The sequence below is a fragment of the Ascidiella aspersa genome, chromosome 1 (assembly GCF_963924565.1).
Source record: "Ascidiella aspersa chromosome 1, kaAscAspe10.2, whole genome shotgun sequence".
Lineage (NCBI taxonomy): Eukaryota > Metazoa > Chordata > Ascidiacea > Phlebobranchia > Ascidiidae > Ascidiella > Ascidiella aspersa.
The window spans coordinates 23,920,168-24,203,674 of record NC_139447.1 but is presented as its reverse complement, the minus strand read 5'-3'; the positions used below and the strand labels follow the sequence as shown (position 1 = coordinate 24,203,674).

The 283,507-nt window shown below is 36.0% G+C and overlaps 27 protein-coding genes across 32 annotated transcripts in view; 14 read left to right on the top strand and 13 right to left on the bottom strand.

The window, feature by feature from the left end:
* LOC146168423 (uncharacterized) overlaps positions 1-10,336 on the top strand; it is a 17,100-nt gene extending 6,764 nt beyond the window's left edge. Inside the window, exons 5-16 of the mRNA XM_083388796.1 lie at positions 1-17; positions 210-329; positions 3,976-4,110; positions 5,402-5,549; positions 5,869-6,000; positions 6,140-6,275; positions 6,998-7,076; positions 8,240-8,333; positions 8,851-9,010; positions 9,082-9,201; positions 9,873-9,939; positions 10,116-10,336. The exon at positions 1-17 is cut by the window's left edge and continues 127 nt beyond it. Of these exons, the coding sequence (XP_083244922.1) occupies positions 1-17; positions 210-329; positions 3,976-4,110; positions 5,402-5,549; positions 5,869-6,000; positions 6,140-6,275; positions 6,998-7,076; positions 8,240-8,333; positions 8,851-9,010; positions 9,082-9,201; positions 9,873-9,939; positions 10,116-10,196 (1,289 nt within the window). The 3' untranslated portion in view covers positions 10,197-10,336. The remainder of the gene's footprint in view (positions 18-209; positions 330-3,975; positions 4,111-5,401; positions 5,550-5,868; positions 6,001-6,139; positions 6,276-6,997; positions 7,077-8,239; positions 8,334-8,850; positions 9,011-9,081; positions 9,202-9,872; positions 9,940-10,115) is intronic.
* Positions 10,337-15,976: 5,640 nt separating this feature from the next.
* LOC146168422 (polypeptide N-acetylgalactosaminyltransferase 4-like) lies at positions 15,977-18,493 on the top strand. Its single transcript, XM_083386264.1, has 8 exons — positions 15,977-16,182; positions 16,290-16,456; positions 16,750-16,866; positions 16,959-17,094; positions 17,307-17,547; positions 17,670-17,849; positions 17,982-18,113; positions 18,473-18,493. Exons 1-8 carry the CDS (start codon positions 15,977-15,979, stop codon positions 18,491-18,493), a joined length of 1,200 nt encoding a protein of 399 aa, XP_083242390.1.
* Positions 18,494-21,887: 3,394 nt separating this feature from the next.
* On the bottom strand, positions 21,888-24,535 carry LOC146168421 (large ribosomal subunit protein uL23-like). Its single transcript, XM_083383299.1, has 4 exons — positions 24,493-24,535; positions 23,792-23,951; positions 22,293-22,392; positions 21,888-22,091 (listed from the first exon to the last, which is right to left on the bottom strand). The coding sequence occupies exons 1-4, from the start codon at positions 24,506-24,508 to the stop codon at positions 21,930-21,932; spliced, it is 438 nt and encodes a 145-aa protein (XP_083239425.1). The 5' UTR covers positions 24,509-24,535; the 3' UTR covers positions 21,888-21,929.
* Positions 24,536-26,599: 2,064 nt separating this feature from the next.
* LOC146168420 (uncharacterized) lies at positions 26,600-30,655 on the bottom strand. 2 transcript variants are annotated; one of them, XM_083389232.1, is made up of 6 exons: positions 29,922-30,655; positions 29,360-29,687; positions 28,397-28,520; positions 28,147-28,293; positions 27,755-27,970; positions 26,600-27,404 (listed from the first exon to the last, which is right to left on the bottom strand). In XM_083389232.1, exons 1-6 carry the CDS (start codon positions 30,525-30,527, stop codon positions 27,134-27,136), a joined length of 1,692 nt encoding a protein of 563 aa, XP_083245358.1. In that variant the 5' UTR covers positions 30,528-30,655; the 3' UTR covers positions 26,600-27,133. The 2 variants fall into 2 exon arrangements, with proteins under 2 accessions (XP_083245358.1, XP_083245359.1); XM_083389233.1 differs by having other exon boundaries at positions 27,188-27,420.
* A 1,163-nt stretch (positions 30,656-31,818) lies between these two features.
* LOC146168419 (uncharacterized) lies at positions 31,819-41,286 on the bottom strand. Of its 2 annotated transcripts, XM_083382913.1 has the most exons (17): positions 41,205-41,286; positions 41,086-41,108; positions 39,765-39,968; positions 39,148-39,295; positions 37,917-38,348; positions 37,501-37,621; positions 37,132-37,295; positions 36,900-36,975; positions 36,185-36,622; positions 35,983-36,104; positions 34,988-35,153; positions 34,318-34,412; positions 34,025-34,149; positions 33,775-33,912; positions 33,372-33,519; positions 33,155-33,202; positions 31,819-32,814 (listed from the first exon to the last, which is right to left on the bottom strand). In XM_083382913.1, exons 2-17 carry the CDS (start codon positions 41,086-41,088, stop codon positions 32,678-32,680), a joined length of 2,565 nt encoding a protein of 854 aa, XP_083239039.1. In that variant the 5' UTR covers positions 41,089-41,108; positions 41,205-41,286; the 3' UTR covers positions 31,819-32,677. The 2 variants fall into 2 exon arrangements, with proteins under 2 accessions (XP_083239039.1, XP_083239046.1); XM_083382920.1 differs by lacking the exon at positions 41,086-41,108 and having other exon boundaries at positions 41,205-41,272.
* Positions 41,287-50,192: 8,906 nt separating this feature from the next.
* On the top strand, positions 50,193-52,781 carry LOC146168418 (uncharacterized). The gene is made up of 4 exons (XM_083388802.1): positions 50,193-50,378; positions 52,153-52,258; positions 52,455-52,528; positions 52,597-52,781. Exons 1-4 carry the CDS (start codon positions 50,334-50,336, stop codon positions 52,729-52,731), a joined length of 360 nt encoding a protein of 119 aa, XP_083244928.1. The 5' UTR covers positions 50,193-50,333; the 3' UTR covers positions 52,732-52,781.
* On the bottom strand, positions 51,246-54,473 carry LOC146168417 (derlin-2-like). The gene is made up of 7 exons (XM_083388790.1): positions 54,233-54,473; positions 53,982-54,121; positions 53,819-53,912; positions 53,586-53,708; positions 53,443-53,515; positions 53,290-53,380; positions 51,246-53,220 (listed from the first exon to the last, which is right to left on the bottom strand). Exons 1-7 carry the CDS (start codon positions 54,323-54,325, stop codon positions 53,076-53,078), a joined length of 759 nt encoding a protein of 252 aa, XP_083244916.1. The 5' UTR covers positions 54,326-54,473; the 3' UTR covers positions 51,246-53,075.
* Positions 54,474-54,841: 368 nt separating this feature from the next.
* Positions 54,842-68,396, top strand: LOC146168416 (RILP-like protein 1). 2 transcript variants are annotated; one of them, XM_083388839.1, is made up of 11 exons: positions 54,842-55,008; positions 57,654-57,774; positions 57,929-58,092; positions 58,156-58,272; positions 59,137-59,283; positions 62,925-63,082; positions 63,946-64,027; positions 65,372-65,532; positions 66,946-66,966; positions 67,136-67,234; positions 67,401-68,396. In XM_083388839.1, the coding sequence occupies exons 1-11, from the start codon at positions 54,949-54,951 to the stop codon at positions 67,654-67,656; spliced, it is 1,386 nt and encodes a 461-aa protein (XP_083244965.1). In that variant the 5' UTR covers positions 54,842-54,948; the 3' UTR covers positions 67,657-68,396. The 2 variants fall into 2 exon arrangements, with proteins under 2 accessions (XP_083244965.1, XP_083244966.1); XM_083388840.1 differs by lacking the exon at positions 66,946-66,966.
* Positions 68,397-73,188: 4,792 nt separating this feature from the next.
* On the top strand, positions 73,189-95,067 carry LOC146168415 (unconventional myosin-Ic-like). 3 transcript variants are annotated; one of them, XM_083389242.1, is made up of 24 exons: positions 73,189-73,269; positions 74,780-74,827; positions 80,402-80,554; positions 80,938-81,053; positions 82,205-82,403; positions 83,235-83,369; positions 83,804-83,929; positions 84,036-84,134; positions 84,643-84,756; positions 84,969-85,160; positions 85,531-85,704; positions 86,148-86,320; positions 86,606-86,700; positions 86,814-86,922; positions 87,376-87,500; positions 87,585-87,702; positions 91,435-91,606; positions 91,933-92,105; positions 92,467-92,626; positions 92,981-93,158; positions 93,452-93,649; positions 93,796-93,964; positions 94,164-94,263; positions 94,384-95,067. In XM_083389242.1, the coding sequence occupies exons 2-24, from the start codon at positions 74,795-74,797 to the stop codon at positions 94,399-94,401; spliced, it is 3,129 nt and encodes a 1,042-aa protein (XP_083245368.1). In that variant the 5' UTR covers positions 73,189-73,269; positions 74,780-74,794; the 3' UTR covers positions 94,402-95,067. The 3 variants fall into 3 exon arrangements, with proteins under 3 accessions (XP_083245368.1, XP_083245369.1, XP_083245370.1); XM_083389243.1 differs by lacking the exon at positions 74,780-74,827 and having other exon boundaries at positions 73,192-73,269; XM_083389244.1 differs by lacking the exons at positions 73,189-73,269; positions 74,780-74,827 and adding an exon at positions 78,952-80,131.
* Positions 95,068-98,030: 2,963 nt separating this feature from the next.
* On the bottom strand, positions 98,031-101,576 carry LOC146168414 (uncharacterized). The gene is made up of 5 exons (XM_083389171.1): positions 101,503-101,576; positions 99,928-100,109; positions 99,617-99,674; positions 98,572-98,608; positions 98,031-98,364 (listed from the first exon to the last, which is right to left on the bottom strand). Exons 1-5 carry the CDS (start codon positions 101,563-101,565, stop codon positions 98,237-98,239), a joined length of 468 nt encoding a protein of 155 aa, XP_083245297.1. The 5' UTR covers positions 101,566-101,576; the 3' UTR covers positions 98,031-98,236.
* Positions 101,577-103,606: 2,030 nt separating this feature from the next.
* LOC146168413 (N-alpha-acetyltransferase 25, NatB auxiliary subunit-like) lies at positions 103,607-120,504 on the bottom strand. The gene is made up of 26 exons (XM_083384467.1): positions 119,895-120,504; positions 119,675-119,760; positions 119,272-119,410; positions 119,033-119,151; positions 116,924-116,998; positions 116,740-116,845; positions 114,750-114,830; positions 114,258-114,369; positions 114,078-114,182; positions 113,122-113,282; positions 112,842-112,972; positions 112,624-112,766; positions 112,463-112,554; positions 112,175-112,264; positions 111,401-111,581; positions 111,086-111,233; positions 110,736-110,839; positions 110,524-110,637; positions 110,266-110,414; positions 109,745-109,904; positions 109,118-109,212; positions 108,695-108,839; positions 108,440-108,578; positions 108,029-108,190; positions 106,219-106,341; positions 103,607-104,400 (listed from the first exon to the last, which is right to left on the bottom strand). The coding sequence occupies exons 1-26, from the start codon at positions 119,947-119,949 to the stop codon at positions 104,386-104,388; spliced, it is 3,030 nt and encodes a 1,009-aa protein (XP_083240593.1). The 5' UTR covers positions 119,950-120,504; the 3' UTR covers positions 103,607-104,385.
* Positions 120,505-123,264: 2,760 nt separating this feature from the next.
* On the top strand, positions 123,265-149,792 carry LOC146168412 (von Willebrand factor A domain-containing protein 8-like). Its single transcript, XM_083384991.1, has 42 exons — positions 123,265-123,412; positions 123,497-123,574; positions 124,500-124,636; positions 124,715-124,825; positions 125,510-125,677; positions 126,411-126,575; positions 126,985-127,149; positions 127,406-127,504; positions 129,190-129,306; positions 129,505-129,630; positions 130,028-130,266; positions 130,471-130,584; positions 130,812-130,980; positions 131,369-131,592; positions 131,969-132,075; positions 132,905-133,104; positions 133,390-133,466; positions 133,989-134,200; positions 134,710-134,847; positions 135,158-135,363; positions 135,772-135,923; positions 136,628-136,724; positions 137,295-137,436; positions 137,690-137,886; positions 139,642-139,844; positions 142,134-142,259; positions 142,416-142,516; positions 142,743-142,900; positions 143,495-143,687; positions 143,838-143,919; positions 144,296-144,403; positions 144,781-144,880; positions 145,250-145,432; positions 145,621-145,703; positions 145,821-145,929; positions 146,413-146,538; positions 146,608-146,675; positions 146,855-146,945; positions 147,191-147,361; positions 147,903-147,967; positions 148,110-148,211; positions 148,353-149,792. Exons 1-42 carry the CDS (start codon positions 123,304-123,306, stop codon positions 148,453-148,455), a joined length of 5,721 nt encoding a protein of 1,906 aa, XP_083241117.1. The 5' UTR covers positions 123,265-123,303; the 3' UTR covers positions 148,456-149,792.
* A 1,644-nt stretch (positions 149,793-151,436) lies between these two features.
* Positions 151,437-155,024, top strand: LOC146168411 (uncharacterized). The gene is made up of 2 exons (XM_083386263.1): positions 151,437-151,638; positions 151,774-155,024. The coding sequence occupies exons 1-2, from the start codon at positions 151,437-151,439 to the stop codon at positions 155,022-155,024; spliced, it is 3,453 nt and encodes a 1,150-aa protein (XP_083242389.1).
* Positions 155,025-161,863: 6,839 nt separating this feature from the next.
* Positions 161,864-165,271, top strand: LOC146168410 (NACHT, LRR and PYD domains-containing protein 2-like). The gene is made up of 3 exons (XM_083389279.1): positions 161,864-162,643; positions 162,916-162,954; positions 163,603-165,271. The coding sequence occupies exons 1-3, from the start codon at positions 162,613-162,615 to the stop codon at positions 164,514-164,516; spliced, it is 984 nt and encodes a 327-aa protein (XP_083245405.1). The 5' UTR covers positions 161,864-162,612; the 3' UTR covers positions 164,517-165,271.
* A 2,531-nt stretch (positions 165,272-167,802) lies between these two features.
* LOC146168409 (zinc transporter 6-like) lies at positions 167,803-173,013 on the bottom strand. Its single transcript, XM_083388829.1, has 9 exons — positions 172,819-173,013; positions 172,667-172,710; positions 172,222-172,393; positions 171,318-171,528; positions 171,132-171,253; positions 170,062-170,230; positions 169,814-169,977; positions 168,904-169,112; positions 167,803-168,793 (listed from the first exon to the last, which is right to left on the bottom strand). The coding sequence occupies exons 1-9, from the start codon at positions 172,952-172,954 to the stop codon at positions 168,305-168,307; spliced, it is 1,716 nt and encodes a 571-aa protein (XP_083244955.1). The 5' UTR covers positions 172,955-173,013; the 3' UTR covers positions 167,803-168,304.
* Positions 173,014-175,735: 2,722 nt separating this feature from the next.
* Positions 175,736-185,730, top strand: LOC146168408 (protein-lysine N-methyltransferase SMYD4-like). The gene is made up of 14 exons (XM_083391050.1): positions 175,736-175,981; positions 176,173-176,293; positions 176,670-176,784; positions 177,556-177,631; positions 177,698-177,769; positions 177,913-178,031; positions 178,578-178,706; positions 181,137-181,722; positions 181,858-181,971; positions 182,038-182,153; positions 182,713-182,866; positions 183,081-183,262; positions 183,599-183,753; positions 184,965-185,730. The coding sequence occupies exons 1-14, from the start codon at positions 175,771-175,773 to the stop codon at positions 185,284-185,286; spliced, it is 2,472 nt and encodes an 823-aa protein (XP_083247176.1). The 5' UTR covers positions 175,736-175,770; the 3' UTR covers positions 185,287-185,730.
* LOC146168407 (complex I intermediate-associated protein 30, mitochondrial-like) lies at positions 185,313-187,500 on the top strand. Its single transcript, XM_083391059.1, has 5 exons — positions 185,313-186,111; positions 186,403-186,600; positions 186,723-186,902; positions 186,999-187,073; positions 187,209-187,500. The coding sequence occupies exons 1-5, from the start codon at positions 185,788-185,790 to the stop codon at positions 187,362-187,364; spliced, it is 933 nt and encodes a 310-aa protein (XP_083247185.1). The 5' UTR covers positions 185,313-185,787; the 3' UTR covers positions 187,365-187,500.
* Positions 187,403-199,503, bottom strand: LOC146168406 (vacuolar protein sorting-associated protein 18 homolog). Its single transcript, XM_083391038.1, has 22 exons — positions 198,053-199,503; positions 197,866-197,988; positions 197,455-197,599; positions 196,588-196,779; positions 196,339-196,487; positions 195,995-196,100; positions 195,674-195,817; positions 195,331-195,481; positions 195,106-195,190; positions 194,881-194,982; positions 194,033-194,203; positions 193,737-193,886; positions 191,996-192,100; positions 191,249-191,368; positions 191,089-191,181; positions 190,601-190,737; positions 190,191-190,371; positions 189,865-190,011; positions 189,359-189,487; positions 188,939-189,000; positions 188,467-188,644; positions 187,403-188,072 (listed from the first exon to the last, which is right to left on the bottom strand). Exons 1-22 carry the CDS (start codon positions 198,221-198,223, stop codon positions 187,869-187,871), a joined length of 3,045 nt encoding a protein of 1,014 aa, XP_083247164.1. The 5' UTR covers positions 198,224-199,503; the 3' UTR covers positions 187,403-187,868.
* Positions 199,504-200,201: 698 nt separating this feature from the next.
* On the top strand, positions 200,202-202,450 carry LOC146168405 (uncharacterized). The gene is made up of 4 exons (XM_083382727.1): positions 200,202-201,139; positions 201,239-201,414; positions 201,538-201,718; positions 201,873-202,450. Exons 1-4 carry the CDS (start codon positions 200,393-200,395, stop codon positions 202,188-202,190), a joined length of 1,422 nt encoding a protein of 473 aa, XP_083238853.1. The 5' UTR covers positions 200,202-200,392; the 3' UTR covers positions 202,191-202,450.
* Positions 202,451-202,867: 417 nt separating this feature from the next.
* On the bottom strand, positions 202,868-214,951 carry LOC146168404 (uncharacterized). The gene is made up of 14 exons (XM_083382704.1): positions 214,754-214,951; positions 214,542-214,687; positions 213,858-213,997; positions 211,387-211,525; positions 210,903-211,056; positions 210,583-210,702; positions 210,305-210,387; positions 210,141-210,216; positions 209,803-209,930; positions 209,548-209,663; positions 208,773-208,882; positions 208,632-208,700; positions 204,863-205,010; positions 202,868-204,758 (listed from the first exon to the last, which is right to left on the bottom strand). Exons 1-14 carry the CDS (start codon positions 214,946-214,948, stop codon positions 204,688-204,690), a joined length of 1,695 nt encoding a protein of 564 aa, XP_083238830.1. The 5' UTR covers positions 214,949-214,951; the 3' UTR covers positions 202,868-204,687.
* A 206-nt stretch (positions 214,952-215,157) lies between these two features.
* On the bottom strand, positions 215,158-217,145 carry LOC146168403 (uncharacterized). The gene is made up of 2 exons (XM_083382714.1): positions 215,854-217,145; positions 215,158-215,787 (listed from the first exon to the last, which is right to left on the bottom strand). The coding sequence occupies exons 1-2, from the start codon at positions 216,395-216,397 to the stop codon at positions 215,171-215,173; spliced, it is 1,161 nt and encodes a 386-aa protein (XP_083238840.1). The 5' UTR covers positions 216,398-217,145; the 3' UTR covers positions 215,158-215,170.
* Positions 217,146-227,689: 10,544 nt separating this feature from the next.
* On the bottom strand, positions 227,690-239,101 carry LOC146168402 (coiled-coil domain-containing protein 175-like). The gene is made up of 19 exons (XM_083388735.1): positions 238,955-239,101; positions 238,309-238,394; positions 237,626-237,737; positions 236,323-236,536; positions 234,835-234,988; positions 233,875-233,930; positions 233,662-233,725; positions 233,496-233,605; positions 233,260-233,341; positions 233,023-233,159; positions 232,487-232,597; positions 232,216-232,287; positions 231,683-231,818; positions 231,059-231,245; positions 230,143-230,306; positions 229,738-229,890; positions 229,328-229,489; positions 229,036-229,183; positions 227,690-228,552 (listed from the first exon to the last, which is right to left on the bottom strand). The coding sequence occupies exons 1-19, from the start codon at positions 239,046-239,048 to the stop codon at positions 228,311-228,313; spliced, it is 2,484 nt and encodes an 827-aa protein (XP_083244861.1). The 5' UTR covers positions 239,049-239,101; the 3' UTR covers positions 227,690-228,310.
* A 2,053-nt stretch (positions 239,102-241,154) lies between these two features.
* Positions 241,155-247,357, top strand: LOC146168401 (dynein regulatory complex subunit 10-like). Its single transcript, XM_083389273.1, has 9 exons — positions 241,155-241,312; positions 243,100-243,311; positions 243,627-243,838; positions 243,961-244,109; positions 244,290-244,415; positions 244,482-244,604; positions 246,001-246,125; positions 246,765-246,882; positions 247,237-247,357. The coding sequence occupies exons 1-9, from the start codon at positions 241,202-241,204 to the stop codon at positions 247,345-247,347; spliced, it is 1,287 nt and encodes a 428-aa protein (XP_083245399.1). The 5' UTR covers positions 241,155-241,201; the 3' UTR covers positions 247,348-247,357.
* Positions 247,358-248,788: 1,431 nt separating this feature from the next.
* LOC146168400 (gap junction beta-6 protein-like) lies at positions 248,789-252,828 on the top strand. The gene is made up of 10 exons (XM_083386262.1): positions 248,789-248,821; positions 248,968-249,058; positions 249,130-249,242; positions 250,355-250,492; positions 250,644-250,748; positions 251,098-251,205; positions 251,281-251,463; positions 252,008-252,132; positions 252,341-252,480; positions 252,737-252,828. Exons 1-10 carry the CDS (start codon positions 248,789-248,791, stop codon positions 252,826-252,828), a joined length of 1,128 nt encoding a protein of 375 aa, XP_083242388.1.
* Positions 252,815-261,775, bottom strand: LOC146168399 (splicing factor ESS-2 homolog). The gene is made up of 11 exons (XM_083388753.1): positions 261,544-261,775; positions 258,900-259,068; positions 258,693-258,816; positions 257,547-257,654; positions 256,969-257,104; positions 256,722-256,833; positions 256,337-256,576; positions 254,983-255,139; positions 254,520-254,659; positions 253,797-253,915; positions 252,815-253,651 (listed from the first exon to the last, which is right to left on the bottom strand). Exons 1-11 carry the CDS (start codon positions 261,637-261,639, stop codon positions 253,571-253,573), a joined length of 1,482 nt encoding a protein of 493 aa, XP_083244879.1. The 5' UTR covers positions 261,640-261,775; the 3' UTR covers positions 252,815-253,570.
* An 8,109-nt stretch (positions 261,776-269,884) lies between these two features.
* On the bottom strand, positions 269,885-270,841 carry LOC146168398 (neo-calmodulin-like). The gene has a single exon (XM_083382660.1). The coding sequence runs from the start codon at positions 270,807-270,809 to the stop codon at positions 270,333-270,335; it is 477 nt and encodes a 158-aa protein (XP_083238786.1). The 5' UTR covers positions 270,810-270,841; the 3' UTR covers positions 269,885-270,332.
* A 1,972-nt stretch (positions 270,842-272,813) lies between these two features.
* Positions 272,814-281,579, top strand: LOC146168397 (fibroblast growth factor 4A-like). The gene is made up of 3 exons (XM_083389114.1): positions 272,814-273,480; positions 276,546-276,649; positions 279,935-281,579. The coding sequence occupies exons 1-3, from the start codon at positions 273,036-273,038 to the stop codon at positions 280,139-280,141; spliced, it is 756 nt and encodes a 251-aa protein (XP_083245240.1). The 5' UTR covers positions 272,814-273,035; the 3' UTR covers positions 280,142-281,579.
* The last annotated feature ends 1,928 nt before the right edge of the window (positions 281,580-283,507 follow it).

Genomic DNA, 283,507 nt, shown 5'->3' with positions numbered 1-283,507 from the left:
ATTATCGCCCAATGGAGGTTTGTTATTTTTCATAGATTTGTAAGACAAATATTCATTTATATGATCTTATTTATAGATTGACATTCTTTTTTTAGGGTGCTAATAAAATCAGTCATACTGTTTTAAAACTGACTATTGCAATACACCTATCATACATTAAATATTTTTATTACTATTTACAACCTAGGAAAAAAATATTATTGTTTTAGATCTTACTGCCTTGGAAGTTTGAAAAGAATGTTGACATGTCAAATTTTGTACAAGTCTTTGAAACCCTGTCATCACCTTCTAGTGAGCAGGACATGTTGATGATAGCAGCGTTCATAATGGTACTGGTTTTATATATATATATATATATGAGTTCAATATTTTAGTGTGCTGAACTAGGAAGAGTTTAGGAAGTTATTCTTATTTGAGTAAAAAGATACAGGCTATACATCAAACTTTGATGGATTTAAACCAAAATTGATAAGGGCATGAATCATAAATAAAATGCAAAACTGCTTTAATTTATTTTACTAACATTAACCCTGACACCACCTGAACCTAAATGAAAATGTTAACCCTATCCAAATTTGTGTGCCTTTAATACCAAAAATAGCCTTTTTGTAAAGTAAAGTTTTATAATGTGGAATGTATAAATCAAATCACTTCTGTGTAACATTACCTTTATTGCCAGTGCTTAACCAAAAATAATTATGACTATTCTGTCCAACCAATTTTAAGTGCCCAAAGTCAACTACTCCTATAATTTCAGGAAAACATTTTTGTCTACATACCCACAAAACGGTAAATCACTGATGTGTTGCATAGGGATGTTCAAAGTAGAATCCCAAGTTTTCTAGAATAATAGGTTTCGAATCTAGAATAACGAATCCAGAATAGCGAATCCTAGTATATTTTTATTAAATTATTTAACCTCGATTTTGTTTGGGGAAGGGATTAATCTTAATCTACCCTACAGGGCCCACAATCACAGTAATAAATCGTCCAAACAATTTTCTAACATGTGTACATTATAATTAAAAAACTCTCTCATATGTTTAACATTCTTAACAACTGTCATCTGAAGCCGTTCTGTAAACTGTAATATGTCAACTGTCCAGGTTGTGTCCAAAACTTATATTTTTGCCAATAGTGAGAAAATGCAACACTCCACACAGAAGTCTAAAGCAATTCGGTCCTGATTTTGAAAGCATTGTTAAGTCTTATTGCTTCTTTTTTGACTAACATGATCTGTTATGCAGTCAAATGATGTACTGCAAAGAATACAAAGTTATTATTGACATAACGAATTCTTGACAATTACGTTGTGCATAACTGCATAACTTCCCTGAATATTGGCCTAAAGTTGACCTGAAGTAACCCCATAGCGCATTTTGTAGACGGCCAGCACGTTTTGCAACGCTATGTTACTTTTGCAACTTAACGCATTTAGGGAAATTGCGAACTCCACACCTGACATTACACGTTAGCCGCTCGCCCAATAACGCTTGATTGACACTTCATTATTAGACGAACGTTATCGCGAGACGCGGTAATTGGTCGCCCGAAAAAACGCTGACACTGCACTACGAGGTTACATTTAAAGCAAGCACTAAAAATTGGTCGCCGCGGCGACAGGCCAACTTACCACACGCGTTTGTGCAATTAGGCGCAACAATCCGCGGTAAAACATTAAATTATATCGGTTCCAATTACCCGAAATAAATGGCAGAATTGGATTCGAATCCCATCTGGATTCGAATCCAAGGATTCGATATTCTACTTTGAGCATCCCTAGACTGTTGCATTTGTTTTTATTTTTTGCAATTCTGCATTTTTCAATGTACTTATGTAACTCTATATCAGGTGTGGGCAAACTACGGCTCGCCGGTATGTTTTTATGACTCTTCTAGTCGAATCGTTAAGTTCCAATATTAAAGGCTACCAAGAGTACCGTTTATAAATGTTTCTCTCTTTTTCTTTTCTTTATTTAGGCCAGCATTTCGTTTATGACGTAACACTAGACATAACACCCGAAAAGTTAGTTAACAGCAAGTCAACACAATTTTATTGCTAAGGTTTCAGAGATTAGAAAATCAAACAAAAGAATGATATTTTTAAATATTGTGCATGTTTTTTGTTATTACCGTTATTATTATTGTGCTAATTATTACCGTTTTGTTATATTACAGTTCTGTTATTATTGCTTAACTTGCATTATTTACCGTTTTTGTATTGAAATAATTGTGAGGCTCTCTTCTGGTACTTGTATTTTCTGCAAATGGCTCTTCCATTGAACATATTTGCCCACCCCTGCTCTATATGCATGTTACATTGGGTATATCAACTTCAGTATGCAGCATTTGTGGAAGTTTTAAGCCAGCGGTTCTTAACCTTTTATGTCTTGTGGCTTCCTTCGAAAGACTTTTAATCCTCGTGGCCCCCCTCGATTATAAAAAAATTAGCTAGAATTTGTAGCGGCATTATTCTTTTTTCGAGAATGCTTTTATCACGGTGATTTATAAGTTTTAAGGGTCGTAATGATGCATTTAACATCACCACCGAGCAGTGCATATTTGCGAATTTTTGACATTTGATAACACAAAACCTTGTTTAAGCTTTCTGTAAAAACGTATTTCCAATAGTAAACATCTGACAATGGAACAACAACAAATCTATCTCTACAAGCCAAAATGGTAATGTCATTATTTGACGTTTTGTGAAAAAATGTTCAACTTGCTTGTATTAGTTTTACTATCATTCTAACTTGCCGTTTACAAATTAATTAAATTGCTGGTTAAACGTTTCAAAGGAATACGGAGGAAACTAGAAAAACACAAATGTTGGTTGTAAGTGACCTCGTAATGTTTGGCGATTAGGATTGCAAACTTGAGGTTGACTGTTGCAAAACTTCTCACGAACAGCAGGTAGTAACATGTAAAAAAAATGCGTTACAATAGGTCAAAGTAGGTTTAACTACAAGTTTGAGTTTAACTGAAAATATTGAAAATAGTGACACGGTTTTGCAATACCACAAAATTGCTACAGACTTATGCTGGTGGCCCCCCAATGACAGCTCCTTGACCCCAGGGGGGCAGAGGGCCGCGGTTGAGAAACCCTGTTTTAAGCAATAGTAATTTGTTACTTTTAAAGCAATAAAAAGTATTTGTGATTGACTGATTGTACATTCAAAAGCAGAGTGGTTACTTCAAGGTGTTTTTTCTTGCATTTTCAATTTATCACAAAAGTCCTTGCATATCCATACTTTTGTAAATACCTCACATTTAAAGCAGCAATAACTACAAACTGAAAACAAATTAAATGTTGTGACCTTGTACTTTTATTTTGCTTCTTCAAGATAAACTGTTAACATTTGTTGGCCACTTGCCTGATATAGATAACCTTAATTTTATCTGAGCCAGCACAACAGAACTTTCATCAGCAATAACTTTTAATGCGCAAATGCGAGGTTCATCCAATATCATCCAACTACATTATGTTATACATTGTTTTCCAACTGCACATTTTTATCATAACTATCACTGTATACAAACTGATTTTTTTTGTTATTTATTTGGTATTGAAAAATGGACAAGAATTTGAGCTTATTTTTGACCCACTTCGGGCTTAGGAACTCGTTGTATGTAAATTATGCACTGTCAGTGACTAACTTTTGAGTTTACCAGTTTAGTGGTAAAGTTATTGTTTGACTAATAATTTTCTAAAATATTTATTCATTTTTTTATTAATAAAATGCATATGAAATAAAGTGCATTTTTTTAAATGCAAATAAAATTAAAAATTACCACAATGGTCCATGTTAGTGGTAATTACTTTTAGTTTACTACCACTAAAATTAAAAAAAATACTATACACAATACATAATACTTAGTTTTTTCTAACTTTAGGTATTAAAGTTTTACATGTTTGTTATATTACTATTAATATTAGAGCTTTATATGAATATATTATTTTGTGCTGTTATAATAGAACTCAAATAAAAAGAAGGCCTATGAATGGTACATAAAAAAATTGCGAGCAAATGATGTTCTACCAGATATTACAACCTTCAACAATTTACTACTAAGTGAGACGCCAATGGGTATGAATTCCAAGACAGGAATGGTAAGAATATAGTTAGCTTTGTTGAATAAAACTATATTAAGAACGAATAGTAGAAAAGTGTGCCAAAGTAAAATGCTGTGCAGATAAAGTACTTAAATGTTGTGAATATAAAAGCAAAATCATTTTTTCATTTTCCAATCTTAAAAAATTAGTTCTTACATGCTAATGTAGGGGTTTATTAGAAAGTTTCAAATATTAATAAATTTTTAAATACCAGAGTGGCCGAGTACCTTTAATACCCTTTTTTTTTTTGCTGTGACTGACACTTTATTTTATGCCAGTCACTTAATCCTAATGAGATTTGAATTTTGTTTTCCTGTTTTGTAAAACTAACCTAAATGTGGCCCGATACTATATACCAGGGGTTCTTAACTTTTTTTTAACGCGGGTGCGGACCCCTAAATATTTTTTTTGCTTTGCATGTACCACGGTAGGCAAGAAATGCTCAAAAATGACGTCATAAATTCATGTCACAATACAAATAGACTTCATAAATATGTTTATTTCCGTCCGAAAAATGTGAAACTTAAATGGAGTCTAACTATACATTCAGTACAAAACGGTTTTATTTTAATTAAACTGTTTTTTTTTTAATTAATTACTTATGCACTAGAATCCTAATTAGGCCTTCATGGACCCCCTAAAACAAGTTCAAGGACCCCCAAGGGGTCCATGCACCCCAGTTTAAGAACACCTGCTATATACACTGCAAAGTGTATCTTAACTTTATTTGCATATTTCAGCACTATTTAATTCGTGAACAGTAGTGTTTTTAAGATTAGCTGTTTTATGACGGTATGACTTGACATAGTGAGTGACACTATCTCTCAAAATGTGGCCAACTCACCATATGGTAGCAGGGGCGTATCCAGAAAATCGAAAAGGGGGCCCGGATTTTCAACTTAAGGAATTTCCCCATTTTCCGTCTGACGTTAATCAATAATGACGTCAACGTCATAAAATAGTTTCGTGTGTGGCGTCATAAAATAGTTATTGTAATGACGTCATAAAAATATTTAGACACAGCCAATTATCCAGCAAAAACGTGCGTCGAAACCGCTTATTGTGCAATCATTTACTTCACGTGAAAACCTAAACCAGACCGTTAAATATGTGTGATTGATTTTGGTAGAATCATGTTTTGACTATCAGCAGCGCAGTTTTCCAAGTTGCATGTAGGGGACCACATATTTTTCCCCAATATTCTAGTTTGATTTTGCATAATTATTCGCCTTTAACTCATCTTAATTCAATTGACCATTGTGACGTAACAATGTTTACTTTCACCTAGGTTTGGCTAAATAAAATAGCTAGAGCTGGACTGACCCCCAACAATCGAACCTTCATACATCTGTTGCTTCTCCCACATTCCAAAAATGTGTCTCACCTGATGAACTTTTATTCATCCGTGATTAAAGAAATGGATGCACTGGGTCTTGGTAATTCAACTACTAGCTAATTATTGTTGTTGTATTATTTTACAGTACTACGATCCTTACTTGTTGGCCAAAGTTCCGAACGTAGTTTCTTTTAACCACATTTTAACAGTCGCACTAAGAGATTAATTGTCTATCCTAAAAGTTCTGCTTGACAGTTGACACATCTCTCAAGTCTCGAGTGTCTTTTTAAGCGATGCGCATATCTAAAAAAGCATATGTAATCATACTGCAATTTCTATCTAGAATTTTCATGGTTTCCGTTCAAGCGTTCCAATTTTATTAACAAAAAACTTTCGGTTCAGACAATTATCTTTTTCAGACTTATCTCCTGGGTTGTTTTTTGGTATGGTTTCACATCCAGCAATGAATTCAAGGGATGAGCGCGTGCTGCTTAACTTTATTTTAGATATAATGGAAGGGCGGGAACTCGTTGTCGTGGACAAATCTGATGGTTAGTTCTTGGTTGTTTTTTTCATCAATCGAGTTGAAATTAAGCGCTAGTCAGCGTCTCTAGTAAAGTGTGTTGTTATACTTTGTCGTGTACAAAAATAACAACACATGTCCTATGTCACAATCGTTTTTTTTTGCAGTGATTGGATTATATCGCCTCTTGAGGAGGTCGGAAAAGCACTACGAAGTCGTCAAGAAGATTTGGAAGATGGTGAATTACGGAAAAAATCATAATATTATTCAACAATCATCAAACTTCTTCCAAACAGCGTTCTAGTAGGTTTTACGTTGCTGATATCATACTCCTAAAGCTATTAAGTACCCTTAAAGCTTTTTCCCTTTTTACACGTTAATTAAAAAATAGTGTCACATATAGTTTAGTTTGAGTATAAAATAATAAAGAGCATTAAAAGAAAACCTTATTACAAAAACATGCCTAATTTTTCCAAACTTGTTTCACTACTTTTAGATTCATTTTTTATTAAATATACCTAGAAGTTGTATGATTTGTTTTATTTTGTGTACACTTACCAATAGAGGGTCAGCAGAGTTCACGTAACCATAACGCAAACAAATTCAAAACAATGATTCTTAAAAAATGTTTTTTTGTATTTTTTTTTACCTGCTTAAAGATTAACACTTATTAACAATATCCGTTACAATGATTCTTTATTTTAGTATTGTTTTTACTTAGTGTCGTTTGTAAATTTATTTTTGCTTCCAATGATTTTGGAGCGCTGCTAAATCAAATTAAACAATATTTTGTTAAGTATACTTTTAATGTAAAAATATAGTTTAGTTATATTTGGATAAAAACGTGTGTCGCGAACGTCTTTATTCTATTCTTACCACTAGTTTTAAACAGCAACGACATAGTGTTTACAATCACTGCCCTAAACCGGAATTTAGTGAGAGAAAAAGGGAACTAACTTAGTTCTTGTGTTTGCTACTTATTTTCTGCACATTGTCTGAACGATCGCTGTTTTGTTTGATTGCAGTTCTACTTACCTACGCTATGTGATAAAAAACGACACTCTGGAGAATGCTTGGGCTGCAATTCAAAGCTTAGTTCCCGCAGTAAGTCTTAAACGATCCATATTTTTTTTGCTAGCACGTAAAGATATAACTATAAGGGGTGTTACTAACTTTGTTACATATGATCGTCTTCTATTGTGTTCGAGAACGGTGATATCTGCGAAATACATCAGCCCAAAAGTGTTTTTTTTTATCTCGATAGTACCCAACTAGTACACCAAAAGCCATTGTGTCGATCAATGATGCAGCAGGACAGGCTAGAAAAACAACTAGCCTGTTGTTAAGTTCGAACTCACAACCTCCGGTCGTACCTGGACCGTCGCTTTACCAACTGAGCTACACAGGCTCAGAGAGGAGCGAGTCGAGAAACAACCGTACGCCAATACTTGCCACATTCTGTTAGTACAAGCAACTTTACATTGAAGTGGATGTACAGTACCATATCATTATTCAATGAAATATGCCCACACAAAGTCGCACATATGTGTGTTAACAACTGTGATCTAGCCCTTCTGAAGCTACTTTTTCACCAACGAATACGGCTTACGTATCATTAGTATACCGAAAGCCACGCAGACTCACCGAATCTGTCGATGAATGATACAAGCGGGGCTGGCTAGAAAAACAACTAGCCTGCAGTGAGATACTAACAGAATGTGGCAAGCATTGGCGTGCGTATGGTTGTTTGGTTATGGGTATGACCGGAGGTCGTGAGGTCGAACCTCAATGCAGGCTAGTTGTTTTTCTATCTTGCCCGACAACACATTGTTGCTTAAAGGACTACATTGATGTCTAGTTGTCGTAAGTCGCTTTGTAAGGACTTTTTTGGTGTTTTTTAAGTCAAATGGAACGCAAATCAGCTGATTTTTCGGGTTAATGCAAATCTTTTAAAAACTTCCTTATGATATAATTAATGACGAACAGCTATTAAATTAAAACATAGCAAATGCGGATTAATACATTTGTCCAAATTACAGATACGCTCCAGTATGCTTTTTAATACAAAATACAGTTGAAAAGTGCATGTCATTTTAAACTTTAAGAATATTTTTAAACACTACAGTTCTTGTGCTACCAGTTTCTTCGTTAAGTGATAACATGTTTATATTAGAACCGCGCTTGTCATTTCTTACAATTATCTGGACCGTTTAAATTTTCAAAAGTAATTAGATAATCAAATTTTAACCTTAAACTTTTCCTTGTAGAAGATTCAGTTGTTTGCGAGTCATCAGATAATGCTCTTAGAATCAATTAAGAAGTCTGGACGTCCGGAATATTTACCCGTCGCATTTGCCGCTTGTAAGTGTATTTGCTTTGCAAAATTGTTACAGGGTTGTCACAAAGTCTTTGATTTGATTTACATATTGAAAAGTATTTGAAAAACTCTATGTTTTTGAATTTATTTTATGTCCAGCTTTAGTTGTGTGTTTTCAAATTGTCATGGCATTTATACTGTTTTGTTATTTAAATTATATTCAAAATTCGTCGATCGGATTTTAGGTCTTAGTTTGTTAATGTTGTAAAAAGAGGTTCCGCCAGTGACTTGAATCCAGAAGTTTGCAATTTTCTTCTGTTATTGTTATGTGCTAAGACTGTACATTCGTAGTGATTATTTGACTTAAATTATATCTAATATGTATCGCTTTACTTTTTCCACTTATATACTTTTTACTCAGCAAATTAGATAACGAATATTGGCTGCATACGGTTTTAATCCTATTTCGTCATTGCAAACCAAGCATATATTTAAATAATATGTCCGCACTTGTTTTATTTTAAGAAAGACTGTATTACAGTAACAGTATATATTTATCAGACATGGGCGTTCGGGCTCAAGTTAAAGATCGAAAGATTTGGAGTAGTTATGCCTTAAAAATGGTGCGTCTGGCTGACGATGAAGTCCAGGGCCAGATCGTACAAATAGCCTTAGCCAATGCAGAAAGATGTCATACGAGAGACGAGACTGAATTAAGCATGTAAGTAAAGTGGCTCAGAATTTTCCTGTATTTTTTGTGGGGCCCAGGACGCCTTGATTTTTTTTCCGCAGTTCAATGATCATGCTACTTAATTGCCTCGAAATTGTTATGCTGTGTGGGACGCAATCCGAGATATCTGCCGTCGTTAAACAGATCAAGTATCACCACAGGGAGAACGGTCTAATTGTTCCGTAAGTTTTTGTCAAAGTAATTTTTATTTTTAAACAAATCAAGAATGCAAGGACTTGACCTTTCCTGTTATCTTTTTCAAAGGGCTTCTCATATTTTGTCCTCTCATTGTTTTGAGGGTGTAGTAGAGCGTTGCAGTCTGTGTCCATCGTGTGGGTTTTACCATTTTTAAATTCGCCAATGATAAATATCGGTCTTAAATAAGCTGGTTTCAAATAGAGTTCTAATTGACAGTACATATTTACCATAACCCTGTTTATTCTTGTTTTTCTTTGCGACGCTCTCGAAAAAATTTCCATTACTGTGATGCCACCAATGATGCGAATTTATTTGTCTATTTTTCGTTAAAAAAGCACAACCGAAAGCAAGCAAAACCTAACTACAACTACTGTGTTAATCTAATTCCAAGATTACATCTTAAAAAATTATTTATCATGCATATCCATGTTATGCATTTCCGAGATCAATTTTAGAATCAACCGTGTAATAAAATCACGTAATAAATTAGTATATTTTTAATTTATCTTTTAAATTATCCTTTTTTAAATCCTTATTTTAGTTTGTAAATGTAACGTTCTATGGATTCCACAAAGAAACACAGGGTTCTATTGATTCCTCTTGGTTTATCATTAAACCTATTTTTATTTCTATACAGTATTTGCTTCTGTTTCAGACCCGACACGATCACGAGGTGTAAAGATGCGTTGAAGCGATTTGATCTTACCTCAGACTTGCGGGCGGTGAGTCATTTATGATATATAGATATTTTGTGTTTTTTTCTGTTACGATTGCAAAAAAGGGCTCAAAAACGTATTGCGTTGTACGTATTACATCAATCTGTATTTTTATTTTTTATCCATAAATTAAGCTGTTCTGTGTGGTGCATTGGATTAATAACATTTTTACGCCTTTTCAGGCAATTTCGACGCTGGAGCGCTCAAGCACGCAGAAAACACAAAAGATAAGCACCGAATACTCAAATGTATTGGACAGATAAACCATAGAAATGTATTCTGTGTTTGTGTGAAGAGACGATAGTCAAATACCGTTGTCCTAGCGGCCAGGCCAAACAAATATTGTCGTTTTTTATTTGTCCTAAAAAATAAATTGGGTTGCTGCGGGCAATGCCTTATCAAGCGCGAACTGTTTTTTATTCATTTTTGTCTGTTCGTTCAAAGAGTGCAAGCGGAGCCAAACAAATGAAGTTAAGCGATTGCCTAAAGTAAGGTATTAAATGAATTCACATTCTTAATGTTTTGCCTCCGAACAATAACGAGAGAAATAACTCTGCACATGGACGCTTGATTAGCCCATAGTTAATTGCTCTTAATATCCTGCCGGGAGACTTTATAACGAAGCAACATTGATCGTTGACAGAGTTAGCGCTTACTGCGACTTATTTCATCCCGTTGGGTCAGGTGCGGCCGGCGGCATATTGCCCCTAATGAACGTGAAATATACTACAGCAATAAGACCGAAATTAGAATAATATTAAGGTCCGAATTGAAACACAGTTTGGAATAAGACCAATATAGCATGAAAAACGAATTTCTTTTGATGAGATATTCTGCAGTACTATTTTAAAGGTTTAATTCGGTAGCTTAGATATTATAGTTTAGGGAGCTTTAAGCGTGACGTATATATTTAAAATCATTTTCTAATTGACTTGAACCGTGAAAAAACATCTCTTTAAAGATGACTTTGTTGATTTACCTTTTACACATTGAATTTAATGTAAAAGTTCAAAGACAGAAACCGTCAGCAAGTTCAACATGATATGCGTACGGCTTTATCATCAACTCAGCCACAGCCATGATTTGGTATGGTTAGTTTTAGGTGAGGGGTCCGTAAGCTTGATATTTTTTTCAAAGGTGTACGTGACTAAAAAATGTTGGGAACCACTGTTTTAAATCAAACACTACGTTTTACGCCCGTCAGTTGTCAAGTCGTTTGCTAAAATAGCAAGTCAACATCAAGTCCTGTCATTAGTAAAATAAATTAAACGTTTAACTATTAAAATAGGCTAACTCGTTCGATTATGAACAATAACTCGACTAAAAATAACAAAAACGCAATATACAGCTAGAAAATTGTTCTACGTGCAAAAGTAAAGATAAATAACCTAATTAAAATCCAAGTTATTTGACACAATGACTCAAGTCAAAGTCAAGTCATTCGTCTGAAAGACTTTAGTCAAGTCAAGTTGGTCAAAAGACTTAGGTTAAGTCAAGTCATTGTCTTTAGTCGTTATAACAATGTCGTTTCCTTACAGTTTCAGGAGTCATTTAGGCCCTATTTTGACGAATTTACAAATTATTCTGACAGGTTTAGGTCTTATTCAGACGATTATAGTGTAGTGGACATTTTAGTATTTGTTACTATTGTTGAAATTAAAGTTTAAAACCAAACTTTATGACGTGAACCAATGACCATTGCACATTTGACCGTAAATATAAAACAAGTAACACGGAGATGTTACCCGTTAACACAATTCTGCTAAATAATTTTACGGCGAAGCAATGGTTACAAAAGTATTAGCGATAAAGTTATATGCTGGACTGTTAGTAGCCTACTGTAACACTGGATTAAGCAAAGTAATATACAACACAGACATATATCACATCAAAATCGACAAAGCGGAGTTGGCTTGCTTACTTGAATTTAACTACAAGCATCAATAAAAAAATGCCAATGCGAAATGCTTCCGAGTCCGACTTATATAACTCCGCAGCCCTTCTCTCTAGTCGAGGGATCAAGTTCTTAGCAGGTTTCTTTTTTTCATGTAACCCAATGGCTGTGAATGATGCTGCAGCGAAAAAAATTTTTAGTCACTATAGATCACTTCTTGGGCACAGACCAGCGACCTTTTATTTATCGGGACACTGCAGGAGTGTAGGTTATTGCTGCCAATTTTCTATTAAATTCCATAGAAATCAGTGTTTACAGAACAATTTGTGTTTTCTTTAAGGGGAATTCCTGAAATATTGCTTATTTTGCAAATGAGCAATGCACGATATATTGCACTTGGACTAAAAATGTCAGCGGTTGTTCGTTTTAACCACAACAAAAACTTAACAAGTAGTATAATTTAAGCAACCCAAATAAGTAGCTCATTTTAAAGGAATTTTTTCACAAGTTTTTCACCCTTTGTTTATCCCAAAAAACCAAGCATGGCAAAAATTAACTTATTATGGCATGTTAATCCAGGTTGGAAAGTAAGGCCTGCGCGGGGAATAAATCCCAAAATCAACGCCAAATGCGCTTAGCCGCGAAAAATTGCTCAAACGCGCAAAACTTTCGTCGCGATAACGGTTTTCAGTATAGTAGTCCACTGCTGGAAAGTATGGCAGATCTCGCGGGTGCACGGCCGAAAAAATCCGTGTGACCGGGTGCAACAAAGGCCAAAAAAGTGCACCTCGGGTGCACTTTATGATTTTAGGATGCATTCTGTATTGCATACATTACACTGTAAACGTATTCCGCACAAGCGTTTTACATATTTCGGGTGCAGTTCAGATTTTTTCGGGGTGCACTTTTAAAAGGTTTAAAAAATCTCGCGGGTGCACTTGCCATACTTTCCACAGTGCTAGTAGTCCATTTTCAGCCGTGCAAATTTTGCATATAACGTTATTACAGCCGCGCAATTTCAAGCCGCAAAATCGTCTCTCCCGCGCTAAATCCAAAGTTTCCAATCTGTATGTTCATGAAATTTCCTTCTTAAATATGAGATTACCGTTTAAATAACTTGAAATATTCTGCTGACTGCTTAACACATTTTACTTTGAAGTAAAACAAAACTGTACTAAATTAGGGTTTGCAAAATCTGGTTTCGAACTTGTTGACTACTAAATGTGCATGACAAATTGAAAAGTTTGGATATTTTCAGGGGTGCTATAAGGCAACTGGACATTATGATTCGGGTACAATGTGATGTGTACCAGGTTGGAATAGATATTTTTAGTGATTGATGCCAAATAGTACAATACTAATATTTCTCATACCCATAGGTATTAAACTATGGCATCATTGTTAGGAAGAGCATTATGCTTGTACCAAAAAAGTTTTTCAGTTGTTAGACTTGTTTCCAATGCCAGAAAACAAGAAATATGCAGTCCAATAAAATGTACCATCAAACCTTGGTCAATATGTAACCAACCAGCACTGTTTATTCATAAGTCTGTTGTTTATCACAAAGTCAAAAAAGGTGGATCCCCAAAGGTAAAGCAATTGATCAATCCAAAGGATGTCGAAGAAATTGTAGATATAACTGCAGTTAACTTAAAATTCCAAGACATTGTTAAGCATTTGCATAATGATTTCCTAACACAATTCCGGGTTATTGCAGACCTGACAATTTTTGAACAACTTAAAATAGTGTTAGAAGATGGAAGTTCAGTTTCACTTTGTGACATTGGTCAAGTTGTCAAAGCTTCCCCCCGATTGATAACCATTGACATGGTTTCTTTCCCTGAGTATATAAAACAAGTGGAATCCACACTTGTGACAAGTGAACTAAACATTAATCCATCAACTGTGGGAAATATGATTAAGATCCCAATTTCACATGCAACTACTGAACACCGAATGACAATCATAAAGCAGGCTAAATTGAGAGCCGGTAAATCTAAAAATGAGCTTCAACAACTTTTAGACAGTGAGACAAAGAGCATCTATTCCATCCAGGGTATTCAAACAGATGCCAAGAAACTTATTTCACGGCAATACAAAGTCTATTTTGAGCAAGCAATGCAGCAGGTTGAACAGTTGATCAAAGGTAAAGAAAAGGCAATTCAGGAAACCTAAAAAAATTGTCTTGACTGTTCATTTATTTTTACTTTTATTTCTGTATGTATTATAATATTATGACAAATTTTCTGATGGCACCACGATGAGCCTTGTTCTTTCTTCAGATTGTTATGTTATTCAAACCAAACTTTAAAGGAGCATTCCATTTAAAAGTGGAGTATTTTACATTTGCCTATTTTATACATACTAGAAAACACTGCTTTGGAATCCGTTTGCAAGTTTCTACGGCCAAATTACTATACAAAATTGTGGTACTTAAAAGTAATAATCTAAACCAGACAGATTATTATTCCTTTTTTAACAGTTGAATATAGAAGACTTTAAAGTAGGTTTCCCTGAACCAAAAGTAAAAAATAAACCTTATTTATGATCATAAAAGATGAAACCAATCACCTTTTTTTACTTTTATACAGAACTCAGGATAATGATTTTATGGCATGTCCTCTTTTATCTTGTTAAAACTTTTCGGTGCCCTTCACATTTGACAGGAATAAACAAAATATTTCTCGTTGTAATTGTATATTTCCTAATAAAAAACTGAATATGATGTCTAATATTTCAGCATACATATTGCCAAAGTTGCATATTTTAACTAACTTTTTTATAAATTCAACATAAAAGCATCTATAACGAGCATAGCTCACCGGGCAGTGCAAAAACGTCTAGTCTAATATATCAAAGGATAGCAATTGAACAGTTGAGATTTTTCGTGAAATGTATAGTGGGGACGCCACTGCGCTGAGGAGTAGCCTAGCAGGACGCATATACGATAACTAAGAAAAAATGGAGAACATTTTTTTAAACGTGCAAATCCAAAGTTTGGGCATTTGTTTTGACATTTGGTATGTAAAGTCAGAAAATACGAATTTTCAGGTTTAGCACTGGTGTTGGATTTATTTAGGCCCACTTCCGTGCCTCAAAACTCGTCCAGCAATCGCCACGGTTGATGCAAATTGCCATGGTGGGACAAAATGTCCCTGTTCTTGTTTCATTGGAGAAACGCGATATTTCATCTTATAAAATACTGTATTTACACCAGTTTACAAAACTTGACAACATTGTTCCATTTCAAAACCGGAAATATGAAAATTCTGCAGCGTGTTTCTTGGGGAAAAAGGAAATCCCGAACGAAGTCGTGCTACAATCGCAGCTGAATCCAGCCCAAGCGCAAAAAAATGCGTTAACTTGGTTTAAGTTGGCTTAACTTTTAATTTAAAAGGGTACGTGACGCTTTGTGGTCATGTCCCGATGCCCTTCCATCCCCTAGATCCGTCACTGAACCAGTAGGGTAACTCGTCTATTATAAGGTCTATAAAATTAACCTGCTCTGGCCGCTATACCAAATACAGCTGATCATTAGGGCGATTATGTTTTTTCTTGTTAAAGTTTTTCGCCGCGCAAAAACGTTATCGCACGGATAGCTTAACATGTCGTAGTAATGTAGTTTATACGTAGCAAAGTCATACTATTCAAATAGACCTAATTTATTGCGAGCATTACACAGCCGGAGGCTAATATAAGCAAAAACACATCGCAGGAAATTATTCGGATAAAACAATGCGGAGATTTTAAATCTGAAGACGGAGACAAGTTATTCGGCTGAGTAGTTTTGATGGTGTCAAACGTTTTTAAAGGAATTTTGTATTGTTTCTTCGCGTCGAGTTAAGATTTTTACAAAAGAAATTATCTTGATGGATATAGATGGGTTTGTTTAAATTTGTAATTTATTGTTTTTGTACTATGTTATATACAATAAATTTAAATAATATTGTGAGATTATTATCCAAAAATGTTTCTGGTAAAATTTTTGCCATAATATTTTGTAGGAAATATATTTATAATAAAAAAATGACAATAGTCAAACTTCGTAGGTTACTTAAAGTTTTATTGCTAATGACAATAGTCGTTGTGATCGTTTCGTACAAAAAGGTAAATCATTCGGAAGTCAAAACAAAAAGTCCAGGAATGAAAATGCACGATCACGCACCAGCACTCATCAGGCCGGTAGATTTACGAGAAGAAAAACCCGGAGAATTCGGTGAGGCGGCTTACGTCACAAATTTAAACGACGAGGAAAGGGCGGAGCATGATCGCTTATGGGCAATTTACGGAATTAACCAATATTTAAGTCAACGCATTTCACTACACCGAGTCCTAAAGGACACACGGCCTGACAAGTAAGTGACTCTTCAATAACTATCAGAGTGTTAGTGAAAGCTTGAAAAAAGTTAAAATTATATTGCTACGTAAGCCTCACTGTTATCACAGTACTGTTACTATATAGATGTAAAACGGAGAAAGCAAACTACAAATTGCCCGAAACTTCGGTTATCATTGTCTGTTTTAATGAAGAATGGTCAACGCTCCTAAGAACTATTTTCAGCGTTTTGCACAACACGGCAAACGTCCTGCTAAGGGAAATAATTCTGGTTGATGATTACAGCGATTATGGTATTAGAAGGCTTGGTCTCTAGATTTCGCCATATAAAAATAGCTATAAAGTGTTAAGTTACTGAGATATTTGTTGTTCTTAATTAAGCTTAAATAAAAAAAACAGGCCTAAAGATAAATAAAAGTCATATACAAAGCTATAGGCTATGTATTGTCTGTTAACAACCCCTCCTGGAGCGGTATACTGACCAACGATAGCGGCCCATATGTAGATTGTAGGCTATTATAAATTATATATATATATGTAGTGTGCATACTCGTGTAAGCGACTACGATAAAAAACGTTTTTGTAGATATTACAGAAAAGGTAAAAGCACATTTAAGAACAGTTTCCAAATTTCGTATGACACGAACAAAACAACGCGAGGGACTTATCCGTGCTCGTCTCATTGGATTGGAAAAAGCAACAGGTAAATGTTTCCCTACATTTGTTTGATAGTTTAACGTTTTAATTTTTCACCAAACAACCTTTAATTGTAATAAGCACAATCGTACGTTTTAGGTGAGGTTATTGCTTTCATGGATTGTCATTGCGAGTGCACAATAGGCTGGCTTGAGCCGCTCCTCGAAGAAATTGTTAAAGACAACGCCACACTCGCAGTTCCAGTGACTGACACTATTGATTCACGGACTTTCGAGTATATATATATATATTATATAACAACTACTTCTCTAGCATATTTACATCTGATCGGCTTGAATTGTATAAAAGCGGAATAAATATTTTACGATTTATGGAGTTGCAAAAAACACATACTTTGCTATGAAGAATCGTGAATCTATCATTCAACAGCAATTTTATGTTTTATTTCATCTTAACAAAACTATAACCAAATCTATACTTATCTAGGTTCTATAGACATTTCATTGCCGAGCCGAACATTGGAGGTTTCACCTGGCAGCTTTTTTTTCACTGGCGCTTCATGAGCCAGGAAAAACGTTTAACGTGGAAATCACCAGCCGAGCCAATTCCAACTCCAACCATTTCAGGGGGTCTGTTTGCTGTTAACCGAAGATACTTTTACCACATCGGAACATATGACGAAGGCATGCGGATATGGGGAGGCGAAAACGTCGAAATCTCTTTTAGGGTTTGTGGCCTATGACGGACAACTTAACAATCCTGAAAACCGACAAAACTACGGTGGTCCATGAACGCTAGAGTCACCTATAACAGCACTTATATAACTGCAAAATTTATTTTTACTTTTAGACGTGGATGTGCGGCGGAAGGGTGATCATTGTTCCGTGTTCACATATCGGGCATGTATCGCGCGAGGTCATGACTTATCCCCGAGATCATTTCTGGCAAAACGTGAGAAGAGTGGCTGAGGTTTGGCTCGACGATTACAAACGTCACTTCTATTTGCGCATGCCTCAGAAAGAGTTAAAAGTAAACATTTTTTGTGTTCAGGGTCCATTGTATACCTCCAAACATGCAGCTAATGAACTTTAGTTGACATATTACTGTAAATATGCTGGGACTAGTAAATGACAAAAACATATTTTGTTGTTTTGCACGCAGAAAGACTACGGTGACGTCTCGAAACGCAAAAAGTTGCGTGAAAAATTGAAATGTCATGATTTTAATTGGTATTTAAAGACGATTTACCCGGAACAACATGTACCCGATGATATACCTGGCTCCTACGGTTCTGTAAGTGTTGAAAGTTCATGGTGCTTTAAATAGAGTTGTTATAACCTGGGACCTGCTGGTCGCACAGTGCTGTCACAACCACACAAACACTATTTAGGTTGTCTGGCACAGTCTCCATTTAATGTCGCCTACCACTTGCAGAAAATGCATCTGATTTTAACCAGTAGCTGAACTTGCTCACTATGCGACCAAATACCTAGAATATTCGCAGGTGATAAAGCCACTACGCTATAATGTTTGTTGATTTGATGCAATTAAATGTTTTTGCACGTTTGACTTCTGTGTGACATGTCGTCTTTTTTATTACTCGTAGATTAGACTTCTCAACATGAAACTGTTATGCCTTATTCCGATGACAGGTCAAGATGGACAACAAGTAATTATTTTGTATTACTGTCATGTTGGGGTCGAACAGCAGGTAAGGTAAAAATAATAATAAATTTAAAATAAAAAGTGTTAGGTCTAAGAAATGGCATAGCTAGATGCTTTAGTTTATTGTTTATTCTAATTCAGTTATTTTTACAACAGTTTTTCGAACATACTAAAACGAAGGAAATAAGATTCACAGACGTTCACGAAAAGTGTGTTTTTGCTGCTGTGGACAAAGTTTTAACAGACAAATGCTCAAGTGACAACAATCTTTTTAACTCGTTGCAACTATGGACGTTTGAAAAGGTATAGCCTGGTGAACAAAAATTGGTGGCGTACTTTATATCCAAGAAAGTTAAATCTAAACCTGTAGGACAGTGGTTGGCCGAAGTTTTAACCGCGGCGTAAAATATATTTTTAAGAGCTATATTTGAAGGCCCACTACATAAAATCACTACGACAACAGTGGCGGATCCAAGATATTTGTTTGGGGGACCACGAGAGTTTTATTTGACAATACTTCAAATAAAAAGGAAACGCGCCGCATAGTGAACGTAAAAGAGATTCGAATATTGCTTGAAATGTCGTCATTAATAGTCTAATTCAGTAGTTCCCAAACTTTTTTGGCTCGCGGCACACTAAACAAATCTTAAATATTTCGCGGCACACTTTTAACAGAACAACAATATAGTAATTTTACAATCGCCCGTAATGTAACTATATAGAAATGTCTCAATAACATTAGTTTATAATGGATAGTGCGTTTATTTAAGTCTAAAAGCTTGCGTGTATTCCTATTGGCAATACAAATAACTTATTTTCTAAAATTACAAAAAGTTACACGACACACTTGACAATTTCTCGAGGCACACTAGTGTGCCGCGGCACACAGTTTGAAAATCACTGGTCTAATTTAACAGAAATTGACTTCGCAGAGTTTATTGTTCACATGCCGCAACATTCCATCATGCATTCCTGGATAATAGTTAACGCGAAGCGCTAATTTTTTTTACATAGTCAAACTTGGCTAAAAGTATAGTTTAGTTGGGCATGCCCTAGCCTAGTGGCCCTGTGTTGAAACTGTAAGCCATACCATTTTGTTTAAATACACACGGCACTCAACTTCATGATAAAATGTCATAAACAGAGTGCATCCCAGTAAAATTTGTTAAAACTTCCACATTTTGGCCGCGGCACACAGTTTTTCGACCACTGCTGTAGGCTACATAAGTAACCATGGACACTGCAAATTAGTTACTTAATTGTCAGCGCTTGTGTGAGTTTTTCGAACTTGTTTTATAATTTGGTATCTTACGAATGGATATACTCCTTCAAAGTTTTATTTTTTGTATTGTTGCCTATAACTTGATTTGTATTATTTAGAATGGACTTATACGAAATCAAGGAACAGGAAAATGTGTTAATGGAGTTAAAGGTGAAGATATTACACTCCAAACTTGTGACTCGTCAAAAGTATCCCAGATTTGGGAATGGCATGTTAGAGAAAACTAACAGTTATTAACTGACATTTTCGACATGACGATAAACGCGCTATTGATACGAAAAAAAATACAATCTGGCTAAGCAACTGTTCTGAAAAACATAAACCTATACTTTGTATAATATAGATTATCTTTTTTGAACATGCAAGCCTGTTTTGTTATTTTTAAAGTTTAACTTAACATTTTCACTTGCTAGTTGTTTTTATTGTAAGAAATGTTTTATGGTTTTATTTGTTATTAAAACGTCTGAATATGGACTCCAGCCAATAGACCGAAACTAATACAACAGCGACGTCGGAATAAAACACAGTTTGGAATAAGACTAAATTCGGAATAATGTCTAATTAGGTCAACTCTAAATCAATATAATACCTAAGTGGCCAGAATAAGGCTACAATCTTTTACTGCACCCAACCAGGGTTGTGGAGTCGGACTCGGTACTCGACGGAGTAGGTTTGTTTTGCTATAGTGTCGGACGCGGAACTCGAGTAAGACCACGTTAACGACGCGAGTCCCGAGTCCGACGTTCGAATGCGCAGTCCCAAATTTTGAAACTGAAATGGCCGCATACTGTAAATTGTAAAGGCGGAGTAGCATAATGGTGGATAATTTCAAACCCTGTATTGTGAATGGATGAGTTATATGACACAATTGGGTTTCTAAATATCCACCGTTACTTAAATTGGCGGAATACAGGCTGCATGGACAGTAAGGGCCGGAATCGGGACTCGACGAAATCGCACATTTGGCCAGACTCCCGAGTCCGACTCCGGCCAAAAAAATACACCCGAGTCCGACTCCAGCCAAATGTAAGATTTTGTCGAGTCCCGAGTCCAGCTCTGACTCTACAGCCTGGATTTTACCCATTTACGCAACTAAATTAGGTGGATTTACAGCAATCCACTCATATTGGTGTCATAGTTGATCCACCCGCATTGCATGGTTTACAAATATTACACATTTGCTATTACCCTTTTACAACTTACATTTTGCCGCCTTAACAGTTTTAAAATTAGATGCGCATGTCGGGCTCGGGACTCGGGTAGTTTTACGCGGTCTTACTCGAGTCCCAAGTCCGGCAAAACAAACCGACTCGGTCGAGTCCCGAGTCCGACTCCGCAGCCCTGACCCAAACCGTACTCCTAACTTCCCTGATGATTTCAACCCGAACCCAATTTTAACCACACCCATAACCCACCACTAACATCAAACCGGGGCAAACAATCTGATGACAAAATAGTGGCGCCGGCCAAACTAGGGCGCCCAAACGTCGACACCTAGTGGGCGATGCAAAATCGTCTCATGCCCTCTTCTTACAATTAGGAGTTTAGGCATTTAACCAAGTTTCAAGTTCCGACAGGTTTATGTATGATACAGACGATTTTACATATTATTCCGTCGTGGTTATTATTGCTTATTGTTTCTAAACTATTTCGATAGTCCGGGTTGTAATTACCACCAGGGACAAAGAACAAGATAGCCCCACATATCTATATTTTAGTTCAAAATACGAGTGGCAAACTTTACAAAAAAATGTTATTGAAAATATTTTTTCACATGTTTACTAAGGTAATCTTCAGTTTTCGCAATTAATACTTTTTGGCAGTATAGTGCAATAAACAAAATTATTGCAATTTAACTGCTTTTCTGCAAATAACAGAAACCCTGTTTTTTAGCTAAATTTGCGGTCTATTAATCTACGTGAATGAAAGATTTGCCAATGTAGACTTGCCAGCCAGAAGATTTGATTTGTAAGCGTCCACTTACACTGGGGTTATTTAGTGGTTGTAACAATCGTATCCTTCAATGAGTTTACTAAATCAATCATTGTGACAGACTTTTGAAACTACAGCCCGTCGGGAAACGGTACACTTTAATATGTAATAATAGTAAAAAGACAGACTGGATTTTCCCTTGTATTTGCGCAACAGCAAGGACGCGGAACTTAAATGATTCCGATCTTGTTGGCAACATCAAGCGCGTCGTAGTCCGGTGCCAGCTTAACATAGGCTTTTTTAGTGCCGTCGGGTCGAATCAGTGTGTTCACCTTCGCCACGTCGATGTCGTACAACTTTTTTACGGCCTGCTTCACCTGGGGCTTGTTAGCCTAGAGAAAAAGCATTTGGCGTAGAACTTGGAATTACAAAAGTAAACATAAATTGTGGCTAATACACTAAACATAAACATGTGTAAACTTTTTTTCAAATAACTGCTCTAATTACTTTTGGCATGACAGATAAGCATTTTTATAAACAGGGTTTTTAAATAGCAACAAATAAAAAAATGTGTATGTAAATGAACTAAGTACCTTAAGGTCCACAATGAAAACAAGGGTGTTATTATCTTCAATCTTCTTCATAGCACTTTCTGTTGTAAGAGGGTGCTTTACAATTGCAAACTGATCCATTCTGCAAATCACAAAAACAGGATAACTAATATATTGATCAATTTTCTACAAGACAATTCTAATTTCATCAAACAAACGCTTATTTTTAGAAATTAAATCTGCAAAGAATATGTTGTATATCCAGCCTCTGTCAACATAGGAAACTTATTTGTGGTAAGATGCAAATTAATTTGTTGTAGTATTATAAATCTATTATTTTAGAACATTAATGGAATACACAATAAAATCACACAGTATTTTCTATATGACAGTATTCAGTTTATATATCGTAACAAAATTAGAAGACTGTTTTATTAAGCTCCAGTTTGGGATATTGTATACGGTAATATGTTTTGAGCAGCCTAAAACTGCACAGCTGTAATAAAATTACCTTCTATAATTTGCGACCAACTGAAAATAATTTTCTACCAAAACTATAGGTAGGCCAAGTTTTGCATGTTTGCTAGACCAGTACTCCACAACCTATTTTTTATGTGGAGCACGCCTATCAAATATGATGAAAGACAATGGACACAACATACGCAAATACTCTAGGCAGCCCTTTTTTCTAATTTTGCGATTTACTGTCATCCTAAAATATATTAAGCCAGCCAAGGTTAAAATATCTTAAGTCAGCCAAAAAAAATTGCTCCCCTGACAAAAGCGATCAAAGAACTTTTAATAGTGTATTCAAAAAATGAAACCTGACAATTGTGTTTTGTACTTTGCCTTAAAATTTATTTTTCGGGACAGCGGCAAGATTAGTATAGACCCTTAATTACATAAAACAATCCCAAAATGCTAAATACATCTATAACCATATTTCATCAGTTTCAAACAAATGGAAAATCTTCCTTTGGTGTAAAGTTCAAAAACAATTTCTGTATATTTATACTCCTGGTAGTTTGGGTATAAACTGTTTTGAAATAAGATTTCCAGTAATTAAATGAAACACGGATTTAAAAATTTTAAATAAAGTATCATGGGTGCATTTGACATACTTTCCAAAATAGGGAATGATAGAAATGCCTACGCAGGCCACACAATACCACATGAATTTTACTTACTTTAAATTTAGGATTTGTTTGTTAACAGTTTACAGTAAAGGCCCGTTTACACTACAGCTGCACTGAGCTACGCTGGGCGTAACTTGTATTTAAATTCTATTGTGGCGCTTGTTTTACGTTTTGCTAAACTCAAGCCCCGTGCAGCAGCTGCAGCTAGCTTAAAAATACGCTTTGGAGCGATTTTCACGCTTTGCTAAACTTAAGCCCAGTGCAGCTATAAAAAAAAACGTTACGTTTGGAGCGATTTTTACGCCCACCGCATCTCAGTGCAGCTGTAATGAAAAAAGTTTCACTCCCAGCGCAGCTCAGTGCAGCTGTAGCGTAAACGGGCCTTAATAGATTAAAAAATCTTACTTGTTACGTTTCACTACACTCTTGCGTGGGTATTTGGGAGCACGCGGCAATTTTTGTGTACGTGGACGGCGAAAATGAACAGACTTGCGGAACTTCTTTTTCCTGTGGGCATGAAGGCCCTTCAGGACAGCCTTCTTGGCTTTCAGAGCCTTTTCTTTAGCTAAAATAACAATATTTCAATAAAATATAAGTCTAGTTAGAAGATTAGTAGACACACATTTATTAACTTAAAACTGATAAAATGTTTGTGCTGTTTTCTTCATTAACAAAACTTATTATAAAGCATTCTGTAAAAATTCAGCTTACGCAAATATAATTTGAAGCTGTACGTAATAACTTTGGGCGATGGTTTAGAATCCTACCACATTTTCGTCCGGGGGTTAAATTACTAACAATATTTGGGTTAGGTTGGGTCAAGTATTGTTATTATACTAATTCTTACATATTTATGCCTTCCTTGCAATTTCAACTTTGACAGCTCGTTTCGTTACTGTTAAAATAAATGTGGTAGGATTCTAGACCAGCGCCTAACTTTAAATTATAATGGCTTACCTTTAGTGGTTGTAAAACATAGCTATTTAGATCTATTTTATACCTTTTGTCATATTATATAGCTAGGAACGCCGATCAAAAATGTTAATAGCAATTTCGACGTTTATACTTTACTTATAACACATTATTAAAACAAATACTTTACGTACCTCCCTTTGCGGCCATGATTTTTAGTCAAAAGACAGAAGTGAGCGTGTTGGAAGAGATCGTAACACTAGTGGCGCTATTAAAACGTTAGAAATAAATATTTAAGGGGAGTGATGGCTCGCAAAAGCAGTTTTACAAAATAATTTGGGACGCGTAAATTTTATTCATTCTTGTTTGTTATGGCTACGTTTGACTCTGTAGACGCTCATCTTTTATTGCCGCCTATGAGGACAACAGTTTGTTTTTGGCCCACATGTTGTTTTTGTTCAAATTAGCAATAATGAGAGGTTGTGTGAAATTGTGCCATTTAAAACCAGGGAGTCGAACCGGAACCGACCGGAACTTTATGAACCGACTTTGGCTCAATTTTATCCGAACCGAAACCGAACCTGAACCATTTTTTGTAAGATTTTAGGGAGCCGAACCGGAATTGAACCGAATAATTTGAAGGAACATGAACCTTAACCGAACCCGAACCTGTAAACAAAAGCGGTTCACTCCAGCATGACGTCACAACCTCTTTTTACAGATTTAAGTTACGACATGTTCGAAATTTTATGACAAAAATTATAAATATTGATTAAAACAACTTGATATTTTTATTTTTTAGATATTTCAATAATGAGTTGCTGTTTTTTTAATACGTCACGTAACTTAGATTAAATGACTTGCAATTCAAATATTACTCTCTACGTCAACTTATATTGTATCCGAACCGAAACTTTTTGAACCGGTTTTGAAATAACGATGGTCGAACCGGAGCTGAACCGGAACTTTTAAATTGCTCGAAACCGAAAACGGAACTGAACCGGATTTCGAAAAAATCCTTGAACCTGAACCGAACCTCAACCGAAAAAGTCAGCGGTTCGACTCCCTGTTTGAAACCACTGCAAGTACCTGTAATATAAATACACTTTTATTGCTGCCACCAGGCTGCGGTGTCGATTAAAAAAAACGAGTCCGACTCCGGGTAAAAAATGAACCCGAGTCCATGTGCGATTTCTTCGAGTCCCCGAGTACGGCTCTGACTCTACAGCCTGTATTTCATCAATTTACATAACTAAAATGCGATGGATATTCAGCAATCCACTCATAGAGGTGTCGCATAATTCATCCACCCACAATGGTGGAAAAATTTTCCACCAGCATTTGCTGTTACACTTTTACAATTTACAGTTTGCGGTCAGTTTCGTAATGGGGTACTGCGCATTACACATCGAACTCGAGATTCGGGTAGTTTTACGTTTTACGTACTCGAGTCCGACTCCAAGCAAACCAAACCGACTCCGTTTAATCACGAGTCCCGACTCCGACTCAGCAGCCATCAATTATAAAATTCAACTGGCCGAAAAAGTATATAACCTATTCCTATGGGATCCAAACAATAAAGTAAAAACACAATGGAACATGGTTTACAAGATATGACAAAACTTTTCCGCTAATGCAAAAAAAATGATAAGCTGGTGCAACAAATGTGCCGTGCTTGCCGTTTGAATTGTAACATGATCTTATATCGCTTAGGATATTGATGACATGACTTTGACTGGTCGCATATGAGTGCTGGATAACGCTGATTTTGATGCATTTCGTTGACAAACATCCCGTTGACGTTGGTTGCCACATTAATTAATTAAAATGTTTTGGTACCTATAATATGCTAACGTACGTAGGCCTATAAGCCTACATTTCTAGCTTCACTTGGGCCAAATCACATTAATTACAAGAAATATTATGAATCGAAATGTTTTGTACTATTTTGTGGCCATGTGATTTTAACAGGACGCGCGGGGCACACTAGGCCTATTTCTGTTCATCTGTTCGCTGCATTCAAAATCGCTCTGGTTAACTTACGAGGTGTGTGTTTTTGTGGCCACACTGCGAGGCCAGACTAAGTTTTAAATAATATCAGCTAATCGAAGATTTAGCCACTGCACACGTATTAAAAAAGCACAAATCTTAGAAATAAGCACGGATTTATGACTTTGATTCGTTGTGGAAAAATCGTATATATAGGACATCCCTAATTGCAAGAATATTTGGAAAATAACGTTGTTATCAATATCAAATGTTAAAAAAATTATTTTAATGTCAATGAATAGAATTTCACAACACTGTCATATATTTTACTTTATTAACATATTAAAACAGTTTATTCAACAAATATAGCCTATACTAGAAATAACAAGCATGAAAATCAACAAATGAATACCAATGTAAAGAAGTCAAGAGAAGTTTAAATAAGTTTTCAGATAGATTAAGTCTAATAAGTCAAATGCAGATTGCATAACCTTGTAATATTTTTTTCGGGAACACACAATGAGACCTAAAAGTCTACAATACCTAAAGCTGAAAAATCTATAAAACTATACCGTAAAAACCAACGACATAATACAGCCAAATACGCAGTAATATCCAGTACACCATAAGACCAAAATCGTCTAAATAAGACCTAGATCTGCCGGAATAGGGCCTAAATTCTTCAGAATAAGGCCTAAATTCATCGAAAAAAAAAACTATGTAGACTGTAGTGAGGTTCGAAATCATGACTATGATACGTTAGCCATCATTGTTGGTCAACACGAGACTTCAGAAGGGCTAGATCACAGTTGTTAAACACAGATGTGTGTGTATTTTGCGGTAATCTTATATACTGATGCTATGTGAAGGTCCAGCCTGGTCAGCCGATTCAGAATTTGTAACATCAAAGGTTCCAGATTCCGACGAGACGATTTTTTTGACAGGAGGACGCAAAGGTTGGTGACCAGAGGAAGGCGGGACTGAACCGTGTCGTAAAGTATTGGATCTCATTGAAATGTTGGTCACCGCTGTGGGATTACTCTCCTGAGATACTACGGGCGATGTTGTGGACTGGTTCGGTTGTTTGCCATTTTCGTTTCTTCTGCATTTGCATAGCCTGAAAAATGCACCGACTGCTAGCTGTAATTTTTTGTGTGGGCAGCAGATAGGAGCGGAAACCGATCATCGAGTGATAACGGAAATTCGTGGCATCAGGGCCGCAAGCGTTTTACGTTGGCATAATTTAAATGTTTAACATTCGAAACTTTACCTCTTTATTCGTGGAAACATTTTGATAGCATTAGTGAAAATATTTATATTATTTTATATACCATCCAATTCACGTACTGATATTTTTTCGCAGCAAAGCAATCGGCCATGTCATTAGCTAACCGATGCACAAAAACTACAACACAATTGTACAATAAGTCCAATAATAAGTTCCTAATCTGTCCTACTATATTGTACCTTTTCTCTATGGGCGCTATGAGGATTTTCTTCCATTCCTTGAAAGACAAGATGAGGCAAACTATATTAACGAAGAGATTAATGTCGAATATGACAAGGTAAACCAGCTCAGGAACAACAAAGGCAAGTTGAAGCACTGTAACGATCACGTCGGAGAAGACACACACACAGCAAAGCAGAAAAACTTTGCGGATGAGGAGTTTCAGCTTCTTCTCCCTAGAAACAAATAAAACGTTTCATAAAACAATAGATGTCGCTATTATGGCGGAGTAAACGAAAATGTACACACAAACAGGAATGCATATGTGTGTACTTTATTTACCTTTATAGGTTGGACTATGTGGGATTGTGGGTAGCTTTATGCGGTCCCTACAAAATTTAAAATTACGCACTTCCTGGCATCAGATTTTCTTCTCTGCTTCTTTAACGACGACTTTCTGATTCTCCTCCAGATTGCAGAAGACACCGACCCGTTTGAACCTCTTCTGCTCCCTCTACTTGGTGTTCCTGGGCGGGAAGATCCATTTCTATCTTCGCGTCTGAAACAGAGTTTGGAAAACATAATTTGTTAATTTATTTCATATTTACGACTCCTGGACCAAATATATTTTAATTTTTTTTTAATTTTTAACTTTGGCGTACCTAATATATCTTTTTTTTCGCAGTGTTCCCTGTGCCGAAGTAAAAGGCATTCCTTCATTATCACTTTCAAACTCTGACTGAGAAGTATAGGTGTTTACTTCGCTTATGAGTCCCGCGTCGCTGCCTGGAAATAACGCCAATGAAAGAAGGTTATTAGAAGGAACGTATTGTTTAAACTTTAAGACAGTGTTTCCCCACGTATCGGTTGTGACCAAAAGTTGGACCGCCTGATAATTTTTCTGTTGGTCGCTCAAATGACCATGAAAGAACAAATTATAGACAACAACGTTGAAAACAAAAATACGAATAAATGGTATTAACATTGTAAGCTTCGCGCTTAACACATAGCATTATTACCCCATAGCAAAAAATACTTCAGTAAATAAACTTACAAGTTACCACGTGTTTTTGTTCAACTTGAGCGAGCAAGTTAACAAAAGTCTCGAAGTTAACATAAATATCTCGAAGTGTAGTTACTACTTAAACCTATATACACCGGAAGCCTTCGCAGACTAACCGTATCTGACGACCAATGATACAAGCAAGGCGTCAACTAGCCTTCAATGAGGTTCGAACTCACGACTATGATACGCTAGCTGTTATCGTTGATCAAAAAGAGACTTTGCAATCTTTGCTGCGAATTTAACTTAAAAAGGAAACTGCATACATTTGAGTTGCTTAAAATTATCAAAAATCAGCCACCTTATTTGATAAATATGCTATATAATATAGACTAATAGACATGTGCCTTTAAAAAAATAATATCAGTGAAAGTGTCTCTATACGTGGGCTGTTTGACAACTAACCAAAATATAAATTACGCTTTGATAGAAACATGATAGATAAAGGTTTAACGTAAAATAATACAACTTCGAGCGAAACGAGTAAAAAAGTTATTGTCATAGTTTAACCAAGGTCGTTAATATAATTTGATTGTTATGGAAATTAAAACAAAATGCTCACCTGATCTTATTGATTCGTCGTCGCTGCTAAATGTGCCTCTACCGACCTTGTAAATTCCATGCGAACTGTCGACTGAGTTTCGTCGAGATACGTCTGTCATTTCGATGGTGAGCGTTTCTCCGCCTGCTCGCTTGCTGTGAGCTCCCATCATGGCAACCCTTGCCAAGTCAGTGCTCTTTCGAGGGGTGCCGAACTTGCGGGACGGACTGGGTGAGGGTTGCGGGGTTTGGGATGGCGTTTGTGTTGGGGTTTGAGTTGGAGTGCTCGTTCTCTGTTGCCTCTTCTTTGTTGTGATAAGCGGGTAAAGCAGCAATCCAAGAAGACAAAACTGAAGCAAAGCAATGATTTTTTAATTAAATGAGGCATGGTAAAATAATTCAGTTTATAAGTAATTAACTTGGACCTAAAGCTTTTAATGAACTTTGAAAATTAATTACTAGTTTTATTGGCAAACCTCCAAACCTAAATATTTTACTTTCTTTGAAATTTAACCAAACAACATATATTTAGTTCGTAGTCAGGCAAATAATGAAAGAAAAAACAAAAGCGCTTCGATCGATACCTGTATGATAAAAGTGATGACAATAAAAAGGACAATCAAAATTTCGACATCTGCTTCGTCGTTGACATCTCTGCACCCGGTTTGTGTCGCTTCGTACTTCCACTTGTTGACAGACGGGATTTGGTACATAACCGAGATAGCTGTCCCACTTAAGGCCAAAACGACCAGGGTTACTTTGCTGATGATGCCGATACTTTTATTTAGGAGGTGCCTTAGCGTTTTGTCTGAGTAGAAAATGTTCTGACGGTACCACAAGAATATGTAAGCCGGGTAGACGCTCAGTATGTAAAACGCTATGCTCACTGAAGTGGCGACGCGGCAATTTTCGTTGGTCTGCCATCCCCAAAATGCAACGAATTGGTCGGAGACGAGTCTGCCAAAAGCCATGGAGGTGCTGAGAAGACAAATGATAAGAAGGTTCCTAGTCGTACGACTGTTGTTTTTCTTTTTTAGTTTCAGCGTGTAGCAAGTGACCACAAAAAGAAGTACGAAGACCACTAAGGTTAGTATGACCAGTATTATTTCACAGATGATCCAGTAAGGTTCGTTGTATGGACTAGGCGGCGGCAGACTGCTTGCTGGAGTCGTTGAAGCACCTACAACCATGTTTAACTCTTGACGTTTTCAGCTTTGTCGAAATATTACATGGCAGCACTAAAGCGTACAGTTTTCACACCTTATATTTTACCAGTAACTCTTTTTTAGGTTTAATACACGGCACGGACCTTACGGCGACTAAACTGTTGATCAACTGTTTTGCGCATTTTTATCAGGTGCCCATTACCACTCATATTGCGTCATTTCGACTCGGAAATCATGCGACTGCGTTGGCTTGATGCAATGCGTATGAGGTCACAGGTGTCCTGTATCGCGCGCTGTTGCAAGAGGGCTCGCGGCTTATGATGTTGGCCTAATAAAATATGGCACCCAAATCAGAGTGTTTGAAACATATTTTTTTATTTGTTATTAAATACTCTTATTACAATGCAATACTATTTTTGCAAAACTTGTTTGCGGTTTACATTGCTAGGCGTCCGCGTTGTACGCTACAATGCTGCCAATATACCGATGTCGATTCAAATGTAATGTAATACCGCTAAAAATGCATTAAATTTTCTCTAGCGTAACATTAAATACTATACAGCTTTTTAATTGAGTCATAATTTCCGCACTTACACACCTATAACGTGGATGAACGCGTAGGCTATGTTTATGGAAAAGATTAACATACAAAATGGAAAGAATGAAGAAACGTCTTCTATTTATTTATGAGCATCTATAGATGAATTCACGATTGATTAGAAATGATTGGTTAGTACATTGTAAATCAGTTCACGACCATGACGCGAATAAAAAACTCCCACGTCTAGCCCTGTATAGTTTATATTATGAAAGCACTTGAAGATAATAGCTTGCACCTAATTAGTGATGTAATGCGGAAGTTCCTAATAACGCTGCATAAACAAACTTAAACCTTTTAAACTACCATTAAACTGAATACCTTATTTTAAACTATATTGTAAAAATGTAACGCTAAGTTGAACACAAACGATGCTATAATTAGGATTGTAAAAAAATTGAAACGTTTTTGTCCTCAAATTGCAGCCCAAATTAGGAAAAAACGTGTGAAGTGTAACAAGTGGACCCATTCTAATATACGTCGCTCTACATTAGTGACTTTGCATTTTGTTTTCATGTTACCTATAGATTGTCACGTAGGGATCAAGTTGATTTTACTGCAATAATTCGACTGATAAACATTGCAAATGGTAAGCCTCGTAAAAATCTAAAAAAGTTAAAATCACTGGATTAGAGTACGATGACATTTTTAATACGTAATTTTTTTATACGATAACCCACGCATGCTAAACGATAGTCCGACGATTACAAAGTTTTGGCATCATATCCTTAAACATACGGTATGCAAATTATGAGCGAACTTTTTAATTGCTAAAAAATACATTTTAATACTGGTCGATGGGAGAAGAATAACAATCCATCTGGCAATTTACTGTATAAGCGCATCACTTTATTGACATTTTTTGAATACACAAAACGCTCACACCGAAAACGTTTGATACATATAACAAACTTATAACGAGATTGTGACGAAACAATTGAAATGATATGACGTCGCTAACTTACGTCAACCATGTGGGCGGCATAAGGTAAAACTATATAGGTTATATTGGACAGCATTTACATGGGGCGGATAAGTACTGCATGACACTGGGAAAACGATAATTACCTATTTGTTCAAAAAAAAAATAATAATAAACACTTTTTGAGTCTTGGACAATCGTACTCAAACAATATTGACTTGCGAAAAACATACTGCTAACCCCAACACTTTTGTTGGTGAAGCAAAATATAAAATTGGCAATGTAATTTTCCAGACCGAAAATTCGAACATCTTGGTGACAGTGGCACAATAAAAGACAACGCAAGAAACTAATTACAGAAAAAATGCGCAGGAGGTTACTAAATAGAATGCAGTGGTGACATGTAGGGCTGTGGGCGAAGTTAGATAATAGCGCCCAACGTTGTTCTACTGTGATAGAAATAATTAGTCAGTTTTTGTCGCACGAGTTATGGAGATGAATATAGATTGATGATGAACTCAACTAGAAGAATGACGTTGCCGGTTGTGAGACTGCTTTGAAGTGAATGTCCAACGAAAAATAAACTTTTCATGTGAATGTTATCCGGGCCAGTTGCAGAAGCGAGCGAGATGATTTAGAAGGAAATGAAATTGTTTAAGCGACAGTCACCCCTTCGTTTACTTTTGTTTCGGAGTTTGGCTCGCCATCTACCGACTGAAGTCCCGCTAGTTTCGGGGCCTCACTAGGACTTCGTTTACCTCCAGCACCAGTGGCCGTTTTGGGTCGGCCGGCTACAAAACATTTACAAATTTATGGGCGAAAATTGCGTGGTACAAGAGTTACAGATTAACGATCAAGGATTTAATGTAATGCAACCACACGAGGCTCGCGAGCCGCGGGTTGGCAACCCTGCACTAGCCTGGGCTGAGAGTCGAACAGCAAAGACTACAGTTACATATAAAAACATCATTACTTTTGTTAACTTTTTTTCTGGCGTTTTAATTTTTGATTGACAGTTATATTTTATCGTTTTTTCATGCCTTAGGGTTACATTATTTCATTGTAATGCATTAGATTCGGTGTGTTTTTTTAAAAAAATTGGGTGATAAAGTCAGGTAAAAAAGATTTCACCTTTTCCCAATTTAGGGCTTGCCTTTCCCTTCTTCTTCTTTACTGGCTCTGTTTAATGAAAAACACAAGGGATAATATTACTTTTAGTAGAAAAAAGTCACAATTACAGATAAAATTGTTAATTGCAAGCAATTATTTAATAGGAAGGATTGTGGAATTCCTTTCTTTTTGTTATTCTATATTTTTAAAAACATTGTTCTATGTTTTTCAAACAGACCTTGAGGCTCTGGTTCGGGTTCTTCGTCTTCACGTTGTTCTCGAACCTTCTTTTCATTCTGTTTCGCCTCTTTTACGTCGATTTTTTGACGTAGGAGCAGCATGCATTTGGGCCAGGAGCGAATCTTGTTGTCCGACACGTTCAGCTCCTGAAACCGACCCAATAAATAATATTTCTTGTTGACCAAAACGATTCTGTTTACAAAGCAAAATGAAGCTAATATTGATGATGATCCTTGATAAACGATCATTGCGTTTGGTTTGTTTTTACACTTCACTAAAGAATATTTTTAAATAAACCATTAATGCTTCTACAGTTTTAGCCTCGTAAATTTGCCTTTACTACTTTGAAATATATGTAAAAAAAATGTAGATTTTATTATTTTTAGTCTTCATAAACAAACCTTTATTGAAGGCAATTTACCGAGGCCCTCCGGTAAGCCCTCAAGCAAATTATCCGAGACATCGAATTTTATTAAAGATTTCATCCTCCAAATGTCACCAGGGAGGGACTTTACGTCATTACTTGCAAGGTTAAAAATCTAAAAAAAGTTATAAGGCTTCTTGAAGAGAATAAGCTATTCTTAATTTTTATATTCCAGAATTGCCTTAAATTTTATATTGTAGAATTTCTGTAGTATTACAAAAACAAACCTGCATTCTATACAGATAGGGAAGATCAGTGGGGATTGCCTTAACTCGGTTTTCCGAAATGTTTAAAGAAATGAGAGACGCCATGACATCGATTCGGTCGTTTGGCAATTCAGGCAGCCTGTTGCCTTAAAAACAGTTGAGGTGTTAGGATTAAATGTTATCGAGCCTGTGTTATCGACCGAAGGTCTATTTACACGGCCAAATTCCCTTGATTTGTTAGGTCTATGTATATAGCTTATTTTTACTGTTTATATCCCTGTAGTGGTACTGTATTATTTTCAGGCAATTCTTACCTGATAAATCCATTGTTATCAGCTTCTTTAGCTCTCCGAAGTTTTCTGGGAGTTTCTTGATCCTATTTCCCGACAAATTTAACGATTGGAGAGACCTACAGAAAATAATAACAAAAAACTTGTTTCCAAATGAATTATACAATTTGGAGGAATCTAAGTAACGAATGGAACAAATTTAAAACTATCTGTTGCCATTTCATATTAAGCAGTTAAAAAGCAGGGCAGCCCTTTGTAATTCTCGGGCTGGACAAACACTTGTGGTTCTATTGACAACTAAGAAATGTATGTGGCGTCTTACAAGAAAAAATAATCACAAAACAGAATGGTAGTCCTGGACTCCTAACAGCGATTTTTCATGTGGCGTGAACGACAAAAATACTTGTCCTAAAGAACAAATATTGGTGCTCAGGGCGCTTTTTGGATAGAAAGTTGTCATAAAACTGTCCGCGAAAATGCGGGTAGTACTTAAAAAACATAAGCGTATCGAACATAATTCGTCCACAGTCTTGCGTATAAATGACGCGTCATGTGTTTAAACCATAGACTGTTTCCATGCTATATATAGAACAGAACTTCGTAGTCTGTTTCACCTAAGAAGAACATTGGTCACATAATGTTTTTTTTAACGGAATAGGAGGTTTTGGGGAGGCGAGCAACAAAGCCAACAAACCGTAGCTTGATGATGCCTTGCGTGAAAACTTCTAGGCAATTGTTCTGTGCATAAAGCTCGCGTAAGTTTCCTAAGGACGAGATTTGTTCCGGAATCGCTTCAATCTTGTTAGTTGAAACGTCGAGAACCTGCAACTGCCGGAGTCTTCCGATGTTTCCCGGGATCGCTACAAAAAGTGTGCTCAAGAGTAATTAATCAACAGAAAGTTACACTTATATCAGAAAGTAACAAAACATGATCCGTGGAGATTGTATGGTTTCGTGTTATTCATAAATAACAGTCTTTTAGAGCAGGGGTCGGCAACCTTTTTTACACTGCGGACCGGTTTAAAACTGAAATTTTTTGCGGACCGGCCTTAAAAACAACAAATGCTCAGTAAAGGAAATTTATTACAACTTTTTTCAATAAACGAATTAAAATGCATACGTTGTTTTTAAAAACTTTCCTGCCTGAACATAAAAATAATAATTAATTTTATTGTGGGACGTTCTTTGCATGATTTGATTCTAGTGCACTTTAGGGTGAACACGGTATAGCACAAAAATATATAATATTTTGGCCCTTTTTCGATATATTGTACATACGAGGAGTTAGATTTTACAATCAAAAAATGCATTTTAGGATGTTGTGAAAGTGCTCTATAGTTTATATGGCCACAACACACTGGTTAGTTTTGCACCTCACGAGTGCTTGAAACTAATTGTGACTTTTTATATACAAATCAACCATGGAGTATATTTAAACGAAAGTTAATGTGATTTGGATATAAAAATACTTTCAATCGTTTTTGACTTTTCCTAGCCTTTTTCCGGCTTTTACGTACGGTTTGGGTTTAAATCAAAACTTTAATGTGGCAACCCTGCTACGGACCGGTAACGAACTCCTCGCGGACCGGCACCGGTCCGCGGACCGGCCGTTGCCGACCACTGTTTTAGAGTATATAACTAATTGCATTGTAATAATAAAATAATTAAAACATTCAAAGATTTCCATACATTTAATGTCATTTCCTGATACTTTAAGCTCCTTAAGTTGGCGACAGATGCATATATGAAGTGGAATTTCTTCCAATTCAACTCCAGAAAGATCAAGTGATGTTATGATAATGCTGAGTTCCCTGAAAACGTAAAACATGGACTAAAATAGAAATATAATGTTTAAACACTTGAGTGCCAAGCAACATAAATATTTTTTTACTTGTGTAACTTTGTGATAAGGCTTTTATTGTCTTCCCCGCCAGGTGGCGGGAGGCGCCACGGATTTCCAGCCAATTTTAGGTTTCTTAGAACATGTCCAGCTCCATCTGGAAGCTGAAAGCTAACGAGGTTGTTTCCAGTGAGATCGAAGGTGTGCAACATCTCGAGGTAGCGGAAGCTTTTAGGCATCTGTGAGATAAGGTTTCTCGCGATCAGCAGGACCTCTATTGTTCTCCATTTACGAAGGTCTATGGGGAGTTCTGCAAGTTCGTTGTCGGACACGTCGAGCTTTCGAAGAAGCTGCTGCTCTCCCAAAGTGCTCGGTAGACTCTGCATGTGGTTGTTTTGCAGGTAAAGGTTCTTCAACGCTTTCATGAAGCCCATTGCGGCCGGAAGTTCAATAATCGCGTTGTGTGCAAGGTTAAGAGTGTTTAGCCACCTGAAACACATCAAATGCAGTCGGATAATGTTTTAGGCGTGGACTTGTCTTAAACTTTCTGTAGATCAATCACAGTATTAAGCGCACAAATCACATGTTGCTTATTCGAAACTAAAACAACGTGTTGTTGACATACAAATCAATTTTTTTCTTAGAAGACAAATATGACACATGGAAACACTGAACTACTTTTGATTGTTTTCGTTGGTTATTGCAAATTTATTTCTAACTACAAGCCAACAGAAAAACTTTTAGTAAACAGAAAAACAGTCTATACCTGAGTGTGTGAATGTCATGTGGTAACGAAGAGATATTGTTATGAGACGCATCTAACGTTTCCAGTTGAAGTGGCCCTAAAACATTTTCAATAAGATCTAATTATTTAAATAATAATTTTGGTATTATCCCCCAAAAGGTAAGGTTTTATTAATTCTTGTAGTTGTATTTATGCAAATATACTACTCAACCGAACGGTGGATATCGAATTGTCATTGAAAGCAAATACACACCGATTAAATGAGCCAACTTCTCTATGTTGTTGTGCGAGATATCCAGCTCCCTCAGCATCACTAAACCGTTAATGTCGGAAGGTAGAGTTTGTAGCTTGTTGTGGGATACCGACAAAACTTTAAGTTTTTTTAGCGACCCGATTCCCTCCGGTAACTCAATTATTCTGAAACGAAATTTTGTTATAGCGATACTATTCAAATACATTCAGCGAATATTAATACTATCACGTATTAAACTTATAATATTATTGAATGAAAATATAATGAAATCGTGTATGTTTTTATAAGAATATATTTGTTGCTATGCGTATTATGTTTACAAAACCGCAATTGTTAGTCGACTTGAATGTAATAGAACAAAGTAAATGCCTGTTATGTGAAATGTTTAGGTTCTCCAGGCTGAATCCAAGAGAACAAATTGTTCCTGGTATCGTTTGTAGATTATTGCTTGAAGCGTCTAACGAATTCAAGTACTTCAGGGCTCCAAGAGCTAAATTGTCAACAAAATTGTGTTAGGAATGAAACGCATCAAATCCAAATCTATTAAATATTATAAACGTAGTTTTTTTTGTAATGAAGGTGTCACATAAAATTATGTTCTTCTAATTTAGACGCATACATAGAGGCTATAGACTTGCGCAATATGGCTATGGCTATCATAGTACTGTCGTTAAAAAAAACGTTTATCAAAACTTAAAGCGTTAAATTTAAACCAATTAACTCCTAATGCGTTTTGGATTTTTTGTCGTTTTAAAAAGGAAACTTTACAATCTTGTCAAACCAACCAGTGGGCAAGTAGTCGAGATTGTTGTTGGCCACGTTGATATGGGTCAGGCGATGCAGCCGATCAATTTCTTCTGGCAATTGCTGGAGTCGGTTGTTGGACAAGTTCATGCGCGCTATATTTCCTTTACTTTTTTTCGTAATTACAATGGACGGCATGCTTTCTATTTGGTTATGAGAAGCATTTAACTCTTTTGGCAACCTGTAAATCGACTTTGGCAAAGCTTTTAGAGAGTTATTTGACACGTCGAGCAGTGAGAGATTGGGTGCTTGGCCAATGTTTTTGGGCAATTTCTTGATCCTGTTGTTTGATACCAAACAGTTTTCTAGACCGGTTGCTTTGTGGATGGTTTTGGGTAAAGTCTTAAGTTTGTTGTCGGCTGCGTTTAATGATGATAGCTTCTTTAATCGCGAAAGTGATGGGGGTATGGCAGCTGCGTAAAAATAAATAAATAAGTTTTAGTGTGTCTAAATACACGTATATATATATATCGAAGGTTTTGTGTTCTTTAGTTGATAAGCTCACTAAAGACGTTATGTTATGTTAATACACGCAAACTTTTCTTGACAGGCGACAATTTGAGAAATTTCTTCAACCAGCAGTTCGCAATAGTTTTTAAACCGTAGACCCCGTAACTCAGTGCTTCCCAACCTTTTCAAGTTCGCACTTTAAATGTAAGTTTTATTGTGCGACCCACAATGAGATATGACCAAACAACTAAACTTACATAAAACGTACATGGCGTACGAAATAGTTAGTGCGACGCAACACATCTAACTGTTACGTATTTGAGATATTGTTGCAAAAAATGTTACGTAATGGTAGTGCAATAATTTCCGGATCTAATAGAAAACTGTACTATATAGAAATGTTGGGTCGCGACCCACGGGTTGGGAAGCACTGCCTTAACTTACAGGAGCGCGAAAATTGTAATCGTTAATGTAGTTTACATTATCGGAAAAATATTTCGTTTCAGCTTTTGGGGGGGATTTCCTGGTTGGACCACTGCCTAAATCGCAACCTTATAGATTGTATAAAGTAGGTCGAGGGAAACCACATGTTCACTAAAATGATAAACAGTTGGCTTAATCATGATGTCTCAAACAAATGCAAACATATCAAATTACCCACTGTGAACTGTTGATACGAGATTCAATCGCGCGTAGTTTACCTTTGTATCAAAACATATGTTATGTTAACAAAACTATAGTTTAACCTGTTCAATCATTTACCAAGTACGTTGTTATGTACATCGACTTCATGTAGCGACTGTAATGCTGAAATGCTGCGTGGAATTTTCTTTAGTTTGTTGTTCTGTGCGTGAATCACTTGGGTCATCAGAGCAACTTCCTCGTTCGCGTAAACCTCTTCCGGCATCGACTGAGAAAACGCAAACGGAGGTAGTTGGGCCATGTTTTTTTGCTACAGCTGTTAAAAACTTACGTTTTAATTATCAAGTTCAAAGTTTAATACACCATTTAATCTGAGGTAAAAGCATTTTGTTATGACTAGTTGTAGGACAGAGGTTCTTAAACTGGGGTCCGTAGAGCCCTTGGGGGTCCGTTTAACTAGTTTAAGGGGTCTATGAAAGCCTAATTAAAATATTAGTGTTTTATTTAAAAAGTCATCAAATTTTTAAAGAAAATAGTTTAAAATAAAACATTTTTACACTGAATAAAGTTAAGACTTCATTTCACTTTCACATTTTTGGACCGGAAACATCAGATTTCTGAAGTCTATTTGTATTTTGACGTAAATTTATGATGCCATTCCGCGGTAAAAAAAGTTTAAGAGCCCCTGTTCTAAGTTGACCGGCAATCTGGCATACCCAATATATGCTCACAATTACCTTCAAGTTAATCGTGTCAAAATCGACCACGATTTTATTGCTAAATCGCTTCATGTGACGCGATACGTTAGTGGGCAGGGCCTCGTAAGTGCTCCCGGGCCCAACCCTGGGCGGAGGCGCATCTTTCTTCTTTCTACCTGCTGACCGGGACATGATGTTTCGCACTGCCGGTACTAGAGGTCTTTTGCTCGAAATCGCTTGTACCTAAATTGTTTAATGAAAACAAAAGTAGCATTGTAATTCTCGGAAAGAAATAAACAAATTAAAAAAACGCGAACCAATACTTCCCATAATGAATAACTCTTCGAAAAAATCGCTGTTTTACCTTTTAGTCGAAAAAAACTTTTAATATATTGGAATTTGACAAGACAGAAACGGTAAAAATCGTTATTGTTTTCTCCTACGTGTTTTTTGTAAGACGAGAACACAATGCTATTATGTTTACGGAATGCGTGGCAACAATAGACAACGCGAATTAACCTTTTGTTAAACGACAATGCCACACGGAACAATAAACAATTAAGGGTTCGCGGACAATGTTATTTTTTGTGGGGCGTTGTACTTCCGAAGCAATAAATTGAATACCTTGACAAAATCATTATTAATTAATTAAAGGTAGCGTTAATTAGCTCGATGTATATTCATTGTTAGATCGATTAGCATTTGGTAACAAAGTGCCAACAAAACTTTTCGTTTAGAAAACAATTAGCAATAAAGATAATTAGCTTTCTTGAGCTTGTGATCATACCCACTGAGAGGGTCAAGAACGCTTAGACGTGCTTATGGTTACCCAAGTGCTTGAAGTGGTTTACACAAGTTTGGTGGGATAAAATTTCCGACAAAGGGATATGAAGATAAAGGCGATTACAAATACGCAAAAAAACGTTTTGTTGTTAACGATGTGCCATCTGTTGAGGTTAGTTATAGCTGGCGCTGTCGCAGATAAATACATCGAAAATACCGAACGTCGCATTTTAATAGATATAGGCAATTGTCATCAAAAAGACCACTAGTTGGTGGAATGGTGGCGAATTCAGTCCTTTTTATGCTTTTAACGCGATACGTGTCGCCATTATTGTTATATATCTAATCCATAAATTTCGGAGTACGATAATAGGTGAAAAACATTGATGTGAACTGTAACCGGTGCCAAGTAATGGAATGCGCGGGGGATAACATGCAAAATAATTTTGCTTGCCCAATATAGGTATTGTACGATCAGCTGTATATCTGGTACAAAAAGTCAAACACTATTTATATATTACTACAAATATAATAAACATTATGTAAAAAATTAATTTATATTTAACAAAAAACTCACCATTGGTGTAGACTTTCAAGATACTGATAGCAGTCAAGATAATAAAAATTCACAAAGTTCGCAAGTTTGTAAGAGTTTATTGTATACTCATAACATGCAAAGTGGCGTCACAAACATACCTTTATTGCACTCTCAGTTGTCCCAGAACCGAATGAAGTGAAGTTTATTATAATTTAATGTTTTTTACTATTTCTAATCAAAACCTTAAATGCAAAAAAAACTTCATTCCATAACACCGTTTCTATACTCCCATATGGCGTATCAAAAATCAATTAAGTCAAGTTTTGAAGAACTCTAGACCGTACTCCAACTGAATCGTTCTAGTTCAGGTTAATTTATCCATTATACATAGCTCACAATAAATTATTTAACACCGGAGTAGATCTTAAGTTGCTGTATTGACAACACTTTTTCCTGTCCGTCCCAGGAAGGCAATACAGGAAAATAACTACAAGGTACGTTTGTCCTACATATCCTGAAAGCTACACACAGACAGCAGCTAACGTTGCCTTTACACACAGCAACTAGCGGTGTCAGGTTGCTAAGATACAACAGACACGTGCTTCTCCCAACCTGTTTGCTTAGTCGTATTTGGGCAAACAAAACGGGCGAGCAACCGGAGGTCTTGCTATGCCGGCGAACCTTGTAAGCAACCTTTTGTGTTTTGACAAGTAACACGATTTAAATGTCTGTATACTAAGCCTACGTGGCCTCCCGCACTGGCGACTGTTGTTGTTGCGACCACTAACGCTGTTGATAAAAGTTCGGCGTGGTAATGAATTTGTCGTTTTTCGTTGTGTAAAAGCTATAATATGCCAAAAGTATTACCCTATAATCATTCGGTTATAATCCATATATTTAAAGGTATCCCTTGTGTTAAAGACGATATCTTTCTGTAACGAGGTATAATCTGTAGGTAGGCTACATTTAAAAGTTATAAATATCGTAAAACGTCAGTTTTGAAACCTTTCTTGAAATTACCAAGAAATATATTGGAGACCATGCATAAAACATAATGTGTACAGCATTGTAGGGCATCTTATATGGTGTAAAGGCGACTATCAACTGTATTGTTAGCTTGTTTGTTTATTCCATAACAGAAGGTAGCACAATAAAGGGGAAGAAAGGAGATCAAGGTTTGCTGTTCTGGCCTCGACGAGGGTCCTATGCTGACGTACACAGTAGATAGGTTACCGCGCATTAGACAGACATGAGAAGAAGATAAATAAATAGAATATAACAGGAATATCGTTTGGCAGATAAAGTGACCGCAAAACAGAGGCAGAGTCGCTACGTACCTCCGTTCGCCGCGAAAAGTTTGAACATTAAATTTATTATTTAATACACAACTGGAGAAATCCAAAAGCAAAAAACACTTAAACGAAGTTAATTTGTGAACGTTCAATGCAGCAAAACACATGGTGTATGACGTTGAATTGTTGAAATGCTGCTGTGATGTTTGTTTGCTATTGCATTTCGTAAGAACATATGAAAATTCACGCCTTTCCAAAAAAAACAGAAAGAAGTCAATTGTTCACCAATATGGTAATACATCACAGTAAATGGAAGAAGAAAAAAGTATAAGACATATACAAAGGAAGGAAATAATTTCGGCGAAACAAAAATTGCGGCTTCATCAAGTCGCAGGCTATTTCGATCACGAGGAATGCAGTTGACCGCATTAACGCGGATGAATTTACCATGTTCCCACGTGAGAGCGGGAGCACGGATTTGGAAGCAAATCAACGCTCAGGCCTTTAGGCGTATATGCAGCTTATACTGATTCTTCTCGACAGGGCGTTGCATGAACACAGGTAAACGGAAAAGTACAAATAGAAAGTTTTAAAGCAAAACGCATAGCCTATTTTTATCCCTATGAAAATGCGTAATTTGGGCTTTGCGTGTATATAAGTAAGCAGTACGTGTCAAATCGCCTGCTAAATTTGGCTATTGCTTATGAACTTTAGGGTAAAATAACAAACAGGTCCCATAGTAACCAGAATTCAACACTCAAACTCGTTTTAAACGTGACAATTAATAACAAACAAATGGTTGTGCGTAGCCGTGGCGTATAGTATTAAAATATGCCTTATTTAAAGGTCGTACATTGCTATTCAAACATATTTGTCAGATAGAAAATAAAGATAAAATGACATACAAATAGTAAGGTCAAAAATTACACATCATTAGGATGGGGCTCATGTGATATTGCAGGCTACTGGTACTGGCTTGTTTAGTTTATTCGATAACTAAAGGTCGCAGAATAGAGGGGAACGAAAGAGACCAAAGGTTGCTGTTCTGGCCTCGGCGAGAGACAGTGTGGTCTCGACGTAGAGAGTAGATGCAAGGCACATAAATAGACACGAGAAGAAGGCGATAAATATAATATAACAGGAATATCATTAGGCAGATAAAGTGACCGCAAGGTAGAGCTACAAAGTCTCTGCAGCAGTATTTTTTTTTTTTTTTCAAAAATGGATAAAATTGATTCCAAAAAGTGAACAGAACACACTTGGTCCCTATACAAAACCTTATATCGACCACACATCAAGATCCTTTAAAAGACTAGCCGAATGAGAGATTTTCGTGCAAGGCTACCGACATTGCCTGCGGCGAGGTTCGAAATTAAAGACCTCAATGTCCATACGGGGTTATATTCACAAATACAAATACCGATCGCTCGCTTTGTTGATCTGAAACTTTTGTTTAAGATCTGTAGGCCCTGATTTTTCATCAAAATGATTGCGACTTGTATTATGGGACATTTTAAAGTTTTGTTATCGAAATTTGATCCTATTCAACTTCAGGGTGATTTGCTAAACACAAAGAAGCATTGTGTTGTGGGCAGTCGAGGCTCTTGGGTTTTGATTTGGGGGGCATACATTTTTAAGGGATGACGTCACAGAGTTACACCTAAACGAAAATTCGTCTAGTATTTTAAAGTTTTGGTTGGGTAATACAAAGGTGGTATCGATTTGCGCAAAGTGAAAAAAGGTCTTCTTATTGTTTAAGTTTCCAAAAATTCCATTTTCGGTGGTGCGATGAGCCGCACACGCCTTATTAATACTAAAACAAATTAAAAGGGTAAGACCAAAGTCCATAGAAATAATACAAGTTGTGCAACTCAGATTCATGCGCGCTCAAATGTTTCCCAAATCGCCTTAATTTATAATTGGCGCTTATGGTAGCAAAATAGAAAATCATCGTTTTTAATTTTTTTCGGCAATTTTGTAAATTGTGACGACCCAATATACAAACGTATATGTATAATGCACCGAATTAAGTTAAAATATGTTACATTTGTGTGTTGTATCGCATTAATTTGGTTAGATTAGCGTTCGAACGAAAAGGTCGCAACTATACAGGTTTAGACATTTTGTTAGGTAAGAAACTATTTACCTGGATTACTAAGTAGGTAAATCGATATACAATTACAAATTAGTATATGCTTGCTCTAGTGTGCCAGGCAAATAGCCAATAGGTTCTTTTTTGTTTATTTACCCGGCTAAGAAATTTATTTAAATGAGTTAGAAAATCAATCATAAAAACAATGCAATCATCTAAAAATTAAAATAGCCAATTTTTTTGTAGTTTTCTTATAAAGAGATATATAAATATCTGAATATGTTCAAAATGAAACCTAGCATATTGTCTTACAGGTCATATATCCCTGTTCTTAACAGAATAATTAAAATCCTCCTGTTCCTGGACTCCCTCCTATAATAATTGCAAGATATCTTCACTGCATCCAATGGATTTTTTAAAGAAAATTATAATTTAGCAAAAAAATGTTCAACTTTGTTTTTAAGCTACACTGTAAATGTGAAAAATAAACTTCCTTGATTTCAGTTTGAATATTGGCGTTTGTTTACATTCTTGAAAATGAGCCATTTTTAATAAAATTATGTGTTTATGTGAAATTATAACAAATGCTTGCAATTATTGTGATTTTGTAGTTATTTATAATAATTTGTTTATTTACTTAAAGATTAAAACTTGCCAATATAAATGCACTGACCAAAGACTGTTAAGAATTGTAACTATGTGCTTGGAAAATAAAAAAACGTTTTTTTTTAGTTGGTTTTATTATAAATTCCATTCTTTTACAAATAATAAAAACAATGCATAAAATAAATAATAAAAACAAAATGAAACACAAACATACTGAAAAAGGGGAAACCAAATGACTAGGCCTACAGAAGTGGTGTGGGATAAAGTCAGTTGCAACAGACTTTGTTGACAACAAGCATAGCTGGCAAAGTAAACCCACAAAATTGAAACTTCAGCTTGGTGTAGGAGAAATTAACATTGCCCTCAGACCTCAGTTGAGAAAATGTTTCCTAGTGATAGGGTATATTTGTTTCATTACTTGATGCTTGCTTTAGCCACACCCTTGCACGGAAGTGTCGTGTTGTGCAAGTTCCACTCAGTTTAAACTTCAAAGGGCAAAGTTATGCCAATAACTATAAAAGTATTGTTAGACAAAAAAATATGCTGCAAAGGTTGACTAGGAACAGAAGACACTGTGTGATTAACCTTCAGACCTATGTCGTCCATAAATTCAATTTTCAAAATTGTTTCATTTTTAGATAAAATTTTATATAAAAAATATTGTTTCTATCAACCTAATATCAAGTTGTAAATTCATTGATTTTACAATCCCGCTGTAAAAAGATGGGAAATAAAAGTTTGCTTTCAACATACACAAAGCTATTATCTATTACCAAATTAACAAACCAATAATTAAGAGTCTATTCCAATGGACAACTATGCTTTTTTTAACGTATTATGTATCCTTAATGCAGGCTATAAATTTGGAAAGTTACTTTAAAATTTAAATGCTTGTTCAACCAACAGTAACAATCAAACATTTTCTTTATTTTTATTACACTTTACATTAGTTACTGATATTTTTGTTTGCATAGTTAACTAAAGTATTGTGGACGACAAAGTATGATCCTGACATGACACGCTAATATCGAGTATATTTCGGCTATTTTTAAGCAAATTTTATTTATTCTGATTTAAAATGTTTAGTTTGACTAGCATTAATTATTGCCATTCATCCAAATGTTTTTTATTCGGCAAAATCGTTAATAAATTGCGATTTTCTGCTTTTTTGCCATAAGCGTCTATTGTCATTTCAGAAACAAGATGGCGTCCATGTCGCTATAACCCCGAGCGAGTTAGCTGCGCAACGTGATTTCTATAGACTTTGACATAGTTACCATGTAGGCCTAAGCACAATCCTGGCCCTTTCGACAACAGGACTCAAAACCAAAACGTGCACATTGTGCGCACATATGTGCACGGTTCGGTGCACATTCCAAGGTGCACATTGTGCGCACATTGTGCACTTGTGATATGTACGCAAACCGAAATGTGCACATTGTGCGCACACTTGCGATATGTGACGATTAAGTGCACATTGAGTACTATCGCTCAATGTGCAACTTACAATGTATCAGTGAACGTTATACAGAAAAATAAATAACTTCATATTAAACGATTTTTCCGATGATGTTTTAAGTAATACATGTTATTTTTCGTGCCATTCTTTTTATTATGATATATTTTCTATTTGAGTTCGGATTTCCGATTATATGGAGTGGATTTATTATGCATGTTATTTTTCGATCGATTCTTTTTATAATTCTTTTTTTTTTAATTGAGTCCCAATTGTATGGATTTTCGATTATATGGGTTAAATTTACCAAACAAATAAGTTAACAACTGGGTGTAACTAAACCTGCAAATTTAGCCTTAAAACCCGTAAAAGTATTTTTAAACGTTCATAATTTTTAACTACTCTGCTTATGTGGGCATGGTTATGACGTCATTGGGTATCGGATTGTGATACTTTTTGTTCACGATATTGGTTATCGGAAAAAATGTCACGTTTTGGGCACCCCTACCCAATTGCATGTCAATAGGACATTTTAAACGTAAGGCAACACTTCTTGTATTTAAAGATCTATGTTTGACCATTTTTAATCTAATTCAACTGCAATATTGGATTTTAATTTTGTTAACTTAGAAAAAAATTGGTTAGAATTAGTTGAACATGAATTCTAAAAATAACTTTCGTAATTAGCGGCTCTATCGACCTCGTAATTGGCGGCTCTATCGAATTTAAAAAACTTCAACACAAAAGTTTATTTTATAAAACCAGAAAATTGAAGGCGTCACGGCACACATTTAGCACAAAAGCAATTAAGGAACAAAACAATACTCACTTCAGGGCGAAATACCAATCGTAAGATAAAAAGTTGGAAATGGTTGAATAGAAAAATTTTAAACGGAAAACTGCAGCAGCAATATTTGCGAAATACTTTAAGCAAGATTATAAACGAAATACTATCGATAGGTAGGTAATATGAAAATGCGACAGAAACAAATTAAATATAACCTCAAATGACGAAGGAAAATAAAATTATAGTAAAAATAAATGAAAAATGAATAAAAAAGGAAAGGCTATCGAAATAAAAAAATTACAAAACACTACACTAAAGGAAAGTTAAAGACGAACGTAGAAAAATGCTACAGAAACATAAAAAATATATAATGTTAGATTACAGAGAAAAAAATAATTACTGAAAATAAAAAGTAAAGGTAAGGCCTACATTTATGCAACATCCAAAAAGGTAAAGAATGCTGAACTGTTACCGAATCAGAACCGGAACTGAACGGAATAATTTGAAAGAACATAAACCTTAACCGAACCCCAACCTGTAAACAAAAGCGGTTCACTCCAGCATGACGTCACAATTTGTATTTAACAGAGTTAAGTTAACGCCATGTTCGTAATTTTATGACAAAAATATGAATATTGATTAAATAAAACGTTGATTTTTCATTTTTTCTATATATTATCAATGAGTTGCTGTTTTTCTAATACGTCACGTAACTTAGCTTTGTAGAAGCCACTTTGTCATATTGTGTTTACACAGAGAATTTTTGTTTTTAATCGATGTATCGTAACGGAAAATTTTCAGTAAAAATCTATGGCCTAAATTCTTTGCAACCACATTGTAATGTTTACGTTACTCCTTGCAGTCAATGTGCAAACGATAAGCGGAAAGTTTTCGGTAAAATCCCGTTACGTAGATTTGTTGCAACCACATAATATTTGCAGCGAATTTGCAAAAAAATTCAAATTGCTGACACCAATTTTTATGCGTCAAGGTATTTACGTCCGTTTTTTTTTGTATATGTTTCAAAACACCGCGGTCTGAACATTAGTCGGTTTCCCCGGTTGTGTGATTTTCAAACTGTTGACATTTTAACTGGAGGCAGAGGCTGTTTCGCAATCGCATTTTGACGTAAAATTTGTATGTTTCGCGTCAGAAATAAGTGTGAAAAAGGTTTAGACCACGCCTTGTTATCACGTGATATTTTGTTAAGTATTATAAGAATTAATGACGTAAATCTTTCTTTATCGCAGAAATTTTCTTAACTGATTCTCGTCTATAAATAGCGTGTTCAATCAATATAAAATGGCTTTTATAGCTTCTACTCAGACAGCAAACTTGAGTGCTTTTGTGACTGAACCAGAGAGAGGCTTTTACAGCTTTGACTGAAGACAGCAAAAATTGACTGTTCATGTATCTGAACTAAAGGAAAGAACAGGACCTGAATGGCCTCACGAAGACAGGCCATCTCAAATCTTGTAGGAGTGTGGTCGATTCATCTTGGCAATTATATAAATAAAGACTCATTAATCTGACCCGCACCCCACAGCTTAAATGACTTTACAATTCAAAAATTATTCTTGCCTCTAACCAACGAAATTGCAAACCGTGCTCAAAATGCGTCCGATTCTCTCGGTATCCACCCGACGAATGACGATGCAACACAACGCCATCCAAAACGCAACCGCACACAAAGTTGTCACACAGCGCTAGAAAAACTGAGCCTTCGAAATTCACACAAAGTCCTATCCCTGAGGGAAAACCAAGTCGGTGGGTAGCTGACCCGAACGGCGATTCCCGCGGACAAACGCATTAGTCCGGAACAAAGGGTCTAAAATAACCAAATTTGTGACAATCTGTATATCTTCTGGTAAGTAAGAAAAGTACAAATCCTACATCTGCCTGTCTGTCTGTTTTTAACAGGGAGTCGAACCGGAACCGAACCGGAACTTTATGAACCGGTTTTGGGTCAATTTTATCCGAACCGTAACCGAACCTGAACCGTTTTTTATAAGATTTTAAGGAGCCGAACCGGAACTGAACCGAATAATTGAAAAGTACCTGAACCTTAACCGAACCTATAAATAAAAGCGGTTCGCTCCTGCATGGCGTCACAACTTCTATTTTACAGAGTCAAGTTACGCTATATTCGAAATTTTATGAAAAAGGTATGAATATTGAATGTAAAAAACGTTGATTTTTTAATTTTTAGATATTTCAGTAATGAGTTGCTGTTTTTTTAATACGTCACGTAACTTAGATTGAATGACTTACAATTCAAAGATTATTCTCCACATTTTGACATTTAACGCTAATTATATTGTATCTGAACCGGAACTTTATGCACCGGTTTTGAAATAGCGATGGTTGAACCGGAGCTGAACCGGAACTTTTAAATTCCTCCGAACCGAAACCGGAACTGAACCGGATTCCGAAAAAATCCTTAAACCCGAACCGAACCTGAACCGGAAAAGTCAAACGGTTCGACTCCCTGTTTTTTAAGTTCGATAATAATAATCGACTGCCGGACAAATAGCGCCTTATCATCACACGCGGTGGAAAAAGTGATCACGGAAAAAAGAGTGTACAACTTTTTAGCCACCTTTGCCGCACCGGCACATTAAAAGCACATCAAATTCAAGTGAGGTGCACATTAGATGCAGATTTAATGTACATTTGGCGCAAATATCGCAAGTGCACAATGTGCACCTTCGAATGCGGTGCACACATAACAAGTTCACATTGTGCGCACAATGTGCACATTTTGGTTCGTGCACATATGACAAGTGCACATTGTGCGCACAATGTGCACCTTCGAATGCGGTGCACATATAGCAAGTGCACATTGTGCGCACAATGTGCACATTTGGGTTTTGAGCCCGTCCTTTCGAGTTGCCACTATCACGTGATGTTATTTAACTCATCCATGACGTTACCTATAAAGTACTTGCGCCTTTGAAATAAATTAATGCCTTCTCAAAGTCGTTTGTTTTTGTAGTGACGATCTACTTAAAAACATAAGCAACAGGGTTGCCAGGACCCGTGGGGTAAATAAACATGTTGTTTTCAAAGTTCAAGCAGCCTCTTGTTAATTCTACTAAGGTAAGTTGTCACAAGAAAAATACTATTAGTTTGTTTAGAGTATTAGGCATTACAAGCTAGTCAAAATGCCTTTGCACTTACGTGCTATATGAGTGGTTCCCAATTTTTGTGGCTCGCGGCACACTAAAAATATGTTAAATATTTCTCGGCACACTTTTAACAGAACAGCAATAGAGTCATTTTGCAATCGCCTTTAAAAACTATATGTAAATGTCTAAAAATGATTAATTTGTAATAGGTAGTGCGTATTTAAGTCTAAAATTCTTGCGCGTATGCCTATTGGTAAAACAAAAACTCTATTTTCCGAAATTACAAAAAGTTTCGCGGCACACTGGGCAATCTCTCGAGACACACAAGCACACAGTTTGGGAAGCACTGTGCTATATGATGTCTGTGTTTGCAACTGTGGAAAGTATGGCAAGTGCACCCGCAAGTTTTTTTCAACCTTTAAAAAGTGCATCTGGAAAAAAAATGTAAACTACACCCCAATTATGTAAAACATACGTTTACAGTGCAATGTATGCAATACAACATAATTTTTGACATTGGTTGCACCAGGTCACCCGATTTTTTTTAGTTGTGCACCTGCAAGATCTGCCATACTTTCCAGGCTGGTGTGTTTGTGTGACGGATTTATTGTGAATCTTAATCTCTTCTTTGTCATAAGCATTTGGGCTTAAAAAGTACCTTCTGAATTATTGACTGCAACTGTAACTGCGCTGATATTTTTTAAGTGGCATCTGCTTTATGCTAACTTGCTTCTCTGATCTATAGTTCGAAACTGGTTGTTCGTTTATCAAATAACACAATTCTAACCACTTCATCTTCAATTTATTGTGGTTGGCTTGAAAATTAGTCACTCACACCTGGTGGGGCTATTTACCCGGCCAACAAAGTAATTTAAATTAATTTCCGAAAATAGATTGGCTTATATATCTTAAGCAGCCACAAATTATGGATTGCGGTCAGGTGTGAAGATCTTGGGTGTAAAGGTGTTCATCATAGTTTTGCACACCTGATCACCATCATTTGGCTTAAACTATTATCTGCCTAGTAAATCTACAATAAAAAATAGGTCTTTCTAGCGTATATATTTTAAAATTTTGGCAACAAGTTAAGCAAAAAAAAGTGTGTGTACCTTTAATAGAATGCAGACTACAGTGAAAGTTCAAAATTACTGAAGTCTCAGTCAAGTCGAATTTCAAAGTTAACAAAAATGCAATATATAGAAACAAATTGTTTTACATGCAAAAATTACGATATATAACCCATTTTGATTGAAAACATTATTAAAACACTTAATTAGACCAAAGTTACTTGACACACAAGTCAAGTCATTTGTCCAAAAGACAAGTCATAACAACATTGCCCGACTGTATGGTGGATAATATATATATGTAATAAAACTGGAGTCAATCTTTTAAAAAAACATGTGGAACGAAGATAACTTATAAACTATATGTTTGTAGCTAAACAGGACTGTAACCTAAACTACAAATTATGCAGTATTTTAAAAATTAGGTGAATGCAGGCCAAACTTTACTTTCATTTCCAAAATGTAGGTTATGAAAAGAACATATTCGTTCACGAAAAAGGCGAGCTTGTTAGCATACCTTCATTATTCATGACCTCTTCTTTTACACACAAATATTTTTTACAAGCATGTTATTATGTTTAAGAAATCAATAATCATTGTGTTATGTTCAGTTATAAGTTTTCTGGACAAAAAAAATGGTACCAGTTCTTATTTAATGAATATTTGTTTTATATTAAGGCAGCATCGGAGAAACCAGCCAAACCTAATTTGTTTGTGTTTTCGGATGCCAATATGAAACCATCATCAGCTGGACCCCCTGTCACAGCAAGTGGAAGTGGACAAGGTATGTCTAGTTCCAACACTAGTATCGGATTTTACTGCAACTAACAATGAGCATAAATAGAATGCTCCAATTATTTTTTATTTATCACTTTTAAAAGAAATAGTAAGTGTTTACTGCCATGTAGCTTAGAAATTTAATTTCAACTAAGATATTAATCCGGCTTATAAAACTAATTTCCTCTATCGTCTGTAACCAGGGAATGAAACAAGAACAAGACAGGAATTTGAAAAAGTTTGGCCAAAAAGACATCAAAAACAAGTTTATCATTTGGTAAGTGTGTTGTTTCTTAGTGTGTCCTAACTTCTATACAAAATGAGCAGTCCAACATTGTTTTATAGAACCAACTGAAAGTGAACAAGCTTCCAGTCCACATTTCATCACCATTGGACCGTTATACAGTTCCTGCAGTTTATGCAATGGCTGTTGTATGCACTTGTTTAAGTATAACTTCCATCATTAATTTTGCAAAGTAGTTGTTTTTTAAAGTTATCGTTAGCAGGATTGCATTAAATTATTAACATCAGGTCTGTTGTCTATCGTTTTACTTGTATAGAATTAATAGAGCAGCGTTAGTGTTGGCGGGGTTATATTTTTCAAAACAGGCACTTCCAAGCATAAAAGATACTAGAAATTTGAATTCATTTACAGATTTAGTGGGCGACTTTCTTTCCCACCTTAATTGTTACTGCCTTGGTCTTTATGTTGCAACATAATCTCAGAGAATAGTTGAAACCCACAGTACATATTTCGTTTATCATTGCATTTCCATAAAAACATGTGCAGCTTTCAAGTTAAGGGTAAAATTGTAGAAGCACTTTCATTGGGTATCTTCCTCATTAGCTATGCCTTCATTGTCAGGATTGGGGTCCTCTCCCTGGCCCCAGGCAAATCCACCAGGCCGATCAGCTTCTGGCAAAACAACGTAGTCTTCGCTGTCTGGGGCAGGATCAAACAGATATTTGCTGAAAGCAAACGGTTTACAGCTTATAAGACAAATTTGTTTTTAAAGATAATTTAACACAGCTACTTACAGTATTCTGGGAGTATGTAAAAGTTTAAATCCACCACTTTGTTCTGGAAAAACGTCTTCCAGAAAGAAGTAAATATGTCCACAAACCATACCTAAGTTAATTAAAAAGCAATTAGTGAAAAACAAAAAAATGTAGTTATGTTGAAACACTTACCAATCACATCAACTATTATGGGATTGCCAAGCATAATGGAAAATCCAATTAAGACCCAGGGTAAGTAAGGAGCCTAAAGAAATAGAAAAGGGATTTGAAGTTACAAGAAGGATGCTGCAAAAATTAAAACAAAAATCACTCACATGAAATGTTAGAATTCCAAAAAAGCTCATTCGAATATAAGGATTTCGCCTACTCCAAACATAGACAAGCATTATTGTAAAAGCTTGTCCCAAAAATACCAGGTTTACAAACAGTCCAATCACCTTTATTAATGACTAAGGAAATAAACCATTTAAAAAAGTATAGTGTACAATGTACACTATTAAATTATTGTTGATATAATGCTACATATAACTAATGTTTTAAAGGATACACACATAAATATTCCACCAAGCAAAAACATAAACACAAAATCAGCGGTCCTTCCTCTGAATGAACCCTCCTCTAACATGCGACAATATCTGTATCTGCAAATTTATAAATGTTTTAGTTGCTTAGAATCAATTGATTGTAACAGAAAACATAATTATACATACAAAAATATCATATTAAACAAGAAGTTGAAGCCAAAAGTCCCAAAGAATAGAAAGTTTGTAACAAGCCTCCAGACTTGGTATTGTCTCAGAATGAGATCTGGATTGTAGTATATTTGAAATGGTGAAACCACTTCCATTTGCTAAATAAATTAAAAAAATATTGTTACTAAGGCATTTACGATTTCCACCAAATATAAGTGTGATTCATAGCACACTTTCAACAGATGATAATATATTTTATATATCCTTACCACAGCAACTGTCGTTAAAAAGCAAGCTGTCGTGTAGGCTCTTGTTATCGTTGGAATTTGCATGTATTCCTGTTGAAAGGTTACATGCGCCATTCTTTTCTTGTTGTTTTTTTAATTTGTATGAAATTAATAGCAAAAAGTTTTGTCCGAATTGTCATTCAGTCTTGTAATCACGAGGCCAGTAATAATTACAAACCATTGACCTATTTATCAAACTAGAACTGAAAATAAAAATTTCGTTTTAGGAGAGGCTGAAAGATGACAATTCTACACTAGGAACTCCAGCAACAGGTAATGAGCAGAATTTTTGTTATAAATCAACCAGCTGATAATATGCTTCGATGGTTACAGCAGCGTAAAGCCACGTCTGGTCGGCGGTCGCCTGGGCAGTTTTCACCTTTCGCTTGGGGCGCTTTATCTATATAAACAATATGATTTGTTTAATTTCAAAATAAAAATATCTAAGAGTAACCTTCACGCAAAACAAGCTACGTTGAAACCTCAGGTGAAATAACAAAATATTTTTATCCTAATATAATTTATTTATGCCCATTTTGTCCAGTCATGCTAGGCACGAGCTGAAAACTATTGAGGCGTAACAGTGACAACAACAACGTTTTTCTGTGAAAATTGAATAAACGGTTAAACACAATAAACGAATCCCAACAATCGTTTCGTTGAAGCTTATTATTTGTTGTTTTCCTTTAGATGGTAAAATGAGCCAAAGCGAATTGGAAAGTCCAGAGGAACCATATACTGATCATCCATTAACACCTGTAAGTCAAATCAAAAGCAAGTTTGATTTTCATTGTTATTCTAATGCATGGTTGGCAAACTTTTTTGTTGCAACATAAAGTAATCTTTTCAGAGCTATTGAAGGCCCACTACGTAAAACCATACTACAAATACAGTGGCGATTTTAGAAAATTCGTTTTAAGTTTGAGGTATTAGAATGGCTCATTCTATTCACATTTTGCTCTAAGTAATGGTATGTTTAGTATATATTAACTTTTGACTTCACAAGTAACATTACAGTTCAAGTAGTTTAAGACACGTGTTGTTTGCAAACCAATTTGTGTAGTAATATGCAACTCAAACAAGTTTATTAAGCGAAACGCAAAAAATGCGTCTATTTTGTTTTAGTTGGTGAATAGTTTACCTTAGACATGTGCTCAATACATAAAAGATTAACATTATATCAACTCTACATCTGAATGGCGGCTCCCGCAATCACATAAAAAGTTTGCATCAAACATAATACAAATACATTATGCTAGTCTTGTTTTAAAATTTGGATAAATAAAATATGTTGGGAGAAATTGCATTGTGCAAGTAGTTAGTTCACACAACGTTGGGCTGTTGACACCAAGAAAAGGTGAAATGTTACACAGCGCCTTTAAGCCGAAAATACCGCCATGCCACAATGTAAAACATACTATAAAACAAAGATTATCCCAAATTTTGCGTTTACATATAGTTAAAGTTGGCAAAAAATATACTTCGGCAGGCATTCTCAGGGCCACATTTCGCATGCAGGCCTGACCAAGCTGAGACAATATAAAATTTTCTAGCTAGACCAACTGTAAAAATACAGTGCAATGTATGGCTATCACATGACCAACAACTACATGATAATACTTAGCTATTCAAAAGTAACTCATGGCCTACTAAAAATGGCTCTGCAGCCAACTTTGGACTGGGGCCCACAGTCTGCTGACCACTGTTCTAATGAGTAATGACTTGAGCCGCAGTTTTATATAACCGTACTTGACCTTATACACTGAACACAAACACTAACTTGCACCCTAACCCCGCGAAATGTGTGTTATTTAACAATGCTATAAACCAGGGGTCGGCAACCTTTTCAGCTGAGATAGCCATAACCCGAAGTATTTTTGGTTGTAATCTCATAAGAGCCGTATTATATTTTTGAACAATTGTTTAGGTTTGCAAAAATAGTAATTTAAAATGGGTCGCTTAAAAAGTCAACATAGTAAGCGCAAAAAAATACATCGGATATGTTTGTAACTTGGTTACGGAGTGCCGTGGCATGAAAAAGACCTTTTGGATGCAAAGGGATTTGTAGTCATAATAAGAAATGATATAGATCAAACTTATCTGCAAGCAAGATACATCATTAAAAGTGCCATATGGCGTCATCAAAAGAGTCATATAAGGCTTGCAAGCCATAGTTTCCCAACCCCTGCTATAAACCACAAACAAATAATTATTTATCATGACTCGAGTTTGTGCCTTTTGCCTAATGTTCAAATTAAATCAAATCTGATTATTTGGGTTGGGGTGATCATTTACGTTTTTCACCTTTCACACAACTTGTATATCTACGGCAACCTAATCCACAGCATCCAAAACACATTTTTGTAGTTTTAGTTTGTTGACAGTTCACATTACTTTGGAATTACTTTCTGTTTCTGTCAACCATCAGATTTTGATAAGAATTGTTGATTCAAAATTATGAATTAGCTAGAACTAACTGTTACCGGCTACTGCGGCGATTGTTCCAGGTTGTTTTATAGCACAACAAAAGGCTAATGTTTAAGGTGATTTTAATTGTGGTGGAAATAGAATTTGCTTTACAAACAAAATGACAGTTGACTGTAATTTAAGGTGAAAAGCTTACTTATAATACTGTAGTTATTGTAATAAACTAAAAATTTGTATGCTAATAGGTGACCAAGACTTAGGATAAGACAGGAAGTTTTAATATTTTAACAGTTATCTAGGCAGGGATATATACAATTAAATATCAAAAACAGTTAAAATAACCGCACCAGATATTCTAGTTTAAAAAATAATTTAATTGTGTGAAAATGTTGTCATCGAGTGCTGTCTGTTAGGGTAGTTTAATAGTCATTGTTACCATCAACCGAAAAGGTGTTTGACAGAAAAGAGTTGGTCTACTAATTCAGATCAAATGCAAAGATGACATCATAAACATGATTAATTCGTCTTGAGCACTTGTCACTAAAACAATACTAGACTTGCACACATGTTTTTACTCCGTTTACATTAATATGGCATTTGTTTTCACTTAATTTCAATATTTACAATTTCCAAGGTATGTAAAAAATGGTATAGGTGCCGTGTTGGCAATAATATAAACATTTGTTACCAATATTAGTCAAAAAAGGTAATATCAGTCGATCGATCTGTAGTAAAAATATCCCCCCAAGTGTTTTAAACTATTTACAAAATTGTTTTGCAGTTGTAATTTGGGCTCATTTGTGTGCATCCAAATAATTTTGTTGCAAACTTAATACTATTTTCTACTTTAAATAAATACAAATAAATTAAGTGATATCTATTATGTTAATTTACATCACTTATCAACATTTTTTTCTCATTAATTTAAATTATTTTTCTTTAAATAGTTTAAATTTTATTGTTTATTATATTTCAGATTGAGGATCTTAACTACAAAGTTTTTGAAAAACAACCTGAAGATTTAAATGTAGTAGATGTCTACAACATTGCTTCCAGTGTTGGTCAAGAATTTGAAAGGCTGACTGATGCCTTTGGAGGTAATTAACTTTTACACACTATTATGCTAACTAATTTTTTTGTATTTTTTATTACTTTGAAATTTAGTATTATACTAATAACAAAATTTAGGTTTTCTAAGTTGGTAATATCTATATTTTAACTCAAATTTCAATTTTTTACTTGTTATTTTAGGAGCGATATTTAGTGGTGTCATGCCAAAAATTATTCGCATTTTGGAGATTTTGGAACTCTTAGTGGTAAAACGACAAGAGGAAATCAATGAAATAGTTGAAGTGAAATCTCAACTACAAAAATTACAGGCTGACAGTAGGCTAAAAGATGTCAAACAAAAAGAAGTATGCGGGTTTGTTGTTTATAGCAATACATTTTATTCATATAACAAAAAATATAATTGTCAGGAGTTGGAAATAGTTGAGTCCAGTTGGAAAGATGAGACCAGAGAATTGCTTCAAAATGTACAAACTTTGCAAGAAGACAACCAAAAGCTCGTTCTTCTGTTCAATGAAAAATTTCAAGTATAAATAGTGTATAATTCAGGGTTTTTTAAACTGGGGGTGGCGCTGATGAGGCTAAATGCGATATGTATGCCATATTGTGCCATGTAAACTTATATTTAATAGCAATTTTTTCTATATTAATAAATGTGATTATACTAAGTAATATTCTAGTCTATATTATGTGTCCGAAGTGATCCATATTTTTTTTTAATTTAGACTATTTTAACCAAATAAATGCAATTTTTCACCCCTTGCAATATAAGGCTTAACTTCAGTTGCATATTTGACCACAAGTTTATTTAACAACAGCAGATTTTTTAGGATTAATTTTTGTTTTAATTTTGTATAATTATTCTTCTGCAACACATCTTAATACAAGTGGCCATTGTGACATAACAAACAGCTACAATGTACTACAGATGCTGATTTACATAGGTGCATTTTGCTAAAGAAAAACACAAATATAAAAAGAAATTATAATTCTATATTTTTTTATTCAAGGAAACATGCATACATATGTGTTAATAACTGAGATCTAGCCCTTCTGAAGTTGCTTTTTGACCAACGATTACGGCTTACATATAATTAGTACACCGAAAGCCAAAAAGGTCTATACTTTTTAATAAGCCTTTTTTGTACTGAGCGCTGTTTATATTGATATGTAAGCACTGTCTGTATAAAGCAGCCTGTTAGCTCGGCCTTTGTGGATATAAAACAAATTAGAGGGGCGCAAGTTTTAATATATTGTGTAAAGGGGGGCGAGCCTGAAAAGTTTAAAAACCTCTGATATAGTTCAACACATTTTTTTTTGTTTTTTTCTTTAATTACTCAATTTGTAAAATCTTGATAAGATTTCCATATTTTGAACTCATTTACTTACAGGAAGAAAATGACAATGATGTAAATTACACATTGTCGGAACAACAAACATCAATCATTGGAAAGCTGCAACAACAAATTATAAGCCAAAGAGATGAAATTAGGTCAAAAAACAGAACAATTGAAGAACAAAACTATGAAGCTGATGCAGTAAGAAACTTAAAGAATTATATAAAATTGTTTTGCACCTTATACATCAGATTGATAGTATAACTAACTAAGGTATATAAATAGCCTTTTATACACAATTTGGTAATTTAAATATTTAGACAGAGTTGTAATTAAACAAACCATAAAATCAACAGGGGAAATTTCTGTGACAATGTCAATAATAAAACAACACTACATAAGCCTTGAGATAAATAGTTTTAATAGCCTTACTTGTTCTATGACACGCTTTTGTATAAGTAAGAGGATAACAACCAGTATGGTAGAAATTCTGACAACCTTGTGACTATTTCAGCTGATAAATCAGCCAGAAAACCGAAGAAATTAGTACAAAAAAAATTTGTAAAAAAAAAATAATTTAAATTTTTTTTGAAAGATTTATCTCGCAAAAATAAAACTTATGGTTGTTTCTACACATATTTAATTGAATGTAAAATATGTAGGAACATAACGCAGTACATTTGGCAGGGAATAATATTGATGGCATACAGATTGTTTATTATGTTTTTTATATAGTACTCAATTTCTATCATAGAATTGTTGTGTGTTTGCTGTTTTACTTTGATTCTGCAATTACTTCTATATTGAGCTAAAAAAGCAATCGATTCACGGTAGTCACTATTTTTGTTAAATCGGCAAGTATGAGATTCGTATGGGCATATCAGGTTTGCACCAGGCCATGCTTTTCCACCTAAGGCTTTAACTACTTTTTTGGTTGTTTTACTGACGTAAACGCAAAAAAATCTCGCGTTTCATTTGACCATTCGCCTCCTTTTGGTATGATTGTGTCTCAGCAAATTAATTGATCCCAAAAGCACGATACCAGGGTTTCTCAACCGTGGCCCTCGGCCACGGAGCGGTCATTGGGGGCCCACGGGCATAACTCTCTAGTTAGATATTGCAAAAACCAAAGTGTTACTATTTTGAAAATTAACCATAGTTAACGTTATTTTGTGTAGTTTATTACGACTATAAACCATTCTTGTAACGTTTTGGTAACACATTTTCTGACACCTGCTTTGACTCGTCAGTGTAAGGATGTTTAAAGTAGAATATTGGATTCTTTTTATTTGTTTCATCGCGGAAAGTTAAGCCTAATTGGTCGTTGGCGAATGGCAAGTTTGTTAAAGGCCTGTCGCTGTAACAAAACAATTACTGTGCTGCTTCAAACGTAGCCATGCAGTGCGGTGTCAGTATTTTTTGCGCGACCAATTATTACTTGTCGATACCCTTCTCGTAACTATGTTCGACAAATGCTGTTAGCGAGCAACTAGTGTGTAATGTCAGGTGCAACGGTTTCGCAATTTCCGGGCGTTCAGTTGCAAAAGAAACACTCCATCGTAAAACGGGTAAAGTACGCTACAGGGAAATTCAAGGTCATTTTTAGGCCAACATTCACCGGTTTATGCACAGCTTATTTGCAACAGCTTGTAAGTAATAGTATTGCATTAATAAAACGAAAATCGAGAAATCATCTTGACGAATGTAGTGACATCAAAAACATAACCGAATATAAAAAATACATTAGGTGCGTCGAAGAACAAGATTTGTAATGACTAACTAAGTTAATTTAAAAGTAAATGCATTTATTCGTTGATTATTGGCTGTATATGTTAATAACATAAAAAAGTAAACGTGAAAATACGTTAAACACAATGTGAACATACGTTAAACACAATGCTTGGAAAAGTGAAAATACGTTAAACACAATGCTTGTTTTTTTATAAGCAGGGGGCCACGAGGGTAGAGAGCCTTTCAAAGGGGGCCACGAAGCATAAAAGGTTGAGAACCACTGCACTATACATACTATGGCATGCACTGTGTCCCGACTACATTCCACAATTAGTGCCTGCCAAAAATCCGAACCAATAATTTATTTTGTCGAAATTTTACGCCAAAATTTTGCCATATATACGCTAGAAATGCTTTATTTTTCATTATAATTTCACGGCCAGCAATATTTCATGCCAAATGATTTCATTGGCATACTTTTGGATGGGCATTTCATGCCATAGATCTTTGGTGGGAAGGTACTGGAGTGCAATGGGGCACCGTGTGACTCTAACCTTGGCAAACATTGTTTTATTAAATTGGATTATAAAAATTGTTATTGCGAGCAAAATATATTAAAAATTTTCCCAATTTAACCAAAGATTTTTTTTCACGTTTTTCAATCTGGTTTTGAGATGCATGTTTGCACACAAGTTTGCCCCAAAACAGACTGTCCATGTAACATAGTTAGAGTAAGAAAAGCAGGCCTGTGCAGTGTGCACCCCCAGGCACAAGGTTGTACTTTAGCAGGCACATTATGTATTCTTTTAAGTCTCAAAAAAATTTTCGCCTTCTGCCCACCTTATTCTACTTACTTTTTAACACCTGTGTTTAGTGCCTTAGCCTGCCAAGGTTGATATTCCTTAGTTGACCACATCATTTAAGTTTAGGGGCGCGACTAAAAGACCAAAGAATTTTGATATAAGATCAAACTGTAAAATTAAATTGTATATTAATGACGGGAACCAAGTCCAACTGACACTCCAGATTTTCAACATTACAATACATACTACTGCATATAAAATCTAAGTTAAGTCACGGAGTGTTTTCAAAGTCATTTTAATTGAGTTTTGCCTTGTTAGCTCCCTATATTTATACAGGACATTTTAGACGTGGTGAGTTTTCTGAATGGTCTGTGTCTTGCAGTTAGGCCACACGAGTAGTGGACTGGCAAGTTACACATAGAAAACTTGGCTGGCTGAGATTAGAAGATTGTTAATGGTGTTTGACCCCCAGCATATAATGCTGTCCAACACATAAAATGCCAAACATTTTAACATGAGAATGCCCTATATTTTAACATACTTAATACATATTCTTTTTACTATGTAGTATTATAACATGTTTTAAAATAAACTTCAGTTAATTTCCAAACTATAGTTTATATGAATTTATTTTTTTTTTCACGTTATAGGATGTTCTATTTGTAAGATATCAAATAGCATTAGTTACCTGTAATCAATATACTGTTGCCAGAACAACAATTTTTGCAATTAGTTACCTGTAAGCCAGTAACAACCTACTTAAGTGATGTTTAGTTTGCTAAACTCGCTCTTTGATATATATATTTTATATTTTAATTTGTTATATTAGTATTTGCAGGTAGATATAGCTATAGGTTAGGTCTATGGTTTCACCTGAAAGCTAGCAATGGTTATCTAGAAAAAAAACTTTTAATGTACTACTGGACCTGTATTGTCATAATTTCTCCTCTTTTATTTTAAATAGAAAGTTAACTAGAAGTGCTACTCATAGCTACTCATGGTATAGATATAAATTCATCTGTTAAGCATCAATTTCAGGTCATTTATTTTATTCTCACTTTTAGATTTAAGACAAAAAGAACATAATATGATGGATGATGGCTGCTGGGTGCTTTTTGACAATAATGAATTAACATAAAAAAGTATAAAATACTGCCCAAAATAATATAAATATGTGTCAAGTATAAGAATAGCACCTTGTTGCATCCCATATTGTCTCAGCCATAGGAATTACTTGATTTCTTAAAAAATGTTTGGCAGCTATTTAATTGTTCAAATACGTTTTATAAATGTTTAATTTGTTTTTAGCTCCAATCTCAAATTCAGCGTCTCACAAAGTTAAATGTTGGCGTTCGACACAAAGTGTCACTTTTGGAACAGCAGGGAAAGTCATTGATTGAACAGAAAGCTGATCTTGAGTCAAGATTAAATGAAAAGGAAAAATCTAACCTTGACCTTCAATTAAAGTAAGACCTCTTGTCATTAACTTACCTAATTTCTAGGACCCTTCCAAAGATACATGTCAGAGTAGCCATTTTATGCAAATGTCATTATTTTATCTCCTTAAAGTATAGCGTAATGTCACTAATGTTACCTTGTGCTACAAGACTATTGCCGTGCTACCACTGTTTTTAGTGGTGTGCCACTGGTAAATTAAATTGCCCCCTGATGTTTTGCCTAGGTTTGTTTTAAAGCATATGTAAAAAAACAAATATAAAACAAACTAACAATCTTTGATCATAATATTTTAAAATATCATTTTGAGAACCAACTGTAGAATAAGTATGAAAATGTAACAGTATATACAGGCCTAACAGGCTTGTCAACTAACGTGGCTGTAAAACAATCATTATTTTAATTTTGTGGGTTAGTTAACTATAGGATGCACGAAATCCTCTCATGAACTTTGGTTTTACAGCACTTCAGCTTAGCTGAATCTGGCTGATGAGAGATAGATGGTTTGACCACTATGTTATCAGCATATGAGTAAATTTAGCGTGCGACATCATCATACACACATATTTGACCTGTCTGTTTTAAAGGTTGCGCAATCCTACCATAAAAAATTATGCAAGTAATAATACTGAAAAAAATTGTTAAAATATAATATTGATTTACTAACTAATATCCTTGCATGTACAAAAGTGTTTTACCAATTTATTTATATTGAGGTTTTCACACATTGTTGTTATTAATCTCCTTTATTTTAAAAGCTTGCATACTTCGATAGTGCACAGTCTAAAGAATTTAATACTATATATGTCAAGCTGTTTACTGTTATGCAACCTTAATTATTTGTACATTATTTTCGCCATTTTTTTGTGTTTAGAACGTTACCTTCATCACAACCCTCAACCCCTTGCCAAGAAGTTTCATCTAGTAACAGTATAGAAGAGGTTTTAGAAGACAATGTAAATATAATAATCCTATCTGGAATCCATTGTTTTTTACATTTCAAGCTCGTTATCACTTCTACCATTCACATCAATTTTGCTAAATAAAAAAGTAAAAGGTGTTTTGGCTATTTTGGGGGGTTGCTGGTTCTAAAAATGACCTTAGTTTTTAACAATCACATCAATTTTTCACACAAAACGAAACGCTTTAAACTTTTTTATGGTTAGAACAAATAAATAGCATTAGGCATTATACACTTTCACAATTATATAATTGTGTAAGTATGTCTATGTCCAAAAAATGAAAATGAATAAAGGCACATATGTATCTTGATGACAATCCTGGAATTAACATTATTATATGGAAAAATGTTTCACTTTTCTAACTTTCAAGAATGTTTATAATATGCATTCTCCCTAATTCTCGTAAGACACCAACAACCAACAGTAATTGGCTATCATATTAATGTTCCAGTGAAAACTTCTACAGTGAAAACATTGCATTGCATTAAAAACTTCTTGCGGTAGCCTTATCTGCCAAAGAAATTCCTACTGTGTTGTATTAATTGTCTTCTTCTTGGCTATTTATTCTGGTTTTACTCTTTCCGGAGGATACCTCCTTGTTCTCCCGACCAGGCCAAAACATTCATCTCTGGTCTCTTCTCGCTACTCTGCAACCTTCGATGATGCAATCAACTAAGCAATTTAACAGGGCATAAAGTAGACGACATTCAGTCCCATTGCCCTACATTGATTTCTTTTTCCATAGTTTTTTCTTTCTAGGTGGACACTTCCACCTTGCTCTTCACTGATAGCCCCTAATTTTCTGGAAACTAATCCAAATGACTGTGCAGAATGTACAGTTCTACACTCACAACCTAGTTTTTAAATTTCGAAACAGAATTATCGGTTCTTTGTAATTAGGTGATTTTGATAATGTTTTCGGAATCAGCACCCAGTATTAACTTGAGACATGATCTATGTATGTTACATTTATGTAAAATTGATGTAGTGTGGTGTAAAGCTCAATGCTTTACTGTTCCTATTGCCTCTTCCATCATTAAAATGAAAAAAAAAATACATTAATACAAAAACTAAAAGTAAAATGTATATATATAAGTAATTTTGGGAATTAGTATCCCAAAAATTAATTAGCATAAGTCTTTTTGGGGCAGAGCAGTGTTACTTCTAATTTTAACGACAACAAAGGCAAATATTTGAATAAACCAACTGTTTATCAATGTATTTAGGACGACGTCAAAGCATTAAGGGGTCTTATAACATATCCTGACCATTGCAACCTTTTTAAGTCCAAAGCAAATGCTGCCTGACGAAACTAAGTCATTTTTTTACTTTCTTTAGTGGCCAGGGGATCCCCTTCTAGCGAACAAGCTGGTGATTGACCTGAACGACCCGAACCGGCCGCGCTACACATTACAGGAACTGCAAGAAGTTCTCAACGATCGCAACCGCCTCAAAGCTAAGCTGTTTTTGCTAGAGGAGGAACTACTTTTCTACAAGGGGTGGGTACTGGGGACGCCTAAAGTTAAATATAGTTTTTTTGAGATTCGAATCTTCATCTGCCGTTTATATTGGGTAGTTGGAAGCGCTACAAACTCTTCGTTTTACCGCGGATGGCTGCGCCTAAGTGTACCTAATACGCAAGTGGAAAGTTTGGATGTAAGGCATGTCGTTGCTGCAGACCTTAATTCACACTTGCCCTCGCGTAAAAAAATTCACACTTACCAAAACGAATAAATTATAGCGGTTCCAATTACCAAATTTAACTGGCAACATCGGATTCAAATCTAAGATCCCTATATGTGGGGTATACGGAGATATTAAAAAGCTGTTAAACATGGGGGGTCGGCAACGTTTTCCGCGTCGCGGGCGTTACCAAACTCAGCAAGTTTTCGGCAGCCCGTAACAAATTTCCACAACAATTTTGTTATAAAAACGTGTGGCGTTTGTTTGGTTTAAATTTGCAAATATTTTAATTTACAAAAAGACGTGACGCATTGGCCACACACAAAACAAAAGACTTGTTGCTATATGTTTATCATAAAAGAACGCTATTTTTTCATGTTACTTTCATGTTATAAAGTGGACATGCACACATCGCTTTGGCTGAAAAGACCCCTCAAAACCCAAATATACTTCAAGCCAAAAATATTCCTGTTTCTAGTTTGTAAAAAGAGGTCGCGGGCCGGATAATGTACACTGGCGGATCCGGCCCGCTGGCCGTAGGTTACCGATTCCTGGTACACAACATAAAAAATAGGTTGAAGAGCACTGCCATAGTGGGCACTGAGCACCTTGGTAGTTTTGTGCACAAATCAGCGACACGTTCACCAAACCTCTGAAATGTGGGATATAAGTTTTCAATGTTTTACCACTGGTTGAACACATGTTGAGACAATAATCGGTATCTATACGAAATAATATAGATTTGTATTGACTTTAAAATAAATACAACAAAACTTTGACGTTGGCGTTTTGCAACAAAATAATAAAAGTCACGAATAAGATTAGTTGGGTTTACTGGTTAAATAATTTCACTACGTCTCGTGGATCTCTGTCAATGATATTCTGCAATTACTTTAGGTTTTCCTAATTTTCTTTTCTTTGCATGATAAAGATCGGTATTCTCGCATTATATTAAAATTAGATAAACGGCATTAAAAAGCCATTTAAAACATTCTAGGCTGAATTAAATCCGCACACGAGCTTTACCATAATTTAAGTTTGAAATACAGTATACTATGTCGAAATTTTCACATTTCATATTAATTTTTTTTTCTTTTAACATTTCGGCGGTCCATGATCCCAAACCTTTGCATGCGATTTAATTTCCTAATTTTGCACGTTGTTTATTTGACTTGAAGCACAACTTTTAATTATTTTGCCCGTATTTTTGCATGTTTTCGACAACACAGATTGGCAAGAAAACTCGGCTAGTAAGTAACACAATTATATTTTCTGTTTAATTTGTTTTAAAATAAACTGCATGCTATGTGCTTATGATTTTAACTTGGTAACGCATAGTGATGATATAACATTTATTTAACGTTTGTCGTAATTCGATTAAATCCAGTCAAAGTAAAATGTTGTTTCCTAATTTTCCAGCGACGAATCGTGGGAGGAATTAAACTTCAACGAAATCCGGGAATCGAAGAAAGCGCTTGAGGGGAAAACTAAACCTGCAGAAAGCGGCATAAGGAAATTGTTAGTTGTTAATTGTTCATTTTTTAGACTTTTATATTTCTGTTACACTATAAATTTACCTTAATTTGTTGTTTATTGTTGTTTTCTTAGTTTAATCGTCACACATTAAGTATTTTTGTTGCCCCACATTATAGTGGAATGACGTATTTTTTTAACAAATTTTAAGCTTTTCCTATCTTACTGGCGACGTTACCTGGCGGAAATCGAGTCAGCCTGATCCAACCAGCTCAAAAGAAGCAGCCAAACCCCGTCACCAAGTGGTGGATTCGGCCGACGAGGAAGACCTGCTGTCGACAGGAGACATCGAAAAGCTACTTCCCGGAGTTACGGTGACACAGTACGACGAAATAGAGGACCCACCCCAGTCCTCTGAAATGCAGGTCATGTCATCGGATTCGGTGCGCAACGATCTCGTACCGTAATAAAAGTACCGTTATACAAAGCTTAAAACTTTTGTTTCGTCTTGTCTCAAAAATGCAACTGTAAAAACCAAGAGCTTTCGCATTTAAGGATTGAAAACTAATTTTTACACAATAGGCCTACCATTTTAAGTATACATATTCTTTATTCGTGATTCTACTTATTTGTAGTGGTTCGTTGGTATGATTGCTAAAAGTTCGCTTTTTGTTAATACTGTATACTTTAGCAATATGCTTTCGAACCACAAGCCTCAAATTCTAAATATTAAGTATGTTATTTTCATCAGAAGTATTTTCCTTCAAGAAACTATAAAATATAATTTTTTTGTTTAAATAAACGCTTGACGAGTGATTTTACTTCGACTACGGACTACACCCAGAATTAATCAGCCTTTCTGTACCGCTGTTTTTTGAAGATTTATCACCAAGTTTTATTTTTTCTATTTACTATTTACTTACACACTATGTTTTTGCATTTGTATGTTGATAAAATTAAAACTTGTGATATAAGTTTTATTTAAAATCGTTTAATACTTTTTGAGCAGTTGTTTGCAATAACTCTCAGGCGCAACAAATAGTGTTATATTGCGACAATTTTACGATTATCAAATCGGTGTGCCAATGTTGCCGCAATTAAACTTTGCCTTAAATGCCATTTGATAATTTTTTTTCGTTTATAAAAATGGTGAAACCTTCATGCTTTTTAACTTGCAATCACTGTAATAAACATTCTTTGAAGCTTTTGCGTTTGTCAATTTCTTTTTTTCGAGAAATGTCAAAATAGTCAGCGTTTGCGTTTTTACGTGTTTCCCAAAGGCATAAAACTTAAAACATATAGCACAACGACCAACTGCGATATGCTTGATATCAATCACACCAGGGGTCCTAAACTTTTTACGCGGACACCAAAAAATACATTTTGGTTCGCGTGGACCAGGGTCGGCATGTAGTTTTTACAGTGGACTTGGAAACCGGCTGTTTTGGGTCCAACAAATGTGAAACTGAAGCTTAAATATATTAAAAGAAAAAAAAGGTACCAAAACGTTTTTTTAACTCTTTTATTTCAATTAGGCCTTTATGGAGCCTCTAAAACTATTCCACGTATCCCTTGGGGTCCACGAACGCCAGAAGAAACCATGAATTATATAGCCTACCTATGGAACATGTTAATCAACCCAATCGACGATAACGTTCTGCTCTTTATTTTAATAATTTAACGCCCAACTTCAACCAGACTACAAATAAGTCAACGTGTTTACTGACGTGACTGTAACGCTTAACCTGACCATGCATTTAACCATACATAATTTATCGCTTATTTTCGACTTCACTGCCGAGGTTGAGACGAGTCGTGTTCAGAGGGTAGACGACTGACTAAAGTTTGTAGCTATTTTCGTCACTGCCGTGTTAGTAAATTTATGGCAGATGAAATTCTGGTACAGCATAGGTTATGTTTTTTATCTGACACTGACTTAAACTACTATCAGCTTATTTTGCTGTACAAAAAAGTTATTTAAAAAAGTGTAAAGAAAAACTTTAAATTCTGTAAAAACAGAAGTAATTTGAATGCAGCAAATATAGTCCTTATAACTTGTATGGATTATTAAAATATTTTTTGCTCAAAATTCAAAACTGTAATAAGAAATATAGCCTAGGCCTACATAGGCTATATGAATAATGTGCTAATAATTAAAGACGGACTCTTGTATTCCTGTGTGTTTACAAAATTGTGGATTAATCTGTAGGCTACCTAATTTTCTCTGTTTAAAAGCCCGTGGTGATATTGCATTCCGAAATAACATACAGACGGGGTTTTGTCGTTTACATGAAAATATTATTTGTTATAGTTTAGCATTGAGTACGAAATAAATAAATGTTAGGCATTGTTTCTCTAGCTAGTTGTTTTATTCTGATGTATTTTAACAACAAAATATTTATAAGGTGCGGTAACATAGACGAATTATCATCGTTGAACATCCAAAAGATATGTTTAAGAATCCGTTTTCCTCTGCTTCTGTGGCTCCTGAAATTACTGTCAATGAACCTGTAAAAAATGAAAAGACTGTTAACCTGGATAACCCAGAAATTGTAAGAGATTGCTTTCAAACCGACATTTCAACACTAGACGAACAAGGGGCGGTCAAAGATAATGTCACTGAACAAAACAGAAAAACCAATGAAAACATAATCCAAGTTCAGCCGGCACCAAAGGGAAATATTTTCGTTATTTCTTCTTCTAAAGATAAGAATATTTCTGCAAACGAGAGCCGTCGTCCTAACGAAGGTATGATTTAAGTTATATCGATAAAAAAAAAACGAATGACCTTTCATAAACAATGTTTTTTAGTGCGTTTTTTTGAGCTACATTAATAGGCCTACATTGCAATGCTTGACTGTCTTAAAGATTACATTTTTATAAAGGAAGCCTAGGGCCTTTACAGTTTTTAAATGAAATTTCGCTGCCAACAGCAATTAAGGCTGTCTTCCCAACCTTTTTCAAGGCGACCGAAAATTAAAAAAAAAAACATCAAACTGGGTTAATCTTTAGTCTACTGGTAATGGAGCGGACCAGCAGGATAAAATATAACCGTAACACATTTGCTGTTCTCGATCGAAATCAATGGCAAATTGAATGGATTTTAAATATATTTAAGAAGGAAGGGCGTTCGCGCGAAGCGCTGGAATTTTTGGCGTTTATCAGTTGATATTACCGGACTTTTTATTTAGAATAAACGTTACGCATTGAATATTTATCGAGACGTGTTTCCAAGAATAAAATTGTATGGTGCGTTCCTTTTTTATTAAATTTTGAATTTGGCATGGTGTTAATCAGGTGGTGTCAGGGCAGGCCTATTCACGGCGCATTTTAGTAAAATCTTCCCCTGCTTCTGGTATAGTACAATTTCTGAATAGTGAAATGTATTAGGCTATAAAACATCCGGTGTTAATTATGTAAATATGTTTTATGGCCAGACCCTCGAACGCGGAAAACTATATTGCAGACAAATCACTAGGCTACTATAGACGAAATATGAAACGGCAACGCAAAACAGATATTAAGGCTTCAATAAAAAATACAGCGCACAAAACCTGACCACGTTAATTTGCGCGCTGGGACAAAGTTTTACTCAAGTAGAGTCCTAGGCTTTAACAAGATATAAAGCGCACCTTGAGGTAAAACGTAGCTCAAGTTATGCGCAAAACGCCAGTGTCGTAACGACTTAACTTAAATGCACTAAACTAAAGTCACGGTTTTCAAAAGACTTGACTTGACTTCTTCAGGACAACTGACTTGGGTTGAAATGATTTGTTTCTTTAGGCATTTTCATTATATAATTGGGGTATATATATTAAGTTTCGCACATAAAACATTTCTTGCTATATGTCGCGTTGTGTGTAATGTTTTAGTTGAGTTATTGCTCATATTCGGACTAGTTTACCAAATTTAATTGTTTGAGATAAATGTTGTTACTTAATTTTTTTTACACATGACTTTTTTTTTTACTTAATCATTTACAACACTACATTGTAAAACGCTTATGTGATAAATTGACATATGGTGTGGAAAGTAGGTAATCAAGCCACATCCAGTTCATTTTAACGAAATGTATGACACTAAATGTATGACTATAAGACCCATACCTGTAAGAATACGTCCAAAATTCATGGCACCTGCCGTTTTAGTGTCGACGTTTGGACGATCTAGTTTGAACGGCGCCGCTGTTTTGACACTGGATGGTTTGCCCCTGTTTGGGGTCAGTGGGGGCTAATTCTAGGGGTTAGAAATTGGATAGGGTTAAAATTATTATGGAAGTTAGTGATGTATTTAGGGGTTGGGTTTTGGGTTATTTTAAAATTTGGCCTGAATATGGCCATATTTAGAAGTTATAACGATTTTTAGGTACCGTATCATAATTTGTCTTGATCCGAACTGTGTTTTTATTTTCGATGTTGTTCTTATTTCGGTCTTATGGAGTTCGTATGAAACACGTTTATTTCTGTTTAAAAAGTTTAATATAAAACGATTTTTAAGGGTATAAAACGATTTTTTTAACGACCTATAGTCTGTTTTTTACGTACACACGCGCAGTACCAAATTTCCAAACGGATAAGGCGCAAACTCTAAATCATAAAGGTGGAATTGTATTGGGTGGAATATTTTCGAAACATGATTGATAGTGGATAAACTATATGACAACCCCATGAGTTGATTGCTGAATATCCACCTTTTTTGTGACTGAAATTAGTGAAATCAAGTTGGCTGTATATTGAATCCAGAGGGACTCGACGACTACGGCAGTCGACACCCAACCAAATAGAACGGCGATCCATTTTTTTTATTTTACTTTCATTTTGTACTTAAATTTTTTACTTTTCATTTTTTGACTTAAATGAACCTAATCCGCCATCTACAGTTCTACACTTGTTTATTTACTGGCGTACACGTGCTTATTTGCCGGAGTGGCGTAATTTTGTTGAACAGAATGCAATTATGAGATAATAATGCCATATGTCAAGCGTGACGTTTGCAATTGTCTTAATATTAATCAATTGGTTTCAATTGTGTATAGTTTTTTAGCTTGACAGGCCACCCAGAAGAATTACTTAGGGTCGCGACCCAAACGTTGAGAAACACTCTTCTAAAATTTTGTTTGAAGTATGCTGTTTATAAATGCCAGCTAACAAAGTCTTATAAACCAAAGTATCCTTCAAGAAGTTTGAATTGACTTGTATACATAAGCGGATATATAATAGCCAAACAGTACGATTTGGGTAGACATGGCTTCGTACCCTGCTTGTATTGGAAACCAAAACATCAATACAAAAACGAACTGTTTTTGCGCCAACACAGAAGAATCACACATAACGTCTCGTCTGGTGGTGCCAGAGAGCTCCAAAGCTGATGTTCAAACGCCGTTACATTCCGCAAGGATTTTCAAAGTACAGCCTGTATTGCCAACCAAAGTAAGTTTATCAAATCATGTTTCATACTTATACAGATAAATCTACAAAATATTGTAGTGTGCAAGTAAGGCTGGTACTATTTGGCATCTGCCCCCTGCTTTGCTCTATTGAACTTAACCTTCGCGACGGCTCTGCTTGAACGATTTTACTCTTTCAACCTTTCATTTTTTAATTTGGGAACTTCCCAACCAGTCTGCATTCTGTGGCAGGTGTACACCCGAGATTTTTTAAAGCAATTTGTGTACACACTTAACTTAGTAACATGAACAGCTAAATTAAAAAAAAACATGTTGAATTGTGGTAGATTTTCGAACTTTAGGTGTGCATAAAACCTTGATTGGCACCTGCGCACCTCAAAGTTTAGTGCTACACACCCGAGATCTTTGCGTAAAGTGCCATGAAATGAAGACTCGCTTCCCAAGTGTTTAAAAACTTGCACGAGCTTTCTTTCCCGTTTTATTTGTTAAGGATTTTAGAATAGGTTTGATTTTTATTTACAATTTATTATAAAGACAAAAAAAGTACTCGGCCTACATGGTTATGATTTTTAAATTACTTTTTATTTTATTTAGAAATTAAACGTTTTTGTTTTGTAATTGTGTGAGTTTTTTTGGTTAAAAATAAATTGAACAACTTTTATTCCTGTTTACGGTAAGTGTGAAATAGTTCAGCTAATTTGTAGTTTAATGTTTTTATTGACATGTGTTAAGTTATGTTTATAATTGGATATTTGCTTTAAACTTGGTTGTATTGCTGTGTGTGTTTTGCTGATAGTTGTATTATGTAGAAAACTAGGCATTGCTGTGCATAAATAGTAATATATGTTGCAACCACGTTGTGAATTTTCATGTTATAATTCCAAAATCACTATTCTATTAGCTTGGGTATTTTTTAATTTGATATGCTTGAGCACCATTTGTATGTTGGGATTAAAACAATCAAGTAAACAATTAGCTAGATGATTCTATAATTTGTCTCCAACTTAATTTATGAATTTTCACTTTTAGTTTTTATTGAATTGTGTATTTGAATATATATTTATAATAATGTCTATACACTCATGAGTAGGCCTACATATGATATAATAATAATGATCAAATAAGGATATGTTGGAAAACATTATTGACACACTTATATCTGCCTCTTGCTATTCGTGTAGTTCGGTAATATTAGTGTTGACATATGTTTGACTATTTTACAACTTGGTAAACAAACATATTGAGGTTTGCTGGAGTTGGCGAGTAGCTGTAAAGTACATTCTCAGTAAATTTTAAAATCTGTTTGTGATGTGGGTGTGGTTTGATAGCATTTCGATGGGTGCAGCAATTTTAGACAGTATAAAAGTGTTTTGTTTCAAATTACTTCCACAGAGTAGATGAACACACCTGTCGAAGCCTTTAGTCCAAAAGTATGTTCATCAAAGATATTGTGCAACCCAAATTGAGAAATAAAGTATTACTAAGAACTTGCAGTTATGAGTGTACAACTTGAATTAACTAGATCAAATTCAACTTTTTAACTTATTATTGTAGTCTTCTACTTACATGTAGAACTAGATAAAAACAATTTTTTTAATACTAATGCATTGTATTCACTTGAGAAATAAAAGAGCATCAGGTTATTTTTAGTTGACAAGTAAATCTACTAAAACTTATACATCTAATGTTTAGGACTTCACTTTAATATTTTTAGAAACAGAGTGTCTGTTTTATATTTAGGGTAGGGTTACTAAACTATAAAAGGAGCTATTCCCTGGGCTGTTTAGCGTATTATTTTAGCATACTTCGCTTTTTACTATAGCTATCAAGTTAGATACATTAGATTGAAACGAATACATCTAACGTAGCAGTAAACCAATCAAAACATTATATGTCACTAGCTGTTCCCTATTATAAATCGACTTGTCTGCGCAAGTGCGAGATTGAAATATGACCAGGAAATTAGGCGGCGAGTGTCACCCCTAGGCGTTTCGCTGAAAAACGCCAGGATGTACATGATCAATTGCAGCAGTTTGATAAAAAGTAGCTTGATTGAACACCGTCTGTTAACTAACACGCATGTACTAATTGAATTGGGTAGACTTGGTTGCGTTGTAGTGGTAGTAGCCGATCGACACAAGGCAAAAATTCCTGCATAGACCATATTTTTTGTGCGTGTTCAGAGGTGAAGTACAATCATGTCTTCTGATGAAACAGCCACTGGATTCAAGGTGAGTTCACATTAAAGTGGTGTTCCAAGTGCAAATCGCGCGTCTTTGCCTTTTTACTTGTAATAAAACGTCAAATGGTCATAAATGTACTCTTTTTGTAAGTTTGCAATTCCATTAAAATATTACTGTTAAGGGACTCGTTTATGGTTGTAACTTGTTGGGCTTGTTAACGTTTGATTTGTGTAGTATTCTGATTTGACAGTGAAATCTTCAGCATTTAGTAACTTTAAACGCCATATGTCAACGCACAACGCGCAGCGACTTCGCACATTTTTCTTAGAATGTAAACGCCTCGACGGTAAAACAACATGCACTACAAATATTAATATTAGATTTTGAAAGAGATAATATGCTGTTTGATGTTTCGCGATTTTAACAATCGCTAATAGGCGTTGTAATAAAATTTGTATTTTTTTTTTTCAATTACTTTGTAATAATTTTCCTCAAATATTTGTCTGTAAGTCTTATTTAATTGTCGCGTTTATCGATCGTGGGTTAGGCAACGAATAGCAAAGATGTATAATTAATATCGCCTTCCAAATGCAACATACTCCAAAGCATATTTTTAGCATTTTAAGTTAACCTGTTTTGATAAAAAGTTAAAGCACGTCACCTAAAGAAGCTTTTAACTGCATGACATACTTTCGCTGGACTCATTTACAGGCGGTTAGGTATGTTCGACCATTCGTGCATTACGGTACGAGGAATTCCAACAATGCAGAACGATGTCGTCATTTTTATGCTAAGCGGTGTTTGCCGAGATGGTATGTTGTCCCTGGCCGTCGTTTGACTGGTTTTGATTTATCATTTGGGCTGTGCCAATTTTTGCGTTGGTCGTAAATTCGGCGATTTGCTTACGATTGTCATCTTGTTTAAACGCTGACTTCTTGATATTTGGATGTGTCCGTTTGACCTTGTTAATTCAAGGTTTGTATATGGTGAGGCCCGAATTGCTAACCAGACTGACCAACACCAGAATAAATACGACCTTGTTTAAGTCGGCGCTTCTCAACCGGTCTGTTTAACCCGAGCTCTTTTAGGTGTGCCGCACTCTTTTGACTGAGATATCTTATTTTTTGCTTGAGAAATTAAAGCTACACCCTGGTCAAATCTAAGCATTTCACAAGCTTGTCAGATCGTTAACGAATCGATTACGGAATATGATTGTATTTGTTCTTTTAGATAATTGTTTTACCGCAAAACCTTTTGTGAACCCCATAATTGTTTACCGGTCTAAGTGTGCTGTAAGGTAAAAACCCTTGGTGATAGTGGGACACCACGTAAAAATGGTTAAAAATCGCTGGTTGATTCATTTACGTTAATATATTCTCAGAAATGAATTCACATCTTGTTGAAGGAGTTTTAATATATTGTTTTCCTAAATAAACTTGAGCAACGTTTTCTTTTCGAGGGTTAATGTATTAATTAGAACCTATGACGTCATTTAAATGCGTGATTATCTCCAACATGATAGGTTAAAAAGGTTAATGCGCTTTTCCATAAAAAGTTGAAAAACATCATATTTTTGTCGTGCTAACACGTGCTACCCCTTGAAACGCAATGTATTGGGCATAGAATACAACGGTGACACAATTGGTAACGAAATAATTCTACAACTAGTTTTAAAATTACACCAGAAAATTCATTAAACTTTTTTAAAATACTTCTTATACATCGAGAACCCAAGCTTCTGTAACACTAAGGTTTCGCAGGATGTTAATTGAAGTCAACTGAATTCTTACAAGTATGGGCCATAGAACTGTGTTACGTCTCTCAGATGATACCCAATAATTTATAGCCCAGTGTGAAAGCATATTTGGGAATATATTTAACCCACATCAGATTTCCGTTAAAAAATCTCATTTTACACTTAACATTAAAATATGAGGCAGCCAAACTGTTCTCTGCGTTATATTATTTACATATGTAGGTAAAAATAGTAAATCTTGACACAGCTTATCGCCAAGCAATCGAAAGTGGGTACCAATTATTCAATTGTTTCCTGTATTATAGGATGCAAGTAACTAATAACTATATATCAGGCTGTTTGCGACCCAATGATTCAAGCACAGGACAACAAAGTGTATCCTTCATCCCATCTCTTTCGCAACACCACGTTGTTTTATTGCAGCATAAAACGTTCTTTTTACAATTTTCCTGTTCGGTATTTCAGGACATTTTTTTCATATGCGATTTATCGATTGACTAAATTACATTACGTTTCCTCATTAAGTCATTACCAATGTCGGGTATGGATTTATTAGCAAGAATAAGGGCTACTAAAAGAGTTGTACTTTTCTTTCCTACGATTTAAAAATATGACTGCGGCAACGTTAAATATTTCTACAGTTAAACGTTTACCTGCACGTTTTCAACAGTAAGAAAACATATGCGGTTTGGGCAAAATGAACCAATAAAATACTTCTCGCCTCAATGCATCGTGATGCGCTTTCGTTCACACCAAACCAAAGGGCGTTTTTTCGCACGCATTTTACGTTTGTTAACAGCTGTATCATCCCCGCTGCATGTTAATCAGCAACCCTTGAGTCAGATTTCGTTGTTCATTCAGGTTTATGAGGCTAGACGAAGGCCATGTGCAATCAATGAGGTAATTTGTTTAATCAACACTCAGTTTATCAAGAGAACCATTTCAATGTTTATTGAGTAAATTTTTGACAGTGTTTAAATTACGAGCATTGGACAGCATTGTAGCTTGTTTCAGTGTCGTCATCTTTGTATTACAAATGACGTGATGTTCCGCTTCAAGTTCAAACTAATAAGTTATATTCGCATATTGCTTTGTCACCAGCAATATACTGTTAAATTTCTACTTTACTACCCACGTTTGTAAATTAGACGAGCAAAAGCCTACACCCACATGAAATCACGGAAAAGAAATATCCTTTGTTGATTTAACTGAAAAGAAAAGCGGGAAAACTTTTAGTTAATAATCAGCTGTAGGTCAACAGACGACAAGGCCAATAGTCGCACATTTGCTTCGGCCAGCGCACTCCCCGTAAATATACAGTTCTTTGCCATTGTGCGACTTAATTTGTTTGCTCTGTAATAGGTTTTTCTCTTTGAGCAATTTCCGTGGCCGTTTGGAGATCACTTTGAAATGCTTAAGCATTGATACTGAAAGTCGGTCTTTATCGTAGTAATGTTAGCCTCAGTATAATAAGTCGCCAAACGTTTAGCCGTGTATATATGACTGTTGGCTTTCAAGCTAAGCTGCTGTGCCTTTCAAACAGTAATCTGTCAATATTGTTGCAAAGATAATTTCAATCAAAAAATGTTTTCCTTTGGGAAGTAGGGATTACTATTAAAAGGGTACATCAAATATTTATCCCAAGAGACCATTTTTTGGTACGCGGAGCATATCTTCTCGTATAGTATGTACAAAAGCTAGGGTTGTATCTTTATGCTATAATAAAATCATCGCCGCATCTGTTTTTGCTCATTTTAACATAGAAAGTAAAGCGTTATCGATAACAGAGATTTTTCAAAAAATTGCATTTACTTAATTGTTAAGATCATGTTAAAGCAGAAAGTAGTCTAGTTCTATTGTAATGCATTTAGCCTCGTTCGCCTTGTTACTATAAATAGCTCTGTGTCTCCACGCGTTCCTTAGGCGACTTCTAAATGGCGGCTCGACGTGCGTAGCGTGGTACACACATTTCGGCCTAATTTGGTGCGGATAAAGTTGCTGATTAATAAGTCCAAAAAAGGGATTGTCTAATACAGATTGTTTTCGTGTTTAACACAATGTTTTTTATTCGGAGTTGGTACTGCGACAGGTTCGGTGCATAGATGCAAATAGGCAACTCAGTCACAGCGTGGGAGAGCTTACTGTGGCCTTGTGTGACATTGACAGCTGTTTGCAAGGCAAGCCGTATGTGATATAACTCGTGGCGCAATCCATGATCGGTGTTTCCGATGGTGATATATGGTAAATTTGCCTTGCCTTGACGTTATGATACTCAAAACCATAAACCACGTGCTTCGCGATGTCTTCGGGCTACAGCAACTCGTCACATATAACGAAGAAGGCCGCCAGACTGTGCGACGCACATGTGAATTGATAGTATGGTTTGGAATGCATATGACTAGGTTCAAAAGTTTGATTTGGAAAGTTCGCGTCAGTGCCTTTTACTCTGGCTGATGATTTTACAGGAAACAGAATCGAACTATCGAAATAGGCATATTGAAAGTTTGAACTTGTTGTAATTTTGCTACGTGATAGTACTACGATAACTTGATAAACATCGTGTACTTTAAACAGTAAGAATGCCGATAAGTTTTGTAATTGACCTGGATTAAAATTTGTGGTTTAGCTTTGCTTTAGTTGTTTTATTTTGAGCTTTAAAGTCAAAATCACGTAATCCTTTTTTGTTCATTTTGTTCCGGGATTTTTGTTCCTGCTTGCTTTTACCCCGGTAACGACCAGCAGTAATTACCAGAGATAATTGCCGGAAGTTTACTGCTGGCGGTTCTTTTTTGTAGTTGACTTAACCCGTTGATATAATCCAGACCATTACCAAATAAAAATAAAGTAGCGTTCCTGGTCGTTGGTAATGGTAACTGCTGAATGTTTTCAAATCAAACACTCTTTTGTTTTCTGTATTTTATTTGTTTAATCTACTTTCCTGCATATTTACCTTCCAGTCATACATAGCTACTTTTATACATGGAAATAATCTTTGTATATTTCTTATTTGGTGACACGTATCATATTGTAAACATATGGTTTTGTTTCGACTTAAGCTGTTGGCGCTGACGTTGAATTAACTACTGCATAGGTTTTTTTCTGTGAATGTTCCGGATATGACGGACTGGCTTGCCTGTAAATGTAACAGCGATGCTTTTAATTTGGTGATGTGTGTAGGCGGCGAGGGTGTTGGTCACAATAACATAACGTGTTACAGATAAATAAGAATCAGTATTAAGTATTCATTCGGCGCATGAATAACATTTTACTGGACAAGTTTCAGTTTCAATTAGGCTCGTGATTATTAAACCCTGTTGTCGTTTGTGTAACTAAACTGTAGGTCGTTTTTAAGTATCAAGTGTTTTGTTATCACACCGCGCGGTGCCACTCTTGGTTAAACACACATGGTGTATTTCTGTGCTTGTCATCTGTACAGTTTCATGCTAGCAGGTTTTCGTCAATTTTGTATGACGTAGGAAGGTTTACTGATTTATTGCAACGCGTGTTTTTTAGCTGTGGGATTTACTCTTGCTTTTATGTTAAACATTTAATAAACGCTTTGAACAACTAGTTATTGACTTGGAATAGTTTTTTAGGTAAGTGAAATGAAATATAAAATTGTTTGTTCATGTTCCAAACGTATGTTAGTATGTTGAAACGTTCAGTGTAGGAGTATTGCTAGGTAACCCTATTATTTGGACACAGACAGGGTAGTATCACGCTCAGCTTTTATTTCGTATATCATTATTGCAAAAATATCAGCTCCGCTTAGTTTTTTAACTGAGCGTAGTTCTGTTTCTGCTAAGTAGTTTCCGCGAATTACTCGGATTTTACTCTTAAAGTGCAAGTTTACTTGTATTTTCTAGCGTGGTGAAAGATACTCTGTGTCAACGATGGAGGGCGCATTGACCGCTCGCGACAGGGTCGGGGTTCAAGACTTTGTTTTGCTTGAAGATTTTACGAGCGAGAATGCCTTTATCAACAATCTCAAGAAAAGGACTAAGGAAAAACACATATATGTGAGTCTGAATAGATATTCGTCTAACAAAGTGATATATCCCTTTTACAAGCTGTTGTTCGCCTAACTGATTTGTTCCAAGGCCTTAAAATCGGCGATGATAATAAGCAAAATTTGTATAATGACGTTCCCTTTATGTTTAGTGTAAAACATTTTTAAACCATTTGGATACGGCCTGACGTTTCGTGCGTTTGATGATTAATTGTTAACTCATTTAGGATGTACTTTTCATCTACAGCTATGACATGTCCATACAGTCTATAAACTTCCGTTTACATTGGTTTAACAGCCAACCCGTAAAAAATATTTGAAATATAAACTGTGTAATGTTCTTTTTCTCAACATTTGCCACAACTTAATCAAATGTCAATTTACAACCAACAGACATACATCGGCTCTGTGTTGGTGTCAGTAAATCCTTATCAGCAGCTATCCATCTACAACAAATACAACATGGATAAGTATCAAGGCGTTAACTTCTACGAGATGCCGCCTCACGTGTAAGTTAACTAGTTGAACCAACATGGTTAGAAATCACCCAAACAAACTCGTGGTCCATACTGCGAACGTTGTTGAGCGTAAATGTGTCGTATTTTACTCCTGTATCTCGTTCGTTTGTTTAGCGCCATGCAAAATTATTTGTGCGCACATGTAGAAGCGGTTCATACATAATTTAAAAGGTTCCCGCGTCTTCCGTCTATTCAATCAAAGTATCGCGTCTAGATGTAACTCGAAGTTGATTTTATCAGAAACCAAAATTATGAACTGCTAAGAAGAAGTGTTAGGTTGTTTGATTGTGATTTAAAAAATGTAGTGCAATAGATATGCCTCATTTCAATTTCCGAAAATGTACAATCACTGAAAATTCTTAGGTTCGATACATATCAGCTAGATAACATAAAAGTAAAAAAGATGATTTCTTAATCGAAAAAAATACGTTAAATTAGCTAAAAAACTTTAACTTGAGACATAACTGATTGGGCTCAGAATGTACATTGCTGGTCTTGATATATTGTTTTTTTCATCAAGATGCCTTTACAAAGCTGTTGTGAGGGCAATTGAGTCTACAGCTGTCAGGCTGCATGTAAAAGAAAAGTAATATATTGCACATTTTGCACTTAACTTGTTTCAAAAGTTGGGATACACAATGCAAATGGTATACAGTAAAAACAATATAGATTCGCGCAAACAGCAATCTACTTAGTTCCGGCGCTAGACTTTCTTTTATTACAAAGCCATTGTGTTAGAGAAATACTTCGGGGAAGCGGGATCCTTTTTATTGTTTATCCAATCAACGGTACCAGATGGTTCTTACTAAACATAGCCCGAATCGGTCGTAAAAAGTACAAAACATAAATAAAAGGAGCCCAAATGCCGAAAAAATAATAAAATGAGTATAGATAAATAAAAAATTGGCGGGCGCCCCTAAAATCGCTACTTCGGACATTTCGTGACGTCATATTTAACGGAAATTGTTGAGCATCCCTGTGATAAACAAAAGCCGACTTGGCGGGCTAGTTCGTACTTTGCCCAGGTCTGTTCTCGAGGTTGATGCCGACAAAAACGCACAAAAGCAAACAAGCCAAGTGCGCGCCAATCTCTGTCAACGTCGTTATCAAGCAAAGTAAGTTTCCAATATATTCATCCCCAGTTACGCCATCGCCGACAACGTGTACCGATCGATGCGGAACGAGTCACGTGACCAGTGCATCTTGATCTCGGGCGAGTCGGGCGCAGGCAAAACCGAGGCGTCCAAGTACATTCTGCAGTACCTAAGCGTGTGTAGTACCTCCAACGACCAAGTGCAACATATCAAGAGCCAGCTGCTGCAGTCGAATCCCGTGCTGGAAGTAAGCTTTTCCGTGTGATCGAACAGAAAAATCTTTCTGTCCATAAGCTTTGTCTATCTCTCCTTTTTGTTCCCGCATTATGGGTTGTCTAAAAGCACGGTAACCAGGTCTGGGCGAATATTTCAATGTTGGATATCCGAATATACCCGTTTTTGTTTTGAATAATGTAAATACTCAGACATTTGGAGGAAAGCAATACGAACGTAGGAAGACAACCAAACATTGAGGTCAATAAATCACTTTTTTTTATAATAATAAACATTTGAAGAAAAAAAGTTGGACCTCGGACCTAATTTATTGTGGGACTGCAGCACGCTTGTTGGGCCCCAACTCACCGAGGCGATTTTAATCGTTTAATGTTAATTGTACATGCAAACAATAGTTGCTGCGACGTCATTTGTATTTAAGTCATTTGATTAAAAAAATAACACCTATTTGCGATCACGAGGATATTTGATTACTGTTTATCGATTAAATACCTTTACTTTTAAGGCAAATTATCGATCGGAATTTTCCCTTGTGCTTTATAGTTTTGCGGCTTGTTTTCTCAGCTAGCATGCCTCATTACTGTTTTAAACTCCCCAAAATCGCTCCTGTGCATTTTCCTTGTAATGGCTACCTCCCATCGTTATCCCATATCACTTGCACTGTTTTGTTGGCACATATTTAACGTTAACCAATTTTCCTTTTTCTACGGTTTTCCCTCGGGAACAGCTGATTTCAAGTGTAACTGTTAATGCGTCGGTGTCTTGGAATAATATTTGTTAACGTTGCGATTAATGTTGTTTAAATTGAACAACAACTAACAATATCTCCACAAATGGTCGACAGGCTTTCGGTAACGCGAAGACTCACCGGAACGACAACTCGTCACGCTTCGGTAAATACATGGACGTGCAGTTTGACTACAAGGGGGCGCCAGTGGGTGGTCACATCCTCAATTATCTTCTCGAAAAATCGAGAGTGGTAAGTCTTACACGAGCTCATAGCGATTAAATGCTCGGCATATCATTCGGCCTTCATGTTTTAGTTCAGCCTTGATTTGTGTCTTAAAATTTAGTAACCATTAGATTTGTAAAGTGAATTGTTTCGCACACTTTAAAATCCGAAAACCACTATTGTCTTGTTTTGTCGATTTTTGTTCTGTTTACCCGATCATGAATAAATAATAGGGAATGCATCCGACAATTAGCGGCGACATAAGCAAAGTAAATAATTGATTCTCGCCAACGAGGTAATTAGCATTAGAGGCTTATTGCGTACAAAGTATTTGTGTTCGAAACAAATAACATAATATATTTTTTAAACCCTTAAAAAAACGGCCCTAATTAAACTGGGAAACCATTGCATAACTAAATATCTTAGGCGATATCGGACAGTAAGAAAAAACGTTTTTGTAGGTTCACCAAGCAGCTGGAGAGAGGAACTTCCACATATTCTACCAGTTGATCGAGGGGTCGGACGAAACACTACTGCGCAAGTTGTGCCTCGAAAAGTCACCGGACTCCTACTACTACAGCAACCAGGTAATTGTTCGCCATCGGTAAAATCACCGTGTGAATTTTTAGGCGTTTATACACATCTTCTTCCAATAAGCATTAAGATTAGTACCATAAAGTTGTTGTTACGCAGGGAAAATGCGCAAAGGTTTCGTCAATCAACGATCGCAGAGACTTCGAGGCGATTCAGAAAGCGTTCAAAGTTCTGGATATTCCCCAAGATCGAGTCCACGTAAGTTTGTTCTCAGGTGTCTCACTTCTTATTTAAATCCTTAGTTTTACTGTGAAAATTAAACTCGAGTAATCGAATATCGGGAGCTAACCGTTTCTGTATATTACCAATACATCTATATCAGGGGTGTCCAACTCAAACATGCCAGCGTGCCAATTTTTACCTTATAACTTCTTCCCGTGCAAAAGTTTAGTAACTAATCCTTTGTAATATTAAAAGCGCTTTTTTACAAATAATAAAAACGTTTGTTTGCACATGAAAAACATAAAATAAAAAAAAATAAAAATCTTAAATAAATCCCGCAAAACATTCAGGCCAGCTGAGTAGCAGCAGTGCGCATTACTGCATCTAAGTATCTGTCGGTGAGCTGAATTTGGTTCTTGCGTGCCATTTTTTATTAGGTCGCATGCCACGTTTGGCACGCGTGCCGCGTGTTGTACACCCCTAATCTATATCGCTAGAAATGTCAACTTGTTCTGTTTTTTAATTTTGTTGACATCTTTGACAGAACTTGTTTGAGATCGTGGCAAGTGTCCTTCATCTGGGCAATGTGACCTTCAAGGTCGATGAGCACGGACACGCCGTGGTGGAGAACGAACACGTCGCACAGAAAGTATCTATTGTAAGTAAATCTAGTATTAGCTACGCTTGTTCTAAGTCTTGTAATTACCATTAGGCTTAAATTGAAACCAAGCAAATATTTTTGTGTTTGAAATTATATTTATATTTACCAACATTTTTTCTCGTGAAAACAATGCTAATAGAATTTACACAGCATTCAACAGTATGTCATCAGTTCATAAAATGTACAAATTTACATTTATTTCTTTACAGTTGCTCGGCTGCTCGCTCGACCAGCTCATCAAGTCCTTGACGCATCGGACGATCGAAGCAAACCGAGAGAAGATGCTGTCCCCTCTCGCCCTGGACCAGGCAGTGTACGCCAGAGACGCCTTGGCAAAAGCGATCTACGGCAGAATGTTTAACTGGCTCGTTGCCGGTCTCAACGGATCCCTGTCTAACAAAGTGAGTATGAGGAATATATCTGTTTTCCTTTTTATAACTTTCCCGATTGCAGCGTGTTTTTCGACTTCGATTGAAATCCCCTTCGCTGTAAGTTTCCTTATCTCTGTTGCGTACAGACGTGAAATAAGACATATTTCGATATTGTGTATGTTGCTTTTAATAACTTTTTTTGGGCTCTTGTTTTTATTTTCACTCAGAAAATAAAAAAAGGTTCTTTACAATCCCTTAGGTTTCCTATACTAGCTACATGCGCATTTACTTGTAAATTTTTGTTAAATTTATTATGGCACGTTTTGGTTTTATTAACTCGCAATTTTTTTGCCGCAAATCGAAACACACTTTTAAAATATATACATCGTTTCGCGCTTAGGACTTGAAGCGGAGGAATCTGATCGGACTCTTGGACATATACGGCTTCGAGATTTTCCAGACGAACAGCTTCGAACAGTTCTGCATCAACTTCTGCAACGAGAAGCTCCAGCAGCTCTTCATCCAACTCACCCTCAAGCAGGAACAGGAAGAGTACAGAGCTGAGGGAATTGAGGTGATAAAGGGCGGTTGGCTGACCGATTGCCCACGACTAATTTCCGTTGCTTGCTTACTATTGTAGATCAAAACCAAAAACGTTAGGTTAAACCTGTTAAGTGCTTAAAAATATCGATCAGATTTTTTTCTCCTTACAGTAAAAGTAACAATACACTTTCGGCATTACATTTGCACTTACGGCATTATTACATTTAAATCTTTGGAGCATAATGGTTGGAGGTTGTAGTAAGACGTAATAAGAATATCAAAGCCCATACAGAAGTAGGTATCATTTTAAACGTTTCGAATAACATAGCTATGTTGAAAATAAATAAAGAGTTATTCCAAACGTTCAAAATGATTCCTACTTTTGTATGGCCTTTTATATTCTTATTACATTTAAATCGTTTAAATGAGATTGTTTAAGCCGATAGTAACTGAGTTTTTACGTCTTTTATTTAGTGGGTACCGGTCGAGTATTTCAACAACAAGATCATTTGCGATCTTGTGGAGGAGAGGCACCAGGGTATTATCGACATACTGGACGAGGAGTGTCTCCGGCCGGGGGAGGCAAACGACAAGACTTTTCTGAAGAAGCTGGAAGACACGGTCGGTCAGCACGAGCGCTTTGTGACGTGAGTTAAACCGGAATTTAAACGTGTATGAAAATTAACACAACAGGGCTGGTTACTGGAAAGAAAAGCTTTTAATTACGTTAACAATAAATACATTTTTTTTAAAGTTATTTGTATAAATACAGAACTACTTTCGTTTAGCTACTGTAAAATGCGATCGTTCGTCAGGCACCCTCGTCTTGCACCCACATGTAGATAAGTTGCTTTAAAGTCATTGCTGTCGGTAAAGTGTAATACTCTGATAATTTATGGCATTTAGCTTCTGACAGTTTAAACTTTTTACAGACATCGGCTGGGAGATTCAAAGATGCGCAAGACAATTGGTTACGAAGAATTTCGATTGCTACATTATGCTGGAGATGTTACATACTCCATTGATGGTGAGTGCGGGGTTAAAAACTTTACCTTTCGTGATTAATTTTTGCAGATTTCATTGTACAACTTGGATCTGTTTGATGCATTGCGGGTATCTTTACATGAAAATTATTTGCAGGGTTTCTGGACAAGAATAACGATCTGCTTTATCGGGATCTCAAGGAGACAATGTCGAACGCAACCAACGAAGTTATCAAAGACGTTTTCCCTAAATCGGAACTCGCAAAGTAAAAGCACAACTTATGCGTTTGCTTTAGAAGTATTCAGAGCTGACCCACTCAATAAAACTTTAAAACTAATTTAATTAATCTGCTGGAATTACAATTAGGGTTTTATAATAAGACTTTCGCTCTATTCTGCTATAAAACTTATTACAAAGGTAAAATAAATCGTTTTATTATTAAATTATTGTTTATTTGTTTAATTATTTCAGGTATTAATGTCCGACCGATACTTAATATTTTATCCTGATACCGATACTCGATATTTTTGACGAAAAATATCGCGATCCGATCAAATACTTGTTTTTAACTTAACTCCAGTTGTAAACCTAATATTTTTTAATAAATTTACTTTTCAAGGTATAAATCGCTGACTTATTTTAACAACAGTCTTATAGTATTCCTATAGTGTACAATATTTTATTATTCTATGCATGTCACTGTTTATGTTTACCTCAGTATGAAGCGTCCCGACACAGTCGGAAGCCAGTTTCGATCCAGTCTCAATAAACTTATGGATATTCTCATGTCCAAGGAACCGTCTTACGTTAGATGTATCAAACCTAACGATGTAAAGATGCCAGGTAATTATAATGGCAACCCGAATTTGACATACTTACTATTCAGTTTAAAACTGGCTTTGAAACAGCGTAACGATTTTAACGCAGATCGTTTTGATGAAAACCTCGTACGTCATCAAGTGCAATATCTTGGTTTGATGGAGAACCTTCGCGTGAGGAGAGCCGGATTCGCTTATCGAAGGACCTATGAGGTGTTTCTAAAAAGGTGAGCATTGCTTTACACTTTTTACATATACAATGGGTGTATCTTTAACTCAAAAACATTAACACAATGTTGCTGTAAATCTCTGTATTTCAATAAAAGTATGTTTTAAATAGTAGGCAAAACTTTTTTTGTCGCCGGCCAAAGTATTCTTTTCAAAGCTATTCCCGGTCCACTACGTAAAACAGTGGCGAATTCAGGATATTTGTTTGGAGTTGGCATTAGAATGACGTCACAAAGTTGCGTCATAAAACAATTGTTTTTGGAAACACCTGTTGTTCTCGAATGAACTCGTACGCAAATATGAAGCTAAAATGCAGTTAAATGCAGTTTAGTTGCGCATATCGCGAAAAAAAATCGGGTTTATTTGTTTTAAATTGGCAAAGCTTCAATTAAAAGAATACGTGGCGCATATAGCACGTAGAAGGATTCGAACATTGTTTGAAATAACGGCTTTTATAGGATAATTTAACAGAAATTTGACTGTAAAGTTGTGAGTCCGGTGTGGTATTATGCAGTTAAACCAAGTGTATCGCGCGAAACACACAAAACATTTTTACGGGAACACACACAAAAACCTAAAAAGCAACAATACCTAATGCAGAGAAATCTATAAAAGTATAGTATTAAGACCAACGACATAATACAGTCAAATACGCAGTAATATCCAGTACAGCTTAAGATCAAAATCGTCTGAATAAGACCTAAATCTGTCGGAATAAGTCCCAAATTCATCGGAATAAGTTCTAAATTCATCGAACTAAGGCCTAAATTTATCGGAATTAGTCCTAAATTCACCGGAATAAGGCCTAAATTTATCGGAATAAGGCCTAAATTAATCGAAATTTGTCCTAAATTCATCGGAATAAGGCCTCAATTCATCGGAATATGGACTAAATTTATCGGAATAAAGCCTAAATTCACCGGAAGAAGGCCTAAATGGCCATAATAACGCCCGAACCTGTGGGTAGAGGGTATGGGATGATCGGGGGGCATCGATCTGGCGTTGGCCGTGTTGGTATCACGGTTTGGACGCCCTAGTCTGACCGGCGCCGCTAGGGCGCCGCTGTTTTGGCACAGGACTTTTGGTCCTGTTTGGGGTTATTGGTCAGTAATGGGTGGGGTTAGAAAATGGGTTAGTGTTGAAATTATTAGGGGAGTTAGGGGTGGGGTTTGGGATTAATTAAATTAATGTTTAGGCCTGATTCTGAGGTTTTAGGTCTTATTCCGGCGTATTTAGGACTTTTCCGATTTAGACGGTACTAATGCCATTGGTATTAGTCCCATTTTAAACTTATTCCAAATTGTGTTTTATTCTGACGTTGGTGTTGTTCTTATCTTGCTATTATGGCTGGAGTCCATTTTTACCTTAGACGTATATATTTATTTCATAAAACATTAGTACTAATGTTTTGATATAGTCTATATCAAAACATATAGTCTATCCTGCGCAAACTAACTTTTTTAGTTTTAATTTTCAAGTATTTTCAATTTAATCATGACCGAAATATTGTATCATAAGTATTTCATGTGGCAACCTGGATTATTGCATCTTAAGTGATTTTCTGAACGGTTTGATGGCAGCCAGCTAACAGTAGCTGCTAAGACTGGTGTAAGCGGTAGCCGGACAGATACTTTATTACTTTTTTTAGAAGATCATTCGGCACTGGCCTAGAACCCTACCACAGCGTTCAAACAATTATTAAATTGCCGAACAGTGTTTGAGTTAGGGTGAGGGTTCGTTTCTTTTGATGCGAGCTATAGTTTCGTTTCTTTTGATGCGAGCTATAGTTTCGTTTATTTTGATGCGAGCTATAGTTTCGTTTATTTTGATGCGAGCTATAGTTTCGTTTCTTTTGATGCGAGCTATAGGTTCGTTTATTTCGATGTGAGCTATAGGAATAGGTTCGTTTCTTCTGATGCGAGCTATAGGAATAGGTTCGTTTCTTTCGATACGAGCTATAGGTTCGTTTCTTTTAAAGCGAGCTATAGGCTCGTTTGTTTTGATGCAAGCTATAGGTTCGTTTCTTATGATGCGAGCTATAGTTTCGTTTCTTTTAAAGCGAGATATAGGCTCGTTTCTTTTGATGCAAGCTGTAGGTTCGTTTTTTTTCAACTAGGTCGGGGAGGCGAACCTCTGACCACAGATTTTTAATGACCCACTTGCCTCTCTAGAAACACCGAAATGTTATCAATCATTTTCAGAAAAGGATAAATGTAAAAAACAATTCTTTGTTAGATAGCACTATTTTGTTTAAATCAGGGCTTCCCAATCTGTTGGTTGTGCAAAAGTGTTTTAGGTGTGACGAGTAGGCCTACTACATTAACTGCACTTCAACAAATGCGTGCCGAAAAGCAGATATCTAAAATAGTTTCGTTAATCGCTGTAAAACGGTGGCGATCCTTGAAGGGCTCGCAGACTAAAAATTCTGAAAACCCTGGTTAAACCAATAAACCATGCTAAAAACTTTCTGCTGAACTCCTGTAATCCCATAAAAAATGTTGCAGCATTTGGTAACTATTTAGATTAGTAATATTTGTGTGAATCAAAATTTGAATATTGTCCAAAAAGTAGCATATAATTAAATATATGAATTACTTGTGCATTTAGTAAGGAAAAAAGTCGTGTTTGTGACCCGCGGAATGAAAAGGTTCGCCATCCTTGAACTAGGTCATTAAAAGTTGCGGGTATTATTGTTAAAAGTTAAAATCAATCCTTTGTTTGTAATAATAAATCATTGTTTCATAGAACTGTGTAGACTACTACATCTAGTTGTCTGTGTCTTTTTCTATTTCATGCATGTTAGAAAAAATATATTTTTTGATGTTTGAGGCTTGGGTCGTGAGATGTTCATAAAACTCAGATTTGGGTCGCGCTCAAAAAAGTTTGAAAACCACTGGTCTATATCATCTAGCAATCACGTAAAAGTTCGCACGAAACGTAAAAAGCATATATTACGTAAAATATTTTTTTTTTGATAAATGTTACTCAAGTTATAATCTACAATAGCCAGATTACAATGTTTAATAGAAAATTACATTAACTAGATATATTTTGGTAGAACTTGCATTTTGTAGGGAGTATAAGTCCACATATCGTTACGCTTTTGACACCAAATGGTGAAATATTACACGGCGCCATGATGCCGAAAACACTGTCACGCCATTATGTAAAAATTACCATAAAATGAAGACTATACGCGCGAATATGCGTTTATATAGTTAAAGTTGGCAAAAAATATAGTTTGAAAGGCAGTCTTAGTGCCACATTTGGCATGTGTGCCTGAACCACGCTGAGACAATACCAAATTTCCATCTTTTAAAATACAGATGCAATGAACGTACGCGTACGCCGTACGGCTATCAAGCGGCCCACGAATACATGATAAAACTAAGATACTAAAAACTAGCTCGCGGCCCACTAATAATGGCTCTGCGGCCCACAGTTTGCCGACCACTGTTTTAAACCATAGAATACAGAGTGAAACATCAGATATGCATTGTGTGCAATGTGTATGTTATGTGAAATAGGACCCGTAACTACCGCCACGTTGTTGGCACTCAACATTTAGTTATTTAAATTCGTTAAGAAAACTAAATGATGATGCCAATTTCAAATAGATAATGATTTATGAAGAACTGCCGACGACAACCATGCGAGGCGTCGAATCCTAAATAAAAATCTAAAACTTGTTTGTTTTTTGTGCTAAAGGTATCGGTTGTGTATCTTTCCAGGTACAAAAGTTTGTGTCCGCAAACGTGGCCGAATTGGGATGGGCCGGCAAAAGAGGGCGTGGCACTTTTGTGCAAGCACATCGACTACGACGACGACGACTACCGACTCGGCAAAACCAAGATTTTCATTCGCTTCCCGCGAACGCTCTTTGCAACTGAAGACGCTTTCCAGGTAGTGTTTCATTACAGTATTCGCAACATCGAATATTTATAGTAACTTTAAAATATTTTAAAGCTGTGGATTTTTTCTAAAACCTTGTGTTCTGTCTGTGGCTAAGGCCGCTATCTTTAAAACAGACAAGAAACAAACCTTTTAATCGTACTAAGGTGTTTTTGCTAAAATCCGTTTGACCGCTTCTGCGATCTGTATTTTAACTTGTTTTTCTTATGCAAACAATCGTCGCTTACCAAAAATAGTCCCGTTCTGTACCTTCGTTTTGCCGTTTAACCAAAGGCAATAAAAATACCAGCCAACCTTACGACGTTTGCTTTGCGCAGATTCGTAAGCACGAGCTCGCGACGCAGATCCAGTCGTCTTTCCGCGGGTGGGCGCAGTGGCGCAGGTTCCAGCGCATGCGATCCGCCGTCACACTGCTCACTTCTCATTGGAGGAGGGTGGCCGCGCAGCGACTGAAGGAAAAGCGAAAGAAGGCCACCGTAGATATCAGGAAGTACGTTTTCGGTTGTCCTTTTCGTTGTTTGTGTGTGTTATCTAACTGTTCCGACGCGTTAATTCCCAAACCCGCAAAAGGTTTGGGAACAACAGAGAATGTTATCTCTTCAAATAAGATAAGATAAGATAGCGAATTGTTTTTTAGATGATAGACAAAGGGAAAGCTGTAAAGTACGATGCGATTATTCTTCTTCTAAGTATCCGACTTCACTTATTAAATTTAATGTTTGTACCTACAAATAAAAATAGTACTTAACACTATAGTCTCCGTAGATCGGACACCGCATGTAACTTCTAAAAAGGCCACTTGCTTAGTCCTTGTACGATATCCCCCTTTATACGATTTTGCGTCAACGCAGGTTCATCTTGGGCTTCATCTCCCGCAACAAGCCGCGCTGTGCCGAGAACGCCCACTTTCTCGACTATGTCAGGATCTCGTACCTGCAGAGTTGCAAGGACAAGCTGCCCAAGTCGGTGCTCGACAAGTCCTGGCCCAAACCGCCTGCCGCCCTCATCGATGTACGTTAGTTGTTAGTCAGACTTGCTTGTAACTAATATTTTGGCACGAGTTTTTTAAATAAAAAGGAAGTCACACAATAGATTCGCTGGTTTTCTGCTTTTAAACTGTTTTACTCCTGTTCACATGTACTTTCAGCACTAGGTTAATCACGACAAATGTACGTAACTATCATTCGGAGATAACTAAAGTATTTTTATACAAAGTTATTTTAATTGCTTTCCCTATATACTATACAATCTGTGACTGTAAATTCAATCGTTGACACGTTATCGTCCTATTCGTTGGCATAAGGTGCTGCGATATTTCTAATCCTAAACTTAAAATATTTTTACGTGCGTATTTTCGTTTCGCAGGTTGGTTCTAAACTTCAATCGCTCAACATGCGTAACATGACGCTAAAGTACGTAAAGGCCATTACTCCAGAGCGAAAAGCGATCATGGAAGAAAAGGTGCTCGCCAGCAACATTTTCCGGGCAAAGAAGCGTGGTTACGAGGAAAGTGTTTCGCAGCCATTCCAAGATAAGCGCCAAGGTACTGACCTTTTTTATATCTTCAACTGCTTTGTTAACGCTGCCTGTAAGGTTACGTCCATTCGACGGCGTTCTGTGAAGCTCTATAGTGGGTATCGGAACTAACCTATCGTTCGCACAAGGTATTGTGAGAAGAAAATTATGAGAATTACCATAAAGGTTATCAAAAAATGTAGCCAAAGGTCTGTACAATTTCAGCAAACGGATCAATTTCAGGGGAAGCAAGGTTTTACGTGTTTTGGTCGTTTATCAAATGATCTCACCACTTGCAGAATCAACAATTATGTATTTCAGTTGACCAACTCAAACCAAAAATGCAGCAAGTGATGGATCCCGGCGAACGCGCTCTCTACTGCTGCACAGTGACGAAGTACGATCGCCATGGTTACCACGCGCGACAGCGCACCCTGGTGGTGGGATCAAACGCGACCTATCTGTTTGACAGCAAGGATGGAAAACTTAAACAGAAGATTCCTCATTCTGCCTTGAAAGGTATCCGTCCCTAATCACTGTATTCAAAACAAATTAAACAATTATTGTCCGTCAGTCTTCTGAATTAAGTGTGTTTAGTTTTGAAATCTTTTTTTTTGTGGTCTTTTTTAGTTTCCTTGATAAATTATTTATTTTTATGTTGGTAGGTATTTCGACGAGCAGTCTTGGTGATCACGTGTTTGTTCTGCACGCGCCGTCAGAACAAAAAGAGAAAGGTGACGCAATTGTGCAAAGCGCTTTCGTAATCGAAACCGTCACCAAATTGGCGAGCATTGCGCAAAAGTCCAAGGATGTCAAAGTTGTCGAAAATGGCAGGTTAGAAAAATTGATTTCTTAGGCTGCACTTGTCTAAAATCCATCCATATTGGTAGATAGTTGTTCAGAAACTTTTTTGTTCAGCATATTAATGTAAACTTACTTGACTCCTTGTATTCAACCCTTCATGACTTTTGAGAAGTCTGTTGGTCGTGAACCCTCCTGGTTTTGATTACAATAACTTTCCATGTTTTGATAGCATATTACACAACATGTCCGGCGGAAAACAAGGTACGATAGAGTTTCATGCCGGTGACCAACCATCGGTGGCCAAGTCTAAGCAAGGCTCTCTAGTTGTGGTGAGCATTTTTACGTTATATACTACGAAATTTATACTGTAAAATATAAGTTGTATGATTTTAGAGCAATTTTTCTTTAATCAGTTTCTGGCTGCAACGCGTTTGTAAAATTCATTTCAGGTCGCGCCAGGACGATAAGACAATTTACGCAAAAAATATTGTCCGATGCCCAACAAGTACCGATGGTATCAACCCTGTAGCAGCATGCTCCGCAAGCGGCAAAACCTTTTTAATATCTATATTTTGTACAAAGAAAATCGCCTATCCATTTGTTGCACTTTTTTATCCAGGCGCCCTTTTCAGCACTAATTCAGTGATCACTCTATCCGCCCATGTCAGTCTAGACTAGATCAAAGGATTTGTACACCTTGTGCCATTACCAGCGTTGCATGTTCGCCACAGAAAAAGATTATTATCCTTAGCAGTTACTATTTTGCTAAAGTGTTTCGTCGCAGTCCAAATCAATTTTGTTTGCCGCCAAAGTATCGTAAGAACTTAAGTGTAGTAAAATTGCAATACGACTCAAACTATCCTAAGCTTTGTACTATAAATTAATTAACAGTCCTAACTGTATAAGCTAAGCGCGATATGCTTCTAGTGTTTTTACCGTATGTTTAGTGTAATTTTTTACTTACTGTTTCCCGCAATCAGTCGACATTGACAAGTAATTCGCTACCGCGGTTTTTGTTGTTTTAAAAGTTTTGCGTAGCTTTTTAATTCCGTCGGCTTTCGGACAATCATTCGCTTGTGGGAAAGCTTGTTTGCTGCGATTTAACCAATGAATAAACAACTAACTAAACTGTGTTTCGTTTGACGGTGAATTTTGTTCTTTTGTAACATGCCACTGTATATCATTTACTGGTGATGGAAAGGTTTTAAAATATTTTCGAGTAACGGAGGTATTTTTTTATTCCGATTTGTGTTGGCCCTGAGGGTCGAACCAGCGAGTTGGAGGCCATGCCATGATAAACTACATTTTTTTTTGTTTTATGTTAATTAGTATTTCATGAAGTTTTTATTGACACATTAAATACACTTCTAAACATTTAATCAACATTTAATTAAAAATATCATTACTTTATTTTATACACTTCTATATGGGCACCTTTAGTTGCACGAAGCACATCTAAACGGTTAATTTCGAAATTTTGTCTGAAACAATAAATGTAGTGTCAATAAAAACTTCATGAAATACTGATTAACATAAAACAAACCTCATTGCGATATCTCATCATTTCACTTTTTAATAATTTTTTAAATTGTAAAGAGACTTTATGGACACCCTGTATATCTTTGTGTAAAGTGATATTAATAGTCCTGTGATTGAAATTGCTCTATATAGATGGAAATCGCTTTTTGGTGTAAACGAAATTATAAACCAACGTTTCGGCAGCAAATATCAGCTGATTCCATCAGGGTAAAATTAAAACCAGAATACGTTAGCCAGCTACAAGTAGATAGCCGGAACCACGAGACCATTTTCAATGAAGTAATAATATTGGTTAACCCGGAAGGATTTAATACCGTCTTCTGGAATAGTGTGGTCAGATCAGATTATCCTGTGCACTTCCCAATCTTCTATGGATTGCAGTAACCCTATTCGAATTTTTGTTCGGTTATTCACTATAATGTCGCACTAAACAGAACTGAAACAAGCAACATCAACTCTACACAATGTGGGAAAATATAGTTTAGTTTATTATACTCTATTCGTACACTGAGGGTTGTATAACTATAAGGGGTACAAATTGAGCACAAATCAGACTACTAAATATATCCCGGCACCAATGAGCATGGGAAATGGCACCCAAGAATGACGCAGCACCCCGGTTTGGAACCACTCCGCTAACAGCATAGACGCTCGGTTATAGACACCAACTACACTGAGCTTTAAAAGCAGCAAGTGGACAGATCAATAGATAAGGTAAAAAGCAGGGATGTCCTGTAACGCGGAATTTGGTCCGGGGTCAAAACTGATCCGGTCGGATCAATTTTGGCGTTGAAACTGCCGCTAAAACAGGTCCGGCTAGGCCAAAACTGGTCCGGCCTTCAAAATCGCTTATTTATCCTTGAACCTGTGGGGTGCGGGTCCGATTAATGAGTCTTCATTTATATAATTGCCAAGATGAATCGACCACACTCCTACAAGATTTGAGATGGCCTGTCTTCGTGAGGCCATTCAGGTCCAATTCTTTCCTTTAGTTCAGATACATGAACAGTCAATTTTGCTGTCTGAGTAGAAGCTATAAAAGCCTCTATCTCTGCACTAGGCAGTACTGGGTGATACTGTTTTTTTATTCGATTATGCGACTATACTTATTGGCGAAAATATTTCTAAAATGCACAGGAAATATTGACGTAGATATTCTTACGATTTTCAATAATAAATCACGTGACAACAAGGCGTGGTCTAAACCTTTTTCTCTCGACTCTTATAGACGGAAATAATATTTTTGTCCCAATATGGCTTGAACAAAAGCGCTTCGATCTACATTGCGACGTAACTGGCGTCCGATTCTAAAAATAATGGATTGTTGACAATAAGGCGAATTTCAAAACAAAGCGCTCACATTAAACGGATATACGTCACATCACATACAGCTCTGACGCATAAAAATTGGTGTAACAAGGCATTCGTTGCAAACTCTAGCAAGAGATATCGGCAATCGAATTTAAACAAAAACTTTCATGACGCAACATTAAGGCGATAAAACAAAGAATTAATTTGATGTGCTGACGTGTTGCGACAAACCCTAACCCTAAGATCCGACCGGACCAGTTTTGGCGCTTGATTACGACCAAAATCGGTCTGGCCGGATCGACCAATTTTGGCGTGACAGTCCAACCTGCGGCCTGTCTGATATTTACGTGCGGCCCACCACTTATTGTCACTTTCGGTAGGCTTTATTAAAATAAATTGTTTGACTATCACAAAAACGTGTAGAATGCGCAGTATTTGATGTAGGCCTAATCTTATGTTTTTTCTGAGGCCATAATCGAGTCTAATGTCGCATTTCAACATCCATCGAACACTTTGTGCACCCATCATTGCTAAGCAAGATGTGTGTTTTTGCAGACCGTTTTAAGGAAATATATCAGCCCAAACCTGTAAAAACTCGAATTTTCGCGCTTCGCCATAATAAAAAAAATAAATAAGGTCAGGATTACTTGCATATTTACGCACGAGTTCACTCTCCGAGAGCGGGTATTTATAAGTAAAGTTGTTTTATGACGTTACGATATGACGTAACTTATGACGTCACCCCTTTAATTTGAGAGGTTTTGTGGCCTATCGAAATTTTTAAAGTGGCAATGCGGCCCATTCTGCTAAAAGGTTGGACATCCCTGGCATAAATGATTGTTGTAACTGCTTGACCATAAAATGCGTCGAAGTAATGCAGCGTACGCACTAATGTTTTGTGCTGTTATACACGTCACCAGTAACCGAAGGTCTTGTTAGATTAACGAGCACATCTTATATCTCACGAGTCACTAGTATATTTAAACTTTAAATTGTCCCATTTACAGTAATGACTTAAAAAATGACTTTCTTTTGGCCAAACGACTTGACCAAAGTCTTTTATACAAATAACTTGGGCTGCCGAAGGGATTTATCTAAAATTGTTTCAGCCATTTTAATAGCGGTAAACCAAAACTTGTCCTACATTTACCACTAAATAATTGTTTTGTTACCACCGAATAATAGTTTGTCTTGTGCAATACTATAATCACTACTAAGAAGTTTTAACCATCTACACCATTTATAATGTTTTTTTTATTAAAGTGCAACTTTTTTTTAAACTCAAAGGAGTAAAACATAAATAAAGTTTTATTTGACACAACAATCAGAAAAACTTTTCCAGTGTTTGTTTTTCAACTTGAACGAAATGAACATCATTGAGAGGATTTGACGCATCACCACAACCATGAGAACCTTTGCATCATTTGTAAGATTTTTATTTTTACAAAGCACTTAGTTCTCATCTGCATCTGAATCCTGTTTCTGAGTTGTTATATCAACATCTGTTTTTTCACATCCTTCTGGTTCCAACTTTACTTCATTAAGTATGACGTCAGTGACTTCTGATTTATTATTGGCATCTGAAAGGAAGAAATGGTTAGACTAGCACTTCTTAAGCCCATATGAAATTTTTTCATCTGTTATATCACTGAATCATACAACTATTTATCATTAAACATTAGTTGGTGCACAACATATTGTATACTGTATAGACTTCTGTGCTTATAAAAATAAATGTACCTACAATTTTGGATCTTTATTAAATAATGCCAAGTAAATATACTAACCTTGGACAACATCCTTTATTTCAGAACTTTCAGGAACCTACAAAAATATATTAATAATATTTAATATATATTATGCATATCTTTAATATATATATATATATATATTTTTTTTTTTTAATACCTTAAAATATTTAGAACAGTGTGGTCCAACTACACTGTTATTGTTGGTCACAATATTTTTTTTATGGGTCGTTGATAAAATTTAAAAAAATATTTGTTATTGCTTACGATCAAATCGCCTAGCCACACATTAATGAATTTGCAGTAAGCGCTTACCAAACATTTTTTGCCAATTTTGTATATACAGTATGTTTTGCATTATCGATTGTCAATGCACAAACGTGCCTCTTAAATACTACCACCATTTATGTGTCAATGCTTACCCCAGGGGGGGAATTTTGAGGTACGCAAGCAATTTTATTTTACTGGCAAGTTGTGAAGATTTTCTGTAACAATGATTAAAATTTTTGTGACAAGCGGGAAAAAAGTTACAGCTGACTAACTGCAGCATTCAAGCTAAAACCAACATGCTATTAAGTGTATACTTTATTTCATTATATTTTTTTAAGGTGTCATACATGCAGATAAATCAAAAGGGTTGCCACTAAATAAAGTTTGAGAACCCCTAATCTAGTAAATGGTTTAACGCAATATTCAAACAGCTTTGCAAATATGGACACTTCAGACAACTTTTGTTTTTTCATGAACTTTTGATGTGATTTTGGATTGGCCATTCAGGTATGGATATAATGTAGTGCTGATCTTTTAATGTGTCAATTATTGTTCAAGAAAATTGTTCTACCAACTGCAACATTTTTTTTGACGGAATTTACTTAGCATTGGTTGCAAAATGAAACAACGGTTATTTAAAAAACAACATGTTTCTTACTGTACTTATTATATGATGTAACTTGTGACATCATGTTCCGCAAATTAAAATCTTGGATATACCCTTGCAAATTTAATATCTAAAACGAACTGCTTCTGATCGCCCATGACAAAGTGTAGTTGGACCTCGCTTATTTAAAACGTTTAACACAAAAACCTTTTCTTGTGGTTCTACTTTGATTTGCTTTGTACCTAAGTGATGATATGTTTTCTTTCTGAAATGTAAAAAATACTCAAGCTTTAAAACCATAAATAACACTTTGAAGTTTAAATTAACAAATGCTAAATGTCATTTTATTATCCAAGCCTAACAAGCCTAATTCATGGTATATATATATATATATATATATATATATATTACTTTTAAATAAATACAAAACCCTTGCAATTTAATCAGTCTAGAAAATATTATAAATAAAACTGTACCGCAATTTTTTAAATTAAAATAGGCGAGATGGTGTCACTAACTTTTGGGGTGGTAAAACTTCAGAATCTGAATCCGATGAAAAGGTTGCCTCTGAATCAATTGGAGAATCGGGTATCACCTGTTCATACTGCAACAAGCGGTCCAAGAGAAAGCTATTATCCCTTGAAACTTTTAGAAGTTTTCGTTGAGACTTGTTTAATTCAGATTTTAAACTTTCATGCTCCTGAAAATACACATTAATATAATTTCTACATCAAATATTACATAGACATGCAGAGTTTTCGAAAATGAAGTAAAAAACAATAGTAATTCTAGGGTTTGGCAAAGTTCAGTTGTATTACCAATTTTTTAAAATGACAGTTTAGTATCATTTGTTTATAACATACGTCAGTTACCTGTTAAAAAGTAAAAAATAGTAAATGTTTTGCTGAAAATTTGAATTGATTTATTGAAGCTCATTTATTTTATACCTCGTAAATCCAATGGTATTATTTTTTGATTCGTCAATATTCCAATTAAAGTGTATCTCTCAGTTTTTAAATAAATACAGTACTCAATTGTTGTTAAGATTCCATAATTTATTTCAGTCCTGTATCTGGTCACCCCCTATTAAAGCAGTTGTTTTCTCAATGCACACTACATAGAAAATTTTGTCAACACTTTATGCTTTGCAAAACAATTCAAGTATCAGTCTGTATGATTCTAGAGATTAAAACAAGTATGTTTAGGACCACTACTCTGAGGCTAGCTATAAACTATACATTAAAAATATTAAAATTGCAAACAATTTACATTTTACTGTCCAGATATATATTAGTCATTTTTTTAGTAATATTTTTAAGAGTCATCCTTAATGTATATTTTTTGAAAATTGGAATATTTTACTTTGTCAAAGTTAGAAAAGCCTTAAAAACTTAAAGCTGCACTAAAGCTGGGGTCTGAACATATGTATTTGCATCCGATTTTGTTCAGGCCAAAGGACAATTATGGTAGGATCTTGTTCCAGTATAGTATTTCTATGTTTAAGTGTTTTTGCTTACTTCTTTCTTATTACTTTAAGTGTTTTGCTGTTTAAATACTTAGATAATTCCATCAATGCTACTTTTACAGTCATTAAAAACATTACAATGTTTAATATTTGGTCAGAATGCGGGCGTTGGGCTTTTTTCGTTGACCAAAAGTTTTACAGTGCAACCGATCCTATCACAAGAAGATTTCCTGTGACGTGTGTTGAAGAAAATCCATTCAGTTTTGATACCATCTCTGATTTTATTATGTTCACTATTTTCTTTTGAACCTCATACACAAAAATATAGATCATGATCATTATCATTTGAGACAACACAAATATTTTTGTGACTTAACATCCTATTGAATCCCTAAAATAAACCATTGCCGGGTGTAAAGAGCTGCAAGTTGTTCCTATGTGACCCCTGGACTTCATCTTGTATTAGAAAACTATAGTTTTCAGCAAGTCCAACAAAACAACTACTAGCAAATTGATTTCAGTAAGCGCTACCCAAACAACACAGTAAAATGTATGTTATTAGTTATCACTTTTTATCAATCAGACAAAAACAGCATATTAAAAAAAGTAAAAATATTAGGCTACTCACATATATGACATACTTCAGCTTTCGCTTTAAAAATTTATATTTCTTGTCATAGCTTTCCGACATTATACATTCATAGCCCTGTTTTAGAAAACAAACCACGAGAAATAAGTAAAGTAAACATCTAACTTATGATATAGAATACAACTTCAAAGGGCCAACCACTTTTCCAAAGTTAAAAGTATTTTAGCCCAGTGGTTGCTAACAGGATGCTAAAGGGTGCCTAGAGATATTTGGGATAAATCGTTAAATTGATTAAATACAATAACAGTTTTATTTCTGAATTTTCAGCCAATATTTTCAATTTATCTACGCAGGGAGTTTACCTAAAGGTATAATTAGTGGATTGTCCACGACCTCAAGGTCTAAAAATCAAGCTTCTCTGTCATTGGATGCCCTAATTGTCCTAGACCTTTTGGCTTAGAACTGCACTAATTTCTGACGGATCGGGTGACCACCTTAGGTGTGCAGACTGTAGACTGTGGCCAAATAAATTATAACCATGAGGACAAACTCTTACTTTTGCCTTTAAGCCAGTGGTCGGCAAACTGGCCCTAAGCACTCTTTTTAAAGCTATTGAAGGTCCACAAAACCACTACAAAAACAGTGGCGGATTCAGGATATTTGATTTTAAGGCGACATATTACACGGCGTCCTACTATATTCTATTGAAATCCTACTATAGAAGAAGGATATACGCGCGAAGCGCGAAAACTTTTGCCTTTACAAATAATTGAAAGTTGGCAAAAATATAGTTCGACAGGCCCTCAGGATTTGGCACGTGGGGCTAAACCACGCTGAGACAATATAAAAATTCTTAGCCACACGAACTTAAAATAAAGTGCAATGAATGTACGGCTATCATGCGGCAACCACTACATGACAACACTATTCAAAAGTAACTCACGGCCACTAAAAATGGCTCTGCGGCCCACAGTTTGCCGACCACTGCTTTAAATTAAGCAATGCGTTCTACTTTTCGCAGCCGTCACGGTCTGATACATAATACAAACCTGGCGTTGGTTAAACTTGTTATGAAAGAAGTACGCTTTTTGGCGTATTTTGTTGTTTAATGACCTCTAATCTTAATTGATACCGTTTCCTGTTTACAAAATCGACTTGGCAGGACAGACAAGGTTATCACAAGTTGCGTGACACTTTCTTAGGCCCCTACTGTAGATTTTTGAAAGGTGTGTTACTGTTAAAATGTACGCGATTGAGCTATGCCGTTGATTTTCACTTGGTTTATGTCCGAAATTACCGGGTTTATGTCCGAAAATTACCTTATATATTAGGTGAATACCACTTAGTTTGCTGCAAAACCCAAGGTGCCTATACCCTCTTTAAACCCAAAGAGGTTATAATCTCCTTGTTTAAACCTAACTGTATGGCGGAGTAAATTGTTAGCTTCTCACTGTAAACAATATAGGCCATGTATTAAACTAATTAAACAATGATTCATATGGCGAAGTATTATTGGTGTGCTGTTTATGCAAGAAACTAGCATTTGTAAGGTAGTTAGAATATCAGTAGTTATCAGATGTAAAAACTACGTTATGAACCTAAGTTAGTGGTCTATGCTTTCAAAATTACTCCCTAAACAAAAATCCTTGACCTGTTTGTGGATTTGATGCAGTACACGAACAGTGATAACAATAGTAACAACAACCAAATCATTTTGTTTTAGTTAATAAAAAATTATTGTTATACGGTCGACTCAATATCGACACAAAATAAAGACCCCCAACTTTCAAAGCAGTATAGATACGCATTTACGCATTGTCTGTGTACTTCTTTGTAACCTTTCTCTGGAAATTGGAAAAAAATTTTTGACCGAATTACCACTCATTGTTTTGACAAAAGTACGTACATAATCGTAATTTTAATAAACTTTCGCTTTTTGAAATTTCTTCATAATTTTTGCTTTTCACGTAGACCTTACTCTTTCGAGTTCTTGGTGGGATATCATTATTTCCCAACTTGGCATTTTTGCTAACTCAAGTTACCAATTTAGCAGAAACGCCACAAATTTTCAGTGTGGCCAAGACAAAATGTTTATCCAAATTTATATAGAATTGACGATCATCAAATCATACGTTTTGCGCAGTATTTCGGTCACGATATCATGAAAGATTTTTTATGTTATCTGGTAGGTTATTATGAAACACAAAAGTACGTTTCACAAAGACAGTAAAATTTATTAAAATAACCAAGACTGAATATTTTCATTCATTGCTTTAACTGGCGACCATTTTTATTTTAATAACCAAGATCAAAACTCCTTACACATTTATGTTCTACTTTCCGGTAAATCTTCGCTCTTGTATAACCTGGGTAATTTGAAAGCCCGGTTATACGAAAAATAAATTATTGTTATTTTTTTGCGTTGGGGTTGGGCGTAGAAAGGGTCGCCACCAGCAAAGATTGATTTATTAAAAATATCGAAAGTGATCTCTGTAACATTACTGAATTGAACCTTCACATTTTAGATTTTTGTCGGGTACTAAAATAGTAGCAAAGCGACTTGATTCAAGCTTGTAAGAGAAATATAGTGATTTTTCACTTACAGTCATCCTTAAAAATTTAGTTTATTTGCATAGGAAGTCTTAGGGACAGTGGTTATAACATATTTTGATGTTATCTTGTGAAAGGTGGCCAAACAGTTCGCCCGCTGTCATACAACAATATAAGATAATGTAGCAAAATGATTCAATTGGCAAAGCAAAAATCTTCAAAATGGCAATCCGAGCAACGTTTAGTCACACTTCCTCCTCTTGCGTGAAGAGCAACGAATACTAAAACCGCGAAAGTTGGACACATTGCTTTAGGCGAGTACCCGGAACTTGACCTTGATGCATATAACTGACCACCAGTGAAACTATAACTTCAGAAGCGCATTTCCTGCAATGAAAGCATGATGTTATATCGACATCAAACGATTTGTTCTACGGGTTACAAGAAAATTTTAGTGTTGAAATATACATAATTTTCTTGAGGGGAGTTTAGTGTAATATAAAACGAGGAAAAATGGGAATACTGTATGGTCTTAACAGACAGATTATTCTAAAAATAAGGACGACCGAGTGATAAGTAATAATATATGATATGGTTTTTATATGGATGAATCCAAAGAAAATAAATAAAAGAAATGGGTTTGCATATTATACAATTGATACTCAAAAAATTACAGACGAAACAAAACATAAGTCACATTTCTTAGAAACAAAAGCAATAATTTAGTAGATCTTTAAAACAAACTGTATCTTGAAAATGTGGACGCCATTGCAGCTCTGACTGAGCCTATAACCTAACCCAGCGTGGTCCAACTTCTTTTCATCGCGGGCCAAAAAAAGTTTTATCTTACGGGCCAATGTTTTTTTAAATGTTTTTTTAAAAAGCGATTCTAGGCTTATTGTTGGCAAATTTATATAGACCACGGCAGTGGTTCTTGACCTTTTTTAAGCAGCGCTCCACTTTGGTCATTTTCATATGCCTTTCGCCCGCCTACGAAAAGCAATTCGGCATTTTCTATTAAATATCACTAAGACAACTTGAAAATAGTAAAGTGAAGCGCCAAAAAATTGAGTTTAATTGGTTGAATAAGCGCTAAACTATAGATTTAGGAGGCTTTTCGCATTGGGCACACAACAAATAGCTCGTGCTCGACACATTGATTTAAACAGTACGTTATCTTGTTCAAAAGATGTGACGACACACAATACAACGGCCATATTGCAAAAACAATTCGTGCAAAAAAGTTTGAGTCCCCCTGTTGCAAGCCTGTTGTCATATAAAAAATATGGATAAAAATAGTTTAAACGGGGTCTGACTTTTATCGTTTATCTATAACTTAGACAAATTGTAATTAAATAGGGCCGTTCTACATTCGATGATATGAAAATATGCAATGGCACTGAAAGGGACTTTAGGCTTAAAACATAGCCAAGAAAAATAGAAAAAAAAGATGCGCGCGAAGCGCGAAAATTTTTTTCAGTTTCAATGTTAAACATGGCAAAAACAGAGTTTGTAGCCTACAGCGCTGTCGGAGTGGTGTACAACCCAAACGAAACCATTAAAAATATTGCAAAAAATTTAAATATTGATTTAGAGCTCCCGCCCCCCTAAGAATTGCTTGGCGCCCCCTAGGGGGGCGCGCCCACCAGGTCAAGAACCGCTGGCCTGTGGCATATATACTAACTTTGAAATCTACACCTTTGTTCAGCTACAGTAGTTATGATATCACAAAGGATGATTAAATTTTTTTGTCCATTACAATAACAAAGAAGCAAAAATTGAAGTGATATTGCTAGATTGTAGCAAAGCTGACGCTTTGTAGCAAAGCTGACAAAAAAGTGGAACTCGCAGTTGGACCACACTGACCTAACCTATGTCAGTCTTAAACTTTTGACACTTCTGGTCTGCTAAAAATACAGAAATCCTTTTACGGACAGCTAACCAGATGCAAAAGGGACGATTCATTACCGAGATAACTATAGGGCTAGTCTTTACTTAGAAAGGCGTATTGAATTAAAGGTAATCGGGACAACAAGTACGTAGCCTAATAATCCTTAAACTTGTATATTTGTATAACATACTTTAGTAAAAGTAATTTACTAGAAGAAAGTGAATAATCAATGTACTAATGGTCAGTAACCATCAATTAATCATTAGATGGTTCGTATCGGCTATTCATAAAAGGCTAGGTACTTCGATGCTCACCTTTAGATTTTTTAATCTGCCCTCAATGACGTCGTGCGTTTGTTTGCAGGAAATCGTGATGCTATCCGAAGCCGAACGGACGATTTTCATCACAAGCTGGCGGACGTTCTCATCTGGCAAGTCCTTTAAGGCGTCAGAGTGGTGATTAGTTTCAAGATAACTCCGGGTGTCGAAGTAGTATCAGTACAAGTGCGATACTTACTTAGAGTCGTGTTGCTGCCGATCGGACAACACATTTTGTGTGCATTTTAGGAAAGGTTTAGTCGTTTTACACCTGGTACAGCAATTTTTTGCAGAAAACGTTACACAAACAATTTAAGTAAATTTTGACTCAACAACCTTTAAAACATTTAGCTTATTCGGCCTTGTAATGAATTTCTTTGATATCGGATCAGACGTGTGTTATTTTTACCTAAAAGGTATTATCGGTATCAGAATAAACTGTGTGACGCAATTGCCTAGATCAGAATGGAAGAATTTCTTTGTTCGGTCATATGTTGTAGCTAACTGTTTTGAATTACGTCGTTTAAAAAATAGGTCGTAACGTGACGTAAATAAACAAGTCAACCTGCAGTTTTAGGTGAACATTTGAAATAATAAGAAACAAAAAAAGATTTTACCCCTTTTGCCTCGACTGCAAATCTGCGAAGGCTGCACAGAAACCACCTAAAAAACCTTTCTAAAACCGTGACCACTTTTTTTTACTTTTAATAGGGCCGTTATGCTTCCGATAATAAATTTTGTTTCAAAAGACAGAAAACATGCCATCGTATTCACGGAGCTCATAAACTAAATAGGTTTCCACAAAACATACTAAACGTCAACCATTACAAATTTTTTGCTTATTTAAAGTTGAAAAATATAATTTTAGGGTATGGCCCGGTGCCCAAACCCCTAAGCTAAAGAGCCCAAATGGGTCAGAAACAGTAGCAAATTCGAAAGTAACCTAACACTTTACAAAAAAAATTGGTGGCCAAACAAACTAGCAAATCACAAAGCTGCGCGACATTTTCGTTCAGTAAATTGCCTTACAGTTGCGAATTTATCACACGTGGCAATTGGAGTTACCATACAATAATTTAAATGTCGCGCTGCAAAAGTTGGTCGACGCCCGACGGCCACCCGAGGGGTAAAACCAGGGCTACGGAGTCGGAGTCGAACTCGGGATTCGACGGAGTCGGTTTGTTTTGCTGAAGTCGGACTCGGGACTCGAGTAAGACCACGTAAAACTACCATCCCGAGTCCAACGTGCGCATACGCATAACCAAATTTGGAAACTGATAAGGCAGCCAACTGTTAATTAAAAGTGCAATAGCAAATGGCGGAATATTTTCCAACCGCGTATTGTGCGTGAATCAGTTATATGAGACACCTCTATGAGTGGATTGCGTATCCCATATCCATTTTATTTCAGTTATGTCTAAGCCGGACTCGGGACTCGACGAAATCGCACATTTAGGGTTAATTATTTCGACCGGAGTCGGACTCGGGTTATTTTAAACCGACTCCGCGGGTCTGGTTGAAACCAGGCATGAACAACGATAAATGACTATTATGCGCATAACTAAACGATGTGCATTGTTGTTTTTCGCTAAACATTGCAACAATTACTTTATGTATGATCACGCAATACACAAGCAAGTCCGCACTGATTTAAAATACAACGAATTAAGCAAAAAGTATTATTATATCGCGGGCTTTACGTGGGCCGCATTGAAAGGTTGCGCGGCCGGTGGCCGTACCTTGTGCAGGCCTGTTTTAAAGGCAATTTAAACAAAAAATAAAATGACTCCTGAAAGTTTAAACATACCTCGTCGTCACTGTCGATATCATCAGCTCTTTCGTAACTCTTCTCGGCATCGGCAACCAGGCTTTCAGCTTTAGCTTTAAATTTGCATACGATAGAGGCAAGGTCCTCGCCCAGAGTCTTGAAACTCTCAGTGGCACTTTGACATTCTTTTATCCAAGTTGGCTGCATAAGAATAACAAAAGATACTTAAACTCAATAATTTTAACGCAGAAAAACGTCAACCAAAAAATATAGGGGATAATTGTATCCAGAATAGTTCTTTTGCCAGTGGTTCGACTTTGGACTATTTCTAAAGAGTGCGGACTGTTGTGTTGATAAAACAGCGACCAAACAAATCTTTAATTAAATTATTAAAAGTTCAGATATAGTATTATATTTTAACTGGAGCTCATTACAAACTGAGGTGTTTACCTCTTGGGTGTCTGGAGATGGTTTTCCCTTTTTCTTTCTTCGTCTTCTTTGAACGTCAGATTTTGCGTCACTTATGACGTATTGGAGATTACACAGTAGAAGAACAACAAAACTGAACATCTCCGTGCACATAACCATTCTGCCAGTCATAATGAATGGCATTTGTTATGCAAACGTCAAGTTTTTTTACACAATTTTAGTGTTTTATTTAAAAAAGATGAATAAAAATTTTAACTAAATAAAAAAATAATTTACTTTTCCAAGTTGTTTGGTTCTAACTTTAACAAACAAGGGGGAATCTTTTCCGCTAAAATGCTGATTTCACAATTAAGGAATTCTTCTTTTAGAAACGAGTTTTCGTTCTTGGTTGCTAGGCCATCTCGAAAACTGTCAACAAATTCTAAAATCGACAAAACAACACTGATTAAAGTTTGGAGTTCCATATAAAAATCGTGTAAAAATATAATAGTGGAAAAAATTTTTTTCCGGTCGAAAAAAAAATTAAGATAACAATAATTTTTAAATTGCATGCCACACGGACAGTCGAACACACATAGTTTAAGTTGATTTTTTTAAACAGGTAAAAAACCTTTGTTTATAAAGTGAGTAAGCCAGTATGCAAATAATCTTTAAATTCTGCAGATGGTAACAAATTATTTTCAACGTGCTATGACTAACCTTTAAGGTTGTCTAATATCGTAGTAATATATTGTGAGATTCCTGTAAATGCTGGTGCCTCTTTGCCTTGTGTACTTAACACCGAACTAATAACCCTATAAAAAACTGTAATTAAAAAGCGTATAATGGCAAACATTAATTTACTACAAGGTAAAGCTAGTATAACACACCTCTAAAGAGTAACACTAATGTGTTGAGTTAGAAAACAGAATAAGGTGCACATTTTTATTGCATTATTGACCAAGATGATGGGCTAAGTAAACCTAATAATATACATTAGTCTACTGATGTACAGCTAGACAAGGCAGCCATACATCTGTTAACAGGATTTTAAAACTATTTTAAATCACACAGGATAAAATGATAAAGATCATGGGTGGTTGTAATGCAAATGTCTTCGTCACCAAAATAGATTTGACCTTTAACTGACATTTGCGGAAGGGCACCTAATTTACAACCCTTTTCCAGTGGGGCAAGGGGATATTGATGTACTGTAAAGTATTTATAGTTTTTGGAATAGTTTTCTGTTCTGGCTCTCAACGTGAGTAACACTTTAATTTCACAAAACCTAAAATCATGCAGCTAAACTGAACACAAGACAAATAATGTGCAATACATTTTACCAACCTGAATATCAGTAACATGTTTTGCGGGTATTTTGCGCTATTTGCTAAGTAGAGGGGGGAGGGATGTGGTCCACAGAAGTGATATTTACAAGGCTCTTGGTGAGGAGCACAACAGAACTGTTCCAGTTCGGCAACTAGTGTTTCAAAACCGAGATGTTGAGCTAAAAAACGTTCAAAACAAAAATGATGAATTGTCCTGTTCCTACACAAATTTTTGAACATTATTCATTTAGAAAAATGTAGGTTAACACCTCTGAATAGGTTATATAAAACTACATAACATGAATACAATAAATTTTTTTTACGGATGAGATGACAAATGGCGCTTTACAAAAAAAGGCAGATCAGGCTCAAAAGGAAATCATTTCTATTTTATCAAACTTGTTAATTTCTAAAGTATTCAAGATTTTTATATAATTATCTGTCACAATATTGCGTTTAGAAGAAAATAGCAATCCATAAATTTAACAGGAATGTAAATTCTCTTATTTCATAAATCTAGAAAAATTAAAGTTTATTAACTGTGGGGGGAGTTGTCAATGTGTCCATTCACTTGAACAGCCTTTGAAGGGGAAAGGGCAGCATAAGCGCACTGAACAAGCAGCTCCCGGAATTGAAGCCACTTCTTTTGTTCACTAAAACTCTCTTTCTTTTCCTCAAGGCTAATTTGCCTACAAAATATGTTCAGTTACATAGGAAAAACTGTGAATACTATGACAAAAATTCATAAGAATACACATTTATATGAGAACATTAGTTCTATTAACTATAAAAACACACTTTTCAGCAATGTTAACATCACTTATAACAGTGAAATCTCGATCATCGACAAGCTGATTAAAGTTGATTCTCTCTTTGTCTACCATTTCCAATAGATTAGAGATTGGCTGATCACTAAAAGAGTACAATATCAATTAAACAAAGTTATGTATTTAAAAAAAAGCATCACTGGAAAATAATAAAAGTTAACAAAAGAAAACAATTTAGCTCACATGTTTCCCTGAGTAAAAAGATCCATCAAAACATGTTCAGTTCGAGTCAAAGCAGATTGGACGGAGTTGCTGATATGACGTCGATATTCAACAAACTCTAAAACCTAAATAGGTTTGAAAAATGAAGCTTGCATTATAAACAAAAATTTAAAACATATTAAAAATATATAGACATTGGCGGACTGGAAGCCTTTAGGGGGCTTACAAAAATCACCAATTGTGGTGGTGGTATTCATAATTATGATGTAACAAAGATCATTTAATCAATTACCATTTTTATAAAATTGGGAAATTGTTGATCATAATAATTTTAGCGCTAACAAAATATAGTTAAAAAACCTACAACTTACTTTATGAAAAGTACCATTTCGAAAACAGGAAATGAGGCATTCATAAGATTCTTTAGTGTTTGCAAGGAAAAAACTCCGGGCTATTTGAAATACTTGAGAAGCAGGATGGTAGTGACCGAGGGATGTTACATGTTGGCACACTAGATATCTGAAAACAATTTACATTTCAAAATATTACCCTTAAAAGTTGGGTGACAGAAAAATAGGTATTTATAGTCTCACTAAAGGCATTACAAGTAGTAAATTTTAGGATAGTTTTAAAAACATGTATTTAAAACAATAAATTAAACAATAAGAACACTGTACTTTCCTTACCCTAATGTATTTTGCTGGATGTGCTTGATTTCCAATGAATCATAGAGATCTGCACATGGAGAAAAGATTCCCAAACGACAGTATATTCTCATGAGCAGAATTTTAATCTCATAGTTGCTCTGGCTTTCCTTAAGAGTCTGTTCCATTATCATTACACTTCTCCAAAGTAGTGATGTGTCACCTGCACATAATATCAAAATTGTGTGATTAGTATCTAGTGTCATCACAAATTGTATGATTGTTTAAGTTATACTCAGCAGTATATCGAAAGAAATTGGAAACTAACAGAATCTGCCGATTCATACTGAAAGCAAGGCAGGTTAGCAAAACAGCAGGGAGGTTTGAAATCATGACCTCCGGCTATACCGGCACAGTTGCTCTACCAACCGGGTAACAAAAGTTTAGAGGGGAGAAAGTTGAGAAACAACCATGGCGCCAATACTTTGTACATTCTGTTAGTACAAACAACTTAACACCAACATAATGTAGCAGGTTAGTTGTTTTTCTAACATGCCTTGCTTGTATCATTGATCGACAGTTTCAGTTAATGTGTGATAGCTATTGGTGTGTACTACAGCCGTTGTCGTTGGATAAACAGCGATTTTAGAAGGGATAGATCACAGTTGGTAAACACTTATGTTTGTGTATCTTTCAATATACTCAGCAGGTTTGAAATAAACAGGTTTAAAAATTACTTGATAAAAAATCATAATCATCTTTGGTAAATATGCATACATAAATAAAATTGATGAATGAATTATTAAATTGACATACCAGATTTTTCATATAAGTCAATTAGCAAACGAATTGCATTTAGGCAGTAGTTGTCAACAATTCGTGGATCAGTTGTGCACTGGTCATCACCTGTATGAACATCTGAAGAGTTAATACGAAGGAATATGTTCAGGATGTTATGTTGACTCAGAATTGTTTAAAAAACTTGTTTGCACCGCCTAATAATATATCATAATTGAAAATCCTGATTAGGGCGATGGATTTCAGTAGCTATGCAAAAGGTACTTATATCCATGTACTTTTATCTGAAATAAAAGTTTGACTTACAAAAACATATTCCATCTTGATATCTTTTAATAAGAAGCTCAATTAGCTTTACTTTTTTTTCATCGCTCATGCTTTCATGTCCACCAAGAAAGCTATTAAAATAATAATATTTTACAAACTTTATTCAAAAAGTAAAACTTGAAGCACTGTTTAAAATTTACCGAGTTGCTTCTACTGTAAAAATATGACGGTGGAATTCTTTTTGTTTGCGTTTATTTATCTCTGGTTTCAGTTTTGCAGGGAAATCTTTTGTCACATCATCAAATGTAAATGTTGCTTGCTGCTTGTAAAGCTCTTCCAAAAACTTTAGAGTTAAGGTATAACAGTTAAAATGTGGATATGCCCACACAAATAGTATAAAATACTGTATTGGATGTACCTCATCTATTTCTTCTTTAGGTAATAATTGAAAGTAAGGTTTGAGGTCTAGGGTGCAGCAAGGTTTAGTAGAAAAATCAAGAGCATACTCCAAAAGCAGTTGTTTTACTGAAGCTTGTGACACTGGGGCATCTACAGTTTAAAAAATCCAAGAAATGTTAACAGTTATTAAAATATGGTAATTGAACTTTTTACTCAAAAAAAGGTTAAAATAAAGATATTATAAAACCTATTAAATTATTCATATGAAAAATGCACTTATTTGCTGTGGAAACAATTACCTTGTTGCGTCTTCTGTCTTGCTTTCAGACGCTTGATTAATTCCAATCTCATGAGGTAAGGTCCACGACATTTGCCTTCATACAAGTCATCCTGCTGTTTTACAAGGTTGCCAACAAACTTATATGCATGCTCAATTTTGTAATGTGGTCCGTCTGAATAACTACAAAAAACACAGGTTGTTGAAACCACCTCAATGAAAACTAATTACCAAGGCATTAATATTTTTAGCATATTATGAAACCCAACTGATGTAAAATAAAAATCAATGCATGTGGGATAGCTAAGCATTAAGAAAGGTATAATTTAAGACAGTAGTTATTAGGTAAATTTAATTGTTTAAACCTCTTTTTGTTCCTAATGGTGACAACCAGTATGGCAGAAAGCTGGCGACTTGGCGACTATGTCGGCCAAAGAATTAGACAGAAAACCAACATCATTTAAGTTTTGGGGCACGACCAAAAAACCAAAGAATTTACGCCTAAAAGGCTTGTCACCAGAAGGCTGGCAAGATTCTGCCAGCCTGGTGACAACCTTTTTTAAAAAATATTCCAAAATATATTTAGCCTTTATTAGTACTTAAATTTATGCAATATGTAATATATCATATGATACAATTTAAATATGGCAATCAGTTAAATATCATTATCTGACTGTCCAAACATTTCAAGTTTTTAATGACCAAAAAAATGACTTTATTTTTGTTTGATTCCAACAGTATTGCCCGACTGTTTAATGAGAGTTAGTCACATGTACTAAGAGTCAACCCAAACTGAGATTATTAAATAAGAAGTTGTTAAAGTATTATTTTTTCTTAGCATCTTCAAAAAAACATTTGAACTGTACATTTTAATTAAATAAAAAGACCTTATGACTTCTTGTTAAAAAAAACTTGACCTTACTTGCCCTAGCTATCACCTTTAACTAAAAAAATGTTCACAACTATTAGCAAATTTACTTGGATTCTTCTTCTGCGTCTCCATTCTCTGATGGTTTCCATCCCTGACTGAGAAGTTCAAAAAAGGAATCCAAGTAACCATTGACATAATTCCACACATCTGGACTGAAAAACAATGACACAATATTTATATGTCATGGCTTGCAAAATATTTTAAAACAATGCAAGGATTGTTCCCACCTTTTGCTTAGTAAGTTTTTGTACTTTGCATTGACAGAATGCCACTTTCCAAGCTTTTCCTCTGTGGTAACTGAAAGGGGGGTATAGCCAACAACTTCACTTGTAACCTTCTCTACACAACACAGATGAGTTACATTATACTTTTTTTAATAAATGATAATTAACTGATTGGAAGTGATTCTAAATTGTTCAGCTTACAATGTTAAGAATGCAAAAGCAGCTAAAAAGTATAAATTATATTAAATAAGTGAATTTCAAATTGAGAATTTGAGGGGTTAATTACAAAATACTGTCATAAAAGTAAAACATCAATAAAAAACAGGTAAGATAAAATTTGCAAGACAGGAAAATAAACTAAACTAATTATTTCACACCGTATCTGTTAATTAAACAAGATATATAACCAGTGACTAATAATTTCCATAAACCTGATAAAAATATGAAAAATTTTTACATTATAAGCAAAACAATTTTTACGATCACAATACTTACTTCCTAAATCTTCATTAAGAACTTTAAGTATAAGTTCATGTTTGCCAAGTAACTCCAAAACAAGCAAATACAACCGTACTTCTGCAGACATGAAAACATAAACAAATTAAAAAATATGTCTTTTATCATTTTTACTTAACATTTATGAATTTGATACAAACATACGAAAAATAACTTTGGATTAAATATTAAGGTTTATCGCGTCCCTCTAACATTTTTTAAAATTAGGCATTTTTTACTATTACATTTTTCAAAAATATATCTATCCATGTAAGGTAAAATGTTGGATGAAACAATTCTATTTTAAAGCCTTAAAGTGTAAAAAAAAACTGAGATTTTTTTTAATAGTCTGAGAGACATTGCTAAAAAATTGCTAACATTATATAATGTAGTACAAAAATAATTTCCCAAATGTTTAACATTCTAACAACTGTTGTTGTGTTTCAGTTCTACTTTTTTTGACTAACTTGATCTGTTATGCAGTCGTACTACATCGAATAGAACGTTACCATTGCCAGTAATGCATAACCAATACATAACCTCGCTGAATATTGGCCTGAAGTTGACCTTAAGTAACCCTGTAGCGCATTTTGTCTTTAAGGCAAGCACGTTTTACGAGGAAATGTTACTTTTGAAACTCAACGCAGTTAAAGAAATTGAGAACTCTCACCTGGCATTACACATTAGTCGCTCGCCTAATGATGCTTGATTGACACTTAAATATTAGTCGAATGTTATCATGAGAAGCAAAGTAACTGGTCTCCCAAAAAAATCCTGACGCCGCACTACATGCACTGTAAATGTGTTGCTACAGCGATATGCTTTTAATTCAAATTTGCCACACGCGTATGTACAATTAGGCGCAACCTTCTGCAGTTAAACGAAAAAATATATCTGTTCGAATTACCCGATATAAAGGGCAAATTTGGATACAAATCCCACTTGGATTCAAATCCAAGGATCTGATATTCTACTTTGAAAATACCTAGTAGAATCCCGAAAATACCTAGTAGAATCCCTAATCTTTGAGGTGGATTAATCACAAAATAACCTTTGGTTACCAAACAGCACCTAATCTGGAAACTTTTTGGTAATATATCTATCCTCAAGTCGAAAATTAAATTAATCATGACTAGTTTTCTGAACAACTCCTGTTTAATGCAGTTGTTAAAGTTGTGATGCATAACTGCATTAAAAAATAATACATAAAAACAGGATAGAAACACCAGGCTGTTGCCCAAACTTTTTGACCTCATAGTGAGTACAATGCAACAAAATACACTTTTTACAAATTTAGTCCTTTTTATAAGACATTGTTGTGCTTTTGCATTACTTTATGTGATTTGTTAACTAGGCAGTCAAATTATATGTTGCAAAAAGTACAAAGTTATTAATGCCAATTATATCTAACCATTGTTTAGCAATTACACTGTGGCAAAACACTGATGAATATTAATCTTAAGTTGATCTTGAGTAACCCTATGGAGTACTTAGATGTTTCAGATTGAATATTACATTTACAACTTAATGCCTTTAAGGAAATTGTGAAATCCCTGCACCTAGTATTCTATGTTAGCCATGAGCCAAGTAACTCTTGAATGACACTCAATAATGATTAGGCGAAGGTTAACAACAGGTAATTAGTTGTAAAAAAAAAAATTCTAATGCTGGTAATCAATTTACCATCACTACAGGCCATCCTTAGTAAAATAAATAAATTATAGCAGTTCCAATTATCCAATATAACCAGCAAAATGGAAACTAATCCAATTTGGGTTCAAACCTAAAGACATTCTACTACATCCCTAGTTATTAGATAACTTTAGGGTGTCATTTTTTTTTATTTTTATGCCCCCACTCAAATAAAAACACTAGATCGCCACTACACTTTAATTGGTTTTGTTTGGGTTCCATAGCTTTTACCCAAACAATAAAAAAAGGTTGGGACCAACTGATCTAAGGATATGCATTTCAGACATAGGCTGCAAACCTGCTTCAGCTTCAATTTTGCCTTTTTCAATGTGCTTTTCTATCATCTTTTCAGCCAGTGGGAGATACATGGCTTGGGCCAACTTTCTGTCCTCCACATTTTGTGCCTACAGTGGAGTAAAATGAAAATGTAAAAAATCAGAAAATAAGTTTAAAAAAAAAAAATCAAAAAAATCTGTAATTACTTGCAGCACTATTGCCATAATGCCCCAGAATAAATAAGGATTCTTCGGATGCTGCTTATAAAGATGCATTGCTACCTAAAAAAAGAAAACATAAAGCCATCATTTTAAAAATCAATGGATCTAATTTCATTTTAAAATTAACAACTGTATGACTTTCTGGTATAACATACTGACAAATCAGTGTTGTAAAACAATATGCATATGCTATATAATATAAATATGTGTGTATATATATATATATACATATAGTATGTTGAATTACACTGGTTTACAAATTTAAACTCATTGAATTAGGCGTTTCCCCCTATTTCGAGGTCACAGATTCCGAAAATGGCAGTAGTTTTTCTCTATCACGTCAGGTTTTTTCTGTACAGAATTTTGAAATTTTATGAAAAAGCAGCAATTTATGTTTTTTTGATGTAAGTCTGTCCTGTTTGTGACAACATATTTTAACATGTTACGACATTATGTAGTCTGAAAAAGAATTAGTGAAATTCTAAACAAAATGGCTTGTTTAGAATCAGTATATTTTTGCAATGCGGTTAAAACAGCCTGTCTTCCAGAATAGTTGGAAGCATATATAGTAGGGGGGGGGGGGTATCACTTTTTTTTTAAATCCACCTGATTCGTATGGATTTTGACAGATAGACACCTAAAAACATTGTATACAAAATTTAAGCTCATTTGAACATGTATTGGTGTGAGGAAATAGAGTTGAATTTTTGCAGAAATTTGCAAAATCGGGTAAAAATGCGAAATTTTAGGTTATGTTTAAACCATATTTTTGAAGTGAAATTCATCTGCAGTGACCTAATACTTGTTTTTTTAGACATTCATGGAATAACTGAAACAAGTAAGATCTGCAGAGTTTGCATTTTATCATTTATTTGCAGTAGTATTAAAAATTAAATTTGTGCCGAAAATCAAAATTTTATAAAAAAGGCAAAATTTTGGATTTGCCTTTAATCTCTACTTTTCAAGTAAAACATGACTATAAATTAATGTTTATGGAAGATAAAACTCACTACAAATAGATATAGCGGCAGGAGACTGTGTTTTAATGCTAATTGGGCCAGTATTAAAAATTGAATTTCTGCCGAAAATGTCAAAACAATAAAATTTGTCCAGTGTTGCCTGTCACTGCAAATAACATAAAGTTCTGCTTTGATTTAGAATTTTAGATGATGCATGGAGTTTTCTGGAGTTCAACCTGGAAAGAATAATTTCCTTTCTTATTTTAAATTTACAAACAATTTTACTTGCTGCTATTAGATTCTATTAGCTCTTTCAATTGACTGGGAATGATGCGCAATTTTACTAAACATTATTACAAGTTTTGGAGCACAATGTTTGGAGGTTGTAGTAAAACGTAGTAAGAATATGAAAGCCCATACAGAAGTAGGTGGCATTTTAAACGTTTCGAATAACTCTTTATTCATTTTCGTCATGTATTATATAACCTTTCTGATTTTTTCCAACTGATGTGGGCCTCCTTTAGTAAACTGGTTCTGTTGGATATTTCCAGTTTGTCATTTCGTTATAATCCTCCGATTTAAATTTAGTGTTTTGGTATATTGAACTGTTTCACACTGTCTTCTCAAAATTAATTTTGGCCATGTATCTTTTTAGATTATGGACCGCTTTTCCTCGTAACATTGGTTCATTGTCAGCCCCTTACCAATGTTACAATTGCCCCCCGGTAGGCTACTCTATCCTTCTTTTTATATAAAAAAGGCAAAGTGTGCATGATTTGGCGGAATTACAGTGGAAAGTTCATCTTACTGCAAAAGTTAAATCTCTAATAAGACTGTATTCAAATTTTCATAAGTTATTATTCAAATCCCCTTTTTACATGTTCAACGAAATATTCGTTTTTACCCCTAATTGAAAAAAATTCATAACTCAAAATCCTGACGTGATGGACAAAAATGAATGCCAGATTTGAACTCAGCATCCTCAAATTAGTCAAAAAAGGTTGCCACCTTGGCTGAAGCAAATATGCTGTAAACCAGTGTTATAAAAATTTGAAAGAACAGAAATCTATACACAGATTAGGCAACAAAATATTCAAAATAATATTATTATACATAAGAGAAAACATAAACGTACCCTTTGCATGTCCTGAAACTTATCATGTCGTACATAAGACATGAATAAATGAGAAAGGTACTCTTCATTTTGTGGACATTTTTTGATTGCTTTTTCATACATAGGACTAATCAGTTCAGCTGTAAATTATTGTATCAATGTGTTACGAATACTAGCTGCTAATTTTGACTTATCATAAAAAAATGCCAAAAAACAGGTAGCTATAAAAAAGGCATTTGCAAGCCCTGTAAAAAACCTACTTTTGTGACACTCTTTGTAGTAAAGACTAAGGCCCTGAAGACTGTTTTCATCAATTGGTTCCTGCTGCACAACTTCGCTAGCCAGTGCTGAAGCTTCCTCTACCCTTCCCAATCGATGAAGGGCAATGGTCTTTAGCACCTGCAAAACAAGACACTTTTATTAGGTGGTAGTAAAGTGATGTTTTGCAATACACAGGAGAAACCAAAGGGTATCCTAAACTCTAATTTCAATTGTAAATGTAAAATTAACTCAGTTTTTAAGGGTAAAACTAAGTTTTTTTTTAGAAAGGGTTACACCAAGAGTTAAAGTTACAAACAAATAAACATATAATTGAAGAAAGTAGTGCTTTTCATGTCTTAAAACAAGTTTGGTTGATGCAAAAATGTTACCACAAAGCTACACCTTTGCGGCAAGTAGATCTTTCTGCTTTTTTAAAACCTTTTCTGCTTCATGGAAAGCCTTTTTGTAGTTTCCATTGTCAAGCAATTCTGCAGAAAATTCATGTTGATTAATTTATAAATTCATGCAATTTTGTTGAAACGTTAGGTATTATTATTCTCGTATACATATAATCATAGAATCTTTTTAGGGTGTTATACTTCTATTGCTCAATAAAACTTACCATAAATAGGTCTTAATCTTCGCTCACTTATGGTATTTAGTACTTCAGTCGTCATCTTTCACACTTTGTGAAGTGTAGACCCTAACATTGAGGCTATAAATTAAACAACTAAGTTGATTATAATACATTTAATATGCAACAATGCAATATAGCATTTTCTTATGTTACTTGACCACAAGTACATAAACGACTGGCGCCAGTTGAGGGTCCCCACATTTAAAGCCTATTGTACCAAAAGCAATTGTATTTGCTAGAGGTAACTATTGGTTTTTAAAAGTTAATTGTTTTGTTATTTAAAACTCCGGCTTGCATTTTAAACTCTGATTTGTATCTGGTTTACATCATAAAACAATTCTAAAACAAAACAGAATTGCCACATATATTTAGTATAAAGACTACACCCATAATAAACACAAATTAGAGAAATAGACAAGAATGCCAGTCTGCATTCCATTGCTTTTTTGCCAACATATCAGGTATGAGGTTATATGCAGATGTGAGTTCAGAATCCTGTCATAACTCCTGCATAATCGATTTTCAATGCCATATTGACAAAAGTAGGTATCTCAGTAATTAAATAAAACGCGCAAAGTCGCAAGTACCTACTATGGAAAGTGCAACCGGAATTATTTTAACAGACTACACCTGCAGAAATGGAAAATGAATATGCACCTGGTTTTCCGATATGTTTTAGTGGCGGGGTAAACTTTTGTCCTTAGTTGCACCCGGTCGCCTAGATTTTTTTCGGCCTTGCACTCGCGAAATCTGTCATACTTTTCAAACGGGGCACTTACGATTTACAAGTGTACATAATAGTCAGTTGGCAAGCAATATTATAATAATTTAAAAATTGTATGTGCCAAACTCGCAGGTCACTTCCTAAGTTCAAAGTTGTTAAAATTACGTACATGATTGAATGTTTTGCGTATCTACCATTGTCCTATAAGTTGAGAACCGTTGATTAGAGGGGAATGGGCTCATACAGGATTTGAAAATAAAAGTATAAAATGACAAGAATACACTTTTAAAAATATATAACGTAGTTTTTCCAGGCTAAGCAACAGACGGTATTCTTCTAGTAAGCTAAAAATAGAATCGATGTTGTTTGGTTCCACACTTGCGCAGCGCGCTACTACATTCTCCACACTTGTGTTGCCTTATGTTGGATGAGGGCTAGGATAAAACGATATACAGTAATGTATTGTATAATGTAGACTACATTGAACAGGTACTGCTTCTGTTTTACATAAATAGAACGCTTGTTTTAAATAACGCTTAAACAATGGTTTAATAATAAAATATTTTTAAATCGAATATAACACCCAAGTCCAGGCTAGCAATTTGGTGTCGTTCCACATAGAGGGGCGTTTATTACATCACTAATCCAAAGAAAATGTGTCAAAAAAACACGGACTGGGAAGTAATAAACCAAACGCAGTTGTGTAGCAAGTCAAAAAAGCATTTTTTGACCTGTGGGTAATTAAAGACGATCAGTGATAGAGTGTACCATTAAAAGACATCGATAACGTGAATTATTTCGATTCACACATGCTGAACGCCACGGCTTTGTGGAAACTAGCAAGCTTTACAATCCAGGAAATAGATAAATTAAATGAGAAAGGCTAAAAGGACGTAAAGAAGTTTAGGTTTCAGCTGGCACAGGGTCTAGGGCGAGCTGGCACCGCACTGCGAGGTTTATTCATAAATTATTTTTTTAACTAAAGTAAACTAGTTACTATTTAAGTTTACAATCTAGAATCTAGATGTATATTGTTTTGTGCACAATATCGTTTTATGCGCGAATCGTTTTATATTAGCCTACAAAGAATCGGAATTTGTGTATGTTGATAGATACTAAATTCAGTATATTTTTTCAGTCTTTGCAATTTGTGACAAAATAAATGCAATCAAAACATAAACTATGTAACATGTACTTTTTATCGACTTTAGCCCTTCAGCTTATGATTTAAAAAAAACTATGATTTTGTAGAAAAGCGCAGTACCGGTAGTTCATTATCGAAAGTAGAGAGTTTCCAAATATTAACTCACCGCGGTCCTGGAGGTCTTTCCGGTCCTTACGACCCCCCTGAATCCAGTGGTGGGATTCAGCGGGTTCGCACCGGTTCTATAGAACCGCCTAAAAATATTTTATGAAATCAGCGAACCGGTTGGCATTACTAGTTATTGTCAATGGATTTTTTGTATCTTATCTAATCAAGGCTTATTGTATAGGTATTGATCTAATACACCGATTTTTAAGATCCAAGTGGATCACGTGTTTTTTCAAATGTGCAATGGTCATGTTCCCATTTAGTGTGGCTGTTAGTTGTGATAAGATTCAGTCGGTTTGATTTATCTTCGTAAGATGAAGTTCTGCCGTATATATCAAAATAATCAGGTTATTTGCAGAAAATATGACTTTCTGTAACAGAACCGGGTGAAAAGTATGATTTTTTTGAGAGAACCGGCTAACAAAAAATTTGAATCCTACCACTGCCTGAATCAATCGGCAGATTTTCGCTAGGTTCGAACTCGTTTATGGTTTGGTGTTCTTCCGAATTTTCGGTTTAGTCGCAGATCGACTCTTTTAAAACTTACAAATAACAGTTGTTTACCGGTTCCCTGGTTAAAATTATCTACAACCATGTTTATTTTTTGTCTAGTCATGAAGAAATGCTTATTCATCACGTTATTTGGGTACAAAGTTCATGCGTATCATGCGACAACAAAATAACGAATCGCACCTTAGCATGCAAGTAAAAACTCTGTGTCATGATGTAGAACTATACCCGCCCGTTTTTCTCATTTTAACAAAACACAAATATAACTATACAATTATGGTATACATTAATAGTAAAAGTGGTATAGGGCTATGAGCCTTGTCTAAAATTGGTTTTATCAAACACAATTTCGTCGGAAACCAAACATAGAGCAGTGATGCTCACTATATGTTGCGGGCGGCATGCCTCGTGTGCTGCGAAACTATTCTAATTAGGAAAATAACCTTTTAAAACTGCTTGTAGGCATACAAACATGCCAAACAAGCATACAAGGCTTAAATGCACTGTACTATCCTAGAAAACTAATACAATTATGGTATTTGCGTATTACAATGCAACATATAAGGCAATAAGGGCGTTTGTCAAGTTTTGTATCAATATTTTTGTTAAAAGTCTATCAAGAACTTTACTGCATTAGAGTGTGTTTAATGTATTGATTAAAACTACTTGCATTGCTTACTCAAGCCATATTCTGTTGGTAGTGATCACTTGCTATTTCGAATTTAATCATTAACTTTTTCTTTCTCTTTTTGCTGTGTCACTCAACTTTTTTAACCCGCACAATTTGCACTATGTTTAGTTAGGTGCAAATTTTTTAACTTATTTAGTCATCTTCTAATTATTTATAAATGTTTCGAATGTTCATGAAATCTGAAAAATCTATACGCCGCATAAAGCGACTAAATGGAATTTTAGATGAAGAAAGTCGCCACCTATTTCTATCCAGTAACAATCATGGTATGTATTTTTTGCAAATTCTAATGTGATTTAACTATCAAGATCCTATTTTTATATAGTTATTCATTTATTACTATTTTGCAGGTGGTTCAGTTTCAATAGGAGGTACAATAGTTCCTGTCAAAGTTCCGAAAAATCCAGAATTCGTCCCCTTTCACTATGGTACGCAAACAAACAAAACAAATCATTTTAAAATCATAATTTATTTAATAAAAGGTTCACACTAAACATGTGGTATAGTTGTATAGTTAAAAGTGAATATTATATATAAAATGCAATAATTAAAAAAATAGCTTTTCTGTTATTATTTCTGTTTGCCTTTCGATGGTTGAATGACACATATGCATTATACATTCAATGCATGACAAAAACAAAGGAAAAGATGAAAAAAAATGCGTGCACCAACAAAACAAAAATACTGGTGAATATTCCATAATTGAGATAGGAAATTTTGCACTCTTGGCTGGCAAGTGCCATTAACCTAAAATTGTTTGTTGTTGTCAGACCCACTGGACGACTCAATTTGTTTATCTGCTATAATTATGTTAAACACCACAACTACAAAAAGTGGACTAAACAATTACATGGCATAGGGAAAATCCTATGCCGTATGGCTGAATGCTCACGACTTTAAGGCCTATTATTGAAAAAATATTGTTTTGACCAACTAAACCCTTTTTTTGGCATCTTATAATTAAACGGGATTAGAGCTGCATTTTTGAGCACAACTTTGCTTGAAAACAACTTATCTATATGAGAGTGTGTGATTAAGAAAATCAGACATGTGCATCACCTGTTAGGCTTTTGCATCCATCAATTTATATGTTAATGTCACAAAAAAAATTGCCAGGTAAAAGTGCTGTATGGTAGACACCCGCCAACTGGTCAATTTTTATTAAATATCAATGCTGTGATCCAAAAAGTAGCTTTCCCTGAAGCAATGATCTCATAGTATTGTTCTAAAAGCAATTTGGTAAAGGGGCTACTGTATTTTTTGTTGAGTTTTTTTTTTATCTGTCATAGATTTATTATTTACTGAAGGTAGTTATTAGTTTATTCCATTTCATTTATGTTGAATTTATTGCAGTAAAAGAAAACAAAAATCTACCTCAGTCAGTAATTCGCCACCTACGGTGGATGGCACAAAAAGACTTGCTAGGACAAGATATTTTTCTCATTGGACCACCGGGTCCTTTAAGAAGAGTTCTTGCCATGCAGTATCTGGTAAATAGTTCATTATAGATTACACTCTTGTTGAAATTCATGTTAGGTTAGTGTTTATACTAAAATTATATATTACAGGAGTTGACAAGACGTGAAGCAGAGTATATTGCTTTGTCCAGAGATACAACAGAAAGCGATTTAAAGCAGAGAAGAGAAATTCAATCAGGAACTTCCTATTACATTGATCAAGTAAATAAAAACATTGTGATCAATTACTAGATAATATAATATTTAGCCACTTTTAAGTTTATGTTTTATGTAATCATAAAAACATGTTTCTTTTGAAAAAGGTTTTAATCTTTCAAATTTTACGTATTTCCTTATACCTAAATTTTTAAGATAACCACATAATATTTATTGCTTTGTAAGTTGTAGTATTTGTTGAAAATAATTAAAAGCCATCTTGTGTGTGTAAAGTTTTTATTTTAATGGGTAAGGGTTCAATTTTATGTCTAAAATGTGGCCATCTTAGATTTTTTTGTCACACTGCAACTTTTTTTCACATAACCTACCCAAGTGTAAACATATTTACAAAAAAATCTATATTTTTTACACATTTATTTACTTATGTGTACCAGGTTCAGTATTAAGTTAATGAAGATCAAATATATATATATGTATCTTCATTAACACCATTTTAAATGTATTGTTCCTAATTCATTTTTTTAATTGTAACTTGTACATTGTAAAGCGTATAGAGCTCAGTTTGTAGAGAAAATGTACCAGGATGGCTGTGGTCATGAGTTACAATTTCACCCAAGGCTAGCTTTACCTGTTAAGTTAGTAGCTGTATATGGAACCCAAAGTATTTAATCTCTAACAAAACACACTTGCCAAATTATAAATGGTTTCCGTAAACATATTACTATTTAGTGTGCCGTGAGGGCAGCAACAGAGGGAAGGGTGCTTGTGCTAGAGGGAGTCGAAAAAGCAGAGAGGAATGTTTTGCCTGCCCTGAACAACCTCCTTGAGAACAGGGAAATGCAACTTGATGATGGCAGATTTCTTATGCATCCCACAAGATATGACCAACTTCTTAAGGTGAATAAAAGCGAAAAAAGCTACTGGCTTACATTAAAAGCACCTGTGTATTAAATACATAACTTAAAGAGTGTTCCCAGAAAAATGTACATAAAGAATACAAATTACCCCTATTTTTTATTTTATCCTTTGGATATGGTTTTCAGACAAGGGTTTATTCTTTAAGTTTACATTTTATAGATTTGTAATAAAGGTTATGGAACTAGAATCCATTTAAGCCATCTGTGATTTCAGACTGCAGTATAAATGTAAGAGCGATTCACCACAATGTTATGCTTCATGTTTTTTCCAATGTAATTAGAATAAACATTTTTTTTTTTTTTTATATTACTCATAGTTTTTTTTTAACAAAAAAAGCATATATATTTTTTGTTTAGTTGTTTTCATAGATACTTTTGTGGGTTACTTTCTAATCCTCCCTAGGCATTTTTTGTGTGACCTGCAAACCAAGGTGAATTTAACCCTAAAGAAAATATGAAAAGACCCAATATGAAAACACCGGCGTATCCAGAAATCTAAAAATGGAGAAGGGAATTGCACCATTTTTCGTCTGACTTTAATGGTTAATTACGTGATAAAATACTGATGGTAACTACATCATAAATCTGCTTATAGGTTAAAAGTTTCCTCACAACAATTTTTTCAACCAAATCTCATAAGTGTTTTATATTGTTGTAGGTGGATTAATGCTTCAAACTAATACACCAATTTACATATGCTATACTTTCTACAGGACCACTCAAAGGAGACGTTGGACAAATGGCAGCTTGTTCGAGTCAGTGAAAACTTCAGAGTGTTTGCCCTTGGGTTGCCAGTTCCAAAGTATAGAGGCCACCCTTTGGATCCACCTCTCCGATCAAGATTCCAAGCAAAGGATATCTATCACATTTCCTTTAGTGTAAGAAAAGCACATAACAATATTTTATTTTATAGCATGTTTCCTGCTCACGTCACTTAAGAACGTCACTTGAGATTTATTAAAATATGGCATTCATATGCTCTAATTTAAGGTGGTCAAAATCCTGGCCAACAAGACGTTATTAATTCAATAATCTACATTGATAGAATAAAACAAAAAAATCTCATAAAAAAGTAGGCTTTTAAACGAATATTTAACCAAAATTAACATAAGGTTGACAGATAATGGCATTCATGTTGCCTACTTTATTTGTCCAGCAAACAGTATGCAAGAAATATTCTGGTTAAAAGGTTCTAAAAATGTTGACCAAATATTACTAATTTCTAGTTTTATGTACACAGCACTTGCTTTTGGTAAACCTGAACTTTATTTTAATGTGTGATTACAGGATCAACTTGAAGAAATGGTTGCGTTTGCCCCTTCTACAAGCACCAATCTTCTAGCCCAGCTTTTATCATGTGGAAGCACACTTAACACGCAAGACTCAGCTCAGCTAGGATTGCCAGACTTTCCTCTGGACAATTTATCAAGAGCAGCAGGCATTTTGGAAAAGGTGTTTTTTCTGAAAAAACACTTTTTTTTCTACATTAAGTTTCTTTGATCATATATCTTATAAGAAGACTATTTAATGTTTAGATCATAAGTGTCAGAGAAAAGTGTATGTCCATTTTAGTGAATTAAGAAAATATTTTGTATCCTAAAAATAATTTTGTATTGAAAGAAAACGTAAATGTTTGCCCACATGTTTATAATATGCATAACTCGCGTTCTAGTTGCACTTATATCTAACAAAAATATTCCTTTTGTAGGTTCCCAATTATCCTTTGTCAAGCTTAATGTCCCATCTGTATCCCTATCAACTGCTGCTAAACAAGGAAGGCCTACAAGCAGTACAAGACACATATAAAGTAAAATTGCCTTAATCGGGCTTTATGGGTTTTTTTAGTTCTACAATGAATAACGACATTGAAAAAAGTGGGTGTTAACTCTAGATTTAGTACCATATAATGATTTGGAAATAAAAACTATTTTTAAGAAAACTTACTAATTACCAAAATTGTTGAGACACATGTTTCTTTTGCTTTAAGTCATTGCCACAAGATAATTCTTTTTTTTTTCTATCTTCACATGTCTTTATCCTCTTTTTTATTTGCAGAAGTTTGTTTATAATTCAACTATTTTATTTTTACTTGCCAAAAACACTATCAGTAACACATACAATTATTTGATTTTTATTTCTTTGGCTGTAACATCTAAACCAGGGTGGTCCAACTTCTTTTCATCGCGGGCCAAAAACAAGGTTTATTTATCTTGCAGGCCAATGTTTTTAAATTGCGATTTTTAGGCTTATTGCTGGCAAATTATACATAGTCTATGGCATATATACTAACTTTATGGAATGTATACCTTTTGTTCAGTTACGGTAGTTATAAAATAATTTCAACACCAAAAAATTAAAAAAAAAAAATTGAGATGATATTGCCAGATTGAACCAAAGCTGACTATCAGTTCGCGGGCCCAAAAAGCTGAACTCGCGGGCCTGCAGTTGGACCACGTTGATCTAAACTAAATTAAAATTGTGCCCTCCAAAAATAGCAACGTTTGAATGATACAATTATTTGTACTGGGCAGCATGTTTGAAAGAAGGTCAGGGCTTTTTGTCTATAAAGATCACATAACAAATTTATACTAATAGTAATAGTTTACAACATGAGTTCTTAATCGGTAGGCCATGGCCGACTGTTGGACCACAGAGCATTTGGATGATTGTAAAGTTGGTGAAAATTTTAGTTTTATTCGTATAATTCTTCAATTCGTTTTACAGTACATCCTCAAGCTTCGCCTTAACAGTTGCGTTATGTGTACTGTGTAGGTTAATATAAAATATTCTTCCTTTTTCACATTTTGAAGTTATTCTTGATTTCTTGACAAATTTTACGTATGTAACAAATTTAAGCAAAACTTTAAGAAGTGAGCGACGGAATATTTTCACAACAAAATTGGGCAACGACCCAAAAAAGGTTAAGATCCCCTGGTATTCAAAGACCGATTCGAGTGGCAAAATAAACCTACCCGCAACATCCAATATCACTATTTAACGTCAATATAGCTTATACTTATTGTTAGAAAAATTGCTATCTTAAACTGTCTGTTTCTATCCCTTTTCTTTTTCGAAATCTGAGTATGATTTACCTATTGCATGCAGTTATAAGTGACAGTTTTTGTTTTTTGATCAAATTGCTTAACGACTCATAAAGAACGATTTAAAAGTCGCCCTTTCGGAGTGTTTTTTTGTATTACGGCAGCACTATGACTCTTCGCAGAAAGAAGGAATCTTTATTACTTTGCTTACGATGTTTCAATTGAATATAAGGCTATGTGTCGGTTCAAAGAATTGATCAATAGTTCAAATTATCGTTAACAGTCAACTTGTTTACTTGTGGGCTTGAGAATTTTCGATTAAAATGTTAGTTAGTGTTCAGTTCATGACTACATTCCATTTGCCCATCCATGTGTTCAAGTTAACAGGCTGATCCAACCCTGTTTTCTTTAGAATATTACATATTAATGTTATAACATTTTTTTCACGCAGACATTTGACGTTACGGAGCCAAGTGCGCAGCCCATTCTCTTCGTAGATGCCGTTAAATATGGCAAGGGGCAGGCAGTTGCTTCCTTATCCCTCAACAACCAAACTCATCCGGTCAAAGTAAGTGCTTAAAACTTTATTTTGCATAACTATTTTTTCTACTGACCGTATAGCATCTGTCGAAGTAATTACGGCTACAGTTGTTCTAAGTGGTTCGCAGAGCTAAATTGTTTACTGTTTTTGCATGTTTAAACATAATGATAGTTATAACAACAAAATTGAATAAATCCCCTTTATATGTAAAATTTTGCAATGCAGGTTGCCAGTGGCGATCACGTAAGTCGAACTGATGACCATTTTGTCGCCACCACCTACCACAGGCGTCTTATGGCTGACCTTTTGCTCACACACTCTGTTATGGACTTCTGCATTATTGGCGGAAAGGTAGTTTTACTGTCCGTTTTGTATATGTTTTATATGTACACCGAAAAGTCATCGCAGACGCACCGAATCATTCATGTTTTTAATTATTAGTATTTTTGCAAAATTATCAGAAGGTACCCCGTTACACATTTATTTGTTTTTTAATATGTCTAACGTAATGTTTAGCGCTGTGAAATTTAGATCGAACCGCCTGTTTTGTTACGCGCTGACTTTTCTTTCAAGTTGTAAAGTGTATAAATCATGTAATTTACACCTGCCGTGGATCACATCGTTTAAACCGATTAAACCTCGTTCTTTGAATTATTCTTAGGTGGGTTTACGTACCTAACGCTTTCAAGCAGATAAATCGCTATTTTCAATGGTAATTGAATGCATGTCATTGAATATCCTTTTTTAGGGATGTGGGAAAACAAGCCTGCTGCGCGAGTTCTCCAAGCTGCTCCATTACCGCACTGAGCCGATGATGATGTACCAAGACATGACGTCACGTGACATCCTTCAGCAGCGGTATACCTTACCTAACGGCGACACCGTGTGGCGACAATCACCGCTTGTTTTGGCGGCGCTGGAGGGCGGCCTTGCTGTGTTGGATGGTCTGAATCGAGTCAACCCCGGCACTTTGGCTGTTTTGCAAAGGTATTTTTTATATGCTGCGTGTATTTTAAACGTTTTTTACAAAAATAACATATCCTAGTGTATTTCTATAAAAAAATACATCTAAGTATTTGAGCGACACATACCTAGCATCCCAATACAAATTCCACTTTAACACAACATAAATTAAACAATTATCATATTTTTCTATGCATTGTGTTTGTATAAACTGTTTTTATTTGCCAGATTGGTCCACGACCGCGAAATAACGTTGCACGATGGGACTCGAATGCTTGGCCACGAAAAGTACGATGATATGAAGGAGAAACTCGGAAAAACCGACGTGGAAATGGCCGAAAGGTATCGTTTCGTTATTTTACGTTTTATTCTTGTAAACCTATAAGGCAAAAGGCACAAAAAATACGTAAAATTGTTGAAATGTCAACTGACAGCTATATAGTATATGGCATTTTTTAGTAAATCGGTCAAGGAGCTTTTGGGTAAACTAAGCAAACACACCCAGCTACTAAGTTTTATTTTCGCATTTTCCTAAAAAAATACCGGTTAAGAATTTATTTAAATTGCAGACTGGTGCAACGTATCCATCCATCTTTCCGCATAGTCGCCCTTGCCGAACCGCCCAAGCCGGGTTCTTCTGCTCAACAGTGGCTCACACCGGAACTTCTCACACTATTTCTTTACCACCACATGGCGCCACTGAGTGTTCAACATGAAACGGAAATCATCCAGTCATTGGTGGGTAATCAGACAAAGGACATTCTTTACCCCTTTTCAAAAAAGTACTTGAACTTCAAAACATATTGTTGTGTGTTTCTGTTATATTTCTCAACCCAAATTACATTGAGATTTTCATTTAGATACTTACCTGACGTGTGTCTTCCACCGTTGGGTATTGTCGTGTTTTTCCCCCCAGGTAACACTGTTTTTTTTTGGGGGGGGATGGGGGCAGATACCAAAAATACGTTGGTATTTATATTTGTACCTCCAGAGCGACACCACCTCCTCAGCGGAGATTGGTTGTCCGAGAAATGGGCCTTAAAATTACTAACATTTAAGCTATTCCCGGCTATTTCTTACTTTACTTTTACTTTCTTATAGTTAGTAAAAGAATCTCTTATTATAGGTTCCGTCTGTTAACTTGGCCGAGTTGAAAGGTCTACTTCAGCTGTGTCAGCGACTTCGCAGTAACAAGGACTCCAACGCCCAATCCCTCGCCGGTTCTTTGTCCACACGTCAACTAATACGAATCGCCAGAAGGTTGGCCGCCAGCAGTTCGTCGCAAGGTGGCGCTGATGCGGAACGCCTAAAGCTGGTGTCGGACGCCGTCCACAAAGCATGTCTGTCAAGGTCAGTTGAATATATTAGAATCTTATTATTTCCGAAAAACAAAAATTGTAAAAATTTATTTTACCCGAGTTGATTTATTTTAAACGTTTTTTGGCATAATTGATTTACAGAAGAACCGTTTAAGCAAGCATTAATGAAAAATCTGCGTTAATTTTTTTTTTAATTTTGCTTGTCGGGCACCAATCACCTGAAACTTATCACATACAAATAACAGACCTATACCTGATAATTAGGGCGATTATCGTTTGACTTGTCAAAAAAAATCAAAAGATTTAGGTCAAAATTTGTCAAAATAAACTAGTTTTTGCTTTAGATTTTTTAATTTTTTGGTCTAAAAATAATCGCCCCACAGATAATATTTTTATATATATCGAAGGTTTATCCCTCACTTGGCGCGCACCACTCTGTGTGATGCATTGGAGAAGAGTGGACTTCCCCCAAAACCCCTTCCGGTGAAAAACTTAACGTTACAGGACATCACGTGTGAGTAACGCTTGGTTTATTTCTTGAAATTCCTCGACGCGATAATGTGGCTTTTCATCTCATTTGTTATTCCTGCTGTTTGTTTAGGTAACCCATGTATTTAGGAACCATTTGCCACGTTTAGTTTATAACGTTCTTTTATTGTGATTAAAATTTTCAAACATATTTTTTTCATCAAAAACTGCTTTGCCAATTGCCTAAAATAAATAAATATCAAACTTTGTAGTCGACTGTAAAATACGTTTATTTTGTAACGTGAAAAAAAATCGTAAAAATATTCAACGATAGATTCGCGACACTTTGTCTAAAATTTGCCCCATATGTTCCATAAATATCCGTAGTGGCAGTATTTCGTTTTTTCTGGTGTAAGTTAAGGAAAATGATTGAATTGTTTCCGTGGTCAACGATACTCAGTACTCACCTTACACTTATAGGCAAATATAACCCTTCGTTACTAACACTCAACTATATATCTATATATACCATTGCTCTTATTTGTTCCAAATGTTTCACAATAACGAAACTGAAGCGATGTTTTCACTTGGTGATATGTTAAGGAAAAGCTGTCATTCATTTTAAGTTCTTAAATTTTCTGATTTATTCATACAAAAAGTGATAAGAATCTGAGTCGGAACCGAAATAGTCAGTAACTTAAGCAAACAAAATCTTGGATGTACATTGTACAATGTGCATTGTGCATTGTACATATCATAAAAAAATACAGTATTAAGAGCCACATAAAACCGGGCGAACAGCCGCTGGTTGTCCACTCCCGATTTGCAAGGACCACATATCGACGGTAACATAAACCATCCTTAACATTTTTCAGGTCGAGTTGACAATGGCTTACTGCGCATCGGCGACCAAGCTGCTCCCGTCTACGGTTCCGAAAAGGAAACGGAAGTGACGTCATCGACAGCCAAGGTGCCCCACACTTTGTTCTACGACAATGCTCAACACTTGGTGGTGATGCGCGACATGTTACAGGATTATTTGCTCGGTGAACATATCCTTCTTGTCGGGAATCAGGTGAATTGAATTAGCTGTTAATGTTTTATCTTGGATTTTTGTTTTTTTGCGACCTGGAGGATATCAGTAATATATACTTTTTAGCCTTGAAGCAAGTAAACAAATGGCCTGAAGTTATGGTTTAAACGTTTTTTTTTGTAAGGGATTTGCTTTTCTCGATTGGGCAAACGCGTTACCCATTCATGACGGCGTATTGTATATTAATTGTTTGTTATTTATTAATTGTTTGTTATTGTATTGTTATTCAGTCACATTTGCCAAATTTGTGCTATTTTTTATTTTTAGGGAGTCGGCAAAAACAAGATTGTCGACCGCTTTCTTCATCTTCTCAACAAGCCACGAGAATATCTTCAACTTCACAGGTTTGCATTTGCTTATACTAAAATTTGATCATTTTCATTGAAATCAGAAGACTATACTTTGTACGAGCAATTTCTATCTTGTTAAAAACAATGAAGCTAATGCTTGAATGTTTTTAATTATTGCAATATTATCTTTAACTTATTAAATGAACCGACTAAGTCGAACATACTTTTGTTTTATACCCGAAATGGCATTGTACTAAAGAACCATTTACTTACATTTGGATGCTCGCACATACACAATAAGGCGAGTGCAAATATTGATTTAATGTGCTTTTTGTACATTTTTTAGATTTTCTTAATATTGGTGGTACGCGAACACAACTTCAGAATGGGACGCGAACAGACAAAAGGGCTTTACCACTTTAAAAATAGGATTATCTAACTCAGACAATCAAGTGTGGCCTGTGTTTGTTGTTCCACTCTCATTTAGCTAGAAATTTCGCAAATTTTTTAATCAAAGAAACGCCATCAAACCTCTCAGCTCACGGCAGTAATAACAAGACCTATATTCCTCTGCAGAGACACGACCGTTCAAAGTCTCACGGTGCAACCAACGGTACGCGACGGTATCATCGTATACGAGGACTCAGCTCTTGTGCGTGCCGTCCGACTCGGTCACGCTCTGGTGGTCGACGAGGCCGACAAGGCTCCGACTCACGTGACTTGCGTCCTGAAGGCGCTCCTGGAAAGCGGCAGGGCGACGCTGGCCGACGGACGCAAGATTGTCACCGGTGAGTGCTTTGCCTTTCGCCCTTGAAATAAATGCGTTACACGAAGTAGTTTGTTTCTATTAATTTTGCTCGACCAAATATTATTCTGTAGCATACCCTACGAGCCAATTATTTCCACGTTTTATATTCTGTAATATACCCTCCGTACTGGCCAAATTATTTTTTCGTTTCCATTATTTTGTAATGTACCCTCCCTACTAGCCAACTATTTTCACGTTTCTATCATTTTGTAATATACCCTGCCTACTAGCCAATTTTTTCACATTTTTGTTATTCTGTAATATACCATCCCATCCGAACTAACCAATTATTTTCACGTTTTTATCATTTTGTAATATATCCTCTCTACTAACCAATTATTTTACGTTTTTATTATTCTGTAATATATCATCCCTATTTGCCAATTATTTTCACATTTCCTGCCAGAAATAATAGAAATAAGGTATATTAAAAAAATGGCGCTAGTGCAATACAAGTCAAATGTACGCTCTTAACTTTTGGTTCGTCAGATCCCGCAGAGATGCACAACCTTTCTTCTTCTGTGAACAAGGAGGAAATTATCCTCATGCACCCTGAGTTCCGGATGTTCGTTCTCGCCAACCGACCCGGCTTTCCGTTCCTTGGCAACGACTTCTTCGGATCAATGGGTGGCTTGTTGCAAATAGTTTTTTACATAGATCCGTGATACCAGGACCAAGTCATTCGTTATGCGAAACAAAGTTATTTAAATCCAGGCAATTGAAAAACAAGGCTTGGTAATTTTATTTATTTGGAATTTTCCTATTAGCAGTATGTGTCTACTACTGCCTACAGTGTTACAATATTGTTAAGGTGTGTAAAATCGCTTGTTGATTTAGTCAATTTTAAGGCAAAAAAACTCGGCGCAGAACACTGTTATACTACAGAAATTAATTTAGTTTTATTTTCGCTAAAAACGCTACCTTTTTACCTACGCAGGTGACGTGTTCAGTTGCCACGCCGTGGACAACCCCAGCATCAGTTCCGAGCTCGACATGTTACGTCAGTATGGAGAAAAGGTTCCCGAGGCATCACTTCGCAAGCTGGTGGCAGCGTTCGGGGAACTTCGCGACCTGGCCGACCGCGGTCTTATTTCCTACCCCTATTCCACACGGGAGGTCGTCAACATCGTCAAACATCTTCAGGTGGGAGGCGGTTAACAGAATAATTTTGTGAATTGGCGTTTTGTTGGCACATTTTGTCCGTCTGTAAGGCGAAAGCCTTGGTATGCTCACGGGATACCACCATTTTTTGCCAAACTCTCGAGTTGCACCCTTATTTATTTCTATAAGATTTAGAAATAACTGTTAGATTTGAATTTTTTTTCATGTTTTGAGAAAAATAAAAAATATGTCTATCTTGTAACCCATGAAACCCTCATTTTAATAATCCTGTGTCGCGTCCATTTGTCTAGATCTATAGACCAAATGTTGCCACCTAACTTTGTAATGTCCAAGAGATGCCTAGTAAACTTTGCGTAACGGCCTTTGTGTTATAATGAGCAAAAATTCCTTGAAATTGACTTACCTGCATTCGTGTGCTTTCGTATCCAGCAATTTCCCAAAGAGGGCCTCGCCAGCGTCGTGCAGAACGTGTTTGACTTCGACGCTTACAGCAAGGAAACGCGCGAGCAGATATCGTCGGTGATGCACAAGCACGGAATCCCTGTCGGGGCGAAGGCGCATAACATCAAGCTCGCAAAACCGTAAAAATGCCCACGTAGTCCGTATTTTTTCGTGGTTCCTTTTTCGCTTTTTGTTGATTATCATGTCCGTCTGCAGACTGACAGCTAGCTTGGGGTTCGGGTTGCCGCAGATCACTATTTTATTGTGTTTTTTTTATCTTCGTCGTAAATTGTATTTCATTACTAAACCTCTACCAGCAAACACGTGTTTTATTTTGTGTAAAGTGTTCCGTTGAGTTGTTTCAGGCCTGAATTTCGCACCATTAATCGCTTACAACCAATTTCTATGCAATAAAACGACGACACTTAATAACTGTGTTGTGATTTGTATGCAAGTTCAGGTCTGCCACACTAACAACGAAAACACTTAAACGCAATCGATGTATCGCAAACAAAAGCTTTGTAGAGCATTGCAATCCGTCATTAAAAAATATTAGTAAAAAATGTTCGCTAATCTGAAAACGTTTTTAGTTTAAAAAATCCCAGGAAAAAGTTTAAACAAATATTAACTATTCTGAAAAACAATTTCGTATAAAATTATACGCAATATATAAGTTAAAAACTGGAGTTATTTTTATTTATAGCGAACTCTATATAGGTTAACTAAATGTTTTCCTAATATTTTAAAGGTGTGTGGTTTGGTTTTCCTGTTTACAGTTCCCAGCATTTTTCTGACGGATTATTTTGGCAAATTGGTTAACAAAAGTTATTTACGTTAACTGCAGAATTGCGTTGGACGTACCGAAACTTTCCGGATACTGGAACGTGCTCAATAAATCGAAGGAGACCGGTCAAATCACTAGACACAACATTCAAGTTAAGGTCGGTGGAATGTTGCGGTTGTTTCAAACAAATATCCTTTAAAACAGCAAAAAATAAAGCGACAAGTTGTTTATGGATTTGTTTGCATTGAAATATTTTACCTGGATTTAATTTACATTCGAGTTGTCCTTAAGATTTAACGCCCATGACGCCCTGGGAATTATTTAAATTCGTCACCAACTGAGTTATCTGATAGAGTTCGAATGTATTTTAGCTGGAAATATTATACATAAAGTGACAAACCACATAAAAATCCCTGAGAAAGGGTTATAGGAAATATTAAAAGTGTACTGCTATGTTATTGGGTAATAGAATCTAATATATATTTGGTACTGGCACAATTGGGCAGAGGTGCTAAACGCTGGACGCTATGCATATAAGGCATTTAAAACAATAGTTTAAACTGGATACAAAAACACCAGAGCAATACAAAAAAGTCGAAGAAAATTTACGCCAACATAAAACCTATAGCGAATTACATAGTTTTACCATGTTGTGTAAAATTTGGTTTGATATACGAGTGATTGCCGAGTAAATGTCGTTGTCAGTGTTTCTAACTTCTCGACGCAGGGCCCGGTGTATCTGAACGTGCAGCAATACGAGATCGAACGAACCGAGGACAGAGGCTTGGACTTTACGGAACAGAGCGCTCACTGGAGCCTGCCGCAGTTTTTCCAAACCAACATCGTCACCGACGTGGCCACAGCAACACGTGAGTAATTGGACTTGTCATGCAGCTATTTACTGTTGGACTAAACGACATGACTTACTATAAAACGTTTAACTGTTACTAGTCACACCCTCGCTAGTTCAAAATAAACTATCGCCTTAAATATTTTGTAAAATAGAAACATTGGAAGCATGGCATATTTATCTATTAATTAAATTTGTAAGTTCCATTGTAGCACTTTATTTTATGCAAGTCTTTGGAGTATAGATTCCATATTAAAAAATCAGTATTTCAGACTCCAACAGGGACGTCACTTATGTATCGGTGGTCAACTCAGCCGCGCTGTTTGCCGCCACTAAGGGGAACGACCAGATACGATTCGTCGATCTCTATGACGTACTTCCTAACGTCGGTTCCATGGTGCAATCGAGCTTGAAAATAGCTCCAATGGGAAATCCCCTTGCCGGCCAAGTGGCACTGTTTGAGGAGAAGGTGTGTGTGAGTGTGTGTTTGTGTTCATACACAGTTGCACAAATATAATAATAATAAAATCCAAGCAAAACCACAAAGGTTGTAAAAAAGATCCAAAAAAACTTTATTTAACAAAAGCAGAATACTATAGTTACGCAAAAAGCATCGTCAGTTCTGCTAATATTCTACAAACACAACGAAACACCAAAATTATATATAAATAAAACTATTCAAAAGTTTAAAAAGCCAAAAACAGAATTACAATACAGTTCAGTCGAGGTGTAAACCAATACTGACGTTTAAATTTGCAAAATAAAATCACAATGCCTGAAGCAAAACACCGTTGGACAAGAAAACGCAAAGAAATTCTGAGGTCGTGCAAAAAGTAGGTCAAGTAAAAGAGATAAAAACGTAAGGTACAATGATTATTTAATAGTGGGTGTTATAATATGCTGAATATTGATGGTAGCTCCTATTTTATTTAACCAGATAGCCTCATGAAAGTCCAGCTGGACCATTTCGGGTTGTGCAACAAATGTTACTTGTAACACTCGTGAATTGGGGGTTTACACGAGTGTTACAATGTACTTTGAACTTTAGAATAGTTTTATTTATATATAATTTTGTTGTTTCGTTGTGTTTGTAGAATATTAGCATAACTGACGATGCTTTTTGCGTAACTATAGTATTCTGCTTTTGTTAAATAAAGTTGTTTTGGATCTTTTTTACAACCTTTGTGGTTTTGCTTGGATCTTACGATATGGAGAAGAGATCAACAACTAGCAATGTTGGAGCAGGCTTAGATCCCAAAATTAACAAAAATAATAATAATATTATTATTATTTCATCAATATAACAATAATATGTCGACAGTTTGCATGTGACCATTCTGCTGTAAATAAAATATAATCTGTTATGTAGCACCGTAAATATATATCTGCTTATAAGCAGAGTTACCATCTGCCAAGACCCAAAAACCACGCTTCTCTGTCATGACGCTGTAGTTTGCCACTTGTAATTCTTCATTGCACGGTTTTACGTGATGCTTTTGGTGATTTTCAGGTTTAAAAAAATCTAACTGCGATAGTTTTAAACAATACCTTATATTGAGCTTTCTTATTCTTGGCATTCAGTTAAGTAGGTCCTTTAAAGAAAAAATTTGCAAGAAACAAATAGGTTGGTTCAAATTTTATTTGGCATTACGAATTATTTAATTATTATATTTATCTAGGAAAACGCTAAACTATACTTTGTAATACCAACCGCATGTTTAAGAAATCTACAATAATAACATAAACATACAAACTACACTGTTTGGCTGGGCACTAATTTGTTGGTAATGTGTACTTTACGAGATTTTTCTAAACGAAGAAAAGTACGATTACTATAAACGACAAACTAAGCACACAACCCAATATAAGAACGTTTCTTAGATTCAAATTTTGAAGTATTTTCTAAGTCACTGTCCTCAAATATAGGCACAAACTTTATAAAGAAACAAGGAAACCCAGCTTAAAGGCTTGTACAAGTAAATGTGTTTTTAATGAATAAACAAGTTGAGCTTTAGACTTTTTACCAGGTTTCATTAAAGCACCAACTATATTCACTTCATTTACCACGGAAGTCAAATATAATTAAAAAAAACAACATGCCAGAAATATAATTGTTTATACCCTATCCAGTTTAAATACCCTATCCAGTTTGGCCCATTTAAATTTCGAAGGTACTTAAATGCATATTTTGAGGGAAAGCTTACAAAAATTATACCTACTTCAGAGCAAATTCCTTCTTCTGGTGGACCCAGGAACGGGAGCAGTGAGGCGCCTCCACATCCCGGACATGGAGGGGGAAGCAACGAGAGGAGGGAGTATGTTCCGGAAATCTCAATCAGCTGGCGGGAATGAGGGATCAAACGTCTTCCGGATGTGCACAGAACTGGCGGAGGACTTTTGTTCACTGGTCTTGTACGAGAGGGAAGGGTGAGTTGGCCGTTTTTGTATTGACCTGTCGCTTTTATGGCAATGCTGTATAAATGTTCCAATTTTGGTTGTACCAACTCCCAGAATATTCCACGAGTTGGAAAACTATAGTTCTTTAATACAGAATATATCAAAACAAAAGTGGATTATAGCAGACTGTTTCTCTTTTATCATAAAGCTATTCTAGAAAATATATAATATGTATTTATTGGAATAAGCACAACTCTGTAAATTTCTGCTAGTGGTTGTTCACATTTTTAAAAGTCACATTTATCGTTCTGTTTCCCATGGTTTGGCCTTTAAAAAGAGGAATGATAAACGAATTGGTGAAATACAGTATTATTTCTGTATCGCTCAACGAATTAAAGTTTTGTTTTATAATCATCAATTTTTCGGGATTTTTGATACTTTTGCAAATTTTGCTATAATGCGTGAAAATATAAGCAAATGATTCTTCTAAATCATTATTTGTTGCGAATTAAAAAACATCACATAAAACCAGGAAGCAATACAAATTTAAAAAAAGTCTTCTAATAAAATTAGCGTCATTGGACCGCAGAAGCTGTTTATTGTTTTTAATAATACTGGGACACAAAACAAACTAATACACTGATCGACGTGCTTGAACTAAAATATTCACTGGGAACATCAAATTCCAGGTCGATTTCTTCTGGTAATGTCAGTAAATAGATCAACAGTAACATAATGCACAAGTATGTAAAAGTGAGTATATCAAGCGTGCCAGTTACTACCTTACAGTCGGGTGTTAAATGTACAAGTAATGTTTAATAAATTGCAGCACGATTCATAATAAACTGTGGTAAATCATTTTGCATAAACAGATGAAACATTGATTACTTTGCATACGTCAAGTATGATGCACAGTAACGCACTACTAGCCTTTTGTCAGTCTTTGAAGAGCATTAGCGATTGTATTCAAATTTTGAAGACAATTTATAGTGCTTTCTTGTTTTATAAGCATTTATATTTTGATTTTACCACTAGTCATCCCTTAAAACAGTGCTTTTCAACTGGGTGTACCATAGTTATTTAAGGGTATACCACTTTGATGGGGTGTACAAAATACAGGGGTGTACCAGATAATGCATGACAATAGGCCGATGATTAGCTATTTCTGATAGCATTTGCGTTTACTTTGCCCCTCTCACTTACCATTGCGAGGTAATATTCCTATTATCTTATATTATCGTGCGACCAGTTTGACCTGTAGTAACCTGTTGCTTTGACGTAACTTTGTGGCTATTTAACATAAACGATATAAACGACGTTAAAGTAAGCATCCGCAGTTTTTGCTGTACACGTTAAAGGTTTGCCAGCACAAAATAGTAACTTAATAATATCTGAATGTTTGTGACACACTAGTTAGACAAAATATGGTTGCTACAATGCCCTGAAGCAATTTCAAAAGCCTGCAACTGAATGTTTTGTGGTGCGGGTCAAAATCCAAAGTACACCGCGGGCCACATATTTTGGTTTCGCAGGCCGCATTTTGAGGAGTAACTTGGGCTACTTACCCAGTGAACTTATTGAGTTACGATCATATTTGGTTCAAAAGGCAGAGTTTAAACAGTTTAAAAACTATACTGAATTTTGGATATCACTTCTCACCTTTCCTAAATACGTAAATCTCAGTATAAAAGCGATTTCCATCCTTGCTCGCATACCCACGACATACCTTTGCAAACTAAGATTTTCTGCTTTTTGAAATTAAAACCAAAAAAGAAATTCTATCAAGGATGTTGATACGCGTATGAGAGGAGCACTCGAAGCAAGGCTACTGCCTCGGTTCACACAACTGAATGAAAAAATTCAACAGCAACGCTCGCATTAAATGACTGATGAAATATTGTATTTGTATAAAGATATGCTAGAGATTTCCTATACTTGCAGCTCTGCTTATCCTTTTTCCGATTTAGTACTACTACAGATTTGGTATATTGCGTGGACTGGGATCTATAAGCTTTGAGTAAACGTAAAAAGGGTGTACCATTCCCAAAAGGTTGACGAGCACTGCTTTAAAAGACCTATTTGCATACATTTATACACATTCCACCAAAATATTCAAAATATCATAACAGGTGAATTCCTCAAAATGTTGAGTTTAAATGCTAGTGTCTGATTTTTAAATCAACCCTAATGCTAGTGTCTGATTTTTAAATTGTTATTTGCTTCGTATATTGATTTATTTTAAGGTATTTAGGTATTTATTTAGTTTGCCGCTGCAAGGCAAGTCCAACGCGTTATTCTTTTAATATTGTTTTGTGGCAGACAAAAAATATTTCACGTTAACGTTGCCGAGGGCGAAGTTAGGGGAATCACCTCCCCTGTAAAGATTGTGGATCTCCACATTCTTGCTCACGACAAGTGGCTTGTGACCGAGGCTGACTCCTACCGGTTTGTTATGTTGATAAAACCTTTTTTTGTTATTTGACTTTATTTTAATGATTGTAACGTTAGGTCTCAAATATTTGTAGTAATATTATATTATATAGTTATTTTAAGTTGTAATATGTACGTAAATTTATCAAGTTATTATGTGTTAACTTTCAGAAAGTACTTAATCGACACACGCTCGGACGAAGATGTTATGCCCAGCCAGTTCAAACAAATCAACGAGGAAGGAGTGGATATGGGATTTGGATCGTACTCGAGTAATTAAAATATTTTATCTCATCCGTTCTCAATGAGTTTACAAGCATTGACTTTTTTATGACTAATCTTACACTTCATGTCTAACAAGTTATTTCTGGCACAATATGATTACATGGATTATTGCATTTCTCGTCAAAAAATTGCAGTGTTGTAGTTTAATAAACAGCATCCCTCAAAGTATACTACTACCTTATGCAAACTGTTTTGCTTTGCATTTCCTCGAAGGCACAGGTACCCCAGAAAAACTTCTCAGTGCAGCTACCGCTTCGCTGCCCACCAATGAACTGACGTCATCCCTTGGCCAGTCAATCGATTCCCCCAATCGCGTGTTTGCGGACGAGAACAATTACGCGCGGTGCGTCGTCGGATTCCCCGAGTTGTCGGTTCGTTGTTTTTTATATTCATCATGCCTTTGGTTTTCTTGATAAACGCTAAGTAAGGCGACAGTCGTAAAATAAGTTGGTCATTCTGCGAAAAAGTCGTCCGCATATACATGGTACCATTGGATATATGAAAGATGTATATCTCACCCCAATTTAAAAGTTTTAATGTTCAACCAAGTTTAAAAAGATTAATGACATTTTCTGTGCTGCTAGTACATTATAACGCACAAATAATGCTGTGCGCTGTACCAACACTATATATGTGCGCTGTACCAACACTATATAGCTGTGCGCTGTACCAACACTATACAAATCCCAACTCATAAAAAACAGATAAAAAAATCAAGAGTTTCTCAGGACAGTTCGTGGCATATTTGTGTTTTCTATAAGGCCAAAATATTTAGCAGTATACAATATAACAACTACAATTCAATGTTACAAAGTAAACAGCTAAGCGTTATCAGAATTTCTCCCTTGCACTACATATGACCGTTCAATGGGGATGCCGTTTAATTCGACGTATCCTTTTTCTGTTTTCCATAACTTAATATTATTATTTTACTTCCTTGGTAATACTGCAATTCTATCTTTCAGTCGGCTAATGAGGTGTACGCTCTTCCACGCACGAAGCTGCCAACGGCTGGAATATTGGACAGTGCGAGAACTTACTATCGGGGTTTGTCCAAGGCCATCCCGCCCAAACCAATCAGCCGTGTTCTTTCCAAGGTTAATCAGGTCATCCGCGTTGTGCCGATGAGTTCTGTCCCGGAGAAGGCATTCGAAGAAGGTTTAAATTTCGGCTGATTTAACTTAAGATAGATTCTTCTAGATTTACACTTGCGAAACTTTAAAGGTGTGTGATGTAAATCGTCGGCACTGTACTGTTCTAATCTTGTTAATTTAAAGATTCCTATTTAAAATTTTAATGTTTTCACAGGTGCGAGGCCTGGAACGAGTGACTACTGTTTGGAAGTTGTAGATCTCAGTCACCACAAACTGCGCTTTATTCCTCTACCGCCGTAAGTGTCTTATAAACGATTAAATTACACAAATTTGCTTACTATACGTTTATTTCTGATTGCTTCACTGTTAGACAAATCATAATAATATCGTATTTAAACCTTTATTGTTTAGGTATATAATTATGTACGAGTACAAGAATTAGATATAATGTTAAAAATCACTACCGCCACAGACAGTCGATGCCTTACTAAAATGGGTTTGCCGAGTAAACAATCACTAGATATTTTATTCGAAAAACTTTTTTTGGTTTCCAATAACCCTTGCCTGTAGCTGCTATAGCTGTGTAGTAAATCGCCAGTCTTTTGTATAGCATATAACACCATTCTGATACTTTCTATGATCAATTATGCTTTTTGTGTCTACGTCTTACAGACCTGTATCCACCTCCCCATACGTGTCGTGGCAGAGCAGTGTTTCCGAGAGCGGCTACCAGCTAGCTGTTGGAAACAACGACAACCTGGTCACTGTAGACTCGGCTGGGTAGGTTTATGTCGTGGATCTGAATGTTACCCAGCAGGACTGCGGAGTCGGTTTAAAAATAACTCGAGGTCGGTTCCAAATCTACGTACTTATAGGGGGTCATATAGAAAATTTGGTACGCATGCGCGGGTCAGGTAGTCTTAAATATTCTTCGATCCCCGAGTCCCGAATCCGACTCCATCAAAATCAACCGACTCCGTCTAGTCTCTAATCCGACTCCGACTCCGCGTTCCTGTTACTAACATATTACAAAGTCATTTCTTATTTAAACACGAAGCTGTGTTGTGTTGCAGTTTGCAGTTCACTGTTCAATTCTTTTAAGTAATGATTTTGTACAGTGTACACAAAAAAAATTGAAGTTCGTTTGTGTTTCGCAGTTATGTGCGCGAATGGGAAACCGGGTTAATCAATCTTCAACGATCTCTCGATGAATGGAGGTCAATGATCGGATCAGGGGACGAACGTGACCATTTGCAGGTTTACAATTTTGTTTGTAGCTATAAGAGTATAAAAGATTGTCTTATAGTTAGAAATAAATACTTTAAAGACCAAGAGCATAAAATTTATCATTTGTAAAATTAAAACAAATTTCTTTATTGTGTGACTGCTATACACATCGCCCTGATGAGAATTTACTGCACTATAGGTTATTGAAAGGTCGATACATTTATTAAAAAATATTTGCCGGAGGATGTTTTACAATTGATAAAATGCCTGCAACAGTTTATTCATCAAAATTAATTTATGCGATTTGGTACCAATTTTTTAACCTTTGCTATTTTCAAAATAGGCAAAGTAAAAATATATATGGCCAATATCCATCAAACCGTAAACCACATTTTCTAGATTAACACCGAGAAAATTAGTGGAAAAGATGTTCTCGCACCCAAGCATGGCAAAATAGACCCCAACAACAACCCGCACGTCGGGGGAAACACCTGGGCAGGTGGGACCGGAGGCCGAGACACAGCTGGGCTCGGTGGCAAGGGTGGACCCTACAGACTAGACGCCGGTCATGACGTCACACAAGTAATTGTGCATTCATCGTATGTGCAGTGAATGTTGTTGAATATGTGCGTTGAATGTTCTTAAATATGTGCGGTGAATGTTCTTCATTTCCATGTTGTGTATAGAGTAGCACGTAGTATAAGATTTTGGTTTAGTGGATAATAATTCTTCTGCGTGCCATATATAACACAGGGCGGTGTTTTGTTAAGGTTCCAGATTGGGAAAAGGAAGCTGTTCCTGAACATGTCAAAAAGGCAGCCAGGGAAATGGGCAAAAAGGCATTTAAGGAAAGGTAATTTACCCTAATAATTGTATATTTCTTAAGTAATCTGTGTAGTACGGAATCCAACCTGACAAAGCATCTAAACATCTATAATGCGCCAATTAACCTGACTATGTTAATTACCAGGTTGCAGGAGATTCGCATGAGTGAATACGACGCCGAGATGTACGAACGCTTCAGTGGCAGCGTGAGGAAGCAGGTCAAGGCCATGAGAATTATTCTCGACTCCTTGCAGGTTCGAAACTATTTTTGTCAATAAACCACCTAATTTTATGTATCAAAAGAACGTATAACAAAAAAAAACACATACTGAGATTAGTCTTTCCGTATGTATCAAAATTCTATTATTTTTTTTCAAAAGAGGTTTATAACTATGTTTGAAAAACCTTTACTTTAAATAACCGGAATTGACTAAGATCGTTCCGCCCAGTGCATTTGTTAACTTTTCGATACCAAATGGACGCATTAGCGAAGTAGGCACAAGAAGCATCAGCACAACTCCTGCATATTATAAGGCATCTACAGTACAAATAGGAAATCATTAAAACGTGATATGAAATTTTTAAGCTAAAAACCTTTCATTTTTTTTTTTTTTTAATCTGAGTTAGGTTTCTACTTTATCCGAGACATAGTGCAAAGTGTGGGTTTACTGTGAAAGCCAAGCTTGGTGTATAGGACCTGCATACCACAATATTTACAAGTGTTCGTCTGTGCGCAGGCAAAAAGCAAGGAACGGCAGTGGTTAAAGCATCAGCAAACTGGCGAGCTTGACGACATGAAGCTTATCGAAGGACTTACCGGCGAGAAGAACGTTTACAAAAGGAGGGCCGAGCAGGAACCGGAAGTGGGTTTTCTCGTGCTTTTAAGTATTTTCGCGAAGATGCTAGCGTGAAACTTATTGCTTTTATTCCAGCCTGGAACGCCGCAACAGAAACCGAAGAGGATCCGCATCTGCGTTGATGTGAGTGGAAGCATGTACAGGTGAGAAGGAATTTTAGCCGCGTGTTATAAAAGGTTTTTATTTTTAGTGATCATTTTTCATATATATTGTTGTCGGTTAACCCATTGTTGGACAAATAGTGCTCACTGCTCAGTTTGTGCATTTCTAAAAAGCTAAGTTCTCTATATTAGTGTTTAATGGTGCGTCGCACTGAATCCAGGTTCAATGGACTTGACCAGCGTTTGGAGCGAACAGTCGAATCGGCTTGTATGGTAATGGAAGCTTTTGAGGGTTACAAGGAAAAGTTTAAGGTAATTTTGAAAGCTTAATTATAATCAATTCAAAAATTTCAGAAGTTTGTAGATGTTTGTAATACAGTAATGAACACGACTCATAAACAAAATCCTAAAATTGAACGGAGACGTGTTTAAGATAAATTTATTTTTTAGCACTGTCTTCCATACAGTAAACTTTGCGCAACACGTAAATAGTGATATTTGTTTTCATATTGATTGTGTACAAAGTCACTTGTACACTGCTGTGCTATTTATTCCAGTACGAGATCTGGGGGCACTCCGGTGACGGCTACGACATTCAGCTTGTGTCATATGACAAACCTCCTGCCAATGACAAAGAGCGTCTCGAGGTCCTCAAGACCATGCACGCGCATGCGCAGTTCTGCATGAGCGGCGATCACACACTCGAAGCCACGCGATTTGCCGTCAAGGTACCGAGCGAGCTGATTACTACTAATAAATATAAACTTTCTTCACTATGACAAAACAATTTTTTGAAACAAAAGGTTTTGTTTGGTTCGAACTTTTATTGTGTTCGACATTGTATACCCGACACAGTTAAAATGCTCTAGTACAGGGGTCGGCAACCTTTTTTACACTGCGGACCGGTTTAAAACTGAAATTTTGTCGCGGACCGGCCTTAAAAGCAACAAATGTTGAGTAAAGGAACAACTTTTTTCAATGTCCTAATTAAAATGCATGCGTTTTTTCTAAAATTTCCTATCTGAACATCAACATTGTTTATAAACATTGTTTGCATGATTTGATTCTATTGCACTTTGAGGTGAGCACGCTTGAAACATCAAAAAAACATTATATATGGCCCGTTTTTCGATATATTGTACGTACGAGGAGTTACATTTTTATCAAAATATCATCTGGAAACCTGCTACGGACCGGTAATATACTCCTCGCGGACCGGCGATTGCCGACAACTGCTCTAGTAACAAATGTTTTTTTCACTCTCTGCAGGAGATCAAGAAGGAAGAGGCTGATGAATATTTCGTGGTGATGCTGAGTGATGCTAATTTAGAAAGGTTAGGTTACACTTTTATACACAACCTCAACATAAGTACATTTAAATTAAACAAATAGTAGGGTATAACATAGTGATTATGATGTGTAGTAAAGGGCGACATGTTCAACCCAACTAAGCACCAGTGATCGTTGTACTTATAGATATGGTATAAGACCTCACGTTTTGACGGAGACGTTGACGTCCGACGAAGAAGTCAACGCTTTTGTCATTTTTATCGGCTCCATCGGCGACCAAGCAGAAAGGTAAATTAAGTGTAAATAGTTTTTTGTTCCATCATAGTGTGTTTACAAATAAACGCATAATGAAATAATTTTTGCTGTTTTGTCGTAGTTTGGACATCATATTTGACCTTTTTTTTTAATTTAGCATTTTTTACGCTACAGGTTAAAGAAACAACTGCCATCCGGTCGTTCTTTTGTTTGCCTTGATGCGAAGAACATACCACAAATCATGCAGCAAATCTTCACATCCTCACTTTTTAAATAAACGTGGTGAAACTTGGATGCCGGTGCAAAATCTCTTTAGATTTTACTTGTTTTATTTCAATTTACTTGAAAGTCGCTTAAATATATACCTATGCAAATACATTTAATAATAATTTGCAATTATGAAATTACTGGATAAAATATATAAACAAGAATATAAACTCACCCTTTGCACTTTTTAATTAAATTATTGTTCTTTATTAATTTATTTACCGATTTCATTAAGTAGAATTTAAATTCTGTTATGTGTTCTGCATTGGTAAGAACGATATTTTAAACATAATAAGACAATGAAGGTAATTATTATCAAAACTATAGCGTATTAAATAGTGTTCTGTTACTCCTATTGTTTATAAGAAACGTTTATTTAGGTTTCGATATCCTAGTTACCATCTAATCTTAGTCTTCCAAAACTACCGTTTATCTAATTTTTGATTTTGCTTATAATTAACTAAAAAACTTGCATGTTTATTAATATAATGATAGGCACTCTATGTAATTACGTATTTTTGACCTTTTTGTCATTTAAAATCAACAGCAACGTATCATGGGATTCCTAGTTTCGGTAAGAATATAATACTTGCCAAGTTTCGCACAAACGTGTTATTATACAATGTTAGTCGCTTTTTCATCTGGTGCCACTTCAAATCCGGCATTTTGCGCTTCGCGCGAATGTGAAATACTTTAATATGTTGTCATGACATCGTAAGTAAATGGTCTTCTCCAATTTTAATTGTAACAAATTAAAAGCACAATAATGATGCGCTTGACGCAAACTTTTGTGGTTTGTGTGTCTGAAAACGTGGCGGCGCGAAATATTTGGGTAACATGCAGGTTATTTCACTCGAAGTTAAGTTTTTCGTTACGTAGGTCCAATAATTGCGTAATTCATCTACTCTATATGTTCAATGAGCTAATTGTTTTGTATGTTTACGTGCGGCGTACCCATCAACCTTCCATGGGGCACTGGTTAACAAGTGCTGGCCTATACGTATGACGATTTATCATTATAAATAATAAATGGCCGTATTTGTCAAAGGCCGTATTCGTTTTTGCTACTATAACCTGATGAAGCACGGTTGTGTGAAAGCTTTTTGAGAATTAATACAAATTGTCTTTATATAGTGCCACATGATTACATTCAATATATTTAATGTCCCAATATTTTAGTGGGCCAGCGCTTCGTGCCTCACGTTATTAGCGCGCACGTTCAACGAGCACACTATACTTCTTGAGGTTGCTTGTTTTTTTACGTAGACTTCTCATTCCCAGTCTGAACAATTTCCTATCCCCCACTCCCATCAGCGTCATTATGCGGCCCTTAAAAAAATAATGCGACAAAACGACTTTTACGATAGATTGTGACGTCATATGTCGTGCAATGATGAAAATAAACTCAGACTAAATTGCAAGAACATTGGTCCTTTTTTCATTTTGTTACAGCTTTTCCGAGAAACAATTAAAATTTTGTCCCACGTCAAAGTAAGTTTATAAGATTGTTGTTTTTTGGTGTAAGCAGAGGTCGGCAAACTGTGGACCGCGGCCCATATGTAAGGTTTTTATCATTCTACAGTGGGCTGCGAGCTATATATTTTTTTAGTTTTGTGATGTAAAATTGTGGGCTGCGTGATATCCGTATTATCGCTGTACTGTATTTTAAACGTTGGTGAGGCTAACATTTTTTGTGGGGCACAGGTCTGTTTGACTAACGCCAGTAGAATTAACAAATTAAATAGTTACACTATCAATAGTATTTTTACTAACATCTTCGTTTACTTAAGTGCCTTCACGATCTAAACGAGGCGGCTTAAGTCAAACAAAAATACCTTCTACAATTTACATCCTCTATTTGCACATAATAACTGCTATTTGGAAGTAAATCAAAACATCACATCACTTATATTGCGTCCCATCTGTTATTAACTTGTTGAAATTTACTACGAGTTTGTTACTACTAGTTTCGTTGGTGTGTTTAGTGTGAATGTTTTTTAGATTTTTGCATGATGATGGATCTACGAATAGGCCTAGAATGCAAAATGGCACCCGGGTGGTACATATTTAGGTTTTTGGTGTTTTTAATGTTCAGCTTTTGTCTTTGTTCAAGTGACAACACTTCTTCATATAAAAGTAAGTCGTTTGCTAACGTTTACTTTTGTAACCTATACATTGGTCTAACTGTAGAATTGCAGACTGATAGGTGAAAAGTTACACAAGCAATAAAATGGGTTTCAGTTTTTTGTTGATATATATTATATATATATGCAATAAGTGAAAAAAAAAGTATTTAAGAAAATTTATTTTTTCTAGTTATGAAAACAGAATAGTACGATGTTTAACTACTTAGGCTATAGCCTATTTTTTTTAGTTTAACGTTTTCTATCGATTAGGTTGTAGTTAATTTGAAGTATTTTTATTTTTTTATTATTAGGTCCAACACCCCCGTTGTGCAACATAATGTTAAATCCACAAGATTCCAACTGCACTTGTTTGGAACCTAACGTGACGTGCAACTGCCACAAGACGAAGAGCTGTCAAACATACTCACCCCCTTGCGTCCCGGTAGATCGAAAGTGCGACGGTTACAACGATTGTGGTGAATGGGAGGACGAAAAAAACTGCTCGTGCAACGCTAACTTGTTCCAATGCCAATGTTACGGAACGCTCCCTTGCAGTAATACAGGCTGCATTCTTACCGGACGTGTGTGCGACGGCTACAACGACTGTGGCGATTGGAGCGACGAGAAAGGCTGTATTTCTTGTCCCTATGGGCATATAGAGTGTGAATGCTACAAAAACAGAAATTGCACATACGGAAAAGGTTGCGTTAATGCGATTGGCCTGTGCAATGGAAACGATGTGTGTTCGGACGATCCACCGAACAGAAACTACACCTACCCAGCGCACGTTTTTCAATGTGATTGGCATAAAAATGACCAATTTCAGCTTTTCGCTCAAAGTACCTATGGGTGCGTGGGGCAAAACATGGTTTGTAATGGTATGAACGATTGTGGTGATTGGTCTGACGAAAAGGGGTGTATATGCCCGAGCAGTAAATTTCAATGTGCCTGTTATGCGTCGCAATCCTGCTTCGTATTTAACCCTTGCATTGAGTCTTTACTTGTGTGTAATGGAAGGAACGACTGTGGCGATTGGAGCGACGAGATAAATTGCACCTGCCCCAGTCGTTTCTCTTCTTGTGATTGCCACCACAATTATTCCTGTTTATCTGAAATCGGTTGCTATCATGAAACTTTGAAGTGCAACTTTCGTTACGACTGTTCTGATCGTTCAGATGAAAAAGGCTGTGAATGTCTCGCAGAAAGATTCCGTTGCGATTGCCATGATGGCCACACCTGCATTGCAGAGTCGGCTTGTATTGATATTTCGAAGAGGTGTGATGGTAGAAACGACTGTGGCGACTGGAGCGATGAGAATGGATGTCAGTTTAAGCAAGAAGAAATTTTTATGTGCCACTGCTATCAATCGAAAACTTGCCATTTTTCTCGGCAAAAGCCCTTACAGGATAAGAACATAATCTCCACCAGACAAGTCTGTGACGGGATCGTAGATTGCAGTGATCGTTCAGACGAAAATATCGACTGCGAATGCCCAACCGAAAATTTTCGTTGCAAGTGTCGCAGTACAAACACGTGTTACCCACCCAGCGGTTGCATAACTAAAGACCTATTATGTAACGGCTTAAACGATTGCGGTGATTGGAGTGACGAGCTTAAGTGTAAGTGCGGGGAAAACGAATTTGAATGCGCTTGCAATAAACACGGGAATTGCAGGGGACGCGCCTGCTTACAACCTAATGTATTCGGTCAACCACTTGGCCTTTGCGACGGAAAGAATTCGTGCTGGGATTGGAGTGATGAGTTTAATTGCAGTGCAAATAAATTTACTGAGAAATGCCCCGACCGAACAATTATTTCACGTAGGGCTTTTTGTGACGGCAAAGCTGATTGTAAAGACGGGTTTGATGAGGCCAACTGTGAGTTGTGTGTTGGAAACCATGCACGATGTGGGCTTATATTTAACCACCAAGAGGGTAAGAACGCGACTGTTCCGCTTCAACGTTGCATCTTGTCTCAGTGGGTGTCTGACGGATATTCGGACTGCGATGACGCCAGCGACGAACCTTGTGTGACGTCATGGATCTGGTGCGACAAGTGCTCAGTGGCTGTGAGTCGATGCGACCCAGACATTGATCATATGTATTTTAAAAAAACGAGCACACACTGCGCTACTACACAAACTTGTTCACAAAATTTAACCTCCTGTCACGTGAACGGCAGGTTGTGCGCGGCGCCCTCCTGCGATGTCTCGACTAAGCACTGCAACGAGTTGTTTTCATGCGAAGATGGCAAAACGTTCATTAGCAATCGCTACTTTTGCGACGGCAGTTCGGAGTTGTTTCGAACCTGCCCAGACGAAAGTGACGAGCAGGTGCAAGGGCTGGGCTTCAGATGTGCTGGGTTGGCCCGGGCTGGCCAATGCCTTCTACCACAGATTAACCTTTTCGATGACGTAGCCCAGTGCGCCGACAAGTCCGATTTATGTTTTGTGAATGGGTCTTTTAAATGTTTCCAATGCTTGGACGGAATAAATATAATTTCAACTGGGCAAGTTTGCGACGGCATCGTTGATTGCCATGATTTGTCCGACGAGTGCCTGTGCGGCAATCAATCCACTTGTAACGCGATACTGGGCAATTTTAACCGCGCTTGTCCGACTGAGTACATGCCATGTCTTCACGCTCATGACTGCGTTAAGGTAAAATCGGTAATATGCAATGAGTCAATTGCTTGTGCGAACGAATCCAACTTACGATTCTGTTATCAAAAAAAAAACCAGCGGCAACTTCACGACGCAGTTTATTGCCGAAGTGGAACAAAGGCCCTAAAATGCGACGGGCGCCCTACTTGCTTGCTATATGAGGACGAATGCAACTGCCCAAACCCTCCATCGTTCTGCGATGACCCTTGTATATCGGGCTTCAACACCGTTGCACCAAGAGTTTTTCCCCTTCCGGACAATAAAGCCGTTTGTGACGGCATCCCGGAAGCTGATTCATACTACTATTCACTCAGCACTTATCACAAAACTAACTGTACCCTATGTGACGAGAGGAATTGTCCGATGCGATTCTTCTGTCCAAGTAAAGGTCTGGTAAGTATCGACATATCTGGAGTTTGCGACGGAACAATCGACTGCGACGACGGAACAGACGAAGACGTATCTCGCTGTTACGAGTCCCGATTTTACTGTGACGAAAAAGCTAAAGTTTCCATTGACATTCAATTTCGTTGTGATGCGATTAAGGATTGTGAAAATGGGTTGGATGAAAGTCGAGAGTTGTGCAAAAAACGGTTTTACTGTGACAACGGGGAGCCTATTTCAATAGATGCAAACTTTCGGGAAAATGGAGTTCAGGATTGCAAGGACGGAAGCGATGAGTGCGTTTCGCTATTTTCCGACCCATACGAGCTGATAGCGAATCCCTTTTTTCGAGTCATGTTTTGGATAATGGGAATTATTGCAATTATTGGCAACATGGTTGTTTTTATTTCTACAGCGAGACAATTAATCGTTGAAAAAAAGAATAATGCTGTAGCTAAGTGTTCTAAACTGATGGTTATTAGCCTTTCTGCGTCCGACTGTTTAATGGGAGTATATTTGATTGCAACCGTTAGCAAAGGAATCGAATTTTCCGGACATTATTGTCTCGCTGACAAAAAGTGGCGTTCTAGTATGATGTGCTCTATTCTCGGAGTGATGGTGGTGGTTTCGTCTGAGGCCTCTGTTTTGACGATGACCACCATGGCAACCTATCGCTTAGTATCAGTATATCGGCCCTTTCTCACACAACATTTTCGACCAAGTCGAATTGTGTACATGTTAACGTTATGCTGGCTAGTTGCGGGAACTTTGGCGGTGATTCCCCTTATCCACTTTGACTCGGGATATTTCGTATCCACCGTCTGGTTCCCGAACGAGCTTTTCGACAAAGACGAGGTTTCGCGACAAAACATTACAGCGTTGGCTGGTCGACTTATCAGCAAAAACGTGTCATCGTGGTACAAGGCGAAAGACATAGTGCGCGACAAGCTTCCTTTCAACTTTATTGAAAGAGAAATCGGTTACTACGGTGAAACTAGCGTTTGCATGCCTCGGCTTTTTTCCAGCCAGGCCTGGCATTACTCAACCATGCTAATCACAGTCAACTTCGTTACCTTCCTGTATATCGTGACTGCTTACGTGCTGATTTACAAACGCAGTTCGCGGATGAATATGGCGAGAAACAAGGACCCAAGCAGTGAGATGCAGAAGCGTATCTCGCGGCTTATTATGACCGACTTTGCTTGTTGGATTCCTATTAGCCTCATGGGATACATAAGTTTGGCTAGTGTGGACTTGCCACCGGAGGCATATGTGGCGAGTGCTGGACTGTTGCTGCCCGTGAATAGCGCTCTCAACCCGTTGCTTTATTCGAATGTAATCGCGAACATAATATCCGGTTTCTGTTCCTCGTTCAGGGGTCTGCTACCAAACGCCTTTTTACGATAACAAATTTTTCTCGAAAGAAAAATATGTCGCCACGGAAAAATTATTTTAAATAGCAAAAATCTAATAGATCTGCCGAACAAATTCAGTTTTCCATTTTTATTTAAACGCTGATGCCTGACATTTATAAAGCATATGGGCCAGGCTGCACAACGTATGACACGCGGACGCAACCTTTCAATGCTATCCGCGAGAGGCCCACGATGTAATATCATTTTTTTTCGGTTCATTGCTTATATTTTAAATCAGTACTGAACTGCTTGTGCATTGCGTGATCATAAATAAATGCTGTAATTTTAGCGAAAACCACATTGCGAATAGTTTAGTTGCGAATAATAGTTGAAAAGGTCGCTTAGAGTGGATTTAACTTTTTTGCAACACCAGTGTAAGCGTAGTAGCCTTTGTGCCCATTTTACAGTTTGACAAATATAAGCCTAAGGAAAAATTGTTATCACATCAACGTATAGTTGCATAGGATTAAAATCCAGGTCGGAATGAAAACAAAATTTATATGCAGTGGTTAATATAAGCCAAAACCATTTCTGTCGAAACGGCGTTCCGGTAAAATATTTTTTGCAGGTACGCCGTACTAGTAAAGAAATTGTTTTTTACCATGCCATCATGCCTCTCCTGGCATTAAAATTAAGATTTCAGTAGCATATTTGTGCACTACATCGATCGATTCCATCCAAATTCCTAAGGTTACGGTACTTGTTTTATTTTTCCAAGTTTCACCTTTAAAGTTTTTCGTCCGCTAGTAATAGCCTACCACACATTATCACTCGTTCTTAAAAGACATACAAATTGTGTCTCGTAAATATTGCTCTGTTAATGATTTTAGCCAATATGTTGCAGTTTATTACCTATTATTTCAAAACACTCATAAGCTGTATAAAAAAAATATTTTAGAATTAGATCATGTAACAAAAATAGTAACGGCGTCATGAGTAAGTGTAGGTATAGGCTTTTTAGCAGTGGTAAGCAAACTTTTTGAGAAGTGTTTTTGTTTCAAAGTGGGGCGACTAAACTCGAAAACATATTTTTAAGCTCTTTTGTGTATTTTCTTCACTTTGGTTTATTTAAACAGCTGAGTTCTGTCAAGTTTACTGCAAAATTACATCTTGCAACTTCTCGCCAAGGGGCCAGCAAAAATCTAAAATAAGTAAAAGTACAAATCTAGTTTGAAAATAAATGTTGTTTCATAAAGACTAGCCTATAGTTGTCACAATGAAAAATCGTTCGTTTGATATTCCGTTAATAGTCTTTGAAAGAAATTTTAGTGTGTGATTTTTTTTTGTGTGAATTCAAATGTTTTACGTCAAACTGGGGTCCGAGAGAAATTTTGTTGTCAAACTGGGGTCCGAGAGAAATTTCATTTCTATGGCTATATTTATACCTTGCGGAGGCACAAAAATATAATTGCGGAGCAGGTGTTAATTAAGTGTCCTATATAAGTCTCGGTGAATTTGACAGGGTTATGCTCTATGACGACATTATTTCTTTGGCCCATGTTAAACTGTTGGATTGTGAAGGTGTCACTCAGGGAGTGGGTCAACAGGCCAAGTTTCTTAAGCTATATGTTTTGCCAACTACTACTATAATTAATTTTCGTTTTTTATTAGTTTTTTTGTCTGTGCTGTTTCTGTTTAATCAAACTATAATTTTTGTTCTTTCGACCAATATGCCATAATATGTTAAGTTATCCAGTCGATATGTTTAATTAAAAAATACAAAAAAGTGATACACGAAAATCTCTCGAGGCAAACTGGTGGCAGACCGATATATTATCATATATATATCGGTTTACCGATAGGCCTATTTGGCTTCTACCGATATATCGGTATCGGTAAATGTAGGCTGATACTTTGGCCGATATTTCAGTATAAAAATATGATATGATTTTTCCTGTACAACAAACAACTTCCCATTTTTTGATCAAAAACATTTGGGTTTAAGCGGTCGGTCTGGTATCGGGTATCGGTCGACAAAATTACAAAAAATCGGGCATCGGTATCGGCCCAAAAAATGATATCAATCGATATCTAATACTTATAGCCTTAATGTCTTAGAACTAAGATTTGCGTATTTATGCTCGACATCGAAGGTTAAACTCGGCTTTTTTAAGCCACGCCCGGTGTTGACGCAACATTTGAATATTTTTTATTGTCCCGATAAAAATTATTCGGTTTTCATCACACCTTCGTAACGCCTGGGGCAGTCCATGATCGGCTGTGTATATGCTTATATTGTATTTGAAGCAAAATGCCTTATGAAGGTAGTCCGTGTTAAAAAATAATTTTCCTATTCTTTATTTTCTGGTATGCGGTCAGCATGATAAATAGCTAATTCCCAAAAAACTCGCTTTTACGCTTTATATAGAACTTCACAAAACATTTTTCAAACGCTCTATTTACACTATACATTTCATATTTAAACAGCAAATTTCGAAGTTCTCAGAAAAGCTAATTCAGTGCGAAACTGTGGGGCACGAGTTTAAAGTTGAACTCCTGACTCAATTTGAAGTTGACTTGAAGGTTGCGTGCGTATAACTCGTTATAGCCAACCACAATGCTTCTAGTGATTAATAATTGTATTATCTGATAAGCGAACACCCAGTTGAAACTATAGTAGGCGGACAAGTTAGCATATAGGAGATGCTACTTGCAAATATCAAAGTTGCGAAAAGCAAGTCGTGAACAAAGAAGAAGTTAGTTTACAAACGGATAGCGGCGGTCTTAAATAGCAACAGACAATCCAACTGCTGACTGCAGAAACATGCCATTTAGCATTTAACACTTTGGTGCGAGCAGCGTTGCTTCGCATAGACCATTATCTCTGACATAATGAAATACATCATAAAAGTTACTGTAAACACATAATAGCTCTTAGTCTAGGGCTACCATAATTTCGGCACCTTAAAAGAGGACATTTTCTTGCCTGCAAGTAAAACGAAAGTGGAATTGTTACGTTTGAGAAAAACGTGCCATATCTAAGTATTGCATTAAGAAAGTGTCTGCTGAGAACCACCTGATGCCATAGACAAGTGGTTCCTAATCTTTTTTAGCCGTGTCCCCTTTCGTAATTTTCCCATGCCTTGCGCCCCCACTCTCTACAAAAAGCACTTCGGCATTTTTAATTAAATATCACTGAGACAACTTGAAAATAGTGACGTTTGTCGTCGGTCGCAAAAACGCGAAAAAAATTGGGTTTAATTGGCGCTACACTGTAAATTCAGAAGGATTTTAGCATTGGACACACAATAAATTGCTCGTGCACGAGATGGTTTTGGCAACGTGTCGTGAGGGCATTCACTCCAGAGTCGTAAATAAAAATGTAAGCGCAAAAATTTAACTTTGCGTTATCGTGTTTCAAAAGATGTGGTAACACACAACAACAGCAGCACAGCAGTATTGCAAAAGCATTGATTCGCGCGAAAAAGTTTGAGTCCCCTGTTGAGCCTGTTATCCAATTAAATAAAACATGAATAAAAAATAGTTCGAGCGGTGAATGAATTTTATCGTTTATCTATAAGTTAGCAAATTTTAAATAGGGCGGTTATACCTTCAATGATATGAAAACATACAACTGCACTCAAAGAGACTTTGTGCTAAAAAAAGTTAACATACAAGTAGAAAAGATTCGCGCGGAGCGCGAAAATCTTTTGTCGTTTTAATGTTAAAGTTGGCAAAAACAGAATTTGTACAGCGCTGTAGGAGTGGTATGCAACACAGCGAAACCATTGGAATCATTGAAAAAATTAAATATTAACTTAAAACTAGCGTAAAAAAAAGTATGAGCAACTAACTCGAAATGCGAAAAAAGAGGACATTTGGACATTTTTGTGCGTCCTCGGAGGATCATTTAGTTTTATTGAGAAAAGAGGACAAATCCTCCTAAAAGAAGACATATGGTAGGCCTATCTCAGTCGATAAATTCATGCAATCTACATATATCTATCCAACCAATTGAGATTTGTGTTTAGGACGATTAGAGCGAAATGAACATGAACAAGGCAATGAGTCACACGAGTTGTAGCTTTTAGCAATAATACGTTCAATAACAAGATGTTATTCTTCTGTCGATAAGCTGACGAACGACAGGTGTTTTGTTGTTGTCTATTTGTCTCGTTCAAGTCCTTCCGTCATACATGGTGAAAATCGTGAATCTGTGAAAACATAAAAGAGAGAAAGGGGCCGTTAATTGTTCGGGAATTCATTTTATTAGTGTTTTACATTGAGCAACATCACCTTTATAATTTTGCTTTTTTTTAGTTTGCACAATTCGTTCAATGTAAGTATTTTGAACAAACGACGCATCACAAGAAAATCCAAGCCCATACAGAAGTAGGTATCATTTTTTGATGTTGAAAATGAATAAAGAGTTATTCGAAACGTTCAAAATGATACCTACTTCTGTATGGGCTTTGATATTCTTATTACGTCTTACTACAACCTCCAACCATTATGCTACAAAAAATCCGTTTTTGAATTGCTGCTTATTCTCTATTGCTTTTGACAAAGGCAGGTAATGGGCTTATCCCAAAATTCGTGTTTTGACTTGCACGAATGAAGCACGTGTGTCGCGCGTGGTTGAAACATTATGCTTTTAAAGAGGAATTTTTTCGTCTCGTGTTTTTTTCTACCTAACTATAGACGCTTTGTGCGTTCTTTGATTCAGACTTCCCTAACTGAAACCCCAAAACGTACCAAATGTTTGAAAGAATTGGAATTTTCACACAAAATTATTCGTGCACAACAATATTAAATGTGATTCACAAGTTTCACGCGTTGATTTCAAACTAATGAGCTCCAAGCACAAAAAAGTAAGCTCTTTTAAAATTTATCAACAGATCTATCGATCGGCGTTTCAACTTAAATTCGTTCACAAAAACAATTTACAGACTTTCCGGTCGGCATTTTAACTTAAATATTTTTTTAATATTTTTAAAAGTATTTTCACCTGGTAAACAAGCCAGAATCAGTTTTTGTGAAAACCATGTTCAACGGCAAATTGCGTTTTCCATAATTCCGCGTGGTGATTTTTCCTCCATCGGCGGCGCTTTTTTAGCTTGTACCGTACTTCATCAATGGCGTTCCGTATTTTTAAGCAAAAACATCAATGGCGTTCCGTATTTTAAGCTTTGATGATGCCATGGAGCGTCTTGTGACGTATCTTTCGACGAGAATTCCTCCAACAGCTAGCTCCTTGCAGGTCCCAAACATGACCGCAAGTGAACAAAGAAGAAGTTAGTTTACAAACGGATAGCGGCGGTCTTAAATAGCAACAGACAATCCAACTGCTGACTGCAGAAACAGGCCATTTAGCATTTAACACTTTGGTGCGAGCAGCGTTGCTTCGCATAGACCATTATCTCTGACATAATGAACTACATCATAAAAGTTACTGTAAACACATAATAGCTCTTGGGTAATTGCGTTGTTCAAAGCCCCTATAAAGCAACCTGTGTTGTGTTTACGTGTGGGCCTAAACGTTTTTCTGCTTCATCGCGAATTAAAACCCATCAGATGCAAAAGTCTGGCTTCCTGCCTTTTGAATCACTTGATAAAATACTCGGCGTTGCCCAGGTTAGATAGAGTATTTGCTCGTTTAATTATGTAAATTAATTACAACTGCAATAAGGACGACAATTTGCGAAATGAATCTGAATTTCGCGTGGTTAAACTGAATTTCGCGTGGTCATGCGGTGGAGCATCTGTATCAAATATTTGCGTATACGGTAACTGAAAAGACAACTAAGGCGATCAGGAAGAGTCACTACAGGCCCGCCTAAAACTTTTACTTCCTGACTATATGTGTAGCGTCATAAGTAATAATTAGTGGATAATTTGGAATGTATTGTATTGTGTATTTATCAAATGTGTTACGATTTATGATTTGTCACTTTTTCAAGCCCTTTACCAAACACTCGCTGTCATTCTGAGAACAAAGCATTCGGCTGTTTCACACATGAAGAATGTTATATCGTGACACATATTTCCGTTATAGATAAAAGTATTTCACCTGTGTGAACGCGTTATTGTTGCAGTTCCCGGCTGCCAAAAAGGCTTGTTATAAATCATTTCCGCTTTCTCGTGTCGCCTTCTTTCTTTCATGTAAACTTTCAACTTGTATATGCGAAACTTATATCAATATATATCCAGTCTTGTCTAGACAATACAGTGAGTGGTTGTGCTTGCCGGCATTTGCCGGTTTGCCCATAATAGCCAACACAAACTGTGTGGATTTGTAATCAGACTACAACAATACTTATTGAAGAAATAGCGAGGTTGATTGATTGAGGAAAATTAGTTTAATGAGACTTGTAATTAAACACGCATGCTTCATATGTGTTTAATCGCTATTTCATTTATTTAAACTTAACAAGGTTAACAAATGTAATGTAGGCCAATACAATATTTATAAAGAATTCAAAAAATAAAATTGGAATGGTTAATTTATGGTGAAAACAAACAACAAGGTTTCTTAGGTTCCACCTTTGCCGCAAGGTATAACGGTCACAACAGGGGGTCGTGACTTTTTATTGACACCCTGTCAGTGTCACCAAATGTTGTCAATGGCAGGGTGTCACGGAATCGGTGACAGGTGTCAGCAATTTGGTGACACTGGCAGTCAGTCATAATTAGGGCCATTTTTATTTTAACCTAAAAAAACAAATTTTAACTTTATTTTAACCTAACAAAATTGCTTATTTGTAGAGGCTACAGTTCTTCCTTGAATTGATGCCAGTTACCCAAACATCATATTTTGTCTAATTCAGACTCAAACGTAATATTTTTTTCGAAAATCAAGGTGTTTTATGGATTATAAAAAGTGCGTTGGTTTTTTGGCGATAAATATAACTTGCTTAGGCATTTTTGTATTACAGAATGTCAGTAGGCTATTTCTAAAATGTAAACTGTTGATCTTCGAAAAGACCACGTTAATGAAGATGAAGTGTTTTATAAGAATTATTTAAATACGCAACAATAAACAAAAAATGGACAATTTGCGATAAAAGTTACCTCTGATCCAAGTGGACATTGTGACATTTTCCTGCTTTTATGGGTTAATGTGGTTTAATTGTGTCGCAGTTCCTAATTTACAATGCTTCCACGACGATTTTTACAAAAAATACTCTCAAGAAACACAAAAACGTTGTCAAAAGCCATAATTTGACGAATTTTGACTTCATTACAAAATTTTGACTTTATTGTAAATTTTAACCTATAAACTTCTTATAAACAGTCCCCTAGGTGCTGAAAACAACTTTATTCTTTGATTCGTGGACAGACGAGCCCCTTAAAAAATTTTAACTTTATTGACTTTTGCGTGCCCTAGTCATAATAAAGTCACTCGACCCCCTGTAGTGATGTGACCGTTAGTACTGGAGTGTGGATCCTGTACCTTACGCTATTTCTGTAAGTTGATTGCTTTCTGTTGTTATTGAATAAACACAGATTCGTTTAATACATTGATGTGGGTAAGCTGTTGGAACACGCTACCCATCAAACGGATTCAATCTTAGCGTAAACTTAGCATTAGCCTCTAGAAACAAACAAGAGACCTGCAAGAGACTTTACTACAGTCAATCATGCCGAAAAAGCAACCAGCAATGAAAAAAGGTAAATATGTTATAAACTGTTATGTTAAACTTTTTTTAATTTCAATTACTTTATTCGTTTGGAATATACAGTGAGTTTTATTTCAGAGCAATCTCGAAAAAATTAGAACACATAGATCTGAATTAGTCTTGGACAAATAAGTAAATAATTTTCAAAAATATAACCAGTAAATATGTACCAAAAAGGTGTGTGAAATACTGGTATTGGATAGCTGCTATTAACATGGATGGCTTAATGTTATAAAGTACTTATGTTTGTATGTTTTGTTTTAGATGAAAAAGTTTTAGTTCAACTGTTTGACATGATTGAAAGTAAGTGACAACTCTTGTTAATATATAGTTATTCTATAAAATACTTGATGTTGCCTAGGATAAATAGGCTATTTATAATTTTTATGTCGCTTTAAACTCAACATGATAAAAAAAAAAAATTGTCTACTGGTGTTTTACCTGCGGTGTAAAGTTATTATTGTTACAATAAACTAGGACTGTTAAATTTAAGTTTTATATCATATGATATTTAATTATTTGCATTTATGTAGTGAGGCTAGCAATTGTAAAACAGCAAAGCTTATTGTCTATTTACTGTTAAGCACTGATCATGTCCGCTAAGTGCCAAAAATGGCACTGATAGTGTCATGTATTGACGCAAAATTTTCACACAATAACAGTAAAACCAGAATTGTTTTGGCCAAATTTATTTTTTGATAGCTGTCAGTAAATATATGTTATTATACCACATGCTAGTAAGTGTAACTAAATTTCTAATCGTCTGGCTAAAATGTATTATCTTAAATCTGGCTTTTGCTGCTCGGTCTCACTTACTCCACTCCAGTTTTATCTTGCAATAAACAAAGCGACGGACGGACAGACAAATCTACATAAAAAATATATTTTATAGACTTTGTTTTAAATTGCTATACAATCTATTAACTCTTTTGTTTATAATTTGTTTATTAGGAATGCGTCATGTAACTGCTGATGCAGCCGATCAGAGTTTTGAATCTATGTTTGCTCCAAGGCGCCATGACATTGAAATGGCAAGAAATATGTATAAGATGATGAAAGGGACAGAAAATACTGAATCTGACAAAAAAGTGGAGCGTTTACTTGATAAACTTGCATTTAATGTGGTAATCATTGGAGAAGCTGGCATTGGCAAATCTGCACTTACTCAAATGCTACTAACTGAAATCCGCTCAAACGGAGTGATGAATGACAAGAGGTTTATCTTCCATATTTGTGTGGCTGATATAGATTTTACCAAACCTGTTACCTTAATTAACTTTATCACCATTGGAATGACTGGAAATTGGGAACAAGACACTTCTTGGACAAGTGATGTCCTTGAAAATTTTGGTGAAGGAAAAGAACTATTGATCATCCTCGATGGTTTGGATGAATGTAATACCGATGCTTTCTCAAAGCCGGGCCCAGTCCCACAATCAGTTGGTCGGCAATTTCCTGATGTTCACATTAAGAACTTAATGCTTGGCAATGTTTGGCCCAAAGCTAGAAAAGCGATCACTTGCAGGCATAGAGAATTTTATGAAATGGCTGAGGAGTATAGGCCTTCATATGTTGTCTATGTAACTGGATTAACCAAGGAGTCCCAAATTGGTGTTTGTAAGCATGTGTGTGGAGATTCCGGTTTGGAGGATGTCATCTGGGATTTTTTAGAAACCAACCCCCATATTCAAAAGTTTTGCGTGCTGCCAATGCTCTGTCAACTTATAGTTCAAACCATTCAAGGATGTGTGGTTAATCGCAAGGTAGATTTAAATTTGCTTGGCAAAGTAAAGTTAGCACCATTGTTTCCGCAAGCACCGGTGCAGCCAAGGCTTTATGTTACTTCTGGGGATGAAGACCATTGAAATGGCTTCTATTGCCAATAAAATATATTTTTCTAACAGAAAATTGAAAATCATGGTTACCCTGATTAATTCTATGTAATTTCAAGTTAAGGGTTCTTAAAATGGACGGTGTGAAAAACTCACAAAGGAAAAAAAAACGGTTTTATATTCCGGTACAGTGACCTGAATGTTGCAGGATCCATACTGCTATGGTGTTTGTCAGATTGGTATAAACACAATAGTGCAAAAATCAGTGCAAAAAATCATTCACTCGTATTAGCATCAGGCATTATATGGCAAGCAATGCCATGAAACATAATAATTTTACATGTATACGAGTAACTGTTTTATTTTCAAATCACAGTTTTATAAATATTGTACTGATTATATTAAATGCATTACTCCAATATTTTCACCCCATCAATGTTTCTTTGTTTTGATTAAATGAAATGTATTCCAAACATCCAAACATCACTGGCCAACAAAATATTTTTAAGGAGTGGCAAACAATTTTAACAGTTTCTCATTTCTGGGCAATTTGTGTCTCTGAATATGCTAATAACAACCTAAATTTGGCTATATTTTTTTTTGAATGGTTCTAGATTTAGGGATATTATTATTTTTACATTTTTAATTTTCAACTATCGGTAATTTGCACATTGTAAATGTTTTTTTAATCAATATGCAACTCTTGGATTATCCAATATGTTTAATTGAAATTGTAGCATCCTATTTCTTCAATAATAAGGTATTGAAAAAATGAATTATTATTTTGTAGCCTGTATATGTTGTTGTACTGAATAGGTTTATCTTTGCAAGAGATTTGATTTCCTAAGCTTTCGTTAAACTGTGCACGATGAGATACATTAAACACAGTTAGTTAAAAGGCATTTCAACAGGAGCTGAGCGATCCATAGGGGATCTCAACTAGTTACTTTACTTACTTATGTTGATTTTCTAATGTAAAATAAATCTCTTAATGTCTGGCATTATGCACTTTGAAATGCCGTGGCGTACTCCGGCCATAATATCGAAGTAAAAACACGATCAACTTAGGAATCAAACACGAATGGTAATATGACCAAAATTGGGCCGATACCCAATTGTCGTTATCACGTGAAAATCGAAAAAAGTCTTAAACTTGTCGGAATAAGTCATTTGCAAACTTTTACCTCCCGCCAAACTTCATCACAACTCCACTTAACCAATTGCTAAACCCAAACAGATAAAACAATACTTTTGCAAATAGAGGCGCCATTTAACTAGGGCACACAAACGTCAACGCCAAAATGGCCGTTGCCAGACTGATGGCCTACCTGTAGTTTTAGGCTTTACTGTCCTGGATATTACTGCGTATTTAGCTTTATTTGCTTATGATATTTCTTGCTAATATATATAATTATTGTTAGGTTGCAAGCCACAAAGTAATTATAAAGGGGGCGCGCTAGAAAAATAGGTTAATAACCACTGGAACACACTCTTTCCAGGGACTGATCTAGTAATGACCTAACCAAAATATAATTTAAGCGTGTTTTGAAGACTAAAGCTTCGCGCGATTCATTTTTTTTCTTTGTCGTATATTCCACGTATTTTAGGCATTTAGGCCTACCGACTTCGGTCGAATGTATATAAAGTCTTCAAAATATTAACGAACATTAGTCTACCAGCCGTTTTTCAAGGGCTAAAAAATTCGATTCACATTTTTTCTACCCAATTCAGTAAATGTCATGCTTTGTGTTCTTACCGATTTATAGGCCTACCGTCTTTGCAATATGGCTAATGGCCATTACCGTATACCGCAAGTAACACATAACACATCGGCAACTTTAAGCCTTACTAAGCAAAACAACATTGTAAGTTTTTAATACGATTTTTACTTATTTTAACCTTGAGGTTTTGGGTCGATGCTACCAGAATTTGTCAAATCACAATATTTCCAACAATGTACACATAGTTTGTCTATGCTCTATGGCAGTTGTTTTCTTGCTCAGAAACAATCTCGATTAGTATAAACATGTGAATTACTGCAGTCAGCGACCCAATTTTGGGTCGCGACCCATAGGTTGAGAAGCACTGCTCTATGGCATTCGTTACACCCCCCACTAAATCTAAAGTAAAGTTTACTATTTATACAAATAGCCGCTTTTTTTCGCGCAACATTCGATTTGTGTTGCACATTTTCGCACAACTTGTCATAAAGTCGTTCTTTTGCTTACTTTTCTTATAGCGTCACAGTATGATGTAATATTGTGTGTGTATGAGATCTTATTTCGATCCGGCCCGCCACAACATTTTATGTTTCTCATGCGGCCCCCCAAAAAATAAATAATTGCCCACCCTTGAGCTACGCCGATCTTTTACGATTCGTTAACGTTTGTTATCAAGCTTGTCAACATTGGTGCTTATTGAAATGATATTTAATCAGTCGTAATTCAGTTAAAAAAGGTATAATTGGTTCCGCATTTCCGTATTAATTACTGTTGCAAAAGTATGGCCCTGCTTGGTAAAGTTTTTGAGGTAAATATTACGATAGAGGTTAAATACTTCTTGTAATATCCAATTTCAAAATCAAGAAACGGACAGATTTTATCTAAATTCTAAACTACTTACAGATATCGTTACTTCTGATGTGCCACAAACATTCGCGGATTAGCTTTTCTCGGGAAACCAGTTATGGTGATTGAAGTTTAATTTTTCACCTAAAAAATAACCACACCACACCACTTTAAATCATTGCGTCAGTTAACTGTTATGTTACAATTGAAAGAAACAGAGAAGAAAGTCAAACCTTGTCATTTTCCTTAATAACGCGATTTTTTTTAGTTGTGGCTGCAAGTGAACATGCTCTGGATATTATAAACCAGGGCTGCGAGCCGACTCGAGACTCGACGAAGTCGATTTGTTTTGCTGGAGTCGGACTCGTAAGACCACGTTAAACTATACCAGAGTCCGACGAGCGCATGCGTGGTAGAACCAAATTTTGAGAAGTGTCCGACGAGCGCATGTGTAATTCCAAATTTTGAAAAGTGTTGTGAATGAATTATATGACACGGACACCCCTATAAGTGGATTTTTAAGTATGCACCGTATTTGGTTTCGTATTGGCGGAAAACAGGCTGTAGAGTTTGAGTTTATATGATCAATTAATATGCTTAACAAGTCTCATTGCCTTATCAGTTGACATGACTTTCAAGCACGGCTGCGGAGTCGGTTAAAAACAACCAGAGTCCAATTCCCGATCCGGCCAAATGTGCGATTTCGCGAGTCCCGAGCCCGGTTACCACTCTACAGCCTGTTTTTCGCCCATTTACCTAACTAAAAATAATTTACGTAACTAAAATCGGGAAAATATCCACTTTATGTTACTGAATACGACAAAATATCCCTTTATGCCTTAAAAGTTGGCGGCAATTTTCGTTTTAAAATTTGCTACCGCGCATGAGAACGTCGGACTCCGGTAGTTTTACGTGGTCTTACTAGAGTCCCGACTACGACTCCAGCAAAACCCCGTCGAGTCCAAAGTCCGATTCGAACTCCACAGCCCTGCTTTCAACTGCCGCATACATTGAACTGTGTTAAAGAAAGAGCAATTTATTTTTTCAATAAAACAATACGTAACAGAAAATGTAGAAACAGTTTACAATAAATGAGCAATGTACATTTCTTGATTTAGTGTCAACATTACCTCAGGTAGTAAAAGTAAAACTTTAAATTGTATCACATAACTGGAATTTATGAATGCCCTTTTAAAAAGAAACTACCTAAGATAAATGCAATGACAAGAAGAATATGAATTAAATCTAATATTTTCATTTTTTAATTAATGAGACGTGGCCTTTTCCACTTCGATTAGGTGCTGTTAGTGTTGCTGGTAATTTTTCAAATGAAGTTTTACTTGACAAATTTGTACTTTTGTTGTGTATAGTTCCACCAATTTGAGGCGGTGAGGTATAGCCTGCAGCTTTATACATGCGAGCAATGTTGCTACCAGGAGTTGAGTCAACCTTCGGTTTTACAGCTGGTTTGGATGACGTAGGTTGAAAGCTAAAGTCATCTACTTTTACTGTTTGGGACACAACATTTGTTGTAGCAATAGGAATTGGGGTTGTTTGTGGTCCTGGTTTTGGGGGTGTCTGTTGGTAGGGAACCACTGCTGCTGCTGGTTTGTTGAAACCATAGATTATTGTAGACGACTGAGCTTTTTGACTTCTGACGGATGACGAATTTGGTATTTGTGTCTTACCGCTTATACCTGTCGCTGATAAAGTTCCAGTTGAAGCCCAATCATCTTTCACAATCTAAAACATTCAAAATACAATTATAGAAAAATCTCTTTGTAGCATGCATTGAAAAGAATTATGTGAAGTAAAAATAGAAAGGACAGTCAATGGTCCTTTAATGAACATACTTGTACAGTAAGATTGGCAACAAGTGGTGATAGGCGGTTAGTGACATGGGCTAAAACCATTTGCTCATTGGCATCCCTCCGTACGCGAACCTGGACAGATCCAGCCATGATCAAGCCATAGCTATTGCACTGATGAAGATCATTGTGTAACTTTGGTGGTGACAATGCCATTGTATAAAATCGCTCCTGACGAATTTCCAAAACTCCATCTAAATTTTTTTTTGATTGTGAACAAGAACAATTAAAGACGAGAATGGAGACCTTAACTGCAACTTTAATAATTTGTTCATATTTCTGAAATAAATTTGGTGTTTTTTACAAAAGTTGAAATGTTGACTTTTTCATTTTGGGAATATTATCAACTCTGGTTATGTGCTTTGTGTGTAATATACTAAACTTAAGGTGTTGCAAAAGGTTTTGTATGATAAATGGTGGTCGCAAGAACAGAAAGGTCTGGAAGCACTGCTCTAGATGTTCAATTCTCTATAGATTACTGCTGCATGTTCTGTAGACAGGTACGCACAACACAATATTTTGAGAAGAACAAAATTTTAACAGCATTTTTGGATGAACAACTACATAAGTAATGATGCATCTTGAATAGCTAAGGTACTAACATACTACCTGGCTAAGTCCTATTTAATTATGCCAGCCAAGGGCACTTATAAACTGATTTATAGTTTTTTTAAGTCCGTTTGTAAAAAAAATCTTCTGATTTACAGATATTTATGCCATGTCTCCTTTTAGAATATTCCTACAATCTTGTTATTATTATTGGAAGTTAAGGTTGCTTTGCAGTTTTGTGCACAATATTCAGCGATGTTTTCTCTCTCAGAAAAGAGCTAGGAACACCTTTAGTGATTAACCCTTGTTATATATATACATAAATATTCCATTGTACATCACTGACCTAGTGTTTGAGCTTCACTTAGTAACTTATCCAGCTGAGAAAGTACAAAAGGTGGAGTTGTATTAAGCAAAACCCTGGCACTACAATTCACTATGGGCCACATTGTGCACACGGTGATGATGGCTATCAAAAATGCAGAGACTGTATCAGCAAAATAATAGGCACTGAAAAATAATAAATTGGATTGTAAAACTAACAAACTACCCTATTTATAATTGTTTTTATAACAAAAGTCATTATATACTTACTCTATTTGAATCAAAAGGTCTGTTAGTAACAAAAAGGCAGCGCCGATAAATGAAGCAAGAAAAAAAGGGTCGACTCTGGGCAAGAGTATGCGTCCCAGGCCCGGAACAACACTGCACAAACCGTGACTCATGTCTGCTACATGTTCTTGGATCACAGATGACGATGAAGCTAAAAGAAACATACCAATTACAAATAGTAGCGATTTGCATTTTAGTTTATTTATGCTCTTTTCTAAAATGATGAGTTTCCGTTTATTGTCAGGGATTCTATATACACATGTCTTGTGCCCATTTTTCCTAAGCCATAACTGACCCGAATATGTTAAAAGAACCCAAACCTGTCAAAAGAGCGAGATGTGCCAACATAAAATCAAGTTTTGTCATGTATAAATTTAAAGTTGTTTACAAACTATTAAAATATTGTTTGGCGATAAATGTACTACAAAGCACTTGGAAAAGACTTTGTTAAGCTAACTTTAAGAAGCTGGTTATTATTAGGCAATTAAAATTTGCCCATAAAATACACTTCAAAACTCAAAAATAATAAAAATACTGCATGCTCAACGTTGCATTTTAGTTTTTTAGTTATTTCAAAAAATAATTAGGTATTTGTTGTTATGCCTGCATAAAAAAAAAATTTTTTAAAAAACGCGACTACACTTTGCATAGGTATAACATCATGGCATTCTCTACTTCCAAGCGATTTATCATGTTTCGTTTTTAATATGCTCATTGCGCTGAATTTCATTAAACAAAGCCATGTGGTTAAAAACGGAAAGAGTAGTTATGTCCAAAAATCAATATTTGCTGAAATCTTTGTAACCTAGCAGGTCCTAAGAGCTAAAAACACCTAGTTTATGTAGAAAAAACAAAGGCTTATCTTTGCTATGTACTCAGTTACATATATTAGTGTGACGTCACTGTAAAGAAAACAAAATACATAAATTGAACTAAAACATCAAAATATGGTGAGTGTTGGCGCGACCCCAGAAAAATACATGCATGTGTACAAATCTTTTATATAAATGTGGTACTGTAGATGTAAAAATTATGTATCAACCTTCTATTACCTTCTGTCACACTCTGGAATGCTTTGTTTTGAATTGACATCATTTTACCCGTATGAAACAACAATCCAAAAAATGCAGCTGGAATTAAACGACCTATTGCAATATCTGGCTGATCTACAAACCTAAATAAATACCATTAAAATGTTAGATGTTTCTGTTGTCCTTCAGTTGATAAATTTTTCTTACCTTGACAAACACTCCTTTAAAACAAAAATTGAAGCAAGTATTGAAAGCACAGCAGATGAAAACACAAACAAAAGTTCCAATCTCACATAACTGAAAAAATGTGTTGTTTCATCGATTTGACTTTGTTGCTTTGAGATAATCCAAATAGATATCAGGCAAGTGACCAACGTAAAGACATCAAACACACTCTGGTATGCATACGCTCTTAATGCTGTCATAATAATAATCAATACAATTATTTACATGTTAACAAAACATTTTTAAATATAAAATTATATTTAAATTCTATAAAGTTTAAAGCATCATGCTTCAGTAGTTTTACTGTTATAGTATGCAGGGTTTTAAAATGGCACTCGGTCGCTCACCAATGCAGGTGAAATTCTGATTAATACCCACTCCCTCAAACTGCTGAGAATATTAGTTGTTGTTATCAGACTTTACCGTGGTTTAAATTGCTGACCTGTGACAAATTATGTGTTTCTACGAATAAGGGCCAAATATTTTTAAGTTTCTAATGATACACGCTGCTAAAAAAACAAAATCAAACTACTGCGTCAAACATGGTAAAAAGTTCTAAACATTTAAGGCCCACTAAAAACAATCGAGACAACCATCTAAATCATGTAAGCGCATTGCAAAGAGTAAAAAAAGTCACAGATGGCGTGCCAACATTTTTGGCATGTGTTATTTGTCTGGGTGAGTGCTCATTGGTAGACACTTGTCTAGCTCGGAAGTTTGTGGGCTTTAATTGTATATTAATGTTTTAATTGTGTGTAATCAAATGATAAATATTACTTTTTAGTAGAAAATATGTGAATAACATTCAAATAACTTAAAATTTATTTAAAAACATTTTTAGAAAGTTGATATTTGCTTTGGTACCTATGTTACAAAGTTATCATACCTAAGCTGCTTGAAGAGGAACACCAACTGAACATGAAAAATAATAGAACAAAATTGATGATAAGTAGAAGGAATGTGCGGCGGGCATTTCTGATTGAAAGCATGGGCTTGACAGCATATTTGAACTGTCCATAGACTCTATTCTTTTTCTTTATGAAGGGATGTATCGTACTCTGGAGAAAAAATACTAGTAGCACTTATGACCCCCAATAAAATGAAAAGTTTTACACACTGCACATTCTTTTATGTAAAACATGTGACAATATAATTTCAATTTAAAATACCTTAAAAAAAAAAATTATTTGAAAATATTTTGTCATTAAATCAGATACAAAATAATTTTACTTATGTTTGTTCGGCAGCTTCTATAAAGAAAAACGTTTTGAATTAGCATTCACATACTGCAAGTTTTGATAACTAGCAAAACCAAATGGTAGTTTAATTACCGATAGGGGTGCTCTTCTGTCACCAGAGCCGGTTAAATCCCAATCTACACAAATAAAAAAGACTGAAATTTTTGGTTTTCTTAACAGTTAATAGTAAAAAGTATTACTTGGAAGTAAAATAATGTAAATACATAAAAAGTATATTAACCTACCAAATTCTGGATCAAGTGGAACAGAAGTATAATCTTTAGTTTGATTATGTTGTGGTTTTGGGGTGTCAATTATTCTTCCATTGTAAAATTGATTGGTCTGTCCATCATTTAGGTTACCATCAAAATAATATGACATATCAGTTTGTTTTTTTAGACAATATATGAACTTATCTATTAATGTGAATAAGTAAAACTTATAAATTAACTGCAGAAAAGGTTAAACTTAATTAGGTTTTTCCACAGTCACCCATATGTTGTAAATATAATATAAATTGTGGAGGTAAACTCATAAAAGCACAATAAACAGGACAAAACTTTTAATAAAGTGCTCTATGCACCAATGTTGTAAACAAGTTAATTTTGTAATGATTGGAAGTCGTTTGCGAAAATAACTACTTAAGTCATTGTCATAGAAGTTCAAGTAGTTTTTATAAAACTAATTATTCAAATCAACTTTGGAAACTTCTCCAATCATGATCGATATTTTAATTTCCGAACAACAAATGTAACATATGGCAAGGAAACTGTTTGAAGCCGAAATTGGGGTAAGAAACTTAACAAATTTTACAAAAAATGTTTCATGGAATACATCCCAATGACTTTTTCAAGACAAGTCATTTAAACACAGTGACTTGAGTACACTTAAACATTTATTAACTTGATTCATTTCATTGCAACAGTATGAAGCACTACGCTCCACCTAATTAGATTTTAATTATTTGCCTTTCTAAACTATTGGGGCTCTATCAATTTGGTACGTAGAAAGTAACGAAAAAACAAAATAAAAAGGTACCGTCTACAAATGATGCTCATTAAAATCCTATCCCAACGCACATTATTTGGGTTAGGTTGCGAGTTAGCTTTTGGGGGGTGACTGGGCCAAGCATCATTTTACATTTTTGTTTTTTTTACGTACCAAATTGAGCCCCAAATTATTTGCCAGCCTTGTCTCCATGTAGTTTAACATTTTTATGTTTTTTTTTCATTATAGGGAATTACCCTAAGTCTTTCTAAAGCTTTCCTAAATGTGGGATGTTTTTGTATGACATTTGTGGTTGAAAACGTTTGATTGTTTAAGTCGGCAATGTTATATGTGGCGATGTTATTGCTCTAGTAGTTAAAAAATCCAAAGAGTGTAACTCTCGGTGTACCAGAAGTCTTTTACTTGATTTGATTATTGAAAAGTCTTTGAAAGACTGGTATAGGACCCTATTTTTTTTCCATAAGTCGTTAAATTATGTGCAGCTTAGGGTTATGGCAAATTCTCTTACTGCCTCTGTGAGAGTATAATTTGCGCTAAATACAAAGTTGCCATAAAAATGATAGGCCACTGTGGAAAGTATGGCAAGTGCACCTGCGAGTTTTTTAACCTTTCAAAAGTACAGCCTGAAAAAATCTGAACTGCACCCCAAATACGCAAAATTTTTGCGCGGCATACCTTTACAATGCAATCTGGGCAATACAGAGTGCGTTGGAGAATCATAAAGTGCACCCAATGACCTAGATTCTGCGAGATCACGTTGAGATCTTCCATACTTTCCAGACAAGATGATTTTCCAGACTGGATGATATGCTACTCTGTTAATGTTACATCTATTTTAAGTTGTAAGAGGCTATGAGAAACCCGTACCGAAATTCAAAGTACGGTAACCGGTGCACTTTCCATATATGTAATCTAGTCCACTTTCCATATAAGGCTGTAAGTATGAGCCGCTACGCAAAGTTCAAAATTTAAACTTAGGCAAACATCGATTGAATTATTTTTTAGCAACTAAGAAGTACCTTTCTCTGCACATTATTTAGGTTAGGGTGTCGCTCAGTGTTTGGATAACGGCCAGTCTGAAAAGTATGGCAGATCTCGACAAGATCTCGCGGTGAACGAAATAAACAGGTGCCAGCGTGCAATAACGATAAAAAAGGGCGCTCGGGTGCAACATTAAATTTCCGGGTGCACTTTATGATTTTTTGATGCTGTTTATATTGCATACACTTTGCACTGTAAACAAAAACTTGCGGTGAACTTACCATACTTTCCACCAGGGCTGGGGAGCCGGAGCTGGAGCCCGGAGCCCGGAGCTAAGCATTTTCTCTGGAGCCAGAGCCAGAGCCGGAGCCATTGTTTTTATTTTTGTGGAGCTGGAGCCGGAGCAATTTTTATTCTTTTTGTGGAGCTGGAGCCAGGGCCGGAGCCCTTTTTATTATTTTTGTGGAGATGGAGCCATTTTTCAATTTGTGGTGCTAAAGCTAAGAAATTATATTTTGTTCCATCTCCAACGTTAGTTAGCCAAAAGCAATTTTTAAAACTTGCCATTGAATAAGTGACTGGTGGCACCGGAGCTGGAGCCGGAGTCATTGGGTGTGTGTTTGATGGCTCCGGAGCTGGATCCGGAGCCAAAGGATATGAGTTTTACTACTCCGGGGCTGGAGCCGGAGCCAAAGAATTGAGTTTTGCAACTCTGGAGCCGGAGCAATTTAATAATTGTCTGATGGCTCCGGAGCTGGAGCCGGAGCTAATGTTATTTTACGGTGGTTCCCCAGCCCTGCTTTCCACAGTGGGATGAGGGTGGGTCAAGTATTAATATATTTATTATTTTATTATATTCCTTAACCTACGCAAATGCTAATCAAAAGTATTTGTGGGACAGGACGTCTGTCAGACTTTGTACCTAAATTTTAATCCAATATTTTTTTCTTTCTATAGTAAAAAAAGTAATGCGGATATTTTTACCTGAGATACATAATACGATTCTAAGAGTGATATAAAGTGCTTAAATGCTCCAATATAATCTTTTTAATACCCTTATTTCTTTGTAGATTTTTTTTTGGTAGCTGTCAGAATTTTAGTTTCACACTAAATTGACCCTGCTGAGTGTCAACACACAAAAATACAAACATATATATTCTAAAACAGGTTAACTTTTAAGTAAATATTCCACTAAAAAGTATATCATAATGACTCAATTAGTGGGTAAAAAAGTAAAAGCCAAGCTTACTTATATTGGAGGAAAATCTTATAGCAGTAGTATGACCTTCAAAAATTGGGGAAATGATCGATTTAGAGATCAGGAATTTGAGTTTTCTGCCAAAAACTACACTCAAGGATTGATGTTTGCCCCTGCATATTGCTGCTCTGATGAATCTAACCCAAAAGAAGAATTTGAAGGTAGGATGTTATAAATTAAAGCCATAATGGAAACCGTGGCTCATGTGTCCTTTTACTTGCTGAAAATATTATTAAGAAAAATGATATTTATTCTTGGAACATTTTATTTTACAAATTGTAGTTTATATATACTGTACGTTTACTTAACAATATGATAGTGATTTATAAAAAGATTTTTCATATTTGTTTAGAATATCCTCTTGCACTTCTCTATGCTAATCGTTCTGCGGTCTTTTTTCGATTAAAGAAATTTAATCTTTGTGCAAAAGATGTTCTTAGAGCTTTAGCAAATGGAAAACACCCTACTTCAAGGCAAGTTAAATTAATTAAATTATGTTTGGCTAATAGGTTTTAAATTTTGTGTATAGTTTCTATGACACCTGTAAATTAATTTTATATAGTGTATATCACACAGGTATAGTTTCCAAGCAATAATATGGTGTAGAAAATTTGAATTGCCACTTAACCCTATTTTTTGTTAAAAGTTGTGTGATATCATTCATATTTGACATAAAAAAACAAAAGTAAATTTTCCTGTATCTCTTTTGGGGATTACTGGTTAATTTATTTGCCCACGTAACTTCATTTTGAATTGTTACCACAACTAATGATATATGTAGTACAATTAACATTTTAATTGTCTTAGAAATGTTTCTTTTTAACCTTTTTGGTTTTACTGCATTTTTAGACAGTCAAAAATAACTTCTCGTTTGGCGTGGTGTTACTGGCACTTAAAAGATTACAAAATGTGCAAGGAAACAATGAATATGTTGCTTAATCAAACTGAGAGCAAACTAACAAGGGTAAGTTTAAGTAAACTGTTTAACACTGTCAACAAATTAAAATCGCCAATCGAGTCAGCAATTTTTCATGGTTGAAATTATTGTGGTTTGGTGACTTTGGTCCAATTAAAATGGTAGTAAAAAAGAAGAGAAAAACTACAAACCAACATGGGTACACAAATTTGCAATGCCAGAATGCAAAAAGGGCGTAAACTTTTAATATTTAGGAGATAAATGTGTGTTTGAATTACTGATTCACTAAACTATTATCAGTTACGCACATATTGTTAGCATTAAATATTATAGACAATAACAATCCTAATGTGCCACCCCATCTTATTGTGTAATCCCATGAACAAATCATAAAAGAACATCATTGTGTTTCTGTTTTCATAAGGCACAAGTATGATTTTAATGTTTATCATTAGGTTTAATTTGTTGTGTTCGTATTGTTAAAATATATGTTGGGTAAAAAGCTCCGTTTTATATCTGTTTTTGTTTTAAACTACATTTTTAATGGAACAACTGGCCATTGATTCCACGCAAATTAAACTAGTTCCCAAGTAGGCTTCATTGTATTATTTCAGAGGATGTTGGTGCGAAATCCCTGAAACATTGAACCTTGGTTAAGAACCACTAACCTAAACAAAGCTATCCCCAAACATAGGGTATAGCCATAATGACTTTAACTAAAAAGCTTTTTAACAGTACGAATGTTTTTCTTTTGGTTTAATATTCGTTTTTTTTTACTGAAGATAAAACATTTATTTATAGAAATTTTACATTTGACAGGAAATTAAGGTCTTGCAGCACCTTTTGCACAAAGTTGAAAAAAGCAAACACACAAACAAATCATCTCTATTACATGGTGAGATTAATATCCAGTAAATTACCACAGCTATTCATAATTTTATGTTTGTTGTTTTTTATTTAGATACTGAAAATCTAGATTTTGACCCTGACAACATTTTGGAAAAATTGAACATAAATTCGAAAAAATTAACAGGTATGAATTCGTTTTAGTGGGTAAATTACTTTATCTTTGTTGCATTTGTTTTGTAATCTTACGTTTATTAATTTTATCATATTTTTTCATGTATTGATAAACTACTTTTTTTCCTAATAAATTTGTGTTATATCGATTCCTAGGTCGCTTTTTAACAACAAAGAAAATGACGTCGCCAACGGAAACTATGTTGACAGAGATTGCCTATGCAGGAGTACTTCATGCTGCTTTCCGGAAAACACACTGCAGTTTTTGCTTTAAAGTAATTTCACTACTTTATTCCTACATTAATTTTTCTGATTGATGTACGTTACTGATGTTGTGCCACTGCCAAATCTTCTCCATATACAAACTGCGGAAGCTGTTTTTGGTTTGTCTCAGATATTTTGAATAGTGTCTCTCATTTAATTTAAGGAGAATGTTTGTTTGTTTGTTCTGCTGTGTTTTTTCTGTGGGTATTAGTAGCATTAAGAAACCTGTCTGACTGCAGTTCAACTTAACTAGAACTTCATGAACTGGTTTTGGACCAAATTTTTTGATCAGTAGCCGAACCTGAACCTTTTGTAAGATTTTAGGGAGCCGCTACAATTCAATAATTATTCTCTACATTTATTGACCAACATTTTAGGTGAAACACATATTATATTGTATCTAACCCGGAATATTATAAACCAGTTTTGTAAATAATTTTAGTTGAACCCGAGCTGAACTGGAACTTTTAAATTTCTCAAAACCGAAAGCGAAACTGAACTGGATTTCGAAAAAATATTTTAACCCGAAAAATTGTCATGGATCTAATTTGTTGCAGGAATGTAATTTAGCTGGTATCCCATGCCATGGATGTACCCACGTGCTGTACTGTGATGAAAGTTGTCGAATACAAGCTTGGCAAACTTCGCATTGGTTGGAATGCTGTATGGGTCCAGTATTATTAAAGGTAAATAATTATAGTAACATATTTAGTACATGCATAAAACTACAGTACCAACCATAACAATAGTGTTAGAAACACATATATATATGTGAAAAATATGGGTTTGCAAAAAAATCATTGATTTATTGTTGTGTTTAATGATATATATTTGTTTTGAATAATTATCCAGGTTACCATGAATATACTTATCATTATGTTTATATACTTCTCTTAGTTGTCTAAAGCAGTGGTATGTCCAGTGGGTTTGGGGTTCCAGACCCCACTTTTTATAAGTGCTAATATTGCTTTTGTCAGGGTTTAACTCACTGTCTAAAGCAGTGGTTCTCAACGGGGGGGTCGCCATGTAGAATTTCATCAAGGAAATATTAATAAGAATTAGGCATTATGAACTAACAGTTTAGCAGTATAGAAGCAAAAGCAATCGCCAGTCTAACATTTGTCTTCGTTCCGCTTTTGCTGCAGTGAACCTGTCGCGTTTAATTCTGAGCAAAAACCATAAATTGCCCTAATTTAACTGCTGTGTCCAACGGTTTGTAAATCATTGGGACAATAATCTTTCTGTCCTAATTTGGCCGAATTTATTTGTAACATTGTGGGATAAAGTAAAACCACGGGCTCACAAGGCCTACAAACTTTGTTTATACCGACTTTAACAACGTTAATTCAAAAATTGTTCGCGATTATGATGCGTATTTCTGCAATAATTTTCTGCAGTACTAATGCATCAGGTGTAGAATAGGGCGCTTTAGTTCCAAATTGATATTAGGCCAAGTAACAATAAAATTTGTGCTAGGTGTACAATAGGTTACAGGCAAAGTATTTCTTCTTTTCAGCGGTATCATAACATTTTAAATACACTTTTCCGAAACATCCACAGAATACTGGTAATAACATTTTGGTCTTACCATTTTGGAAAAAGGAAATAAAATTTACAGACAGCTTAATAATTGCACTGCTGTTAACGACTAACCGTTTTGTAAATTTGTAAGGGATTTTGTTTGCTCACCAATAATAGTTACCTCCATTGATTCCCTTTAGTATCGCACTAGGTTCATGCTAAATATGATTTGACCTAAAATGTCAATCTCTAGCAACCCTGGCTCAAATCGTAACTTTAGCTTGTTGTACATAGAACATTTTAGCCACATTTTGATACAATCTCAGAAATCCAATTTTAAAATGTGTTTTTGATTTACTGAGGTTTATTTATCTTACACTATAATTGGGTGTCGCGCAAGATATATCGAAAACTTAAAAGGGGTCGCGAGAACCAAAAGGTTGAGAACCACTGGTATAAAGCATCTTTGTTTGTTATGTAGTAATGTCAAGCATATTAAGGTAATGCAAACACAAAATTTATCACAAACTGCTATCTTTATTTTTTTGCATTTAGGGCTGGTTGGACACCATACACAGTATATATCTTCTCTGTAAAGCTCACTATTCTATTTATTTCAGATTGGCAATTGTGCATTAAACACATCAGTGCATAAAATAGTTTATTACACATGCAGAGAGAAATATGCAATGAAACAGAAGTTTATGTATGCGGTTGAAAAAAGGACAATACATAATTTAAAACACAAAATCTTTAAAACAACCTTTCTTTTTTTCTTGCTAAAAATGTTGAGTTAGGCTCAATTGATTGTTGTTTATTGTCTGTGCGCAGATAGCTGATGTTAGTGTAACTGCTGATTCAACTGAAACAGATTTTCAAACACTGAATGACATTCTCATAATTTAGCATAGCATTAGTGGAATTATGAATATCTTAAAATCAGTCACACATTTGGCAATCTTGGTTTAAGTTTCCAACACAAGGAAAAGATTGCACACAGTGCTTTCCAATGTTTTTTTTTGTGCTTCCTTGAACTCAACAAATTTTCATAACGCCTGTGCCTTATCACAGTACACCTGGGACATATCTAGGATATTTGTTAGGTAGTGGAATAAAAGTTTTAGATGCAAGATATTAAGTGATGTCACAACACAAGTAACACAATGTGTAATACAATGGAATTTGGATAATGACCCTTATATGTATGTTGCGCCCCCACATAAAAAAGACTTAAAACGCCCTCCTGCAATCCATCAATGTTTACAAGGGTAAAGTACCACACACACTGGGAAACACTTGTCTAAATGTTAGCTTTAGCTGACTGTTATCTGCTTAGAGTCTGTTCAGCACAAAAACTACTTGAGTAGTTGAATTCTAATAATTACTAGCCCTTTAAGAACCACTACTGGCTTGGGGTATTTCCTAAATTTAAGGCATGTTATAGTGCAGGCGGAAAATGGAAAATAAAATTCGACCTTCTTTTTGAATTTATCATTACCCCAGTCTAAAGCTAAAATTACAGTTTTGTTATGGCATTGGTTTGATATTAATATTAGGTGTCTGTTCTTGTCTTATATGACTTTTATATTTTTCAGTTGCAACCAACACTCCATCTTGCTGTGAGACTTATACTCTGTGGTAGCTATGAGCTTTCAACTCTAAACACTGCTAACGGCAAAGAGTTAATTAGCGGTCACACTGTTGAGTCAATATCCACCAGTATTAAGGAGACTTTTGCAAAACTCAAAGCAAAATCAGGATCCAATCCCAAAAAGAAATGGACAATCAGCAATGAAATAAATGAAAATGCATCTGGATGTAACCCAGATGATGGAAAATATTATGGTAAATACTGGAGTGTTTATTGTCTCCAGTCACACATACAAGAACACCCAAAGGCCACTGTTTCAAGATGTGAGGAAATGGCTAGATGCATTGCGACTGTACTTGAGTTGTGTGTTGGTACTTCCTCTACTGACAAAAAGCACCAAAAGGATACCTTGCAACTGCAGCTAAAACAGATTTTCAACAGGTTAAGTTTAGCTGGACAGCAAGGCAATTTCGATAAAGCCTTATTTGATATCTGTACCTTTCGAACAAAAGTGGAGAATATATGCACTAAGTTTGCTGAGAAAATACCAAACTTTAACCTTAAACAACAGCCCCACTTGTTCAGCAAAGGTAAGAATATTGCTTTTCACTATTTATTTTATATTTATATACTACCTTAACCTAACTAACGAGTTATTCTAAAAATAAAATATAAAACGATTCATAGTTATAAACATTTATAGCAACGCATTTTCTTTTTTACAGAACTTCCAAAAACCTTTCATGGTGTTCTCTCAAATCTAATCAAACATCACATGCTTCAGCTTTTTACAAACACACAAGCTATTACCGAACTTGTAAATGAAAACACTGATCAAGGTAAGTTGTCTTGTTTAAAAAAAAAATTAGTTTATTAATTATTTACATGTCTTATTGGTTTTATAGATGTCCCCACTGTTTCTCAGCAGCGCATTGCCATCGCTGTCTTTCCTTATGCAAGCCTGATGAATCACAGTTGTGATAACAATACATTTGTCAGTTTTTCTGGAAACCAACTTACGGTAACATTTGAAATAGTGTTTAAACCCCTTTGCATGGTCTGCTACTTTTACAAGGCTTCAGGTCCAATCATATTTATATTAAAACATTTATTCTACATTATGTCTTCCTCTTTGGGTATTTTTTAAACACTATGCCCCTTAAATATAATAAATGTGTTGTCTTGTCAGATTTAATTTTCTTTGGGTTTCTAATGTTTAATAATATTTGTATACTAATACTTATATTGATAAACATGTTTATAAAACATTGTTCCATAATTGGTTCTCAAACCTCTTTGGCTTGAGGCACACTAAGTAAATGAAAAAACTTTGATGCATACTTCCTACATAACAATATCGCCATAACTTGATAATCACCTGTTATACACATATGGTAGGTAATAGGTAAATACCATAATATCATCAATTTTTTTTTCGTATAAATGCCTGAATGCATATTTGTAACACAAAACTGGTATTTTTTTAATTACTAAAAGTTTTAGGCACACTATTATCTTTAAGGTTGCACGCTTCTATAATTGCGGCTATACATTCAAATTTTTGTAATACATGCATTCAGGTCAAAATGATTCGATCACTGACAACTGGAGAAGAGGTGACCCACTGCTATGGACCTTGTTTGACTCGCCACTCATATAAAGACCGACAGAAGATACTGGAGGAACAGTATTTCTTTAAGTGCCAGTGCAAAGCTTGCCTAAGGCATAAAACAGGTGTTTTTTTTAAGAATAAATAATATAGCTGAATCTTTTTGATTTCTTTATATAAAAAAACGTTTTGTTCATAAGAAGCCTTGGTTTATAGAGCTTACTTAAAAGTCCCTGTTTGATGCATTGTACAGCATGCAGCATGTTGATCCTGTTTAACTTACTGCTTTTTCGATTCACCCTGCCTCTGCATAAAATTTTATTTTACTTTTCTTTGAAGGCAACTCAGATGACCGCGCCTTCGTACAGCAGCTGACTGCCTATAAATGTGAGGCTTGTAGTGGTCCTGTGAAGATAACCAACACAAGAGAAGATAAATCGATATGGGGAAGATGTGCAGACGAGGCTTGCAGGCGAACCCAAAACCTGACAGAGGCGCAAAACATTTACACAAGAACGATGGTTTGTCCTGCTGAGCAGAATTACTTTAACTGTGTAACATCAGTTTAGGTTTTCAATCTCAGATCCAATGCCACCGTAAAAACATCACCTACATTTAGATAGTTTAAGACATAAAAAACAGTTATTAAAAATCCAAATAGTATAAAAATATGCCTACAGGATTATATTAGTAATCAGGGTTTGTTCATTCATGCTTTTATGTCTAGTACTTTTTGTTAACCAATTTGTGAAAATGGAATAAAAATCAAATTTAAAGCTAACTGAAAAATCACTGTTTGTGTTGTTTGGACAAGCCGTCTTGCATTGTGAAATAATAATACAGTCTATTTTTTACAGCAAATCATAAGTGTTGAATCTATCAAAGTCATGAATGGAGATTTAAAAAGAAATCTTCAAACGCTTATGAACGGTTTAAAAGTAATGGAGGGAATTTTATACAAAAATCATGAAACGCTTGCCGGATTACATGATCAGATAGCTTTTTGCCTCAGGTAAATATTATTTATGCATTACAAATATAGTGTAAAACCGCATGATTGTGTACGGTAATAAGTAGATTGCTTTTGTTGCTTTCATTCAATTCATATAGCCAAGTATCATATAACTTCTTACTTTTACCCCATTGGATATTAACGACCCACCAATATTTTCATTCAGTTACAATAGCCAAATAAAATATGTTTACTTCTAATCTATTGAATATAGCAAATTAACTACTAAGGATGTCCCATGATTTCGGATCGGGGGTAATACCAGATAACAAGTGGTAGTATGATTTGAAACCGCATGGCTCGTTTTCTACCGCCGTAAAATATATATATTTATCAAAAGGCAGTAATAATATTTATTTGGAGGTGCAAACGCCCACATCAATGTACTTGTTTGACCATAGCAATGGCGAAATTTTGTATCGCATCGCGACACTTTTTGTTCAAAATGTCGGGTATCGGTATCAGAATAAAATATCAAGAATCGGAATATCCCATTAACTACTACATAGCATTAAAAAAATCTTTTAAATATTAGCAAAATCTGTAGTTATATTTTCCAAATTGTCGTTTAGTTTATTACTATCGATTTGGGTTCAAATAGTTGCAAATCTGTGACTTGGACAAATGTATTAAACAGTTTTATCTCTTTTTTTTAGGTAATGATTTGTAATTCTTCCATTTTTATTTTCAAAAATATCCTAGGTATTTGTTAATTTTATCAATTATTTTAACCTTGTATTTAAACGAAACTGTTCGGTCAACAATTTTTTAAAATAACTAACGTCAAGCATTTTTAGGAGTTTACCTAAACCCGAAAAAACGATTTTGTGTTCCACCGGCTACAATAAAACATAAAAAACAAACGACTGACAACCCCATGAGGCAGTAATGCATTACTTAATACAATAAAGCGTTGTTTAAATCTATATATTCCTAACTGGTCAAAATTATTATTCTAGGACAAAATTTCTCAGTTTTAAGTCAAAAAATAATTGCCCTAATTATTAATACTATTATTATTAATAGACAAACGCTGTTTCATGAACGATTTTTATCAAAAAAAAAAAATTGTAGATATATTAGTTTTTATATAAAATAAGCCTTACTTGTTTTCCTTTTTTAAACAGTAAAAGCTTCGTTAAATCGCTTTCCTGTGTTTGTTTGTAACAACAACTTAACAACACGTTTGATCGTTCGCTTCCTTGTGGCAGCAAATTGGACGACCGTGCGTCGCATCTGCGTGCCATCGAGCACCTTCTGGTCAGCGCAAAAGTGGTCGGGATGAAGTTCGGATCGTCGAGCATCGAATACGGACGCGAAATCTACAAGCTGGTTACCCTCTACTACAGGACCGACCAGTATGACCTGGCTGAAAAGTATACAAGCATCGCCAAGCCCGTCATAGACGCCCACCTACCGGCCGACAACAGCGAAAGGATGGACATGGAGAAGATGGCGACGTTCTTAGAGTGCTGCAAGTTGCAGAAGAAACTTGAATGCAAGATGGCCCAGATAAACGCCACCAAGGCGTGAGGATGTGGAGAATTAGTTCCACTAATTTTAATCGCTGGTGTGAAACGTAATTGACTTAAGTTTCTTGTCAACCTTCAAAACCCTGTCATACAGCATGATTTATATTTAAAAGTTTAAGTTTCTGCACATATTATTGATTGATGGGAATGTAATCTGTGTACTTATTTTTGTGTATTTTGGTAAAAGTCATCGAAAGCTGTTTCGTGTGTTTGTTTGCAAAAAAACTGTTTGGTGCACAACGATCTATTTTTTGCCCGTCTTATTTCGCTGCACTGCTGCAGGTCTACCAAGGATGCTATGTCATGCGCTATGCAACAGTTAAACAACGATAATAATATTGTTGTTGAAAGTTATACTGTAAACATTTTTTACACCGCCATGTTCCAATGTTTCGCTTGTTTCTGTGTTTTGTGCGATTTACTAGCTTTAATTTTTCAATTACAGGTCGTGTCTTTCAGAATGGTTTTAACCAAAGGTAGCATAACACTGTTGTAAAAAAATATGCAAAAAGTCACCAACGCTCTGATTCGCGGTGGTATAAGTTCTCGGAATTGCCTTGCGCCGTGTTTGAGCGCCAGAGCTCTTCACTTGTCGCCGGTCGGAGGTTTCAAGAATGACGAGACCGGCGTCGCCGTAAAGCAGGAGATTCGTCGCAGACGCCCGATTCCCATTGCCATGGACTGGAAGGCGCTGGAGCGTTCATGGCGCTACATAAAGCACGACTTAAAGAACCGGTTTGCCAGCAACGAAACACAGGAACAACGAAAGAGGCTGTCCAAACTCGACCACGTCTTATATTACTTTCGGAAACCGGAAGACTTTCAGGTGCTGTGTTTGAGTCGTTTAAGATAAATGCTTTTCATAAATATAAATACACTGTAACTTTTATTGTTCCGTTTTGTTGCATCAGATTCTGCGCAAAAGTAACTTGATTTGAATTGCGATTGATTATAGTGTTCAATATTTACTTTTTAAGATTTAACTTTAATAAACAGAGAATCCGATACCTATTTTTGTTACACAAACTGTTTAAATCGCAACGAGCGTGCCATATTTGTTTGGACCTGGTTTTCAAACAACACAATTTTCTTTGATCATTATTTCGTCACTTTACAGCATTGGTATTTAATGACTGACGAGGACGTGGGAGGTTATAGCTGGGCCGAGCTAAGGCAAAGTAAAAACGAGTTGACCGCAAGGTTTCGGGGTTACCTGAGCCAACGCCGACCGCCTTCTCGAAGGTTATCCGACGACCCACTACAAGACAAGCAAGTCTATAATGGCTTCGTTTATCTGGAAACCAAGCCGTTTATTGTAAGGAACTACTTTTACCGGTTTGGTTATATATGTTTTATACAGCTCCTGTTGAATTGTTTGTTGTTAAAAAATTTTAAACAGCAGGGTTAGTGAGCGAATGTTTTTATGTGACAATACAGACGATTTTCGACAAGGCCGATTTGTTGAGCCTAATCGGTTTCAATGTCGTCAAAATACGGATCAGGGGCGATGGTCGTAAATACTCGTTCGAAATGGTGTGCAACTTGGGCCTTGATACAAGGATCACTTACAGCGCACCAGTTTTTACTAGCGGGGGTCCCCTTTGGGAGGAGATAACCGTGAGTCCCTTTAATTTGTTTGTTTTTTGCTAATATAATAAAAAGTTTTAGCTTCGGATAATTCAACAGAGTTAATGCATTTTTTATGGTTGTCAGATACCGTATGTAAAGTTTCTGCCCACGCGAAAAAGTTCATTGATGGACAGGCCGACCGGTATGGATATCAACAAGGCAAGTAGCTCAATTTTTTTGATCTAATACTAAAGTACTAATACAGGAAAGCTAACTGGCTATAGGTTATGAACCCCAATTGTGCTTTCTTTACGAATTGATAGCTCGTAATGTGTTTACACTTCTTTATCCCAGATTGAAAACTTCAGATTTTTTTTGAGCGATGGCATCGAGGGTCCCTTCCAACTGGAGATAGACTACGTTGCGTTGGAACGTGACCCGACATTTCCTTTTCGCGGCACTACCTACTATTCTCCTTGGCAAAAAGTCGACGGAGACTCTGGCGCCTGAAACCACTATTGGAAAAAACGTGAATTATATTTTCGTGAATCAACGATTAATAAACAAAACATATTGCACAAAACAATAGTCGGAGAGGTCCAGATGACCTAATAAACGACGGAAAACACTTATTTGTGTAACAGATTTTTGTGATGACAACTTCATTAAATTGCAAAGCCAAATAGGTCGAGTAGATCGACAGCATCTTGATTAAGACGTTTGTTTCGATACGAGTTGAACTGAAGATGATACAAGCTCGTATCGAAACGTCTTAATCAAGATGCTGTCGCTCTACTCGACCTATTTGGCTTTGCAATTTATTATCAAGCTACATTACAGATCCGTGCATAGTGTACCCAACTTCTTTAAAATTTTCCAAACCTTGCACTTCATGCGTTGAATGAGGCTACCATAGGGAGCAAATCGCAAAAGTCACTTATTATGTTCAGCCTTACACACGGCGACAGGAAGGATCGAAATGCACGACCATAATTTTATTTTTTCAATCTTCCTTCACGACCATGACTTGGCGTCATCAAGACCACTGTCGGCAAATGCGGTGTCGATGGCGCGCACAGCGATTTCGCCACACAGCACACACTCGTTGGCGATCGAGTCGTCAAGGTCGAGCACCAACTGCTGCCTCCTCGACCTCCGATCTTTTATCGCTTGTTCATTGCCGGGTTGGGTCGCTCCCATTGTTAGTTGACGTAATTCCTGTTTAAAGGGACAGAACGGAAGATCATTGGGATATGGCAGTTATATTCGATACTAATAGATTAAAAGCGGTTTAACAACATCTAGGCTGATACGCTGATTTGCCAGGATTAACTGGGAGGAATACCCAAAGATGTTATAGAAAAATATGTCTATGTACTATATAGCGTTTCAATATGTATAATACACCTCAAGCTGAATTTAGGTAGGAATTCATTTCTTGCTTAGCGTTTTAAACATATTTTCCGTTTATGCATAAAAGGTTGATTGTTTACGGTTTTCTCCTTTTAGCTTTAGGGTGGCGAAAAAACCTCGAGGTCCTCGAGCAAAACAGTTTGTAAGGACTCAACAAGTGATAAATCAGAGTAAATATAGATATCTTGGCCAGCGTTACCTGCTGAAGCCGGTCGGCGTTGGTTCGCTTGGCGTCGTTAAGCAGCGGCCTGACCTCGGTCCACAGACAATCGCTGTGGAAGGCGTGGTTGCAGGGGAAGAGATAGAAGCCACGCGTGAGGAGAGGTCGCGTGCAAGACGTGCAACGCTCAGTGGGCCCGACCACTAGATGCTGGTTTCTGGAAACAAAGCTTATGTTGTTAACCCCGGTACCGCACATTTTACTTAGCATTTAGCAAGTTTGGAGTCATCACACATCTTATCGAATTTTGCTGACATAGCTTTTTCAACAATAGTTGGCGATACATCGCTATTTACAAAACAGTTAACGTAACTAAGACTCCTTCGCCCCAAAACTAACATAGGAAACATCCGCCTTCCCTAACAAAGGCTTTTTTAGCTGTGGGACAAGCATATGTGATGAAAATTGTAGCAATATTCCGTATGTACTTGCAACAGCGAGTTAAATTTACCTGGTCTCTTGTATGTTAGCTCGTATGGAGTGAGCGCTCGTTGTTGCTTCGTTCATCTCGTCCTAAAGCAAAGAGATGTATAGTTTCAGCACATCGGAAAGCTTTTATCATAAAACTCTACTAAGCTTTATATATATATTCTAGACCAGGGGTCGGCAACCTTTTCCTAGTCGCGGGCCCGACCCAAAGTTAGAATGGTCTTGGAGCCGTATTAGCTAATACTTTTGTTGAAACGTGTAGTATTAAGCATTTGTGATAACAATTAATGTTAATCAAGGGTGGACCAAACTTTTTTGCATTTGAAAATGTAGCCTACATTTTAATTGTTTAGACTACATTCGAGTCAGTCCAGCGTCATATATCATCACAAGAGGTGTTACAAAAATACCCCTGTTCTAGACGTTGATCAGATTAGTTTACCTTTAGCTGATCGATGTGCTTATTGTACTCGGCCAGCGATTCACATAACGCATCCTTAAAATGGTCTATCGTGACAAAATCCGGGAAGAACGGAAGAATGTCTTCGATCTTCAGCAAGTCGCCAGACTCCTGGTTACAACAAAACGTTTATTAGATAAAGTATAACATACAGGTTTGATTAGTCACGTTAGCGTTTTTTGGCGCTTGATTATAGAATCTCTAATATGCTTCCATAGGTCAAATTGAATGGAAAAAAAAATTTCATGCATTAGGCCAAAACGCTTTTGCGTTTGGAAATAATTGCCTTTAAAGATAGTAGATGTTGGAAAGTAAACTATCGCTGAAATCCGTAACTTTATCTGATCGAATCGGCCTTGATACCACTCTAGCATCGGAAAAGTATAGGCACTCTCACTTGGCATCCATTGTAAATGCTCCGATTATGATTCAATAATATCAGAATTCCTATCAAGAATAAACCAGTGAAAAAATATAAATGAGCAAACCTGCAAAAACATCATCGCTCGCTTGATGTCTTTCTCCTCCTGTACCACGTGTTTAGCGATCCGGAGCCAGAGTTTCTTCCTTAGCTCTTCGTCCTCCTCTTCAAGCTCCTGCCGATCCGCTATCGATTTGGCAAGCTCAACGTCCACCTAGTGAGCAGGAGAAAACAACATTACGACTCCCCATGCAATTTTTCCTTAACATTTTAAAATCTACCGGCAACAATTAAACGTCAAAAATTTTTAGTAGCATTTAAAATCGTTTTCTGTAAATGGTGTTGCAAAAAATAAATTAGAAATTAGAAATGTTTAGGAACAGGTGTGTACACCTTGAGCGCCATGGCAACTGCTTCCTCGTAGAGACACATTACAGTATATATGATGACACACGATCGCAGAAGAACCGGATTCCTTTTTTCGTCCTGCTTATTGTTGCCAAGACATAACCTTAGCGCGTACTTGACGTCATAGCACACATCACTTGCGTCGCTGCCTTGGTCTTTCAAGTAGCTGATAAAAAAATCAAGGCAAATTGTGTTGACTATGTAATACAATACGGTATTTCGTGAATCGCGGGTTCGATTTAATCCTTACATATACTAAATTACCGATATCAACAAAAGCTAACAGGCTTTATGATTTTTTTGGTTGTTGGGAGATCACTTATAGTTTTACACAGCGACTGGCAAAACAAATAGACTTAAAAGATCATCCATTTAAAAATAAAACAATAACTCACCTGAGTACCGACTCCGGTTGGTGTCTGACGTACAACGATAACAGGTAGTTGTGAATTGCCGAGTCTCTGCATTCGAGGTCACGTGTGCAGTACTCCAGGTAGCGCAAGGCTTCAGCCCACTGCTGCCGGTGACCGCTCTGGGTGAAACGCAACACAGCTAATAAGGACCAAGTATCGACCAAGTTACCCGACCTGGTGGACATTATAGCTATGCATCTATTGTTTTGAAAATCTTAGTGAAACGATAGTTTTCATTTACACTGTGAGACAGTAAGGTAATCCACGTCATTCCATGGAGGAGACTAAATTGTGAACTACATATCTCATTCAACATATAACGCATAGCAGAAATTTCCATCGAATTAAAGAGAACATTACATTAAATTATACATAAGCTAAGAAAATTGAATAAATAAACCAATCAATTGATAGCCTACTATCACTACAAGGTCAGTAATGTTTCCAATCATCTATAAATACGAGACTACCTGAGTGCAATTGACCAGTGCTGGAATAAGATGCTTTGGGTCCATTTTCCTTCCCAGGTGAATCCAAGCATCAACGGTCAAGTTGGGTATGTGCTGAAATATATTACGCTTTAAATCGAAGCACAACAGAGGATGTCGATTCGTTAGTGTAGGCGTATACCTGCATTAGAACCGGTGAAAATTTGTAGTACAGTTGAATGTTATTTTGCTTGCGTAAATGTTCCAGCGCAGCTGAGTAGTTTTCATTTTGTACATAGTGATTTACAACCCGCTCGTAGTCCTGAAAAAAAAAACGTGTATGTAGTAGAAACACAATTGCTGAACGCGGTCTATTGTGTTATGGCTATTGATTAGATTTCTGATTGGTTCAAAATAGAGCTTTTGCCCTGACAATTTATCATCCGTTTCTTCTTTAACTTCGGTTTCACGTTTTTTCGAACAGTCCATAAATGGTTGAGCGAAACGTCCTACAGCAGGCCTACACAACTCAAGGTCCGCGTGAGAGTTTGTAAAAACATGGTCACAAGCAGATGCTGATCAAGAGAAAGGAGGTCACAAGGCCTATATTTTTTAACAACTTAACCTTGCAATACATATTTTTACTTTTTCGTTTTTTACCATGTTTTTGTCACCTTTTTAAATTGAAAGTTTAATTTTAGCCAAATAAACGTAATTATTTTGCTCATCGCGCGATTAAGACTGGATTTCAGCTGCATATTTTTCGCTCAAGAACAACAGGTGTTTTAAGATAATTTGTTTTATGACGTCATGACTGTTATGAAGAAACTTGTAACGTCATCCTTAAAAAATTGTCATGCAATTGCAGTATGCAGCCTGTGGATTTTTCTGCTTTTTGCGGCCCTTGTACCATTTAGAGTTGTGCAGCCCTCTTTTACAATTATCTTACCTGCATTAGAACTGCAAAAAATACATAGTCCTCAATCTCTCCATGGCTAATCAGAAGATCATAAACTGTGGCACGGTTCTCCTGAAAGCTTTCCTTCAATCGACCCTTAAAACATGGTAATTAGGGAAAAGCGGGGCAAAATGAATCTCTTTTTTTCAAAAAAAACTTATCTGCTTAAAATCAGGCAGATTTAGTTTTGCAAAAATCATTAGAGGGGAATGTACTTTTGAGGATGTTGATGTAAGGATGGTATAGTATGCATTGGCTACTAAAGTTAAAATAAAGCTGAAGATGTAATTCCCATATTTAATGCTCATGCATACCATTATTGAACTTGGATTATGACGTCACATTATGATGTAACTTGTGAAAAAAATCTTTAATAATTATTATACCGCCAAACAAATCCTGGATAAGCCCCATTCATGCAGCAAAAAAGCAGATAAGTTATGTTTTATACATATGGCACACTGGGGATCACTTTTGTGTCACCGGTGGTCGGTTTTCCCTGCGCAGAACGTTCTTCAGAAAATATGCTTATTTTTGGAAACACGGATCTGCACTGAAGATGGCATAAGCACTTGCCGAAACGTATGCAAATAAAAGAATGAATCTTTTATCATTTATTTGGGCCACTCTTTTTTACTGAAGATTATGCTTATTTTATTTTTACTGTTTATCACAGGTGTAGCCAGGGTTACCATACCGTGCTTATTTCTAAGATTGGTGCTTATTTTTGGGCGCAGTGTCTTAGAAAACTCAAATGTGCTTATTTCTAAGAAACGTGCTTAGTTTGTCTTTTTTTAGTTTCTAAAAGCGTTCTTTATCAATTTTTTATTTATATTTACCAAGTTATTTAACCCAGATTATAACAGTAATACATTAAATTACATAATAACAATGGATTGTGATTGTTTATTCTAAATCTGAAAAGTACATTGTAGCCTATAGAAGTGTGGTAGGTTGCTTTAGCAATCAAGTAGTAAACTTTCGGCTTGACGTGAGGACTGGCTTTTTTGTGTCAGTACAGACACAATGCTAAATCAGCCCAGAGGCTATGGAAAACACAATATTACTATAAAAAAAATTGCTAGATGCATTTCCGTAAATCATTCAATGAATAATTTTATTACAACCATAACTCCGCCAAGTGAACCAAACTTAACTACCAGGCACGGTCAGAATTATGCGTTTCATGCTGCCATGCACCACGGTTCCTTTTAAACTTTAAAAGGTGTATAACTGGTGCGTTCTGACGCGAAAAAATCGACAAAGCTTGCATTAAATAAGGGTGACTAACTTGCCAATTTCAACCAAATAAACGCATTTTTTCGTGCTTCGCGCGATTAAACCACGTTTTGCGCATACAAAAATAGCTGTTTTTCAAGTTTTTATTTTATTTTATAACGTTATTTCTGAAACCTTGTATTTCACCCCCGGGATCTTTAGTAACGTGCTTATTTTTTTGGAGTAGCGTGCTTATTTTTTGGTCTGAGCAGATGGTAACCCTGGGTGTAGCCTAGGCGACATTTTGGTTGCTACACTGTCCATCAAAAAAATTGTTTTAGCTAATACGAATTCTCGCTTAAGCAGTCTGTTTTGCCTTGCCCTTTCCTACTGGGATATTTTATGCATAATGATGGAAAGTGCGTAACGTGAGTGCAATCTGAACTAACATATAGGATTTTAAGAACAGCACAGTAAAAAATTAACATCAACAACACCATTGTCTCAAAAGTACCTGGGCCAGCAATTGCCTAAGATTGTTTCTGCTTTTAACTTTTTCCTCTTCATCAGATTTCGATTCCGAATCCCTAAGTTTCCCAAGGTCGTTCAGATAGAGTTCGATAAGCCAGGTTGACAACATGGTCATTTGAGCAGTTTCACCAGGCTATAAAAGTTAATAGATAAAATAAAATAATTCAAGCTAACATCTTTCAGTGTATATTTTGGTAAAATAGGATTTTTATAACAAACCACACCAACATAATATGTAGAATTATAAAGGTAACTTTGCCCACTAAGTAAAACACCTACTTTAAGGTTGCTGAGTTTCTTTTGCAGGTATGATCTTAATGCAACTTCCTTGCCCGCCCTTAAAAACTTTAAAGTAACATCTTCAAAAGAGTTTTGGGTAATGGCAAAATACAAGGCACTTTCCTTATATTGACCTTTTACGAAGGCATGTTCAGCTTGCCTGGTTAAAACCTGCACAAAACCATTTACTTATTTTGTTTAAATTCTAAACTGTCCATAATGTTAAACATGACCAAAAGGTAGAGAAACATTTGCATTGAATAAAAGTCTAAAACGATATATTAATTTTTAACATTTTAAATAAACCTTATACAAATGATTGTTAAAATTATCACAAACATGAGAATATTAAGAAAGATGGATTTACTGAAATGTTTGTTATTTACACAGGGATTTTACCAGCAACACGAAACATATCGAACTGTTAATTAGCTTGTAGATATATCTTTATCAAATATTTTCGAAAAACTTAGAAAAAAGCCTAGATATATGGAAGATCTTTTTTTTATAAAAAAAAGTACTACTGATTTAAAAATGTTGTTAAAAAAATGTCCAGTTATAATTTTTTTTCTTTTTTTTTCTTATTACAATTCCTTCAATTTGTTTATATCAGTTTTAAAGGTGATTTTTGTAAGTAATTTGGTTAAAAATGTTTATTTCAAGAACATAAATGCGAGTCCAAGAATATACTGTTGTAAATATTATTTTATTAAACCCATGAATCGACTAACAAAATTTGAAAAAAACTGCCACAAAGAAAGGATTGTGTAAAATTGACAATTTATGCGTGAATATTCTTTTTCTTATTTAAGATATATTTTTTGTCACAACATTATTCTACTACTTACCTTGTCAAGGTTTGCTGGGTTATCTCTGCAGTGTTCACGGGCCAAATCAAACTTTCCCATGTCAAGGTACATCTGCCACACATCCCTTGCTTCCTTTACAACCTAAATGTGAAAGTAATAACAACACAATAAAGCATTCAAGCAACATGTCAAGAATACTTGGAAATTAGTACAAGCAATTAGTTACTTTTGACATACCATAAAATAAACATGCTTTACTATTACCTTGTATTTAAATACTGCTTTTTCTGTAAACGTCCAAATTGTGGTTTGAACAGGATCTTTAAAGAGGCCCATTAATTGACCAAATCTGTTACAACACTTAATTAAAAAAATAAAAAAGGCTTTTCGATACATTTCTAACTTGAAGCCTTTAAAAACCTTTAAATTCTATTATAAATAAAGATTTTAAACATCCCTTAATGTTTATATAAATTGTGAGAAACTTACCTTGACGTATAAACGTCTTCAAAAATAAGTTGCTCATTGAGTGAGCAAATCACTTTAAGTCTATCTGAATATAACATGAGTAAGTGAAATTCAGTTAGAACTATGTTTAACACTTTGTCATTCTCCTCAGCAAATGGATTGGCATTATCTCCTTCTGTAAATAAATAAAATCAAGTGATGCGAAACAAAAAGATAAACTGAATGGTAACACTAAAAGGAGTTTCTTAAGATTCTTCTGAAGGTCAAGAAACAAGTATTACATGATTATTGATCACTCACCATTAAAAAGTTTACTGATAGCTCACATTCAAATTGTAGTTTTTAATTTAAACCATATTTATACCTGTATCTGGATAAGATATAAGCCTTGCATTTGCAATTAGAGAACGGTTTTGCAGAGAAGACTCTTCAGTTGTTTTGGGGACTCTAATATCTCCTATGTAGACGCCAGGGGCTGCCATCCATGCAAACTGTGCTGGAATTTGTGCTGCAACAGATTTTATATTTATGTATAAAATCCCTGTAAAACTAAGTCCCACAAAGATCCCCTTCAACAAGTTTAGCATATATTTTGTATAATGTGTTTTTTTGCATGCACACTTGTTTTTTATGTTTTAGAGTACATTACTATAAACGACATTAAAACCTTATGTTAATATAATACCTGTGGAGGACTTCATGTCATATAACAAAATTAGTTGACTATTGTCTATTTCTCCTGGAAGATCAATGTGTCGAGGTGGAGTACTGGCATATGGCGCAAACACACTCTAGAAAGGTATACGAAAAACAGGTCACACCATATGTAGTTTTCAAACATACTTCTTACAAATGCATAGAAATCTGTTTAATATCGAAACAAATGTATTATACTAAAACACTCATTATCATACAACACAGTAGAACTTCAATAAGGCTAATCAAGATTAGACACCCATAAGGAATTATATTGGATCTTAATTCAGACATACATTTTAATACAATTGAAAGGTAATACGTAAACCAAACCTGAAATAGAGGTACATCTCCACTGTTTATGTTGACAATACCACTGAATTGATAAAATCTGCTTGGGGTGCTTGCAAAAATACAATACTCATTTCTTCCATTTCCTTTAGTGGCAGTACAGAAATACTCCAGTCCAGTGACAGGGTGACCTGTTAAAATATAAAGAAAATAATTCAAAGTTTATAATCAAATTTGTTGTTAAGCAGTGATAGGTTTATTTGACATTACTAGTGAAGTTGTCCTTCTTACCTCTTCCATCACCCTTGGTAAGGTTAAACACTTGCTTGAAGTATTGATCGACACTTCCCCCAAAGAACTTTATGTCCTCACCAGCTTCCACACAGCATTCCATGATCAACCCCCAACTTGTCCCAACTAGTACAGGCCCTGTTGTGTTGCCACTTGATGTCTGACACCAGGCAACACTTTCAATTTTATGACCTAAAAATTGGGTTTGCTATTATATGGAACTTATTATTACATTAAGGCAGTGGCCGGCAAGCTATATTGATTGCAGCCAAAATTACCATTTCAAGAGCTCTTAACGGCCAATTACGTAAAAACATTAGGATCACATGGGTGGATCCAGGATCTTGCTTTTTAAGTGACCATGGATATATTTAGTATGACATCACAAAGTTATTTGCCATAAAACAATTATTCCTAAAAACACCCCTTGTTTTCAAGTGAACTTGTGTGCAAATATGCAGTTAAAATCCAGTGCAGTGCTAAAAAAATTGCGCTTATTTGCTTTAATTTGGTAATACTTGACTTAGGAGGATATGCGATGCACAGGAAACAGAAAGTAATAATTACACTTTAATTTTTTAAAAATCTGGAAACCCAAAAGGCAATTTAAAACCAAAGTAAGTTATTTAAATAACCTTAATTTGGAGTAATAAACAAAATTCACATTTTAACGATGAAACCACCAAAGAATCCCAAGTTTACCAATTGTAGCCATGTGAAGCATGTCCGAAGGCTTTTTGCCACTTAACTTCGCCACTATTTACTCTAACAGCGAATATTACCAGACATGCATACGTAATAGACATGACAAAGGTTTAACAACCAATTTACTGCAGTAAGCTAGTAACACATTAATTTAAAGAATACCTTTGAATTTGTTTAAAGTTTTTGGTTTCCTAGAATTTGCAGATAAGAAAACAGTTTCTTCTGAGGTTAATGTAAGTAGAAGAAAGTGTCCAGTTGGGTCAAAATACATTTTGTAAACAAGATCATCTCCTCGTGTAACCTCAACCTTTAGGCAACATACAAATAATATATTGGTTTTATTCTAGTTGAAACACTTCAACTTTTAAACAAATTTTAACGCCTACATCTAAGATACTGCAGTAAAGATTGTTGTGTTACAATTCAGTTTTTTGTTTTTAAAGTAAGAAATAAATTCTATCTGAGCAAAATATATATGTATATACAGCCTTGAGTGGTTTTGTTGACTAAGAACCTGGGTCACTACATTGAAGAATTTAAAGTGATAAATATTGAAATGGTGAACAAGTTTACCTCATCAACATCATCTGGATGTAAAAGGTTAATCCGCAGAAGCAATCTGCCAGACATAACCATGCAAAGCATGTTATTGCAAATGGCAAGATGAGTCACTTTCTCCTGGGGTTTAAAATTGATCTAGAAACAGAACAAAACTGTTGCTTCACTAAACTCTAAAATGCATTGCCAGTTTTTTGCTGACCTTGCTTTTGCTGAATATTGGTGTCTCATCTTCAAGCCTGGCTGATATGTAGCCACTGGATACTGGTTCTGTAGATGTGCTTGTCGCGCTAGATGCTCTGCTAACCCGCTGTGTTGTATTACCGGTACCACGGGACATAGTAGCTTCATATTGATCAAATATCGAAGACATTATTTACAAGTTAAACAAACATTGGAACTTAAGCAGAAATAAAATGTAAGCATAAAGAACTTAATTAATGAAGGTCACTATCTATAGCAGTGGTTTTAAAACTGTTATGGTTTGTGGCACACTTCCTACAAAACGAAAAAAAATTGACAATAGCCATTAATACACGACTAGAAAATGGATGAATACTGCAATATTTTGAGCAATTAAGGATTTTCTTGCAAGCAGCTCCAGGCTAGAAATATCTATATGGTTCAAGTCACGACCCCACCATACTAGGACGGTCGCTCTACCAAATGACCTTTTACAGGTTCAGAGGAAAGCAAGTCGAGAAACAACAAAGCCTGCTACACTATTTCATAATACACAACATCATATAAAAAGGGATTTACAGTACCGTAATGAGTAGGGCTGTTATTTTTTTACAAAAAAAATTTTAACCTAAAAAATTCAAATTTTAACCAATTAGGAATACATTGATTTAAACAGATGCAATGTTGTACAAAGTACTGCATTAGTGTTTTGGCGTCGACGTTGGTTATTTAAAAAAAAAGAAAATTGTTAAGCAAAAGTTTGGTTGAAATACAAGGTAACAAGATTTGCAAAACATTAACGAACTAGCATATTTATTGAAATAGGAAATAATTGCAAATTACAACCGAAAAAAGACACAAAAAATACTGTTCAATGAATTGTCAAAATCAGAGATACAAAACTATCTGAAGCAAAAACGAGTTCAAGCTAAACTTAGCATGATAAAGAAGACATGTGTGGTTAATTAAAACTGCTTATGTTGTATATACCATATATTCCACTAGTAATAATAAATAATAATACAGTTTAAATGTTGTTGGATGTAATTTAAAACTAAATTTGATAAAATATTAAACTGAACGACAGTTTAGAAAAGCTCATTACAGTTTACGTTTTTGTAAAACAATTTTGATTTTGTAAACAATTTTGACTGATTCATTCTTTTATAACAGAAAAAATCTATTTTACAATATTATCGTACAAAATGTTTTTCAGCACACTTAACAACCTCTTAATCCACACTGGGTGTCATCGCACACTTTTAAAGAATCATGGGTCTACACATTCTTGGCATACCAATTTACTAAATATGGTTAATCATATTTCCAAAAGTAAGCTTAAATAGCAAAGTTAATGGCGCTGGTCTAGAATCCTACCACAGTTCTAAAATCAACGCACAAAATTTGAGTTAGGATGCGGGTTAGCGTTTGGGTGTGGGTGGGTCAAGTATTATTATATTCTTTATTTAATAATAATACCTGACCGACCCTAACCCAAACGCTAACCTGTACCCTAACCCAAATGGTGTTTCGTTGTGGTAGGATTCTAGACCAGCGCCAAGTTAATAATTATATGGTAATTTATACCTTCGCATGCTGCAATCACCTATTTAATCTGTTGTTTATTTTAATGCATATTTCATAATCAAGCTCAGGCAAAACATTTCTTGAAACAAGGTTTAAAAAACATAACTATGACTTAAAAATATAGCAATGAGATTTGTTTGCATAGTTTTTTACTAGTATTTTTGACCAAAAAAATACCTCGGAAAGATTCAATTTTATCTATTTTACTTGTTTGAGAATGGGTAATTGAACTAGGATCGGATTGCGATACTTGTTGTCAATATCGGGTATCAGTATCGGAATAAAAAGTATCGGACATCCCTAGTTAATAACGTAAGAGCAGTTTCCGCCGCAGATTCGACGTAACTGCATTTGTGGAAAAAATGCGCCACCGGCTATTCATGCATGAACTGGAGCGATTTGGCACGTGAGTTGACGTCATCGCACACGACAAATTGTAAACACAACGATCTTCGTCCCATGACTAATGTCAGCTGATTGCAAAGACCTATCGTTAAATGACGCAAATGTAAAATAATATAAGTGTTGCAACCGATATAACATGTACAGATATAAAGGGGGCGATGTGGGTTATCAGAACATCTCAGGGTAGCGTGTTGACAAAAGTTATTAAAACGAAAACTACGTTGTTTTTCCATAATATACGAGTTTGTAAATGTTAGTAGTAGTTTTTGCAAAGCTGTTTTTTATGAGCAAAGTTGCTATATTGATATATTTGTAAGTAATTAAAAAAATAACTTTGAAATTATTTGAAGGTTTTTGATTAGAGGTAATGGATAACCGGAAGGTTTTTTATCAAAAACAGAAGTCATCTGATAGTTTTGTCCTGGTTGGTGATGATGCATGCTTTGCACAGCCAGATGTAAAACGCAGAATAAGTACCTTTGAAATGGTAACACCAAAACAACTCGACATTTCTGATAAAGATGAAGTAAATTCTTTAAAACCACAATTTCAACAGTTGACCAAAGACCAATATTTGCAGTATTTTGATGTCGATGGTAGAGTTGTTCAAGAGGAAAAGCTTCGACAAGACTTGTTTCATGGTGGCTGTGACCCGAAAATCCGAAAATCTGTTTGGTCATTTATTTTTGGTTTGTATCCTATGAGCTCCACAGAAAGAGAGAGGGCAGACTTTGACATTGAGCACCATTATAAGTACCATGCTCTTAAGTTAAGATGGCAGATGTACATGGGAGACAGTGATGGAGAGAATTTAAACGAAGAAATTGCCTTGTCTTCTGTTCCACAAGCAGACTTTATGTCAGTGGACTTGCCCCCATTTAGACCTACTGATTCAATAAAAGATTCTACCCACATAGACATGGCAAAAACTTATGCATGGAAAGAGAAAATGGACCAAACCCCTTCATCATGGTACAGGGTAATTGACAAGGACATTCCTAGGACTGATTTAAATCATGAATATTTCAAAGAAGCACCTGAAGATCATAAGAGAAAAATGAGAGACATCCTAATAACTTTTGGATTTTTTCATCCAACAATAGGATATGTACAGGTAAAACTCAAATTTGTTTTAAATGTAAAACACTTTTTTCAATAATATAATGTATTTTATTTACCAAAAAAGTATTCATTTTAATTTATTTGTGTATAGGGCATGAACGACATCTTGACCAGATTTTTGGTTGCTATGGAGTGTGAAGTTGATGCATTCTGGTGCTTTACTCATCACATGGAACGAATTGAACAAGATTTTGATGAAAATGGCATGGTAGAAAAAATGGAACTGGTACAAAGTTTGCTGAAAGATCTTGAGCCAAATTTGTACAGGTATGTATATATTTATTACATTGCCAATATAAAGTAATGCTGTGTGAGTAACTTAAGGTGATTCATAATCTTTGCTATTCAGTCATTCAATGCTAAAAATAACATCTGAAGTGTATTTTCAAGCCATTTATCAAACTGCAATGTTGCGGATTTGATATTTTGTCATCGATGGCTGTTGGTCTCATTTAAACGCGAGTTTGACTACGATGAATCTATTCAATATTTTGAAATGGCCCAGTCCAACCACTTGGAACTAGACTCTGCTGCTGCAGTAACAGCAAAAGATACTCAGCTTCGAATAGAGGTAATTTTTAGCCACCTTGTTACGTATATTTGTTGTTTAATTATGTTTATAAATCATTATGGTGACACCTTGTATCATTATTTTTTACATAGTATGTATATTATATATATATATAATTTACAGGCAATAATAACTGGTTAAATGTTTGTTGCAGGTTATGAATGATGAAGGAAAATCTCGATTTAATAATCCTTTAGTGAAAGAAACAAACTATACATTTGAAGTATTTGTTTGTGTTGCAATTATAATGTTGAAAAGACAAATGTTCTTGGCTTGTAAAGAAGCATCCGATGTCTTTGAGGTGGCCTGTAACATTCGGGGTACCATTTGTTTGCAAGAAGTACATGCCAAGGCTTACAATCTGTTTTTTAAGTATTGTAAGAAATCTGTATCAGATGAATACAATAAAGGAAGTAAAACTAAATTTTTCAGCAAGTTTTTAAAAATGTTTCCATCAATATCCTGGAAGTGATAGAATTGAATATTTTTTTCTAAACAATTTAAATATTGCCAAACTTTCCTGAAGATGTTCCCTTTGTATACTTATGAATTACTTTGCACTTATGTGTAGATGTCTGTTTTTATACTACTACTATTTGCAATTTTGGCGTTATGCAAAAATAAAATCTTATTATTTTTAAAAGAACACTTATTACTACACAACCCATTAGGCAGACTTTTTTTTTATCTTAAAATATAACCTGTAAAACATGATTTTGAAATTTTGTAGTGCATAGTGTTGATTTTATTTTCATGGCAGAATTAGACAGTGGGACACATTTTATAAGCATGTGTTCTATGTGCATATTAATAAAAATAAGTACTATCAAGAGACATATATATAACAACGAAAAGCGGTATTAAAAAAACATAATAAAAAAGTTTTTAAAATGTGTATATATAATAAAAATCGAGAAAATGAGAAAAAACAACAACCAGAGATAAATTTTTGCTTAGAAATAAAACTGCAATGGATTTAACAAAAATAAGTATCAGTTATAGACTTATAGTATTCTTTATAACTATTGTCATGGAAGCAGAAGTTCATTTAAATCAGTTTTTAGTAGTGCCAAATTACAGTACAAAAAAGGTGAGAACCGCTAGGATTAGGGATGTTCAAAGTAGAATATCGAATCCTTGGATTCGAATCCAATTCTGCCGTTTATTTCGGGTAATTGGAACCGATATCATTTAATGATTTGCCGCTTATTGTTGCGCCTAATTGTACCTACGCGTGTGGTAAGTTGGCCTGTCGCTGCGGCGACCAATTTACAGAGATTGCTTTAAAAGTAACCTGGTAGTAGTGTCAGCGTTTTTCCGGGCGACCAATTACCGCGTCTCGCGATAACGTTTGTCTAATAATTAAGTGTCAATCAAGCGTTATTGGGCGAGCGACTAACGTGTAATGCCAGGTGCGGAGTTCGCAATTTCCCTAAATGCGTTACGTTGCAAAAGTAACTTTTACATTGTTATGCGCAGTGCAATTGTCAAGAATTCGTTATGTCAATAGTAACTTTGTATTCTTTGCAGTACATTATTTGACTGCATAACAGATCACGTTAGTAAAAAAATAAGCCCTAAGACCCGACAATGCTTGAAAAAACAGGACCGAATTGCTTAAGACTTGTGTGCAGTGTTGCATTGTACTCACTATTGGCAAAAATATAAGTTTTGGCAACAACCTGGACAGTTGACATATTACAGTTTACACAACTGCTTTAAATGACAGTTGTTAAGAATGTTAAACATATGGGAGATTTTTTTTATTATCATGTACACATGTTAGAAAATTGTTTGGGCGATTTATTGCTGTGATTGTGGGCCCTGTAGGGTAGATTAAGATTAATCCCTTCCCCAAACAAAATCGAGGTTAAATAATTTAATAAAAATTTACTAGGATTCGCTATTCTGCATTCGTTATTCTAGATTTGAAACCTATTATTCTAGAATACCTTGGGATTCTACTTTGAACATCCCTAACTAGGATTCAAAACTTTATGAATAAAAATCAAATTAATCAGGTGGTCCAAGCCCAGGCATAGCATCGTTATCTGTGGCCATGGTAAAATTGTTTTATTATTGTATACATTAGAGATTAATTAAAGATAAGTGATCAAAAAACATTAAAAGTGTTGAAACTGTTTGTTTCTGAAATCTGAATATATTTTTCAGGTTACCCATTTTATTATTTGTTTGCATATTTTAGTGGATTTTAAGGATGCAGTGTATCAGACAATGAAAGATGAACACAAATATGTGTGTTAACAACTGTGATCTACTTCTGGTGTGAGCTCGGACTCACTGCAGGCTAGTTGTTTTTCTAGCCTTCCCTGCTTGCATCATTTATTGACAGATTCAGTGAGTCTTACATGGCCTTTTCGGCTATCAGACACAGAGTCCTTCTAAGCTGACTAAATCTTGTTTTGTGCTTAATCATGTCCCCTAAGTTAAAAGTTTTGCGAATACACGCACTTTTGCTTGCACTTCCCCAAAATAATTTACCTCAGTTTCCTATATAATTGATTTTGTTTGCAGATTTGCCTGTGAGTTGAATGATAATGGCCGGATTGCTAAGTTTATGTTTAAAACGAAACTTTTTGACATCAAAAAAAAAAATTTTTAGGCCCTGACCAAAAAAGTGCTTGATCTGCCCTGGCATTCATTTAGTTTACCGCTTGTGTTCCATACCCCTGTACAATGAAAAAAAAACTATTTATGAAAAAAATATTGTGGCCAATGATGCTGTTAACCTTGGACCACCCTGGGATATACCATGTGATATTAAAACATAATTATATCTACAAATAATGCATAATTGAAAAGTGCAGTCAGGATAAAAAAATACAATTAATCTTTTTAGATGCACATTGCACATCTAAAATAATGTAGATTATTAATATAGTCTAACATGATATATATGAATGGCATTGGTTGATGATGCAGCAAAATCTAAGAGCAGTGGTAAGTTGTTACTGCATAGCACAAACTTGAGAAGCATGAGAATCACCATCCACATTAGATTGGAAGATTGCAGCTTTACCTGAAATAAAACAATAATTTTAAAATACCGCTGTATCTTAATTGTTGAAAAAAAAAAAATAATAAATAAATAAATAAAAATTCTATTTTAACTGCTCAGGTTACCTTGTTTTTTCATAATCATTTCAGATATTTTCAAATACTCATAAAAATCAATATTATTTGAGTTGTCTCTGTCAACTTCTTTCATGGCATCTTTCATTCCTTGCACAGTAACCATAGGCCCTCCAAAATCTTGAATAACTTGATAAAGCTAAAACATAAATAAAATGTCATCACATTTTACTAATATTATGAAGCCCACTGCTCATTTTAAAGCAAGAAAGTTATTATTTTAATAGTCAATAAAAAATATGCGCGACCAGGTAAATAGCAGTATCTATATATCCTTCGGACCAGCCACAATGTGTGAGGTATTTTACCAAGTAAGCTTTGTCGAAACATTGTTACTGAACGGCAAATCCATGGTAGGATTTATCAAAATGTTGAACTGCAATCCTTTTTAGTATTTTAAACTTACATGCAAATGTTTAACAGTAAAAACACAACATTTCACATTTATTTAATTAGTGGTTATTTATCCTCATTTTCATTTGTCAACTTATTCGAGAAAATACAGGTAGAATTTTTTAGTCTGTAAAATTTGAACTCAAAATTATGAAATTGAAACTATTAATAAATGCTTCAACATTTAAATAGCAAAATTCACAGTTATTTTAGCATGAGAAAGATAAACAATAAGTGAGCTACTTATGTGCTTCTACAGTAGAAGCAAGCTTATATATCATTTCACATCATCAACCCTATTCAAAAATAATCCTAAAGAGTTTTTTCTGGCAAATTTAACACTTAGTCTACATGTTACACTAAATGAAAACTAGCCTGTTCAGTGTTCACCCATACATCATACTATATACATTGGGTCAAATAATATAGTTTTGTAATAATGCATTTTACAGAGTATAACTAACATATTTTTGCAAGGTTTGTATTATATTAAATACTAGACGAAATACCCGGCGTTGCCCAGGTTAAATAAAATATTTACCAGTTATTTTAACAGGTTATAAATTAATTACACCACAATAATCACCACAAGTAAAAGTCTACCTGAATTTCGTCTAGCTAAACAAAATGAAACAATCCAACATATTGTGGGCTCTTTGTTACATGTTAAACTGCTGGCCTCATGTCATAGCCCATAATTATGGAAGATAAATGTGGTAATCAGAATATACCCAAAAAGTAATGTTACGGATAGTGTAAGAACTTTGTAAGATGCACAAATGCAAACATAGTTTTGTAATGTCATAACAAATTGGCTTATGATTAAACGTTTGCACTGCGTGTCACTAAATAGAAATTTCAAATCATGTGATGTGTTTTTATCGTGTGTCTAACAAAGAAGGTTAACCTAATGTTTCCCCACAATCAGAGTAACACCCCACAGCCTGTGTGAAAGCGGCATTAATGGAATGGCATGTTTAATTATGCGATTTATGTGATCTGCGCGGCTCTAAAGATCTAATTCTTGGTGTCCGTTAATTAAATTTTGAATTTGGTTAAAAGAGTGTAAAAATGAGGTATAAAAAGCAGTTTTGTGTTGGAAATAGGTCACTAAAGGAAAGGCGTAAACACGCTCTGACCACCAGCATTGTATAATCTTCTTCCTGAAGCCGCATGTTATAGCCGATAATTTAAAAGAAATATATTTAACATTAAACCAAATTGCAACATTCTGTGTTTTTAAGTGGAGCTACTAAACACACAACCTTGGCTAAACACGTCTTGCATATTTTACGTAACGAAAACCAGTGACATATGTCGATCAAAAACTACTAACTAACGTAAAAAGTGAGAGCACCAATTGTTCAAATTGCGGATAATTTAAGCAAATACGAAATCACGGTAGGTAGCATACTGCATCCACCCGATCCGTTAGAAATCAGTGCATTTCTAAGCAAAAAGGTCTACGACAATCAGGGCATCCAATGGCAGAAAAGTCTAGACTTTTAGACCTTGAGGTCCTGGCAATGCACTGATTTGGACCTTTAGGTAAACTCCCGGCGAAGATAAATTAAAAAGATTCATTAAAAGTTCAGAAAAGATAACAAAAAATATGAGATAGGATTAATAACACTTGACCCACCTAAACCCTAACGCTAACCCGAATCCTAACCCAAATAATGTGCGTTATTTTAATAATTCTTTAAATGCTGGGGAAAAAAGCCCAAACTCGGATTTCTCGTCCATTGTATTTAAGATTTTTACGTCACAAATTGAGGTATTGGGGCCTGAAGCGTTATAAGTATTAAATCATCGCACATTATTTGGGTTAGGGCGCTGGTTAGCGTTTGGGTTTGGTTGGGTCAAGTATTGTTAAACTTAATCTTCTTATGCACATTTGTTAATGCAAATTAGTGCATTGTCCAAGACCTCAAAGTCTAAAAGTCGGACTTTTTGATCCTTTGAATGCACTGATTGTCGTAGACCTTTTTGCTTAGAACTGCACTGATTTCTGACGGATGGGGTGCTGCATCCAACGAAAAAAAAATCCTGAAAAGTAAAAGTTGGAAAAGTAAATTTGCTTAGTGTTCAAACCGCTGCAATAAACGCGATGTTTTGCAAACTTAGTCCAAATGTTGCGTAGTTTATATTCGGTGAGGGTTGCTGAACGTTGTCTGTGAAAGTCTCTTACGTTCTTGTGAAAAAATGTTAAGGAAACGCTGCAATAAACGCAATATTTTGCGAACTTAGGCTCCATTTACATGGTTAAACAAACTGCAAAAAGCTATTAAACATAAAAGTAGAAATTTTTCCACATGAAATTTTTTTTATTTAACATGCAAACAAAGCATAATGCTGCGTGATGTTTTTGAAATGGTACGACTAAATAATCGTCTATATCACACGTCACTCGGGTGTCATACATCTTTTAGGTAACGAAACCCCGTAACATTTGTCAATTGAGAATAACTCTCAGACGTAAGGTTGTAGCAGAAATTGTTTAGACCTGCTTGATAGCGTAATATACGTAATCCCGGTGCTAAACTGCGTCAAACGTGAGAAAAATCCTCATTGAAAAAACAAATGCTTACTGATAAACTGCGGCAAGTATTGCGTGGTTAAAAACGGTTTGTTGTAGGTGTCCGTGTAGGTTTCCTGATGTTTATTCAAAGTATGTTTAAAAAAGCGAAAATTGCTAAACCTTTGCACTAAACGCCTAATTAAGCTGCGTCCAACGTCAGACAAACCCGCAACCCGTTAAAAAAAAGGTTTTGCGCGGTTATGTTAAGAGTTTTTTTACGACAAAATATGTAGCGACATTTATCGATTCAGAATTGCAAACAAACGCCTTCAAAATAAAAGTTGGTCACCCGTGACCGGTTTGCGACGGCGCTCGCTTGAGATGCGAGACTTTCTCTCATAGAAAGAAACAAATTTTTTCTGTCTGGGAGCACACAAGTTTCTTTCTATTTTCCCACTTGCCCGGCTACTCGCTTAAAGAGGGAGCAAAATGAGCCACGGTTGCTCTGTCTGTCTCCCTAAAGCGCGAACATGCTGACGACCGACTGCCGACTCACAAACTTTCCATTTTATTATGTTTAGATAACTAGTTGCATTGCATGTCCATCACATTTTTTGAAATATTTCGCGAGATAAAGTTTGAAAAACACTGCCAGAAACAAACAAGACTTATGTCTCACTAGATCAAGATAGGTTTGAACACAATGTTACCAAAATCGAGATTTATCTTTTAAGTCTAGTTGGTTTTCTCTTTCCTAACAATTAGATAAATATATAAACAACAAAATTTTGAAGAGTTAAGACTAATGTAGTGCTATATAAATCACACATTATTCTTACAGGTTACCTCTGGCAAATCAAGACAAAAATCATTATTTTTGTCATATTTCCTGAAGGTCTCCCATTGTTTGGACACCTTAAACAAACAAAAAATAATGAAAAACTATTTCACCTCAAAATAAATGATACTTTGGGTGTAAATACTAACTTGTTCCACAGTGAGATATGGAAAGTGCCTCATAACTTGTAAAAGATTTGCTCTTCCTGTAATAGTGTTCACAAGGGTTGGATGATGCGAATAATTTGTCTGTTTAGTACCTGTAAATTGGATATCTTAATTACAATCCATACGCAGGAACAAATATTGAAAAAATTGCACCAAGTTTTAGACATGTGACATCCAGTATTCAAGATATTTACTTATTTCGCTGGGTGAAAGCAAAAAAGATGATTGTCTCATTTCAGCTTTCACACTAATGGGTAAAGCATTAGATTGATGTGGATTTATCACTATAAAAAAATCTTTAAATTGGTTATCCATTTTCAGTTTTGTAAATGTATAAACCATAATATAGAATGTAATAAAATGCTTCAAAGTGTTATATATGAGTTCTTGTCAAACTTTTACGCCTGGTCAAAATTTTAATTTTTTCTAAAATATATTAAACAATCAGCAAATACTGCCACTTGTAGGGTTCTAATAATCCTATTTTTTACAAGATGTACAGAACTTGATTTTATGTCTGTTAACAAAATAAAAAGATGCAAATTTCATGGGTAAAATGGATATTCCATTTAAACCAGAAACTGTTTCCGTTATTATCATTGCCAATGTATAAGTTTAACTAAACTAGCTAAATTAAACTGGTTGGTGAATAGGTTAAACTAAAATATTCTTTACAAAAATAATTTACATAGTTTTTTACTTGTCAATTTCTAAAATTTATTATTTTTTTTTATCAACACAGTCTATTCTCACAAACCGGCAACATTGTTTGGGTTGTTTTTGACAATATTCACATCAGTATCCCGAGTTTTGCTGGTTCCCTTGTAAATTCTCCTTGGTAATATAAGCTCTTTGGAGTTCACCATTTGTGACCTATGATTAGAAACATAAAAATAATGTATGTGATATAGCTATTAAATTTAGGCAACAGTGACAATCATAAAAAAAGTAATGGTAAGACTTATTATATATGTCCTAACGAACGACATAGGGCGATGCTAAAATAGCTTACCTCGTTAATTTTTGTCTTTTCTGAAATTGCATCTCATCATTTGGAATTTTGTACTGCTTTGGTAAGTCATTGTGTATGTCTTGAAGTGAACCATTACCGGAACAATCTTTTAAATATCTCAGCATGGCCTAATCAAACATTGTTTATTACAGCATTTTTTTAGCAACAACAAATAGTTGTGGTAAAGTAATAAAACAAATAGTATAGGCCAGTGGTTTTTAACTGGGCTCTATGGACTTCCACGGGATGTTTCAATAATAATTTAACAGCTAGTGCCGAACCATTGTTATAGTGCAGGATACAAATCTTATAATATGCATTGTGGAAGAAAATTTTACTTGAAATTGAACGTTGTCTGCATCTGGGCTAAAACAATGACTTGGATGTTCAGTTTCCCATTTGTCCATTAAGCTCCTGTGTAATGAAAAAAAATAACAAAACACATTTTAAATTAGAAAAGTATTTTAGATCAATTACTAGTAAGATTTAGACCATTACTCACCTGTAATCAGCCTGTAAACCACGAAAACAGCCAGCAACTACTTTGTGTTGCTCATGCATTTCTTTCTGTAATCTGTAGATTGCCTGTTAATATGGAACAAGTGTTTTTAAACTTATAGCAAAAGTTTGATAGCAAAGTTGTTTATGAGGCCATGTATGTAACCTAAAATAACTGATTAGAAATTGATTGTTTAAAAGTGTTAAAAATTTCAGTGGCTAAAGCATTATCAGAAATTTACAATTAAATGCTAACTTTATGCAATACGACTAAATACTTACCTGCTCTTTTAAATATATTTCTTGTTTTTTGTGTTGCAACTTTTCATATAGGTCATTTGTACATGGTGCACTGAAAAATTCACTTTTAATTTGTAATTTTCCAACATTTTCTTGAAGTTTCTAAAAATAGAATCAGACTATTCTATGTTTCTATTAAAGTTGCCTAAATTATTATGTGGTGCATTTTGTTACTTAAAATCTATCTAAATATATTCCCAATCAATAAAATTTGTTAATGGAATCAGTATAAATTCTATGCATTGTTGTCAGCTTTTTCAATAATTTAACTAAAAATAAATAATAGTAACTTACTAACTTACCATAATTCTGCTATGCATGTTTTTGTATGTCTTTTTGTGTTTCTCTTCCGCATCAGATAAAACCTCATCTTTTTTCTTTATTTCATCTTTGTGTTTATTCATTGTATTTTCCATCTGCTTTTGCCATGCTAAAATAGTTCTGCTTTGTTCAAGCCTTAAACAGAAGAGATGTAAATCTTTAAAAAGTTACAAATAAACCAAAAAATGTAAGAATACCCCGATAAATCTTATTTCTAAGATTTTTCTGTGCGGTCATTTTAGAAACTGAACCAATATCAAAGGCACTTGGTATTGTCGTATAATTCTGTTGATCAACATAGCCGACAAAATTAATACCATTTTAATGCATGTAAGCCGGGCAGTGCAGCATCACAAAAAGTTTAACTTTGGTGGGCACAATTACCATGGTGAATATACATCTTTATATTTGAAGCAACTCTTTTAGAAGAAAAGAAAGAGTTTTTTTACAAAAAATGTAGCATACATTCCAATCTTTCCTTCGGCATTCTGAAGCTGAACCTCCAAGTCATCAAAGCGGGAAAACCATATTTCTCTTTCTCTTGATGTGTCATCAAGCTTTGATTCTGATAATGCCAGTTTATTTTTCAGCAATTTTACTTCATCTGGTAAACAAATAAAATATGTTACCTTAAACAGTTGCGGTAACATGACAATTAAATATAAATAATTAAAAATCCTAACGTAGAACTCAATTTTCATCTGGAATTTAACAGTTATGATATACATATAACAAGATACTAAAACATTTATATACACAATGTGTAAATTCTGTCATCAAGCCCTTTTGGAGTCATGCTAACCAACAAAATACGCACGCATTTTATAGAACACCTGAATGCCTCAGAAAAATCTTACCAAATTTGTTTGACTTAATCAGGATTTTCATGCAAGCAAAACCATGCTGTAAAAACCACTAGCCTGTAGTGAGGTTTGAACTCATAACCTCCTGCTTAACCGTTAATAATCCTAATCCTGATTAAGGATGTCTGATTCTGATATTTTTGACAAACAGTTTCACAATCCGATCCTATATCAAATAACCAACATTAATTGAAAAACCAGTATCAATTTGGTCTTGGGTTGGCACCAAAAACTTGCTAGTATCAGATGAATATGGATACTACCACACAGCATCAGGTTTCGGCTTTTATCCCATATTACGGACATCCCTAATTCTAATTAGTTTGAGTGATTTCTGTAAGCTATTCTAAAGGCATCCGGTATACAACAGACCAAATAGGATATTCACCAGCTAAATAGTACCACATTTTATATAAAACACATGAAACTGGTATAACAAAATTATACAACATAGGTTTTGGGTGTTCAATGTATGGTATTTTCTGGTAAAACAGGCATGTAAACCACAGTACAGCAGATTTTTTTTAAATGCACTTTCTTTGAACATTCAATGTAACGTTGCACACTGCTGCATGTTAAGCAAGACACTATGAGCTTACTTAATATTAATGTTGTGTGTGTGACAAGTTAAAATGTTTGGTTGAATAGACTCATCTCAGCACAGAGGAAAAATCAAATTATAAGAAAAAAAATTATGACCCTTGTCTAAGGTGACAGGTTTTAAATTATTGGTTTATTTTTCTTTTTTATGTGATATGCATGGCTTTGTCTGGTCTTACTATAGTTTGTTTTTGTGCAGCTAAATGCATGCTATATCGTTGTAAAAATAATGTTGTTTCTGCCCTTTCACCTCTTAGTGGCAAATTGCCAACCAAGATGAATCCCATACAACAGTTCAGAATAAATCCAATATGTACACCGAATGCCATCGCAGACTCACCAAATCTGTCTATCAATGATGCAAACAAGGCAGGCTAGAAAAACAACTAGCCTGCAGAGAGGTTTGACGACCTCAAGCATACAGTGACTGTCCCTCTACCAACTAAGCTACACTGGCTCAGAGAGAAGCAAGTAGTGAAAAACTATAGGCCAATGCTTGTTACATTCTGTTAGTGCAAGCAACTTCACATTGAAGGGGATCTATAGTAGCATATCATCTTTCAATGAAAGATGCACATGCATAATTATGTGTCCAATAACTGTGATCTAGCCAATAGGGCAGACCTGGGCAACATACGGCCCGCGGCTTATTTTTAATAAAATACATAGGCTCAGCGAAAACCAGGGCAAGTTTGACAGATCTTGTCAAGATCCATCAAATTCGATTTTTGGCCTGTTCTAAATGCTATAACGGAAATTCTTTTCGCGCTTCGCGCGAATCTCTTCTGTGTTGCTTGTATGTTCCACGCGATTTTTTGGCAACTTCACAGAAAGATAGCGTCCTCTGCTTAGTGACACTCTCTCCAACGAAAGTTTAACAAACTTAGCCTAATATTTAAAATATATATAAATATTAGGCTAAGCTTGTTAAACTTGGTAACACATACATCGGTAACTTAAAGTTTTAAAAATGAAGAAAAAACATATAGGCAAGTTTTTCGTACGAAATTTTCACGTATTTTAATCTTAAGTTTTGGGTCAACGCGCCCCACAACTTAATAAACGCTAATACATCAAGCAATATACATTTTTAGTCGGTGCTCAATGCTTCACGTACCATCTAAATCTAAATTAAAGTTTGCATTTTCAAACAAACATAGTCGCAAATTTTTCGCGGGAATCCGACTTAAATTGCACATTTTTGCAAAACTCGAAACGTAATAACAAATTGGTTGATTATTTGTTTTACACCGTCAGAGTATGACGTCATATTGTATGTATTTTAGATCCTATATTTGACCCGCCCGCCACAATATTTTAGGTTTCTCATGCGACCCGCGGCTAAAAATAATTGCCCACCCCTGCAAAAATAAAATATTATTTTAATATGTTTCTAATATTACAATATTGTTTAGTGTAATTTATCATGCAACGTTACTTACAATTGTTCAATAAAAATAAATTTTATACAACCTTGAGCACATTTAAGCTGCACAATCAGCGAAATTTCTTTGTCAGTTCTTCGTTTTAAGGATTGTAACAAAACTGACTTGCAAGCATCAAATGAGTTGGTCAAGGCAAGTAAGAGCTTATTCATTTCCATCTCAATGTTCCTTAAATGATATAGTTTGTTGAAACATAAAAAAAGAAAATAATGATGACTTTAGTGTAGTCGTTTTTAATCGTTTTAAGTCACAGAAGACTTTATGCGTTAAAATTATTTTGCAGAACACAAAATGAAAGTTTATCCATTAAAATAAACAACATAACAATAATTTATTTACATTTAGATTTTCTATGTGCGATACCTGGGAACAACAATAAATTAGGCAAATGACAGTTTTTATAAAACAAAAGTCCATCACATTAAACCAGTGATTTCTGACGAATTTTCTATGGAATAATACTCAAAAGGATATTTTTTTGCGAAATACAGTTGAAAATCACTGCTCTAATGTGGCACTGATATTTTTTTTAAATAACTTTTTAAATGGGCTGACACCAGGTCTAGTGCTTGACAATCACTTTTAAACAACACCCTTGATTTTTGGCTACTCTATTATTATTTTAATAGTAATGGTCGACCAGGTGCATTACAAAAATGTTTTTAAATAAATAATTTACTTTATGACTTGCATTATTGTTTAAAATCCATACTTCAAACTTATTTCAGCACTTCCAGTAAAACTCCTTGTTCTAGTCATTTGTCTGGTTTTGGTTGGTTTTTTAAGTTGCTTGTTATGGGACATAGATGACGCCCACCAAAGGTAGCGCTCCCTTACACCTCGGAAAACATTTTCATCCTACAACATAGTAAAACACACAGGATTAGAATATGGGAAAAAAATAATTATTGTGTTTTCTTTTACCAAACTGAACATCCTTTGAGCAAGAGCTTGATAAGACTCTTGGCTTTTTCTGTGACGGGCATTCACCAAAACTGCGACAGCATCAAGCAGGCAAACACAGGCTGATTTAATATCAAGTACATGGTGAACAGAAAATTCTTCAACCTCAGAAGTTGATGTTGAAGAGACACTGAACACTTCCTCAGACTTGCTCATGGCAATACAACAGCAATTCTAAACAAAACTGGTCTAAACAATTAAAAGAATGATCAAAAGACAAGCAACAATTAAAATATATATTTGCATGCTGGTAAACTATACATAAAGTTTTATATGTTGACAAAATAAATTTACATGGCAAGCTATTGAAAGAAAAAAAATAGAACAAGCCATGAAATGTTGAAATATTATTTATGGTAAACAACAAAACATAATATTTTACACATGCATATTCCAGTGGGGATCAGTTTGTGTTTCAATGTCAAGTAACTGTGCAAGAAAATCAGGTTCATTATCTAGTTCATTAAAGTATGTTTGTGTACAGGAATTGGTCAAAATGCTTCGTTGTTCTTCCCACATACAATGATTGGTGTCGGTTTGAGTGTGGATGTGATTCCAGTCACAGCTTGTTTCAGTGCACATGTTATGGTTCATATGTAAGTTTTTATTCCAAGATATGTAAGGCTCAGTATCAGCACTGGATGTCTGTACAGTTTTTGTCTGCCAAGAGAGGTGTGGATATTGGGTACAATCTGTAGAAGTGGATTGTTTAGTGTTTGAAAAACATATCTGGTTCTCCAGATCACCTGTATTGGTAGCAGTTGTACTGCCAGAACTAGTAAATCTAGATCCTGTGGTATCTTCTTTGTTATGTAAATCTTGAACACATTCAGCATTATATTGATGTGGTAAGTCTTTTATGCCTAGTTCCAAAAGCAGGTCATCAGTTTGACAGAAAACACTGTCTTTCTGGGGAAAGTCTGGTTGAAAGGATGAAAGATTTGTTTGTGTACCAGTAAAGGTTTGATAGACAGGTTGCACCCATTCATCAACATCTGTTTGACAAAAAGTACTCATGGAGTCAGAATATTTGTTATTACATACATCATTAGATTTATTACTTTGATCTGCTGCACTATGAGCAATATTTTCTTGCTGGAATGAAATAGGCTTGGTTTGTACTGGAAGGTATGGATTGCAGGATGTTTCAACTTGAAATGCAATTTGTTTAGGTGTATCCTTAGTTGAAACTTGGACTGTTGTTTGTGTAGGTTGTAAAATAACTTTATTAAGTGGAAAACATATGAATGGAGTAACACCAGGTGATATTGGTAAAATATTACTCTTGAATGTAAGCAACTTGAACTTAGTCACTTTGTTATTGTTTGGCAATAAGATTTTTTTAGAATCACCCAAGGCATTGGGAAGCAGCGAAGAAGGTAGCTTTCCTTTTTTAGAAAACAAGTGTATAAGATCTGAGGGCACTTTGTGCCGTAGCCTTCGTACATGAATAAGCAAGCTTCGTTTTGAAAGAAATTGTGCTTCACATGAACATCTGAACTTTACTCCACATAAGTTCAAATGCATTTTTAAGGTGTGCTTCGTTGCAAAACACCTATTACACTTTGTGCACAAAGTTGAAGTATTCTTTTTAATAATACTCATTTTTTTACCTACAAAACAACTGGTTTGGCACTACAGATAAAATTGTAACAAGCAATGGCTTAAACATTACCTATATAAATACATATTAAAACTAAATATTTTAATTTGCTTTTTTAATCATTTTTTCACCAAATTTAAAAGTAAACATTTATAATTAAACCCAGGAATACAATTAACTATTGTTCTCCTTTCATTTATATTATTTTACAACTTTTTGCTCAAAAAAGGCAAATTTGCTTGTGCGAATATAAAATACATCAGTTGCATAATCATAGGCAATAGGCATTGTGAGAAAGATTATTTTGCAGGATTTTTCTTTGGAGGGCATCTATATAGAAATAATTCTAAAAACACTTGTTATCCTCTCCGCTAAATACTCCAAATGCGCTCCCAAGTGTGAAACAAATCCGTTTACTTGGTTAAATGGGCAAAGCTTTTAATATAAAAGGTGACGTTCGGCCCGGGTTCACCAAACTTCTTTCAAAAAGGGCCAGATAATTGTAAGGCCTGACCATCGGGGGACAGATAACTGTTAGGATTTAAGATTGCGGGCCAGGTATAATATTTTTTGTCAAACTTTATTAATTAAGGTTAAAAGTTTAAGCAATATTATTAAGATAGTATACTTAGCCCACCTTCACCCAAACAATAACCGCACCCTCAGACAAATATTGTGCATTGTTTTAATACTTGTTTCAACGCTGTGGTAGAATGCTAGACCAGCGGCATCAATTTACTATAAAACGATATCTAATTTTGATTGACCCCATGTTGACCTCACGGCCGATCCGTTTCCACGGTGAATGTACTACTTGGTTTTGTTTTGTCACGCTTGAATGAAATTTTATGAAGAAAACAATAACTTTTTGACGTAACAAAGTGTATTTTTTGGCTTATATTAAGGTCCTGTGATTCAAGTTGATTAACAATGCGTCCGCAAACTACGTAAAAAGTAAGCAGTTTACCTTGGAATAGTTTGAAAATGGTTGATCAGGGGAAAAAATGGAAAATCAGCACCGATGCGCTCGAAAATTTGTTGTCAACTCATTTGGGCGTAGACGATGGTATTTCTTAACTTAAAAAATAATTTTATTTTAAGTTTCTATTCGATAATATTTTTAACAGAGAAAGAAGCCTATGAACATGTTAATGGTTTAATTGATTGCATAAATGAGCTAACACGTGAAAGGCAGTCATCAGTTGATCAATTAGAAGAAACGACAATCAAAGTCGCGGTCGCAAGAAGAAAATACAACTCAATAAAAACAAATGCAGCTGAAGAATTGGCAAGTATTACATTTTTGTTTATGTATCCTCAGCCGAAAACCAACACGCACAGTTGAACACCACGAACCAGCGTAAATGCCAATGGTCGTCGTAATTTTTTAGCGTACGACGTGTTACCGCAAGTCAAATTTTTGACACTGGCAACTTTTTTTCATTTGCGGATACACGTGAAAGTTCTATTAAAGCAGGGGTTCCCAACCTTTGGTACGCGTACCGAGTGGATTGTCTTTGCCTAGAGTTCAAGAAGTTAAGGACAGGTATTTTATCAGCCTGTTCCTTTGAAGTCAGATTAAGGACGTGTAAGAGACCATAGGCAGCCGTCGGCCCTCGTCTTAAGGACCAGCGCCTATCTTTACCCCTAACTACAAGAACTCTCTTCGCTAAACTTACATTATATTGTTAGAAAATGCCACCGCACTGAATATTGGGCGAGTTTAAACTAAATTAAACCAAAATTTTTTTAGACGTAAGCTACCGTAGATCAGTGTTTCTTTAACAGGTGAATTGTTCACCCCGGGGTGAATTTTTGCAGGGGTGAACCAACCAAAAGGGGTGAATAAGGGTGAACCGACAGAAATTATTGATAGCTCTGCAGTAAATCGACTACTGAACTTTTGTTTTATGGTGTGTTTTTTGCTTATTGTATAGTGAAGTTGGTTTACACTGAGTGAACGTGTACAAATATAAGTACAAAAATTGGTGACTGTTTTTGTGCTTTTTTAGCTTTATATCTCTGGACTCGAGAAATTGTAGATTTGCAATGGTAGAACTTAGCTTGAGTTGATCTTACCAAAAATCGAAACAACTTAAGTCATTTTGTGCTGTTATATATAGACGAGATAGTTTTATCATATCATGAGACAAGGGTGAATGAAATCTGGAGATAAATGCTAGGGGTGAACAAAACAAAAAAAAATAAGAAACACTTCTGAAGATCATACATTTTACGCCCATTTTATTGGTTTTGCAACACCCCTTTAGCTTTTACTATAAAATAGAGATAAAATGATTACGTTAGACTCGATAAAGTGTTTCAATGAACATCTGCATGGTCCGTTTATACTTATTTATAAATCAGTGACGTGCCACTTCTAAGTCGCGCCTATATAAAATGCCAATGCAACAAAGCAAGGTTAAAAATAGAACCTGGATATTTGAACTTATTGTCCCGGCCATGGTATAGGACCGTCGCTCTGACGAAAATGAGCTCGGCATTCTAAGTGGTAAGACAAAGAAACAATCAGCATGGCTTCCTTTTTTGAATGTTTTATTTTTTATTAGATCATAGATATATGTGTAAATATGGTACAGCTACTCAAGAGACTATAGTCGTCGACTACTCCCTCACCCATGGGGCGCCGTTTGAAAAAAAACAAATACGATTCTAGGTCTACGGACAGCCTGTTTGTCCGATTTAGCTTAAATCGAACTGTAGGCCTAAGTTTGTCCAATTTACATCTAAATCGGACAGAAAATTTGTCCGATTCAAGTTTTGTCTGATTTAAGTTTAATCGGAGAGAATTTCATTTCGATATAACTTAGGGATTAACGAAGTTCTTCTTCTGTCTTAAGTTTTTTCTGCAACCTTTTTTTAAGAACTGTAGGCCCTAACAGTCCAAAACAGGCTGCAGGGAGTCGAGATGTCTTCGGGTTCACGACTTTTTTTTTTCAAAATCCAGTTCGACCTAATTTATTTTTAAAATCGGTTCAGGGCGCTGGTCTAGAATCCTGCCACAGTTATTAAATCAGCGCACAATATTTGGTTTAGGGTGCTCCCAGTTGCAATTTCAATTTTGACAATCTGGTGTCGTTAATCTACATTTTTTAGTTCGTAATTATAGAATACCGCCAAAAATATCTATAATCTAGATTGCATATAGTCTTACATCTAGATGAAAATAATCTAGAAATAATGAAAACTGTGTTAAAGCTGGATTCTAATTTAAGGCAGAACTTGATTAGGTTTGATACGCCCTGCAAACAACTGGCGTTAAAGTAATATCGGAATGTATTTCTGTCCGATTTAATTTAGAGGGACAAATTATATAGCGATTTCAGTTAAATTGTCAACACTCCTTTCCGATTTAGATTTAGCTTAACTCGAGTTATAATTTGCCCTCTAAATTACCTCAGACAGAAAATTTGCCGGATTTAAATTAAATTAGATAGAAGCGTATTTGTTTGTTTTTTTTTCAACCGTGCCCCCAAACTGCCCCATACTACTCGGCCCGAAGTTCTTGTTTAATAAAACTGTTTTGTTCGAAAAAAAAGTACAAATATGACCGGTAAAACTTGACGATGATCGAGCATTTTAGATTAATTGAACTGCGCTGTTTGTTGTTTGTGCTACTTAATGATAGAAAATATGTTATTATGTTTTGCGGCATGTCAGTTTAATAGGACGAATAGCATCATAAATACCATTTAGCAATTAATTTTATTTATCTATACCGCACGCCGGGAGTTTACCCAAAGGTCCAATTAGTGCATTGCCACGACCTCATAGTCTAAAAGCAATACTTTTCTGCCTTAGGATGCCCTAATTGTCGTACCTTTTTTGCTTAGAATTGCACTACTTTCTGACGGATCAGGTGTAACTTTTAATTGTTTATTGCAATTTTATAAATTATTGTGTGAGATTTATCCCATTATTTGTAGAAATATGCAATATCGTCAGCGCATGAACAAAACGAAGACTACATAAAAAAACTAAATAAGATCACGACTGACATTCACAACGAGTTGGAAGATGTACACAAGGTCAGTCATGCACAGGCGTGGATCTAGGATTTTTTCTTCGCGGGGGGCATGGAATTTTTCTAAGATGACGTCATAAAGTTACGTCAAACCGTGAGCCCACAAAGTTACTGAACATGACTTCATACAGAAGTTGGAGAAAACAAAGCTATATTACAAAGATGTTATCGATTAACATAACGCCCCAAAACGCCTTTATATTGTTTAAGTTTCCAAAACTTTCATTTTAGATTGTACAATGAGACGCACGCCGCCTTTGGGCTAAAACCAGTTTATCTACATTGGGCAAGACACAGTGGAAACGTAAACCAGTTTCGAAACAAAAATAGAAGTTACGTAGAAAAAGGCAAAAAATACAATTTGGGAGGTGGGGGCCACGTGCCTTTGCGTGGTTAAACAATTGGTAAGAAGCCATTAAGATTTGGCCTCCTAATAACTATTTAAAATATTGAAAAGTTGTACCAACCCCGAGTAAGTTTGCCGAAGCCTTGTGCCATAGCCGATGGTATCTAACATGATTGTGAAAATTCAATGTACCCCTAAAGTACTTATACATAGCTTTACTTCTTTGGAAAGTAGGAAATAATCTTGAGTTAGCAAACCATTATTTACTAGTCGCCTGGCGTGATATCAGAAGCAACAGAAGCAAGGTACCAGAGGCATAGAGCGATTATATAAAACTTGTCCTTAAAATGACGTTACGTTGCCACATGTGAAGTAGGAATAGGTTATATCATGCACTACGATTTCGATTTTCACGGTCATCGGAGAACATTTTGAACAGCAAATTAAAGACGCTTATCGATCCTATACTATTGTTTGCCGCTTATTGTGTCTGAATTGGCATGTGACTGAATGCTTCCCCGCAATAACAGTAAAACCATGTGAGCATTAACAAAAGGTATACGGTTTTATGCTGAACTTATACGTTTATATAATTAGAAGAAAAATAATTTTAACCCAACGTGAGAACTTATCCTGGCCCAAGTGGAAGCGATCAATCGACTGGCGTTATAATCATAAAAAGTGCCTAATCGTTCTAATCTAGGAAAACCAATAAAACTGAAATTTTATTGGCTTTTTTTGTTTTAATGAAGGGGGCCGGCACCAGGCTATGCCCCCCTAAACTTTATTTTTTGCCAATTTGCACTATGTACCTTATTTTTTAAATTTTAAAAATACTAATTTATAACAGGATTTTTACCTGTGCACAGCGTTTAACTATTTATTATTTTATTTTTTTTAGCATATTTTTAGCCTGAAGCACGAGAACGAAGTGCTTTTCGGTCGTTCCGAGGAAGCGAAGCGAATGTGGCCTGAACTTTGTCGCATAGTTTGTGACACGATGAAGAAAAAGGCTCAAATGCAAATTAAGGTCAACGAAACGAGGTTAAATCACTATGTTTATTTCATTATTTGACAAGTACTTTAGTTAGGGGTAACCCATACTATGTATTTTATTCTGAAAACGGCTATACAAATCATCTTATAACCCAGATGCAAAACGGTTGAAGCCTATCACCGCACTAACGCTTTAACTGATGACGCTCACGATCTCACGCTGGAGATCGAAAAATATTGGAAGATATTTAGGGAAAAAGCAAACAAAATCAACGCGGAAGCTGAACAATGGAAAGAGAAGGTTTCATGCAGCGAATCATTTTTTGATTTACGAATATCTAATTCAGCGGCCGCCTTTTTATATGATACGTACTTACAAATATAAAATCGTTAGCATTTTTTTTTAGTTTTTGCTTAATCATGCAAAACCTTGAGAGTCTTGGTTTTAGAAATTTTTTGGTTTACGACACTTTTAGATAAATGAACAAGATGAAGAGACAGCAGAGGCGAAATCTAAGTTGGACGATTTTCAGCAAGAAATCCGTTGGTCGCAATCCAGAAACTTCAAAGCGAACGAGACTCTCGAAAACGAAAAGAAGAAGTATCAGCAGCTACTAAGCCAGGTTCTCTACTCTTTATTGACACCTATTTTAGGAGTTTCACCGAAAATATTTCTGACATTCAGACAATAAGCTTGAAAGGTAAGCTTGCCGGTCAAGGACGTCTGCAAGAGAATGAAAAGTTAGAGATCAGAAATATACACTTGGAAATGCATCACGCAAAGGAGGAACATGAGGTATTGCTAGGAACATATCAATATAACCGAAGTACTGGTTTTAACGTACGGTTGTATGAGTGTGTTGATGCCTATAAATTGAATATATATAAATTAAATTTAAAATATAAATTAGGAATTCGTGACCATATCTAATTGGAACATATAACAAATTAGTTGTTTTCAGTTACTAGATCAAATTGTCATGCCAATACTGGACATGCATTATTTTTACATTAATTGTTGATTGTAGTCATGTGATTTGCAAAAATCCCGCATATTGTTCCTTATTATCGTTTTGTTTTATATATTTTCCTCCAGCTAAAGAAAGCAGAGATTGCGGCACTGCAAAACGGAGCATTGGAAGAGAGCGTGATGGCTCACAGGGAAAAGGAAATCCTCAGTATCGAAAAGCAAACGAAGCATAGTAAAGCGGAGAAGTTGCGATTTAGACTTCGTGAAAGCAGGGATAAGCACAGGAGGCACCGAACTGTTTTGCTCGAAGTCAACAATTTGGTACATAAACACTTATTGTCGCTGATTCTGATAGAAAGATATCATTGCAACTGTGCAAGTTGCATATGCAAAAACAGCTGCCCGCCAAAACAATAGAAACATTTGTACTAAATTATGATCATATTAAAGCGGTTGGTGCTTTATTGCGTAGCTGCGACATGGTTAAGTCAAGGTAAAGGGGTAGCAAAAGCTCAAACACGCGTTTATAAATGTACAATTGCGAAATAGGAAAAAGGCGATCTACACGCTTCGATGAACGTGGATGCACATCGGTAGGTTCGCTACAGAACCCCCCTCCAGAAGCGGGCATGTGTGAAGTTGCGTAGGTTGCAGGGAAGTTCGTCGGGTTGCTTCGTTAGTCACTTTTGAGAACATTGGCCATGGTCAAGCGACTAAATGCATGTGGGCGAGTTCAATTCGCTCTCAACTACGCCACGTCGGTGACGTAGTGAATATATTGCGGGTTGCATCGACGGCGAAAATAGTTGGCGAGCTTGCATAGGCTGTCTTGGGAACGGATCCTTTGAAGGGTTTGTGCGACGTTCGAGACGAGCGAGGAAGAGCTAGTACCAAACGCAGGTAGGCTAGCTTCCATAAGCGGTCTTAAGAACGGAACCCTGTGGATTGGTGCGACGTTCAAGACGAGCGTAAAAGCACCAGCTTTCTTCAGCGGCCTTGCCAATCGAATATCCTCCGGCATGTGTTGTAATAGCCACCAGGGACGAGTGTGCCAACGAGAAACCGTCTCGAGCAGAGCGGGCATCTACTCTCGTGAAACAGGTGTTTCTGTTAACCCGAGAAAACGTGTTTATAAACAAAAAGTCGCGCTGCCGTTCCTGCCGGGAAGAATAAACAACTAAAGGGAAGAGCATTGCGTCTTGGTTGTCCCAAAGTGAAGGCATGCTGATTAGCTGCTGCGTTGCGCGTTCCTATCAGGAAAGCGCAGATGCCGAAAGCAAGCGCTCTTCGATTGCGTTGTGTCGAGCCAAGTAGCCAAAATCCTAGCTGTGTTCCCCAGAACGTGGGAAGCTTTGTAGAACAGGCGATAGTCATTCAACTAACTTTGCTTAGACTCCAGTTGTTCAATTTCTTCTTTTGACCTTCAAAAATCGTTTTGAAGATGCGGGGTCACCAGTAAAGCGGTTGGTGCTTTATTGCGTAGCTGCGACATGGTTAAGTCAAGGTAAAGGGGTAGCAAAAGCTCAAACACGCGTTTATAAATGTACAATTGCGAAATAGGAAAAAGGCGATCTACACGCTTCGATGAACGTGGATGCACATCGGTAGGTTCGCTACAATATACCTATAAACTTTGTTATGCGAGATATATGATCAGATCACTACGAACGATTAAACAAACGTTTATAGGCAAACATGGTAATGGCTGATCAGACGGCAGCGCGACATGAAAGATTGAAACTCAAAGAAACACTGTCAACCGTTGGCGGCAACAGAGAACAGATGGAACGTCGCTACGAAAAAGAACTTGTAAAACTGACAGAAGATTTGGAGATTCATGAAAAGCTAAAGTGCGATTTGACTTCACAGACTATAGGTTAACGTGTTACACAAGTTTATCGCGAGTTTATTTTTGCTTCCATCGTTTACAGGGAAGAAACACAAAAACAATATTTCGCATCACTTCGGAATTTGGAAAGGTGGAGCAACGAAATGTTTGAATATTTCGAAGAATCAAATACAGCTATTGAGGAGTGCAAGTCAGTATACCGATGACTTCGCAAAACAATGGCTTTAAGAAAACATAGTTTTAAATAGATTTTTTGTATATTGATTTAGGAAAAAAACGGTCTCGAGGACAAAAAATATTCGTAAATGGTCATATTATCCAACAAAGGTAGGACTACTTCAACAAAACAATAGTTGTGGTAAATTTTGACTTTCGTATACCCCATTAGTAAGCTTCGAAATGTCGAACAATATCTAAAGTTGCTATGCAACTTCATGTCTATTATATAATTTAACTATAGGATCAACCGTTCGGACGCCGCATTAGCTAAGTATAATAGCTTCGTAGTACTATTACTTAATCCTTCGATACAGAGAATTGTGAATCAAAGTAAGGCGTGTAAAAATATTAATGTTTCCAAAAGGAGAAGGAATTTTGGCTACGTAGCAGAAGCTAAAGTGTTGAAAAAGGAAAACGAAGATTTGCAAATTCAAGAGGCTGGTTTGCAGCTCAGCATGGTCGAAGGAAAACGGCGCACAGAAGCAATGAAAACAAGTCTAACTGATACCGTTAAAGTTCTTAAAGAGAGCATAAACGTGAATAAGGTGCGGGGAACGTAGTTAATGACTTGTGGCGCCAATATTTAAGGAGGCCATCGCTGTTTTGGCCTGCTATTTAGACCCTTTTTTTCTTTATATGTTAAACGATTTAATATTTTACGATCCAGTATGTAGGCCTATTTGTAGTCTGATGTTGATATCTAAAATAGAACTCTTTTTGAATACCATATGTTGTGCTGTTGTTACATAACTAGTACTATTTCTGTTTAAAATTACGAGGGCAACTAGTGTGTTTGCAGTTTATTTACCGACTGTTTTTCTTCTGTAATCATAGTGGAACACAGAATAAAAAAATACTGTAACTGTGGCCGTCAAAAATACCGAAAATGTTTGACGAATAGCAACAATATAAAATTATACTTTTTGTTTACAGGAGCTTGTTAAAGAGTTGAACGCCAAAAAAACCCTCCTTCTCCCCCAGTATACTGTGGTATCAACGCAGTTTGAAGAAACTTCGTCTCGCTACAAGAAAATGAGAGACAACCTTGTTCTAAAGAACCGAGAAGTAAAAGACCTAAGGGACGCGATTGAGAGTTGTCGATTCAGATTATCAGGTTTGTCTCACAGTAAAGGCAATTGACAAGCAACATAAAAGAGAAGTGTTCTCAAGCTTGGTGGTATCACTGGGGGTCACATATGTGTGTTATCAGATCGTCACAGAAGACACAAAATTGAAAGTTTAACATTTAAAAAGCTACGCTTTAAGTTAGACGTGCTTTAAATCCAAAATATACGTCCGTTCGACAGAAATTTTACATTAAGTATGTTTCATGATGTTTTGCTTTGTTTTACCTTACTCTGTAAATTGTGACGTTTTATTTTAAAGACTAGGCTATATCCATTTTTGTCCTGGCACAGCAGCCGGACCATTTTGCGACCAAAGTATATCGCTATAGATTGTGTTTCGAATTAGACATGACTATTTTAAATTACAGAATTGACTGAGGCGCGTTCCCAAATGAAAGCAAATCTGAATAGCGTCAATCGCGCTTTGTTGTGGCAAATTGTAGAGTCACGACGCGACACAAGATCGGTTTCCCAGAAAATCTACCAAATTCTGCAGATCAGAGAAGCCTTGCAGCAGCAAAATGAATCTTTCGGCGTGAAATGCAAAGAAATACAAAAAATAATGAAACGTAATGCTTTACAAAAACAGTCGTTTGTAGCTTTAATTCGAATATAAAAAATAGGTATGCCGCACTGTAGTACCAATACCCATTTAATACCGAGTTACATTCTTACACACGTTTTAAAAATAAATTAATAGCTAGCTTGCAATAACAGTAGTCTAGTGACCTCTCTATAATGTTTATAGGTTTTAACTAAGGTACGTTACGCTCTTACGGCATGTAGCTATTGTGACTTGATAAAGTTGGCGCGCCAAAACTGCTAACCCGTGTTCTCCATACCTTTTTACTATTATACGAAGCCCACATAATGAAATTTCCATGGTATATAAGCTTTATATAAGCTATTGCTGCCAGGCATAATATCAGGTTTGTAGAGCTCTTCTGGCAAATGTAAAAAAAAAAAAATCCTTTTCCTTTGTTTATCGTGCACTGTACTAGTCGCATTCAGTGTTATTTACCCTGATGAAGACGACCTGTATAGGACGTCGAAACGTCGGAATAAAAATTACATTTGCCAGAAGAGCTCTACAAACCTGGTATATAAGCTTTATTTTTAATTCCGTTTCCCTTAAGAACCTACATGATACACAGCTATCGCTTTCGGTCTTGAAAATGTGACCATCTTGTTATCACTATACGCTATGCAGACGAATCGGATGAGTTGGATTGCTTCGGGCAGCTTGTGACGATTCACGGCATCAAGTTGGATCAGATTCAGTTTGACATGCACATGAACATGGAGAATGAAGCCAGGCTAAGGGGCGATGCCAACAAAAGAGATGAGGAAATCTTGTCCAGTATCGCCGTTATAAAGGCACTAATATAATATACTCTTTTTCCTAAAAATTTTAAATTGCTTAGTTAAAATAGGCAGAAATGTAGTTTGGGTGCATGGCGTGGTGTCGCGTTGGATCTCTTAACAGCGTATTAAGTTACTGCGCGTTCGCTTATTTGTTACATCTTATTTGTATTCACAACATAGTCTTATTAATTTTTATCAAGTAAAGTCACTCTTTATTCTATAGGATCTTAGCAAAATGCGTGGAAATCAGCTCGGGGAAACATGGGAAAAGATGGACGACCTTATTGAATTATTCTCACCAATGGACAACCAAGAAGGTAAATGTATTTTTTCTGGCTTGCGTTGCACAAATTTTTGTCAATTTTTAGGACATGGCATTGCTGGGTTATAGGCTACAATATAATTGGATAAGGCCGTCCGATCTCATATTAACTGACGTCATTATTATGCAAAAATGGTTGATGAAATTTAAACGTGCAAAGGTTATGTTTTCCAGATAATTAAACCCGCTCAAGTTAAAGTTTGCTTAATGATAACAGTTTATCAGTTCTAAAAATGTTGCCTTTTAAGGTAGAAACGCTACGTCCAATTGTAAACCATTGCTAAAATCTCCGTTAAGTTTTGTTTCGGATCGGTACCGATAAAACCCAGTTTTGCACAAGTATTTAACCTATATATTTATCGTATAGAACTCACGAAGACACCTCACAAAACAAAAAGTACCCGAAATCAGAACAAAAAAAAGTCGTCTGGAATTTCAGTTCACCTCTGTTTCTAAAGAGCGTATTGTTCTATTATCGCATGTCAAGGCAAAAATAAATAAAAATGCGTCAAGTAATAGGCTTCAGTAATCAAGGACGGAAGGGTAGACACTACATGGTACCACAGTGTAAAAGCATCAGGGCGTAATGTGACGGCAGTATTAGGGCAATTAACTTGTCTCGGTAGAGTTAAAAGCTCGAAGGACAGCTTATGGTAACTACATAGTCTTTTCACGATCACGTGGTTCCTATTGGCGCCAAAATTGTCCTGGACCCGTCTTGAGAAAAAACTCCGGATCGACTTTTTGTTGCTTTGATTGAATGTCGCTTGGTCTGCGGGGTCCGAATTCTTTCAGGTGTTGCGGCTAAGGGCGGGGGCAACAAGCCAGTGCTGCTGGCGTGAAGCTTGATTTCCGATTTTGAGGCCGGCTTGCGAGGGAATACGTTGATAGACGACTTTCGATTTCCTCTTCGCGTATCTGGAGAAATATTATTATGAAAGGGATTTAAAGCTGTGTTGGTAAAGGAAAACCTACCGTTATTTGATTCTCTTCAATTAAAAAATAAGAATTATGTCGACTAGGAAAGGCGGTAAAATGTAACTAGGTGGTATTAAACAGTCCAGAAAGAACATCCGCTAAAACCTCATAAAAACTTTTTTCAAACTAAATGTTAACACTCGAAGAATTTGTGCGAGAATTAAAACTATTTACGATACAAAAGAATAAACCCAACTTTTACACTTTTAAACGTAATCCTTACTTCCTAGAAACGTTTTGCGAAAAATATACGACCTACATACAGCCTAGATCTCTACGCAAAACACATTTAAAGAAATGAAATATAAACAAAACGCCTAACTAAGTAAACTAAGTTAAAAAGGTAGCAATTTTTTTCTAGCGGATATCTACTGAAAGGAGTATCTTAGTTGCCGAAAATTGTAACAAATTGATTCTGCCAACCTTTCGGGCGTCGGCTTCCAACGTTCTCGACGAATCCAGTGAGAGAGTCGAGTTCATTTTTTAGATTGCTGGAGATTCCATTCAATGTAGCGGCTCGTTCGTGCGTCTCTTCCTGCAACCTGCCAATGCCCTTAAGGATCTTCTTGTCCTGTCAAGTCACAAAAAAACATTTGCGGTTTACAGCTATATATATGCGAAGCTTTTTGCATTCCTGACGATTTAGCGACCAGATTTAGCGACCTGACGATTTAGCGACCTGTTACATGCTATCTCAAAAGCGCACAGCAGTCACCTGGTCAGCAGAGGCCTCCTCCATGGCGATACAGACATCCCAGGCTTCGGAAAACTGCTTCTGTAGATTCTCTAGCTCCACGAACACCAGACGGTTGTTGGCTGCGTGTGACTTCATGTCCGCCGTCAGCGTGTCGATGTCGGTTTGGATAGTTGCTCCCTCCTGTTAACGATAACATATTATTTACAACAAACCGCACGTTGTTCTGGAACAGACATTCGACAAAGCTTAATTTTACCGCTTCTGTTGTGTTGATAAGCGGTACAGTGGAGATAGATTATATTAGAGTTACCCGACTGTTAGGACGTAACGTTTTTTGGTATAAAGTTAATCAAACGAACAGGAGTCTTGACTTAACTGTGCGCTACATGGAAACAGCTTAACAAAGTGAAACACGTTTTCGATATTACCTCCGAGAATTTGAGGTTCTCGTTGGTGAGTTGCTCCAGGTTGGCCGCGGTTTGGTAGATGGCCGCCTCCAGCTTTATCCGGGCAGCGGCTTGTTCTTCTAGCTGAGACAAGCCTCCCTCGCGCTCTTCTTGCAAAGCCTCCTTCAACTTAAGCTGAGAACCGAAGGAAATCAATGGTTTATTGTGGAACGTTACTGTTTGAAATTCAGTTCAACGCGTTGATTCGGGGCTGTGATCAAATCGGGAAGAATAACTGTCCTTTACACATCGCAGGCGAAGTTTTATGAGATGAACTGTCACTATTTAATAAACTATATTGATTTTCATTTCATTTATCAGAATAATATACTGTCCAACGTCTTTCAAAACTTGTCAACTATCAATTTACGTCGTATAGAGACTTACGTTTGGTTTTGTCAATTGTGAGGTCAAAAGTTTGACTCTTGAGATTTGTTCGTTGACGCTCTTTTCTTTGTTCCGGACCGCCACAACCTCATCCTTGAGATGATTGTATTCGACGCTCCTCTCATCTAGTTCAATCTGTAGCTGCTCCACTTGTGGCTTTTTCTCTGAATTTCACAAAACAGTTGTGTAGAGTAAAACAAATGGATCAAACAAACTTGAATTACGTATCTTTTTGTTTGAGGAAGTTACTTGGTCATAAGCGGTCCCCAGTACATTTGGTTGAGTATTTTAAATTTGGCGGGGAAGGATCGACGTTTGTATAGGTCATTCGTTACAACTTAAAATTAATATATTTATCTAAATTTATTTTTGTTAAATATTGGTGCTAGTGAAAGTAACAGCTTAGTAGCATTATAAATTTCGGATGTATCACTCTCTTAATATTTTAATGTGCCTGCTGCGCCTTGTCTGAAATACCCGTCGTTGCCCAGGTTGAATGAAGTATTTACCAGTTTAATTCTAACTGGTAACCCACTATTGGCGTTAGTCCGGCAATTTAAATAAGTTACAACTAAAATAAACGCAATAGTTTGCGAAATTAATCTAAGTTTTGCTTGGGTATACAAACTGAAATAATTCATTGTGCTGTGGGCTGTTTATCATCATTGTATATTACGAGGTAACATGTCCATGTAAATTTTGCTAGCCTCGTGAATACAGTTAAAAATTTAAAAAGCTCAAGGAAATTGCAATGTAATTTCTAAACTGCAATGTTGTGTGTTATTTCTGATGGTACGACGAAATACTCGACTATAGCATACAACACTTTTTTGAATTGATCGACTTTGCGTGATATCCAAACACGTACTCTCTGCTAGACCGGCGAAAAATCAAGTCAAATATATTTAGAATGAACCTTGCGCAAAGTCGGCCTTCCGATCGTTGTCTCCGCGCAGCAGCTCGACACTCGTCTTGAGCCGCTCGATGTCCATCGTTAACGTTTCCTTCATCGTCCTGAAGCTGCTCTGCCCCACTTCGAGTCGGACTTCGAGCGTCTCGACGGCGCGCCTATTCTTGAGCGTCTCGCGATTCAGCCACATGCTCTGCGAAGAGTTTGCGTCGCTTTTTAAAATAGTCGATTGGTTTGGCAGTAAATGGAATTTTATTCCTTTATGGATACCTTATATATCTTGGTGACTTGGTAATGGATCGGTCACGATACCACCCTGTCGGGCTATACTATCGTTATCATAAAAATCGCCAATCCAGGTTTGATTAAAAAATTTGTCTAACATCCCATTTAAGTACAGCAGCTGTGTCAGCCTGTCAGGTAACGTGTGGTGCTGTGAGGGGTGTACTTTAATAATTTATGCAGAAAACGCAAAGATGTTAGAGATGAGGCTAAATATTTATTGTACAAGACTTAGTTTTATACACAAGCGATGTAAGATAAATTGCTTTAAATATATACCTGTGTATATTCAGTCAGACTGGCGTAAGTTGATTAAAAGACGGCGTCCACTCCAACAAAAACTGTTACCTTTGTTGTTAGCTCGTTGTGTTTCTTTCGCGCGTCTTCGATCGACGAGGTCATATCGTTCATGTACTTGACCTCTTCGTTGCGGAAATTTTCGAGAACTTTTTCCGACTCGTCTCTCATCTCCTGCACCTTGAATCTGCGAAACAGCAAAAGTGATGTTTTACTTACGTGAGCATCCGACTCAATCCACTATAAGCTCTAATAATAGTACTCCAGAAAACATAAATTAAGCAAGGAACTATATTGTATGCAATTCTTGAGTGCCTAATTATTGATTGGGTCTAATGCGTATTTATAAACTTTTTTACCTTGAATAAATAGACGAATTGTAATAAACATTCCCGATGTCTATAAAAAATAGTTTATTTACTTAAAAATCAAAATAATGTATTTTCTTAAGGTAAAATTAATTAGTCGACGAAATGCATAATTTTTTGTACGTTTGGTTCCGGATGGCGTGTTAAATCCACTCTGTGATGACCATTCAATGCCTACAACAGAACTTTGAGGTTCAAACTGTCACAAGCCCTCACCTTTCCTGTCGTTCTTCCCCAAGTGATGCTTTGTATTCGTCGATTTGGGTGTTAAACGTCGTCACTGTTGCTCTACGTAACACATTTTTTATGTAGAGATTTGTTATAGTTTATAAACCAATCTTGTGTTAGTGTAAAAAAATACCACCGCTTTATATATGCGCTATGTTAAACACTCGGGTAAAGAAATTTATTACCAACTAACCTTTACAAAATAATAGTAGGTATATTGAATGTATACTATACACAGCCCCGCAATTTGGCAACTTACATATGATTCTCCTCCAGCAGAACAAGTTTCTCTTTTACGTTTTTGTTGCTTTGCGTGTAAGCCGCCGCCTCCTCCACCTTCGTTCTCGTTTGCTTCTTCAACTCTACCACCCTAACAACCAACCAACCTTAATTAAATCATATGTAAGAATACAATTCATAACCTGGTAAATTTTTATTAGTCTGGGTATTTTTTGTCGCTTTGACAAAACGACTTTTAGATAAGCGATAAACGGACAGTTTTGCGAAAAGTGCTATATTAGTATTTTTTTCATTGTTTATTAAATTTCGAAATTGTCTATTTCGGATCTTTTTTATACATTTTCCTAAATAATAAAAAAAAGTATAGAATACTGCATAGGAGCGGCGTGAGTATTTATTATATAAAAAAGAAATAATAAATACTCGGTCAGTTAGACACTCTTGACTTGCAGGACTCTGCTGCTTAAAAATTAATTAGAATTTCTTTAGAATTTTGTAATGATTTTAGTGTAAAAACCGATACCATTTATTAATAATAACAACGTGGTGACTAACTTAATTGCAGCTTTCTTGGCCTTCGCAACTGCTTTGCTCTTCGCTTTGTTTGCTTCGTCTCTTTTCTCTTGCACCACGTTCTTTTCGTTGTAAACTATTTCATGATCTTTCTGCGCTTCTTGTAGTTGCTCGTTAACCTTTTAGGTTGAAATAAGTTTCATTCGCTGTAAGCTTTAAATGCACTTTACAATTCGTACAAACTCTGTTGCAAAACTGGGAAATAAAACGTAAACGAACCGCTCTAATTTTCTTCTCCAGCTCTTCGATTTTAACGTCGTATTCAGCTTGTCGTTTGCCTTTTGCAGCCAGTAAAGTTTCCCTTAAATTGGTAAATAAATAAATGTCATGTTTCGGTATAAAAACATTTTTTAATGCTTTATTGAAAAGTTACGAATTAAGCCAACCAAATTTTTGTAATTATAATATTGTTTTAGTAGCACAAAAAAATGTTTAAAATACTTTTATTTGCCTACTTTTCGAAGTGCAACTGTTGATTAGATATCTTTTCTCTCTTTATTTTGTCGGCGAGTTGAAGTGATTGCATTTCCAGGCGTGCAAATGAATTTTCGGACCGACGTAACTCCTATGCAAAGCACACAGGTAATGGTGCGAATGCGGCTCACAATTTGTAAATCTTACCTTTTGTTTTTCGTCCATTTTAACTCCTGCCTCCATTATTTTCTCTAAAATCTTGTCTGTTGCCCTAAAAAATACCAGTAAATTGCTGCAGGATAAAAGGTTCACGAAAGTAAAATGACCACACTATAAAATCTATGGTTATTCACAAGGTTTATGTAGTATTGTGCGGCTCTTATTTTATTTGCATTAAATATTGAAAATATACAAACGCACCTTTTTTCATCGGCGTTTTTTTGCTTCTGCTCAGCTATCGCCGCATTTACGATGTGCTAAAATGTAAATTTTTACGGAAAAATATTTCTGTATTTTATTGTCGATAAATCTTATAGAACAGAGCTGTTTTTCACATGTTTATAAGAATTTTTAGTTCGGAAAGGAAGAATAAACACACTATCCACATTTGAAGGTACCGTTAGTCAGAAAAGTATGTAGGGTCAAACCTCATATATAAGTTTAAATTGCCAAATACAGTATTTATTAAGAAAATATCATCGTTATTTTTCACAAAAACTATGGTTTTAGCAGGATCGAAGCAAAACACTTGTACATCGCACCGGGCCTCACAACAAGAGGATAGAGTTTTGCTAGATTTTATTATAAAAAATGTACGTTAAAAACTATAGAAAACATTTTTGTTATTGTTTTATTCAAAATAATGTATATCTTAATGGTGAAAATAACGGCCCAAATAGACGTTAAAAGCGACATGCTTTATTTTCAAACGTTTCGGCAATTTCTAATGCCATCATCAGTGATATGAAGGCCTTCATAGTGTTCCAAATGTATATCTTTTTATGCAGAATTTTCATTTAACGTGTTACTTTTCTCTCCAGCTAAGAACCCCGTTTCAAATACTTTTGGACATGTGGAACTTATATGTTGATACTGAATTAAGCATTAACTTTTCTTACAATCATTCTTTTTTCACGATAAGTTATAATTACAATTGTAAAATCTGAATTTTTCAAAAGATGAGAAAAATAACTAAGTAGGCCTATTATGACAGTGAAAGATGCATACACATCCATGTACAACAACTGTGATCTATCCCTTCTGAATATTATGTTTACGAAAATCGGCGCCCCATATTGCAGTTTGTACCGGGGCCACACTGACGAATTTACAGCTCTGGGTCTTGGGCATAGTTATTTTAGAAATCACTCAGCAACTAACCACGTCCTTCATCATTGTTTCTTTCATTTCTGCAGCTTCCGCTCTCACGACTTCCATATCCTCAGCGAGGTTTTCATGGCCAACATCAATCTCTGTAATATGGTGCTGCACATCTCGCAGGGCGTCGCGTGTTTCATTCAGGACGATTTGTTTGCTGACAAGCATAGCAGAACCATTATCGTTTATAAAGAATGTTGTTGTTTCCAAACAATATAAACGTTGTTGTTTTCCAAACAATATAAGACAATATAAACTTGGGCCCGAATTCCGAGTCTGACTCTGGTCAATTTTGCAGATTCCAATAGGTCTCGAGCCCAGCTCTGACTCTACAGCCTGTATTCCGCTCATTCACGCAAGTAAAATCGGGTGGATGTAAAGTACAGTAGGCCTATTCCACTCATAGGGTTGTTATATAACTCATTCACCCACAATAAGTGATTGGAAAATATCCAACCATATGGTATTCAACCTTAACAATTTACAGTTGGCGGCCTTATTGTTTCGTATTTTGTACCATGCGCACGCCGGACTTGAGTAGTCTTATGTAGTCTTATTAGAGTCCGACTAATAAACCGACTTCAAATAAACCGACTTCATTAAGCCCCGAGTCCGACTTCGCAGCCCTGGTTTTAAGTTAGTGGTCGACAAACTGTGGGCCGCGAGCAAATGTTTGCATTTCATCGTTTTTTTAGTGGACCGCGAGCTATCTAGCATTATTTCAATTTAATTTTGTAGTTGTGGGCCGCGTGGTAGACGTACATTCATTGAACTGTATTTTGAAAGTTGGTGTGGCTAGTGTTTTTTATGACTCATTGATGCAGTACAGGGCCACCAGGGATTGTGCCCCCAAAGATATACTTTCAACCATGAAAACTATACTTTAACTATGGAATTACAATTTATTTTCACTTTCGCAAACTATTACTTGTTTTAAGGTGAAATATTCAGCTGAAAGATCTTATGCATAAGATCTGTGGCATGTTGCTCCGTGTGACTCGCAATCTCTGTTAAATTCGACTTAAAATGAAACAAAATTCGAATCTATTTTATATTTTTATGTGCTTGTGTCACGTATCCTTTTCATTGAATTTCTGCCAATTTACAACAAACATTTGCATTTTACGAAGTGCGCATGCTACATAGTTGCTTGGAAATTTGCTGGAGAACACCAATGTTTTTAAGATTCATGTTTTACAACGTCATGGTATAATGTTATTGGGTGACGAAAAAATTCATGAACCCTTCAAACAAAATCCTGAAACCACCCCTGTTGTCATGGTTGTTTCATGTAGTGGGTGTTTTACAGTATTTTTAACCGCAAATACCACTTTGCTGACCACTACCGATAGGCATAACATCCATTAAAACATCTCTTATAGTCAACGGTGATGGTAAATGATTATAAATATACGAAATTCACCGCACGACTAAAACAATGAAAGAAATTGTGGTTTTTAATCACAAAACATACTTTGTCACAAAACTCACTTTGCCTTATCTGACATTCTTTGGTTCAGGTGGGCAATAATCATATCATGCTCCTTTCGGATCTGCCTGCATTCTGGATTTAATTTGTTGTTTTCCTGTGACATTGCAACATGACTGTTTGTGAGTCTTTCTGCTTCAACTTGAGCTACATCAAGTCTCTTCTGCAGCAATTTCATGTCAGCTTCATTTGATGTTCTTGCAGCCATAACTGACTCTACAGAGATAAACATATGATTTAAAAATGAATAGGAAATTTTTACTAAAAAAGTAAATTATATTGTAAAGAATACAGTCTGTTAAAACAAATTTACAACACTGTCAGTCAGCTGTATAACTTTATTGGAAATACTTTTTTGGTAAACTTACTCATGTATTTATTCATAACAAAATCGCTGATGTTGGACATATTGAAATGGTGTCTCCACATGTGCAAAAATGTATATTTTAATACATTAATATATATTTATTTATTTATATACATATACCATTACCCCGAAAATTTCATACAAGCTATGTCCTTAATTCAGAAACAACAGTTTGTAGAAAATACATTGGATCAGTTAATTGAGGCAAAATAGTGGATACCAACCTTGTCGGCCCCCTTTCCAGTTCGAGAAACTTGTGTGACACACCAATTTTATGATATTATACATACCAATTACATAAAATATTACCAGATTACAATCATATACCGTTTGGCAAAATGTTCACATTTGTAGACAAAATTTGGCTAGAAAGTCTGGAGTTACCCCCATACATCACAACAACTAAAGTTATAGTTTAAGAATATATTAAACTAACCTGAACAAAACAATAGGGATTGATTTACTTCAGGCTTGCAATAAAAAGTCTAAAATTATTTTGGTATCGATAAAGAAGAAATTTAATAAAAGTATTTTGTTATCTCGCGTTTCTGTCAAAAGTGGGGAAACTGTTGTTACAGAGAATTCATTTTTGTATAAATGTTGCAAGTTCAGAAAGTTTTATTGAGTCTCACAAAACGACTTCAGGAACCAAATGCCCACTGTTCCTATTTTTTTAGACTGAAGCTGTACTACGACAATGGATTGAAAATAAGAGTCAAGGTGTCATAATCACAACCCAGTTACTAAAGCAAATTTAATTAACACAAAAGGTTAGATTGCTCCTTCTACTCCTAATTTTTTTAGTTTATAAAGTTTGATTTTTGCTTATTTTGGTTTAACAAATAGTACATGGATCCACACATATCAACCCCCAGTTTGGAAACCCCTGAGCTAAACGCATAATCCTAATTGTTGCTAATACAAACTGTTTAAATTACCTTCCATTTCTTTCTTGTATTTTTCTGGTAGAATTTGTAATGCATATCGCTTCTTGCTTGATTTGATTGTTTCAACCTCTAATTGATCATGAAGGTTTTTACATTCAGTTTCCTAAATGATTAGAGTATGGTCATATAATTAAACTGGTCAATAATCCTAATATACACAACATATGGTTCTTTAAAATAACAACATGTGGACAATTATTTTTTGACTCAAGGTGTCACAACGCTAGTCCATAACAGATAACCCAATCAGTCAATCAAATGAGGATTTTCATGCTTGAAACTGTCGTGCAGTTTAAATTTTATTAGAATTAGTTTCGAGTTACAATTTTTGAAGTGCCGAAAAAAATCAGCTAACCGTTTTCAAGTTAATTGCATATACCCAAAAAAATAACCAATTTGTCTTCCACTGTAACTTACAACAATAAGACAGTCATGTAGTACTTCATACAACAATATGTTGTTTAAAACAATTTATTCCTAATAGGTCAAAATTTTGTCAAAAAAATAATTTTGGGGGCAAATAATGTCAAAATTTAGAACTTTTTGGTCAAAACAACTCGCCTAATTAATTATAAATAAGCACAGGTAATTTATTTCATTAAAGACTGGCTGGTATTTACAAAAAACATGAAATGCAAATTATTTTTCATTCAGCATTGAACTTAAAAACCTACCAGTTGGGATAATCCTTGTGCAACTGCTTGAAAATCCTCTGAAACACTTTTTTCAAATGGACCAGAATCATCTTGAACCTGAAGTTCTTCAAAAAACAACAACTATCTAAGCTATAATTAAGCACTACAAAGTATAAACAATTTTAATACACATAACATATATCATCTAGTTGCCTATGGGCCAGCCAGTCTAGAAAGTATGGCACATATAGCAGGTCCAAGGCTGACAAATCGGGTGCACTTTCTGATTTTCTGATGCACCAAAATGTATGCCGCACAAGCGTTTTACACATTAGGGGTTTAGTGCACATTTTTTCAGGGTGCACTTTTAAAAGGTTGAAAAAAACTCGCGCCTGATGTACCTGCCATACTTTCCAAAGATGTTGGCCAGCATGGACTTGAAAGAAATCTTGCGGTGCACAGCTGAAAAAATCTGAGTGGCATATTTGAATTTTGGGTATGCAGGTTTAACCTGTTAAAAAAAACTAACAGGTGCTCTTGTCACGATTTCCACACTGGTGTCTGGACAATGGGCAATGGGAATGTTTAACACTTTAATGAATCAGTTGTTATTTGACCCAAATTTGAAAATGCAGTATATTTAGATAAAAGTTTAAAAACAGAATGTAACAGATCTAATGCATACTTAGTGTTTGTACACGATGAATCGTAGCAGATACAGTCTGAGGGTTCAAAACACTTGTTTTAGAAAAATCCTCTTCAGTTTCTGACTGTTCCATTTTGTTTGACACAGCTGTATTAACCAACGTAAGTAGAAATCTTTACATAAATATATTCCTACAGTATATTTAATAAAAAATTATTTATGTAATGTAATTTACAAAGTTAGTTACAACCAGAATGGCAGAATTCTGGCGACTTGGCGACTATGTCGGCCAAAGAATCAGCCAGAAAACCAAAGAAATTGGTGCAAAAAAAATTTAAGGAAAAAAAATTTTTTTTTCCTTTTTTTTTCAAAAATCCTTGTGGTTGTCACACATATTTAATCACATCTATTTTGAACAGCGGAAATAAGTTATAACAATACACACTATAATTGGCAGAAATAAATTCTGTTACTGTGTCATTTTGAAAAAGTTATGGTAGTGTGAAGCATGTTATAAAAACATAAAACTGTGAACGCAACAACAACCAATAACTTTACATAAGAAAGTCAATTATTACGTAACAATAGTCGGAAAACTACTACAAGTTCGCAGTACGAAAATTGCCATTTAAGGTTAAAAGTTACCTGTCCTGTTTGTTACTATTGTTACGTGAACTTTTTATAAAATTTAGGCTATAAGTACTTTTATGTAACGCCCCCTTATGTGCATTCAGCGTCCCCCAAATTAGAAACAGACCCAAAACGACCCCCTGTAACTCGCCAACGCCAACAAGGGGGCGGTACCGCCCACTTTGGGAACCTCTGGTGTAAGGCATATAGACTGTTTATTATTTTAAAATGTACACACTTTTGATCATACAATTATTACGTGTTGGCAGTTTTACTTTGCATTGGCAAGTACTTCTATATTGAGTTGAATTCCTGTATATTGAGTTGAATTCCCCATTCCTGTTGAATGTACATATATAACGTTCGCATCAACATATTAAGGATGTACCAGGCTATGCTTCTCCACCTAAGGCCTAAAGTATATTTTTGGTTGTTTAATTACGCAAATCCAAAAAATGTTCGCGCTTCGCGTGAACTTTAGCCTGGTTTTTCTAGGTTTATGTGTCTTTGTTTTCAACAAATCTATCCCAAAGGTAATATACATACTATGGGGCATGTTGCACTGTGACTGTGACAATTTCTATTAAAATTTATTATAAATATCATTATTTCGAGCAATATACTTTGGAGCATAATGGTTGGAGGTTGTAGTAAGACGTAATAAGAATATCAAAGCCCATACAGAAGTAGGTATCATTTTGGACGTTTCGAATAACTCTTTATTCATTTTCAACATCATGTTGAAAATGATGAAAATGAAATAAAGATGTTGAAAATGAATAAAGAGTTATTCGAAACGTCCAAAATGATACCTACTTCTGTATGGGCTTTGATATTCTTATTACGTCGAGCAATATAAATTGGAAATTTATCCAAAGAATATTTTTTCGTGCTTTTCAATCTGGTTTTGAGCAGCACGTTTTCACACAAGTTTGTCTGAAAACAGCTATCTATGTAACACTTTTAAAGCAAGAAAAGCAGACATGTACGTACACCCCCAGGCCCGAGGTTGTACCTTCACATGTCCCTTATGTATTTGTTAATGACTTGAAATCACAAAAATTTTTGCGCCTTCGGCGATACGTTTTGTTGTCTAATGTACTTATCAATAGCCTTGTTAATCGCCCAAACTTGGCAAGGTTCAAACATTACTTCTAGGCGAACACATCATTTAAGCTTAGGGGCGCGACCAAAAACCGAGAATTTTCGCCAAAAATGCTTGTCACCAGAAGGCTGGCAAGATTCTGCCAGCCTGGTTACGACTTGGAAACACTTTCTGTTGATTTTCTACAACTATTGAAATGTTAGTAATTCTGCTAGGTGTCGCTGCCACACCACACGTTTCCAAGGAAACAAGTTATTTTACTAAATCAGGACCTACAGAATGTTTGTTGGGCAGAAATACAATACTTTATAAATTTAATTTTAATTTCGTTTTAAGTATACTTTTTTTAAATAGTTAAGGAACAAAATGTATTTTACTAAAAAAACAATGTTTTTGTTCATTATTTTATTTGTTACCCTGGTGTTTTACCTTAGTATTTTGGATATTTTGTAAATGTTTTGATTTGGTGAAATTTGCTTATCGGCTTTACTAGCAGGAAAGTTGTTCACTGACTGTAACCTTATTCACATCCCATTAACTAACGGTCAGATATGACTGATGTATTAAATCCAAAACTGGATGTATTGTCTGAAAGCATATCTCCATTTGGGTATAAGAAGGGAAAGTCGTCGGGAAGGAGTGAAAGTGCCAACAGTCAACAGGTGATAACTCATTAATGTTTTAAAATTGTTCACAAAATGACTGTAGATTCCTAAAGTTTGTTGTCATTAAACCGTTAAAAACAGTTTTAACATAGGTGCTAAGTTTTAATCAATTAGAAAAATAACTGATAATTTTTAGGTTTATATTTTAGTCAATATATAAAGGAAGCTATATATAGGCTATTTGACCAGGAAACTGGTATTGGACCTTAAAATTCACACTACTGTCCAGTGTCTACGATTTGCAAAATTACAATAAAGTTTATTGCCAAAGTCGTTGACCTCTATGGAAAGCATGGCAATTAAGCATCCATCATTATTTCAAACAGACTCAACTTTTTCAACAGACTAAACCTGCACCACAAAAAGATAAATATGCACCCGATTTCCCAATATGTCATGGTAGTGGGATGCATTTTTAACCGTAGTTGGACCTGGTAACCCCGATTTTTTGGCTATGCACCTGTAAAATCTCATCAAATTCTGCTATACTTTATAGACTGGGCTGTTGAAGGTCCCAATTAAGTTCGCTTCATAGATATTCGAAGTTTAGTAGGTGGAAAATACGTTGAAACAAATAGTGCAAACGTTTGAGTTTGGACAATACCATCCTTAATATTATTAAATTTAATTTTCTCAGTTTTGCCTTTTTCTTGTTTTATTTTTAGAGGTAGTCATATTATGAAAAAAATACTAAACTGGGAAATTAAATTTAGCCTAAAAATACTTGACCACCCGAGCCCTAATCCACACCCTAACCCAAATGACATGTGTTGATTTACCACTTAGTTGAACGCATTGGGCCAAAATACATCAATGTGTAACATAACAATTCTCTAAACCCTTTGTAAAAAATTATTTTATGCCCACCCGAGTTTGGGCTCTTTCCCCAAGCGTTTAAATAAATATTAAATAATCACGCAATATTTGGGTTTCGGTAAAGTATTATTATATTTATCCTCCCAGTTTGTCATTTTTGTGATTATTGGGCAATGCGTTTAGCTCAGAAATGTGTAAAGTTAGGATTTTATGTAAGTCGGGGGTATCTAAAAGTATAAGTACTAAGCGCAAGCATAACAAAACGGTGACTTTGATTTCCAAACTAGAATGTTGTTAATAGGTTCATCTTTATAACGATACATTTTTGATTTCAGGCATGAAGTAGTATCATACTTCTAAGTTGCAAACTAATTCTCTAGCCATATACCGGACTTCAAATTTCAAACTTTGTGACCCAAATATCCTCTTTCATAAATACAGTCATTTGTTATATGTTTTAAATGAGGCAGACATTAAAAATCATATTATATATACTATTTAGTTTCTCATCTATAAGTCTAAATTTATCTTAATGTAACATAATAAACTGTTTATCTCATCTCAAGTTGTACCCAGGTGAAATGGATTCTGCAATATTTTAAATTATTTTATTTTTTCTTAAAGAATTTTAAATGAAAAAAAACTAAGCAGTAGCTACTTAAGCACACAGGTTTAGTAGAAGCTGGTTGAATAACAATGAGAGCAATATTGCCTGCTGCATCGTATTTCTCCATACATTTTTCTGAAGGAAAATTATATTGGTTGCCTGCTCGGGGCAATACGATGAGACTATAACTTACCTTGCCTGGTATTAAATTTGTTTCTATCATAAAAAAAACTACTCTTTTCAGATTAGGACTTTTTTCTATAACAATTTTGAATGGAATTAACTCCAACCTTAAAAGCTTATTATGGTATACTTATAGGTTGCTTTTACTTTAAAAGTATACACATATACATATTTAAAGGGTGTTTCAGCGGCCTTACGAATCTTAGAACCAACAAGAAAGAAGCTTGCAACAGTTGAAACACAACGTATTATTGAGTGTTTAGATGAGTGCATAAGAAGACATGAACTTACAGCAGCTATATATTACATCCTTCTGCCAAATGACACATTACTGGATAAATATAGCTTGGCTCTGGGTGTTGAGTTATTAACTGCAATAAAGTCACACAGGTAACACCTTATACTAATAAAAATGTACTGATCAACTGTATTGTAATTAATATTAATTGATTTACAACAACTTGATATAACAAATCAATGTTAAACACAAAGATTATTGGCATACAACAAGGTCTTAACTGACATAAATGCCAATGTCTAGCTTTTATTGCAATTTATGAATGCTCTAGTTTCAGTATACAACATAATATTAGTTGATAAATAACACTATCTGCGTTAACATTTATAAATTCCCATTTTTGTGTTATAAGCATTTGCATATTTAGCTTTAATCCCGTAAATCAAATCAGGATTGCTTTGGTAAAGGTCACTTTGTCATTCATTGGAGGATGCTTTGCATAATCAAGACAAATCAGTATTACTTCAAAGTCAGGTTTGTGAATCTTTGAAGAACATCCTGCGATTGTTTGCCAATAATCAGACAGTCTGTACTGCTATTCGTGGTGAATATTCACTCCAAGCAACCAGTGGAGCCAAAGCACTTAAAGAAACATCACAGTTAATCAAAAGTTTGATGGGTGAGTGAGAATACAATTAAAAAACAGCTTCATAAACTTCCTAATTTTATTCTTTTTATTTTGTCAGCTTTACATAACACTTAAGTTTAATCCTTTGTGTTTCATTTCAAAAAAAAAATTAGAGCTTCGTGCAATCATGTTTGAAAGGCTTCTCACAACTCCTGTGGAAGAAACTGACCGCACCAAGTATTTGCTGCAGGTTTCAGAACGAGAGAAGAGCAATACAACCGTCATTGACAAGCTACAAACACAGCTGGATGTTGCAATTGATGTAAGATGTAAATCTGTAGTAATTTTATGTCACTGTTCATATTTTTCTTTAAATTATCTTGAATATATAAAGTTAAAATATTTTTTAACAGTACAAGCTCACAGAAACCTATCTTCAAAATTTAAGATTAATCTCTTTTTTTACACAGTTGTTTATTTTAACTTGAAATTTGTAATCTAGGATAAAGAACAAGAACTGAGCAAACGAAACGAGTCAATTCGAAGGTTAAAAAACGATCTGCATCAAATTGAACAATTTTCTGAAGAGCATGTGAGAAGAACAAAAACAGAAGCCGACAAACAACAGGTAATGTTTGACGTGTTTGGCGATTACTACATACTTGAATTGACATTTTTAAATTTATTTTCATAGGCCGCTGATTCTCGCAGTAGCGAAGGTAAGATTGGAAAGCTTACCACTGAGATGGAACAACTTCAGGATCAGATGAGTCGAATGCTACAGGAAAACAGGGAGGTAGAACAAGCACTCAGGAAGGTAAGGGATTGCAATAGTAAGACAGCAGTAAAACAAAATATAAAGGCCCATAGAACAAAAACTTGCAAGCAAAAGAGAAATTCTGGTATACCCCAATAAATTTCGCTCACGTTTGTTTTACATTATTGGTCGAATTGTGAAGGGGTTACTTGATTGTCACTGGTCAGACACTTTCCACCTTTTTTTATCAAAAATAGTGTATGGTTTACAACTTAAACATTTTTGTGGCCGCGAATAAAACATATATCAATGCAATTAAAAAATGAAATGAATTACCAAGTTAAGCCTACAGCTATTTATGCATAACTAAAAATCTCAATCAAGACTCAACCTGTCGCAATACCGAATAACTCTGTAGCAAGGCGAAACAACTTCAAGTTTGCTCATTAAAGTTATTCGTTGTTCTAATTTCTCACGGTTGCGTAATATTTAGTACAAATTTTGTTAATGTATGACAATGTCCCACCCCCAAAAAAATGTATTTTCAGGCTATTTTAACTAAGTAAATGCAGATTTTTTTCGGACTCGGCGCGAATCTAATTAGGTTGCTAGTTTGTCTTAGCCCATTTTGATATAATTGTTTTAGCCCAAAGGTGTTGTACGTCCTATCACAACATCGAAAATAAAAGTTTGGTCAACTTAAACGATGAAAAGGCGTTTTGCGCTTTGCGCTAATCGATTACATCGTTATAACTTTTGTATTCCAAAGTAACACCTCTCCAATCTAAAACTTTAACCAAATAAACGAACTGTGTTCATAAGGTAACTTTTTATGATTTCACGTTTAGATGTAACTATGTGACGACACGTTATGACACAACTTGACGTCATCTCTGAAAAAATGTCATGCCACCCCAACGAAATTCTTAGATCCGCGCCTACTCTAGGTCGAATTAAAGTCAACAAACGCTGGATTGTTTGAAGCTAATTACTTTAAAGCAGTTTGAAGGTCACCAGTTTAGATTGTAGCCGAATTGATTTTTAATTGCATAGCCCTATGTTGCTAACTGGAACAGTTAAAATAAGCATCTTGTAACCTTGCGGCACAAAATAACTTAAGTGTTGTTCTGAATTACCATTCGAAAACTCGACTTAACAAGGATTGGCCAATATTTCATAGTCTTGTTAATTTAGTCGATTTGTTTACTAATGCGGGAGTAATTTGTTTGAAAGAATGAAATTGGTAGGTGATTATAATTATTCTATGCTTTAATTTAGACAATAGATTTAGGTTTAGCGTAACAAGTAACGAGAATGGTAACTCATTTTGAAACAACTTTGGTCGCACTGGAGCTAAACCGAAACTAAACAGAATTCCCCCAAAAAATCGAACCTCCATCCCAACCCTGCCCTAAACCGACTTCAAGAATAAAACCCGGCATATATGATATTGCAGCGCAAGTATAAGATTGAAACAGAGGTTGAGAATTGGATTACTAAGTACGATCAGGATATGGGAGAAAAGCAAGACGAATATGAACAGATCGACGCTGTTTATACAGAAGAAAAAAAACAGCTAAGGTACGACTCCGCCACTTACCCAATTATGCAAATGATGTATTAGGCAAAGTTTCATTCATTTGGGCATGGTTTAGTAAGTTTGGTCCACGTCATTGTGTTTTTTAGTTCGACTATGCAATAAACTAGACTAGAGCCTTCGTACAGTGTAACGACAGTAAATCGTCTTACCGGTTTCATAATAGATATGTTGGATAAACTAACATGTGCGATTATTATGAAAGATGTTTTTCATAGAAATTCTAACTTTCATAGCAGCTTTGTTAAGATCTGTATATAAAGACTTCGACAGGTTGCAATAAGTAGCAACAACTGCTATTTCGAAAAAGAGGCTGCGCACACGCATTTTTTCCAATTTTAAATATCCGATATCGACCGCCGCCGCACCTGTGAACGCAGGTTTAAAAAGATGACGATAGTATAATATTCGATTTGGTTCCTTAAACACAAAAATGTCTTTTTCTAACACTAATACTTTCGGGAAAATATGGTTTATGTTTTTCCGTATTTTAAGTAGGCCTATGACTTTACTTATACGTGACTACTTTAGATTTTACTCACGTTATTTCCAAACCGATACAAATTTAAATTCCTTTAACGGTTATGTCAAAATCCTGTTTTAAAACATTAAACTGTGTATAGTGAGCTTGAAGAGAAGTTTAAAGTGTTAGAAGAAGAATACAACAAGATTATGGAAGAGAGGAGGATCGCCCAGGAGGCCAAAGAAGCGAGGGAACTCGAGCTGGCACTCATGGCCAAGGTAAGTAATACGCGCCTCAAACTTTCGAAAAGCACGTCTCATGCTACAACCGGTATCGTTGAATACGATTTTTTTTAATTTTAGAGTTTATAAAAAACAAAATGATCTTTGTTTTGTAGATAGCTTAGTCCGCATAACTTTTAGTTTAGAGTTTTTCGCAGTATCTTATTGTGTCGAAATTCACAATTAAGGATAAGCCAACGAAGTAATGCGATAATAATTTTATAACATTTCGTTGTAATGCGTATAGTTGTCATCTGGGCCTAATATTAGCGAACGGACTTAGAAATTACATTAACTTGATATCTCTTGTGTGTTTGATTCTGATTTTTCAATATTTTATTTTTGTTTTAGGCTGCCATTACTGTACAAGCGTTTTTCCGTGCATACAAAGTTCGCAAAGCGCTAAAATCGAAGGCGAAGAAAGGCGGCAAAGGAAAGGGCAAAGGGAAAAAGAAGAAGTAAAGATAAATTCTTGTAGATATTAAAATTTGCCTGCGTGTATGTGTACTTTTAATAAACTTACCAATGTCGCAAATTGTCCTATTTAGAAATATCACAGAAGTAGCCTACTATAGGCAGATGTCCAATACCAACCTTAAAAAATCCAAGTCCTGTTTATCCAAAAAATAACAATATTAAAACAAAAATTTATATAAAATAACGTTTAAATAATGTTTATAATTGTTGATAGACCAACGGATGACATAAAAACGCCCTTCAGATTTAAGTATAGTCCGGGCTCTCAGGTGAGCGTACAAAACACATCCAGGTAAAATATCCCTGCAGACTGGTGTAAAGCAGAATATTGTTAAACTTGCTATGTAAAGATTTTATACTATATAAATTGGGAAAACTGGTCATTTTTGTGCACTACTTTGGTAGACAAAATAGTATCACTAGGGTTGGTAGGTAAAGCAGCGAGTTTAACGTGACGGTCTATTTTCTTATTCAAATCGCAATTGTAAAAAAAATAACGTTTAAATAATGTTTATAATTGTTGATAGACCAACGGATGACATAAAAACGCCCTTCAGATTTAAGTATAGTCCGGGCTCTCAGGTGAGCGTACAAAACACATCCAGGTAAAATATCCCTGCAGACTGGTGTAAAGCAGAATATTGTTAAACTTGCTATGTAAAGATTTTATACTATATAAATTGGGAAAACTGGTCATTTTTGTGCACTACTTTGGTAGACAAAATAGTATCACTAGGGTTGGTAGGTAAAGCAGCGAGTTTAACGTGACGGTCTATTTTCTTATTCAAATCGCAATTGTAAAAAAAATAACGTTTAAATAATGTTTATAATTGTTGATAGACCAACGGATGACATAAAAACGCCCTTCAGATTTAAGTATAGTCCGGGCTCTCAGGTGAGCGTACAAAACACATCCAGGTAAAATATCCCTGCAGACTGGTGTAAAGCAGAATATTGTTAAACTTGCTATGTAAAGATTTTATACTATATAAATTGGGAAAACTGGTCATTTTTGTGCACTACTTTGGTAGACAAAATAGTATCACTAGGGTTGGTAGGTAAAGCAGCGAGTTTAACGTGACGGTCTATTTTCTTATTCAAATCGCAATTGTAGTGTGCGCTGCTTAGTCCTGATACGAACCTAAATTTCGCTCCCACATTTTCTCTAATTCACTTCAGAAAAACGCTGCCGTTGCCATTTCCTTATCGACTGCCGCAAACCAAAAGCAAGGCGCATTACTGAGAAATTTTGGTCGCTAAAGCATTTGTGACAGATAAAACCAATTGTTTGCGACTGTTGCGTAACACGCTTAAAAATCAAATTGTTACTTGAGAAATTGTAGACGGGTTGTGTTAACAAATTAAGAGTTTTGAAGAAAAATCACAAGGATTAAGCTGGCCTAAAACGCTCATCAGCTGCTGAATGATGTGGAATACCCTAGAAAAGATTTCGGATCAGGTTTGTTCGTTCAATATTAAACAACTGCTGGGATTTTGGTGTTCCTGTAAATGGTTTACTTGGTTGTTTTCTCGGTCAGTATTGTTTTAGCGTTATTTTGTAAATCTAGCATAGGTAGGCTAATACAAACTGTTGTAAATTATTAGGTCGGCAGACATTCTACATTTTTGGGTCAACTCTACTACATCATAATCTTTGTATTTCGCCTAATCGTTGTAGCAACCATTGGAAGCTCAGGTAAAGATGCATTAATTAAATTAAAGATCTGTTGTTAACTAAGTTTTGAAATTTAAACTATCTATTTTCAGTTTACTCGGACGAACAGTCGCAGTTTAAATGTAGTACAAAGATTGTCGGTTGCACTAACTTGTGCTACGACAAGTTTGCGAAGATTTCACATCTTAGATTTTGGTCCTTTCAGGTAAATAAAAGCACCGCCGTTCTTACACCCACTATTCTTATAGGCTGAATAAACTAGTTTAAAAAATCCATTTACCATTAAAAAATGACATAAAAAAGTGTCCAAAATGTTTGTTAACCATATCCCCGCCTCACAGTGGTATAATAAATTTACTGTAGATTTTTTCTATTAATAGGACTTGGTGGGGGGGAAATATGTTTGGTAAAACATGGCGCAACAACATAAAAAAGCATAATAACATACCTTAATTTAATGTATCCAGTCTCTTCTGCGTAACATTAAAAATAAAATGAACAAATATTCCATTTCTCACTTTTTTTTTTTTTTAAAAAGAATAACATTACCCTTCACATTTGTATGTTCCACTTATATTATTTTTAAACAACTACGGAACCCAGGTTCTACCAGACGGCAACAAAAACACATTTAGATAAACGACGACGACGTAGTTCCAATTTTAATTACAAACAATATTGAATGCTTGTTGGTCGGAATTAAGTGTCCTAACTAACGTCATTTCTAGTAAAAAACACATCTTTTTGATTTGAAGTGTTGCCATTAAAAAGAGTACTTGTTTTCAAAAGGCACTATATTTTGCGCTTTTGTATTCACATTTTGCGTAGGAGTTCGCTTGAGAACAACACATTTTTATGGATTAAATGTTTTATGAGGTCATCTTAAACCGTAAGTTTGAAACGCCATTCCTGAAAAATGCATGACCCACCTTAAACAACAATTCTGGATCCTGACCTGGGTGTATGCCATACATGCAGATAGGTCGGGACTCGGGTAGGCACCTAAAAGAGTTTTGAAAATCCCTGGATCAAAGGGATTAACTTGCACGCAGTGATTTACCTAAATCATTTCATTCTCAAACCTGTACGAATAAGTTGAACTTCGAAAATGAGTAGGCCTAATTGAGCTACCGGAGTACCAACTAAAACTTCGAACCGATAAGGTCGCACGCTGTAAATGGCAAGGTGGAATGCAATATGGTATAATATTTTTCAACCACGTATTGTGGGTGGATGAGTCATAGAACTTCCCTCGAATTCGGGTTGTTTTTAATCGACTTCGCAACCCTGTTATAATCTTTGTAATTTTTTTTTCAGTTATTAGCCGTGCTTGCGCCGACGGTTTTCTTTCACTTTTATGCAAAGTTTGTTTCCGGTGAAATAGAAAAACTAAAGCGAACAGAAAACCAGTTGAAATGCATTGACGATGGAGAAATGGAAAAACTTAGACTATCGGTAGGCTATGGTTTACAAATTTACAGATTGCAATAAATTTCAACTAAAAACATACTAAAACTTCCATTGTTTTTATCATCTTCTAAAAATTAATTTGACTTTTCCTATTTATACCATTTTGCAATTCTATTTTATAAACAACATTTAACAGGGAAATTCGATTTGCGACAAAGATTTCCGCAAGCTGATAAAAAGAAGGGAATCAATTGGAGACATCAAAGTACGAAAGATATACGCAGAGAACGAGCTTAAAGAGGTAGGACCGGAAGTTTACATTATTTAGAAATGATATAAATAAATACATTCACTTTATGTTGTGCCGGTACTAAAACCTCCATTATAAAGTGACATTATATGTGTCACCTCGCGTCATTTCCAACGCTGCTGGCCTGACCGTTATTCATATAACGTTAAAAATCCATTTGTTATGAAAAAAATATAAGGGACCATGCAGAAAAAACATTATTGCAATTTTTTCGGTTACTATTTTGCGATCTCAGGAATCGAAAGCGAATATTTTTGGTATTTGCATATTCACGTTTTTGTTGTTGTTACTTTCTTAAGATGCCCGCTTGACACACGTGTATATGTTTTTTAAACATCAGGTGCTCTTCACTAACAAGGTTCGCCTGGCCTACTACTGCAGTGTCGTCCTGCGGATGGGCGTGGAAGCCGTGTTTCTGTTTTTCAGTTATCAATTATTCTATCATGAGGTATGGTGTGACAAAACAAACAAACCAAAGTTAACTTAAAAAACCAACAAACATTTAATGGAATTTGTATGACAGAACCCTTGGTGCGAGGGCGACGCGGCTTGTAACGGCGAAAGCAACCCTCTTCACTTCCTCTGGTTGCGAGTAAACGGCGGCTTCAATTGCAGAATCAAAGGTGGCGATGTGCTGTCAACGGCCTGCCTCTCTCATGGCCAATACGATAACGGTTTCATACCCTGTTTTGTCTCAAGGCCATTTGTAAGTATCAGTGAGGCGTATTGGGATAAGCTTTAGTTTTTGTGTTGGGCGAAAAATGCGACGCCAACCCTTTGTAGTTTGTTGCGGCTAATTAGCAAACTTCAGCATAATTGTAGGTTTAATCTAAAGCACTTGTTTTCACGACCTTATAAAAAAATGCTTTTTAACCAATTTTCAATAAGCAAATTTGCAACGAAATTAGTGAAATAGTTATTTGGTTATGGAACTACCACCGACCAGAAAACTAGCTCGGATTAGAGATGCTTTATACTGAAACAATTCGCTAAGGTTAAAATGTTAAGAGATGCATTTTTTATGAATACCGGCAAAATAATGTTTACATTTTTTAGAAAAAAATATATGTGAATTGTGTATGCCAATTACGAAAATGTTTACATCTACAAAATGTCACCACAAAAATACAGAGACAATTTGTAGTGTAAAATCTGTTGGTGTCGACAAAGGTCTCACGTTATCATTATGGTAACGAAAATCTGGTTGTTCACGACTGGACTTACAACCGAGTTCCACCTTTAATCTCTAGGAAAAGACGGTGTTGCTCCGGTACATGAACATTCTCAGTGCCGTTTGCTTTGTTATATCTGGGCTTGAGCTTGTGTTGCTGACGATGAAGGCGGGAGTAAACTGCGCGAAACCAGCACTTAAAAGGTATCGAACTACTGTGTGCAAAACCCATAATAATATCTTGTCGTGGCAGGCCCACCGCTTTTCTCCATCCAACATAAAAGCGTACATTACCGTAATTAGTTTTTCTTTTAACATAAGGTTTTATGCAAAATGCTTACGACCATTTCTGGTGTAATAGTATGTAACTAGCGAGATGTGTTTTTTCTTATGCTAACATAAACTCTTTCAGAAAGAGGAAACCTGCCACAGTGCAACTTCGTCCTTCTCCTGATTTTCCATTTCCGCCTACCACAATACAGAACTTCCCTGATACCAGTGTCAAAAGGCTCTCCTTTCCTACCGTGTCTGTTCCTATAAACATGCCTGCCAGTGAGTTTCGTACCCACAATATGGTTAACGAAATGCTGACAAACAAAAAGTTAACATTATAGTCTAATGTTATTGCCCAAAAAGATATATCTAAACTCAAATTTAAGAAACTGTGTAAAATTGAATACATTTTTGTGCATTTCTCACTGAGTTATATTAAAACAGATTATTGCAAAACCTACGTTTTATGTGGCCTATAACATGTTAACAGGCGGCCATACAATTACTTTGTTTTAGCTGAAGTATTTTGTCACAGAATACTCCAGCGAAGGTGAAAAGATACCATTCAGACAAGTTCGGTTGAGAGATCCCGATCAAGATGAGGAGTCTGTTCGAAGCTACGTTTGACCACCCAATATACAGTTTAAAAAATATCTCAAAATCACACTTTGCGGAGTACACCATGGTGTAAATAAAATATTTTATCCGAGTTTATTTAAATTGGAGAACTTAATATTGTTTAGGGGCATACACATAAGAAACCTTAAAACACTAGGACACAAGTTTGACTGTAAATTTAAAATAATATTTTAGAAAAGGAGATACATCAAAAGTGTTGTAAACAAGTCATTTGTGAAATAACGTAAGTCAACGTCAAGTCCACAGTCCAAGTCATCAGCAGTTGCCCAAGTTAAGTCATTATTAGAGCAATCAAGTAATCTCAAAGTTATTTACTGATATAAAAAGTAAAACGATAAACCATGAAATTGGTAAACTTGACGGACTAAGAGCAATAATAAATGTCTGCTTCGTTTTGCCATGTACACAGCGTTAGTTCTCCTTTCATGTGCATTTGCGTTATGTATGTTATTCATCGGCGAACATTAAGGCGATTTGAAACTTGAATAGTATTTATTCACGGCCAATCAACACACAGTTTGCGCAGAAGATTATGCATCCAATCAGACGATCAAACTTTGCGTTATTTTGAGCCGCACAAAGAGTTTTTAACTCTCTACGATCATTAGTATCTCAATCCTGTAATAAGAAGTTTTTTATAGTTCTTTCATCACACTTCAGCAACCTCCTCGTCCTACATAAGCTTGTTTGGTGTTATAGACACTCTCCGTCGTACGTGGGCACAAGTGAGTCAGAAGAAATCGGCAGCCGACTTTCGAGTTTTACTCGGTATGTTGAGCAAGTTGTCGGTAATACTGCAATCGGGTGTACTCTGAGCAAAACAAAAAATGGTATGGGCATTGTGTATAGGTTATACGCGTGGTTCTCTTCAGCAATATGTCAAAAACATCAAGGAACAAAAATATTCTTAAAATTTACCCTAAAGAAGTTTCAAACAATTGAACAGAAATACAAACCTTTGGGGTTTTTCGAGAATTCGGAGTGGGTGTTTTTGCAATGGGTGTATCAGCGCCGTTTCCTCTTCCACGATGAGAAGGTGTCGGTGTGTAACTTGCCTTAAGCGCCTTGTCCGTTCCTACGCAATAAGGAGTATTCAATTTACTTGGGCAACATACCAATGTAGTTTTGCCTACAACGCAATCCAACAACAAATTTAAAGTGAACTTATTAACGCTAGTACGCCAGGTGTATTGCGTTACCTTGCGTAGGGTTTATACGCGGCATTACCTCACAAAGTACACCCAGACAAATAAAAACGTAACACCATTGTTTTAAATTTATTTAACCCTAAAGTAGTTCAACCACATTTATTTTATGATTTTGTTCTTCAAAGAGTTAAATAATATTGTTTCGTTGTTCTATAATAATCGATACCAATCCTAAGGGAAACCCAGGTGCCTTCTTTGAGGAGGCGAAGTAAATCGGCCATAACAAAGGTTGTGATGCAAAAACGGCACGGCTTAAGAAAACTAGTCTGTTTTGAGATGTTCACTCTTACCTCAGACAAACACCTAATTGCTCTCCAAACTGTAACATAATGTTGGCTGAGACGGTAAAAGCAAGAAAATAAAACGGCGAAAATATCTAATGCTACTTTGATTCGATTTGTGTTCTACAGATCTTATAATAAAAAAATCTGAAATCCTCAAAAAACGTTTTCCTTTTAGCTAAGCACATACCCAGGTTAAACTTCCTGTTAACGAGTCTCCTTGCGGCAGGCGAGAGGGTGTTAATGCGTTCTGAGCTCATGATCGAACCACTCTTGGGCGTGCCAAGCACACTCGCCTTCATTTGCTTTAAGGCGGCGTCTTTCTTTGCCCTGTGGGAAATTTAGTATTGTCAAAACAGCCTTTTTTCCTGAAAAAAATAACTTCAGCTAGCGTGCAAAGTTACGTAACATGAAAAAATAATGCCATTTTCTACACTACAGGTAGGTTTTGAACGGTCAAGCTAACATTGGATAGCGACATACAGCAGTTATTTAAATCAATGTTTTCTTAACCAGATGCTAGGCGAGGGGTTTTAGGGGTTAACAAAACCTTTTTTTAAATATGGTTAAATCGCATTGTTTTGGTAAACAATTTGCTTATTTATGTACACTTTGCTGTCCATGTATTATGTTAAATGCGTTACAAGAATAACCTCTTTTTCTTTGTGTTTTCATCAACCATTCTGTGGATGAGTTTGTCTCTCTCACTGTCTTCAGGGAACCTGAACGAGGGGCCCGGGGTGCGGGCATCCACCCTTGCCGGGGTACTTTCAATCTCACCCCATGTCATCAATGGCGATTGGTTGACTCCTGTAAACCATATCGGAAAGTTAGTTTTAGGCATGGCTATAGCGCAGTAAACTTTTCTAAAAATTTTGCCTGCTGGGCAATTGCAATTATTTTGATATAATTTTTCTTGTAGTACGCTAGTGCAGTCAAGATTCTTTCTAATGTAACAACTTTCTAAATAATACGAACGATTCGCTGATAGCAGGTAGTACAGCATAATAGATGCTCTATAACAGGGTTTCTCAACAGTGGCCCTCGGCCCCCCTGGGGGGCCACGAGCATAAGTCTGTAGCAATGTTGTGGTATTGCAAAACCCGTAACACTATTTTTAATTTGTATTAGTTAATCTCAAACTTGTAGTGTTAAACCTTCTTTGACCAATTGTAACGCACTTTTTCTTACACATTACTATTTGCTTTTCGTGAGAAGTGCAACAGTCGACGTCAAGCTTGTCTGCTCGCCTAATTGCCAAACATTGTTACGTCACATACAACCAACATTTTTGATTTTCTAGTTTACTCAGTTTCTCTTTGAAACGTTTAAAAATGTCGAAAATTTGCAAATGGTGCGAGAGTCAAGTTTTTTTTGGCTTTACAAAAGTTAGACAAGACGGCCATGATTGTGCGCAGTGTCTGCACTGCTCGGTGGTGATGCTAAATGCGTCATTACGACACTCCAAACTTAAAAATCACGGCGATAAAAAGCATCCCCCAAAAAAGAATGATGCCGCCGATTTTATTTCTGCTAAAAAAGTACGATTCGATCAGGAAGCGACGTCACCTGATTTCGGTTTTCAATTAATTTATTCATTCGTTGGCTTTCCTCCAATTGAAGTGTTTTTTAACAAAGTGGTGAAATAAAATAAGTGTAACGTTAAACACAATTTTAGTCATTTTTTATAATCGAAGGGGGCCACGAGGCACGAAAGGTTGAGAACCACTGCTCTATAATGTCACAAGAGACATTATAAAACACGCTATATTATCGAGTAATAAAGCATAACTAAAGACAAAAATGATGACAAATAATGTTTAAAAAAACATTCTCAAAAGCCTAATGTTGAAAAACTTTTTCAATCATAGACTAAATCTCCTCTGAAACTGCTGTCCGAACCCTAATTGGTCCGCGGACCCCAGTTTAGGAACAGCTGCTATAGAGTAATGGTAAGCAGGATTGTCGCAAAGGAAACCTTTAATAGGTGCAATCAAGAATACATACCTGGCACTGGAGAAGGTGTTGCCACAAAACCATAACCTCCCACCCTTGGAGATTCGAGAGGAATGATCGACTTGCCATCCAAGCCGATTTTTTCGCCAGAAAGTGACTTGTTTTCAAATGCAGCCAGTGCCATCTTGGCGTGGCTTACGTCATTCTTGTGAACATCCGCATTAAAGCGAGTATTCTTGTGTTCAATTAAACGAGGCTTTTTAAAAACTTTGTCCTGGGTATCATCGATTCCTAAAAACAAAGGCCCGATATTACAAATTTATTTTGAATGAATTTGACATAAATTATATTTATATGACTAAAACAGAGTATACCAACACAAAGTAAAATATATCTATATTACCAAAACAGAGTATGAATAATAAAGGATGTTGACCTTCTGGATAATACATTAGATGATTCTTGTTTTTGTACTTCCAGGTGTGAATTGGTTTGTTCATTCGCTCTGCTTCTGTCTCATACAAACTGCGAGGGCCTGTTTCTTTTATCTAGAAACAGCAATACCAACTCTTCTAAATACATTTCAATATCGAAAGCATGTGTATGAAAAATTGCAAACAAGCTTTGCAATTATATATCAAAACTGTAACATTTTTACAAAACAAGGTAGAGCAGTAACATACCACAGCTGAGCCATCAGTTATTGCAAGTACTGATGAACCTCCACCATCAAGTTGCAGTATTTTGTTTGTTGTATCATTATGCTCTTGTTCTGCTTCATACAACCATGCATGTTTCTCACGCTTGGCTTGTTCTGCGCTGTACAATAATTATTCAACAATGTTACACTTTAGACAGGAAAATACGAACATCTAAATCAATAGTGTCTTTCTGGCAGGGCTGTGTGAATTGATTAGAGTCAGATTCTGGACTTGAATAAGCCTAGTATGACTATGCAGTCCTGTGTCCATTCGTGCTTGTGCAGTACCAGTTTCGAAAATGATAAGGCCACAAATTGTAAAGGTGGAAATAGAGTGGAATAGTTCCCAAACCTGTATTGCGGGTAACTGAGCTGTGTGATCCCTTTGATGAATTGCTGTATATCCATATCAACCCTAAGTGAATGGGTGAAACACACACCTTAGAATAGGATCTGGACTCAATTTTTTTTAGACTTTGGTTGTGTTTTACTGATCTATAGCCCTACTTTCTAAATTTTACAATTTTATTGAAGAAATGTATAACAAAATTTTAAACATACCGATCCATTATACCCTCAAATGATTGGTTATCCTCACTAGTATATTTAGTCAAAAACTGATCAAGGCCGACATTCTCATTTGATTTCTCCTCTTCTTCTTCTGCAATACTAAAAAAGTGATTTAAAGTTTACAAACTGGGATTAATCAGAAAATAATCCTCTCATAAATCCTATTTAATAAACTGTAACAATTGTTTTGTTGAATCTTTTTAGGTCAAAGGGCATCCAAATTGATTTCCACAAACAGGTTATAGTTCTGCACAATATTATTTAATTATTTATTTTGAATTTATGTAGAACAAATAAATCTCAATAGCAAAGCATGGTTTAGTACAGGGGTGGACAACCTACGGCCAGCGTGCCAGATCCACCCCACCGAAGTAAATCATCTGGTTTGCGGCCTTTTTGCAAATTACGCAAGAAGCAATGCTCCATATATTTTGGCTATATGACCCCGAAAAATTTCTAAACTTATTTGACTTGGTGGTTAGTTAGCGCGAATAATCTCAGCCGAAAGGCGTCATGCATACCAACTCTGAACAATGAAAGTTTTTGACACTGTAGTCTATATAAATATTTTCTCAGGTGTTGCTTGAATAATTTGCAGGTTTCAAATGTGACACAGCCTAACATTAAAAGTGTATTGGCCCTACTCAAATTACACCAAAAATAAGACAAACAATTAAATTTATTATGCTCCCCTAAATATTTATGCTACAGCCTTCTCTTTTTAACCATGGATCCCCAGGGGCTCTCAATTTTTTAAACATGCATTTCTCGTGAAATAACAGCATTCATGCATTTTTAACAATGTTACGGTATGGCTAATATAACATTGGTAACACCTCTCCAAATCCTAAGAAAAGTGCACTGTTTTTGTGCCTTTATTAAGACTATAACCTCAAAAATGATTTTAAAATGTATTATATTGACCTTTATTTTCCTGAATATAATAGGCAAATTTTGCATTAACTCCCGATTGAGAGAAACTATATCATACTGCCTAAAAACCATAAGTTTTAACAACAAAATTTTTAGTAGAAATTTATTGTGGCTACCAAACCTTGCTGAGTTTGGTTTTGGCCTGTGACTGGAAAACGGTTGCCTACCCCTGGTTTAGTATGTAAATAAATAAAAAATCTGTACTTGGATACAGGTTCTTTGTCTTCAGTTCCAACATGTGCTTGGGGATTAAACTGATGAGTTAGTGGGCGTTTCTTGCCAGCAAGTGGAGTTTCAAATGTTGCAGGCGATGGTAGGGGTGTGGTACCTTGGCAAATAAATAGTTGCGCATCAATTAAAACTCCTAAACCTATATACTTTTACAAATATAAAAAACTAACATGAACCTACCAATTACAGGGGTTGTGGTGATTCCTATTTTTCCCCCAGCAGCATATTTTAAAGCCAACTGCCTCATTCTTTCATAATCCTTTCTTTCTTCTGCCTCCAAATACTCTTTTTGGTCTTTCAAATGCTCATGATCCGGAAAGAAATCTCTAACAATGATTTTTTCAACATTCTAAATAACATTAAACGTATTTTAAAATCTTATACCAATTCTTTAAAATAAATTTGCTCTGATTCCTTGAAAGTTAATACAGTAATATTTGGAGCAATTGACAAAAATTACATGCAACCTAAACCTTAGGATCACTTTTTATTACTACCAGAAAGTAGCCCATATAATTATATTTTGTTAAACTACAAAAATTAAGTTGAAGGTAAGTCTCCTACTAATACACATTTTTATTGAAAACCATGTTATTGCATGATCATTTTATTTTTTTAATTTAATTAAGTGTGATGCTGCAAAGTGCCTACATTTCTTGACAATCTTAAACTGATAGGAAAAGTATTTATGAACCGTGGATATTGTAACAGACATTATTCAGTAAAAGTAAATTCAAGTCCTAAATAAAAAAAATTAATGCTATTAAATTAGTAGGTAAATAGTGATTTTAAACATAGGAAGTTACTGGTTAAACCTGTCAGAATTCTTTAATGCAATGCAAGCTTGTATGTGATTTTTTGGTAATTTTGTTTTGGGTTTTAAATTTTTTTTCAGGTCGATCAACCCTCTATTAATATTTTTTCATATTCTGTTGGTAAGATAACAATTCAATAAATGTAGAGCTAAGTTTTTCACCCCTTGAAGGAGGTGTCTAACTAAATGAATAACATTCTTGTAAATAAAAATAAGACAAACTAAACATAACTCAAATATATTCAACTTTTTTTTTTTTTCAGCACAAGTATTTTAAAAGACAGTGGTTCTTAAATTTTTTTCTTGGAATACCTTTAAAGGTTTGTATTGAATTTCATTATTATGTGGCCCGAAAAAAAAAATTTTTTTTTTGGACACATGTTGTTTTTGTCCGAATTTTTTTTTTTTTTTTTTTTCAGTCAATTTTTTATGTGCTCACTTTTGACAAGGAAAAAAACATAGTTGGAACATGAAATTTTCACAACTGTTAAATACCCTCCCAAAGTTGTTTCTAATATAAAAAAAAATTGCCTAGGTTCTAAGGGGTGGTTTTTAGGGGGGTAAAACTGTCATTTTTTGTTAATTTTGGTTTTTGGCACTTTTCAGAGATGAAAAAATGTAAAAAATATCTGATATATTTATGGATGATGGATACATGACATATACAATGCTAAGTAACAAAATTTTAAACATTAGCCCTGAACTGTTTATCCGGGGGGTCAAACAGCACAACACTTTAGGAAATTTCAATGATATATTTACACTAGAAGGAAATGACATGAAAATCTGAAAATTTCACAAATGTTAGAGAACCATTTAAAGCTGATGTTAAAATAAACATTTTACCTCTTGAAAAAAAGGGGGCATCTTAGGGGGGCAAAATTAAAATTCGGCCATTTTTGTGTTTAGAGGTGTCTAAAAAACTAAAGAAAACATTGTTAAATAGTTTTCAATTATAAAGACAAATTATAGGTTGCTTCACAGCAAAATTTTGACCTTCAACTCAAAATAATTAACCCATGGGGGAAAATAGTTAACCAAAAATATAGAAATTAAAGTGATTTTTTGATGGAAAAAAAAATGCAAACAAAGTGGTGTACACTGCCTGGCAGATTTTTTATTTAAACTTGCGGCGGTAAAATATGTTGTTTTGTAAGAGCAATAAGTTAATTACTAAGACGAGACACTTTGCACAATGGATGTTGCACGCGCTGGACAAAAAAAGCACAGCAGGGAGCCAGCCGCTTCGCGGCCAGAATAAGGCAAGCGATATGAAAAAATAAGGCAAGCGATATGAACTGTATTGAAGGTTTTATGCCGCTAGATTAGAGTAGATAGCTGTAAAGAACTAAATCGAACACATCACACTATTGATTTTTGTCCCCAATTAGAGGCGTATAGGGGTGCAAGAAAAAATTGTCAAATATTTTTCAATTATAAAGACAAGTTATAGATTTGCTTCGCAGCCAAATTTATATTAAGACCACTGGCAATCAATCTTGTAAAAGTGCACCATGTCCAACCTATAACACGCAACTTCGGGCCACATCCGCTTTTGCCTGCTAAAGCACTGAAACTGGAAGCACAACATTGGGAGTATATGGACACTGACAAATAAGACCCATTGAAAGAATATAGAATAACCAAGGAATAACACCCTGGTAAAGTATAGTGGAGCTGCGCTATACCCCCCCTGGTATAATATAGTAGAACCGCGCTATAACCCCCTAGCAAAATATACAAAAACCGCACACCCTGTCCAGTTTTTATTTGTTTGTTTTTCACAGAAAATGATAAATTAATGAATGTCGTAAAATAAGTTTTAAATGCACATATCAGGGGATAATAATACCAGACATTTCATTTATGCCAGTTTAGATATGCAGAATCATTAGAGAGCCCTTTTAAAACGAAAACAATGCACCAGGCAAACAATACGTTTTGCTTAAAACGTAAATCCTGTTATACTTATTGTACATTATTATTAGAGCACTTGACACAAATACTTACCTCAGTATAGCTTTCCTCGTTTAAAATTGTCTTTTTTGATTTTGTGATAGCACATAGCGAAGTGTTTTTATTTGCAACAGCTACAGTCTTGTCCATTGAAGTAGCAAAACTTGGTCTTCAATGTTTAATGCAAAAAAATTTGATTGTGAAGGGATTTAAAAAAAATAATTTGTTGATAAGAAGTTTAATCCAAAAATGTAAATCAATAATTATTAACATTAGTCTGCATCAATGTTTCTGAATAAAAAGTAAAAGTTGTTTTTACTTTATTTTGGGTTACTGATTCCGAAAACTACCTCAGATATCGTTGCGACAATTTAAAATGCATTCATAAATAATTATGAAAATGTATAGAAAGCTATAAAAATAAATAGCATCACAGACAACACTTAAATTAACATTAGTTTACAGAAAATATATCTAGTTTTTGAGAATATTCCTAAAATCAGCATCCTTAAATTTATTAAAATAACTCTTTTTGTGAACAGCACAGAAAATTATTTTTTATGGTGTTAAAATCGTACCTTTTGTATGTTTACTATCGATCTGGTAGACCGTGACATTTTGGACTAAACCCGACAGTCCGTGACCATAAAATAAAAGTCTGGACAGGCACTGGTCTGGCTTTTGCTTAGAAATGCACTAATTTCTAACGGAATATTCTTTAATTAGCGTTTTACAAATGTGGGTCAGGCTTCACATTCTGCGATGGGACACTCGAGCCCCATAATATAAACGCGTTAACAAAAAACATAGGGCCTATACTCTACGGCAAGACTGAATATTTACAGAACGCCATTTTAAAAAATATTTCGCTTATACGGACACCTTTTTTGCGATTTACCTTAAATTGGAGGCTAATTTTGTATGTACGGTTATTTAAAATGGGACAACAGTTAAATCGCACAAATTAACTCATCTAAATCAGAATGTAATGTTGTCGCCTGACTGACGAGTGCACCTAAGCAAAAATTGCTTGTTGTTTTCAGACCCACGGAAGGTCCTAATTCATTAATCCGTAAAAAATAATAGGAACACACAATAAGACCTATAAAAGCGACAATTAAAACAGAAAAGTCCATAATACCATATAGTATTAAGACCAACGACATAATAAAACCAAATGTGTTGCAATACCCACGGCAGAATAACATCTAAGATCGTCTGAATAAGATCTAATCCTGTAGGAATAAGTGCTAAATTCACCTGAATAATGTTGCACTGAATATGTGAATAATGGAAATCACCTTGACCCTTGCAAGATAAATGTCGACCTTAATTCTTGATCAGTAACAGCAAAATAATCTAGCAATTCAGGTCAGACACAATAAACAGATCTTAAAAGATATATATATATTTCGCCAATCAAGGCATCGTCAGTATATCTGAATAAAAACAAACGCAACAGTATATGAATAAGTCAAACACATTAAAAATTAAATAAAACAAAGTAAAGTAACTAAAATATAAAAAAACTATTAAATTGTAGTGACAGCCAATGTGTGCAACCCCTGTACAGAAACAATAAGCACGGGTCGAGAGAAACGCGACAACGCAAAACAACGGCACAAAAACTGCAAAGCAAAAGAGCAAAGTACGGGGATCGCCACCGGAGACAACCATTCGGTCTCCCATTTTTTTTTAACATTGCTGTCCACTATGCCATTCTCCAAGCCACTGTTACCTTAAGCAACACAGAATTTTTTAAACGTTTTATTGACGATATGGTATTTTTATGCTTCGGCGACAAAGCGACGCTTAACGTCATTAATACTCTTGCCAACATTTTTAAAACTTTTGGTTTAGAGCTCACCTTTGCGCAAACCAAAACAAGCGAAACGGGAAGCAAACTGGTGTTCCTTGATGTCGAACATCAGATTACCAAATCCAAATTTAGATTCAAGACGGTCAACCACACCAAGGACACTGCAATAGGTCGTTGCTTCCTTCTAAGGTCCTCACATCACCCGCTGTCAGTCTTTAAATCCATCGTTCGCGGAGAATCCGTTAGAATGCGACGCCTCAACGAGGAACATCAGGATTACCTTGACAGCCTCTACAACCTAAAATTGAAGGCACTCCGCTCTGGGTTCCCTAAAGGTATGACAGAAGACATAATCACCCTGGCAAGCACGTGGACAGAACGCTTCCCACCGCAAACGAGTCAATCGAACGAACCTGTTGAGAGGGATGTTTGGGCTACCAATTTTCCTCAACTATTAAGACCTTCAAAAAAAGAGCTGGTCCTCAAACCGAACATCTCCATCACCTACAAGAGGCCGGCTACATTTGGGAACCTCCTCACAGGTTATAGAAGAATCGCGCACGGCGTTGAAAAAGAAGCGACCCTGCCTGCGGGATCCCACCCGTGCGGACGTTGCGCTTTGTGTGTCCACTTCGGCAAACACATCGCAATGGTGAGCTCAACGTCACACATAGCCACACGCAGCCATGCTATACCGCTTAAGAAAGCGCTTACCTGCCGCAATTACGGTATATACGTTGCGACATGCACGTTGTGTAAAGAACAATACGTGGGGCAAACCAAAAATAAGTTTTCCACCCGTTGGTCTACCCACCGTTCCTTATGAAACGCATTTTGACACGATGGTGACAAAACCGCACTGCAACATCACTACGCCATATCCCACCCAGATATTCTTGAAAGTAGACCGGTAATTTCTAGATGTTAAATTGTTCGGTTGGTTGCCCAGCCACCGTTCAACATGTTAGACATTTGTAAGGATAGATGGCTAAACAAAATTAAAGCTAGAATTAATATTAAAACAATGGCACTGCCCCAAATTAAGTAGTATTTGTCTGGTTATTATCGTTTCCTTACGCCTCTACTCCATTTTTTCTTTTTGCCTTGCAGTTTTTGTGCCGTTGTTTTGCGTTGCCGCGTTTCTCTCGACCCGTGCTTATTGTTTCTGTACAGGGGTTGCACACATTGGCTGTCACTACAATTTAATAGTTTTTTATATTTTCGTTATTTTACTTTGATTTATTTAATTTTTAATGTTTCTGACTTATTCTTATACTGTTGCGTTTGTTTTTATTCAGATATACTGACAATGCCTTGATTGGCGAAATATATATATATATCTTTTAGGATCTGTTTATTGTGTCTGACCTGAATTGCTAGCTTTGCTAGACTATTTTGCTGTTCACCTGAATAAGGCCTAAATGGCCAAAATAACGTCTGAAACTGTATGGAGAGGGTAGGACGATCGGGGGCCACGGGTTTGACATCGGCCGTTTTGTTGTCGACGTTTGGACGCCCTAGTTTGCACCGAATCTTTTCGGCCCTCTTTGGGGTTATTGGTGGGTAATGGGTGGGGTTACAAAATAGGTTAGGTTTTAAATTATTAGTGGGATTAGTGAAGTACTTAGGGGCGGGGAATGGGTTAGGTAAAATTAAAAAAAATCCTGATTCTGGCCATTTAGCCCGATGGGTTTAGGACTTTTTCCGGTTGACCTAATTACTACGACTATTAGGTATTATAAAGTCCTATTTTGGTCTTTTCCGAACTTTGTTTTATTCCGACGTTGATGTTATTGGTAAGCTAATATACAGGAGCAAGAACTCTAACAGAAAAAATTAATCGTTTTAAGTCCTTAAAATTTTTCCCAGAACTTGGTAATGACCACAAATCTATGAGTCGGATTCAAACATAAAATCAATATAGCTTTTGATTATTATATTTTAAAGTATTATTAATTTAGCTATTGTTTACTTGTGGGCGTAAGGATTTCCGATAAAAAACAGTAGTTAGTGTTGAGCATATAACTACATTCCATTTGTACATCCGTGCGTGTAAATAAACACGCTGATTTGCCTTTTTTAGAACTATGTTTATACACCGAAATAGTAAGGCAGGATAAGTTATTAAAAAACAATTTGGTAGGACCGAAATATGCAGACGGGCCTGACGACATTTTTGGCGAGTGTTATTTCGTCCTGGCGAGTGCTCATTGGTTGGCACTCGACTCGCGAGTGCAAATTTTAATGGTCAACCCTGAAATGTGATATTTTTTGTCAAAAACAAGTTAATTTCTTGCTGTAGAACTAATTATCGAAAATTCACAGATAAAAGTCGCCCTTCGCCTAACGATCTCCGACATGTGTAATATCATAGTTACTTTTCAGTAAGCTTGTGAAGTTGCCGACGCTATGTTCGTTTTTCATTGTCCAAAAAGATAATGGGTTCCCGAATAGAACATTGTAAAGTAGGAAAGATTATCCCCAATTATGTTTGGATGTCAACTGGCTTTGACGTCAAAGTGTGCCTTTTACACGTCTTTTTGTTTTTTGACGTTTAACATACTTCATATCTTGTTTAAGTGGAGAACACTGAAATATTTTCTCTCTGACTTCTACCGTTCTAAATAAATGGTATATCAAGCATTTCTATGTTGTTTCATTCGATTAATACAATTCACAAAATGTGAAATAGTCTACCTTATATTTTTTTTAGGACGACCCGCGCATAACATTTTTGGTGTTTCTATTTTTTTTTTTCTATTTTAAACAGGTGCTCACCATAGGTATTATTTGTATTTAGTTTAGCAGTATAAAAAGTGTATTTCATTTTAAGTAAACCCGTCAATGTTTTAACTTTTTGTGTGGGAGACTAACAAGTTTTTATTTAAAAGTATTGTGAGCGTCTAAGGCTAGACGGTACGAGAAGATTACACATACGACGAAAAATGATCTTTGTTCGCAGAAGCTACCGAACCATAGTGTGGTCCAAATCCAGGCAAACATATAGGCTATGGCCTGCAGAAAATTATTTAATTTACGCTATACTCAAACTTTTTCTATTGATAACTTTTTTACTTGTATATACAGCCCTAAATGCAAAACTCAGAAAGGGCTCTGCGGGCCGCACAAAATGATAACTAAGAATTGTGTTATTTTAATGTTGAAACTACAGTGAATCAGCGGGGCATCGGATCGTTTTTGCACTTAAAAACGTGTTTAGGCTAATTACGTGGAGAAAGTAAAGTGTTGTCGCAAAGCGAGAAAAAGCGTTTGTTTTGTTTAAAATTCACACGCCGTCATCCACACTATGATATACTACTAATGAAAAGTGTAATAAAACTACTTTGAGGGAACGCGATAACATTTAATGTTAATCTAGCTAAGTGTTTGTTAACATTTTGAAGTGAAGGCACACCTGGCGAGCGAAGCGAGCGCGATTTTTTTGGGTATACCGGCATTTCTTTTAAATTTCTTGCAAGTTTTTATTACATTGCCAAAATATATTGTTAAAAAAAATATGTCCAACATTTTAAATACGTTATCCGTTTTTCCGTGACGCATTTGGCGGCCTTCCACGGCGCAACGGCAATGAAGCGCTGATCTAGGTAAAAACACAGCATCAAAACGTAAACAAACCCATAGAATGTAGAAACAATCTATAAAATATTCAATTAGCCTTATTCCCGGTCATTATTTGTACAACAAATCAATCTGCTACAGGCCCCACACTCTGCTACAGGCCCCGCACATAGTTAATCCGGTACTGGTGACACTTTGTGCACCACGAGCCTACTCGCGCCCTTTAATTGGACAGAATGTATACTCTTTAAAAAACCCTTTGTAACTTCTTTCGTTTAAGCCAGTAATTCCCAAACTTTTTTCTCGCGTACCATTTTGAGCTTTTGTACAGTGTTCATGTACCACTTAAGTTAAGCCTACATCTGACTAGAATATCTCAAACTAAACCTCAAATTAAAGGTAACTAAAACGCAAGATTGCAAATTACCCAATCTGAAAGTTTTAAAAGTTGAAAGTTTTCGGAAATGTATACAGATGCTTTGAGAATTTTATACGTAGTCGCGTACCACCTGAAAGACTCTCGCGTACCACCGGTGGTACGCGTACCACAGTTTGGGAACCACTGGTTTAAGCTATCGGGAGCGAGATAAAAAAATGTATATACTTTAGGGTTTTACTTAATATTTAGTAAGACAACATCTTGGCTGGCATAGTTTTTTTTATACCTTTCACGCTAGTAGTATACGATTAACTTGCACAAATGTTCTACTGGATTTAACAACTTTCTGGCACAGAAAAAGCTTAATCCTTATATAAATGATATGTGCTGTAGAAAAAAGCGAATAAATGCTATGTGCTGCAGAAAAATAGCACAAAAAGAAAGCATTTGCTCGGATCGTTCATTGCACAATGTTCAGAGAATCCAGTTCCAATTTGAAGCGAACTATACCGGCGGCGAATACGATTTGAACTTTTCGTAGATTACTGTAGTAGATTACACAAAATTTAAATTACCAGAGAAACTTGCATTGAAATTACACTTTATGTAAGACTAAATGAATTCATGTATGGCTTTTTGGCTAATTTAGTCTGTTGGCTTTTTGATTGATAAACGAACCAAATAATTTTATTTTTATATGCAAGAAGGCCCTTAGAGGTGAAACGACGTTGTTTTCAAAATTACTCTAAAAGTAGACGCAAATATGTAAAAAACCTTGCGTAACAAGGTAAAACACCTGGGTGAAAACGTGAGCGTAAAATATATATATACAATTAGGCGTGATCGAAGAGCATAAACCATTAAATATATGTAATCCTATTCGTTTACGCATCGATCGCCAGATCTTAGCAGGTCGATCGCGTAGATCAGTGGTTCTCAACCGCCGGTCCGCGGACCGGTGCCGGTCCGCGTCAACTTTTCTGCCGGTCCGCCAAATATATTATAATTTTATATTTCAATTGCAAAATGCAAGATGTTAAAAGCTTGTTCACCAAATTAAAAATTTTGCCAGTTCCGTAATTTGCAGCATTGTGACGTAACATAAAGATAATTGTCTACTTCGGACTGACCGTACGTTACAATGCGCAGTGTTGTGCCCAACTGTTTATAAGTAGGCTACGTCGTTAAAGTCTTCTTCTTTAAGATAGTTGTTTGTGAAAAACTTTCGTATACCACGTATGGTATAAGAAAGACAGCAGAAAATTGCTAATTTAATTGAAGTTTCCTGTCTTTGCTTTTAAGTTGCATACTTTTGCCGTAATTACATTTTGGGTTGATTTTGATTTTTAAAGGTCCACCGGTCCGCAAAATTTATTTTGAAATTTCACCGGTCCGTAAGCTAAAAAAGGTTGAGAACCACTGGCGTAGATGATGCGTCGGATTTTTAAAAAGAGCGTTCTTCAAGCAATATTTATATAAACAGAACGAAAACAGTCGATAAACTTGGATAAACTAAAGCAGCACAAGTAGTGTATAGTTATAGCAGGTGTAGACTACAAATCTTGTAGGCTATCAATATATTTAATCACATCGGTTGTCTTGCGGATTTATGGAAAATACTAGTCACGTCATTACAATTTTTCTACAAATACTTGTAAAAATCACTAAATTTGTTAAAAAGGCGGTTATGTCACATTACCTTCCAACAGGTAGCCTATACGCTATAAACATAAAATCCGTGATTCTTAACATATTTTCTACTGCACCCCTTTTGTTACCTTTCTGCATCTTACGATCCACTCAGATAATAAAGTAAACGATTAATTAGTTATCATACCAAAGAACAAAATATGTGTATTTAGTATGAATTTGACAGATTTGACGCATTCAGTACACAAAAAATTGCTTGTGCTAGATATACTGGCTTTTATCAAGCTGATTTTGATAAACATGACATGAGGGCGTTGACGCCTTTCGGTAGAAGAATTGGTGCCGTAGGGGCGTTTCCGTAAAAAAAAATTTTTCAGAGATACGCCGCATCGATAATACAAATGTCCATTTTTTACCAGGCCATCACTCCATCTCGTTGATATATTTAAACTTATGTTGTATATTTATGCACGATTTTAGTTGCATATTTAAGCACGGCTTTGAACGTTACCAGAGGATCCCTTTAAGGTTACGTTTTACACTTCTTGCTATGACGTAACTTTGTGACGTCATCTCTGTAAAGTTGGTGCATTCCGGTAAGAAATTTTTTCATCGTTTTGGTAAAAAAATCTCTATTTTCACTCCGGATATTCACAGAAACTTCGTTCAAAAAATTGTTAACAAAACAGGATAAAGCAAAACAAATAATGAAAGATTTGTGCAAAGTTTTTTTTGCAGTGTTATTGTTTAGGTGGGCAAAAAACACAGTTTGTGGAAGGGGTGGCATGGTGCCTAACCCATATGCACCACTTTTTTCTCCGTTCACTAAACCATATAGTTCTGATTAAAATAGACCAAATCGACCGTAAGAAGTAGCAAATATTGTCCAAAATACGAAAAACTGTTAATAATTAGTAGATCGAAGCTCGCAAATCGCAAAATCATGAAACATTTCTTCAGTTAGTAACTACACATGTGTAATTTTAATATGAAGCAAGTACAGCACAAAAGCAGTATTAACAGTAAACATAACATGGAACAAATAAAATCAAGATACAAAAATGTTAAATGTTGGAGTAGAGCCTAGGAACCAATGATTTAAAATTTTAAATTATTTTGTCAGTCATTACGTTAGACTTATTATTATTATTATTATTTTAAAAACACATACAAAAGTTTGACCCGACCGGCCTTTTAACTATGTTTGCTCCGTAACCATTTAGTTGAGACAATTTTTAAAAATCCTAATTTATTTAACTTTAGGAAGTAAATAATATAAAAAAGTAAATGTAATGTTTACAAACCGAAACAGAAAATCCATCATCAAACACTTAACTCTGATAACAATCAAGTTTTTTATAGTCTGGCACAAATGCAGTGCGTGAACTTCTTAAAAAACAACCAGCTAAACAGCTGTCATAGCTGCGGTTGCTTGGCCATCATCCGCGTCACGAATTCCTCGTAATTGACTTGGCCGTCGCCATCCACCTCCGAATTGCGGATCATTTCGTCTACTTCCTCTTCAGTGAGCGCCTCTCCGATTGTGGTCATCACCTGACGGAGCTCGGCGGCCGCGATGAAGCCGTTCGACTCCTTGTCGAAGATCCGGAAGGCTTCACGGACCTCGTCTTCCCCGATCACCGGGTCCTTGATTCTCTTGGCCATGACGTTAAGGAAGTCTCCCTTGTCGATCCAACCCATGCCTTCAGGGTCAGCCTCTTCGATGATGTTTGCGATGTCCGCTTCGCTCGGATAAAACCCCAGGGAACGAATCACGGTCCCAATGTCCTTGTTTGGCACCGGGCCATTTTCTTCTTTTGCGTAAGCCTTGTACGCATTCGTGAACTCTGCAGCCTGCTCATCGGTCAGAGTTAGTTGTTCTGCAGCTGCCATTGCACTTATTCACTTTAAACAACCACCTAAAATTACTGCTAGAGAAAAACATCGCGCTTTTATACCTCTGTTATGTAAACTAAAAACTTTATTTACAGAAACGAAGCAAATTTTGACGCAACTTTTTAGGGAAAAACATACTATGCAACCTCTGCCCCCAATAACCTGCCCTGAAACTTTGGCCCTTTAAACTCTGGCAATAGCGACTAGAGAGCGGCTTGAATGAAGGGCATCACATAGGGCATACAAACGCGAACCGGGTTGATTGTGTATCGAATTACACCAGATGCCACTGATCACAGCTCACGTCTCTCAGCTGTGATCAACGATTCGAAACTGGATCTGAAAACATTTATCCGTCGGGCAGAATGGGATATTTAGTGAAAGGCAAGCGATCTGTCCATTGTGTCTAGAAGGATTGGGCCGGGCACTTTTGCTCGCACAAAGGCGGCCCACCGCTTACATGTTATTGCTAGTATCAGGCGTTTTAGGGACAAAGTAAACACGGCTGCCGACCAAACATAAATGGCGTCATGTTGTGGTAGCAAAGCATTAACAGATCGGCGAGGTACATCGCATGCTTGGCGTTGAAGAAGCGAAAGTTGAATTAACACATGCCCCATGAACAACACACACATACACGGCTTATTGACTGCTCACACCCATATTCACGCTTTCTGTAGACAATATAGCAAATGGCATAACAATAAAATCAAACGACAAGTTCGATAACTATACTGCACACGCAGGTGCGGGTTTTATTCCAATACAACTTGCTCTTAATGGTCGGAAAAGAACAAAACTTTATCAAATTAGGTCAAACGTTAAAAGTTATACTTCGTTCATTAGCCAAAATCTGAATCATGGTGCGGCAATTCGCGGCAAGTGCGCGATACGGTTACCCTATACACTGACGACGAGCCTCTATTTGTCAACCTCGGATGATCCCAGCGAACGTCGGAAGATGGTTTGAAGCTTTTGTTACGATCCGGAGGGAAAGGATCCCAGCTCGCTCTACATCGGGCAGGACGGGAGAATGGACATTCTTGGAAAACAATACTCAGGAATGTGATTTACGAAAAGGAAAAAAGTACTCCGCCATACTAACCGTCGCAGTAGGCCAGGCGGAGGACATCTTTCGGAAGTCAATAGACTCAACAGCTATACAGTGGCAGATTTCGTTAATTTGTAGTGAAAATTGAAAGCGTTGAGTTAAAAATGAAGAATATGAGGCAGGGTCAAAATGATCTTAGAACAGTGATAAATTAATACAATTCGGTATAAGGGCGAGCAGGCTGCATCAGTCTGGTTTACAATTTGGTAAACAATTATTTAGGTTGGAATTTGATAATAATATACTGCCATAAAATAAAACAGAGATTGGGAAAACAGTAAAGTTTTATATTTTTTTAACGATCATGCCTACAAGTGAATTGCGTCTACTTACGGAGCGTACTTAAATCACTAAATTTTTAGGGAGGTTTTAATTTGGTAAAGTGTTTAATTGCTTACGTTTGACGAAGTATGAAATAATTACAACATTTTGAATGGTGACATGAAAACTAGTTGTAATAAATACCAGTTTGAGTGTCAAGGGCTATGCAGAGGTTATACAATCACAGAATGGGCAGTTAATAAATAACGGTACAGCGAAAGGACGAAAAGACGGTGGACAACCGCACGTTTGAAATGATTTTCTTTTTTCTTGTCGTAAGCGACACTCTTTTTTCGCGCTTTCATTAGGTCCCTCCTTCTCTTTCTCTCTCTCTCTCTCGCAAGCACTCGCACTTGTCCGGCAAATGTGCTTTTTTTGACGCGGGAGAAAGTGGAAGCGATCTTAAGAAAAATGACGTTACGCCGATCCATAGAACTATTCTTGAGAGCGAGCAAAGCCGCAGTGCGAATAAATCCTCGATGCAGACTATATGTAGCTATGTAGCCAATTGTTTTAATTATGGATCACGAGGTAAACTTTAATCAAAATAGCATATTTTGCAGAACTATTAGAGCGTCCCTTTTCCATTCCTTCTGCGTTAAAGTAAAAAAATAACAAAAGGAAAAACTTAAGGGCAGCCAAAGTTACTGTGTGGGACTGAATTGAACAACGGCGCCATTGGAATAAGAGAACTCTAATAAGGCAAAGGAGCAAACGAAAGGCGGACACAACGAGAGTTGCGAAAGACTTATAGCATCATCGGGCTCAGAAGATTTCGAGCAAACATTAAGATGCGACCCCGATCCGCTGCATCGTGGAAAACCAGACTTTCGATTGCGCTCGTGATGTTTCTCTTGCTTGTCGACCTGCACAGATGCCAGGCGAGGCGGAGGACGCGCAATCGGCATTCTCGTCGGAACAAGATGCAAAACTTTTCCGTCGGCAGCAGCCGGAGAAAATCTGTTTCGCCGAGGCTGCGCGCCAGTTTTCCGGCATTCCGACATCACAAGAAGCACGCGGTGCATACGGACACGATAAGCAGCCACCAAATGGCCAGCAGCGACCTTTTCAAGCTGGTAAATCCAGTCGGCGGTTATAGTTCGGGCAGCAACAACTGGATAGGAACGGTGCGGCACCAGCGCCTCTACTGCCCGATCGGCATTGGCTTTCACTTGGAGATACGCAAAAACGGCAGGGTGCGCGCCCGGAAGGCAAGACAACAAGCAACCGACGACAGTAAGTTAAATTTATTTTCTGTGGTATAAAACGCTGTTTCGACGCACCGCGTCATGTACTGTATTGCTTGTGGCGACCGATTGCGCTTTACGTTGGACTAAGTGGCTTTCCTATCCAGGCGCAAACGTCCGAGCAAGCAAAAAATCCCGGCAGCGAGCGTGTACGGTTTAAACAGCGCTCACGCGGCGCGGCAAACAACATAAACACGGAGAATTTCCGGCCGGCTATTACAGACCTTGCGATGGCTGTGGGCTGATTGCGCGATGGCCGTTTCCGTAGCTCTCGGCGAGCACCAACTGGAAACAGATTATGGAGACGCGATTCGCCACCAGCGTTTGTTGATGCTTTCGTTGAGCACCTTCCTTACCCGGGGGCAAAATAAACTCACTCTTGCGACACGAGCGTTGGAGATTTTCGGTCGCGTAGGAAACAGCGGGAAATAATTAATTGCTCGTGGAAAGTTACTGCTGAGAAATATAATTCACTTCTTAAAATAAAAATCCAAAAATAATTTACAACGTTAAAATGTAAAATTTCACAACGTCGAAATTTAATTAGACGCCATCTGCCGACTTCGTGTTTCGTGAGAAACCTGAGACGCGCAAACGACTATCACCCCTATTGTGCCCCTGGATGGCGAGTCGCGCAGACACTGCCAAGCGGGAAAGGTGTAACGGCGGTGGTAGGGGGGCGGGCCAACATCTCGAGTGGCAAAGGCGAGAAACTTCCCGTCGCGCCGAATTTCATAAAGCTTATAATCTGTTGACAACATTGGGCCGAGGGACGTAAGCATAAGCGGTGGGTGACTCGATCGGCTAGCGTCGCTAAGAATTCCGATTGTGCCATTCTCGAGAGTATTGCCACTGTGGGCCAATGTATCGCGTTGTGGCGGCGTGATGGTAGGCCTCACCAGGTGCGTGCGACGTCAGAACTCCCAAATCCACCCTTGCCATTTTTCGCGACATGGCACCTGTTCTTTTACTATTTGGGCTGCGGCTGTCGTCACGGGCGCCCTTTGATGATAACAATCAACGATATAAATGCCGTCAAGCGAAGCAAATTACATTGAACCGATCGCAGATTATTGGATTTGGCTTCAAATGAACGAGCTGACCAAAAAAAGCTACCGACGTAGCGCAATAGCCGTTTGGCGCCAGACTCGCTCTACGACCTGCACGCAATCATTTTTAGAGCCTGCTGTCGGAACGATGTATTAAATGTTATTGTTAGGCCATACGCGAAGGATAACAACATTCGGTGACATATGGCAATTTCACTTAATCACATGAATTAAGCGCATCTCTCTATCATTTCAACATAGTTTAACTTCTTAGATTTTTGACCCATTGTAACAACTAAGGAAAATGAGATTGTAAGATTTAAGAAGACTGCTTTTAAAGTGGTCAAACGGCCGAAAGCTAAGATGGAGTCGCGCTGAAGCCGGTTCGATAAAATGGCGCTTGTCGTGAGCTACAGCGGAAACCCAAACGGATCGCGCTGGCAAACACAATCGGAAATATGCAATTCGATCTTCGTTTGAAGACATCCCGATCGCAAATCAAAGGATCACGTCGGGCGTTAAGCGTGGCGCACTTCACCTGTTACTCATATCCAACATGAGAAGACAATGCCTTTTTGCCCGTGTAAGGCGTTTCAACCCATTGACATAACGCCCAGCGATTTAAACCCGATACCGTCTCTATCCTGGTTGCTATGACAGTTAATGGTCAGCGATTATTTTGTCATTACGTTTTCGGACAGGTATTTTGCGTTGCGCCCTTCCATCTATTCTAAGCGAAGTTATAGGATGTCGAAAGAACAATAAACAAACTTCGGTAAAACTCGATAAGAGAAACAGTGAAACATGATAATAGTAGCGAAACAGAGCGTGGGAAATTAACAAATTTTTAGTGAATCTGCATTTTCTTGAAATAACGTTGAATTAACAGTGCACGTACGTCGCCGCACAACAATTTCGTAAAATGTCTCAATCATCGACCGATGTCGGCACCGCTAGGGTAATAAAACGCGTGAAACGAGAAATTGAGGTAATCTGAACGCGCGACAATGGCTCGAGAACTTTCGTGACACTTGTTGGCGATTTAGCAACCCCGACAAAGGATTCCCGCTCGCCCTCACTCACCCTGCTATGCAGCCCCTTCTTAAATTTAGCTACTGTGACGCACTGTGGCTAAAGTTGTGAGTGTTTCGAAGGGAAAGCTACACAAGCCGCCATTTGATGTTACGTCTCGCAAGTGAGGCCCTTGTGGGCGAGCGCAAAAGAAAAGACTAAAGTTTACACTCAGGCGCGTTGTTTTGCCAACGGACAATAGACTTATGGTTTTCAAATCGATAAACTTTGACAGTCGCTGAACAGCGCCGCCAACTTACCAGGCTAAATTTAGCGACGCTGATCCGACGCTGACGTGTGGTATTTAATGTATCATGTATTACATTATTTCTAAGACGGTTTTGTCACGGGCGTTCGAGTTGCCCTGGCTGTCTCTATGACGGCAACTACGCAATTCAAAAACAGGCTAAAACAACGCTTATAGCTGACGTTGCAGCGGAATGTGATGCAGATGATGTTTTTTCCTACGAGATTTATGGATGTTTTTACAACAGCAAAAATAACTGGTCGATAGTAAACGCATCACTTTAACATGCGATTTTGATACTTCCTTAACAAGGCACAAAGCGGATGGTGAAGGGTCGTGTCAACGACAAACAGTAACGTGATACTTTAAGCGAACGGTGGCCCGGCTACCATAAGAGTTGTTCTGCAAAAGGAAAGTCTTCAGGGTACAACAGCTAAACCAAGTCGAACCCACGTGCCAGGGCTTCAGTCGGCGCAGACTCCCGTTTAAGATTAAGTGCGATCAATTTCCGTCGTCAATTAGAACTTGACACCACTTCTTGCCTCCCGAAGTCAAGGTGCTTTGTAGTGCAAGCCGCAAAATGCCGACCGCCGGCTTGCAGCGTTGTGGGGCCTTGTGTGCCTGAAAGTTGATCTTGTCGTTCCTGCAAGCGCGGCAGTTCCTTCATGCTTTCCTTTGATTTCGCAGGTGTGCTGGAAATATTCAGCGTCGACATTGGAGTCGTTGGAATCCGAAGCGTGCCACATAAGCTCTACCTGTGCATGAACAAGTCCGGAAGGCTCTACACCAGCGTAAGTAATTCTAATAACATTCTTTATTAGCTTTGTGTACCAGGAAACATGCGAGGGTTGCCTTACCAACAACATAAAGGCAAAATTATCGCGAGTAGCAGACCGCTCTTCATATTTGCGATCCTTTTTTAGATACTGCGTCGCGTTTTGTCGCCGACAAGTATACAAACGTTTCTTCTAACCCATTTTCACGATAAACCGCTAGAAACACAGGATAGCTGTGAGGCCCTATGGCAACCTCAAAATACGAACACGACCCCGGCGTGACATTTCCTGGCTGTTAGATCCCTTTCGATTCTTTGATCCCAGTTCAGTACGTTTTATCGCTGTTAATCTGAAGATTTGGTCAATTCAAGGTTGCTGCGACAATGCGCGTGAGAGAATAGGAAAACGAAAGCATTGGCGCCCTAGCAATGATGTCGCCGCGCTTATAATTCGAAAATTAATTTGGCTATTTAGGATTCGTGTTAAGCGGCCCAATTTAATTCGATTAGGCAATACGCGGGCATTTTGAAAGCCGAGCCGAAGAAAAGCAACAAAGGGATTTCGGCCTTATTTCGGGTTTGACGCATTGGGAGCCGAACAATCGCCCGGACATGTCGAGGGACAATCGCACGAGGAACGACGAAAGGTGTTCGACAAGTTCCAGTGTTTTGCTTCCGTGACAATTATAGCGCTGCGCGAAGAAATCACAAAGGGTACCGTGGTTGTCAGACAACATTCTTTGCACCCGACATCGGTCGCTTTCATATTTATGCTAGTCCGCTTGAAACAATAATCGACGGGGCGCCCAGGTAAATGCGCGCAAGCTACGGCACGTTTGTAATCGTCGGGCGGAATTACTCGGAAATGCGTAACGGACGGTTTCGATTGCGCGATTTACTTGAGCAACAAAAGCGCGGTGACAACTTTTCAATAATGGCATCCATGTTGCGGCAACAGTCAAGACACACCGCGAAAACGAGACAGCATGTTCGCGTTTTGATTGGCTCGTGGAAACGACAGTCGGAGGAAGGACAAAAGGGGTGGGGTGCGATAGGAAGGCTAATGGTTCTAAGTTCGATCTTTGAAGTATTATCTCAAAATAAAAATCAGATATTATTACATAACTTTTATTTTATTTGACTAGTGTGACTTAAAGTGGTGTAATTTTTGTAGTCAGAGTCACACGGAAGCACAAATTTCAGTCCGCGTGTCACAATCGTCACAGACGGGTTTCCGTTTGTCCCCAGCATCCGCTGCCCTGGCCAAACCAAGAGGTAGAGCCGTTGTCAAAAACACGACTCAAATCGCCAATCGAAACACAAATTATAAAGGATAGTGCGAGGGAGAGACACATAATATCTTATTTCTATCCAAACATGCGATCCGGGGGCCTGGTTGGCGCGTGGCCATAGTTCGGTCGACAGGAAGTTGTGCTTGTTTCAGTCACGCGCGCCCACACGGTGAGAACAAGGGACAATGTAGAATAACAACACACGACCAAATGTAACACACAAAGATAAAAAATCAAACAAAAATTCAGTGGCGACATTTGACGCACTGTGGGCTGTTTTTTAGTCTGCGCTCGCGACTCGAAAATTCCCAGCGTTCTGGCGGTATGTTTTGACCTCAGCGGGTGATACCATTGCTGCTTCAATGTGTGGAGTCAATGCATACTTTACGATTGTCATTAATTGACCCCCGGGGCGCGAATTTAGCACCCAATGGGCGCCCGAAACAATTACACGCGTCTTATCTGCAAAATCGTCATAAAATGAAGCGAGAACGCAAATTCAGACTCTGCACCACTCATTGGAATGTTTCACGCCATTCTATAACAGGTTTGTCCAGACGAGAGACTCAAAACTAACAAATATTTCAGAAAAAGCAATAAACACAAATGGTGAATCACCCATCAAACGTGTCTAGGAGAAATAAAACTAGAATTTCGCGATCAGAAAACTTCGCGCTTTTAAAGTGCTTGTTGTATATTTTTAAGGAGTAGCGCTAAATTCCCACAGACGAATAATAACTTTGTGGACAGTATGGGTTACGTCACCTTTTAAACTTTGATGGGGTGCGATTCAAAGTATTCTTTTTCGCAATCTTTGTATTGTAAAACCCTTGGTGTGGGGGTCGCATAAACTTTCGCTACACCCCGAGAGATCAGCATCGTGACAAGTCGAGAAATTCTGTCGTTTGATGTGGGATTGAAATTACTCACACCTTATTGTATCGCGACGGTCGCCATCAAAACAAGTGACGTTGGCGCTACTAACGTCTGGCTACACACAAAAGTCGCCCCATGTCAGGAATTGGCCACTTCAATGCGGGCGCAATAGTCACAAGCGTTGGCGGCGTCGCAATGATAAACGGACCCCATGCCGCGGAAATTTTGCCGCGATTGTTGTGATAAATATTCAGCCATAAGGGGCAGGAATTTCAATTTAGGATAATTCGTTCAATTGAGGCAATTGACCGACCCAGACGACTGCTTAATACAACTTGGCGACAATCGAGCCTACGAAAAATTAAGAACGTCATGGTTCAATAAGATAATGATATAAAATTTACAAAATAAGTGATTTCCCTCTGTTAAGATAAATACAGATACGGCGGCAGTATACCTTACAATTAGTTACCACTTACCAGTACAACGTCAAAAAATAATCCATGCGAAATGCTAACTTAACTTTAGTTGAGGCAAGAAACCTGACAAACTTACAACGGTTAATATAATACATCATTCCAACTAAACATACGAATTTTCAAATAACTGTCATTGTTAGCACATAAAGCTTAAACAAAACGTGCTTTTGGATAAGGGTTGTGTAAGGCTGGGAGAAAACGAGTGGCACTTAATCGCTTCGATGAGCTTCAAATGTTCCGGCGTTGCTTTCTTGCGCAAAGTTGGCTGGCAGCCTCTCGGTAAAAACCGCACAACTCGCAACAAACTATTGCCAACGATTTTGCTGACCAAGAAAACGCAAAGAGATGCGTAACAATGATTTGTCAATGACTATTTCCGCGGAAAGAAATGGCCAGCCAACATGTATTTCGGTACCCTCGTTTGCGGTCACCTAATTTATTTTGGGAATTTTTCTCGCACTTTTCAGGCGAAAACGTGTCGACTCGAATGCCGACGCTTTGTTCCATTGTCCAGGACACTTGAAACTAAAAACGCTCGCCTTGTTTGGCGCTGTTCAGCCGTTGGTTTGGATTTCGACGTGCCTTATTCTTTATCGCACTTTCGATACCAGTGACAGCGCAGCTTGGTCTAACAAGTTTCTTTTCATTTTGCAGAGGAGCTTTCTTGCCGAATGCCGATTCTGGGTCAACCTGGAGGAGAACAATTACAACACGTACGCGTCGACGCAGTTTAGCAACCGACGGACGCGCAAGGGCTTCTACTTGGCGCTGAAACGCAACGGTAAGCCGCGACGCGGCCGCCGAGTTTCCTGGCGACAGCGGGCCGCCCATTGGCTGCCACGCGACGTCAGCAACAGATGATCTCGATTTTGCGCCAAGCGCGGCCACTGAAACAGGCGCAATCTGCTGCGCGCTGATCGAGAGAACTCTGATGGGTAGGATGTTGATCGGGTGCGCTGGTCGAATGCCAGAGAGGCCGGAAAAGAAATATATTTGGACGCACAAGCGTGATGTTGTACTGCATCACCACAACATGCCGGAACAATAAAATTGAAGCCACGATACACAGTAGCAGAAATATCAGCGAATCTGTTGAACACAAACATGATAGATGACGTCACAGCTCGACATCGATACATTACCCTTTCATTGCAATTTTTATTACCTTTGAATTTATCACTGGATTTAGGTTGCAATTATTACTGGACACACAATAAAAAACATAATCGAGTATTTCTTTCAATTAACGCTAAAGCGTTTTCCTATTTTCAATTCAGTAAATGAAATAGTTACGTTTTTAAAACATCGAATAACATCATCTTTGTTTTAAGTGTTTTAAATGCTACCGCTGAAATATTAATGCCAACAATTCGAAATATTTTCACTGCCCTTTTTAACGCTAGTCTAGGACCGCCAAACTATCGATTAATAAGAAACAATTTGCCCAAGTACATTGTCACAACTTCGTGTTTGATAGCTTGAGCAAAAAATTGCTGCTGGTGTTGTTGTTGTGCATTTCCTCGACAACTTGCCATATGTAGGGATTTGTGGTGGGCAGGGGTTAGCTATCCCTATATAGACCGGATAGCTCACTTCTGCTCTACTATCCTTTGTCGTAACTTAACTGATTCTTCGTGTGTCCCTCAACACTGTGTCCCGCACTTCATTATTTATCGCCGCGCGATCTGCTTTGCTATTTCATTGTCGTAAAGTTTGTGTTGGTATATCTTTTGGTTCGCGTGAAATCATTCGGTAATACAAGAATGTGAAACGTTATTAATCTAAGTTGCTAAATTTTAATGAATTGTCGAAATCTTTTGGGAATATATTTTAACCGTACCACACAATAGGGCATTTCATGTGAATAACAGCAAACTAAGAATATTTTTCCTAATCTGGTAGCATTTAGCCTTTGTGATTACAGTTCGCTTTTTTATTGTGTCTTCAATTTTATTATTACATAATTGTGTCATTTATTTGTCGTATCGTACTATTTATACGTTTTCGATAAATTCTCTTACTTTTCTATTTATATAGCGTTACCTAAGCGTGCCAACTTTTCCTTTCCTATTCAATATATATCTCTTTTATCGCATCTTATCATTTGGTTTGTCACAATCTTCAATTCATTCATAGTGCACCATTTTCCCTTCATGTTACACATTTATACAGCATCGTCCTCATTTGCTTAACCATACTTTTTTGCCGAAAAGCTGTCGTTAATTGTTTTTTCTCGAGAAGTTTATTTATGGCTCGTTGAGAAAGCGTTCCGGTATATGTTACCACCTTTGTTGTATTTGCACACTTGACTAATAAACTTTTTTGAAATTGAAAGTGCGATGTGTGCTTTTGATATGAGCGCCACTGAACGGTCTTGGAAAAAGCTAATTATCCCATTCCCACGAAGTTTTCTATTGCACGGAAATCGACAAGCGTATACCGGCGACAAACGAAATCTAATTTGCGACAACGCACGTTATTCGACCAACCTATAAAAAACATGCCAGGCTAATATTTTGTCCGAGCTGTGTGCCATTACGCAACGACATCAAAGAAACAGGAAATGATGTCGGGGTTAACGGGATAATTTATATTGGGAACACAGCTTGGAAAAGCGCGTCGCCACCTTTGGAAATTCGATTTCGAAATAGAGCGCCAACTCCTTCCAGTACTGCGTGGGTGGGTTTTTAACTGATGTCAATATTTACGAGAATTGTCAACGATATACGCTTTAATCTTAGTATCTACCATTAACCGCAGTGCAACAAGGTTTTGCTGCATCATTGAGTAAACATAAAATGTTGTAAAACAGCGCTGTTACAACAGCAAACAAGCCGGTGAAATGTCGTATTCAAATCGTTTCCCGGACTACAGCGGGTCGAAGTGCACAGATGTCTGCGCTTCCAAACGAACTCAAGTTAAAAAGCGGTGTACATTTTGAGGAGCGTATAAATGAGCTAATAATTCGAAACAATTGAAAAAAAGAGGAATTTAAGCATAATTATTTTCCTTGCTGCTTTTAACCGATAACGGCTGTTTTCTCATTTATTAACAATCCGACTCTGTTTCGTAAAATTTAAATTGATCATCTTTAAAGAAGCGCAACTATAGCGCCGCTTCTGGCATTGCCACGCGTTCGTATTAACCCCCGAAAATCGTTTAAGGTACGCTGTTGTCGTTACCCGGCGGCAGCAGAACGTTGTACAAAGGTGCTTGTAACTACACCTGTTTAGCGTCGTTTCAATAGATCAAAAGCGAAATCGGCATGTTGGCGCGCGGTCGCCAAAAGGGTCGCTTCACGCGCCAACAACATTCTATATGAATATGGCGCGCTGATGGGCAACGCTTGATCGCGCACGCAAAAGAAATGTGTTTCGCGACAACAACAACACGCCGAGCGTTGTTTGTCCTACCGCCGTCGACATTAAAACATCAGCGGCAATCGCAGCATCCCGATGAAAGCGCACCCAGGCCGCTGATTTGGTTGGTATTTCCACCTAAACGCATTTCATCGCCGCGCCATCATAAATATGCGTTTGATAGATGTGTGGAAACTGGAGAACGGACGGAAAGCTTCGGCGGGCGTGTCAGGAAAGCGTGAATCAGGCGACGATTTGTTTTGTTACCTACAACCACGAAAGAAAAACACCCATACGATGACGTGTTGAACTGCATACAGGTGGTCAATGGGCTTCGTATATTACGGCATGTCTTGTGGTAAAGGAACGGCTATTTCTGACAACAATATAAAAAAATAAACTTGTTTAAATGTTCTGAATAAAGGCGCTTAGGATATGCGGCGGGAAAAGACAAATTTTTAATTTTTTAATGTAATACCCCCCAAAATTGTTTTGGTATTTAACACTTGTGATTTACTGATTTGTAAACTATTAGCGGCTAAATAACCACTAATGTGTTACAGGCTAAGTAAAAAAAACAAGTGGCCAAAGTAAAAGTAATGTTACATGATAGAAATAAAAAAATATTGATATATTATGTTGAAGTTGTGTAACAAGGGTTACATGGTGCGACAGCCATACGTAAAACCTACCAATGTTTTGCTCCAACTCCACCCAAAGAGCATGACAAATCAAGTCGGAAACACAAAGCATGGTTGATTGTTTTTGTATGGGTATAAAACCCAACCAGTTTAAACCTAGTTATACTGTATGATATAGTATATAGTGTAACACTTTGTTGTGTGGTTTATCTTTTATTTTAGTTTTC

What these genes read in the sequence shown, in the direction of transcription:
- LOC146168402 (XM_083388735.1), bottom strand. Translation starts at nt 239,048, where the DNA reads ATGGAACAGTCAGAAACTGAAGAGGATTTTTCTAAAACAAGTGTTTTG. An exon ending in AAAAACGCCGATGAAAAAAG is followed by an intron (nt 233,726 to 233,874) that starts GTGCGTTTGTAT and finishes GGTATTTTTTAG; the next exon opens with GGCAACAGACAAGATTTTAG. An exon ending in ACAACGAGCTAACAACAAAG is followed by an intron (nt 231,246 to 231,682) that starts GTAACAGTTTTT and finishes AACTCTTCGCAG; the next exon opens with AGCATGTGGCTGAATCGCGA.
- LOC146168406 (XM_083391038.1), bottom strand. Translation starts at nt 198,223, where the DNA reads ATGTCTTCGATATTTGATCAATATGAAGCTACTATGTCCCGTGGTACC. An exon ending in GAGCGATGATGTTTTTGCAG is followed by an intron (nt 189,488 to 189,864) that starts GTTTGCTCATTT and finishes TGTTGTAACCAG; the next exon opens with GAGTCTGGCGACTTGCTGAA. An exon ending in GCTAACATACAAGAGACCAG is followed by an intron (nt 188,645 to 188,938) that starts GTAAATTTAACT and finishes CTTTGTTTCCAG; the next exon opens with AAACCAGCATCTAGTGGTCG.
- LOC146168401 (XM_083389273.1), top strand. Translation starts at nt 241,202, where the DNA reads ATGACTGATGTATTAAATCCAAAACTGGATGTATTGTCTGAAAGCATA. An exon ending in GTTAATCAAAAGTTTGATGG is followed by an intron (nt 243,839 to 243,960) that starts GTGAGTGAGAAT and finishes AAAAAAAATTAG; the next exon opens with AGCTTCGTGCAATCATGTTT. An exon ending in AGCTGGATGTTGCAATTGAT is followed by an intron (nt 244,110 to 244,289) that starts GTAAGATGTAAA and finishes TTTGTAATCTAG; the next exon opens with GATAAAGAACAAGAACTGAG.
- LOC146168418 (XM_083388802.1), top strand. Translation starts at nt 50,334, where the DNA reads ATGTTGTTTTCAAAGTTCAAGCAGCCTCTTGTTAATTCTACTAAG. An exon ending in CTCTTGTTAATTCTACTAAG is followed by an intron (nt 50,379 to 52,152) that starts GTAAGTTGTCAC and finishes TTTTATATTAAG; the next exon opens with GCAGCATCGGAGAAACCAGC. An exon ending in AAAAACAAGTTTATCATTTG is followed by an intron (nt 52,529 to 52,596) that starts GTAAGTGTGTTG and finishes ATTGTTTTATAG; the next exon opens with AACCAACTGAAAGTGAACAA.
- LOC146168421 (XM_083383299.1), bottom strand. An exon ending in AGTGTAGTGAAACGTAACAA is followed by an intron (nt 22,393 to 23,791) that starts GTAAGATTTTTT and finishes TGTGATTTGCAG; the next exon opens with AATGGATCAGTTTGCAATTG. An exon ending in TTTTCATTGTGGACCTTAAG is followed by an intron (nt 22,092 to 22,292) that starts GTACTTAGTTCA and finishes CTTTTTCTCTAG; the next exon opens with GCTAACAAGCCCCAGGTGAA.
- LOC146168400 (XM_083386262.1), top strand. Translation starts at nt 248,789, where the DNA reads ATGTGGAATACCCTAGAAAAGATTTCGGATCAG. An exon ending in AGCAACCATTGGAAGCTCAG is followed by an intron (nt 249,059 to 249,129) that starts GTAAAGATGCAT and finishes ATCTATTTTCAG; the next exon opens with TTTACTCGGACGAACAGTCG. An exon ending in ATCAATTATTCTATCATGAG is followed by an intron (nt 251,206 to 251,280) that starts GTATGGTGTGAC and finishes TTTGTATGACAG; the next exon opens with AACCCTTGGTGCGAGGGCGA.
- LOC146168417 (XM_083388790.1), bottom strand. Translation starts at nt 54,325, where the DNA reads ATGGCGCATGTAACCTTTCAACAGGAATACATGCAAATTCCAACGATA. An exon ending in TTTTAACGACAGTTGCTGTG is followed by an intron (nt 54,122 to 54,232) that starts GTAAGGATATAT and finishes TAATTTATTTAG; the next exon opens with CAAATGGAAGTGGTTTCACC. An exon ending in TTGTTTAATATGATATTTTT is followed by an intron (nt 53,913 to 53,981) that starts GTATGTATAATT and finishes ATAAATTTGCAG; the next exon opens with ATACAGATATTGTCGCATGT.
- LOC146168419 (XM_083382913.1), bottom strand. An exon ending in TCTCGACTACTTGCCCACTG is followed by an intron (nt 37,622 to 37,916) that starts GTTGGTTTGACA and finishes TTGACAATTTAG; the next exon opens with CTCTTGGAGCCCTGAAGTAC. An exon ending in ACCCGAACCAGAGCCTCAAG is followed by an intron (nt 33,203 to 33,371) that starts GTCTGTTTGAAA and finishes TTCATTAAACAG; the next exon opens with AGCCAGTAAAGAAGAAGAAG.
- LOC146168412 (XM_083384991.1), top strand. Translation starts at nt 123,304, where the DNA reads ATGTTTCGAATGTTCATGAAATCTGAAAAATCTATACGCCGCATAAAG. An exon ending in CGGAAATCATCCAGTCATTG is followed by an intron (nt 130,981 to 131,368) that starts GTGGGTAATCAG and finishes CTCTTATTATAG; the next exon opens with GTTCCGTCTGTTAACTTGGC. An exon ending in CGACTTCTTCGGATCAATGG is followed by an intron (nt 134,848 to 135,157) that starts GTGGCTTGTTGC and finishes TTACCTACGCAG; the next exon opens with GTGACGTGTTCAGTTGCCAC.
- LOC146168410 (XM_083389279.1), top strand. Translation starts at nt 162,613, where the DNA reads ATGCCGAAAAAGCAACCAGCAATGAAAAAAG. An exon ending in GCAACCAGCAATGAAAAAAG is followed by an intron (nt 162,644 to 162,915) that starts GTAAATATGTTA and finishes GTTTTGTTTTAG; the next exon opens with ATGAAAAAGTTTTAGTTCAA. An exon ending in ACTGTTTGACATGATTGAAA is followed by an intron (nt 162,955 to 163,602) that starts GTAAGTGACAAC and finishes TTTGTTTATTAG; the next exon opens with GAATGCGTCATGTAACTGCT.
- LOC146168398 (XM_083382660.1), bottom strand. Translation starts at nt 270,809, where the DNA reads ATGGCAGCTGCAGAACAACTAACTCTGACCGATGAGCAGGCTGCAGAG.
- LOC146168420 (XM_083389232.1), bottom strand. Translation starts at nt 30,527, where the DNA reads ATGGTTGTAGGTGCTTCAACGACTCCAGCAAGCAGTCTGCCGCCGCCT. An exon ending in TCATCACTTTTATCATACAG is followed by an intron (nt 29,688 to 29,921) that starts GTATCGATCGAA and finishes GCTTTGCTTCAG; the next exon opens with TTTTGTCTTCTTGGATTGCT. An exon ending in CGACGAATCAATAAGATCAG is followed by an intron (nt 28,521 to 29,359) that starts GTGAGCATTTTG and finishes CGTTATTTCCAG; the next exon opens with GCAGCGACGCGGGACTCATA.
- LOC146168408 (XM_083391050.1), top strand. Translation starts at nt 175,771, where the DNA reads ATGACTCAATTAGTGGGTAAAAAAGTAAAAGCCAAGCTTACTTATATT. An exon ending in TGGGTCCAGTATTATTAAAG is followed by an intron (nt 178,707 to 181,136) that starts GTAAATAATTAT and finishes TATATTTTTCAG; the next exon opens with TTGCAACCAACACTCCATCT. An exon ending in AAATGAAAACACTGATCAAG is followed by an intron (nt 181,972 to 182,037) that starts GTAAGTTGTCTT and finishes TTGGTTTTATAG; the next exon opens with ATGTCCCCACTGTTTCTCAG.
- LOC146168399 (XM_083388753.1), bottom strand. Translation starts at nt 261,639, where the DNA reads ATGGACAAGACTGTAGCTGTTGCAAATAAAAACACTTCGCTATGTGCT. An exon ending in ACGAGGAAAGCTATACTGAG is followed by an intron (nt 259,069 to 261,543) that starts GTAAGTATTTGT and finishes AATGTTATTTAG; the next exon opens with AATGTTGAAAAAATCATTGT. An exon ending in TTTGAGGGTATAATGGATCG is followed by an intron (nt 257,105 to 257,546) that starts GTATGTTTAAAA and finishes ATTATTGTACAG; the next exon opens with CGCAGAACAAGCCAAGCGTG.
- LOC146168414 (XM_083389171.1), bottom strand. Translation starts at nt 101,565, where the DNA reads ATGTCGGAAAGCTATGACAAGAAATATAAATTTTTAAAGCGAAAGCTG. An exon ending in AGCTGAAGTATGTCATATAT is followed by an intron (nt 100,110 to 101,502) that starts GTGAGTAGCCTA and finishes GTGTATTTTCAG; the next exon opens with GAGCATGAAAGTTTAAAATC. An exon ending in AAGTAGAACCACAAGAAAAG is followed by an intron (nt 98,609 to 99,616) that starts GTTTTTGTGTTA and finishes ATATTTTTGTAG; the next exon opens with GTTCCTGAAAGTTCTGAAAT.
- LOC146168413 (XM_083384467.1), bottom strand. Translation starts at nt 119,949, where the DNA reads ATGACGACTGAAGTACTAAATACCATAAGTGAGCGAAGATTAAGACCT. An exon ending in AAAAACTTACTAAGCAAAAG is followed by an intron (nt 114,183 to 114,257) that starts GTGGGAACAATC and finishes ATTGTTTTTCAG; the next exon opens with TCCAGATGTGTGGAATTATG. An exon ending in GAACCAAACAACTTGGAAAA is followed by an intron (nt 108,579 to 108,694) that starts GTAAATTATTTT and finishes TATGACTGGCAG; the next exon opens with AATGGTTATGTGCACGGAGA.
- LOC146168405 (XM_083382727.1), top strand. Translation starts at nt 200,393, where the DNA reads ATGGATAACCGGAAGGTTTTTTATCAAAAACAGAAGTCATCTGATAGT. An exon ending in CTTGAGCCAAATTTGTACAG is followed by an intron (nt 201,415 to 201,537) that starts GTATGTATATAT and finishes TGTATTTTCAAG; the next exon opens with CCATTTATCAAACTGCAATG. An exon ending in ATACTCAGCTTCGAATAGAG is followed by an intron (nt 201,719 to 201,872) that starts GTAATTTTTAGC and finishes TGTTTGTTGCAG; the next exon opens with GTTATGAATGATGAAGGAAA.
- LOC146168415 (XM_083389242.1), top strand. Translation starts at nt 74,795, where the DNA reads ATGTCTTCTGATGAAACAGCCACTGGATTCAAG. An exon ending in ACGGATCCCTGTCTAACAAA is followed by an intron (nt 85,161 to 85,530) that starts GTGAGTATGAGG and finishes TTTCGCGCTTAG; the next exon opens with GACTTGAAGCGGAGGAATCT. An exon ending in CAGCACGAGCGCTTTGTGAC is followed by an intron (nt 86,321 to 86,605) that starts GTGAGTTAAACC and finishes AACTTTTTACAG; the next exon opens with ACATCGGCTGGGAGATTCAA.
- LOC146168422 (XM_083386264.1), top strand. Translation starts at nt 15,977, where the DNA reads ATGCACGATCACGCACCAGCACTCATCAGGCCGGTAGATTTACGAGAA. An exon ending in ATTGATTCACGGACTTTCGA is followed by an intron (nt 17,095 to 17,306) that starts GTATATATATAT and finishes ATACTTATCTAG; the next exon opens with GTTCTATAGACATTTCATTG. An exon ending in TGCCTCAGAAAGAGTTAAAA is followed by an intron (nt 17,850 to 17,981) that starts GTAAACATTTTT and finishes TTTTGCACGCAG; the next exon opens with AAAGACTACGGTGACGTCTC.
- LOC146168407 (XM_083391059.1), top strand. Translation starts at nt 185,788, where the DNA reads ATGCAAAAAGTCACCAACGCTCTGATTCGCGGTGGTATAAGTTCTCGG. An exon ending in CCCTTTGGGAGGAGATAACC is followed by an intron (nt 186,903 to 186,998) that starts GTGAGTCCCTTT and finishes TATGGTTGTCAG; the next exon opens with ATACCGTATGTAAAGTTTCT. An exon ending in CCGGTATGGATATCAACAAG is followed by an intron (nt 187,074 to 187,208) that starts GCAAGTAGCTCA and finishes TCTTTATCCCAG; the next exon opens with ATTGAAAACTTCAGATTTTT.
- LOC146168397 (XM_083389114.1), top strand. Translation starts at nt 273,036, where the DNA reads ATGCGACCCCGATCCGCTGCATCGTGGAAAACCAGACTTTCGATTGCG. An exon ending in ACAACAAGCAACCGACGACA is followed by an intron (nt 273,481 to 276,545) that starts GTAAGTTAAATT and finishes TTGATTTCGCAG; the next exon opens with GTGTGCTGGAAATATTCAGC. An exon ending in CCGGAAGGCTCTACACCAGC is followed by an intron (nt 276,650 to 279,934) that starts GTAAGTAATTCT and finishes TTCATTTTGCAG; the next exon opens with AGGAGCTTTCTTGCCGAATG.
- LOC146168411 (XM_083386263.1), top strand. Translation starts at nt 151,437, where the DNA reads ATGGTTTGTAATGGTATGAACGATTGTGGTGATTGGTCTGACGAAAAG. An exon ending in AAATTGCACCTGCCCCAGTC is followed by an intron (nt 151,639 to 151,773) that starts GTTTCTCTTCTT and finishes AATGTCTCGCAG; the next exon opens with AAAGATTCCGTTGCGATTGC.
- LOC146168416 (XM_083388839.1), top strand. Translation starts at nt 54,949, where the DNA reads ATGAGCCAAAGCGAATTGGAAAGTCCAGAGGAACCATATACTGATCAT. An exon ending in AACCTTGACCTTCAATTAAA is followed by an intron (nt 63,083 to 63,945) that starts GTAAGACCTCTT and finishes TTTTGTGTTTAG; the next exon opens with AACGTTACCTTCATCACAAC. An exon ending in GAAAGCGGCATAAGGAAATT is followed by an intron (nt 67,235 to 67,400) that starts GTTAGTTGTTAA and finishes ACAAATTTTAAG; the next exon opens with CTTTTCCTATCTTACTGGCG.
- LOC146168409 (XM_083388829.1), bottom strand. Translation starts at nt 172,954, where the DNA reads ATGTCATATTATTTTGATGGTAACCTAAATGATGGACAGACCAATCAA. An exon ending in ACAGAAGAGCACCCCTATCG is followed by an intron (nt 172,394 to 172,666) that starts GTAATTAAACTA and finishes TTTTTTCTCCAG; the next exon opens with AGTACGATACATCCCTTCAT. An exon ending in ATTCCAGAGTGTGACAGAAG is followed by an intron (nt 170,231 to 171,131) that starts GTAATAGAAGGT and finishes TGTTTCTTTTAG; the next exon opens with CTTCATCGTCATCTGTGATC.
- LOC146168403 (XM_083382714.1), bottom strand. Translation starts at nt 216,397, where the DNA reads ATGAGTATTATTAAAAAGAATACTTCAACTTTGTGCACAAAGTGTAAT. An exon ending in TCATAGTGCAGCAGATCAAA is followed by an intron (nt 215,788 to 215,853) that starts GTAATAAATCTA and finishes TTTGTCAAACAG; the next exon opens with ATGTTGATGAATGGGTGCAA.
- LOC146168404 (XM_083382704.1), bottom strand. Translation starts at nt 214,948, where the DNA reads ATGAGCAAGTCTGAGGAAGTGTTCAGTGTCTCTTCAACATCAACTTCT. An exon ending in ACATGCATAGCAGAATTATG is followed by an intron (nt 210,703 to 210,902) that starts GTAAGTTAGTAA and finishes TTCTATTTTTAG; the next exon opens with AAACTTCAAGAAAATGTTGG. An exon ending in CAACCCAAACAATGTTGCCG is followed by an intron (nt 208,883 to 209,547) that starts GTTTGTGAGAAT and finishes TCCAATTTACAG; the next exon opens with GTACTAAACAGACAAATTAT.